This window comes from Lissotriton vulgaris, chromosome 10, assembly GCF_964263255.1.
Source record: "Lissotriton vulgaris chromosome 10, aLisVul1.2, whole genome shotgun sequence".
NCBI lineage: Eukaryota > Metazoa > Chordata > Amphibia > Caudata > Salamandridae > Lissotriton > Lissotriton vulgaris.
In genome coordinates, this window is record NC_141698.1 from 114014071 (window position 1) to 114302428 (window position 288358).

The 288358-nt window shown below is 45.9% G+C and overlaps 1 protein-coding gene across 1 annotated transcript; it reads right to left on the reverse strand.

The window, feature by feature from the left end:
- Positions 1 to 93894: 93894 nt before the first annotated feature.
- Positions 93895 to 226923, reverse strand: ARPC1A (actin related protein 2/3 complex subunit 1A). Its single transcript, XM_086940650.1, has 10 exons — positions 226684 to 226923; positions 171927 to 172032; positions 160105 to 160209; positions 159564 to 159786; positions 149398 to 149505; positions 128623 to 128835; positions 125704 to 125779; positions 122314 to 122507; positions 120978 to 121068; positions 93895 to 94264 (listed from the first exon to the last, which is right to left on the reverse strand). Exons 2-10 carry the CDS (start codon positions 171988 to 171990, stop codon positions 94226 to 94228), a joined length of 1113 nt encoding a protein of 370 aa, XP_086796776.1. The 5' UTR covers positions 171991 to 172032; positions 226684 to 226923; the 3' UTR covers positions 93895 to 94225.
- Between the last annotated feature and the right edge of the window lie 61435 nt (positions 226924 to 288358).

A 288358-nucleotide genomic window follows, 5' to 3' on the forward strand; every position in this document is an offset into this window, starting at 1 on the left:
GAAAAGTGACAAGTGTGCATGATACATAAGCATACAAGCTACAAGTAGAGGTATAATACTGCAATGAGTGGCAGTCACTCAAAACACAAGAACACACTAGGAAAGCACTTCTATAGGCACGGAGTACAGAATTTCCTATAGTGAAAGAACTTCCTTAAGGGAATAGAGAGGGCGTGAATTAGATTCGGACGTGTCTTTGAAGGAACAGGACATGAACTGGATAGCCGGGTGTTTATAAGCTGCAAGGGGTCACCCTGAGTTCGCAGTGGTGTACCTCATCTTGAATAGGTCTCACTGAACCCAAAGGGGTTTCACTCAGGCACATAGCTATCAAAAGTGCCGCAGGTGCAGTGGCACCCTGAGCCAGGGGGGCGAAATCCATTTAAATTCTAGATATTTGTTTTTTTAACAAAACAAACGTGGAATGGGGTCCCATTGTCCTTGCTTGCATTAGGGTCCATGATATCCTTACTACGCCACTGGTCTCACTCACCTCTGAAGTGTCTCAATCCACTCTGTGTGAGCTTCACAAGACAGAAGAGCACTTACTGAAATCTGCGGATTTTTCATCATCTTGAGGTCGTTTCCATGAGCACGAGGAGGTCTCCCTGAACTCGAGGTGGTCTCCCACATCCTTAGGTGACCTCAGCAGTCACCCTTAGTTTGAAACAGTCTCTGAGAATTGGAGGGGTGTCTGTAAGAAAGCACATTATTAATTAAGGTAGATAGTAGTACACCACAAGCAATAAAGTCACTAACCTGTTTGGTCCAGACAAAAGTTGCAATCATTTTAACCTAGGTTTAAATCCTGGTCGATATGGTACAGAGCAGGCAGGCAGGTGCAATTTAGAGAAACTATACAAAGCATTTAGAAGTACCAAAACAATTAAACAGTAAAAAAAACAGCACAATATTCATCCCACTCCACTTGATAAAAATGGAGACAAATGTAATAAACAAAATTGCCCCAAAATAAACGAAAATCCAATAAGTGGAACCAGAGATAAGAATTTCTATGGATTTAAGAGAAAAAAACACAAAGAAAAAATGAGGCGTGAATACATAACCGATGTTAGTGAGTGACCGGGACCTAGGCTCGATTTCTGACTGACCATGATGGTGCTTGGATGGGATACCAAAGTAAGTTTGTCAGGGTTGTTGGACCCGGCCTCGTGGCATGGTCCTCGCGGATCTCCGCAACCCCAGAACTACGGGTGGAACTGATTCCCATCCAACCAGAACTGTACATGACACCTCTACACCGGACCTGAGACGATCTCCAGACCGCGTGCCTGCACCCGTGCACGTGACCAGCAGACCTCATGTTTGGCCACCCTGGCTGGCCGGCCGACTTCTTCCCTTTCAGCAGCCCCTGGCCGCTCCTGACTACAGCAAGGCGTGCACATCCGGCGCGCCCAGACCCGCCCGGGGGGTGAACGACTCCCCAAGTACCGAAACCAAGACTTCCATCACACCTCCGGCCCCCTTCCGAGGAACTGGTTCCCTTCACACCTCTGAACCCTCCCTGGGGGCTGGCTTCGATCGCACCTTTGGCCTCCTAGCGAGCTGGCTCCAGACCTTGATGGGCGTCTGGGATCCCCTGGACGCACGGTCCAAAGCAGCAAAGGACCAGCCGCCCAGACAATCGGGCGCCTGAACCTCGGACCTCCGGCCTCCTGCCTCTGAGGGTCCGGACATCAAAGAGCTCCTGGACTATAAGACAGCCTGGCTTCCATCTAGCCGGCAGTTGTATCTTGGACAAGAAAGCCCTGCTGATCTGATCGTGGCTGACCTTGAGGAGAACAGACTCTGAACCACCGAGCCCTGCTGACGTTGTCGCGGCTCATCCTCGAAGCTACGGAACTGAACCATCGGAGCCCTGCTGGCGCTGTCGCTGCTCCCTCTCGAAGAGTAAGACCTGAACCATCGGAGCCCTGCTGACCTCGTCGCGCCCCACTCTTGAGAACGAGAGACAATTGCTACCATCCCAAGCCCTGCGGACGCTGTCGCGGCTCCACCTGCCTACGAGTACGATGGAGTACTCCTGACCAAGCCCTGCTGACCTCGTCGCGGCTTGGAGAACTCTCTGGTCCGGCTGGACCATCGACGCTACCCTCACGACCATCTTGCACAAGAAGTGAGTAGGACAGCAAGTCCCATCGCCAGCCCCCGTACCCCCCAGTTCGAGAATTGAGAACGGTGCGCAGGGTGCGTGGCGTGCCAACTGGCCCTCTAAGACTGTCCTGCTTCCCCGTTCCCTTGTTTCGAGACTTTAGCGATCCCTCGATCGCTGTGTATTGCTCCTTATTTTTATTCCGATAAAGTTCATACTTGATAAAGATTCACGGTGTGGTGTCCGTTCCGTAAGTGTGGTGTGTCGACAGTGTGTACGATCAGTCCTCCCTGGCGGGGACTCCCCCTCGATAAGACTCGGCAGGAATTGTGGGAGAGGAGATCTCGGGTGGTTAGGAGAGTCCTCTTGACCCCTGCGGTCACCGCCTTCCAATATTGGTGGCAGCGAAGCGATATGAACCTACGTCTGAAGATCGTACCACTGACACACTACCTGAACCCACACGCAGCAAACGCACGAGAAAGAAAGAGCAATAATGACGTCCACAGAATATGGTGTGAAGACGACATTCGATAAAGACCTCTTGGAAGACTACACCCATAGAGAGCTAAAGCAGTTCTGCAGAGAACTGAGTATCCCGAGTACCGGACTAAGTACTAAGGAAGATTTCCAGAAAGCGCTAACCACGTGGGTAGAGTCCGGAGCACCTCTCCCCCTGACCGAAGACGAGGGAGGGAGGCCACAGACCGAACCCGGTACACCGGCCGGTGAGAGAATCCAGCAACCGACCCGGAGCCCAGCAACCGGGAGAGATCGGTCATCGGAAGAGATGGCCGACCGAGAACGTGACCGAAGCCATGAACTAGAACTGGCACGCCTCAAATTGGAGGGCGAACTCAAACTTGCAGAGAAGAAATTGGCAGTGGAGCAGTTGCGGCTCCAGGGAGAGCTAGAGGAGAAGAAGCTCCGGAGGGAGCATGAAGGCCGGAAACTCCAGCTCGAGCACAAGCGCAGCCTCAAAGAACTAGAGTTGAAAGCCAGAGCAGAAGCAACCGGATCACCGGGACTTGGAGAGTAGGTGGTCCCCAAAGAAACGAAGGTGCACATCCCCAAAGACGTTGTGAAGGAGTTTTACAAAGGGGACGACATCCAGCAGTGTTTCAAGGCCTACGAGGTGGCCATGTCCGCCCACCGGGTCCCCGAGAAGGACTTGGGGGCCGGCCTGTGGAGCCGCTTCCTCAGCGAGGGAAGAGACACCCTGCTGGACCTACCGACCGCGCACATGAACGCCTACCACCACATGAAAGACGCTCTCCTATTCAGCTACGGCCTAACGCCCGAAATGTATCGCCAGCGGTTTAGGGAGTGCAAGAAGATTCCTGGCACCACATGGGTGGACTATGTGAACTACTACACCCGGGCCCTAGATGGGGGGATCAAGGGCAGCAATGTGACCACCTTCGAAGGCCTAGTCGACCTAGTCGCTTACGAGCACCTGTCCGCCAATTGCTTTGTGGAACTAAGACAGCATCTCCTGGACAGCAAGCTCGCCAATCCACGGAAACTGGCCGTTGAAGCCGATCACTGGGTGGCCACCCGAGTCCAGAAGGGGCCCGGAGGAGACCCCCCACCGAACGACCAAGGATCTTCCCGCCAGCGAGGTGGGGGAGGTCGAGGCAAACAGCAAGGATCCCAGTCAGGACCCCAGCGTAGCCCCCCCAGAAACCAGGCCCCACACTCTCCTCCCGTGACGAGAGCCTTCCTGAGCGCATGACCCCCGGGGCTCCGCCCCAGCTCCACATGCTACAAGTGTCAGCAACCCGGGCACTATGCCGGTGATCCCCGATGTCCCATGGCCCAGAAATCCACTCCCACTGGCCCCTCCACCAGACAGATATCCTCAGTGGCCCTAGAAGAGGAAGAAATAGAAGAACAGGGGGAGTGGGAGCCGGCAGCCATGGTCTTAGCCTCCCTGGGGAATAGCGAGATGATCCCAGGAGATTACCTGCCCGACAACACAGAAAAGTATCGCCAGACAGTTAAGGTTAACGGGCGCAGCGTAGGAGCCCTTAGGGACACAGGAGCCAGCATCACGTCTGTTAGATACACACTGGTCCCTGAGTCCATGATCATACCCCACACCTCCTGTAGAGTGATAGCAGCTGACAATTCCGTCCGCACCTGCAGGATAGCACAGGTCCCGTTTGAGTGGGAGGGAGTCTCGGGCGATCTACGAGTAGCGGTCCGCACGGACATGCCTGTAGACTGCCTCCTGGGGAATGACCTAGAAAGTTCACAGTGGAAAGAGGTAGAAAGAAGGACCCATCTAGATATGTTGGGTCTGCTCAAATGGGCCTGTGTGAGCACCCGAGCCATGACCGCCAGAATGCCCAACCCCGGGAACGAAGAGTCCGAGTTCCCCAGTGCAGCCCCTGATGTCCCTGAGGGAAGCGAGCACCCCACGGTAATCGACCAGCCCTCCACCGAAGGAAGCGAATCTGACGAATGTCCCCTCGGACCCACCGTCGAACCGGTCCCCACCCTAACAGATATCCCCGAGTTGGCCCAGTGGCGCCAAGAAGGAGGACCGTCCCGAGAGGAGTTCTGCCAAGAGCAGACCTCCTGCCCTGCCCTTGAGGGGCTCCGGCAACAGGCCGCAGCCCAGGCCACTGGAGACCAGTCCGGCTCCCATTACCTTTACTGGGAAAACGGCCTACTTTACAGTGAACAGAAGACCGCCGAACTAGGATCAGCCCGCGTGCTGGTGGTACCCCTACGTTTCCGCGGCCTCCTCCTCAACCTGGCCCACGACGTGCCCCTGGCGGGACACTTGGGCCAAGATAAAACCTTCCATCGGTTAGTAACCCATTTCTACTGGCCCCGCGTGCGGGCCGATGTGGAACACCACTGTAAGTCCTGCCCCACGTGTCAGGCTAGCGGCAAGAGCGGAGGCAAGCGCAAGGCTCCCCTCCACCCCTTTCCAGTTGTCAGTACCCCCTTTGAGAGGGTGGGGATCGACATTGTTGGACCTCTGGACCCCCGGACCTCCTTAGGTCACCGGTTCATTTTGGTTCTGGTCGATCACGCCACCCGATACCCCGAAGCCACCCCCCTCCGGACCGTGACGGCCCCGGTCGTGGGACGGGCCATTATGGGGATCTTCTCCCGGGTGGGATTCCCGCGGGAAGTGGTGAGCGACCGAGGCACAAACTTCATTTCCCGGTACATGAAGTCCCTTTGGCAACAGTGTGAGGTGTCATACAGGTTCACCAACCCATACCATCCCCAGGGTAACGGCCTGGTTGAGCGGTTCAACCGCACCCTGAAAGGGATGATCATGGGTCTCGAGGAGCCCTTGCGACGCAAGTGGGACGTCCTCCTGCCCTGCCTCCTGTTCGCATACCGAGAGGTTCCCCAGAAATCCTTGGGGTTCAGCCCTTTTGAGCTGCTCTATGGGCACCCCGTCTGGGGTCCCCTCAGCCTGGTCAAGGAAGGCTGGGAGACAGCCCCCCCCGAGCACAACCCCCGATGTGTTCTCCTACGTCCTGGCCCTCCGGAACCAGACGCAGAAGTTTCGCGAGCTGGCCGAGGCCAACCTGGAGGCCAGCCAAGAGGAGATGAAACGCTGGTACGACCAGAATGCCACTCTGGTCGAGTTTCAACCAGGCCAACAGGTTTGGGTCATGTCCCCAGTGGAACCTTGTGCCCTGCAGGAAAAGTGGACTGGACCCTTTAAGGTGATCGAGCGCAAGAGCCCGGTCACCTACCTCGTTGATACGAAATCAGCCAGAAATGCCCTGAAAGTCTTACACGTGAACCGGCTCAAACCCCACTTTGAGCGTTCTGAGTTGGGATTACTCCTTGCCACCGACGACGGAGAGGAAGAGGAAACGGACCCTCTACCAGATCTCCTGTGTGCAAAGGATCAAGATGGCTCCGTAGAGGGAGTGAGTCTCTCCTCCTCCCTCACCCCCTTTCAGCGTGAAGAATGTCGCCAGTTGTTGGGACAATTCTCAGACCTCTTCTCCCTCACCCCCGGCGTCACCAGTTGGTGCGTCCACGACGTGGACACCGGGGACAGCCCTCCGGTACGACACAGAGCCTACCGAGTCCCTGACCGAGCTCGAGCCTGCATCAAGGCCGAAGTCGACAAAATGTTGTACCTAGGAGTGGTAGAAGCCTCCGACAGCCCATGGGCTAGCCCCGTGGTCCTGGTTCCGAAGGCGGCCGCCCCCGGCACCGTTCCTGAGCTGAGGTTCTGCGTAGACTACCGCGGACTCAACGCAGTCACCCGAACCAACGCACACCCCATCCCCCGAGCCGACGAACTCATTGACCGCCTAGGGTCGGCTCAGTACCTCAGTACCTTTGCTCTCACCAGTGGCTACTGGCAGATCGGCCTCATGGAGAGGGCCCAAGAAAGGTCCGCTTTCTCCACACCGGATGGCCACTTCCACTTCAGAGTGATGCCCTTCTGCATGAAAAACGCCCCCGCCACCTTCCAGCGACTGGTCAACCAGGTCCTGGCCGGGTTGGAAAGTTTCAGCGCAGCGTATCTTGACGACATTGCAGTGTTCAGTGCCCACTGGCCAAAGCACCTGCAACACCTCTGGGAGGTGTTGGACGCCCTGCGCAGCGCCGGGCTCACCATTAAAGCTAGCAAGTATCAAATAGGACAAAGCTCCGTGGTATACCTCGGGCACCAGGTCGGCAGCGGCCTCGTAGCCCCCCTCCAACCCAAGATAGACGCTATCAATGCCTGGGAGACCCCCACGACCCAGACCGAGGTACGGGCCTTCCTGGGGCTCACAGGGTACTACCGTAGATTCATCAAGGGTTACGGGAGTATTGTAGGCCCCCTCACAGAGTTGACAGCCAAGGCCAACCCCAAGAAGGTTAGTTGGACCCCCGCCTGCCAGAAGGCGTTCGAGGAATTGAAACAGGCCATGTGCACCGCTCCAGTACTACAGGCCCCTGATTACTCCAGAGAGTTCGTGGTCCAGACCGACGCCTCCGAACATGGCATCGGAGCCGTGCTCTCCCAGGTGGACAACCAGGGGATTGATCACCCAGTAGCCTTTATCAGCCGGAGGCTACTACCCCGGGAGCAGAGATGGAGCACCATCGAGCGAGAGGCCTTCGCAGTAGTCTGGGCCTTGAAGAAGCTGAGGCCCTACCTGTTCGGTACCCACTTCCTGGACCAGACCGATCACCGTCCTCTCCGGTGGCTCATGCAGATGAGAGGAGAGAACCCTAAACTGCTATGCTGGTCCATCTCCCTCCAAGGGATGGATTTTACTGTGGAACACAGGCCTGGTGCCAACCACGCCGACGACTTGTCCCGCTTCTTCTGCCTCAGCGAAGAGAACCCCCAAGAGGATGGGTAGTTCTCCTCGTCTTTCAGCTGGAGGGGACGCATGTTGGACCCGGCCTCGTGGCGTGGTCCTCGCGGATCTCCGCAACCCCAGAACTACGGGTGGAACTGATTCCCATCCAACCAGAACTGTACATGACACCCCTACACCGGACCTGAGACGATCTCCAGACCGCGTGCCTGCACCCGTGCATGTGACCAGCAGACGCCATGTTTGGCCACCCCGGCTGGCCGGCCGACTTCTTCCCTTTCGGCAGCCCCTGGCCGCTCCTGACTACAGCTAGGCGTGCGCATCCGGCGCGCCCAGACCCGCCCGGGGGGTGAACGACTCCCCAAGTACCCGAAACCAAGACTTCCATCACACCTCCGGCCCCCTTCCGAGGAACTGGTTCCCTTCACACCTCTGAACCCTCACTGGGGGCTGGTTTCGATCGCACCTTTGGCCTCCTAGCGAGCTGGCTCCAGACCTTGATGGGCGTCTGGGATCCCCTGGACGCACGGTCCAAAGCAGCAAAGGACCAGCCGCCCAGACAATCGGGCGCCTGACCCTCTGACCTCCGGCCTCCTGCCTCTGAGGGTCCGGACATCAAAGAGCTCCTGGACTATAAGACAGCCTGCCTTTCATCTAGCCGGCAGTTGTATCTTGGACAAGAAAGCCCTGCTGATCTGATCGCGGCTGACCTTGAGGAGAACAGACTCTGAACCACCGAGCCCTGCTGACGTTGTCGCGGCTCATCCTCAAAGCTACGGAACTGAACCATCGGAGCCCTGCTGACGCTGTCAAGGCTCCCTCTCGAAGAGTAAGACCTGAACCATCGGAACCCTGCTGACCTCGTCGTGGCCTACTCTTGAGAACAAGAGACACTTGCTACCATCCCGAGCCCTGCGGACGCTGTCGCGGCTCCACCTGCCTACGAGTACGACAGAGTACTCCTGACCAAGCCCTGCTGACCTCGTCGCGGCTTGGAAAACTCTCTGGTCCGGCTGGACCATCGACGCTACCCTCACGACCATCTTGCACAAGAAGTGAGTAGGAGAGCAAGTCCCATCGCCAGCCCCCGTACCCCCAGTTCGAGGATTGAGAACTGTGCGCAGGGTGCGTGGCGTGCCAACTGGCCCTCTAAGACTGTCCCGCTTCCCCGTTCCCTTGTTTCGAGACTTTCGCGATCCCTCAATCGTTGTGTATTGCTCCTTATTTTTATTCCGAAAAAGTTCATACTTGATAAAGATTCACGGTGTGGTGTCCGTTCGTAAGTGTGGTGTGTCGACAGTGTGTACGATCAGTCCTCCCCGGCGGGGACTCCCCCTCGATAAGACTCGGCAGGAATTGTGGGAGAGGAGATCTCGGGTGGTTAGGAGAGTCCTCTTGACCCCTGGGGTCACCGCCTTCCAACAAGGCTCAAATATTTTATCTTCAGACTTGGACTCTGAAATGGAAGGTAAAATTGTCCAGTGAGGGCAGGGGGGAAGAGGGGCAGGCTGTATTTGGGAGCGTCCCTAAAAAGTAAGATAGACTTTGAGCGAGGTCTTCCTGAAGCCATTGGTTTTAGTGGGAAAAGTTCAGAGCAGAAAAAGCCAAATTTCATGCCCATGGAAGTTCTTTCTTCAGGTGGACACTTTTTAGCACCTTCACCATGTCAACATTTCTGCCCTTGCATTTGGTCTCCTTTTGGAGATCGGATTCTTCCAGTGCAGAAAGGCAGCAGGGTGTATCCAAGAAGGTCACACCGACGTTGGATAGGATTGCAGCGAGTGTCTGCTGAATTGGATTTTCAGGTGGCAAAAATCTTCGAGCGGGACATCCGGATTTTCTTTCCCAGAGACTTCACTCCTTGAACAGATTGACTTGGGTGGTTGTTCCCAGTCATCTGGTGGTCTAGAAATCCACATTTTTTTTATAAGTTCACAGTTTTCTGAGATTCCAGAATTTAGTCCCTCTGGACACCGCTAAAGTTGCCAGGACCTCAATGACAGCATTTATTCCAGCAGATGCTGCCACCAGTGTCCAGTCCTTTTCCAGTTGCAACTGGTCACTAGCCACTTCAGGAAAAAGGCCTCTTGCAACTTGTTGCGTAGCCGGAGCTAAGCAGTAGGTCAGTCAACCGACCCCTTAGTGTTTATTTTTTTGTGGTGGGTACAAGTGTGAGTAGGTGCTGCCCCCTAGGTGTTTTCACAGGTCTCTAACAGTGGGTGCTGTCCTCAGGTTTCATACAGCAGGTGCTGTCCTTCTTCTGTTCTTCCACAGGACAAAAAGTGATCAAGGAAGGGTGTCTCATTTATGGTTGGCACAAGCTAGTGGGTGTGGGTGCCTCCTGGCCCCTCCATAAACAATAGTGTAAAGGTTCACAGGTGCAACATACTTACATCTTCAGCAGTTCCTGTTTGCCCAACTACAAACAATCCCACAGTGCACTTTGCTCTTAAAATCCACGATGGGGAAACCTTTATTCCCTTGTCAAGAGCACGTGTATCCACCCTGAGGTATGTAAAGAGAGGTAAGTAGCCCTCTCCTTTGCAGCCAATCAAAACTGGTTCTGGGAATAGCATTTCTCCCAATAGTTTTGGAGCAAGCCTAAGTGGGGGAACTAAGGTTTTCCTTCCGCAGGTATCACCTTATATTTACTTGTGAATGGGACAGCCCTTTACAAGGTAATGACGTTTCTGAGGCTACACTAACTTGCCTTCCTACAAGAGGAAGTAAAACACATCCCCACACCTAGGCCGTTTCTGCTCTGGGAGCAATTTCCACACCTCATTATGGTCAAGCACTGGCTGAGCAGCTGCTGTGAGGCTAAAGCAAATTGGCCACCAGGAGCTTTAGGAAGGAAAGGGGTAACTTTCTGAAAGTTAATTTTCATAAATATTTATAAAAAAATCCAACTTCACAATTGAGCTGGTGTAGTAAAGTAGGATCTGTTTATTATGGTTACCCCCACTTTTTGCTTTATGTTACACTGTTTTCGACTAGTCTGACTGCGATCCTGCTAATCAGGACCCCAGTCTATCTGCTTTCTCCTAAAAATATTATGCATGCACTTAAGTACGCTCCAGATTGGATACTGGGGTACCCTTGTTAGTCCCTAGTGCATGGGACATATGTACTCAGGGCATAGGTACCCCAGAGGCCTCCCACGGGCTGAAGCATTTATTATGCTACCCATGAGAGACCATGCAAAATGGAACTACAGGCCTTCCATTGCAGGCTCTGTAAGATGGTGCGAGCACCATTTACTTTAGATATAGGTTTACTATATCTATAGGTCACTACACTTAAAACCTATAAGTCACCCCTATAGGATGACTTGACAATCCTGGAGGCAGGTGGCTGGGCTTTACGTGAGAAGGGGCCCCTGCATGAGCAGAGCCCCTCTGCAGCCTTCGGAGTCCATTCTCCGGGGTTGTCTGTGTCGCAGCCTGACATGCATTATGTAATCGCATAAAATGCTATCTCGAAAACGGCTGCATAGAAACATGTTGTGTTTGGTATCAAATACTTTGGAATCATACCTCCACACCAGTAACCGGTGTAGGAGGTATGATTCCACCCTTCTGAAGCAAGCTTTGTGGGGTCAGTGGTCTTACTGGTACCAGTCTTCTCGACCTAGGCAACTCAAAATGGTTGCTGCTGACCAGAGACACATTTCTGCCCTCCTGCTGCTGACCCAAGCTTGATCATGGGAAGGCATAACAATGGGCATCCAGTCACAGGGAGGTGTGACCACCTCCCAGATGGGATTTAGTGTATTGGGGCTAGATGGGTGCACGTCCAAAGTGCCTGAAAGTCTGCCCCATGGGTACATAAGGGCTTACCTGGCTGTAGGACCTTAGATTCGATATGGACAAGATTCTGATCAAGAAACCACTGACCTTCGACCCTCTGGACACTCTGGACTTCGACTGGGCACGACTTTGTCTCCCTCTCCGTTCAAAGAATCGTCTGTGCCCGTTCACTATACAGGCTCCGTGCAGGACCTGTGGAGCATCAAGGACAACTGAAGTATCTCCCTTGGGGTGAATGAGTCACTCCCCTGCATTCTCAGGCACCGTAACGCAACTGACCGGTCTCCTGATCCTGAGCTCCTGCGGATTACGAAGGCTCCAGCAACACAGGAGTTGGTTTCCTATGTTTTTTTAGGTTGAGCTGCCCTCTCAATGAGTTTGAGGACAGTATCCCTCGTGGAGACCGCATAACTCGAACCCCTGTGCACTGCGTACATTTGCAAGTGCATATGCTTGTTGGCATTCCCCAACCAAGTGCATTGGGCTATCGATAGCACCCACCTCTGCATACATTTCGTATAAAGGACTGTGGCCTCCTCACACTCTGTGCCCTGCAAGCTGTTTTGTGAAACTGCTAAAGGTCCCCTCGCGACTCCTGTGCCTTCGGCCTGTGAGTCCATTTGAGGGCCAACACTGATTTTCTTGGGCTCCCCTGGTTGCTCCAGGCCTGTCCTGACTCCCCTTGCTGTGGTGAGTCTCCTGGGCCTTGCTGGGCCAGACCGTGACCTGCCTCCAGTAGTAGTGCTGCACTGATGGTGGTATGGCTAAATTCGAAAGTATCCCTGTGAAAGGGAGAGTCTCCGAACTCACATCGAATTTTCAGGGAACCTCCTTAAAATCAAGCTGGTCTTCTGACCTACACATTGACCACTCGCTTTGATACCCTGATGGGTCATGTTAGCGCTATAGAAAACTTCTCAAATAAAAAAAATATATATATCAATGAGCAGAAGAACTCACAAGGGAGATTTGAGGATTTGGCACCACCAGTTAATGCTTAGCAGAAAAACGAGAATTCCCATATTTAGGACACTTGACCAAGAGTGAGACCGTGAATATCTGAGGCTTTTCAGACCAGTCTTGAATCAGGATGTCTAGTCAGGGACTTCCCCCTCCCCCCTCCTTCCCAGAAGGCTGGGCACAGTCAATTATAATAATAAATATAAATTTAGTTTTACATATGATGTTTACCATTGCCATCTTCCACACCTCAACTACCAGGTGTTACACTTGGCTATTTTTATGGTGCTCAATTTATTGACCTCAGAAGGATGAAGGGCTCAGTCGAATTACGCACTTTCATTGCAAATCACAAAAATGTCAGTTTGAAGCACTTAACTTACTGGGACAACTTGTATGCTGAGGGGCTTCGCCACAATGCCCACCCCCAGCTGCCATAAACCCAATTCTATGCTCAATAACTCTTAGATAACTATATATATGACAAAGCTCTCGTTCACAACCAAAGTATTTTCTATGCACGCTATTATGTTCATTGCAACCATATCAAACTCAATGGTGCTCATTTCATCAACTGCATAAGGATGAAGAGCAGAGTGAGCCTATATAGAGTCGAACCTGTGAACACATGGCAAGAGATGCCTACATTATTGTGCTGATATTTATATAGCACTTTCCATCCCCCCAAGGGTCCTGAAGCAGTAGACGTGTTAAGCTAATGACCCAGTCACTCATGAACCAGATTACAGTCACTAGATGCAGGCACTGAGCATGCAGCGTAACCCAAAAACACCACAAGTTTAGGAAACGCACATTAGGTTGGCTTAGATGGCCCTATCCATTAAGGCTGTGAGTGGTGCTAGCGCCTGGAATGCTAAAATGTATTTGTCAGGTTCCAATTGGACAGGAATTGCATTCTTGCTAACCCTATGCTGGAACATGACAAATGCATTTGCCCCATTTCAAGCTGCTATATATGGACGTTGATCTAATTTGATGCTTGAAAATGTTGTTAGAGAAACATACTTTCGAGGTGAGTAGGATGTGTGTTCTGTTGGTGTTGTAGATGGGGCCTGTGAAAAGGAACAGGACTCCATGGAAGGACAAGGAACTACCCATGATTTCTCTAACTTGTGGTTTGCATAAATTCACCGCTACAATGTCAAGTAAATTCTTAGCCAGGGCTGGACGATGGACTGTGGAAGGTGGGGAAGGCATGGGGAGGTTTCCAGTGGGATGCTACAGTGTGTGCAGGTTTTGCTACTCTAGAGGACTAACACTCTGTTACTCCTGAGTACTGTAGCAGAGGTTGAAACAAAAATGTAACATTTAATCCCGTCTGTATTTTTTTTAGTTGTGTGAAAGCACATCCCTCAGATTACACTGCACAGGGTCAGAGTTGGTACTGTGTGGGCAGATATTATGAATTCTTTCCAGGGCTGCTTTTGGTCCCTAGTCTGGCCGCAAGTCTGCGTACCAACACGCCCCATTAACCGGACTGCGTAGACTTCCATGCTTAATCTAAGGGTTATATTGAAGCAATAACAGTGTTACCACAATTGGGAGGTACAGAATTACATCTGAATTTACCATTTCGCAGCCATTATCCACCTGTACAAGAAGTGAAATCGTTGGGTTGCCCATCATCCTTCTAAACAGGAAGTGATATCAGTGGATTTCCCATCTGCATTGAAAGTGACATCACTGGATTTGCTATCATTCATATGCACTGAAAGAGACATCACTGTTTTCCCGCAAAAACTGTCTTTTAAAGAAAAAGCCAAATAGGAGGACTTATTTACATCATCCATCTGCACAGGAAGTGTCATCACTAGATTTCCCATCATCCATCTGCACAGGAAGGGACATCACTGGATTTCTAATCATCGATCTACACAGGAGCTACATCATTCCTCCCCATTCCAAGACCTATTAAAGGTGGCCACTAACTTCATTGATACCATCAAGGACTTCGTCATATCACTCGCTGTCGAGGCTAGCAAATACATTCTACTCTGAGCCCTTAATTTCCTCCTGGAAGACCATTCATACCCCAGACTCAGAAGAACTAACCGAAGACCATGGAAGCTTGGGCCTCACCCGATGAGTAACGAGACCTACCCATGTTGCTGGACACATCCTGGACCCTATTTTCACAATCTTTAACAACATCAGAGTCAACAAGCTCACATCAGTGTCCTGCACAAACCATATTCTCCTCAAAAATCTGCATTCCTGTCCCAGTCCGATGCACACGCACCACCATCAGATCAGGCAACAAACTGGGACAGCATCACTGACAAGGACTGGAACACTGCTCTCAACACTCACCGATCCGAACACAGGAACATACTTCCCCAAAGCCATCAGGAATCTCAACAATTGGATCACCTCCTGCCCCAACTCACTGGCCCCCCTCAAACACAGGAGCACAACAAGATGTAGACCCCAAGCCAGATGATACACGGAGGAACACAGACTAACAAAACACTTCTGCAAACAACTGGAGCCCAAATGGAGAATCAGCCAAGACAAAGCAGACAGGAGCACATTCAAACCTGGCCTGATAAGCTACCACCAAAAGATGGCCCTGATGATTGACTTGATAAATATGGTCTTGAATCAGATCTTCAAAGCTATTGTCCCAAAAAAGTGGAAACTGTGATATCACTATTAAAAAAGCCTTCAGCTGACTCAGGCAACCCTTCCAACTTTAGGCCAATTTCTCTGCTGCCAGCTGCTTCAAAAAATGTTGGAAAGGTTGGGAATATCCGACTGTCTGACTATCTAGAATGCTCTGAACCGCTCAACCATGATCAATTGGGCTTTAGGCCACTATACAGCACTGAAACACTGCTGCTAGAGGTTGAAAAATCCATCTAGGCCTTTTTAGATCAAGGCCTACTGACTGCTCTAATTTTGCTTGACCTGTGGGCAGTGTTCAACAGGTCTGGCATCAGATACTGCTTCAGAGGCTGGAAGCAATAGGGGTAGGTGGATTAAATTTACAATGGATGCATTTTTTACTCACTGAAAGAGTGCAAGGAGTGTCTTTTGAAACATTTACATCAGCACCTAAAGCACTGAATTATGGTGTCCTGTAGGTTCATCATGAGCCATACCCTTTTTAATGTTTAATGTTTACCTAGCTCCACTTGAATCCAACACTGAATCCTAAGGAAAACGAGTCCTCTTTTCTGCAGATGATATTCAGATTATCCTGTCCCTAGGCAAAAAGACAGAGGCAACTCAGCTGACATTCAAGAGATGTCTCGTTCATGTTGTTGAATGGATGAGAAGGAGTCGCCTGAAATGCAACAAAAAAGATGGAGGTGCTATTAATCGGCCAGATGATTAAAGACTCGGCCAAGCACTTGTGTCTGCAAGCAAGACCTTAAAATGGAAGAGGTACGTTTTGTACCCGGTACGGAACAATGGAAGACCACCGGCTGCTCCCGAAACTTTATGACCATTAACTCTCAGTGTGTGCACATTTGAAAAATGCTAACATTATATTCACAGCAACAAAGCATAGCTTAGGTGATACCACGTTACATGTCATCAGAGGCAGCATGCTCCAGTCCAGAGTTTTGAATTTACAATCCTTGATAATCTGGAATTCAAGGTTCTATTGAAATTAATCAAGGGTGTGACTCCAAGAATGATTGGGTTTTTCAGTAAAAGTCCATAAATAGCACATTCTTTCCCAGTGACATGGTGTTTCTGGAAGTCTGGTGTGCTCTGCTGCTGTCCACCCAGGAGCAGATCTTGCGTGTTTCCCAGATCCACAACAAGGTTTCATTCCGGCAATTGTAGTCCTGAATATATCATTCAATATGCAGAACTGAGATTGAAATTGACCGAGCTCCAAATGCAGGGCCTACAATTCTGTGCAAAGCTGATGGGAATACTCTGTCTCTAAAACTTGAAAGAAAAAGTGTACTTTGGATTGGTGCCCACCTTCCCGGGAATAGACACAACATCTGAGAGCCATCTGGGACCTGAAATGCGTCAAAGGTTTTCCATGCAAGCAGCAGATGCAGGATAAATAATACAGACGCTCCATGAGAAAGTTTTAAAGTGGCCATTCAATGAATGACGTCACAATAGATTTTACAATCCAACCTGACATCATCAGACTAAGCAGCATTCTAGAATGCCTTTTGTTGGTGATTGTCAGTGATGCAATAGTGGGCTGGGCTAAGAGAACTTTGTTCCTTCACAACTCTGCATCGCCCCTTTAAAAGAATGGTATTACCCTCCCCTGTGTACACGTGGCCAATGAAAGGATTCTGAAACCTTTTTCCAAACAACCAGGCCATTTTTCTTCCCACAATTTGCAAGGTTTTTTTCCTTGTAAAATGTCCAAAGGGAGATTGGGAGGGGGTACGGAGAATGGGGGGATGTTTGGTATTCCTGCAAAATATGTAATCCAAAGTCGCAGTTCAGCCTATAATTCATGTTATAGGCTGAATCAGAAATGTACTTGCACCTTATAATGAAAGCTTTACTACTGCCCCTCTCCTGTACCACCAAACCAGAACACTGCCCGCCAGCCAGCTCACGATACCAATCATTGTCTGGCGAGCGGGCAGTGTGGCGGTCCTGCAGCAGTCCCACAGTTCGTTCCAGCACAGCATGGACTGTAATGCTTGCACACAGGGGAGCACAGCATGCCCCCCCTGCATGCACCTACCTGCATGGGGGGGCCTAGTAGTCCCCCGTTTGTTTCCCCACCGCCGTCTTTTACATGGCAGGGGGGAAACTCAAAATGTGCATGGCAGTGCCACAGCTGCACAGCAAGCCTATTCTGAGCCCCTGACCACAGTGCAATCACCAGGGAATGTGGTTCCCTGTCGGTTGCGTTGGTAAATTGGCAGTCCTACTGCAAAACTTATCATAAGGCAGTCAAACCACTAGTGTGGCGGTGGCTGGACCGCTGCGCCCCAACGAGCCTGGCAGTTCGTGGACCACCAGACTCATAATAAAGCAATTAAGTGATTTAACCAGAATCACAGGATGTCTAGCCAACACTGAGACTCAAATCTGATTCTCCAGTTTCAAAGTCAGCCACTCTGGCCGTTACACCAAATCCCAGATAGAGCAAGGGTGGCAGACAGAAGCCACATGAAAGCTTGTCTTGGTATGAGCTCGAGGTTGCAACAGGGCCTCGGGCAGAGCCAGAGCTTTGCTTCAGGCTCGAGCCTGGCTCGCGCTTGCATTGGTGGCCCACCTCTAGGGGGAAATCCAGTGCACACTGAGATTCTACATTACTTCGCAGACAAGGCCTGCAGACAGTAGGTACAGAGCGTACAAACTAGAACATAAAACATCTTCCTTCTTCCCGAAAAAGCAAGTAGACAACCACCACAACCACCACATCCACACACACAAACCAAACCACTCTATGAAGTAGGCGACTTCACACAGCCTGCCCACGAGTCACAACATAAAAATATCAACACCATACAGCCACCGCAGGCAACATGCAACTAGGTAGCGTGTGCACGACTCAAACACACTATGGCGTGCGGCATGCGACCCATAGTCGTTCCATGAATTACACACATGCACGTGACCCACAGCCTCTCTACGATTTACCAGGAAACATGGTGCAATGTATGCAACCTCAGTCTGTCCATGCATTAAATGCATACAAAATGTGACACGTAACCCATAAGCTGCCATGACTTAAACCCAGTTAAGTCAGGACACTTGCAAGCCATAAGCCTGTTCATGACTTATACATCAATAAAGCATGATGCTTCTGACTATATAATCTGATGTCTTGGCCATACCTTGACAGACACAAAAACACACAACTGGCCTGTCCTAGATGTAAGCAACGTATGAATTACCCTGACCAAGAACTGACTATTTAGCAGGAAGCTACAAGAGCAAGACAGACTGAACAATGGTGAAAACACACAGTTACCCAACATGCATGTCACCCATGTTCAACAACACCTGTAACAGTATGACTCTACACAAAATGATAGTGGGTTAGGGAGGGGTTAGGAGGGTTAAGGAGGGGTTTAGGTAGGGACAAACACCCACCTACAAAAAAGCATTGACATAGTGAAGTATTCTCAATAAATCCAAGAGAGGTTGTAATTCATGAGATGAAGTTTAATCCAGGAATAAAGACCCCATCCACATACAATGCCAGCAGACATCAACTGACACCAATTAGAACATTTCCATGACACATACAGTGACATAGCTAGTGATGTCCTTAAGATTCTATTAAAGCTACAGTGTTAAATATCACACATCCTCTTCCCTCAAAACAAACAAAGAAGAGAAAAAAATAAATAAATAAACAAGTTATGCAAATTACACAAAATTATCAAGATATACAGATCATACAAAATCAGAGAGATAACTAGGCCTTTTAGACACTCGTGTTGAAGACCTAATGTTACCAGAAACAACTGCTTTACCATTTTCCAAATCCTTTTCCTTGGAATCAGAAGACAGTCCTTCTTGCAATTTCCTTCTAACAATGACAACTCTATTTAAGTTCCAAATGCGATGATCTTGAGTTTGCACTGCATTGTTGAAAATTTTGATTACTTTGATAGGCTTCATGAATTTTGTATCAGAACAGCCCACCATGCCAGGTCGTCTCACCATGACCATATCGCCAACACAGACAACAGTTTTTTTGACATTTTTTTTAACATCAAAATATGCTTTTCTACGTTCTGCTTTATCCTTTTCATTTTCAACAATTTCATCTTTGTTGCACACACATTCTTTACCCTTTGACACTTCATACTTATTAACCCAGAAAGGTTCAACCTGCGTGCTGCCTTCACTGACTACGCCAGTGAAGTATTCTCAATAAATCCAAGAGAGGTTGTAATTCATGAGATGAAGTTTAATCCAGGAATAAAGATCCCATCCACATACAATGCCAGCAGACATCAACTGACACCAATTAGAACATTTCCATGACACATACAGTGACATAGCTAGTGATGTCCTTAAGATTCTATTAAAGCTACAGTGTTAAATATCACACATAGCCAATAGCTTTTGGGACCTTATAAGTATTTAGTTATGCAGCACAATATCCTTGGTGCAACAACACCAACTGTTGCATGGATAAACACTTATAAGGTCCCAAAGACAAGACCTATTGGCTATGCCAATGCTTGTTTTTTCTTCTGATGGACTTTTGTTGCGTCACATGTTGACTCTGTTTTATGACTTTGGGACACCTATGTTTGTTTCTTGTGATTGACAAACTTCCCCTGCTGTTAGCATATGGTGGAGGCTCGCACTAATGAGTTGTATTTAACATTAGGGCCTCGTCTGAAGAATTTGGAAAAGGGGAAAGCTGGGGCCCGATATATCTGTCTAATGCTACCTCTTCGAAAAGACCTCCATCACCCTTCCAATAACTCAAGCCCTCAGGTATTACATGCGAAAATGTAATTGTTGAAATGGATTCTGAAACTTTTGCTGATCTGTGAATGGTCGGTCTTGCTGGGTTGTTTCAAAGTTGGAAACAATGAAAACAGCCGCTGGCAAAGTCAATAGGCTTGGTCTAGGTCAGTGTTTTGTTTTAGACATGTTGTCCAGCAAAGAAACAACTGACAGCAGGGGGTGGTAAAGAGACAACTGGCAGAATGTAGGTTGAGGCGAGAAAAAAATAACGGACAGTGGGATGAGCGCAAGGGGAAAGAGACACAAAGGAGGGAGCAGCAAAAGTAGTGCAGGGTGAGGGAGAGAGACTGCAGACACAAGTATTCTAAAAGAGTCCATGTTAAAAACAAAAAATACAGTTAAAGTACCTGTAGAAGCCTGCAGTCAGTGGAAGACCCCATCTGCAGACAAGCTGTACAGCAGGACAATCTCGAAGCCGCAGTTGGAGGCGAGGAGAAGGATCTGACCGCTAACAATCAAGGAAATGATGTGTGGAGTGAGTGTTTTGTTTACACCCCTCACTCTTTGTTTTTCGTTCTTTTTTTTTTTACTTTAATGAGCACGGCGCCGCCTTCATGGACACGGCGCTATGCAATGCAATAGGTGTTGCTTTTGGTATTGTAAATAACAATGGCTTTCAATTTTTTAAAAGGCATTGCCATTTACAATGCCAATAGCTCCAACATGTGTAGTTGTGAGACCTATTGCATTGTAAATGCTTGTTCTGCTTTTATCTCGTGGGTCTGAAGCTGTTAATTTTTCACCTCAGGACCCTTGGACTGACAAACAAACGGAGAGCGCCAAATGCCTCAATCTAAGGGCTGAACACAGTGATGGAGCAGATAGGGAAATATCGGCTTCCCAGTAAAACAAGCATTGGCAAAGCCAATAGGTCTGGCCTTGACTGCTTAGTACAATTTCAGTGCAGTGGTTAACTATTTAGTCCAGGAGCACACATACCACTAGAAACCCATGAATGTAACATTAATAAGCACACAGCAAATCATTGCAAGTATATGCATCAAAATACAAAAACTGCTGCTGCCTACATTATTTGTTATTTAGAGAGCTTAGAAACTGCAACAGTGTGATATGTTGCACTATGCCAAACAACTCTATTATGATGCTGTATGTGCATTGGGTTATATGACAACATAACTGGTGCTAAAATGTAGCCCAATGTATTCATTTATTATTAATGTAGCACACATATGTTATGCACTGTTACAGGATTTGTGTTATCCAGTGCTTATCACGTTTGCCAGGCAAGACTTAAATCTAAATTAACAAAAATATTGTTAAAAATAACCAGTTAAACTTGCTAAAAGTAAACATTAGAAAGTAAAGCAGATTGCTTGAATATGCAACCTTTTCCCTTACCTAAATGTGTTTTGTAAAGAAACAAGTTGCACACACTTACATGTATCTGATCCCAGAAACAAAAAAGCTTACACATTAACTTCTTTTGTAACTTTGCCACAACAAAAGATGAGCACAGAGGGCCACTGCCAAGCATTCAGGAACTCTTGTATCCCATCCTAGACCTAGATCCCCCCCCCAAGCAGAGGTAAAATGTCCAAGCAACACAATCTACAGTCTAATTGCCTAATGCCTATGCTCTGGTTTTTTGCAAGATAAGGCTGGCATTCACAACTGAGCCAAACACTAAGGAAAGGTGACCCAATGGCATTTTTGTGTATAGAAGTGATAGGATGTATTAATATTCAAAATCACATTATAATGGAAAGCAACGACGGATGTGTCTAAGCCTGACCTAAAAAAGAGGTAAGGTGTTGCAGTAGTCTGGGCGCGGTTTGATGAGCATCCCTTGCTAATCCGAGTGAGTCACAAGCTGTGCCAGCCTGAACAGCTAGGGACCAGATACCTAAGGTTGATATCTTCTCAAAGTTGTGCTGCTCGAGAGATGAGAACTGAGAACAGAAGTCATTGTTGGGAGACTACAGCATCCAGGCACTACCGATATCACTAGTCATTATTTCGACTCCCCAAGATCGAGGTGCTGAGTGGACCCACAGTAAACACGCGCAGTACATGTTATAAAACGAGGTCAACAGTTACTCAGTGGGGTAGCTAGCCCTCTGGCTGCCAGTGGTGGTCCGTGTGTTTGCCTTGCTGAAGAGGGGTGGGGGGTGCTTCCTATTGCCGCCCGAGATGGCCGGTAAGAGTAGGGGTGGCAGCCGCTCCCAAAACTTGGACCGCCACCCCAGCTACGCCACTGCAGTTACTGCATTAGTTCACTACTCTCTCTATTGGAACAGGTAATACAAGTTACTAAAACAAGACATTGACAACATTAAAATTATCCTAAGAGCTTGAACATCAAGATACTCCTAATGACGTATCAGGAGCCCTTCAACACTAAGTCACACACAGAATCACAAGCATCACTCACAGAAGGCTGGCACTCAGAAGACTCACCACAGCAGGAGATTGAAAAGTTCACACTTTTGACTGCATCACAATACTCATCACCTGCAGTGTGCAGTCACCTACATTGAAAAGCCTCTTGCTACAGCCTCAGCATCACAATGTCCGCTTACCTCAATTGCCATTTTTTTGGAAGTTGTTCTTCTATGCGCTTGATTTAACGTGAAATGCACATTTATTTAGTAGTGTTCCAATTTACCTTCTCAGAGAATTAAAGATGAAACATTAAAACTGAATGCAAAATGTGAAAAATATACCTAACTAGGGGCTGAATTCCACAAGCAGGACACTGGGGATCAATCCCAGCTTCCTCGCGTCACCAAATTGTCTGATTTTGGGCAATATATGGGAGGCAGCTTGATTGCGGAGCTCCCGAGCCTGGCCCAGCCCTGCTACCCTGCTGCTTCCCGCTTAACCCCCAACTGTAGCGGCATCAAACTATCTGTAGACTGTACTCTCCTCTTAAGTGGAAAGATAGTGAGGTTCATTTCAGAGGAAACCTGAAGAGGAAGCTAAGGGGCGGTGAAGGGGCAGAGAGATAGGCGGAAAATTAAAAGAATGTGGGCGGGAAAAGGAGGCGAGAGAGCGTTCAGGAGGCAGAAAGAGGGCGGAAGAGGAGAGGTTGGAAGAAGGGGGCGGCCCGGGTGCGCACGACAGCAAAAGTTGAGGGAGTATCTGACCCACATTGACTCAAGGTGTGGAGTAAAGGACTAGGAGTAGAGGTGTCATTATTTTGTTGAATTGTTGGATAGCTTACTGTTAGGAGGAAGGGTAGGCGGAGGCATGTTGGGATTGTGAGACAATGTCTGATGAAGAACGTCCCGGCTTCCCTATACGCCATTGTCGGGTGGTGAAGGGGTACCCGTAGAATAAGCAGAGTGCATAACGCTCATAGATTTCAACCACTGCAACGACTATAGGTTAAGCGTCTTGATTGTAGGGAGAGCTGCGGTTACTGAGCGAAGATCACACCCTGAAGGGACAGAGGCCAACGCGCCAAAGACGGACTGAAAACACCAGTCGAAGGGCGTAAGCAGTCCTGTGGGAGTTCAGCTGTTTGGATTTTAGTGCACTCAACTTATTCATGGGGCGCAACTCGTTTAAAGTCAAAGCAGTACAGTAGGGGCGGGGCGTGGCATATTACTTGGTCCTGAAAACAAACTGTCTTGCAGGTCTTCTGGCTGTTAGGGAGCGATTTCTTTGGAGCGATATTTTTGGTAGGGCCGTTGCAGACACCTACCTGGACTTCGGAGAGCTGCAGCTCAGGAGGAGCCCTGCGGAGAGCACAGTGATATAAAGCACTGCTGGGGAGATACACGCCTCCGCAGATCAGGGTGTCATTTAAAACAAGACGCGCAAAAAGGAAATAGAAGAAAATGCGCAGCCGGAGACACGCTCTGTGGTGGAGGAGGGGCAGAGTGAGGCGCTTGGGAGAACAAGCCAGAGGAAAGCCAGATAGCGCCTGATCGGGCGCTGAAAGCTGGCGGCTGCGCGCATGCTCATGCGCGTAACCGCAAGCGCTAGGCCAGCAAAAGCTGTGGTAGCACTTTTAAAAGCCCACTTACTAAATGTCTTGCAGAGGAGCGCATGCGCTAGCTCAGGCAAAACCTAAAAAACAAAGGGGCATATTTATCAATATTTTATGCAGCACAGCACAGCACATCAAGCCACTTTGTTGCGCTGCGTGAAAGGGCAGGAATGTGCTGCATTTAATATACAGCACATTCCTGTTCTTTCCTTGCACTGGTGCACAATGTGCTGCTTAGTGCCAGCGCAGGCACCCTTGCACCATAGTGCAAGGGTGTCTGCGTTGCAGAATGCAGCACACATAGAAAGAGGAAAAAACAAGGAGAAATATAGCAATTTCTCCTAATTTACACCTCACCTGGGGAGGTGTGGCAATTTGACGCATTTGCAGGTCTAGCCATGGTAAATCTGGGAATGCGTCAAAATCCATGGTTGGATGCTTAGGAACCCCCACACTACACCCATGGTACTCCTTCCTGGGGTAGGGTAACGCAATGCAGCGATTTGCGCTGAGTTGCACTACTTTGGATTTATCAAGCCATGCAAGACAATACAAGGTTGCCTTGCATGGCTTGATAAATCTGATTTAGTCATTGTATCGCCTTTGGGACCCCTTGCATGGCGCAAGGGTGACACAACTCTTTATTAAATATGCCCCTAAATCTGGTGCTATTCACCAACTGCACTCCTGAAGTTACTACAGTCAAAAAGAACCCAAAACAGGCGTTCATGGTCTCTAGCACAGCCTTGGACTAAGTCCTTCGACTCACATTGCCACTCACAAGTACTACAACACTCTCTCATAGAAAAAAAGGAAGGAGGGACAGAAAATAAAATATCATAGGGAATAATATAAAAATAAATTAACCTATTTCAACTTCAAAAATATATATACATTTTATTTTGTATAAAAAATTATATATAATTAAAATACATTATTCTTGATTATGCATTTTTAATACACTTTTTAAAACGTAATATTGCATCTTAATTTCTTAAAACCATTTTTAATTAATTAAAATTATTTGACCATGGCATACATCTACAAAATATTGAATTCCAAGTACTTCTATTAGGCATCATCATATACAGTAATGGTTATCATATTGTGACTATTATAACAAATAGATATTGTTGACATGAATGCATATTCTCTCAAGAAGTTCCAAGAGAATGAATCACATTGGCCACAATCAAAATAAATTTTATATGAAGTCTGGAAAAATAAAGGATTTATATATGAACTACATTTTGGACTATTGCATATCTTTTCAAATGAATATGTATATGATGTGATTGCCAACATACTAAAGTGATAAACACACACACATATATATATATATATATATATATATATATATATATATATATATATACATATATATATATATATATATATATATATATATATATATATATATATATTCACTGAAAAGACCATAGGTTTCACACCAGTTATAGTTAGCTGGAAATTTTACTGACATAAAACAATTGAAATTCCCATGTTATAGTTAGTTGGACTCACTATAACTTGCGCGCCTGCAATGCACTGCTGATGACGTCACATATTACATCACTCATGACATGGTCAGTGCCATCACTCATGACATCACTGATGACACCATCCAGTGAATGTGTGTCTTTCTGAAAATAAATATGTTTTATATATGTATATGTAAAGGTCGATGGAAGAATAAATGTTTAAATAAGTGTCTAAATGGATGTTTAAAAAAAAAAATTGATTGGTTAACTGGCTTATTAAGTGTATCTTAGTGAATACATATATTAGCGAGTAATGTTTAAATATTTAAATATATGTATCAGTGTTTCACTTTCTGTATAAGTGGCTGCATGGGTTCGTGAGAAGCTACATGTGTGTGTATATGGGTTATTAGATGTTTTTTTTAGTATCAGTATGAGTGTCTGTATGGTTTGGTGGGGGTATTACTTAGCACATAGATGCATCAATGACTGACTCACTGTTTGTATGTGTTTTGAAGACAGCATATGTGCAGAACTGTATGGGTGGATGAGTGTGTATATGTGTGTGTTAGTGAGTGAATGACTGTCTCACTAGTGTCTTTATCAGTAACGACATATGTTTTAATCTAGTATATGTGAGTATTGATGTATATAAGTGAGTATATGTGAGAGTGAGAGATTGTAAGAGTTCCTGTTTAAATAAGTATGTGTTTCTATACGTGATTGTTTAAGAGAGTAAGTATGTGTAAGTTTCCTTAGAAGTAAGGTGGTAGTGTGTGTATAGCTGTATATGCAAATAAATGGATGTTCAATAGTTTATTTGCATGTGTGAGTATGTGTGTGAGTAACTTTTGGATGACTGTCGGTGTGTAACAGGATGTATAGGTGTATCACTACATATGATGAGTGAGTATATGTATGAGTGACTATATAGAACTGTTCGTGAATGAGTGGATGTGTATATAGATGGTGGAATTACTGAATTGGTTGTTGTAACTGGAATGGGTATCTCCATTTTTTTGAAAATGTTAGTTTCTATTTTTGAATATGTGTTTCAAGGGTTACATTACACTGAAAGGAGGTCTGTCACTCTGTCACAAGGATGGTGTCATCAGTGATGTCATGAGTGATGTCACTGACCATGTCATGAGTGATGTAATATGTGACGTCATCAGCAGTGCATTGCAGGCGCTCAAGTTATAGTGAGTCCAACTAACTATAAAGTGGGAATTTCAATGGTTTTATGTCAGTAAAATTTCCAGCTAACTATAACTGGTGTGAAACCTATGGTTTTTTCAGTGAATTTAATAGGTTTTTTAAATGCTAATTCCTAACTATAACTGGTGTGAAACCTATGGTTTTTTCAGTGAATTTCATAGTTTTTTTTAATGTTAATTCCTAACTATATATAGGGCCTCAAACCTATGTTTTTTTCAGTGAATTTCGAAGGTTTTTATATAGCAAATTTCTATAGCTATCAAATATAATATTTTGTATAATGAATCCTATATTGTATATTTATGTAATAATATTTTTTTATGTATATCGTTCATGGGGTTTTTTTTGCCCTGGAGCGCTCCCGGTGCGCGTACCGGTGAGCGCACCTGGAAGCGCAGTCTTCCGGCGCGCCCCGGTGCGCGTCCAGTTTGCGCTATTGCCGCGAACGAAAACATCATCGTGAAGTATCGCGTAGCCGCGTCTGCGTGATACGCACGGCGTAAGCGCACCCGGAAGCACTCGAGTGCATACGATCGCGCTACGTAAGCGCCCCGGGGTGCGCCCCGAGGCGCATAGCGTAAGCGCGTCGGTGCGCGTAGCGTAAGCGCGTCGGGTTTTCATTGGTTCAAGACAGTTTTGGTTTCCAAATGATGAAAGCCCGGGTCATGTGACCTGAAAATAACACTTTTCATTGGTTCAGGACAGTTTTGTTTTCCAAATGATGAAAGCCCCCACCTTTTTTCCTCATTCTCACTTTTTACTTCGACTGAGGAAGACCTGTTTGCAGACCTATTTGTACCTATTTGTACTGAGAAATGGCTACAGTAGCAGCAGCAGCAGGAGCATCTCAACCACCACCACCACCACCACCACCACCACCACAAGGACCTCCACAAAACCACAGTGGTGGAGAAGAAGAAGAGGAGGAGGAGGAGGAGAGGCGGTACCTGCCTGAAGATACTACCACCTATAAGCCAAAGAAGCACATTGTCTGGGAGTTTTTTTTAAATCCCAAGGGGCCTCAAGAAAGTTTATGCGCCAAAGGTTACTTGTCTGATCTGTGGCACTGTACTTTCCAGGGGGAACCCTGCCAAAAAGTATTCTACTGGCAAAAACACCATGATTCGCCACATGCAACGCCGGCACCCAAACAACTATGCTGCGGCAGAGGTCAGAGAACTGACCAGAAACCCTCCCCAATCTTCTCCCAGCACCTCCCAAAGTAAGCAACCCACTCCATCGGGTCCAGAGACAAGTGATATGGTCCCAAACATCCAAACCCAGTTTGGAGATTACAAAATAGTTTTCAAATTTTGTGGAAGGACAATTTGCTATGGAGAGCAAAGTATTAAACTGATTAACCGTGCTGGAGACAACCACAAGTGCAAAAACAATCCTTAATTTTTTCCAGTTTTTTTTTTGCTCCAGTTGAGCCGTTTACAATTCCCTGTTTTTTGTTTGTCCCCATAAAAATTACAAAAAATATATAAATTTGTTCATAAAAGCCAAAAAAAGTAAAACATTTTCAAAAAACAATAAAAAATATAAAACAAGAAAAATAATTTAAAAAACAGTTCTTTTTAGAACTACCTCCAATTTATAAAAAAATGCTACATTTAAAAAAAACTCTGTCATTCTTTTTTCCCCATGGTACGCTCCCCGGTCACGTACCGGGCGCTCCCCCCGCGCAAATCGAAAAAAATTTTTTTTTGCCCCGCGGGGCCCTTTTATGGCCCCCACATCAAACCTAGGGGGTCAGGGGGGTCTACTCTGCCCCCTTTTGGTCATTTCCCCCTTTGTTTTTGCCACCTCTTGTGTCTCGATCCTATCGAGACACAAGATGGCGGCCGCTCCGGACTGTTTGGAATGTTGACAGACACCCGAGAGCCAATCAGCTTTCCGCTCACGAACTCGCGTAGCGCGCTAGAGCGCGCCCCGGTGCGCGTACCGGGGCGCGCTTATAGATATATATATATTTTTTTGAACCTAAATTACTCAAAATCCACTGGAGCACATATCTTGAGACATAGCAAAGGCACATCGGGCTACCAGTCCCTACAATTTTGCCAAGTTTGGTGGAAATCCATTCAGCCGTTCGGGCTAAAAGTGAGTCCAACCGCCCTATGGAAATTAACATTGGGAAAACACGTTTTGGGACCCCCCTTTTATCTCGGCCCCCGCTTGAAGAATCCCCCCAAACTTTCAGGGAAGGAGCGGAGCACAGCGAGGCAAATTTAAGGAAAATTACAGGCAGATTCCTCAACCGGCGCCAAAGTTATTCCCAATAGAATGTTGCGGATTTCCTATGGAAACCAATCCTAACTATAACTACCTACTGGCGACCGCCAGTAGGTAATATATATATATATATATATATATATATATATATATGCGCAAAAGAGCGTTTCACCTTGGGTGGAGGCACACATCAATCGTTGCTAGAATCCCACACTCGCGGTTACACACAAATTCACCGCCAAAGCGTTTCGGGCTGTTCCCCTTCTTCATGGGCGGTCTTGAACAAATGGACTTCACGCAAGGACCACCAGCGTTTTCCTTTATCTCTTTTTATTCATCCTGAAATAGGTCATCACAGGAATTATAGGACTGGTAGTTCCTCCATACAATTGAGCCTTAAATGAGGTGCTGCCAAAAATTGTCCATCTGTAATAAAATAAAAATAATCACTGGGGTGTTCACAAAAGTGTAGGAAAACACAATAAGAGCAACAGTCTTTCCGATTGCCGCTCTTGATCTAGGGCGACAACGGACCCACAGGTTCAGTGAGGGTGCCATCCGTAACCGGGGCGGTCACTATGATGCAAAAGAGAGTTTCCCCTTGGGTGGAGGCACACATCAATAGTTGCTGGAATCCCACACTCACAGTTACACCCAAATTCACCGCCGATGCGTTTTATTTTATTACAGATGGACGATTTTTGGCAGCACCTCATTTAAGGCTCCATTGTATGGAGGAACTACCAGTCCCATAATTCCTGTGATGACCTTTTCAGGATGAATAAAAAGAGATAAAGGAAAACACTGGTGGTCTTGCGTGCCGTCCATTTGTTCAAGACCGCCCATGAAGAAGGGGAACAGCCCGAAATGCGTTGGCGGTGAATTTGGGTGTAACCGCGAGCGTGGGATTCCAGCAACGATTGATGTGTGCCTCCACCCAAGGGGAAACTCACTTTTGCATCATAGTGACTGCCCCGATCACGGATGGCACCCTCACTGAACTTGTGGGTCCGTTGTCCCTTGGATCAAGAGCGGCAATCAGAACGACTGTTGCTGTTATTGTTTTTTCATACACTTTTGTGAACAACCCAGTGATTATTTGTATTTTATTACAGATGGATGATTTTTGGCAGCACCTCATTTAAGGCTCAATCGTATGGAGGAACTACCAGTCCCATAATTCCTGTGATGGCCTATTTCAGGATCAATAAAAAGAGATAAAGGAAAACGCTGGTGGTCCTTGCGTGCGATCCATTTGTTCAACACTGCCCAGGAAGAAGGGAAACAGCCTGAAACAAGTTGGCTGTGAATTTGGGTGTAACCGCGAGTGTGTGATTCCAGCAACGATTGATGTGTGCCTCCAACCAAGGGGAAACTCTCTTTGGCATATATATCAACTACCACTATCACCTCAAGTCTAATCAAAAGAAAAGGAGAAACAGGTGCATGAGTGAGAGGAAACAGCCACCGCAAACCCTCTTTAAACGAGTAAATCCCCAAAATGGGAACAAAATAATTGAACTCAGCACTCTGTGTTTGTGTGCATATATTTGCGTGTGTGTGAGTCTGTATAAATGTATACATATATATATATATATATATTTCCTCTCACTCATGCACCTGTTTCTCCTTTTCTGTGGTTGTAATATTTACAGTTTTGACTAGACTTCAGGTGATAGTGGTAGTTGAGGTTTGTTGTTGTCTTGCCTCAGCCATCACTTGTAAATGTTGTTGAATTGCTAATACTTAGTAAAGCCAATTACAATTGCAATACAAAACTGCACAAAGGCAAAGAGAATTTACAGATCTTAACAAATTTAAAGTCTTTACTTACATAAAATATGCAATGTAAATACAGTTCCATATTGTTAAAACCATTGCCAAAGTCGAAATGGTTTGAGGGAGCTCCTTACCATGAAGGCAATGTCCCATCAAGAAGGATAATGAGAAGGTTGGCGGGAGCTCGTAAACCATGAAGACAATGTCCTTTTAGGAAGGGTGATCAGAAGGTTTGAGGGAGCTCCTTACCATGAAGACAATGTCCCATCAGGAAGGACGAGCAGAACGTTTGTGGGAGCTCCTTACCATGAAGACATTGTCCCATCAGGAAGGATGATCAGAAGGTTTGGATGATCAGAAGGGTTGCTGGAGCTCCTTACCATGGAGACAATGTCCCATCAGGAAGGACAATCAGAAAGTTTGTGGGAGCTCTTTACCATGAAGACAATGTCCTTTTAGGTAGGGTGATCAGAGGGGTTTGCAGCAGATCCTTACCATGAAGACAATTTCCCCATCAGGAAGGACGATCAGAAGGTTTGCAGGTGCTCCTTACCATGAAGACAATGTCCGTTTAGGAAGGATGATCAGAAGGTTTGCGGGAGCTCCTTACCATGATGACAATTTCCCATCGGAAAGGACGATCAGAGGGTTTGCAGGAGCTCCTTACCATGAAGACAATGTCTAATCGAGAAGGATAATGAGAAGGTTGGCGGGAGCTCGTAAACCATGAAGACAATGTCCTTTTAGGAAGGGTGATCAGAAGGTTTGAGGGAGCTCCTTACCATGAAGACAATGTCCCATCGAGAAGGATAATGAGAAGGTTGGCGGGAGCTCGTAAACCATGAAGACAATGTCCTTTTAGGAAGGGTGATCAGAAGGTTTGAGGGAGCTCCTTACCATGAAATGTCCCATCAGGAAGGACGAGCAGAACGTTTGTGGGAGCTCCTTACCATGAAGACATTGTCCCATCAGGAAGGATTATCAGAAGGGTTGCTGGAGCTCCTTACCATGGAGACAATGTCCCATCAGGAAGGACAATCAGAAAGTTTGTGGGAGCTCTTTACCATGAAGACAATGTCCTTTTAGGTAGGGTGATCAGAGGGTTTGCAGGAGCTCCTTACCATGAAGACAATTTCCCATCGGGAAGGACGATCAGAAGGTTTGCAGGAGCTCCTTACCATGACGACAATGTCCCTTTAGGAAGGATGATCAGAAGGTTTGCGGGAGCTCCTTACCATGAAGGCAATGTCCCATCAAGGAAGGACGATCAGAAGGTCACTAGCTCAGACTTCCTTTCTCTCAAAGGTTGGTGAACTGAATGCCATGAATGGGTAATAGTAACATCTGTTATTTAATGTGCTTTGAAAGTGCAAAATTGTCTTATGAGGTACTACATAAAAACAAGTTATTAATATTACCCCTGGATCACCATTTGCTACCACTACCACTGTCATTTTACCTCCGTTCCCAAACGTCATGAAGGCAGCGACAGAAATAGGAACTAAAAAGGGAGTGGGAGCCCTGTTTACTTTCTGTAGTTTTTCACGTCCTGTCCTTGCACTTGCCCTACTCCCTCAGCAGTGGATAGAAGGCTGCTGAAGAACTATGGGTGGGAAAAGCATTCACGCCTTTGATGTTATCATCGGCTACAGGAAGTGCAGTGTTACTTCAGTTTCCTTTAGCATTTTGATGAACTGACATAGGTTGCCCCACTTCTGGCACTGCACGCCGTTCTATATCTGTGACGCTGTGGAATTAAGCGCCTGTAGCTGGTAGTTGAAAAGTGCTTAATTTGTAAAAGAATATGTGCCAGGGTCCCAAGTTTTTTGCCAAGTTTGATGGCCGGCGCTATTTAAGCCCTCCTAGTCTTTATTTCACTTCATACCTCTTTAATCCACTACCAGGAACTTCCTGACGTATTATCTAACTCTTGCAGGTTCTTTTTCATCCCTGCATTCTCCTTTTGTCACTGTTTTTCTGGCTTTCTGTTGCTCTTTGTTTTCTCCTTGTATGTTTTCTATCTATTGTTCTGAATTAAAGTTTGTTCAGAAAAATAAGTGTGAATCCCGGTGGTCCGCTCCTGCAACCACAGGCTCAAATCAAGCACTGTACACATATTGGATTGCAACATTTATATAGCACTTACTACCCTAATGTGGGGTGCTGAAGTGCATGCTTATATGGGTTACATGCTACTCTGTCCAGGGTGTGTGTTTGGAAGGGTGTTCTGTTTGTTTTGACCCTATGCCGAAAGTGTTTCCTTTCATATGTGAGGGCTCACCGAGGTGTGATTATTGTGTTATGGGGCCCAGTGCAAGTTTTGTTCAGAATACTGTGTCAGCACAATTGAAAACTTGGGAATCTTAATTTCACCTCATGCCTCTTCCATCCACCAGACACTCTCTGACAATTTAAGGTTCTTTTTCATTGCAGCATTCTTTTTTAGTCACTGCTTTTCTGTTCCCATTTCTTTTCTCCTTTTGTATTTTTCCATTTTTCTGGATCACAGTTTGTTCAGAAAATAAGTAATAGTCCCAAATCAAGAGTGTCGGTGGGCCGCACCTGCTGGCTTAAATTAGGCACTGTATTTGGTCACTCACACATATTATATAATATTCTAACATTTATATAGCACCTATTACCCTAATGTGGGGTGCTGAAGCCCTTTCCTATATGGGTAGGATGCTACAAGGTGTAGGATGTGTGTTGGGAGAATGTTCTGTTTGTTTTCACCTTAGGTGAAACGGGTTTCCATGCCTTGCGTGAGGACCACTGAGGTGTGGTTATCGTGTTAGAGGACGCAGTGCTTAGCAGTGTGAAGGATGGAAAAATGTGACCGATAGGCGTGCAGGATATAGCTTTTAGTAAGTTGGCCACCTTGAACAGGTCTGAAGGCCCTTTCATCAAATTTCTTATCATCATAGTCCACTTAGCTGGTTACTGCAGTGGGTTGACCATTCTGAGTTATTTTGTTTAAAGTTTGCGGCCACGTATGCATGGGTTGGTTGGGGAAATTATAGTGAGATCTGCTGGTTTGGACTTTATTAATATCATCCATATCTGATTGTCATTGTGAGATGCCAAAAAGTGGTCATAGTGTAAAGCTTGTTGGGACCTACAGTGGATGACTAAATTAAATCCCTCTGTTAGCCAGCGACATGTGACGGGGCCCTTCAGTGGTTCCATGCCTGTTCAGTTTGTTGATGGGTGGTTTATTGCTGTGGACTGCTACAGCCCTGGGTGATGGCCATGACCCGCACCAGTTTGATCCACGTAGGAGGGTAGGAGGTGGGAAGCTCTGCTTCCCAGTCCCACAATGTTCAGCAGTGTCTGTTCCCCAGACTGTGTGCCTGCGGGTTCACCGACTGTGCCACAAGAGGGTTTAAACTCGTAGGGAGCCCAGCCTTTACACACTCATGAATAGAGCTTTTGTGTGCAGGCAGAATTGTGTTTATTTATACGATGAGCTGAAATCATGCTGGGCGTGGCGAGGCATCAGAAGATGGTAATAGCAAGTAAAAAGAGCTACAGAAGAGACATGTAAGTGAATATGAAACTTACATTGACTGCTGTAGTCAGAAGAGTTGAGTCAAACTCTCAGGCAAGGAGTTGAGTCAGGAGAGTCCCTGGCCAGTCAGATCACCAGGAAGGAGGCTCCGGGGAGGAAGTTAACATCAGTTGCTTTAGTCTGGGACTCGGGGTGCATCCTTGGGCCAAGAGGTGTTTTTTACAGATAAATACAGGCAGAAAACATTCATTTTCTTGTCTGTATTTATTTTTAAAATGTGGATAAAAACGTAAAGTGGGTTGCTTTTTGAGTAACTCTAAATACTGTCTGCCATGTCTGCCAGGCCAATAGATGTGTGGATTCATAGATAAAGGAGTATACAAAAGAAAGGAATGATAGTAAATTGGCTTTAACAGCAGTAAATATGCACAAGGTTGTTACTGAAATTGGCAACAAAAAAAAATACCATAAAACCGGGAGCCCTACCTATAATCAGTGCAGCTGGAACTATTTTCTAAGTGGAGGTCAATCAATCAGGGGCTTGTAAAGCGCGGCTACTCACCTTTGAGGGTCTCAAGGTGCTTGGAGGGGGGCTGCTGGTTGGACTGGGTGGAGGATCATTCGAAGAGCCAGGTCTTGTGGTGATTCCTGAATTAGGTCAGTGACGCTGATTGCCTGAGGTGCAGGGGTAGAGTGGTCCAGGTCTTAGCAGCGAGGTAGGAGAACGATCTTCCTCCGCTTCTGGTCTTGTGGATACTGAGGATTTGGTGATGGCGAGTTGGGAGGATCAGAGTTGTCTGGTGGGTACGTGGAATGTGAGGCGGTGGTTTAGGTATGCTGGCCCTTCGTCGTATAGGGCTTTGTGGGCATGAGTGAGCTTGAAGGGGACTCTCTTGTTGACTGGGAGCCAGTGGAGTGGTAGGAGGTGTTGTCTGATGTGGTTGCAGCAGGGAATGTCACGGACCAGTCTGGCAGAGGTGTGGTAGACATTCTGTAGTTTCTAGAGCTGTTTCTGGGTGATGCGCATTGTCGTAGTCGAGTCTTCTGGTGATGAGTGCGTGGGTGACCATCCTTCTGGAACCTGTGGGGATCCATCTAAAAGTCTTTCGGAGCAGGCGAAGCGTGTGGAAGCAGGCTGAGACTGTTGTTTTTGTGGTTCATTGTGAGCGAAGAGTCCAGTGAAATGCCAGGGTTGCGTGTGTGGTCCGTCCCGGTGGGTGGAGCACCCAGAACAGCTGGCTACAAGGAGTTGTTTCCAGTCTTGTCCAAGTTGAGCTTGAGGCCGCTGTCTTTCATCCATGTGGCGATGGCCTTCATTCCACTGTGGAAGTTGGTTCTGGCGGTTGATGGTTTGTTGATGAGGGAGAGCTAGGTGTCATCGGCATAGGAGACAATGTTGACTCCGTGGCCTCTGACGATGGCTACGAGGAGGGCCATGTAGACGTTGAAGAGGGTGGGGCTCAGGGAGGAACCCAGGGGGACTCCACCGCTGATCTCCATAGGCTCTGAGAAGAACAGTGGTAGGCTGACTTGCTGGGTCCAGCTGGTGAGGAAGGAGTGCATCCAGTCCTGGGCCTTGCCTCAGATACCAGCGTCGTGGAATTTGGTGATTACGGTGTGGTAGGAGTCTGTGTCAAATGCGGCCGGGAGGTCTAGTAGGATGAGGGCTGCAGTTTCAGCCCGGTCGAGGAGGGAGCGGTTGTCGCCTATGGAGGCGAGGGGTGCTGTCTCTGTGCTGTGGTTGCCAGGTGTCCAAGACATGGTTCGCCTTAATGAACCCTGAGAGCTGTGCGTTGATGGTCTTCTTCATGACCTTGGCTGTTAAGGGCTGGAGGGAGATTGGTGATAAACTACAGGAAACAACCAATGGACGGCCTCAAAAGTCAGGTCTTCATTGCGCTTCAGAAATGGTGATGCTCTGTTTTAAAGACCCATATTATTGGGAACTTGGGAGTTAATTTGGTAAGTCACAGTGTTTAATAATGTTCAAGGTGTAGCAGGCCACTGAAGCGAAAAGAAAACCTTTGTATCCCAATAAGATGCATGTTGCGCCATTTTGATACTGCAGCAAAGTAGCATATTTCTGTGCCCATCTAACCGGCTTCCATTGGTATGATCGACCAACAGATGAAGCAATGGCCACCACAAATATGGCAGGACTAACCATGGGTATGCAAAGTAATGCTTGCAGTTTTATAAAAAAAAAGCACCACATGGATACTGTGCCATGCAAATAGTGCCATCTGAATGAAGGTGTTTCCAGAAGAAGGGGTGTGCCAAAGTAGTAATGTGTCATGATATTGCTATAGCGTTATTTTCTATTAACATTTGAAGCTACAAGCACATTTTACATAATAAATACAAAATACATTTTGACAATATTCATTTTGATAAGTCGAATAAACTGTTAGCCAAATATTTAGCACTTTCTTTGGGTGATACATACATACATTGGTCTTTGATAATGTTTCTGTACTGTAGAGTTCAGGCACAAACTCGTGCCATTTTAGGTCTGTTTTCTTGAACAGACAAATTACTAACAACATATATAGTAAGCTTTAGATCTGCCCAAATCAGCCATTGGCTTTCTTAGGCCGACTTCTTTCAGTCATTGGCTGGATGCTTTGTCAATCATATCTTAGCTCAGCCCAGTGGAGTATTCTATTCATCTCAAATAATTCTATTGCCCATTTGGTGGTATCCTTCCTCCTCCACTCGAGAGCTTGCTTTGAACTGCTTTAAGGACTAGTTTACAACAATAATCCATTTTTGCTGTCTCCCTGGCGTGTGTTTCATTAGAATGTGCTAATACTGCATGTGTTATCACCTTAAACCTAGACCTACTGGCTTTGGCAATGCTTGGTATATTTTGGTCAGAACTTTGTACATATCATTCATCTCTTGGCGTTTCATCTCTCACTTAATGTTAACGGCAGTTTGGTGGTAACCTTCCGTCTCCACTTGAGGACTACTTTACAACAATAACCCTTTCCGCAGGCCCCCTCCCTTGTATCTCTTTGTAAAGTTCTAATGCTGCATGTGTGCATACTTTAAACCTAGACCTACTGCCTTTGGCAATGCTTTTTGTTTTTTGGCCAGTGCTTTTCGCTTGTCGGCGATCTCTTGGAGTTTAGCGGTGCATATCCCAATATCAAAGTCCATAATAGCGACCTAAACAAATATCACCTCCACAACATCAACTACCACCATATAGTGAAGACAGGCATATTTGGGGGAGTACAGATTAACTATTCTAACATCTACTTCTCTTGATGGTACAGTGGAGTGATGTATGTGCAGTGAGACACTAAAACGTTGTTATTGTGATTCCACGCCTGTTCTGCAATTTGTATGTCTTTCAAATTTCTACTCAAGAGTTATGAATACACTGACTGCTGTGTAATCACTTTGGTTCACTCATTAACAGATAATAGTTCAAATAATGGGGTAACCCTCAGAACCTGGGTAATATAGACGTTTCAAGAAAAAGCGGTTCTGTCGGGTAGACCTATTATTACTTCAAAATACAATATATGGAATACTGAAAAATTATTATACTCTCAACACACACAAGGAGAAAAAACAAAACTAGCACTCTTTAAATCTGTGCTCAATCTTTATCAGAATCACTTCATTCCGTTACGAGCTGTTTGTTTATATCAAATGAAAACAAATCATGTACAAAATACTGTTTAGTGGCATTTGTGCATAGTGAAAAAGTGACTCAGTGCGTAATATATACAATATTAACAGGATATTATATCTAAAATTATTTCTGTAGAAGAGGCCAGAGTTCTATTGTCATTCATTTCTAGACAGTGCACCTATAATCTCTGCTTCTCCGTCTTGAAAAAGACCCGCCGTGACCACCAACAGGGGCACAGAAGGGTCGAAACGTCGACGTAATCTTTAGGTCCAGAATGACCCGGTTTCCACAATAAGGATGAAACTGTGGTTTCAAATAGAACTCTGGCCTCTTCTACAGAAATAATTTTTCAGTATTCCATATATTGTATTTTGAAGTAATAATAGGTCTACCCGACAGAACCGCTTTTTCTTGAAACGTCACTCATTAACAGAGCTCAAAGTTTCCAATTCTTGGTCATGAACGTTTATGTCTGTGAGCTGTGGACTGAATTTGTTGTAACAAGCCCCATCTCATTAAATGACAATGGGAGGGGACAGGGGAGGAGCATTTACTTAACTCCTCCCCGACGTCTGCGTTGACTGGCTGCGGCTCCTCCACAAGGGTGGAAGATCTTCACCCCACCTCCTGCGAGCACAGCAGGCAAAGGCACATAAATAAAATGGCATAAAAATGCCATTTTATTTTGCCTCACGCTGCACACGAGCGTGAGGCAGGGGGCGTGGCTGAATCCTGCTATTGCAGGAATACTGCTGCCCCTTTCAGTGCGCTTGTCGGGTTGGCCGGCTGGCTACCTACGGCCAGCCTAACATGCGCACTGTAGACCCAGCCATACCCCAGATGTGAAACAGCCGTGGGATTGCTGCCACAGGCCCCCAGTCTCAAAGTGTTGGGTTAGCCAGCTGCCACCAATCCTGGAGCTGCTCTCACGCTGAGAGCAGCTCCAGGATTGGTTGGATTCGCGTTCCACGGAGCAGGAAGGAAGACCTTCCATTCCTGCTCATGGAAGGGCAACGTTTATGGTGAGTTTCGCATCATCGTTTCCCACCATATTTTTTAACAGGCAGCCACCCCTGGGGCTGACCATGAAGTCAGTCGAAGCTGCTGCACTGCTGCTTGCCATTGATGTAACCCTCATGGGTTCTCACATCACCCAAACCTCGCTGTAAAGACAGGACACAACAAATAAAGTAATGCAAATAGTTTATTTGGAGTTGAAACACACACAGGCACTCTCCCTCTGACACCAAGCACATACAACTGCCAGCCGTGAGGTAGTGTGGCTCACTGGTTAGAGGCGGCAGACCCGAGAGCAGAGGACGGCCCGGGACCAGGGTTCGATTCCCGGTGCGGCAGGTTTCTGGACCAGGGTCAGCGGACTCGATAATTCTCTCGCCTCGGTGCCCACTCTGATCAGCGATCACACTCGGCAACTCTGGGCATTAGCTTGCCTCATCTTCACTAACGGCCCCACCAGACCGCCGGGGATGCCTGGTCTCACCCTGGAGATACCCATTAAGGGACCATCTCTCAGGGAAGCCAGGAAGGGTTTCGCAGCGGTCGAAGCGCCTTGGGACCCTCCGGGTAAGTAGTGCGCTATATAAATGCCTATACATTTACATTTACACAGCCGTAGACAGTGATGCTGGAACAATTTTCTGAGCGGGAGTGCTGGCTGTCAACATCATCTGACCGAAGACACTCTCTCATACCTTCCTCTCCAGGGGTGCAGTTGTCAATAGTGTAGCAAGTGCATTGGCTCCAGTGCTTAGGGAAAAGAGAGGCTCTCCACAACGTCATTATGGCAGGTCAAACCATGGCTTAAGTGTCCCTTTTTCCTTCCATTTGGGCCACAGCACCCATGCCATGACACCATTCCATGCTACTGATCTACATTTTGAGATATTTGTTTTTTACTTTGTCTTTCTTTGCATACGCGCTTGAATAATTTAACTTGTATCTCAGCAAGTGTCGCTAATTACAGATAGAAAATACCTTAAGTTTGCAGCCCGAAGGACCAATAAACACTTCTCTCATTTTGAAATGATTAGCCACACTTTGTCTAAAAAAGTTGCATTTTAGGCGATGATTTGTACTTGAATGCACACTAAAAGCTCCAATGAATCTTTATTGTTAAGTCTCCATTTGAACTCCATCAAGGATATCCGGAGGTGCTGCACCCCCCCCTCTTTCCTACTATGTCACCACTGGCCCTAGAACTTCGTGAGCATTCTAATTAACCTTGAAAACAATGCAAGTCATTCTGGCTATTTCTACATCGCCCTAGTACAGAGATTAGAGAATGCAATGTAAATGATCATTAACCCTTTCGACGCTGATGACGGAACCGCTCCGTCATCAGCTGCGGTGGCGCTGTGCTGATGACGGAGAGGTTCTGTCATGGCCCGCCCGCCGCTCATGCGCGGCGCAAATTCCACGCCTGCGCTTAGCGTTCTATTGAGCGGGCGGGGCCATGACGGAACCGCTCCGCCACAAGCACAGCGCAACCGCGGCTGGTGACGGAGCGGTTCTGTCACCAGCATGCGGCTGCCGTGCGGCCGCCCCGCCCACTTAGCGCTGCGGCGGAATAGCCGCCGCAGCGATGTGGTTAACAACAATATACTGAATACAACCAATGTGACATAACATACTTGAGTAGACAGGGGAGATTAAGGGCTAGATGTAGGTAATTCCTATTTACAGACTCTTAAATACCGAATTTTACTGATTCAGTGTTTAAGAGTCGGTAAATAGGAAGGGGGGAGATGTAGGTAATTCGAATTTAAGAATTACCGAATCGGTAGGATTCGGTATTTACCGATTCGGTAACTACCGAATCGGTATTGCCCATTGATTCCTATGGGCCATGAAGCCCATAGGAATCAATGGGCAATACCGATTCGCTATATACCGAATCCTGCAAGGGTGCAGGGGGTGACTTTGACACCCTCTAGCACCCCAATTCCGGACCTGTGTGCCATGTGGCACATAGACATGCCCTAAGGGCATGTTTGTGTGTCACATTGCACAGGTGTGCATGCACAGATGTGCATGCACACCTGAATTCGGTATTTTACCACCAATAGGATTGGGTGGTAAAATACAGATTCTTAAGGGCCTGTGGCACTCTTAGGAGTGCCACCTCTACATGTGGATTTACCGAATCGGTAAATATACCGATTCGGTATTTTACAGATTCTGTAAATTTACCGATTTGGTAAATTTACAGAATCGGTAAAATATAGGCCCCCTACATCTGAAAACCCGAATACCGGTCGGTAACGGCCGAATTCGTCCGTTACCGACCGGTATTAGGGCTCCTACATCTGGCCCTAAGTGATTTGCCCAGAATCACAGGATGTTGAACATCATTGCCGAGACTCAAACCCAGTTCCCCAGATTTGAGATCACCAGCCCTAGCCCCTTCAGTCACATCCTCCCCCCAATTTCTCACAAAAGTGAAAATGTCAGGTTGGGCAATCCTGTGCAGTAACCAGCTAAGTGGCCTATGATCATATGAAATAACACAAGGGGGACTGCAATGGTGCTCAAAGCTGCCAATTTATTGAAAACCATAAACCGGGTGTCTATTTCCCACACTTCTTCATCCATCACAAGGCTCCGAGCTGCATCCCATAACATGATAACCGAACCTCTGTGGTCGCACAAAATGGAAATACTTCCAACATAGGATCAAAAAGACAACACCCTTCCAAAAACACACCCTATGCGTCACAGCTTGCCGCCCATGTATGTCAACTAAGAATGAGCAACCCAATATACCCTTGAGGGCTTGGGCGGTAGGTATGAAAGGGTAATTGTGCCATCAAGGGTTTTGTTGAACTGTAGAGTATTCAAAATTATATATTATTTTGTGGTCCTAAGCATTTGACACCACTGATGCACAATTTGTGTCAGACAAAGTTTTTAAACAAATAGAGCTAATACCAAACGGTAATAAAAAGAGAGAGCAATAGCAGGGTGTATGGAAAAGTTCTTTTTGTTTTAATTATTCACAAAACAAAAATAAAATATACATGGGTATACCATTTGTTGCAAAAGCTACAATAGGAAAAAATATCAATAAACAGCCTATTTGCAGCAATTGTTGTAGCTTATCCACCTATTTACAAGTTATATCATTAAAAGCAGTGGAATAAGCGCAGTCGACGTTTCGGTCTCTAGACTTGCGTTATGAAGACCATCCTCAGGACAGACAAATCAAATCATGAATACCCTTTCTTATAGATAAATGAAGCTCATGGAGTTTTAATGGGCCTCACATTCAAGTAGATGGTAGCGAGGAGTACAATCATCTGTAAAGACAGGAATCAACTGATTTTATATCTCCCTGTGTGACTTTGGAAGTGGCGCTGCTGATGAAAATGCACAGACAGTCTATACTTCAGTTTTCTGTGTATTTAAGCGATTTGCAGGCCCTCGATCACTTTTAAATGAAATTCACTTAAAACGGCAGTCCTGGTTAAACAAAGGTCGAAGGCGATCCTCGCAGTTCAACAGGCAGCAGCAATTCGGCATGTAGGCAAGCGCTTCAATGCCCTAGGTAGGGGGTAGTAGCACTATATAAATGCTGCATTGCAATACAGTATAATACACCCACCAACTGTCAGCAGCTAAAATAAAGATTTAGAACTTGAAGACATTTTTCTGACCAGGCTGCTCGTTTGCCCAGCATGAAGGGTTCAATCTGTGCAGGGAAACGGATGCCCTGCAAAGAATTCGAGAGTCCCACTTCCTGCTGGCAAGCACAACTAGCCCCTCACAAGATCTCCTTTGTACTAGTCTGCAGAGGAGTCAGTAGGAGAGAACATAAGGAGAACTGTTGAAGTGCAGCAGGACTGCATAAGTGGAAATATACTAAAAAGAACAAAGAGACTCCAAAGCGGCGAGCATTCCACCCGGCCTGGCTCTTTTCCTGTCTGGAAATGACCAGTACAGCACCAGTCCGCTCCTGTGAGACACGTTCACTCATGTTTGCACAGGACGTTATTGCTGTATTTCTTGCACGCCTTGCCAAGAGTAGTCACATAGTGGTGAGCGGACTCCCAGAGTGGCCCAAGGCCTTCATTGAATGTGACCCTCGAGGACAAGGTGGCCAGGCCCTGGTTACCTTCTGCAGGATTGAAATTCACAGAATAGACCTGCGAATTCCAACTATGAGGACGCACAATATTGGTTTCACACAGCGCAAGCATAACTTTTGGTGAAGCTGCGCCCACTTCTGTACATCTACACGAAGGACAATTCAGATCGGTAAAGCAAGTTTAGGCTCTAGCCAATTATAAGAGACTCTTTGTTAACCAGTTCGACCTCAAGATTCCCAAAAAACAGATGACCGAAGCACTGCTTCCTACTTCGATCTATTTTTTGCCATGTTGGACTACACCTGCAGGCCTCAAGGCGCTTACCGTGGAGTCGAAAGGTCGTCATCAGCAAGAGAGCTCAGTTAATAAATTCATTTATTATATTGAAACCATTTTTGGAAAAAAATACAACTTAGCAACAACTAAGAAGCATCCTTCCAGATTTGCGAAATTGCGTGTTAGCGATTTCGTAATAGCAAATTTTAGCTGTTCGCTATTAGGAAATAGCAAACTGCCATGTACAACAGTGTGTTTGACACTATTAGCGATTTCCAAAGGGGTCGAAAATTGACCTGCCTCATCAGTAGTCATGAGGACGGTCACAATTTGAGACCCATTGTGAATGGCTACAATCACAGGGATGGTGGCCTGCTAGGGTCAGCAGACCATCATGTCTGTGTTTGCTTTTTAAATAACAAAATATCTTTTTTGCAAGGCAGCCCGTTTTCCTTAAAGGAAAACGGGATGCATTTCAAAAATAAAAATGAAAAGCTATCTTTTAATTTTTTTAGGAGTAGGCAGTGGTCCATACCTGCTCTTAAAAAATGTTGGCGCTCACATTCACAAAGGGGAGGGAGTCCCTTGGGGACCCTTTCCTGTTTGCAAATCAGTTACCGCCAACTTGAAGTTGCTAGTAACTGCAAATGTTTTGCTACTGCATTCCTGGTCGCAAACCATTCCTACATACCAGTGCGACTTGCTATTAGGAAAGGACACCCTAAACCCGCTCCTTCCGAATGCCGAATCGCAAAAGCAAAATGTGATTGGGTAACAAGTTACTGAGTCGCATTTTGCTTTTTGTACATGGCAAAATGCATTTTACCAGTCACAAACGGCCAGATGGGCCATTAGGCACCAGTAAAATGCTTCGTACATCTGGCCCTAGAGCACAACAGAGCTCCCTTATCTAATTTTTTTACCATCTATGTCTAGACACACCACTTATCGTCACACAAAGATGACCCTTCATCCCCCAAAATGACAGCGGGAGAGAGGTGCACAGAAGGGGGGGGGGGGGCATTTGTTTGGAATCGACAAATTGTTGCTATCGTCCATCATTTCAGGCTAAAAAGGGGTCCACCTAATAATGCCAACCAATGTGCCTCGGCTCGATCCTAGGCCTTTAACTGGATCGCAAGTCTCTTGTTAGATTTGCAAAGAGCATCTAGTAAGCCCTTGATGCACTCCCCTGGGTGAACCGGGTAGTGACCCTGGTGTTGAACCTCTGGTACTGCAGGTTGTGAAAGTGCAGCTTCCAGCCTGTCAGTTCAACTCCTCAATGCACTGTAAACTCAGTTCAGATTTACAAAGACTTGGTGCTGGTGCAAAGTCATACAAAGTGATGCAAAGTCTTGTCAATGCATTTCATTACCATCACAAAATATATTTTGTGATGTAAAAGTGCACTTTTCTCAGCACAAATAGCACTTTGTGCCACTTTGAATCAATTCAAAAGCTTGTTCTGTAATGGTCTCCAGACTGGGCGATGCATGAAAAGCTAACACTCCCTTGAAGCGGGCGCAAATGAAGAGAAGTTTGTAATTTCTCCAAACATTGAAATGTGTGGAATGCACCAGATCTTGCCTGGGCATGGGATCTTTAACTGTTTGGTTGTCTTTCCACTACAAATTATATTACCTATCCCAACTCCGAATTAGGTATCCACGCCGGCAAAAACACCACTCCAATTTCCTTGCCATTGCGCTTTTTATTAACTGCTGCTGCTATTAACTGCTGTAACGCGTTTCGGCGACAAGCTCCTTGATCACACATCAAGCTTCATTGTCAATAGCCATTATTTAAATAAAAAAACACACTGTTTCTTCCGGATATGTATGTATATATATATATATATATATATATATATATATATATATATATATATATATATATATATGTCCAAAGGTCGTAGTAAAAATCCTGCCTTCCGCAGAACAACGAAGGAAGCGAGACCACAAATAAGTGCAGTTTCTTAGCGTGGTTTATTCAGTGCAAAAAGTCAAAGCCTGCAACATCGCCATGACGCGTTTCACCTCGTAAAGAGGCTTGCTCACACAAAGTGTCATGAACACAAACGAGGGTTTTTAAAGTGCAAGTACATAATTAATCACACCTGTGCAAATTGCATTTTTTTAACACTCCAAAAATTCATGGAAAGTGAAGACAAACTTCATACTTTTTACTTTTTAAGTCTGGATAGGGGGCATAGTGCCCGAAGGGTTCTAATGTGCAAAAACGTAATGTTTTAAAATAGTCATAATTATTATACAAATATAGATAAATATCATTCTATATACATATATACATGGCTACAAAAATATATAGATCTTCATTAAGCTATAAGCACATTGTTTTGGCCCCAAATATTTCATATATATACATATAAGGTTAAGAAAAAATTAAACCGTAAATGGCAAACTCAAATGTCCATACCTTCATATATATACACACCTAATTAGTTCAGTATATATAGCACATTTAGTTTGAAGAACCCTCATTTCTCATCACTGGGCGTGTCCGCCTTCACTTAAAAAACGATAGATGTTGTGCCCAAGTGGGCATATCCAAAGCAATCTCACAAAGTGTTTATAATAAAAAATACGCACTTTATAACAACCTCTTTTAGTTACTGCAGAGCAGGAAAAATGTTTGTGAAGTGAATTTAGTGTCTATACTAATAATTAAAAACATGCTACAGTTAACAGCAGGTAGCAGAGTCAGATAAAAGCACACAGAGAATTGGTATAGGGGGAATTTACTATTTACATCCGGACAACAATAAGTAAATACACACTAGGGGGGAAGATTGTATTACAATCAACTAGAGGCAAGTATAAAGATCCTCGCTATTGTTAAGACCTCCCGGGCTCTTAGTGTTGAACTCAAGAATGAATCTGGTTTCCAGGAGACGCAATTTTGCGTCCCGGTTACCCCCTCTTTTCAGAGGCAACACTGTATCAACCAAGAAGTACTGTAGGCTACTGGGATCACTTTCATGTACAGCCTCAAAGTGTCTGGCCACTGGGTAGGCCTGATCCTTCCCAGAGATTGCCCTTAAATGTTGTAATATGCGCTTGTGTGCAGGCGGGCGTGTACTTCCAACATATTGCAATCCACAAGGGCATTGCAAGACATAGACGACATATTCTGTCTTGCAAGTTAGTCTTTTGTTGATAGTAAAGGGTTTATCTGAGAAAGGACGTTGGACCTGGGTTTTGTTAATCCCGTGCCGACAGGCCTTACATGTGAGACACTTTTTGAAGCCAGTGATGTTATCCATCCAGGACTTCGTGGGTTCTAGCATGTTACTGACTAGTGCATTAGCTAGGCTAGGGGATTTGCGAAATGTTATGCTTGGTTTGTCCGGTACCAGGTCCCCTATGATAGGGTCACCCTTGACCAGGTTCCAATTTTTGTTCAAGATCTTTCTAATCTGGGAGTGCTGGTTGCTATAGGTCACAATGGCTCTGGATGTAATGCGCTCATTGTTGTCCCCTACCGCATTAGGTTTAATTTTTGGAATGAGTGCATCTTCCCTCGAGATATTCCTGGTACGTCTAATAGCTCCTTCTATCAGAGTACTGCTATACCCTCTTTGTAGGAATCTCGCTTTGCTGGCTTGTTGTGCCAGATCACATTCCAAATTAGAACTGCAAATTCTCCGCAGTCTCAGCATCTCCCCGTAGGGGATGCTGCAAATCAGATGTTGGGGATGCTGACTGCTGGCATGTAGGGTCGTGTTGCCGGCAGTCGCCTTCCTATGCAATCTAGTGTGTAAAGCTCCCTCCTTGATATACACCTCCACATCAAGGAAAGTGACACTTTCTTTATCAATGTGTGATGTAAATTTCAAGTTCAGATTATTTACATTTAACAAATTCGCAAACTCAGTAGCCTCATCGTGTGTACCCCTCCAAATGAAAAACAGGTCATCAATATACCTCAGGTAGAGCACAACCTTATGTCGCATTATTTCCATGTGTTCGCCCATTAGGACCTGCTCCTCCCAAAGCCCCATATGGAGGCAAGCAAAGCTTGGGGAGAAGCAGGCCCCCATGGCCACACCCCTCATTTGCTGGTATATTTGATTATTAAAAACAAAGAAATTTTGTTCTAAACAAATTTTTAACATACCAACAAGCATTTTGTTATGTTGTATGCATTCCATGGGGCGTTTGCCTAGGTAGTGCTCAACAGCCTTAATACCATCACGGTGTCGGATTGACGTATATAATGAGGATACATCCATGGTAATAAGTAAGAGTTCATCGTCCCAGGTAATTGAGGCCAGTTTGCACAGAAAGTCAGTTGTGTCCTTTACATAAGAACCCAAGTTCTTTACCCACTCCTGTAGAAAGTAGTCTATATAATGAGAAATACATTCCGTAGAGCTGTCTATGGCCGATATTATGGGCCTGCCAGGGGGCACAAGGGGGTCCTTGTGCACCTTCGGAAGTAGATAGAAACTGGGGATGACTGGATAGTCCTTCTTTAAATATTTGTATTCATCGAATGAGATGAGACCACCGCTGCGCCATGCCATTAGCTTTGAGTTCTGGTCAGCCCACGCTGTTTTTACAATTGATAACTTGCTCTTCTTGTAGCAGTCAATATCACCCAGCTGGAGTTCTGCCTCCTTGATGTACTCCTCCCGCTTCCATAGGACAATATTGCCGCCCTTGTCGGCAGGCTTAACTATGACCTTGTCGTCATTCTTCAATTTTTTAACCAGATTGTAATAGCAGGCATTTTTTCTGTTGATGACTTTCTCTTTGTTGTTGGAGGCTATATAAAGTTTTTTCAAATCACCAATAACAAGCTCATGGTACACATCCAAATTGTCATGAATGGACACTGGGAGGAAAGTGGATTTGGGCTTGAAAGGAGTTGTACTGGTGCCCCTGCCGCCCATTTCATCACTTGGCGCTGGAACTCCCACATTTTCACATTGCAGCTCTAAAATCTCTTGCATTTCCATGCCTTCACTGGCCGTTAGTATCGATGGGCTAATTGGAACAGTTGATTTGGATCTTTTGTAAGGGTGTTGTCGGTGGAATTTATTAAGTTTTAATTTCCTCACATATCTGAAGACGTCCATACGGGTGTCAGCGTAATTAAAGTCTCTGGTGGGACAATATGATAATCCCAAAGACAAAATGGAGGTTTCATTGTCGGTTAAAACTGTGTCCGTGAGGTTAATTACTGAGGGGGCGCCGCTGTTTGCCCTCTTTTCCTGTTCCACCTTCCCCTGTTTGATTTCTTTTCTCCTCCTGGCTTTGCTGCATTTCCTGCGTTCTGCCCGCTTCCTGTTTGCCCTCTGTTTCCTTGTGGGGCCTTTGGTTGTGAGCTTGAGCGCAGAGTGTCCCTTCTGTTCTTGCACAGGCAGCTCACCTCCTGTGCTGGGGTAAGTTTTGTAAACCCCAATTCCTGTGTCTGCGCTCTAGAGGTACCTTCCTCTGCCTCACTTTCAGCTGCTGAACTCAGGTCTGTGGAGGAGATAGAGACTGGGGTTGTTCCCCTTGCCTTACGTCCTGTGTTTCCAAATTTAGCCTTGATTCCATCGAATTTACGTGCAAATGTGAAGATGTGTCCATTCACATAGTCGAGCCTGTCTCTTTCAAATTTGAAAGCCTTACGCTTTTTAATGATATCCTCTTCCTTCGCCAGACGGATTTCCATATCTTCCCTCATTTTCTTCATTTCATCATTTACATCATTTTTGGCCAGCTCTGCCTCTATTTCCTCAATTTCCGTTTGGAGCTTTAATCTGTCACTTTCGGCATATTTGACAAGGATTCTCATGAGCCTTGCCGATGATTCTAGGTTGGCAGTAGCCCACTCCTCGAGCATGTGTGGGTCCGGATTGTCATAACTCGGTGCTAATGTAATTCGAAGACCCCTAGGGACCCGCCCAACCTCCAGGTATCTTGTGAGGGATTTATTCTCCCACCACTTCGCCTGCTCCTTCTTCGAAAGTTTCTCCAACTTACGGAAAGTGTCTCTAATAGTGGTGGGATATATATATATATATAGATATATATATTCTTACCCCCTCACCATGGTGTAAAGGTTGTGTGTGGGGCTAGACCGAGAATGGATGACAGCAGCAGGGCATTTTGAATTAATAGGACTCTACCCTGCTCCCCCCAACAATGCAGCAACTTTTACTGAGCAAAATAAATAATACATCTGTACACTCACCTCCTGTTTTGCTTTGAACTGCTCAAGTTTGGAAAGATCAAGATCTTCACATCCCCACAGACACCTTCCTTTGAGAAGACGCAACGTGTAGACCTTGTGGATAACAATTCAGGAAAAGATACCTTCAGGGACAGTATCGCTCTTCAAAAGTATGCTAAATTTCGGTGGTAAGGGGTGCTGCATCACATGACTGGAGCAGCATTCCGAGACGTTTCACATTTGCTGCTCTCATATGTCCTCCAAAGACTCCATCTGAGTCTCAAAGTCCATCAGCCAAGGAACTCCTCATAGGTCCTCCCATCTTCTTCAACTCAAACCATCGAGGTTTCCATTTTTGTCAGTTTCTTCAGAAAGCCTTGTGTTATACCTACCGTCTTAGCAAGGTTTTGTCTATAGATAACAGAGCAGAATCTATAGATGTCCTCTTTTCTAGAGTGCCCTCAGGAGTTCGTAAATCTACATTGCTAACAGGATTTGCTATTCACCCACACGAGGGCTATCTCCGCGCTGCCTCTGCACCCCTTCTGGATTTGCACCCTTGTCCTCTCATCCCGGTGGGCACCTATCAATAAAGTAGTTTGCTTTCCCACTTTTTTTTAATTCCTCTAGCATCCTGTGAGGCATTCCCTAGGGACCAGAAGTGAACTCCAAAGATGTAATCATCAGCTGCTTCATTCAGTGCAACTACATTGCCCTTGTAGCTCAGTATAATGACTCAGTATAGTAACTTATGCTCTTCGCAAAATTAACAAATGATGGACGGAAGGCTTAGTTTAATCCATCGCCCTTGTGCTCACCACGCCACCCCAGTTTGTACCCACCCATATGCAAATCAGTCTTGGCCCTGCCCCTCATGGGAACAGTCCTGCCCGAATTCCCAAACCAGGTCTTCCCTGGAGCCGAAACAAGCATCCTTGGAACTTGTTCGGGGCATCACCCCTCATCAGCGAGGCTAGCTTGAATCCAGAGGTGCAGTGAGCACGGGACCCACATCTGGGTATACCCCTCCCACTTTGGGCGACACAAGCAAAAGTAACAAGTGCTCACTGTCTCACTCGATTCAAGCGACACCTGGCTGATGGGGAGTGATGCCCTGAAACCGGTCCCAGGATGCTTGTTTCAGGTCCAGGGATGACCGGGCTTGGCATCTCGGGAGGAACAGCGTAGAGACTAATTTACGAATGGCTGGGTCTAAATTGGGGTGGCGTGGCGAGCAAAAGAACGATGGATTAAACCCAGAACCTTGTGACTGAGTGTGAATGTTTGCATTGTACAGCATTCCGTCCATCATTTGTTACTTTTGCTTCTCAAAAGTCTTGGCACTCATACCACCGGGACCTTGGTTAGAGACCTTGTAGTTCGGTTCAGGCTCCTCCCTGTTCTTCCAATTCACAGTTTTCTTCTAGAAAACATTGCAAAATCATTTGGGGTTTGGTTCTAAACCCTCCCTACTGACTGCAGCCATGCTTCCCCTAGTAGTATCAACAGAAGCCCTGCAGTCAGAGGCCCCGTTGCTGCACACCAACTATCCCTGGCTGGAGCCCTCATCTTCCTGGTGCGAGGTAGAAACAGCCCCTTGGATTTCCTTTTGGAGAAGGTGAAGCGCAATCCTCAATTTCTGAGCAACTACACATTTAGGGGGGAATCCCTCCAGTCGCCAGCAAAACCACCAATAGGCACTCTTGGTGCGACACTCCAGGTGCTCACATATCATAGTCACCACATGACGCCTTAGATGGTTTAGTCCACAAAGACACATCCAGACGTTACCCCTGACTGCCCCACGTCTCATTAATGTTTGTATTGAAAGAACTCTTGCTTCAAAAGGAAAGTTCTAGCTAACTTGCAATCAAGCTACCCAAAAAGATATATTCACCAACAGAGAATGTATATGGAAGAAATTGACATCATGCTCAATATTAGATCCTGGTAGACCGGTTCCATGCCAGGGTTTAAGTTGGATGGCCATGGTACAAATGAAACTCAAAGAACACGCAAGAGCCTTCTAAATATGAATAGCGGACATGTTACCCATAAGAAGACTCCCTTTGAAGGTACCTGTGTGGACAGATAGAATTTTTTTATTATCTGGTTGTCGAAAGGACGGCCTATGGAGAATTCAGAACATACGTCACAGTGACTTTAGTTTCCACTGGAAGTCAAAGTTGCATTTTCCATACCACAGAACTACATTATTTACAATACCTTCACAAAATGGAGGAGTCTATGCACTGTGTCGAAGAAAAGGGTACTTAATGTCACGCGATTGTCCTGTACAAGAAAGGAGTCTGCGTTTTAGCCATGTATTTATTTATAGTTTATGTGGAGTGCAGGCCATGCCAGTTTAAGGGTCAGAGTATCTCTGAACCACCACAGTTGTTAGCATCCATGCTCTGGTAGTCAACTCATGCAGCTGAAAGAATAATTCACAACCATGTCTAGTTTTGGAGAGCACTATAAACCTACCTCTTTTCCCTTCAGATAACTGTGTAACACATTCCACTATATTAAGTAAAAAAGATGGGTATTTACCTTTTCTTACACTTCTACATAGCACCTCGCCGGCTGGGCAACTACTTGGCTTACACCATGGCCAGAGTATGCTTAGGAGCTTAAGCACCGCCCCCAAAACCGACCAAATAGCCCATCCTACAACCCCTACCGTTCCAAACATGTACTCCAAACTGGCACTCAAGAACTGAGTGTGAATCAGAGCGCCTTGCAGTCTAGCTAGAGGGCATGAAGCACTGTATGAATTATACAATACTAGCTTACCCGTCGCGCGTTTCTGCGATCTCAGAAGAAAGGAAATTTAAGGAAACTTGTTATGATAACATTCAATTTACATTGTGTTATTTTTATTGAAACTTATTCATTTTAATATGGAAAACATTTTAAAGTGTTGTTTTAATTCTGTTTATTTATCCGAGTGCTTGTGGATACACAGTATTTTTTGTTTTTCCGTCTGGTGCGTACACGAATAAATCAGAAGGTTTTCCGACGCGTGAGCTGGCCACATACAGTTGTTCATGTCAGAATCACGGATTCTCGAAATCTAGTCCACACACTTGCAGCGATTGTCCTTGCGCTTTGTTGATGGTCATTGCAAAAGCGAGTCGCACCGGAAACTGTAAACATTTAGTATTGGAAAGATTATGAGGGCCCGGGGGGGGCCAATATTTAACAAATGTTTCTTTTTTTTTTGTTGCCAGAAACCTTTGCGGGAGTGTACTCAACAACTTCCCAAAGTTTCATGCCGATCGAATGAATGGTGTAGTAATGCATAAAGGACAAACATACATACTTTCGTTTTAATATATATAGATTAGATTTAGGCAGGCAAATTCCAAATATGGTAGGTCAACCAGGTATGCAGAAGAGCTCCTTTCTTTACAAAAAAACATCATTATACTGAACTACAATGGGAATGTAGTTGCACTGAATGAGCAAGTGTGTCTTAAAGGTCCAATCAATGTAGAGAAAAAAAGACAATTCTCTTTAACCAGCCCTGCATCTCAAACAATTGCCAACTGTAGGCTTTCCAGAATGTTCGCTGTTTGATGGCTTCTACTTGGGTTTTGAAACATACTGTGACATCATTCACCAGGTGGCCGCATTAATGAATTCGAGTTTGAACTTTTACATTTGTGGAATTGGAGCCGCCCATTTCCTTCCATCTATTCCTTGCATCAGATGAACGATTGCGCAACAATTGACCTTTTCAACACCATGTCCGATGCAGTGTTTTCTATTCAAAAGTAGACATACATACATATATATATATATATTGTGGCTAATAAACATATGGGGCCATATGTATGAACACATTTTCCCATAGACACAGAATGGGTAAAACCCTTTGATACATATGGCCCATAGAGAGACTCAAAGCCACCCCGGCGTGCAGGTTTTCTTTACAAACCACCTAAACACAATGATAAGAGTGGTGTGGTGTGGCTCACTGGTTAGAGGCGGCAGACCCAAGAGCAGAGGACGGCCCGGGACCAGGGTTCAATTCCCGACGCAGCAGGGTCGTGAACCAGGATCAGCAGACTCGATAATTCTCACCTCGGTGCCTACTCGAACCAGGGATCGCACTCGGCAACTCTGGGCATTAGCATGCCTCATCTTCACAACGGCCCCCCACATACGCCGGGGATGCCTGGTTTCACCTTGGAGATACCCAGTAGGGACCATCTCACAGGGAAAGCCAGGACGGGTTCCCCAGCGGTCTACTGCGCAGAGATACTCCTTCGGGAGTCGATTCTAGCGCGTTAGAAACCCACAATTAATTAATAAGCGAATAGTATTTTGGTTGCAAACACCAGACAGGGATCATTAGCATTTCAACAGTAATAATCTTAAGTGTTTCCAATAGCTGGATGCAGGCTTGTTTCAGAGCAGGGAACCCCCTATTATGAAGGGAGCTAAAACAAAGGTAAAAAAAACAGTAAGATGTTTTAATGGTACAAAGAGTCTATTTCCTTTATAATTAACACACACACTCCACTGTCAAATGTTCCAAATGAACGACCTGATCCAGAATGTACTCCTGTGGATAATCTGAACTCTCAGCAGCAACTTCAGAAAAAAGTAATTACATCCTCTTTGAGAGTAGTGCAAGTGAGTGGAATCAGTCAGAGGGAACGCCTCCCCTCTCCAGGAGAGCTTCACTGGATCAAAAATAAATGTGCAAAACAGGGGAGGGGGTCGGGGAGAACTGCAAGCAAGTAGGAACAGGAATCAAGAGCTCCCACACTATGGAGGAAGGAGAGTAAGACAGGAACTGGAGCAAGGTCAGTGTAATGTCTAAATACCAAAACACTCAAGTCAGAAGAGCAGGAGCAGGTCTGGTCGAGCAGGAGCAGTCTTGGCACATCAACCCTTGCACCAAGCAAGTTGCCAAGACACTGCCCTTCTGTGGCTGTGCCTTTGCCCTATGTATAGTCTTTTCCTGATTTACTTGGTGACAATTGTGCTGCAGTGGTGTAAGGGCCATCTGACTTGAAATATCAGATTGTTCACCTCTCCTTTAAAAGACATTTTTCCATGCAGCGCTTCAGGAATATAGAAAATGACCATGGTACCACCTGAAGAACACACCTTGTGAGGGCAAACTAAAATGGTACATAGGTAAACCAATTCACATATGTTCTTAGGTTTAGTGGGGTTTCCCTGAAGGATGCCTCTCACACCCAGGGCAGCACCGAGTGCTAACGACCACATTCCTCTATTGAATTTAGATCAGAATTTCTAGCATCCGTCCACGTGGAAGAATTGTCTATGCTAATTGACTTGTAGAAGTAGAAGTAACATTTTTATGCTGGATACCGCGGAGATGTGTTAATATTTAGCTAAGAGTAGAGGAAGCTCTGCTTCCTTCTGAGAGCTGTTCGGTGAGACAAACTAGAGTGAGGCTCTAGAAAAAGCAAAACCCAAAGACGTCCAGATATAGTACAGATGTGTTTGCATGCCACTCCCTATGTGTTTTTTGTGATTCATGAGGGTTTACAGTCTGTGCACTGAAACGGTGTCTAAGGACAGGTAAGACTAAGGGTATCCATCATATCTGCCTATAAATGGCTTCCCTTGTGCTCCATTTTAATGCCGTGTCCAATGCTGGCTGTATTGGTGGCATGTCAGTGCTTAATTTAAACCGGTGGTTTCCGATGCTCAGCACCAGCACTTACTCATCAGCATTGGTGCTTTTCATGAGCACCAGTTAAGGACACATTCATTCATGGTAGGCACGGGGAGATTACTTGGTTTACCCAAAATCATACGATGTTGAGCCGTGACTCAAACCTGGATCCCCCAGCTCCGAATTTGGCAGCTCTGGTCACTATGTCACATCCTCTCCCCACTTCTATGGTCAGTAGTTGGTTCTGTTTTAGGCGGCACTAACAGGAGAAATGGACTTACCCAAGTAGCCTTCTGACGAGAGCCCCGGCACTTGTTTTACAAATAAACCACTGCATGTGATGCTACAGCCACACCCCGTTCTGGGAGCAGTGACCAGTGCTTTAAACGGACCAGTACTATCAGGGACTAGCTCTTCTTTCATTTGGAAGGGACAGTAGCGGCATTTCTCAGCAATGCACCAATGCTTTTAATGGGAGCGTATCGGCACTTAACAGCAAACCGGCACTGTGGCTCAAAGAGCACCTGCATTTCTAGATTTCCATACCAAGCCCCGGCAGTGCCAGAATGCCTGTGCGCCGTTATCGACTTGGAGCGGGACCGTAATCGACACGTCGGGCTGCAAAGCTTTCCAGTCAGGTCTGCGCAGTGCTTAATTTGCAAAATATTAAGTGCAGGTGCTCAAAGTTTTGAAGGAGGCCATACCCACTTCCTCTACTGCCACGTCCACTTACTCTGTTGGCTTCACCCACATCCTCAACTGGCACTGCTGAAAGCCAGACGACATACCTATATGAATGAAAGGCCCAGAACGCTGAATGTAGTCAAGGGGGCATGCAGTCTATATTTGTAAGCACGAGCAGGGTTCAACAAATCAACAAGAACATCTCAATTGCTTCTTATTTAGGGGAAAGGACCGTCGTCATCTGTGACGCACTTCCCCAGACACGATGACAGGCTTGGTCTCAAAAAGAACAGGGCATGATGGGCGAGGCCAGTGGATTTGCTATGGATTGGGTATTGCGGGCGGACATAACACTCAAATGTCTCGGTTACTTTAAAAGGGCAAATGCCCTGGGCTAAACATTAACTTTGGCCCACCCTTAAAGTGAAACGAGAATGTGTAGAGGGAAGAGCTCGTGACAACAACAGGGTTCAAAAGCACTGCTCTGGCAAAGCAACCCGGAAATCTACATCAGAGAATGTGACCTTCCTCTCAAGTAATAATGCACTTTTTTAGATTCTGGCTTTTTCTGTGCAGACATGCAAAAAATATCATCTCCGACTAACCCCCCCGAATTCAGATTTGGTTAATAACCGAGTTGTCAAATAAGAAAAAAGTCTTACTTAGGGCCACAGGGCGACGCTCCCAGAGAGAAGGAAGGGGTTAGGAAGGCACTGAGGTGTAGATAATGCAAGGAAGTTAAAGGAATTTTATTTAGGTACAGCCACTGTTTACACTCGGGCTTAGGTAAGAACTATAAACTACTTACTAATACCTAAATGCTATAACTTAAATCACTAAATCCTGGCTACATAGTTCACACCTGTGCTATGTTCTTAACACACCAGTAAAAACTATGCACTCGATGAGATCATCCGATATAGGCCTGCACCTCGCTGCCGATGGCTATTCCGGTCATTACAACATTGGAATGTGGAGAACTCCATTGAATACAATGGAGTGCTCCGTCCTTTTACTTCCGGCTAAGGCCTGCAGAGCAACATTCCAATGTTGTTTGAACAAAGAGCTCTTAGAGCTCTAGAGGATTTCAATCCCCTGTGCTCCGAAAAGCCTTTGTTTTATTTGTTAGTGATGGAGCAAGGATTCGCATGTAAAGCGACTTGCTCTCAGTCATTAACCTCGTCTAACCTTTAATAAGCATTAACCAATCCTGTCCGTCTTAATTTTCACTTTTTCCAATACACGCGGGTGCCCGAGAGAAGCTCGCATCTATGTTTATTAATTGTAATGATGCTTGCACTACTGAATGGCCGCTTCGCAGAAATCCAGTCTGCGCATGCGTCGGTCATACTCACGTGATGTGACGCACTCGCATTTTGGAGGGATGTTTTCACTCATGCGCATTGTTGCTAAAAATGGCCGCTTGTCTTTAACCATGCTCTCTGCTAGCTCTTGCTGCTTTTGCATATCTGTCTTTCCCGCATTAACCCTCAATGCTATAGATATTACAAAGTAAGGGGTGCAGTGAAGCTTTTCATGGTGTACAGTGTATTCATTTTTTCTGTGTTTCTAATTTGTTTTCGCTTACTTTTCATGTACCACGTATTTGGGGCCTGGGAGTGGGGAGCGACGCCATCTTTGAAACCTCCCACAACCCTGTCATGTGATGAGGGGAAAAGCCGAACCGCGCAGAAACAAACCCAAGCCAGCTGGCTCCTGAAGCTGAGATGCGCCTGAGAACATCTTCCATGCACTGGAAATAAGAATTCGGCTGTACCAAAAAGTGATACAAATGTATAGTTTTATGTGTGCGCTATTGTTTTACACCTTTCTCATACCCTGGGAACTGGAATATAAGGGGTGGGTACTGAAAAATAAATATTAATTATGGGAACATAGACTTTAGGAGGTAACAATGACCTAACCAGCTCTCTGGACCAATCGAAAGAGGGGACCTTGTCACTTGCAACATTTGTGAGTGGTCTAGGGGTCCCAAAACAGTATAACTAGCCTAGTTTAGCTTAGAGAAATTGTCTGACTTGTCCGAGTAGCTGACCTGTCACTGACCCTACGAACTCTATAGGTGATTGATACAGAGAGCTGCGGAGCACTCTGTCCGTATTTTCCACAAACTCCAAGGGGTGGAAATTGGTCCTAAGTGCTGGCGGAGCACTTTGCTGGGAGATTCGAAAACCCAATCGGGGTTATTGGCGGATTCCGTGCAGAGAGGGGGTAACGCAGGCGTTGCATCCGAAGCTGCAGGGGTTGGTCGTGCCCTTTGGTGAGCCCAGTCCTGACCCAAATCCTGAGGGGTATCCTGTCCTGACTGTCCATGAGCTGTACCTGCTCGCCTACTGGCATTCTGAATCCTTGAGGGTCCCTGTCCTCGCCTTTTCCAAGCTGACCCGTGGCCAGGGTTGGTCCTTATTTCCCGTCCTAGGTAATTATACTGTGTGGGTGTCTGTCTAAACTTTACTCCTACCTTTCCTCTTCTTAATAAAGCACTCTTGCCAGTGGTATTTTCCTATCACCTTTAAAAGTGACGTTTATGCAATTGTTTATTAGTAATGTTCCACTTTTTCCCCTACCTTTAGGATATTATTAAACTGACTGCTTATTTTAGCTTGTTCCATTTTTCCCTTCCCTTTAGTATGGTTGCTGTGAACTTAGTAAGATTAGCATAAGGTTTAGGAATTAGTTTAAAGAATACTAGTACACATATTTAGGTCCTTCTCGCGTCCTGCCTTAGTTTAAATTCGTACTGAATAATATGTTCCCTAATGCTCATACCCTGTAAATGTTCCCTAGTACTCTATGGTGCTAGCCTTAATCCATAGTTACTTTGTGGCTTTGATCTTAATCATTGATGTTTTGATTTGTATTTGTCTTATGCTCATGGCATATTCATTTTAAACTTCTCTTTATAAACTTTTAAAACTCCATCAGGTGTCTGTGGTCATTACATATCACCAAGTATTATTAAATGTACGGAACGTATAAGGTATTCTATTCTTCTTAGGAATCTTACTGCCTGTCCACTGCTAGCTCCTGAATCCATCAGGAGTAATGTGCCTGTGGTAAGTCAGGTACATGAATAGTAAGTGGTGAGAGAGTCACCCCCTGAATTACTCATAGTAGCGTGTAAGAAAATCACCCAGTTCACGCAAACACAGTCATCGTATGCACGCCAGGGCCCAGTGCGTGGAAAATTGGTAAACTAGTGACCTGGGTGAACTGCGTGCTCTATCAGTAATTTTCTGGTAGCAGAGCTATGGTTAGGACTAGTTAAGATAGGTAGATAAGATAGTAAATAAATAAACCGTGAAAATAAAAATGTGCTGCTAAGAGTTTCAATATTGATTGTATTGCTTGAAATATTGCGCACATGTTTTAAAAAGATTTTTTTTTAGTTTAAATGAATTTGTATTGCTGCTATAAGTATTATATGTAATATTAACAACATTTGACGTAAAGTGTTTTATGTTGTCTGAAATCCCCGGGGAATTGTATAGCGGGTGGTGAGTAGAATCCATCTCGCGCAGAGGTCGCTTGTTGTGAGTTATTAGTGCATGGTTAGGAAAAACTGGAAGCGCTAATTAGGATTCTCTTTTTGTATTTGAATAATTGATAGCTACGAGTCCTTTGTATAAAACTTCCATTGTGATATCACCTAGTAAGGGTCACATACGGAAGGAGTAATAGGGTCTCCGAAGCTTGACTGGTAAGCAAGGTAGTCCGCTAGTGAAAGCCTGACTTAGTATATATCCCGGAAAGAAGTGGATAAGTCAGGAGAGTAGCAGGTTCTATATTGCTCGTGTGAGGGATTAGGCAGAGAAGTCTACCCAAAGTGAATGAAAAGTAGACAGAAGTGGTTTACTTGTAGCGAAAGAAGAACTTTCTCTCTTTTTAGAACACTCAGACACAGCGGCGAACGTTACGTGTTGTTGACTAAGTTTAGCACTTGCACTTTAAGAAAAATTCAAAGTTTCCGTTACCTTGTGAAGGAGGGAGTCAGTCGGAAGGCTGCTCTGACGTCACTCCGTGCCGCGCTGGTATTGGTCAAGACAGCAGGCGTGTAGTGAAGCTGAAATTGTAAAGGAGGGGTGAGTGCCGGAGCGTGAGACCGCGTCTCGCGAAAGGCCGCGCACCCATTGGACAAGGGCTTTTGTAATCACTGTGTTGATTGGTTGTCGCGAGATAAAAGTCGCGCTAGCATTGGAAGCACAAAGGTAAACAAAATTAATCAAGCCGAGTTAGAAGCGAGTCCGGAAAGGTGTATGTGGTATCCTGAATTTTTGCCTAATCCTCAGAATCTAGGGTTTTATAAGGAGCAGATGCTAAGAGGTAGACCTTACAATATGTACGGAGGAAAGAGAAAATTGTCATTTGCCGAAAAGATTAAAAACTATTTCAAGAAAGACAAGCCCATACGAACTAGGGAGGGTGTGATCATTCCACCTCCAAATACTCCCGCCTCCTTCATGATGTTTGATAAAGGGTATCATACCTGTGTATGGTTGGAAAATTGGGTGAGGTACACAGAAGACGATGGAGTCTTAGCATTTCCCCTTAATGGTACCTTTAATGGTAGGATCCTGTTTAACTTAAGAACCCGAATGAATGAATTGCATCCCGACCCAGATTAACCCAATATGAAGCATTAGAAGAGTGGGAAATTGAAGCTCTAGAACGAGACAGACCCCGAATGGATAAGGGAGTGAGCAAGTGGTATCCAAAGGTCCAAAAAGAAACTAAAGAGAAAAAGATGCAACAGTGGAGACAGAATATGATGGTTGAGGGACTGTTCCCCATGTTTGGGGTACCCGAAGAGGGGAAAGGGAAGTGTACGGAGAAAAGCCGACACCTAATGGCTATGGGGGACTCCGAAGATGAGCACCTGGAGGATTTATTGATGAAAAACCCACCTCCCTATGTTGCGGAATCAGAATCTTTGAGTTCACAAAACCCGTTTTCTAAATATCCCAGATGTAGGAGGGCCAGTGAGACAGATGTAACTGGTACTGAAAGTAAAGTCAGTGATAGTGATGGGTTCTGCAGACCTAGTTCCGCAGTCCCAAATTACCGACCTTTTGGGGAAGACCGACCAAGTTTGGTCCTTCCGACTGCCCCAAATATTTACCCTACATTGGTACCCCAAGTAATGCATGACAATTCTTCAGAAAAGGTTTGCGTGAGCGAGAAAAGGAAGCCCTGAACAAACAGCAAATTGATTTAATTCAGACCATAGCCCAGATAAATCCCAGTCCGGATTCACTGACTATCCCAGTAACTATTGGTCCTGCTATACCTCTTTATGGGGATAGACTGACTAGCCCAAGAACTCCTATTATAATTCCAATTTTACCAACCACTATTATTCCTCCCCCAAGAAAAGAGACGCTCATAGTCGATGATCAAGAAAGTGAATGCGAGTCTGTGATCTCCTTAATGGATCTGCCTATTAGGGAACCTGGAACCAGTGTACCAAGGGCAAGAAATCAGGCTAGGACAAAAGAGGTCCTGATTGAAACCACTTCAGGGGTCAGGAGTGCCACTGTAGTTTCTCCCGAAGAATTGGATAGATGGACCAAAGAGTTAGAAAAGGACACACCCCAACCGAAACCCTTAGAAATCTATAAACTAAGGATAGAAATAGAAGAATTAATGGCCGGTAATGTAGGATTGGACAGGTTAAACTCCTTTAGTGAAGACGAGTTACTGTTTATCAGCAAAAACCTTACCAGGAACACTAGATTGCTCCATGAGAGATTAATGGACACTGCCGCTGACATGGGAATTGATGTTAGTCGTTCCAAAGTCCTTCAGAAATCGTACAGAGCAGACTTTTCTGACAAGGACTTAGAAAACATGAACGTGTCAGGAAAACAAACCCAAATAAAGGAGTTACTGAAAATCCTACAGAAGTGGGGGGACGTAGAAAAATGGAAAACCCGGTGGGCAAAGAAAAAGGAAGACAGTAGGGCTAAACCCCAGACTTCAGAATACGTACTCAAAGAAGTAGGTCCCCCAGAGAAATTGTGTCCCATGAGAGAGGTCCCTGGGGGAAAATATGTCCATGTCCCTTGGTCCCGACAAGATATTGTGTCATTTACTAATGACTTTCCAAAACTGCGGGAGAAGCCAGTCGACTGGTACAGACAAGTCGAACGCTTCATAAAGGTTCTGAAATGTCTCCTGAAAGACCTGGATGGGTTTTTCGACATTGTGGTGCCTGTAGATTTGTGGACCGAATGCAAAATTGAAATTGATTGGCCCAGTGATGAATATGAGAGAGACTCCAAAACCGGAGCTCCCTCACCTGAGGTAATGAGGAAATATGACCAAGTCATACAATACCTGAAGAAAAAGGTACCCGCAAAGGAAACTGATTGGACCCGGATAGATAGAACTACCCAAGAGCACGATGAAACCGTCCACTCCTTTTATGAAAGGTTACTGCAGGTATTCAAAACTTACAGTGGAATCGATAATGTGGATATGAAAGATATGACTCATTTCAGTTACCGATTCGTGCTAGGATTAAGACCTGAAATATCCCAGTGGATACGAGATAATAAAATCAGTTGGCAAGGTAAGCCCATAGATGATGTCCTCAAGTATGCTAAGTACTGCGAAGATGAGATAGAGAACAAAAAGAAAGCCCTTAAAGAAAAGGTTATGTGGGCACAAGTGAAATTGGTAGAACAGCAAGAAAAACAGTTAAGTAAATTGAATAATAATAATGCACAGAATCCAACTGCTGGGGGAGGAGGGAAACCCCGGGTAAAAATGAGTCGGGAAGAGGCTATGAAGAAATTCCCCTGTCACGGGTGCGGCCAGATAGGGCATTGGAGAGACGAGTGTCCACATTTGCTGGCTGGTAATGCCCCCATAAATGGTTTAAATCCACAGGTGCAGAAAGAGGGGACACGGAAGAACCAACCACAGGTAAAGCAGCCTCCGTTGCCTCGCGCTCCTAGACAGAATTATAAAAATCAGGCTCAGCAGAATGAAAGGGCCGAGGTGTGGGAAGGAGAGAATGAAAGGAATGCAGCAACTTCACAGTTTTTGTTAAACGATTCTTTCCTTTGTGATGATCAATACTGACTGGGCCTGAGGGGGGAGGACAAGGAGTGCGTACTTGGCGCCTCCTTACCGGTAGACCAGACAGGTCCATACATCGAAGGAAAGGTTGAGGGAAAAGACGTCACCTTTCTATTGGACACTGGTGCTACCCGGTCCACTGTGAGAACTGTGGATGTTCCTAACCTACCCCTCTCGGGAGAAGCCATCCAAGTAGTGGGTGTTTCAAATCAAATAATCAGTACTCCAGTAACTGAACCCATGGAGATTTCCATTGGAAATTTCAAGGAGATGCACAGATTTGTGGTCTGTGACTCCAGTCCTGTGAACCTGCTAGGACGAGATTTGTTGTGCAAAATGAACTGTACCATCTTTTGCACACCAAATGGCGTCGAAATTCAGACCCCAGATGAAGATAGCCTGTACAAATTGATGTTACTAAAATCAGACACAGAAATTAAACTCCTGTCCATTGAGGACTTACCTGAAGAACTACAGCTAAAAGTGGTACCTGAAGTGTGGGATTTCACTGGGAAAGATGTAGGCTTAATGGCAAATGTAGACCCAGTTAAAATAGCAATAAAAACAAATGCTGTTTACCCCAGAACAAGACAGTATAAAATGAGTGCCGAAGTAAAAGCGGGAGTCGCAATTGAAATAAACAGGTTGCTTGAAGCAAACATCATACAGGAAGTAATGAGCAGTCCCTGTAATTCGCCCATAATTGGAATTAAAAAGCCTAGAGGAAAGTATCGGGTAGTGCAGGACCTGCGCAAGGTAAACCAAATTGTTGTACCTTGCTGTCCCATTGTGCCCAACCCCGCAGTGATACTGTATCAGATTCCTTGGAACGCGGAATGGTTCACTGTCATTGACTTGTGTCATGCCTTCTTTTCCATCCCATTGCATCCTGAAAGCAAATTCCTTTTTAGTTTTGAATTTGACAGCCACGTCTATGTCTGGAATCGTGTCCCCCAGGGGTACACTGAAAGTCCATCGATTTTCAACCAGATCCTAAAGAAATGCCTTGAATCGTTGGTACTACCAAAGGAGTCTGTTTTGGTACAGTACATAGATGATCTTCTGGTGGCGTCCAAAAGTCAAACCGACTGTGTCATTGATACCATTGCCTTGTTGAATCACCTAGGCAAGGGAGGACATAAAGTGTCGCCAGACAAATTACAGTTCTGTAAAAACTCAGTGAAATATCTGGGGCACCAGACAGAGAAAGGGATCAGGAAAGTTACTACAGAAAGGATCAAAATAATTCGAGCAATGGAACTACCCAGAACCCAGAAAGAAGTAAAAATGTTCCTAGGAGTTGTAGGGTACTGCAGGCAATGGATTGTAGGATTCGCAGCTCTAGCCAAACCTTTGATAAAAATGACCAAGAAGGGAGTGGAAGATCCAGTTAGTTGGGATGATGAAAGCATGAACGCTTGGGTAAAATTGCGAAATTGCCTGTGCTCAGCCCCTGCCTTAGGAATGCCTGATTATTCCAAGAACTTCGAACTGTTCTGTGATACAAGAGACAATTGTGCACTCTCAGTCCTAACCCAAGAACATGGGCTGAATAGGCGTCCGGTGGCCTACTTCTCGGCCACACTGGATCCAGTGGCTGCTGGATTACCCGGATGCCTGAAAGCAGTAGCTGCTACTTGTGCAAGTCTAGAACAGAGTGAAAACATTGTTATGGGACATCCTGTCACTGTATATGTTCCACACTCTGTTGTGATCTTACTGACCCGAACCAAGACCCAGTATCTCACCCCTAGTCGGCTGACTAAGTATGAGAGATTTCTAATAGGTGCTGAGAATGTAATCATCTCCAGGTGTAATATTTTGAACCCCGCAACACTGTTGCCCATTCCCATAGATATTGAAGAAGATGAGGTTGAGCATAATTGCATGGACCTAACTGAATACAGCACCAAGCCCCGTCCAGATATCAAAGAAATAGCCTTAATTGATGAGGATCTAATGATGTTTGTAGATGGCTCATGTTTAAGACATGAGGATGGAGGTCTGAGTGCTGCCTATGCTGTAGTTACGTTGGAGACAATCTTGGAAGCAGCTTACCTGTGCGATGTAAAATCTGCCCAAGTAGCAGAATTAATCGCATTGACAAGAGCTTGTAAACTGGGAAAAGGCAAAAGGATAACTGTTTATACTGACAGCCAGTACTGTTATGGGGTTGTTCATGACTTCGGCCAACTATGGTTACAAAGAGAATTCATGACTTCCTCAGGTACCCCTATCAGAAATGGAAAGGTGGTACAGAACTTACTGGAAGCGATCCAATTACCCCAAGAATTGGCTGTGGTCAAGTGTGCGGCTCACAGATCTGGAAATGATGATGTGACAGCCGGAAACCGATACGCTGATCAAATTGCCCAATATTGCTCCCGATACAAAATGTCCATCAAAATCAAATTATGGGGAGGTGGAAGCAGCTGCCAACTTATGATGTTTGAAGGTGTGTCTACCTGGGAGGAATTGAAAGACATGCAACAGGCAACAGACCAAAAGGAGAAAGACAGGTGGGAGAAGGATGAATGTACACCGAGAGATGAGGATGGTGTCATGGTTTACAAAACTGGTGTGCCTGTATTACCAGACAGTTTGGTAGCCCCAATGGCTAGGATCATACATGAGGACACACACATTGGGAGAGATGCAATGTGCCGTATGTTTGACAAGGTATTCCGTAACACAAAGTTCAGGGGCACTGCGGAAAAGCTTCGCCAGAGGTGCTTAGTGTGCCAGCAGTTCAACGCAGGAAAGAGGACAGTAGTGGAGCAAAGTACGATTGGGAGGGCAGAAGGTCCCTTTGTCAGGATGCAGGCGGACTTTATCCAATTGCCCATGTGCAAAGGATACAGATACGTCCTGGTCATAGTTTGCCTGTTTTCTAGATGGGTGGAGGCCTACCCAGCAAAGAAAAATTACGCCATAACTGTAGCCAAACTATTACTTAGAGAGTTGATACCTAGATTTGGAATTCCAGAGACTATTGAAACAGACCAAGATGGGCATTTTTCTAACGAAATCCTCAAAGAACTCTGTACAGCATTTAAAATGAAGCAAAGGTTGCACTGTGCATATCATCCAGAGGCTTCTGGAATAGTTGAACAAGTGAATGGTACCATCAAGTCCAGATGGGCGAAAGTGTGTGATTCCACCAAAATGAACTGGATAGAAGCTTTGCCCCTTGTGCTGATGAGTTTGAGAAGTGTTCCGAACCGAAAAACAGGCCTAAGTCCCCATGAAGTACTAATGGGAAGAGTAATGCAACAGGCATGGGTACCTGGACACAAACTGCTAAGTATTTCTGATGATCTAGTGCTAGAATACTGCAGGCAGCTGGGTGACCAAGTGCGTTCTATCTCTCACCAGATTGGAGAGACTGCTGTCGAATGGCCTACATCTCCAGCACATAATCTGAAACCAGGTGATTGGGTGGTGTTAAAGAAACACACCCGGAAGAGTTGCCTTAAACCAAAGTGGGGAAAGCCGAGGCAAGTGATCCTTGTAACCACAACTGCTGTGAAGTGTGCGGGCGTACCGAAGTGGATCCATGCCAGCCATACGAAGCCAGTGACAGGAGAAAACGCGACTGAAGCTGAAGGTAGCGCAGCTGAGGAAACTCCAGAAGAGAGTCCAGATCCCGCTGACATCGAACTACCGAGCTCAAGTCAAGACGTTGAGTGGTTCTCTGCCGACGACCAAGTTCTTGATCCAATAAGAACCCGAAAATATTCTTACCTAGATAGTGAGTGGGATAGTGAAGGTGAGACAGAATTAGAGGAAGAAGGTCAGGTCATCGAAACTCACAACAAACCTGATCAGGAAATAGGCCAAGTAGGGACAGACCAAGTCATCGACACTCCTCCTGAAACTTCAGAAACTGGAAAGAGACAGATAGTGGTTAAAGCTGAAGTTCATGCGGAAGAAAATCAAGAGATCGAAGTGCATGAACAGGAACAGATAGAAATAGACGAACGTGTTCAGGAAGCAGAGCCCAGATCACCTGAAAATAAAGATCAAATACAAAGTAAACCTGAACAAGGCCAGTTTAGAGTCCAGGCAGAAGAAACTTATGAAAGACCTGGAACTAGTCAGACAGGAAGGGAAATAGACATTGACAAAATAAGAGTGCCACAACGAAGCGAAAACAAGAGAGTTCACGAGGAAGGTCAAGTTTCCTCGACCACTAAAAGCCACAAGAAAAAGAGTGAACCCCGATACATAAAAAGACTGAGACTAAGAATCAAGACAGTTGAAGAAAAACTAGAAGACCGAAAGAGGGCTGCCCGTGAAAGGAAAGAAGCCCGAGTCCAGTCTAACCGACGAAGCTCACGAGTAAAGAAACAAAACAAATTGTATCGGAGCCCTGAATGGACTTACTTGGTGTTGGAAGAAATTGACGAACCCAACAACAGTGGCAAAAGTGACGAAGAGTCAATTACTGATCGGAGTTCTGACGAAGACCCTCCTTGAGGAAAAAAACCCTGAGAAAACCTTCGGTGAAAATAAACAAAGAGGGGTTGGAAAACCACCTGTAAGCCAAAATGTCTGATTCAAGTGTAAATGGAAGATCCAAATTTAGCTGTTGTAAAACCTGCTGTAAAGTATGTTTTTGTAGTATAGCCGTACTGATAATAATATGGATAGGACTAACAGTTTTTATACCCTTTATGATAAGTAAAGACCCTAACTTGTACCCCACTAACCCAGAGACGCTAGACACAGAAATTCTACCGACTGAAGAAACACCACAAAGTGTAGAAAGACGTGACAACTCTGCTGTACTAAAACAAAAACGGACGGACTTAGATGCATCAGATGAGGGTGGACTACATTTTCACAAAATGAAAAACAGAACTCAGTTAAATGTCTTCGCTAATCTTTTAGTGCATTATGTAGAAGCTATGGAAATAGAAGATTGTTACGTATGCATGAAGCTACCTACTTCTGTAGCTGAGAGCGTGACATATCACCATTTACCCCTGACCTACGGAATTTCCTGTAGTATATTAGCAAGCTTATTCTATAGAAGCACTTTACAGTATTACTACTCAAACACTGACGTAATCTTTTCAGAACTTCCTGTTCGAGGAAACCTGAACATTGTACATATTAGAAGCGAGGTAACCCGTTATATGGGAGAATATTTTCTGACTATAGGTGACATAGACTTAAATGAAGCTAGAGAAAATAATCTGACCTGTTCCTTATAAGAGCAGGAAAAGATGTTCCTGAAGATGGCAGAAAGAAGGAGGGAGACATTTCAGAAAAAGGCTAATGATGAAAAAGATAGAATCCCTAGATGGGCAGAGAATATGGAAAGCACCTCAGAAGGCGAAGCTAGTCCTGCATTGTTGCTGGATTTTGAGCGGAAAGGGAAACTCTGTCTTCATAGAGAAAAGACTAGTTATTATAACAATGTATTCATCGGTTCCAGCGAGTGTGAACATAATTACAAGGTAATTGGAGGTTGGGGTTTAAAAAATGGGTCAGAACCTGTGTTTCCCGGAATTTATTATATATGTGGAAACAAGGCTTATTTCAAATTGCCGGATCACTGGTATGGAAGCTGCTATTTTGGCATTTTTTCCCCGAGAATATACCATGTGAACAATGCTGCTGGAAGCAATGAAGATACCAATGGCTTAGTGCGTAGTAAACGTGAAAGTGTAGGAGAAATTATAGGTGATATATTTAGTGCACTGATACCTGGAATGGGGGTAGTTCTGAATACTCACCGTATCTGCAAATTGTCTACAGTAGTAGATCGGTTATCAACTGACACTGCTGCTGGATTCCTGCTGGTCAATACTGAAATGGTTGCGATCAGATCAATGGTTTTACAGAATCGCCTTGCTCTTGACACCCTATTGGCAAAAGAGGGCGGAGTCTGCAGGATGCTGAAGGCGCAACATTGTTGCACTTACATACCTGACAAAAGTGTTGAAATTAAGAAATATGCAAGGAACATAACTAATTTGGAAAAAGAACTCAAACCATTGGAGGTTGATAGTGCCTGGACGAGACTGACTGATGGTCTCTCCTCTGTAGGTAGTTGGTTCTCTAACTTGGGTAAAAATCTTCTATGGAAAATACTGATGCCAATAGCTGGAATAGGTGTGGTCGTGCTGATTATATTTATCTGCTGCAAATGTCAAAAATGCAGAAAGAAATACACAGTGAACAAAAGAGGAGTGAAGAGAAATGTTGATGAGCTAGAATTAGAAGAATTGAAAAACGAAATTTACAAGAGAGCTAAAAGCTTTCACCCTAATAAGGATGCAGGAAGAAAGCTCAACAACAAGTTCGTTGAAATTGAGATGAATGATATGCAATAATGAAGTTGGCATCTGTTTCCATTATAGTGATGATAGTAAATATCATCAAAGAGGGGATTGATGGAGCAAGGATTCGCATGTAAAGCGACTTGCTCTCAGTCATTAACCTCGTCTAACCTTTAATAAGCATTAACCAATCCTGTCCGTCTTAATTTTCACTTTTTCCAATACACGCGGGTGCCCGAGAGAAGCTCGCATCTATGTTTATTAATTGTAATGATGCTTGCACTACTGAATGGCCGCTTCGCAGAAATCCAGTCTGCGCATGCGTCTGTCATACTCACGTGATGTGACGCACTCGCATTTTGGAGGGATGTTTTCGCTCATGCGCATTGTTGCTAAAAATGGCCGCTTGTCTTTAACCATGCTCTCTGCTAGCTCTTGCTGCTTTTGCATACCTGTCTTTCCCGCATTAACCCTCAATGCTATAGATATTACAAAGTAAGGGGTGCAGTGAAGCTTTTCATGGTGTACAGTGTATTCATTTTTTCTGTGTTTCTAATTTGTTTTCGCTTACTTTTCATGTACCACGTATTTGGGGCCTGGGAGTGGGTAGCGACACCATCTTTGAAACCTCCCACAACCCTGTCATGTGATGAGGGAAAAGCCGAACCGCGCAGAAACAAACCCAAGCCAGCTGGCTCCTGAAGCTGAGATGCGCCTGAGAACATCTTCCAGGCACTGGGAAGAGAATTCGGCTGTACCAAAAAGTTGTACAAATGTATAGTTTTATGTGTGCGCTATTGTTTTACACCTTTCTCATACCCTGGGAACTGGAATGTAAGGGGTGGGTACTGAAAAATAAATATTAATTATGGGAACATAGAATTTAGGAGGTAACAATGACCTAACCACCTCTCTGGACTAATCGAAAGAGGGGACCTTGTCACTTGCAACATTTGTGGGTGGTCTAGGGGTCCCAAAACAGTATAACTAGCCTAGTTTAGCTTAGAGAAATTGTCCGACTTGTCCGAGTAGCTGACCTGTCACTGACCCTACGAACTCTATAGGTGATTGATACAGAGAGCTGCGGAGCACTCTGTCCGCATTTTCCACAAACTCCAAGGGGTGGAAATTGGTCCTAAGTGCTGGCGGAGCACTTTGCTGGGAGATCGAAAACCCAATCGGGGTTATTGGCGGATTCTGTGCAGAGAGGGGGTAACGCAGGCGTTGCATCCGAAGCTGCAGGGGTTGGTCGTGCCCTTTGGTGAGCCCAGTCCTGACCCAAATCCTGAGGGGTATCCTGTCCTGACTGTCCATGAGCTGTACCTGCTCACCTACTGGCATTCTGAATCCTTGAGGGTCCCTGTCCTCGCCTTTTCCAAGCTGACCCGTGGCCAGGGTTGGTCCTTATTTCCCGTCCTAGGTAATTATACTGTGTGGGTGTCTGTCTAAACTTTACTCCTACCTTTCCTCTTCTTAATAAAGCACTCTTGCCAGTGGTATTTTCCTATCACCTTTAAAAGTGACGTTTATGCAATTGTTTATTAGTAATGTTCCACTTTTTCCCCTACCTTTAGGATATTATTAAACTGACTGCTTATTTTAGCTTGTTCCATTTTTCCCTCCCCTTTAGTATGGTTGCTGTGAACTTAGTAAGATTAGCATAAGGTTTAGGAATTAGTTTAAAGAATACTAGTACACGTATTTAGGTCCTTCTCACGTCCTGCCTTAGTTTAAATTCGTACTGAATAATATGTTCCCTAATGCTCATACCCTGTAAATGTTCCCTAGTACTCTATGGTGCTAGCCTTAATCCATAGTTACTTTGTGGCTTTGATCTTAATCATTGATGTTTTGATTTGTATTTGTCTTATGCTCATGGCATATTCATTTTAAACTTCTCTTTATAAACTTTTAAAACTCCATCAGGTGTCTGTGGTCATTACATATCACCAAGTATTATTAAATGTACGGAACGTATAAGGTATTCTATTTTTCTTAGGAATCTTACTGCCTGTCCACTGCTAGCTCCTGAATCCATCTGGAGTAATGTGCCTGTGGTAAGTCAGGTACATGAATAGTAAGTGGTGAGAGAGTCACCCCCTGAATTACTCATAGTAGCGTGTAAGAAAATCACCCGGTTCACGCAAACACAGTCATCGTATGCACGCCAGGGCCCAGTGCGTGGAAAATTGGTAAACTAGTGACCTGGGTGAACTGCGCGCTCTATCATTAGAACATTCTGCCCTCTAGTGGCATAATGTTCTAATAGCCTTAAAGCCCTTCGTAGTTGGGCTATACCGGCCATTAAAGTCTCGCCCCTTGTTAAAGGCCCTCACCTGCAGCTCGGGCCTTTAATGGCCGGGATAGCCTGCTACGGCGTTCTCTAAAGCTTTATTAAGGCTGTGCACCTGAGTGCGGCTCAGGTCTATACACAGGGTGAGGGTCTTTAACAACAGGTATAGCCCAAGGCAGAAGAGCTATAAGGCTATGAGAACATTCAACTCACTAAGCGTAGAATGTTCTAGATTAAAAAGGGAAAAACAGAGAGACAAACATTGGAATGTTGCAGCAGAAGATTTATACCAGCCATTATAACCCCGGAGCCACTTCATTGTCTTCAAAGGAGCTCCCAAAATTTCAATGTTCTAATATAGCTTCATAGCCCGCTGCCGAGAGCTATATCCGTTGTTAAAGGACCTAAACCCGAGTTATGAACCAGAGCCACAGGCTAAGGCCCATAACTAGAGTGAGGGCCCACAGGGCAGGTAAAACCCATGACGAGTTGACCTTGTCATGAGCACTGAAGGGGGTTGTAAGTCAACCGTAGACCAGCTATCCTAGTAGCATGGACAAGAGCAGTCTTTAGGCTAGACTCTAGAGGGCGTGTTAAGCCAGCTGTTATACCATCACATATACCCCTTGAACACCAAGTGAAAGGACACCACACAAGTTGTTATGAACATAAAAGTATATTTATTTAGAACACAACAGCCCTGAAATCTTTATGAGGACAGGGCGCTAAGCACAATACAAAGCTCTTAAAGAAATACTGAAAGTCGCACAATTTACACAAATGCCCGAGGGGCATGAAAAACCATATACTCTAAAAGTGGAATGCGAAATTACTAGCAGGTAAGTACTACTCTAATAGGCTTTAGGATCGCTAGGACTGGACTACTGAACCTTCAGATTACTAGCAGGAGGCCTAGGGAGATCGGGTGCAGAGTGTGCACTCTCACGCGGGATGCGGGACAAAGTCAATGGATGCTAGATTTCGTAAAGTTAGTGTTATCGGACGAATCCGACTAGGTAGAGCTGAAACGAAAAAGGATCTGGACCTTTGGATAGTTAAGCTATGCTGGAGCACCGAAATGCTCAGGTTACCTAGCCCAGGGGCTGCGGCTGCATAGGTCTGGAAAGACGTTGGGAATCCTCATTGCAGTCTATGGAGCCTGAAAGAAGAAGTTGCTGGCAGGCGACCAGTGATGAAATTCGATGGGATCCAATCCTGGATCGGTGATGGAGGATACCTGTAAGCAGAGGGGACCAAGTTCTTAATCACTAGCCAGTGATTAGATGGGCACCAGGATGGCACCGGACGAAGTCACCTCGACCAGGTGATTTTGCGACGCTGGGCTCTGCAGTCTCTCGGACCAGGAGGCGTTGTCGGCAACCAGGATGGAGGTGCGAGCTGTCCCACGAAGGTATCTGCTGTCGACGTCGCTGGACCCAGGATTGGGGCAACAAGTCTTGGCAAATGCAAGCCCACGCGGTGGACTCAAAATGGCGTCTGGAGTGGACCAGGAGGGTCCGGGGTCCTCCTCTGTTGGAGGGGAGCAAGGGCCAGTCTGGAGCAACCAGACCAGCATTGGAAATGTCGTCTTTCGTTGTGGAGAGGGCCACAAGCCAGCAGGCAAGTAGCCGGACAACGCGGTGAGCAGCAAAGAGCAGAAGGGCCCCACGTAGATCTGGTGGATGCTGGGGGGCTGAACTTCGGTGCTGGAGCTGCTCAGGGTTAGGGCTTCTCAAACCCCAAAGCACTCACTCGAGGATCCCTCGGCGGTCGTGCTGGGCAAGCGTCGTGGAGTCCTGAAGATGGCCGGTCCCTCGTTGTCTCGTCACACCCACGAATCTCAGCTGGGTTGATGATGCAGGTAAAGGTCAGAGGTGCCAGGGAAGCCGGGTCTCGTCGAGCTGGGCAGTCTTGATCCGGAGGAGAGACTTACAGCAAACCGCGATGCGCTTGGATGGTGCCTGCTGTGCAGGGTGGCTACTCCTTAGCCACAAGGGAGAGTCTTCTGAAAGGTTCAAGAGTTCTTTCGTGGAAAGTCATCAAGATTCGGAATTATCTAATTTGGAAGGGTCCCCGCTCCCACCTTTATCTTAACACCTTCGCTGCTTGAGTTATTCCTTTCCTGTGCTGGGCCCTAATAGAACTGGGTGTGGTCATGACGAGCTCAGCTCGTCATGAGCACCGAAGGGGTTAATGACAAGGTCAACTCGTCATAAGCACAGGGCAGGTAAAACCCATGACAAATTGACCTTGTCATGAGCACTGAAGGTTAATTTAACACCTTGGCTGCTAATGGTTTTCCCCGCCTGTGCTGATGATTATCGAACCCCATTGTTCATGACGAGCTCAGCTCATCATAAGCACAGCTCCACTGTGCCTCATGACGAGCTGAGCTCGTCATGAGCAGGGAAGGGGTTAATTAACAGGTACAGCCTGAGGAATAAAAGCTATAAGGCTATTAGAACATTCTACCCACTAGGAATAGAATACTCACAAGAAAAGGAGAAACAGAAAAGACAAACATTGGAATGTTGGTGCTCTGGGCTTATACCTGCCATTATAAGCCCGGAGCTAATCCATTGTCTTCAGTGGAGCTCCCAGCATTCCAATGTTCTAATATAGCCTTATAGCCAGCCGTAGTGGGCTATACCGGCTATTAAAAGGCCCGCTCCAGCTTCAGCGAGGGCCTTTAACAAGGGAGCTGGACTTTAATAGCCGGTATAGCCCAGCTACGAAGGGCTAAAAGGCTATTAGAACTTTCTGCCACTAAAGGACAGTATGTTCTAACAAATAAAACAAAAGCATCAGGTAGCTAAAGGAGATTGAAATCCCCTCGGGCTCCCTCAAGCCTTTGTTCACAGCCACAGCCGTGAACAAAGATAGTCATTGTAATGTTGGAGCTCCAGGCTCATACCAGCCATTATAAGCCTGGAGCTATTCCATTGTTTTCAATGGAGCTTCCAACATTCCAGTGTTCTAATAGAACATAATGCAAGCATCCCAAAAACTGTTGTTACTTCAGCATCCCCAGTCTGGAGTTTCTAACGGTCTGAGGACCCCTTGTCAAAGTGTGCACTTCTCCAGTGGGTTAACAAATTAGCTCCAGGGCCCCCTCCAGCACTGGCAGGTCCCTGGCCTGAGCGCCCAGCACTGGGTCAGGAATGTGCCCCCCCCTGCATGTACTGTGCAGGGGGGCCCTACTCAAGTTTCGTAACGCCACTGAACTTATACAGTGACCAGCTTCCAATGCCCCTTAATTGAGTTCTAGGTAGGTCTCCTTGACATTGCATGTTTCACCCTCTCCAGGTTCATCACATCATAATCTACAGGTAACTTCTATTCATCTCACATGTCAAATTGCTTTCCTCGCCAAGCTGTCCTGGCCACAGCCATTTCCATTGGTCATCCCAGGCATTCTGATTAATGCGTCATGCTTGCCTATCCATTATAGGCACATTTTGTAACTCCAAACCAGAAGCACAGTTTTATTTCTTATGACTAAGGAGTAGCCTTCCACACCAACCTGTTTCTATGACACCAACACACCTTTCGCCTCTCTACCAAACAGCCGCTCCGAGGTGATGTAAAGATATACTCTTGGTTTTTGGATTGAATGAAGCTTGAAACGTTCTCTGCACCAACACCTGTTGGTTAATTCAGGAAAGCCTAATGAAAAAGTGTCTACAACAAATCCAACTATGGAAGAAGTGAGAAGGTCCACCAAGGTATGTCACACAACTGATGTATTCACCAGCACTTTCCTATGCATTTGTAAAACAAGTGCAAAGTTGAAGTGAGCTAACATTTTCTTTATCAACACTATTTTCCCGTGGCCAACAATTTACAGCTTGGGCCGCCTGACTAACAACACATTGCTTATTCTCATCTTTTACATGCCTCAACACAGGCCTTTCAGACGTAAATGGGAATTACATTCAATCTTTAAAAATACCTCAATCAATGATGATATGGCAACCTCCTCATGGCTTTTACAAACCCTTTAGTTGACCATGAATTATGAAGTGGTTTCCTTAAATCCATTAGCCTACAGGAGTGATCATTATTCACTTCCCCAAAAGGGCCCAGTGCCATATTTCAATAGATATCTATTTTTGTCCAGCGTCTCTCAGTGTTCCTGTCAAACATGCTACTTTGTGTTCATGACCATCCGTAACCCTTAGGGATTCGCACCAGTAGTCTCAATTGCGGTGTCCCAGTGGCTCATCATGCTCAAGGAAATGCTTAATCTAACTAGTTAATTAGTAAAAGTGCTGGTTTGCACGTCACCCGTTGACCATTTCTCACACAAACCTCTTTCCAGATCTGGGAATATGTTGGCACCACCCGGCAAGACTGCATCTCTTACTTCCTGTTCTGTAGGCTAGGTGCTTGGTCTGTGTCAGAAAGCTGGGTCTCCAAAGCCTCTGTGGGTAGCTTTTATCACAATATCAAGGCTTCTTTAGGGAGGCGGAGCAATGGCTGAGACTTGCTTCCATATAATACATCTATTACAATGAAAACAGCAATGGAACGTTCCACTAGGGTTATTACTTTGGAAAAAGAAGTCCTGTATTGTCATCTCATACAAGTAAAAACTAGATGTCGCCTATACAAACATTGGTCCAAGGCAGCGAAATGCTGAGCAGCATTTCCAGCCAAGACAGCTTCACCTGCGCCCACCACCCTGCTGTTCCCACGCTCAAGGAGAGTTAGAGACGGACAAGTTGCAACCCTTCCAGATCTAGGAAAGCGGTAAGGGGAGTGCAGAGCTTGCATGCGTTTGTTGGTGTGTGTGCATGCATGAATTGGTGTAAGCATGTGCATGTGTTGGTTGGTGTGTTGAGGGGTGTGTGTGTGTATGCATGCATGAATTGATTGATATAAGCGTGCATGTGTTTGTTGGCGTGTTTGTATGCATGAATTGATGTAAGAGTGTGCATGTGTTGGTTGGCTTGTGTGCATGCATGCATGAACAGATGTAAGTGCGTGCATGTGTTTGTTGGTGTGTGTGCATGCATGAATTGATGTAAAAGTGTGCATGCGTTTGTTGGGGTTTGTTTGCATGCATGAACTGATGCAAGAATGTGCATGTGCTGGTTGGTGTGTGTATGCAAGCATGAGTTGATGTAAGTGTGTGCATGTGTTTGTTGGTTGGTTGGTGTGTGTGCATGCATGAATTGATGTAAGAGTGTGCATGTGTTTGTTGTTGCAGGTCTATGTTAAGGACTATGGAGGGGATCTCCTTGGTTAACTGGTGCCCACACTTGATCTTGTGGGCATTCTTGACAAAATTCTGACTGACCTTTCTAGTCGATCCAAAGGCCACAAAAGGCTACTTTCTTTGAGACTTTAGTTTGTATTTATAGAGTGACTTTAATTGAGCCCACACCAATGTTCTTTCGGTTCAAAAGTCTCTGAATGCTTAAATGTAAGGAAGGTTCTTAGCAGACCACTCAAACATAGAGTTAGGCAATTTTCTAGTCTTCTGCATTTAAACAAGTTCAGTGGTGAACCCACATGGGCAAGAATCTCCACCTCAATTCTTTTAAAGGTAGACGTAATACAGTTTGGCTGTAATTGATTAGAACCTAGATACGGGTAGTCGCCTCAGAGCCCTGGAGGTTGACTGCAGTGTGCCTTCTCTCCTGACAACCTGAAATGAGGCTTAAAGCAGTTCACCCCTTATTGTTCCCTTGAACTGTGAGGTGCCTACCATCCATTGCAAGAAGCTCATAGGATGCTGAGCCCAGTACATGCTTTAGATCTACTTTGCTTAGGGATGGCAGTTTCCAGTCCCACACCACTATTTGCATCTCTGACCTAAGTACACTTATGGGCGAGTTCAGTGATCTTTAGAATCAAACATTTTATTATGCGGCCAGTTAGCATCATACACAGCCCAGCTGCCTACATCGACTTGCCGGCAGGGCGTAAGCAAGCAATGAGTAAACACAGCGTTTGGACCTACAACCGAGGGCAGTCCTGCGTAGTAAAAACCATAGGCATCCCCCACCGGCAATGCGGAGTCTGCAATTTTCATAGAAGGGAAAACCAACAAGAACCAAGAAAGAAAATAGAGGAAACACCCCCCACCCCCCTTCCACCCGTCCCCCCCTAGCCGATCCCCCGCATTTCCCCCCTCCCACCCACCCCACTCCGCATCAACCACCAGCCAAGGTAAGTGCATCACACCCACTCCTTTGATCCAGACAGATCCGTCCATAGAAACTAGGGCACCGGCACAGCAAGTGACTGATTTACTGTGTCCTGCACCCGCTTTCCTGTCCAAGGTCCTAACCGGAGAGCACAGATACATTGTGAAGTTAATGAACTAGGGCATGGAGATGGACATCTGAGGATAGAAGGCCCGATCAGGTCACCAGGGATGAGTCTTATGATGCTGCTCACTTTTCACAAATGTACAAAGAACACAAAGGTTAATTAGCTAACCTAGCTGGAACTGCTTTTCAAAAGCTACAGATAAGTCTTGGGACTTAGCCTGCTTCCTGGGGTTGTATTAGTCTTTAGCTTCTCTACCTTTTGTCTCCTAACTTAAGATTCTGCTTTTACACATTAACCTTTCTTCCATGTGGTCCAATTCCATCTCTAGAACAAGGACCAACCTTTGCTCGCCGAAGTAACTGTACAAAGGGACCCTTGCCCAATACTTTGTAGAGCACCAGTACCCTCAGCTTTCGATACCAGTGAGAACAGTAGCCGTCAAGGATCATGGCTAGTAGTTTGCTGGATGCATCTGTACCTGGAAGAAAGGCCCGACAGATTGTAGGTGACTTCCAAGCTGGTAGAGCCACGAAGAAGCAATATGTGGCTGAGGTAATTCCTCCAGGATCATTCTTGGAGGAGTCTAGCAATGGTTTGATGGGCACATATAACACAAGTACGTCCGGGTTGTGGTTAGAGCGTTTCCGCCTCCCGCACTCAGGCAGAAGATAGACCGCCAACTCATTATTGTACTGCTCACAGAGTTCCTCACTTCCCTCGGAAGCGTTTTAACTCATTCAATTGTGCCAGCGTTCCCCTTTATAAATGAATAAAATACTCGCCTCATTGTATGTAATTACATAATCTAAGATTATTGCTCTTCCTACGCGTCTTCATTTATTAGACTGCACCATCTCCTCCTATACCTGTGTTAGTGAAGCGTATTGGGGACTATTTTATGTGTTGGGGGTGTTCGTACCGTCGTGTTGATCTACATGGGATGTTCAATACAGACAATAGGTCTTACAGTAACTGTGAGACATCTCTCCACTATTACGTCCAAGTAAGGGGTAGAAGTAGGTTTTGTAGGGCAGATATCCCTATTGCCTCAAAATTGTTTAGAGAATGTTCAGCTGGCGCCAGGAGATCTCATCATTGAGCCCTTTTGTGTCACTCCGGATCCTATAAATCCATTTCTGCTCCCTTAAGAGGAGCATTGCCTTAACCTCTTAAGTGCTTCGAACGTTCGGCGGCCGACGGCACCACTACCTCAGCAGTGCTGCCGTCGGCCATTGAATGTTCGAACCTCATAGCTGCAATGGAACGTCCAGCACTGGAGCTGGACGTTCCATAGCCGTTATGAGGTTAATGTCTCAGGCATTTTGGGGAATACATGGTTTGTTCAGTACAGTTCAATGAATATCTCCTACTTATGGTTTGGAATGATGTCAAGAGCCAGGACGCCACTTCTTTGCCAACTTCGATAAATGAGGAGACGGGGACTTCAGCCTGGGACGAGATATGCAACAGACCTTTTTCTCATGCCTGTGTTTGACCATGAACAGCTCGCCTCCCTTTCCTTCAGTTATCTAATTCATCCGTTGGCAACTGGATCAAGCGTCAACATCACGATCTGACCCTAAGTACTAAAGACTGATGTCATGAGGGTCCGTGATAATGATCTCACTCTCACAGTCCTTGCAGAACTCATATCCCGATTTTTGGGGTGGAGACATTTTTCTGAAAAAGATACACCAAATTGGGAAAACTTTGAAAAACTTAACAATTTTGTAAGGAGAGTTAACGAAATTGGTTACGCATCAACGGCGTGGAAAAAAGGGACCAGACGTCAGCAGACCAACAGGGGCTTTGTATGGTTCCAGTGATGTCACGTAATGCCGTGTGTGGATCCATGTATATACTGCCCACTGTCGATGTGGGAGAGCTATTGAGAAGGTTTTCATGGAATGCTGGCACATGGGGATATTTAAAAGGTGCGGAATCTGTAGACAGATGTATCCATCAGAAGCTGTATTATGGGATGTAATGCTGGAATAAAATATTCAAACAGGTAAAATCAACAACAAAAAAGTTATCCATGCTTAAAAGGGGTTAGGAGAGCTATCTCACCTGGAAATAATGATGGTTATGGTGGTAAATATCCATTCAACACTCAAATTTACTTTGATCTAGTGCTCAGCTTCAATGCTACCTTCACATTGTAGATTAAAGGCCTAGATCTTTAACAATTGACGGTGGAGAGATTACTAGTCTACAGTTTAGGGGTCAGAATAGGTGATCTATAGGGAATCTTAGATATTTTGTTACCAAGAAGTAATGGTACATACAAACACATATGCAGAAGTATAAAGGAGCATAAACAATCTACTGATTGCAGCACTGGTAAGACAAACTTACATCACCTTTTTGAATTTCCGATTCATATACTTTTTCACTTGCCTCACGTCAAGGAACGCCTTACAGGATATTACCCTTTTCGATCTTGGCTTTTTCCCCATCCAACATCATAATATCTAGGGTTCCTATGTTCAGAAGCTTTTCTACGGACTGAACCAATGTTTGCAAGTGTTGTTCGGAGGTATTTTGTGTACTGTGAAATTGAGAGGGCCTTACACTGGACTCTAATGTGGACCCACAAATCAAAATCACTAAGATCCATTTTGGTCAATGTCCGCAGTCCCCATCTTTATGACAACAGCCTTTACTTTTCTTACTAAAATGCTAAATGCCAAACAATATATGGAGCCATTATGGTGTCTGCAAGGAGAGTGCTGATGTTTCTGTCCTCTTTAGCTCTCGATGGCTCTGTGAGTAGACCAGGGAATAGCGTGGACCAGGGATTAACGTTGACCAACTTCCTTTTGTCTGGAATCCAAAGATGCTAAAGACCTTTGAGAGAGCAGACCTTGCTCCTTTAGTCTCTGGATCAGTTTTGAGGTACTAGAGAACTTCACCATCTTACCTTCCACAACACGTATCTGACCAGAGGATGTGACACTTCAATATTGCTTGTACCAAAGGTCTGAGCCAGCAGCACCACGCCACTGAGGAACTAGTCTACACTAAACCTATAAAGAACTTTGCCGAATCTCAGCCAAGCGGCCACCACGTTTACCACTCTAAAGCAAGATGAAAAAAATGCAGGCACGAGAGAATACACAGTGTGTATAGTTGTGGCTATATGACATATTAAAGCAGGCAAGCCAGAGCCTAAAGACTGCTTACTCGTATTCTTTACATTATCCTCAGGCATACCGCCCATGCATCATCTTCCAAACAGATATTTGTGTGTATAGTTGGAGCTGAAAATAATAAAGTGGGGGATAAAAAGGGGCAGTCAGGATATTATTTCACTGGGTACTGAGGTGTCAGGGAGGGGAAGAGCAGAAGCTTTGAAGAGGAACACTTGACATGGTCCTAGCATTCACCTACCTTAGTGTGTCAGAGATTTGCTTTTTATTACTGAAGACACAAACTTTAGCTGCCTTGCTAAGTACTCCACTTAAGGCTCTCTGCTTTCAGCCAAGACTGCACATTGGATTCAGGATGTGTGGAGGTTGCATTCCAGGATTTCTTGAGCAATGACAAGCAGAGGGAAGAGCCCTATGACAAGACGCTTGCTGGTCTAAAGGAGAGCCCAGCTTTGCCAAACAAGACAATGCTACATAGTTTACAGGCAATGCAAGTCCTCCCAAAGGCCGAGTTAGTTTCTTTCCACTTTTTTTGCCGAGTTACTGTCATCAGTGAACCATTCTCTTCTTCAGGTTTCGTTTTCTTGGAGTCACTGAAGCTCCAGCAAACACACCAATTCCAATCCTTATTCGCAGTTCGTCCAGAGATCCATTGTCAAGACCTTGATGACCAGACAAGTGGTGCCCTGGACAAGGAAGCAGCCCTCAATTTTGTCTTCCGCAATATAATCATAACCTTGATCACAAAGGAAGTTAAGGAGACCATCCCGCTTACCAATGACCAAACCATTATCAAGAGAAGAAACCCAGACAAAAAGAAACCTGCAGAGATGAGGTGGCCTGGTGCCTCTATTTACGGAGAAGGGGAGCAGTGGAACAAAGGAAGAATATTCCGCATGGCCTTGGCGTGTCAGTTCTGGAGGGTACTGGGCAACTGAAGATAAAAGAATCTGGTTGTGCATGACACGCTTGTGACAAAGACATCTCACGAGCAACCACATCCTAAACTGTGTGGAAATACCGACCCATGAGGCAAGGGGTGTTCACTGAACAGTGCTGGCGGAATAGAAAATTCTCTAACCAAAGGCGTCCAGCCTCTCGGATTCCCTACCCGGTGGTGTGGTAGGGAACAAGTCAGGCTACCTTTGGACGTGAAGGCCTGGACAACCAGACACTCAGGGTAGGGTGCTGGTTGAGGAAAGCTGGGTCCCGAGGAGCGAGTTGGTGGGCAATCATCCAGTGCCCCTGTGCAGGGCTTAGCTCATGCACTGCGGTACAAAAGGGGGTGGTGATGGACGGAGCATCTGAATCAATCAAACACTCACACCCAGTCAAAAGATCTGGGTTTAATCCATCACCGTGCTTTAGCCCACTCTGCCACCCCAGTTCAGACATGGCTATATGCAAATCAGTCTGACCCTGTGCCTCATGGGAACAGTCCAGCCCGAACTGCCAAGCCATGTCTTCCCTGGACCGGAAACAAGCTTCCGAGGACCGGGCTGGACTGTTCCCATGAGACACAGGGTCAGACTGATTTGCATATAGCCATGTCTGAACTGGGGTGGCAGAGTGGGCTTAAGAACGGCGATGGATTAAACCCAGATCTTTTGACTGGGTGTGAGTGTTTGATTCAGATGCTCCGTCCATCACCACCTCCTTTTGTACCGCTTTTGGCCGCCATAAGTGTGGCAGGGTATGCTCAGACGCGAGTCCCTTGCTCACTTTGCCACTGGATTCAAGCAAGCCGGGCTGAAGACGGCTGGAATGCCAGAAACCGGTCCTCGGAAGCTTGTTTCCGGTCCAGAGAAGACATGGCTTGGCAGTTCGGGCTGGACTGTTCCCATGAGGCACAGGGTCAGACAGATTTGCATATAGCCATGTCTGAACTGGGGTGGCAGAGTGGGCTAAAGAACGGCGATGGATTAAACCCAGATCTTTTGACTGGATGTGAGTGTTTGATTCAGATGCTCCGTCCATCACCACTCCCTTTTGTATAGCTCATGCACTGAGCAGGACATCTGTGAGGGCATTATTAAAGTGGAGAAGAGGTTCTTTGGGGGTGGGGGGCAACTCCCAGTTGTAGCACCTCTGTTAAGGCTTTTCTCTTGTGCCACCGAGGGCAGGGTATGGCCCAGGACATCAGCCACCCTCCTCATCACCATGGCAAATGAAGCCTCTTCCTTCAGTGACATGCTAGGAGGAGAAACTAGGCCAATGTCTGCAGAGGTGTTCAGGGTCGGTTAACCATAAGGATCCCTTAGATCCTCCACAATCGTATTCTACCACAGGGCCTGTGTCAAGAAAGACATTGTATCCGACCTTGTGGGTAGTGTTCCGGTTGGCACCAGAGTCTACGTCAGGCAACGCCATTCTGACACCATATCTGAGTCTGGTGCTGCAGAGGGGAGTCTATGCTGCCACTGCAATAATCTCTGTGGAAGATCGCAGACTCGCAACAGGAGCCAATCCAGAAACAGATCCAAAAGGTCCTGACTGGTGCCAAAGGCAAACATGGTGGCAGGAATCCAGTTGGGGCATCTGCTAAACTTGTGGGGTCTGAAGGCAATCCAGGGGGGTCGGCCAACCAAATAGGAGTTGCATGGCCTCAAAAGTATTGCAGCAGGAAGGGGGTTGCTTCGGCTCTAGAAATTCTGGGAAGCACAGAGTGAACCCAGAATCAAGCTTTGAAGCCGACTTGTGTGGAGTGAGACCTAGATTCGTGGCATTGCTCCAGTATCTCGTCCAAAGACTTGGGACCAGAGCAGTAAAGTCAAAGAGTGCTTGGACTTGGAATTCTTGGATTTGTTATTGGGACTAACTTGACTACTTGGAAAGAGACAATGACTGGCAGGAATTACTTTATAAGCATGGCCGAGACCTGGAGCGCAACCAGGAACTAGAGTGGTGTGGAGTCATCCAGTGTCTGAGGACTAGGAGCTTCAGGGCCTGCTCCCACACCACCTAACAGTTCATCGCTTGAAAGTCGGAGCAGGCCTTTCAACTGTGGTCCGGCTCAAGGCACCAATGGCAAACAAGGTGATGGCTGTCACAGACATTTGCATGTGACAGGAACCACAGGGTTTAAACTATACAGTTTTAGGGGACATCCCTTTCACACACTGAGAGCTAAGCTTGAAATCATCGACAAAACGTCAAAATAATAGTCCGAAAAATGGATTGGGGCAGCTCTCTCCAGATGTGCAATGATGGCACGGAAAAAAAAGAACCAAGGTCGGTGTGCTGGGGTGATGCTTATATAGGAACCACGCATGTCACATTTGGCGCAAGCAACGTAAACAGAGCCAATTGACTCCACTTACCAGCGCAGAGAGGTATACTGCTCAAGATTTTATGAATCCAGTGTGACTCCTGGGGAATATTTTAAGGTAAGAAATCTGCGGCTAGAAGCCTCTATCAGCTGTGTTGTTTAAAATTGTGAGGGCTTGCAACCCACCCACAGCATAAAATTAGATGTTTTTGTTGTCACTCTCATTTGCAAAAATTTGATTGCTTATCTCACAGTGGCTTTTCTTCCTTTCTTGTGTTAGTTCCTCCCTGGAAAATGGACCAAGTACATGTGTTCTTGCTCGTCTTTTTGCAACACATTATTTTTTTATTTTATAAGCGATTCAGTATTATTCCTGGATGTGCAATATGCTTTCTTACTTTTAACACAGGCATACAGCTTATTTACGTTGCTTTCACTCGAATCTGCTGTCTTGATTGATTCTTTAGTTACTTACGCCCACAACTTCACTACTCTACACCTCTCCACCGCATCCTACTGTAAACCACTCCACTCCACCACCCCTATATGCCACTCTATGCTTCTTCATATCACTCTAGTCTATGCCATGCCACTCTTGCGTCACAAAATGCCACTATGGCATTCTGCACCACTCCATTCCACTGTTCACCATGCCATTCTACAATACGCCACTCTATACTGTTCTTTGCCACACCACTCTCCACCAATTGTATCTATGTAAATCCACAAAATGCCACTCTACATCATACCACTAACGTTTAGCCATAAAGAAGAACAGCCACACTGCTGTGAAACATGTCTAAAAGACATTGGCGAAGCTAATCGCTGTCAAATAGGCGCAAACTGTTGGTTTTGCCAATGTTGGTTTTTAAATGTGTGCTAGATAATCCTTTACTATTGGCATCTAAAAGACTGTGTTCACTGCAATAGCTGCTAGCCAAGAATAACCATGGCACTGCATAACTATTCCTATGCAAGAAACCGGTTCAAAAGATTTCTGAAAACCTGCGAGAACCATAACCACTTGAAGGCATAAGATCCGTTATAAGTATATAATCTGGTAAAGTGATATGTTACTGCTTTTAAAATGTTCACCCACTATTGTGGACATTTCAAGTGTCCATAACGTAGGACTTCATGAGGACTTCAGGAGCATTTTTTGGGGCTGGATTGCTAACATGGGAATTTCTGGACCATTTTCTGCTTTTAGTAGCATTAACTCGAATACTAAATCAAAGATGCCCCTGCAGTTATGAGAAATTCAATTCAGGAGATACCCAACATGTTCCCTACTGTATTCAACTCATTATCAGGTTACTCAGAGCATACATCGGTTTAGATTAAATATCTTGACCCTTACAGTAAGGCGTAGGAGTGGGAATGAGAATGTTTTTTGATCCAGCACAAGCAGTAGTAGTGGTATCTTCTGCATTCTAAACAAGCATTTACAATGCAATGGTCTCGGCATTATTAAAGGTAGAGCTATTGGCATTGCTCATGACATTTTTTTTCTTTTTTTTTTTAAACATAAATAAATGGTATTGTCATTTACAATGGCAATAGGTGAGCATTAGAGAGTAGTAGAGAGTATTCACAGAGCCACACACACACACAGAGCTCCACACACACACACACACACACACAGAGCCACCCACACACACACACACACACACAGAGAGCCACTCCCACACACACAGAGAGCCACACACAGAGAGCCACCCCCACACACACACACACACAGAGAGCCACCCACACACACACGCACAGAGAGCCACCCACACACACACAGAGCCACCCACACACACACACACAGAGAGCCACCCACCCACACACACACACAGAGAGCCACCCACACACACACACACAGAGAGCCACCCACACACAGAGCCACCCACACACACACACAGAGCCACCCACACACACACACAGAGCCACCCACACACAGCCACCCACACACACAGCCACCCACACACACAGCCACCCACACACACAGCCACCCACACACACAGCCACCCACCCACACACAGAGCCACCCACCCACACACAGAGCCACCCACCCACACACAGAGCCACCCACCCACACACAGAGCCACCCACACACAGAGCCACCCACACACACAGAGCCACCCACACACACAGACACAGAGCCACCCACACACACAGAGTCACACACACACTTAAACACCTCTAGCTAACACAAAGCCTTTCCACTTAGCATACATTTGCACGGACAGTGCACAGCCACAAACTGTCTCAGCCTGCAGTAGATCAATGATACATGCCGCATCTGGAGCACCTTTCCATTCAACATGCAGGCACGCAGAATGCAACTGGGGAATTTCAAGTGCAGTAAAGCATTGTACTGTACAGTACTAACGTATCGTGCATGTTGAGTACTAAAACATACCCATTCCAGCCATCATCTGGCTACTGTATGCACCACCAGTGCCCCCTGCTGTAGAATTCAGGAACACTGTCACCAATGATTAACGTGCACTGCACTAGAGACGACCCCATAGTCACAAGTGTGCACTATTTCGCACAAGCTTTCTCGTGTCAGGTGAGCCCTGCCCCCTTTCCCCCCCCCCACATACACACAAACTTACCTGGAGTGGCAGCGGGGCTGTTCCTGCCAACAACAAAAAATAAGAAAATGGCGGCGGCGGCTGCTGAACAGTTCCACAGACCGCCTCAGAGCAGTAGTGGGCGCAGTGTAAGGGGTGCTGTTCTCTCCTCATTTACAGGCCAACAGCATGTCATCAACTTTCCGGAAATATCACTGCAGTTAGGGAGACTATGTTATTTTTTAAATGTATTTATAAAGTTTTATGTAGCACAAACATGACCCTTGCGGGTAACAGACTTCAGCATCTGTGCTAGTGGTGGGGGTAAGCCGGAGGAAACATGATTTGTCCAGGCTCTGAAAATCTAGTGCAGGGTTGTGAGCGGAGTGGAGGGGGAAGCGGGCATTCTGCACTGGTGCGCGTGTGTTTCTGTCGCCTCATGTTCGAATTTAGATGCATGCAGCGTCAACAGCGAGACAGGTGACTTCTGGCTGCTATAATATGTGCGCTTTCAGATCACCTAATAGAGAACTCTGTATATACATTATATAAAACATAATATGCAATATAATGTCGGCTTAGTGATTTCATACAATTGAATAGTTTGAATAAATATTACTGCTAGTAAGATTGTTAGTGGAGCTCTTGATTACAAGTATTTATAATGTGTAAATCTTCGTTCACGGACCATGGAGCGCTGGATATACAACAGGAAGGGATGCAGAGTTAGGAACATACAGTCAGAAACTTGCCCTGGACGTGTCAGCCATGTTTTACAAACTCCAGCTTCAGTGCGACCTGCGGTCAACAGACACCCTGGGGTCAGCCATGCAAGGTGGCCTGTAACCAGCAGAAGGGGACGAATCCTGTAGCAGTGGCACGGGTGGGGCCGCTACTGTCTGCCGGAATAGACGTTGAGGCGCTTTATGCGGCACAGCCATCACGGCACTCACCCGAGCAGTGGAGAAACAGAGGTAGGGACTTGACTTGTACCTCGGTGGCATTCCTGTGTCTTCCGATTGCACAGCTAACCTGTCCCCACCATCCTCAGACTGCGGTCCACCCGATCACTGCCGGAGCACAGAGGCACAGAGGAGTTTTTAGGACGAGTCGATGTGAGCCCTGGTCCCGTTTCCCTCGCACCCCTCAGTCATTTGAAAAGTGCCCAGCTCCGTTATACTGCATGCTGCCTTAACCTAGACGCTTCAAGTGAATAACGCTTTTGTTAAATACTTGTAAAACAAATTCCCAATTCTGATAGTCACTCACCACAGCGCCTTTCTTTGATGTTAAGCATCAAAACACATTAGCGTTTACTCTTGCACCACCATTATATTTTAAAAGATAACGTCATGGTACTAAAATACTTACGTGCCCGACAGCCATAACAATATTTTCTCACTTACAGCTTTTAACAAGCACCAAACAAGCAGTGGGTAGCATGGTCGGGTGGAATCCCGCCGCGGTCGCCCCGGAAGTCAGGCACGGTCGCCTGTGACGGGGGCGGGGCCATGTTCAGACCGGAAGAGGAGGCAGGCGGAGTCGATGCGTCTCGCGGCCCGGGGCTCCTGTGAGCGGTGTGGAGACCCGGGGCCGCGCTAGCAGGAGGTTGGGCGCCGCGTGCTGCGAGCAGAGTCCCCGACATTGCCCAGGTAAGTTCCAAAAGGCTGGGGGTCTGTGTGTGTGTGTGCGCGTGTATGCTCGTGTGTGTATGTATGTGTGCGACGGTGACGGCGGGGGAGGGAGGGAGGGACTCGGTGCACTTGTGTGTGTGCGCGTGTGTGTGTATGTGTCGGGGGGTGTCTCTGTATGTATGTATGTGCGTGCGTGGGCGCTTGTGTGTGTGTATGCGCATGCGGTGCTTGAGCTTCCCAGGAGACAGCGCCTGGCCACAGCGCGCGGTCACGTTTCAAATCGGCTCCAAGGATGCGCGTGGCCGAAACTGTCTCCTGGGAAGCACAGTCGCTGACAAAAGATCTCGGCGGAGACGCGCTTCCGCGCGTTGATCCGAGACCTAAAAACAATTCTTGGAACATATCAAATCAGGAGACATTCGATAAAAAATTACCCTGAAACCTAATTGCTATGGTGAGTGTCCGAAATTGACAAATGTCATTCCATCTCCCCTAAAGTAACCAGTCTACTTGTAGAGGAGCTAAGGTAGTTGAATTGCAGTACCTGAAATAAAGACTTTTTACCTATTTAACAAAGGCTTAGGTCGAAGAAAGATTCATTGGCACGAGTCGTAGAGCATATTAGGGTAAACAAAAACCTTCGCCAGCCAGACACCTACGCTCTAATAGGGGAAAATGGTACTGATAATGCATCCTGAGGACCAGGAACCAAAGGGTCTTTTGTAGAGGTTTCCTGGTGGGAACATGAAAACCTGCATCCAGCATATCTCTCGCTCAGAGCCAACATCCAAAAATGAAGACTTCTCTGATCTGAGTAATCCTGAAAAACGTCTTAGGGAGGAAATGTTTAAGAAGGTGGAGGGCTACGATGGTTAAAGACAGTTATCTTTAACATTGGAAGGAAAATGCTACTTACCAGTATATATCTGTTCTTGGCATGTAGGGCTGCAGAACCATACACTGTTGCATGGATCCCAATCTGGTGGTGGGCCCGGATGATTACACTTTGTTTTTGTCTTGGACGAGTCTTTGTCTGTTGGATGACTCCCCCGGTAGATCGTAGTGCGCATGGGCATCGACTCCATCTTCAGATTGTTTTCGCCATTGGGCAAATGATGGAGTTGTATGAGAATAGATAAGGATGTCCCTGTATTGTGTATTTAATTGAGATATTACTGGAACAGATATACGTAGCCGGGGAGGCGGTTGGGCGTGTGTGGTTCTGCAGCCCTACATGCCAAGAACAAATGCATACTGGTAAGTTGCATTTTCCGTTTGAGGCATATGGGCTGCAGACCACACATTGTTGCATTGATTGCACAGCAGTTTTCTCCCTTAGCCGCGACCACATGTATCTGTTGCAGTAGTTTGAAATATTGTTTTGAGTACAGCCTGGCCCACAGTAGTTTGTTGTTTTGCCTGCACATCTACAAACTAGTGTTTTGTAAATGTGTGCGGTGTAGACCACATAGCTGCCTTACATGTATCATCTAATGGTATATTTACAAGAAATGCCATAGATGCCCCTAATATATGGGTAGAATGAGCCCTGGGGGAATGGATAGTGTGTGTTTTGCTTTCTGGTAACAGATTTGAATACACTGAACAATCCACCTTGCAATGCCTGACTTTGAAATAAGATTGCCTTTGTGTGGAGGAGAAAAGGACACAAACAGTTGTTTTGTTTTACGAAACGGCTTTGTCCTGTCAATGTAGTAAAGGAGTGCTCTTTTTACATCTAATGTGTGTAGAGCTCTTTCTGCCACTGTCTGTGGTTGGGAAAAGAATACTGGCAACTCAATAGATTGGTTGAGGTGAAATTACTTTTGGCAGAAATTTAGGGTTTGTTTTAAGAACCACTTTGTTGTGATGTAGTTGAATAAATGGTTCTTGAATTGTTAATGCCTGAATCTCACTTACTCTTCTGAGTGAGATAATAGCAACTAAAAATGCAACTTTCCATGTAAGGAACTGTAACTCACACTTATGTAATGGTTCAAATGGAGGACCCATAAGTATAGTGAGAACAATATTTAAATTCCATACCGGAGAGGGTGGTATTCTGGGAGGAATTATTCTTTATAACACCATCGATGGACATGACGAGCTGCGCTTGTCATGACGCACGGCGCTCCGGTGTAGTCTATTGTTGAGGCTGATTTTTGAGTGATCCTGGAGTATGAGGCTGGACTGTCTGTCGGGCTGCGCCCATTGAGGGCACTTCTTGAATGGTGTTCTTTCCATGAGCCAAAGGCCCAATGGGGCAGTTGGGCCAGACGGCCCTGACGAACGCTGGAATCGAGAAGCGCAAGCCTTTCCTCGATGCGGGTAACCGGAATTACTGTCTAAGATGATACTGTTGGTATGATGAAGGACTGGATATCGAAAAGAGATCGGTAAAGGGACCGAACGATAAACACATCCGAGCCCGATGGCAGAAAAAAACAATCTGAATATGGAGTCGATGCCCATGCACATTACGATCTACAGGAGGAGTCATCCAACAGACTCTTCCAAGACAAAAACAAAGTGTAATCATCCGGGCCCACCACCAGATGGTGATCTATGCAACAGTGTGTGGTCTGCAGCCCATATGCCTCGAACATTATGTTCTCCATAGAGCTGCGGAAGAAGCTCTATGGACCACAATTACATAAATTTCCACATTCCAGGCAAGTGCTTCACGGCATAGATACAAGTTACAAAGTAAGAATAATCAGGAAAGGAACCTCAATCCTGATGCAACCCCTTACAAAATAGAAGGATCCGGTGTTATGACGAATGAAACAAGAAGGCTTACTGCATTATCATCCTACCCGTTTCCCCTAGCCGCCCTGGGTCAATAAAAGGAGGGTGGAGCAGGACGGAGGTGCTTTCATGCCCTCTCTGTTCTGCAACATCAGTATGAGCTTCCTGAAGGCAGAGCCTGCCTCCAAGAACATCAAAAACAAGCTGTTGTCTACATAAAAAGGAGCACAATGCTGCTGGAGACTGGGACACAGCAGTAATGTGAGTATCCCAGGATCCTTTGGCAGTCACACGAGTCCTCTTTTTCTTGTTTTGTCCCCTACACCTGTGCCCGGCAGGAGTCTACCTACCCTGCCCCACCCATCCCGATCACCATTATTTTCCACCCCCTCCTTCTCACAGGCAGTTCAGTTTTCCAAACCCCTCCCTAGTCACCTTTTTACTCTGTGCACCCACCAATACATCAGGCTCTTGCACTGAGCAGCATGAAATACATTCTGCCACAGGGGTCTGTTACATATATTACAGTAACCCCGGCATCCCACTTTATATTAAGATGCGAGTAGGGTGCGGTGGGCTTTAACTGCAGCAACAATTGTGTTATGCTAAGAAACGACAGGTCAGGAAGGTACCATTGAGAGTGCACATTTTAAACTGTATTCTGCAATCTCTCTGGCAGACATCCAGTTTCCAACTCACACTTACTGTGTGGTGCTGCTTTGTTGGCTGGGCCACAGTATATTTGTGTCCGTCACGAAATTACCAAAAAAGTTTGCTTTTTAGGTAGCAATTTTCCTGTTTTGCAGCTGCAAAATTTTGCAGCTCAAACCCCGTTGTCATGGGGAAGTCTAATTTATAGGCAGCAATTTGGCAAAAAAGTCTCCAACTTCTACATACCAACTTTGCCTTGACAGCCATAGCAGAAGAAAGGCCTAATATGGGACAGGCAGCATCAGTAAAGTAAGCACCTCACATAACCATTTTTAGGTCTCGGCTAGACAGCGCATGCACTGTTTGCCTAGGCAGCGCATCCACCGTCTGAGATGCATTAGGATTTATTTCTGGCCTTCCAGGCCATTCATCACATACCATTGTTAAACTTTAGTGTCTCTCTCGATTTCTTTAATGCTATTCGTTATGGCATGCAGGCGTCATGCACTGTTCTAGTATTTGCCCTCCCATAGCACACAGACCAAGTCCATGTCTCCTTTAACTGCTCCCTCTTTGCGCAACTTTTTTCTGTTTTCAAGCACGCCATAGGAGTACTTGTGTTATCAGGCCATTTCCCTTGTACACATACCATCAAGTCGGCCGTTGGCCGACGCGAGCACTACCTCGCTAGTGCTGCCGTCGGCCAATGGCCGACAGAGCCCCACCCACCTAATATAATGCCCGCACCGCGGCGGAAAACCCGCCGAGTTAAGGCGCTAAAATTCATGCTCTGGTACATAAACAAATGAATTTCTTAAAAAGTTATTAAAACACAAACAGCACTTGTTTAATTTATCCTGCTTCAATTAGAGTTTCTTTCCCCCATTCATTATTGCCTCCTCCTGCCCTCTCGTCGTTGCTTGCCCATCTACCCATCTCTTCCTGAATACCTGTTTGACCTGCCCCCCCACTAACTCCCTCGTCACTAGTGCTTTTATTTTTTTCCACGATTCAATGGTATTGCCATGCTTGTTCCGTCCTCCGTCCTGCCATAGTGCCTCGACCAGCCAATGATATTGGAGCGCAAGTGTTCACCAGTTACATTCCACAATGACACATTCATTGTCATACGCAGGGGGTAGAGTAAGTGATTTGCCCAGCATCACAAACTGTTCAGGCAACTCGAACCTGGTTACCCAATTCCTGTTGGTAGCTCTGGTTGTTACAACACATCCTCGCTTCACTTTAAAGCTCCACAACGGTTTCTCACGATCATTTCGACATTTGTTCAGCAAGGCCTGGTCAACATTGAACAAGCATTGGCAAATCCAACTCAGCAATGCCTGAACTATTGGCCTTGTCAATGTGAATGTCCTTTAGCCATGTCTAGCAGCGCATCTGCTGGTCAGCATGAGGGAAAGTCACTGAAAAAAGCGTTATGATGCTGCCAGTGCAGGTCATGCAATAGTGCTTTTTTGTGTTAGGAGAGGCAGGACAATAAACAACATGGGAGACGAAGAGACACTGCGTTGGCTCAACATTCTAGGAATTCGGGTTTTCAGTAACATTCAGCCATGCTGAACAGCAGATGTACTACTAAACAACATGGCTAAAAGACATTCACATTGACAGGGGATGAGGGGGGTAATTCAGGGATGTACTTAACACGCTAAGTGGGTCTAGGAGGTTCATACATTTTTTGAGCATTTTGTAGACCAAGCAGTCAGTGGCGCTAGAGTTTCACAAATTAGATAAATAAACTGTATAGCAGTACATACATGTCTGGTGTCTACGACAAAACTTCAAACCTTCTAGAAACAACCTATACACCACTTTCTAATGTAGTATCAAACACACCATTACCACAGCTTTTACCCAAAGCACACAGTATGGTCCACCTAGTTCATTTAACACTTCCTCAAAATTAGACATTTCTGCTTAGAGCTATCTGAATGTTGACTTCTAATAACTTATGAATTTAAGCTTTCAACAGATATTTAGGTACAGGAAGATGCCATTTGTAGAACTAGGGTTGTTCCTCATTACCGGCTTGCAGTCATATACTGTTGACGATCTGTTATGAAATTTAAATGGGCTGAGCTTCTCTCACCTGACTTACCACTAACCCACCAAAATACGGAACTATGAAGCGACAGAAACCAGTTTAATGATCAATTATAACGCTGCCATTATGGAGATGTGAGATTTGTGAATGACAGAACCTATAGTGCGTAATCCAAACAGCTCGATGGGCAAGTTTAATAAGCATTTCAAACCCTGCGGTATGTTCAGCAACGGGACAGTCATCCCACAGGGGTGTTCTGTCGTGAGGTGCAAAATAAATCCTGCCAATAATGAGTTGTCTGACTAATTATGGAAATAACAATAATGATGGATAATGTTTAACAAATCACTGCTAGAGGGAAACGCCAGGCTATGGGAGCAAAAAATAACACAATGTATCCATAATGAAGTTAAATACATAAGGACTCCAAACAAAGCACACTTTAAGGAAAAGTGAATCCAAATATAACGAAAACTTTCAATTTTTTATTCTCTAGCAGACAATTTACATAAAATTCCCCTTAAGTTAGTGATTCATATTTCCCAATGTGGACTACCTATCGAGCAGCTTTGGTAGACAATGAAATATAACCAAACAAAAAACAAAAAAACAAATGGAGCATCTCAAACCAATGCATTTCACCAAATCAAATTGCTTAGAAAGTACATTTCCCAACAAGCTTGAAGATTTTCTTAGTGCTCATTCTGCGTTTCATGAATCCCCTCCCAATAGGATGCAGTGCAAGAAGTACATTTTTTGTGAGCGTCTTGTCTTGCTAGATACCACAATTTACTCTTCACATGATCTGTAGCCCCTGGATGGTGGACTCAAGGGTCTAGGTACAAAGACAGAAATAAATACATTTAAAACTATGACGAATAGGCAGTTGTGCTATTTTCAGAATGCAAAATTACTTTTTATCATTTTCTTATGATTATTTCAAGCAAAACATATCACAAGCTTAAAAACTACATATTACTACGCAATAAACAAATCTCAGATGCAAGGTGGTTTTCCAAATCACTAAAACCAGTAGAACTATTAATGCAGGTCCGACCAATTTTACACTTTCTTAGCAAAATACGGAAAAGTTACTAGTCTGTAATCCTCATTTTCCATTATTGGCAATTTTCAATAAAGAGAAGTGGTATGTCTGTACCTGGGACGTAACAGGACTGACATAGGAGCGGTCACCTTATGAACTGCAGAAGCTGCATTTCCCCCATCATATTCTGCAGTAACTCAGTTGATATTTGGAGATCAGAAGAGAAATCCATTGGACCTTTTTACAACTAAAATGTGTACTAGTACCTGATAAAAATGTTAAGTATGGGCTGTTTAAGCGAGTACTAACAGCTACATATATAACAAACACTTGTTTTGATGTATACCCTTACTCTTCTTCAAATAAAGCCATAGAGCCAAATTAAAATTACTGTAAAAAGGGACTACTCTGTAGGAACAAGAAGAGAGAGAGGATAAGAGAGAGAGGAGAGGAGAGAGAGAGAAAGAGAAAGAGAGAAAGAGAAAGAGAAAGCGAGAGAGAGAAAGCGAGAGGGAGAGATCTATAGTCCAGGTACGTGAAATGCTCTGATATGGATGTTCATTGATCGGGACCAAGGTCAGATTGCAAGTGTCTCTGGAGATACCTACAGCAATCCTTCCATTTGTAGGTGTAATACATTGAAGTGGTGCTGGTCCCAAACAGAACATTGAGATGAAATCACTTGCAGTAAGGACTTGAGGGTTGAATGGACTGCTCTCAGCATCAATATGTTAACTTAATACTCCTGCTTCCTGAAACAACCCCATGAGTCATGAATTCACTTTAGTAGGTCTAGCCTAGGCAGCGCTTGCGCTTGTTCTTCGAGACATGCTTTATTCAGTTATGGACTTAAAGCTCTGCCCATCTTTTCAATCGGCTCCTGTTAATGTATTTTCTAACTGGTTGCTTTTGATTTGTGAATAGGCTTAGTATTACCTCCTTAGTACTGCCTTTTCTACTTTTGTAACCTACCACGAGGACTGGCCCTTTTACTTGTGTTGTTACTCTGCAGGTTTTATTAACAGTCTGAGGGCATTTTTTTCTTAAAGGACTTTCTCCTACTTGCAGGCAGGGCTCGAGCAGCGCTGGTGCTCAGCAGACCTCGAGCAGTGCTCGCGCTCAGCAGATGGCGGACTTTCCTTTCCTCGCTGGTGTGCTTGGAATAATATTTGTTCAGACTCCTTCCACCTCTGACACAGCATGGGTGTGCACCTTTATTTATTAATGGCATCGCAATTGTTTTGGGCTCGCCGGTGTCTGTTACTTAATCCTGGCCTGCCCTCCCCATGCCCTGCCTTTCATTTACATTAAGTAATGGTGGCACCACCGAGATTTTGAGCTCAATGGTATCTGTGTCTGGATTGCTTAGCCAGCCCTTCCATCCCACACAAACATGAATTTCTTATTTTTGAAAAGATAATTTTTTACACAATAAGTCTACTTTTATTTAAGCAATAACTAATGACGGCCACGCAGGTATGCGCAGCGTGCCAGACTATTTGCTGCTCCGTTGGATAGTAACTTAATGGGGGTTGCGTTATACCTTAACTATGCTCCGTTCCCCCACCCCTCCCCCGCTGCACAGATGCCCGCAAAGCAGACGCAGTGTTAAAAATCTGTTGCCCATCCCTTCCCCATCTATGCCCTTTGTTACAACACATTGCTTATGTAAATAAGCATAATGTAGTCAATGAAATGGGTCACGTTTGTTCAGCGGACAGGGAAGGCATGTACCCATCCTAGCAGCAGCCGGACACGGTGGCAACTGGATCACTAACACCTTAAATGTGCGAGGTGTAGATCCTGCCCCTGCCTGCCTCACGCCCAAACCCCGCCCTCCAACACCCGATTCCAAAACAATGAGTAATCCTATTATTACAGCAGTGTCCTGGCCTGGGGAAGACATGGGGTCACTGGCAAGAAAGCCGGACCCTACCCCGCCTCACCGCACACTTAAGCAGTGCATTAAGGGAAACAAGGACACGCCCACGGCTTTACATTTAACTGGTGACTAAGGCAGGCCGAGACAGAGCTGTGTTTACATTCTTCACCTCTATGTATGTTCAAGGCATGCAAGTCAATGTATGCGATTACGCCATCTGCTGGCAGCTAACCACCCACAATACAAACTTTTAAAACGTAATGTGTAATTACTACACCATTCAAATGTAGGCACCTGTAATGTAACTGGCGCTCATGTAAAGGCGTTGTTTCTGATTATCTCGGTTTAAAGATCTGTGGATTTGTTTAGGAGTGGACCACTGTATCCTTTCTGCGGATTCCGTGCTTCTTTTCATCTTCCCCATAGCATCAGTTTTATTATGTTTCTGGGATATAGGAAGACCCAGGTGTCACCATCCACTTTACCGTTTTAATTATGCACACCTTTGATTGGTCTTTCCCTGCATGCATTTCCGCCTCCCCCCGGATATCTCTTTCTATTCTTTTACTAGATTCAGCTCCTTGGCGGGATTTACTATGCCTTGCTGCTCTTCCCCTAGGTTTGTCTCTGCCCGGAGAGCCATGGATAGATTCAGGGTCCAGCATGCCACCACTTCTATTTTCCTTGATTCTGGAGTACTTGACTTAAACACTATTAGTTTTAGAACGTGATTGTTGGACATGTCAGTAACAGAAACTCCCATAGGCCACAAAGCTACAGGAAAGTCTTACCCACACTTCAAAAACAAAAACCCAAGTACGCCAATGTATAGTCCAACAAACAAAACAATGTAATTCTTCTTTACAACTGTTTCCAAGTACGAAAAGCTAGTTAATCTCCCCTTTATGTATTATTTGTTGACATGGCGATGCAGGCATCCTAATATTTACATGCTTTTTGATTACACCAAGCATTTTAATGTAAAACAGTTTCTTCATACAAATAAGATTTTGCCAAGTCGGATCTTATCCTTTAAAAGGGTAGAGGGCAGGGGTTAAGTACAGTAAGGAATCTTTGAAATGATGTCCCAGTGGGATTTCCAGATTCATTTAATAGGAAGAATCATTGAGATCTTCGGGGTTTGGATAGTCCGCGACTCATTCTTAATCCGGAGCTGGATGTCTGGATCTGTTCCCTCCACTCTTCAGTAGAGACTACATACTGACAGGGTTTGCAGAGAGTATCATGTTGGGCCCACCATTGCCATACATGAAAACAATAATACTGCCTTGTTAATTCAGAGAGTTTTTCAATATGATCTTTTGCAGAAAATAGTGAGACTTTTTCTAAATATGCCAGTTTCCGTTTGCTGCTTTTCCTTCTGTATGCAATATCTGTCATCGTCCTTAGCACTGTGCGAGGTATTTTTTGCTTATCCAATCTATTCACAATGTATTTTTTCAAGTGTTGACACAACGTGGTGCGGAAAAAATGTGGCCGGCTACATACCAGCAAAGTGCATTGACGAGGGGCCTGAATTAAATCTCATTGTGCATTTCAACCTTATTTAGAGAGAAGTAAGATGTGGTACCTTTTCCCGCCCTTGCCTCACAGAGCCAAATGCAGACGAATCCTGCTGTGGTCACATGATCACAGCATTCATTTAAATAATGGCAGCTATAATCTCAGATTATCTACAGGGTATCACCTGTGCTGCTAGCTGCTTCTCTGGTCTCATCAGTAATTCCCCATTCGAAGTCCTCTAGTCAGCGCTGAAACAGTGTGTCTGTTCATTCATCCACTACATTCCAAACAAAAACACATGGATCGAAGACATTCTCATTTACAATGCCAATAGCTCTAACTCTGACAAATGCAAGACCTATTGCATTCCAAATGCTTTAGTGTTGTCTGCAGGTCCTGTAAAGTCTTGAGCTGCGAACTGTCCTTGGGTACCCACATGTCCATTAAAGTATAGTGTTGACAAACTGCACAAATTTCCCTCAAGTGTGACTCACAAAAGTTGTCTTTCAACTTAGTTGTAGATCTTTCAACTCTACACAAATCAAGGGGATTGCTCTTCCAATGGCCATTGAACAAAGGGCTCATGACTAATATACAGATCAAAGCAGAGAAATTGTAACCAGTATAGTTTGCTCTTCAGACCCCACATGATATCGCAGAATAGATCAGGAAATTGTGCGGCACAAAAAAAATAAGTTTTGCAGTACACTGGTTCGTTTTTTTGTGGTATCTTTGCAGCACCTTAGGTTAGTGACATTCAACAGTTCTTTAAACTTATCTTGTGATGGATGCAGAAGTGTATATATGATGCAGGTGTTCACATTTTATTAAAAAAGGATGGCGAACTGGACAGATGTTACCGCTGGTGGTTACATGTTAGAATGATGGTGGACTGGGGAGATGCTGATGCTATAATGGTCTCTCAACAATACGCACTTCCAATGACAAGCTTCTGTAAACAAAAAAAATATAAGCAACAGGCCTTCTGTCTAGGGTGTCTATTGTCTGAAAGAAAGGAAAATGTGTGCAATTGGTTATTATGGAAATCTTAAGTCTGTTTAAGAGCCAGTGTAGGCCTTTAATTGGTGGAATCATTTGAGGTTTCATTGTGACAAAGGTTTATTGTTTTTTGAGAGGTGATGTAAGGGTGTTACCAGCTGACCTCTAGGGCAGTCCTTCTATTGAAAACTTATAAACAAGGTGTGTACTAAGTGTAGTTTGATCGCATATCATTAGACATTTTGAAAGCACTTGTTTTACCTTAAACACAATCTTTTGCATAAGCCTATCGTATACTGTGTGCAATAGAATTTTAAAATAACTTGTATATTCACAGTGCTTTCTGTCTATCTATATCAATATTTAGCGATATCTATATATCCTACTGGCGATAGCCAGTAATTAGTTATTGTTAGGACCAAAGTTTCCATAGGAAAAGCGTTTTGTTTTGCCAAAAACTTTGGCGCCGATTGATGAATCTTCACAAACTTTTCACAAATGTCCCCTTTTTGGTTCAGCTGCTGGCTTTAAAGTTTCTGGATAATCAGTCAAGCAGGGGTAAAGAAAAAAACGGGCTCTCAAAACACGCTTCCATATGTTAAGTCTATGGGGATTTTAAAATATTTTTAAACACTACTACAGCCCGAACTACTTAACGGAATTATCCCAAATTTGGCAGAAAGCTTAGGTGCTGGTTCGGAAAGCCTGGTTTTTGTGATGTTGTGTAAATCCGTTCAGTAGATTTTGAGATATTTAAGTAAAAAAAATATAGATATCTGGGAGCCAAACATCCTACTGAAATTAGACTGAAATTTGAATGGTTGCTAACACTTCGTCCAGTAAGTGTTGGCAGCCATCTTGGAACTCTGCTTGAAGCAGTCAAACAAAAAATGTAAAAAAAAGAAAAAAAATAAGAATGAATGAATGAAAAAAAGGGCCACTGCAGAAATATCCTGACCTACTAGTCCTCTTGCGGGTAAAATAAAAAAAAGCAGTGGGCCAGGTACCGAGGAGATTGCAATAAAGGAGGGGGGCACAGGCGCCCCCCCTCCTGGGGATCATTGATGCCCTGGTGACCATCATCTCCCTGGGGCTAATAGAGCAAAATGAGCGGGGGAGCACCGTATGGTCTCTCCCGCAGCCCTGTGGACCGCCACCTCCACAGAGCTTTAAATGACTTCAGTGCGAAAGGGGGGGGGGGGTGGAAACGAGCAGCCCCCCCCCCCCCCCCCCCCCCCAGCAGGCCTGGGGACTGCCACCTCCCCAGGGTACATATAACAAAGGAATGAAGGGGGGTCCTTCACGGACCACCACCTCCCGGGCTAATAGTCCTCTTGCGGGTAAAATAAAAAAAAGCAGTGGGCCAGGTACCGAGGAGATTGTAATAAAGGAGGGGGACACAGGCGCCCCCCCCCCCCTCCTGAGGATCATTGATGCCCCGGTGACCATCATCTCCCTGGGGCTAATAGAGCAAAATGAGCGGGGGAGCACCGTATGGTCTCCCCCGCAGCCCTGTGGACCGCCACCTCCACAGAGCTTTAAATGACTTCAGTGCGAAAGGGGGGGGGGGGGGGGTGGAAACGAGCAGACCCCCCCCCCCCTACCCCACCAGCAGGCCTGGGGACTGCCACCTCCCCAGGGAATGAAGGGGGGTCCTTCACGGACCACCACCTCCTGGGGCTAAAGTAAACAATGGATGGGGGCCAAGCACCGGGTCTTGGAGGGTAAGATCCTCGGGCCGAAATCAGCCCAGGGAGAGGGCAGCGTGGACAAACATTCAAAATAGCCTTGGCCCCAGGGAATGGGGCCCATCCTCCACAAATAAATCAAAATATATATATTTTTTTTAAAAAGGACTGACAAGTCGCTGAATACCCTGCCACTTTTTACCACCACTCTGCAAACGAGCCTCCTGGCACGCTGCTTTTAGGGGAATGAAGTCCCCTTGGCTGCAGTGGGTCCTTGGGGGCCAACAATATCTCCTGTTACCTCCAGTAAGTCCTAAACAGCGTGATAGCTGAGAGGATTTCGGAGGACCGCCCCCTTTTTCCACCACTTTGCAAATGCGACTACCAGTGCTTAATTTGAGCAGGTGGTTTCCGTTGCTCGGCACCAGCACTTAATTGTAGGCCTGGGTGTGAAACTACACTCCGCTCGTGGAGTTTTTCCCACTGTGCGTAGCTATGAGTTCCTAAAAACTTACAGGAGTGGCGTTTTGTCCTAGCTCGTGCTCACCAACGTTCAGGTGGCGATGGTGAGCGGGTCAAATCTTACTCCAAACCACCTCTAGGCGAGATTTCTCAATGCGGCGGTCACGGATGGCTGCTACCGCTAAAGTTGAGAAACCTTCCGTTCGCGTTGAGGAAGCTGCTGCTCGAGTAAAACATCTACTCAAGCAGCAGAAAGAAGCAGCGCCCTTTTGTGCTGCGCATGGTGCTGTTCGCTCTGATATTTCAGCACAGGACAAACACCAGACCAAAAAAAAAACACAACGCATACAGCGCAACCTAACACATTCCTCAGCTTACAGGACTTCGCGTATCAAGGTGCAGTTTTTTGGGTCACTCGGAACTCTGCCAACTCTGCCCAGGCCTACAGCATTGTCAACACTATCACTTATGGCAGCCTGCCATATGGTGGAGCTGTTTTAGCCAATTTAGAGAGTTGCATAACAGTCATCTATGAATAGAAAACCCTTAAAAAAAATTTAAATTACTAATACCTGCCTCCCAAGCCATTCCTTTTGTTTTGGGGGCCTCGATTAGTCCTTACTGTCAAACTTTTAGGAGTGTGTAGCTTAGTTTTACATCTTTTTCTCTTTTTTTCCCCCATACAAATTAAGCACTGTCCTCTGATGTCTATATGCCACATGGGTGCACGCAATAATATGCTGTATACCGAGCCAATGCAGAGCCTGCATTTAAAGAAAACTCCAAAGCACCACTGATTTATTTATTTTTAAATGTGCTTGCCGCAGACTTGACATTGAATGCATCGTGCTAATCAGCTGATTTTGCTCAAATGCATGATTCGCAAAATTGTGAAAAGCTGGGGGTCAACTCAGCTGGTCACTGGAATGACACTCCCACCCGATCACAGAATCAATCTTTCTACAACAAAAAAAGTGTACATGCTTTTTAATATTTCCAGTAGATCTGGAAAGAGGTTCTGATGTATGTGCCATGTACTAAAGAGCAATACCTGCAATTATTATCTGGGACCTTACATGACCACCGAAAGTCAGAGCTAAAATATGAAGGAAAGTGGTGATATGTGGGTGCCATCTGCCACAAACTATCCAGTGGATATCCAGTATCGGGACATAGAAATTAACAAACCTTTTGTGATTCACAGAAACCTCAACCACTGGGTTAATGTCAAGGTGGTCAGCAGATCCCTCCTGATGCTGGCGCTGAGCAGCTACTTTTGTAAGCCTCTTATTTAGAATACAAAAGGAGCTTAACATTGTTGGTTTTTCCTATATTCTCAGTCTCAAATGATCAGTAGATTTAGAAGACAGATTAAGTTTGACTGAGAAGGATTAGCCTGGAATTCATAGTGCAGGTCTATCAGTCTTAACAGCAACGCCTTGAGACAAATAGGGTGAGGATAATAGCCACCTAGCAGACAGTAAATTAAAGGAGGTTATGCATTGCAAAGACAACCTTTTTACATAGCCTTCGATTTGCTGGAGTATCCTATCGTATAAAGGAAGCAAAGAGTCCTAAAAAGGAAATCCACTATATGCAATGCAATTAGTTTCACCTCGACTAAGTTTCATTTTGTACGGTCGCAGGACCTTAAAGAATACTAGCATTATGACCCTAACATGGACTGGTATGAGGATTTGGCAGGCCCCAACAGACTGGATACCTCTCCAGATAGTGGTATGACTTCTCCCCCTACTGTGGCTAAAGAGGAGTGAGCATCATCTGCAACGGTGGTGAGGAGGGCGGCAGAGGTCTAGGATCTTAGCTTGCCCTCAATGGCAGTTAAGACTGACGTTGTGACAGAAGCATTTCAACCAGGCGTGTCCTCTTCTGAACTGATTCTCCTGTTTAATGACACTCTTACTGACCACCTGCTTGGGACTTGGTCCAAGCATCACACATGGGCTTATGTGAACAGGACTATTGCCCACTGCCATCGCACCACGCTGCGGGGACTCCAACTTTCACACGCAACACCCTACCCCGGAGAGCTTGCTGATCCAAGCCTCCACTTCCCATGTAAATCCTGGCACATTCCCAACCGCACCACTGGACTGGGAATCCAAGAGGCTGGAGAACTTAGGCAAGAAGATGTTTTCTTCCACCAGCCTGGCACTGCGGTCCGTGAACACTGCAAGCCTTCTGGGCCACTATTCCCATGCTTTGTAGGATACAGTTGCGCAGGCAGTAGTTTTACAGGCAGTTGCAGATGGGAGAGATGCAGCTAAGTTCACAATCTGATGTGGACTGGACACCACGTCTCACTGGTCAGAGCGGTTTAGTCGACAGTGGCCTTACGCCACCACGCCTGGTTGAGGATGACTGGCTTTTTCTAGGGATGTCCAAGCAAGGCTTATGGACATGCATTTTGATGGTTCCCGTCTTTTAAGAGACAAGGCAGATAAAGCGCCGGAGTGCTTCAAGGACAGCAGGGCTACGGCCAGGTCCTTAAGCCTTTCCATAGCCTCTCGACGCCCACAATCCGCCTTTTGCTTCCTATCGCGATCATGCAAGGGGCTTCCACGCGTCTTTACCCGCCCAGCCACCGGGGCATGCAATCTTCACAGCCTTTGCGTGGCCAAGGACGAAATATTCAGCAGTCGGGCCAAGATGGCAGAATCCACCATCACCGGCACCACGGGCCAATGGGTTTTGCAGATTGTCCTAAAAGCTATTCCCTCAATTTCAAGACTACCCCTTCACCCATGCCACCTGCTTGCAACAGGCTGACTGAGGACCATCTTTCTCTGCTCAGTCAAGGAGTGACTGCTCTCTTGCCCAAAGGGGCCATAGAGGATGCAGACACTTGAAGAATGCATATTTCTCCATTCCCATCCAGCCTACCAACAGGCGTTACCTGCGATTCTTTGAGAGGCATGAGTACTTTCAGTTTTTCAGTGTTCCCCTTTGGCCATACCCGCGCCCCTTGGATATTCACCAAGGTGATGGTGGTGGTTACAGTTTACCAGCAGAGATCAGGGGTGCCAGTCTTCCACTATCTTGACGACTGGCTGTAGAAGGTGGGCTCAGCTCAGACTGTCGTGTCCCACCCAGAGACTACAGAGGACCTCTTGCATTCACTGGGGTTCACCATCAACGTGCCGTAATCACACAGACTCCCTCTCAGACATTACCTTTCATCAGATCTGTTATGGGCATGGTGCAGTTTTTGGCCTAACCTCCTGAAAGGAGAATCAAGGAGATTTGGGCTGTGAAACAGATGAGTCAGCCTCTTTCCTGGATTTCGGTGAGACCGACTCAGACTGCTGGGCCTCATGCACCATGCTTGCGTCACATGCTGCTGGCATATGCAGGCACTACAGTGGGACCTGAAGTTCTAGTGAGTACAACATCCAGAAAATCTCTCCCACAGGGTCCAGATCCCATAGGGTATTGCAGAAGATCTGCAGTAGTGGTTAAACCGCAACTGGATCAGCAGCAGACCCCACTCCCTTCCTCAACCAGATCGGACAGCAGTGACAGATGGGTCACACCTGGGATGAGGCGGCTATCTGGGAAAGGTGGGAATCAGAGGACTTTGGCCTCAAGGGGGAAGCCAGACTCCATATCATTCTTCTGGAGCTCCGGGTGATCCAGTTTGCAATAAAAGCCTTTCAACCCTTCTAGTGCAGGTGTTTATGGACAACACCACCGCCATGATGTACTGCAACCAACAGGGAGGGGTGAAAAGGAGTCATGGACTTTGTCAAGAGGCCCTGCGTCGCTGGACATGGCTGGAATAGCAGGGCATTTTCCAGGTGGTTCAACACCTGATGGACTCTTGGAACGCAAGGGCAGACCAGCTCGGCAAAAGAGGTCTAGAGGATCACATATGGCATCTCCAACAGGTGGTGGTGCAAGGTATTTTCTCAGCAGTGGGGAAAGCCTTGGTTAGATCTGTTCCCCATCGCAGGGAACGCACAATGTCAGCAGTTCTGTGCTCTGTAGCTTCCAAGGTGGCTCTCTCCCAGACACGTTTCGTCTTGAGTGGAGCTCATGCCTCCTGTACGCATTTCCGCCCATGCCACTCCTGCCCTCAGTACTCAGGGAGATCAGAAATGACCTGGCCCAAGTCATCCTTGTGGCTCCAGACTGGGCTCAGAGTTTGGTATCCCGAGCAGTCTAGCATGGCCATTGGTCCTCCGATCAGGTTGCCCCTTTGGGAGGATCTTTTATCATAGCAGCAGGGTAGGGTTCTCCACCTGAACACTACAATGTTCTTGCGTGGAGATTGAGCGGTGACAGTTGACAGCCTTTGCCCTCAAGCCTGAAAAGTTATTCTGGCAGCCAGGTGTCCCACCCGCCACTGTGGCAAGTTTGTGGCATGGTATGCAGAGAAGCAGATTGATCCCCTTTTCTTTTTCCCAGGTTCATCTTTTTATTATTTCCCTTGCCCGGCACAGATCTGCTCAGGGCACTTTAAAGGCTCATCTTTCTGCTATTTAAGTCTTTCGGAAGTTGCCTAACTAGACAACCTTCTTCATAACCCATTGTACATAGGTTCTTGAAAGGTTTGTAACATATGTTTCCATCTTCACCCCATAACTTTATGCCTCAGTGGGACTTTGATCTTGTACTGACATTCCTGATGTGTGCTTTCTTTCAGCCCTTGCACAAATCTCCTCTCAGGCTCCTTATCACCACAATGGCCTTCCTGATGCCAGTAACCTCTTCCCAGAGGACGTTCAGGGCTTTTTACCCAAGCCTCCATACCTGAACATATACCCAGACAAGCTGGTTCTGTGAACTAGAGCTTAGTTTCTGCCAAAGTAGTCACTGCTCACTTCTCATGTAGGCTATTCCATCAGGAAGAGGAACTACTTTACTGCGATGACCAAAAAAAGTGTGTTGTTCGACCTTGACCGCACTAAAGTGTTCTGGGTGGATGACCAACTCTTTGTGGGGTATGCAAGAGCGAAGAAGGGAAAGGCTGTGCAAAAGCGGACCATCTCGCATTGGATCGTGCTCTGCATTAAAATCGGCTAAGCACTGGTCAAGAAGCAACTCACAGAGGGTTTGCATGCTCATTCCACCAGAGCCAAGGCTTTAGCACTGGTAACCCCTGTCCAGAACATCTCCTAGTAGCAACATGAGTTTTCTTGCATACGTTCACAAAACACTAATGCCTGGACAGTCAGGTCCATTGAGATGGACACTTTGCCCGTTCAGTCCTGCAGGACTCTAGTATGAAATTGTTTCGCACACCCACCTCCAAGGAGGTATTGCTTGGGTATCTATTCTAAGGTAAGGAATCTGCGGCTAGATGTCTCTTTCAGATGGACTAGATACTTACCTTATGTAACGTCTTATCTGGTAGAGATTAGCTGCAGATTCCTTACCGACCCAACCATCCTCCCTGTTTGTGAACGATTTTGTAGGCAAGGGCTTTCCCTGTTCAGGGCTCTAGTTTTCCACACCAGAGGTCCGTGTTCTTCGTGGCTCTGCGCTCCTGTCAAGGAAAGTCATGAAAAGTAACCGACTTCAGAGCCCTGGGTTATTGCCCATAAAGGGACCGCATGCAACTTCTGGCATGGATGATGCCGACGATACCACGCTGAGCCGATCAACGGCACCTACCGGCATGTAGGGGTAGCGCTCATGATAATTTTACGGATCCAGTCTGACGCCTGGGGAGAATTCTGAAGCAAGGAATCTGCAGCTAGATAGATGGTCTACCAGATAAGGAGGTACCGAAGGTAAGTAACTTGTACATTAAACATCAACCGTTCACTATAAAAAAATAACATTCATGCCATTCTTGGAGATGATAAATGGTTCTGGAATGCTAATGCTTCCCGAGGAGGGTAGAACGTTACAGGACTTAAAGTTAGTGATGCTCCTCCCTTGTCTCATATTGAATTTCTCTGTAATAGTAGACCTTTTAACAGATAGATTCTTAAAACATTAATTTTCGAATAAGGATACAGTACATGATCTTTCACTGGTTGTGCACCAAAAACAACACACACACACCACCCTCATTGACAGACGGACCAAAGCACAGGTTGGTTCAACACCACGAGACAAGGTAGACTTGGGCACATTCAGGAACAGTTTAATGCTGCAAAGCCTTGCCTTGCACATCAGAGCTACCCGTGCTATCTGTTGCTACTTGCCCACAACCAGTATCACTTTGACTTGCTCTATCATCATGACAGCCCTTGGGGTAAATGCACACTAACATCAATCAACCTACATTTTATGTAGATTTTACCTCTAGCTCTGCAACACCTGGCAGTAACTCAAAACAAACTACTCTTTTTAAAGAATATTCAGGGATTATACCATTTATAATCTACAAGTATAGTCAGGAGCATATAACTGAACGCTAAATTTGATTACGACGCTGTTTCCAGAGTCCTAAATAATATTACTGTAGAGTAATATTTTCTCCCTACTTTTGAAAGCTGAAAAGAAAAGAAAATTCTGAGGATCAGTATTCAGTTTTTTAATATAAGGAGCATTTCCTAACTGAAATAAATTCAGAAATGCTTTAATTTCAATAATGGGAAGGTAACCTACGCTTCATTTACGGGCAGGCAGTCATGTAAATCACATTGTTTCTTTCACCTTAATATCCACCTACATTTCAGGCAGTAGAAGCGCGCCATCTAGTGGTAGTAGGCGACTGCGGAGGTTCATAATCTGGACAGAATCCTTCGGTAGTTTCAGCTTTCGTAGATCTTTGTGTGTCTATTACTCACGATATTTTTAGTTGCTCATCTTCCAGATTAGAGGCTGCAGTCAACGTGCATTAAAAACAGACATAGAACTGTGATCCCTAGTACTATAGGGGAGGGGTCAGTGGGTGTGGGGGTTGGGACAGACAACTCGAAAAAAAAAAAACTCTAGTTCCTGGATCTTTCATTTACAGGTAGCTGCTTATAAAATGTAATGCACACACCTTAAATGAAAAAAGAAAACATTTTATGCTTCGCAGGTATCCTTACTATAAACGTAGAATATTTGAAGGGACCCTGTAACACTTTCTTCTTTAAATGTCTGGAGTGAATCTGTAGGTGAAGGTCGACACTTCCATAATCTGGTTGTACATCTTAATCAGCAAACACTGACAGGTGTTCCTGCATTATTCTGAATCAGCAAAAATGTATTCTTTAATGGAGTAAAACTACATTGCAGCACCTGCCAGAAGGCGATGCAGTATTATATCTGAAATAACCTACATATATATAGCTTTTAAAAAAAGTAGTGAAAGGGAGCTGGTCTGGTCAAGAGTGCAGAAGCTGCAGAGGAAATACACGGTTGCTGTATGAATTCTCAGCAGCTTCTTCCCGGCATGCATTGTACTGGCAGTTTGCCTCACAGCCGCCGCTCTTTTTAAAGGGCGATATATGATACTGGAAAACATAATGGTTGTATAGGCAACCGTGGAGGGGGAGGGTTGTTCATGACTTCAGTGAGGATGCCTACTATGTTGAACTAGGGTTACAAATAAGTCGCATTCCTTCTGCATCACAGGCTCCTCGGTGATGGTCAAACGGAGATTAGAGTTGCAAGCATATCCCTATACCACCACAGATATCATTACAATAGTGTAAGCTATACAGATATTCTCATAAACGATATGAGCATAAAGAATATTTCCACAAAAAAAAAATAATCTTTACTGTCGCCTCACCTAATAAAGTGTCAGTTCTTGGACCTTTATCCAAATATTAATGTTTGAAAAAACTATGGGTTGGTTTCCAAGTGGCTGATATACAGATGATCTGTTAACGGAACATTTAATAACCAGGCAGTAGAGGCTGCTTTGCTACGTGTAGGATGAGTTCTAGAATCGCCATGAAGAGCCGTGTTTGCTAACTGAGAACAATGATTATAGCCTTATAGCCCGCCGTAGCGGGCTATACCGGCTATTAAAGGCCCGCTGCAGCGATAAAGGCCGAGCCAAAGGCGAGGGACATTAACAAAGTAGCAGGACTTTAATATAGCGTTATAGCCCGCCGTAGAGGGCTAAACCGGCTATTAAAGGCACTCTCCAGCGTTAAAGGCCCCGAGCCAAAGGAGAGGGCCTTTAACAAGGGAGAGGGACTTTAATAGCGGTATAGCCCCTCTACGAAGGGCTATAAGGCTATTAGAACATTCTGTCACTAGAGGACAGAATGTTCTAACAAAAAAAACAAAGCCTTTTGGGAGCGCAAGGGGATTGGAATCCCCTCAGGCTCCCTGAAGCCTTTGTTCACAGCCGGAGCTGTGAACAAAGAAACATTGGAATGTTGGAGCTCCGGGCTTATACCAGCCATTATAAGCCGGGAGCACTCCATTGTTTTCAATGGATCTCCCAACATTCCAATGTTCCAATATAGCCTTATAGCCCGCCGTAGAGGGCTATACCAGCTATTAAAGGCCCTCTCCAGCGTTAAAGGCCCCGAGCCGAAGGCGAGGGCCTTTAACAAGGGAGAGGGACTTTAATAGCGGTATAGCCCATCTACGAAGGGCTATAAGAACATTCTTTCACTAGAGGACAGAATGCTCTAACAAAAAAACAAAGCCTTTTGGGAGCGTGAGGGGATTGGAATCCCCTCAGGCTCCCTGAAGCCTTTGTTCACAGCCAGAGCTGTGAACAAAGAAACATTGGAATGTTGGAGCGCCGGGCTTATACCAGCCATTATAAGCCCAGAGCACTCCATTGTTTTCAATGGAGCTCCCAACATTCCAATGTTCTAAAAATGCATAAAACTATCCAGCGGACTGTAGCTTGTTTTGAAGAAGCTATACCAGGTCTAAGTGATTCATAATTAATAAACCAGTTGTTTTAAGGCTACACTTAGATGCGTCCCTAAATGTTATTTGGACAGAACTAACATATAAGGAATGACGTTTCTTTCAGTTGCACAGGAACTATTAAAAAAAAATATGGGAACAGAAATGGTCTGGTTTATATGAAAATCAGAGAGATTTTGGAGTAAAAAAACTATGAATTAATTGTTCTTACTCCCCTGTTTTGTTATGAAAACCGGTGTATGGTTCCATAGAGGAAAGAGGTTGAAGCTCACCAATTCTCCTTGTTGATGTCATTGCCACCACAAAAGCTACCTTCAAGGAGCAGAGCTGCATGGGCTCGAAAGAGGGAGACATTTATTTAGATACAAACTGTAGAATAATAATCCACAGCAATCTTGATGATAAAAGTGAGTTTATTGGTAAAATAAGAAGCACTCCCTGCATACAACTGTAGGCTCCAAGTAGTCAGCGGTAACTGACTTGACAGAACAGTTAAGGCATAGAATACAACATGAACAAACTGTACAGGGTAGCGAGGCATGCACATTCAAGTAATAACATGTCACGAGATGTGTTCAAAAGGAAACATAAGCGCGAGTCACACACAATGAATGTACACTTGAAGGAAAACACCAGCGCGAGTCACAGAGAGTGAATGCGCGAGCGTTTACTCGTGCATTGAATACACAACACAAACTAGATTCAGCTTCCATGGAGGAGGAGGATATCTAATAGGTGGAAACCGTTTTTAATCCTTCCAGAAAATACTTTGATTGGCCTGGTGAAGAAGAACTTCACCTTTTTTATATGCTGCAGTAGCAGTCAGATGAACTTTAATGGTGGTGAACAGAGGCTGCGAGTGAGCCAAATAAACCAAAAAAGGCAAAATCACATTCTCCTGCCAGTTTATAGGATTGTTGCGGTTACTGAAGCACCATATGACAAATCCTTTCAATTTAAAAGCATTAGATGCTCACATAGGACGTTTGGCTTCTTTGAGAATGTTTAAACACTCTGGTAGAAGTATCAGATATCTATACTGAATGGCCTCAGAAGCCATGCTCCCAAATTCAAAGACTGCACGTTGGAGGTGACAAGGGGCAGATGACTTGCTAGATTGCCCGGAAATGCTACCTAGTATGATTATTGCACCAGCAACAGATACACAAGAAAGCATTAATTGTAAGCTGATGACAAATGGGAGCTCAGATGCTGGCAGAAAGGCCTCTGTTGTCCTGGAGAGTGGATCTACATTCTCCAGAATGCATACAATGAGGGGGTATTAGAAATTGGGAGTTGTGGGGGGGAGGGTATGGATAGAAGTGTTGGGGCTGGCTTGCCTGGGCATAATGGGATCCAGAATCAGTGTGAGAAGCAGAAACATAAAAAGGTATGCTTACCAATTTATTTTTCTACTTCTCGCACTGCGAGAAAGAAGAAGGGTTTGGTTAGGGGCGGGCGAGTCGGGAGGAGTGGCTAGCCTAGTGTTGTGGGCACTGACTGTTTGGTCGGCCCCAGGGCAGACTAAACCAGTCATGCACACTTTCCAGTTTTCTACATGTAGGCTGCATGCAGCCTGCATGGATAAAACGGCCTCCCAATAGACGCCTGTGCAGTTAGCGTCCCAGCCAATCACAACACTGCCATTGAGGCATTGTGATTGGCTTAGGGGAGGAGAGGGAGGCTGCCTGCTTCTGCGAGCAGAAAGAGGGGACACGGGACCGGAAGCGAAGGAAAGTTAATTTTTTTTTAATTGAATTAACCCCTCCCCCCCTCCCCCCGCACGGCCCACCGCCCGCGAGTCATGCCAGCCGCGACAGATTTTACCTTCTCTTAATTGTAGCAACTGGTGTTTTGTTGCTGCGGTTGGTGGTATTGATGGAGTATATTTGAACTGGATGGCGGAGTAGTTCTGTATTATTTGTTAAACCCATTTGTCGGTGTCTATCAATCTCCACTATGCCAGATGGCTTGATACACTCCTGCCCCCGGAATGGTAACAGAGCAGAGGATGTAGGCTTCCCACCATCTTGGATTGAGAGTATGACTTGGAGGTGTCCTGGCATTGTGTTTTTTGCTGTTGTTGGCCTCTACTGTCTCTCAATGGAACTAGGACTGCTGCTGCTGTTACTAATGTCCCCGAGACCGAGGGTAGAAAGACCATTGAGGGGGATAGAACCCTCTGCATGGCTTGGTATCCAGTATCTCTGCTTTTATACTGAGAACGGTAAAATACTTCTAACCCAACGGCTTAATGGGTTCTGACTCATTCATCCATTCCATTTTGTCCTAACGAAGACCTAAATTAAACTGGTCTAAGAAGGGAAGATTCATAATCTTTAACAGAGTATTGGCTTCAGAAAGGTTAGTCTAAGCTAGGAGGATACCCTAAAAGCAATGCCATTGTAAAACTGGGGAGCTACACGATCTGCATAATGAATCACTGAACTGATGTGATAAAGTTTGACTTTTTGACTTTCTTCCACTTCCTAAAAGTTTTGTTACTTGTCATTTGGAATGCCATGAGAAAATTAAGATGGAGATTCTCATAATGCTCTATTTAATCTCCCCAAAAGAGCTGATGCACTTGAGGCTCTAAAGGCTACCACAGCAGAGCCACAGACTTTCCCCCCACTTTATCAAGTCTCTTGCTCTCCTTTCATGAAGTGGTTGAAGTCCCAGGAGGCGATGAAGCCATGACAGAATACAGTCCAGGATCTTGGTGAAAATAAATTGGATCTAGTTCAGAGAGAGTTTATATTTTTTTAAGAAGCCTTGCTGCTGACCTATTATTGTCATTGGATGAATTTCTCATCTTCAAGTTCTAAAAAACATTTTACCAAAGGCAAAGTGGGTTTTGGGGAAGACCTTAGTTAAAGTGTCTACATTATCACTGAAACAACTGGCTGAAAACTCTGAAGCTAAACATTCAATTTATTTACTCCTCTGGTCAAGAAATATTGAAAAGTAAGAATGTCATTTTACAGTGATGACCTAATGGTAATGCAGCCAAAGAGGTTGAAGTACATGTAGAGGAAGAGTCTGAAGCAAGAGAACTGGTTGGTGGAGTTTAAAGGTGATCAAATTATTTTACATCCCTTTGGTGAAGTGGCTGGAGGTGATCTAGTTGGAATTGCTGAAATGGCTGTGGTTCTTACTACCATCAATGAAGTTTGTGGTTAAGCTGGCACAGATGGCGAGAAGGTGAACTAGAACTAAGTGGAAGATCTAAAAGTTTGTATAATGGGTCCTCTCCTAGTATAATCAGCCTTGATAATAAACCTGAATCTGCCTGACAGGAGAGGAGTTTGAGAAAATAGAGAAAACTGAAGCAACAGAGTACCTAGACACTGATCTTCTTGACATCAAGTGTCACCGGCGATCTAGACTAAAAAGCACTGAGGTTAAGCTATTCGACATCAACCTGCAAGTTCTCTTTATGTTCTTACACTCTCTAATAAAGATTCTACAAAATGCATTACAATCTGGCCTGTCTAGCTGTTCATAGAGGTAATACAGTGGGCATTGTGGTGCCAAGCTTAATCTACATATTTAAAGACAAATGCATTCTGGGCTCCTCACAAATAGATGGAAATATCCTACATTTAGGACTATAAGTGAGAATCATACCATGCAGAAATTAAAGTTAAACTAATTGTCAAGAAAAGCATGGTTCGGGTTTGACATCTCAGTTGGTTAATGCAATCTATTTAGATTTCTGCGGATGTAACCAATGAATCACAAATTTGAATCCTGGTTGATGTAAACATGTACATTTATTGTGCTAGGCGGTCCCAGCCTTTAAACAACTGCACAGGTTTGAATTTCTTTGAAGTACTACGCACATCGGAGAGTAGACTACTTTCTTCTTTGGTTGCTGATCTCTCATATTTGGTCTCAGTACTGGAGACACCCTCGTCATCTTTCAGTCTGAGGCAAATCAGGAACGTTTTAAATAGAAGAGTTTTGTTTTTTAAATAAACATTATGGAAAATGTATATTAACAAGAAGGGGGTGGGGCAGAAAGTTTAAATTAAACAGCAGAATTCAACCAGAGATTATGAGGGAGAAAAAAATGTTTTAGGGTTTTATTGGAGAACTAGTTACACTTGAGAAAATAATGGCATGAAGGCCACATGGATCACATTAAAACGGTAAAAAAGTCAAAAACAAAGAAAAAAATAAAGGTGTACACTATCAAAATATGAATGATACCGGAACAAGGAGAAAACATTGGCTGAGATTTGCAAATTAGAAAATGGGGGCTCGATTGATTGGAAGAGATGGCAGGAAGAAAGACCCAAAACAATTCACTAGGACTTCAAGCACACAAATAAATGCAAAGCAATTTTGAACAGTCTTAGGAAAACAAGTTGCTTACCTTTAGTAACACCTTATCATAATACTTTATTTGGCTATTCGCCAATGAAAGTGCATAAAATACATGAATACATATAATTAAAAATCAAAAATGAATCATTGAATTCATTCGTTAGCGCAAATAGATATCTAAATTTGATATACCATAATTAAAATAAAATTGAAAAAACACAAATCTAGCTACCGATAATGAAACTAGGATACAGTGTTTTAACATATAAAATGCTCATATTTCTTACCCCTATTAGAGCTAGGACAGAGGGTCTAAATAAATATAAAAACATTAGCACAAATGTAAAACCTCATAGTTCTGATATATATATATATATATATACATATATATATATATACACAAACACACACACACATATATAACTATTTATAACTCCAAGGGATTGATTCTAATAGGAAAGCTATCCTTGCTAATCATTCAACGCCTTACTCCTGATGATCCAACTCCAATAGAGGTACTCTGATACTGAACAGACAACGGTCTGATACAAATCTGTTAAGAGAAGACTCCTTTGAATATCCCCAGGAGTCAGACTGAATCTGAAGATTTTCGAGGAGTACCCCTGCGAGTCGGTAGGTGGCGTTGTGCAGTTCTGCGTCGGAAGGGACCGGTGCGGTACCTATAAAGGTTCCAGCTTGGTACTCTGACATCAGTTACTTTAGCGGCTTTCCATCCCAAGAGTGAGAAGCCACAATAAAAACGGACCACTGGTGTGGAAAAGACCAACGCCCTGAAAAGGGTGCCTCTTACACCTGAACCAGTTCGCATAGTGGGGACGATGGCAGGGTCAATAAGGAATCTGCAGCTAGATAGAGTCTACCAGATAAGACGTTGGTGATCGAGACTTATAGCCACAGATTACTCACCTTTGAATAGATATCCAAGCAAAGAGAGGGGTCTGCAAACGCGAATAAACCAAAATGTCCTGCCGGACCAAACAGGCTAAGTGTCCGTCAAGGCCCGATTGCCCAGCCAGTAATCTTTTGTGAATGTGTGCAGTGATGCCCATGCCGCTAACTGGCAGATGCCCAGGAGATGAATCCCGCGTGCGAGCGCTGTGGAAGCAGCATTGGCTCTGGTAGAGTGAGCCCGTAAGCCCTCAGGTGGCTGTTTCTTTGCTAATGCGTAGCGGATCTTAATGCACAGTGCAATCCATCGTGAGATGGACGCTTCTGTACAGCCTTCCCTCTTTTGGCTTAGACACAAGAAGAGCAGATCATCCACATGGAACTCTTTTGTGCAGTCAAGATACGACAACAACGCTCTTTTGGCTCCAGATGTTGGAGTCTCTCCTCCTCTTTGGAGGCCTGAGGCGGAGCAAAAAAGGTAGGCATGGTAATGCTCTGGCCTACATGGAAGGGAGTGAACAACTTCGGAAGGAAGGAGGCACATGTCTGGATAACCAGCTTGTCCGGAAAGACGGTGGTTTAAGGATGGTGCACAGAGAGTGCCTGCAATTCGCTTACACTCTGGGCAGATGTTCCGGCTAATAAGAAGGCAGGTTTTATGGTTATTAAGCTTTTAAGCTTTGTGGATCGCCACTTAATCATTACTGGAACCTGCGGTCAAATACTTAACCATTATTGGAATCCTGGGACCCCCCAACTTGGTGGAGAGACCACTGGCTACCAGAACAAAACCACAGACTTTGGGAGGAAGGTCAAATGCTGTCAACAGTCGGTGCTCAATCTCCACACATGCAGGTTTGGTTGCTGCGACAAAAAAATCCTCCCGAACAGGCAGCCTGACTGAAGGACCGATAGTCATGCTCAACAGCTTGGGATACTGGTGCCCAATCCGGAGCCACAAGAATAGACTGAGCTCGATCATTCCTTGTCTTCATGAGAACTCTGGGCAAGTGTGCTTTCCGCAGAAAGGAGTACTGGAGGTCGGAGCTCCACTCAAGACAAAAAGAATCTCAGAGGAAGTGGCCTTGGTAACTCCAGCACACAGAACTGCTGACAATGCATGCTCACGGCGGTGGCGAGCAGATCTAACCAAGGCGCTCCCCACTGCTGAAATAGACCTTGCATCACCTGTGGATGAAGACGCCATTCGTGATCAGCTACCAACCTTCCCTTGATAGAAAGGCTTTTAATGCCAAGCGAATCGCCCAAAGCGCCAACAGGTTTATGTGGCACACCGACACTGCCAGAGACCAGAGTCCTCTGAACTCCAGCTCTCCCAAATGACCTCCCCCACCCCAAAAGTGATGCACCCGTCACCACTGTTAGATCTCCAATCGCAGTTTGTTAGCCACCGCAGCAGGTCTTTTGCAGTTCCCTCTGAGATCTGGACCAAGTTGGAGAGATTCACCTGATGCTGCTCCCACTGGGCCTTCAGGTCCCACAGCATAGCCCGCGTATGCGGTCACGCATGTGTTACCAGCAGGATGCAGGTGGCCATGAGGCCTACATAGCTGCCAAGGTTTCAGATTGCTATGTGTGACAGTTTCATCATTTCAGTGTAATTATGAGTGACATTTCAACAACTATGAGTGACACTTTCTCACTAGCAAAATCAAGCAATGAAGACGAGGGAATCATGTAAATATCGGAAAGTACATCCATTTGAGTATAGCTGCTAATGTTTCAGATTGATTATGTGTGACATTTTCATGGATTCAGTGGATTTAAGAGAGTCTGGCAACAACGAAATAAGTAATACAGAGTGGCACTTTCTTGCGACCAAAATCATGGAATGAAGCCATAGGAAATAGACAAATACCAGAAATTAACCTCATTTGAGCAACAAGGATGTCAAACTCTGCAGCAGGTGCTTTTAAAGCTATTACTTAATTTCTAAACAATCAGCACCCTCCACCCAGGCTCTGAAGTACCACAATGCACCCCAGAGTCAGGGCGTGATCCCCCAACGTCTGCCTCCACCCCTCCTAAGCAGCAAGAGCACAGTGCAAAGACGGACCCTCTCAAGCACAGTGCGCCGGGCCACAGAATGAGCCCCAGGGGAGAGTGAGACAGGACCCCCACCTGACTTCTGGTCCCATGGAAAAAGGCCCGGCACTACTGGATCTGTACGATCATTCCTGATTGCAGGTGCTAAACTCTTAAAAGCAGGAATTTCTTAGATTCCAGCTCCTTGGTACTTCTGCACCAAGTTCCGTCTAACTTATAGGCTGGCTCTACTTGTTACTTTGCACACTTTTATAACTTGCACTCATGCCACTTTTCCTCCTGTAATGCATCTGCTATCTTTTGTATTTTGTTTGCTCACGATTGTCACTTTTGCCTCATGTAACACGTTTGCTTTGTGTAATTTGTTGTGTCTCATAATTTTCTCCTCATGTATCAGTACTGTCTGTTCCTATAATTGTGAAGTGCTCCGACACGAAACTGTTCGCGTGACGCATAACATAAAAATAAATTAAAAAACCTAGTGACACCGGCGTCGCACTGACTGTGACACTTACTTATGTTAATGATGATCTGCTGCTGCCCACCCAGGCAGTCACAATGTGCACTGGCCACTCGGACTCTGCCAGTGCCTGCATCATGAGGCAGCTCTGTCCACTCCAGTCGACGCGCCAATAACGGACACACTCCTCGGCCGCTGCCGGGCCCCGGGCGCAGCGTGGCCACGCTCGCAGTCCTCCTCCTGGTGGGCAGAGAGCAGAGTCTGTCGCCGGCTCTGCTGAGCTGCCAGGAGGTGGTCAAGGTGCGGCCTGCAGCACAGTTTAGCAGGGCGCAGGCGGGCGGCCATGGTGCTTGAGAGACACAGCGTCTCGCGCGCAGCCTGCACTCTCTAATCCCCCGCTGCTTCTGCACTTGACTTAGTTCCTCCGGACGTGACGGCACTACCGCGGCCGGCACATCCGGATTTAATCTCGGCCCCCTAGTGCTCCACACGGTGATTGACAGCTTTGAGCATCGACTCAGAGCAGCCCGGCCCCCCTGCAGACACTGTGAGGAGTCTGAGAGTAGCCGCGCGGGCACCGCACCGTTATTAGCGCATGACTTATCAGGACAACACAGGAGTCGGACAGCAGGCAGCTCCTGGCAAAGACTAAGATACATTGTAGAGCGCCGCTGCCACTCTACTGCCTCTGACAATGCATTTCAGTGCGGTGATGCGGATCACCACACTGAAATGCGTGAGCGTCACACCTGTTGCGTGACGCTTGGCAGGACTGGGCCCAACAGCCACATAGTCAGTCTCACCAAATTCCAGAATACGGGGCTGAAAAATCGGTATCATAGCCTTAACATCCTTGACTAGTCGCTCAGAAGGATAGGCCTGAAAGTGCACTGTGTCCAGAGCAGTTCAGTTGAAAGGGGACATCTGAGAGGGAGTCGTGCACGTTGGCACGTTGATTGTGAACCCTAGTGAGTGCAAGAGGTTCGCCGTAGTCTGAAGAGGGGCGACAACTGCCTTGGGGCAAGCAAGCCTTCATCAGCGACCTCTGCAGATGAGCCGCAACCAACACCATCACCATAGGGAACACCCGAGTGGTGCTGGTAAGGCCAAAAGGTAGCACAGCAAACTGAAAGTGCTCTTGCCCCATCGTGGACTGCAGATAGAGTCAGTAGGCCGGTAGGGTGGGAATGTGAAAATATGCGTCCTACAAGTCCAACGCTACCATCCAGTCTCTAGGTTTAGGGCAGACAAAACTTGGGCGAGCATTTCGAACTTTTCCTTTTTCAAGAAGATGAGAAGGCACAGATTAAATAGATAGGACAAAGTCCTGTGTCCTTTTTTGGCACCAGAAAGTAGCAGTAATAACAACCACTACTTACTTCTGATGCAAGCACCCTCTTTATGGCTCCCTTGGCCAAGAGAGTCTGCACTTTTTGACGGAGCAAGGCAAGATAGTCCTCCGACAGATCGAAGGTGGGTGGCATAGGTGGAGGTGGTGTCAAGAAGGGAGTAGCCCCTCTGGACTATCTGGAGTACCCAACCGTCAGATGTTACTACTGGCTGTGGTGACAGAGTATGTGCGCAGTTGGAGACCATGTCCGTGGCTGCAGAAGTTGGATAGGGATGGACGAGGGGCCATAAACAAGACCAAGGACCTGGCCACAGCCCTGCTGCCTTTGAAGCATTCCAGAGCCGAATCCGCCTTGTCCCTAAAAAGGCAAGAGCCAGCAAAGGGTATGAGGGAAGCTGGCCATACCCTGAAAAAACACATATGTTCCCAGCCAGGCGTGGTGCTGTAAGGCCGCCAGCGTTGAAATCTCTTCACCCAGCAAGTGGGCAGTGTCAAGTCCACATCTGATGGTGACATTTTTTGCATCTCTCCCATCGGCAACAGTACGGCTTGGCCCTCCTCCGGGACGATAGGCAGCACTTGCGCAACCAAATCCCATAGTGTATGGAATAACAGCCAATTGGGCATGCAGTGTTCACTGATCATAGTGCCAGACTGGTGAAAAGGAACATCCTCTTACCAAAGGTGTCTATACTTTTGGTTTCTCTATCCGATGGAGTAGTAGGGAATGAACCAGGGTGGATGAAAGATGCGGGGGCTTGGAAAACCAACCTCTCGGGAAAGGGGTGCTAGGTAAGGAACCTAGGATCCCCAGGTGTGGGGTAATGGCTGGCAATCGTCCTATTCACAGGGGCACCTGTGCAGGGCTTGACCAAGTAGGACGTCTGTAAGGGCTTCTCAGAATGGGAGTAAGGATTTTAAAGGGTGGAATCCCGGCTGAAGCGCCTTCACTGCCACAGAGGGTAGGTTAAGGTCCAAAGTTGCCATCTCTCTCTTGTAGGGCAGCTGAGGTCACTAGCTCCCACCTCCATAGCCACAGTAGGAGGGGACACTAGGACACTGTCAGGTTAAGTGGCCAACCCACTGGTCTCACCCAGTTCCTCATACCAGTTGTCCTCAACTGTGTCATCTCCAAGAGGTTCCACAGATCCCTCATAAGCGTCTCCCTCACCTGGCTGATCCATTAAATAAGACGGTCTCTGCTCTAAAGAATGTCCTTAGTCGGTACCGGACATGGTGTGGATGACGCCCATCCAGTTGTGTGCCGGAGTCAGGATTAAAGATGGGGATAGCTTGTGCTGGAGCCATTGGCACTTGAGCGGACGCTGAAAAAGGTCTCCGTCTTGCCGCCAGCTCTGCATCCAGCGAGGGATCCTTAGGGCCGACTGGGCAAAGGGCAAACCCTGCTGACGTCCATCCAGTAGAGGCCCCTCCCCATGTCCGTAGGGTCCAAAAGGACTCCAGAGGGACAAGGTCACCCAAAGATGCAGCGCATGGTCTCAGAACTCCTTCAGCTGGGTGGGGGTCACTGAGAAAATCAGGGAAGCACAGAGCTCATCCGACTCGTGGGCCTAAAGTGCAGACGCTCCTTGTCTCATTGGATGACTATGACGGGCGCAGAGATATCAAAGTGTTTGGACTTCTTTGACTTCTTGTGCTTGTGGGACTTACCAGACTTTCTCCATGACTGAGCGAGACTAAGAACGTCGAGAGGGACCTCCCACGCGAAAAGTCCAGGGATGGGGCAGCTCAATCTGGATCAGTGCTATCTGGCCCAGAAAGGAAAAGACTGATGTAAGAGCGCCAAGGTGGCAAATACATAGGTACCGCATATGTCACTTCCGGTGCAGACCCTGCCGATGTAGAGACAAACAACGCCCCTTACATGCATGCAGGTGTACTGCTCAAAATTCTTCCAGATCAAGTCAGACGCCTGGAAATATTCAAACGTGATAAATCTGTGGCTAGAAGTCTCATAGATACTCAAATAACAGAACAAATATAGACAAAGGAAATCACCATACCTTAAAGTCCCAGATGGTCATTGCCCCATCAATTCCGGTTGTACAGAACTTCTGACAATCCCTTTTATCGCCTTCAAAGATGGACACTTGGCTGAAATATGAAATAAAAATTATTTAGATTTGTTATGTTGAAAGCAGGTAAAGGATGACAATGAAGAGGCAGTGAGAAATGCACAATACATCAGGTAAGGACCAAATAATATGCTTTTTTTATAAACCATTTCCTCCCACCTAACCTGATCTCCTCAAGGCACTTGGCTGCTGTGCTTAATGGCCCTCACTGACAAGTGATAGAGACCTTAAAACAGCCTACAGTCCTGAAAGAGAGACCAGAACAGGATGTCCAATTCTACAGGGTTTATGTACATTACCCATCTTCCCAGCCCCAAAGTAGCAAAACGGGTAGGGTGGGCACTAGAGGAGCAGGCACTGATCTGGCAGTATAGAGTTTATTTTTTTAATCATTGCAGCAACCTTAGGCTGCAGGTAGCCAGTCATTTAAGGAATGTTTTGGGACTTGATTTGCGATGTTCTCATTCAAAGCCCTACCACTTAGATTAGCCTGTACAGTTTTCAAAATTTCTAGAGCTGGATTAAGCGCTCATTTTGGATCCAAGTGGCGAAGCCATGCCGTCACGTTAGAGGGGTGATGCCGGGCAAAAAAGGCAGGAAGAGTAATCCAGACTGCCCACTTGAAAGGGAAACACCACGTTCTGTCAGAAAGGAGGCGTGAGATCGCATCACCAATTTGTTCTGGAAGATGGTACGCTGAGGTTAACTGTAGCTCATAGACATGGCACGCAGAAGTAAGAGCAATGAGGAACATTTAGATGGTCAGCAACCTCAGAGAGCAACTCAGCACAGGTTTGAAGGGCATGGACATCAAGTAAATGAGGATCAAATTAAGGTCCCATTGAGGCATGATAAAAGGTGCAGGGAGAAATATATACTTGAGCTCCTTTAAGAAACACATTACAACTGGTGACGGTGACTAGAATAATGAAGGATGGCCACACAAACCTTAGAAAGGCTGAAAAGATTGGTATACAACCTTTAACAGTGCCCACTGCAGATTCTTGTTGAGCATGTGATAAAACAAACATCACAATATCAGACAGTTAAACCTGAAGAGGGTCAATTTGAGGGTCCCCACAGTTCGACAAGAACTTTACGCAACTATTCCTAAAAAAGTACTTTCAGTTGGAATAAAATACATTGACACTTGACAAACTCAGGTCTATTTACCGCATTCTTAAATCAACTCATTGGCAAATTTCACATCCCACATTGGAGAATTTTGCATTAGTTGAGATTTTGCTTTATTACGGACACCTACGTGATGCTGTTTTGATGCAATGTCTCCAGGTTCGTGTTGCGGTCCTCAGTTGTGGCCCTCTTGTCCATATTTCTGAAACGCTCCATCGCAGAAATGTTTCGCTGAATGCTCTGTTTTGGAATGTCTAGCTTGGAAATGAAGGTCAGTGAGCCATGATCATCACAGCTGAACAGCATAGGGCAGCAGTCATGGCCCTGCAAACGAGACAGTGTTAAATCAATGTTTGGTACTACCAGTACTTTGATAACCGGGCTTAACATAATCTATTTGCTTTATTTTGAAAAAGAAAATACCAATGTACATAAGAACAAGGATTCAGCATTTGTTTAGGAAATGCACTTCTCAACTCGGGGAGAAGGTAGCCGTGTTTCCTCAAAAGACATTCAGATTGATCCCAACAGGATCCAGAAAGACTGTCACTCATGCACTCATCACCAGCAAACTCTACTATGGCAACGCACTCTATGTCGGAGTCACCCAGAAACAACTAAAGAAACTACAGACCGTTCAAAACATCGCCATCAGGCTGGTTCTCAACATCCCGGCCGCAACTAAATCACCCAACACCTCCGACAACTCAACTGGCTCCCGATTAACAAGAGAATCACTTTCAAGCTCCTCAAATGTACCTAAAAAACACTCTCCACAACATAGAACCTGAATACCTGAACCACCGCCTCGCATTTCATGTACCCGCTAGCCAATTCAGTTCCACCCATCGCGCCCTAGCCTCCGTTCCCAGGATCCACAAGACCAGAACTGGAGGAAGTTCCTTTTCCTACTGTGCCACCAAGAAATGGAACACCCTGCCCCCCCTCCTCAGGCAATGCATCTCGCAGACCCAATTCAAGAAGGACCTCAAGACCTAGCTCTTCAAATGATCCTCCACATCCAGAAGGACCAGCAGCACCCCCCCCTCACATGTAAGTAGTTATGCTTTACAAACCTGATTGAGACTTAGCACCACCATAAGGAAAGCATTGGTCATATTATGGTTAAAGGCAGGAGAAGAAGGTTTGTCAGATGAGTTACCCCAGCACCTGTTACTTGGAGTTTTGAAGCACTGAAGCAGCAGAACTACCAGCTTCATTACCCAGGCAATCTCCAGTTGAAGTTGGCCCAATGGTGCAGAAATGGACAGTTTTGCAAGTGCGACTACATTTTCAACATAATAGCATCACAACTAACATACATGGGGAATAAGTATTCCTCTGAAATCAGAGGCAGCCTCCATTAATTAAAAAGAAAATCTTACAACCCATAAATCATGAAGGTTATGTGCAAAGAGAGGTGGGGGAAGAAAAAAAGAAGCCATTAACCAGATCAACGTTGATATGTTTGGCCTATTGGCTCTGAATTGCTGTAGTTTTAAGAGGACCAGACACTGATTTGAAAGTTTATGTACTGGGGACCGTGGCATTCCTCAGTTACACCTCATTCATCTGCTTATAAGCAAATCCAAATCATAGAGGATTTAGCTATGTGGTATTTGTAGATTTGCATATCGCTGGTCTGAATTGAGGTAGCGAAGTGAGCTAAAGAACGATGATGGATTTAACATTCAACCTAGATCTGTGATTGGGGGGTGGGGTGGGGTAGTGTCTGAAAAGCTTCAGCACTCCATCCATCATATCCTTGCGTTTTTTTCATTGCTCCATACTTGACCCCATAATCACACAAACAGAGATCCCACAAGGCAGTGTGTCAAATTAGTGAAAACAGTGCCAACACCTAGCTAGTTCTATCCATGAGCCCACATGAATCTGCTCTGTCGGCAAGTTGGTGGTTACAGGGGATAGCAGATGCCGGTCACCATGCTAAAGACAGCGTTCTGATTTTCCTCATCTGTTCGATTTACCAGATTGTTCTGGATATGCAAGAAAACAATGTGCTTTTATAGCAGGGAGATGAGGGAGATGAGGGAGATGGGGGGGATGAGGAGGATCCTCAAGGTAGTAGCACAGAGTTTCCATGATGTGGTGATGGTACACCAGGAGACTGCAGGGTTCTTGGGCAGCAACTACAGGGCTGAAGGTAACAGCCAGTGAAAATTAACCCAAGATGCCCTTGCCCCCAACCGTTCCACCGTGGTCACTGCCCAATATCAACCCCACCTTTGCTGGGTGGCCAGGACATTTGGAGCAGCAAGTGGTCTTCATTCATGGAGAGGTCTGAGGTGAGTTCTGTCAACTGCCTTTTTAGAGGGCATGTAAGGAGGAAAGGTAGGACCCACCAGACTTGCTAAGCAGTTTCAACAACACCTAGAGCAGTTGACATATGCAGAGTTAGACACAATTACAGCCACTCACTTGTCAGGTATATGCTTCTACTGTGCTCCTTTTGCTAAGCACCGGGCACAACATCATACTTGCAAATTAGCTTGACTGACACCATTACGGTGTCCTTCCTGGCATGATCACTAGCTTCTGGCAGCATTCCTTTTGTCTATGTTATGTTATGTTATAACATTTATAGAGCGCTCAGCTGCCACAGCAAAGTGGCGTCCCAGCGCTACAATGGACAAATAGACTATGTCTAGTAGTGGCTTTCAAAGATCTATTACAATGAGGAGCTTAAAAGATCCCAAATGGACCTTTTGCAGCGAGAAACCTTCACCATTTGAAGCAGAGCATTTATGAAACAAATCAGTGCACCCTTTCTGCAATGGCAAATATTTTACTGAGATTGAAAATTTCTGTATCAGTTTCTTCCAAGGACTGACATTTCTTTGCCGGGCAATCATGTTTTAGGGACAGAAATAGAAACCCAGTACCCTGCTCGTACCAGTATTAGATTGTCACAATAACGTTGTGTTTTTGAGCAGCACCTCCTGCCATTAGTATTGAACTACTGAACATAGAGCAGATGACATCAGATTTGTAAAAGCCTTCATTTGGAGATTTAACATTAGTGAATCATTCAAGGAGCCATCCGCTGGTAAGAAGTCAACAGATAGCCCCTTATGCACACTTCCCTTATGAACAAAACACAGCCACTGCAACAAAAGCATTGCATGAAAAGACAAGGGAAGACACCTATGGACTGAAAAACTACATCTGGTCACCAGGAAAATAAAGAAAAGGCATAGAGACCCATACAAGGAACAAGCATGGACTTTTCCAATTCAGGAGGGGAGATGCACATGCAAGACGACTGCTTACAAACTTTTGCAAATAAACAGCGCTTCTTCTGGCACACACTATAAATACAGCCAGGGGATGCACAGGGGGTAGACTGAGAACAGAAGGAGTGTTACAGCTGCCGCCATGTTTAAGGAGGGAAGAATGGGATGGATGGAGAAAAGGACAGCAACACTTACAGCGACCACCAGGTTCATGCAAGAAGAGTTAGATGGGGGTGGATGGGAGAGGGGATTAAAAGGACCCTTACAGCTGCCACCACGCTGTTCTCGGAGACAAATGTCACACTCAGGAGAGGGAGGTACTCCGTCTTCAACTGTGAAAGGCTAAACACAGAAACAATTGTTATTGAAAAATGCCATGTTTATCATCTTATGAACAAGGAGCATTTCGTTTCTCTTTCAACACACTTGACTAAACTAGTAATAGTATGAAGTTGGTAGATGAAATTTGAATGGCACACATTCTGGGTATTGTGCGTCAACGTACACCTCTACACGTTGGTGCAATAAATGCTAAAAAAGTTTATGGAAATCAGTGTGCCTTTTCAGATCTGAAAAAAGATTTACATTCGGGGCCAAGAGAGCACAGACTTCTCATTCAGAAACAAATGAAAACTCCCTCTGGGTTTAAGTGATTCGCTATACACATTACACTGGATTGAAATTAAAGTGCCACCTCACTGGTGATGAACATCCAGTCACTGGCTTTTTCCTCTTTATTTGGGAAAGAATCTGCTTTCATAAAGCCCATGATTTTCAAAGGGAACCTTCATGCAATTAGGACTAGGTATATAATTTTCTAGCAAGGAAAAAGCCTATTATAAACATTCTATTACAAAGAATAATAGGGTAATCAAGCTGATAAACAAAAACCTTACAAAATATCAGAAATTCTGAAAGAGAGCAGAGCACCCAGAGACTGTACTATAAGCCTGACAAAGGTAAACTAACATGGCTTCAAATAATGCGGTTTTAATAGGCTTGTTCAAAGAGCAAGGGATACATATAAATAAGTTCCAGCAGATTGTGTGAAAAGCTGAGCTTTTGCAACACTTTGCTGAAACTGTTTTTTGTTGGCTTTTAGGACGGTGCACTTTTCCCATGCTAATCAGTTGTAAAGTTACTGTGTGCTCCTTTAAACAGCTGTAAAATTGGCCTCCACCTATTGGTATATTTATTTTACCTGTAAGTCCCTAGTATACAGTACTAGATGTGCCCAGGGCCCTGTAAATTGAATTCTACAAGTGGGCTGCAGCACTCATTGTGTCACCAATTAACGTAGCCTTTCAGAACATGCTTCAGGTCTACCACTGCAATGTAGTAACCCTTTGCCAGCCCCAACCTTCCTTTTTAATATGGCAGAGTCACCCCTAAGGTAAGCCCTAAAGGATCATAGGCCAGGGCTGATGGTATTTAAAAAGTACAACATGTGGGTTTAAGTTTTACATGTACTTGTAGTGAAAAACTCCTAAAGAGATAAAGGCTATCTCTCCCATTAACCAACACTGGGTTACCATATTATACTTAAATGATAGCTTCACTTTGGAGAAAGATAGGGAAATGTTGTTTCAACTCAAATTAATTATAATTTAAAATGCTCTCTAATGGCATAAACAGAATTTAAGTAACTGTTGCTAACATTTCACTTTTAGAACAATGGCATTTTCTTCTCTAAACCAAAGGTACCTAGGTGTGGGGTGAGAGGGTCTTTCTGGCAGGATGGCTGGGAAGGAGTTGTGCCCCTGTCCTGATTACACTTAAAAATACCCTGCCTGCACAACACACAGGAATCAAACACCTTGCCGTCCCTTGGCCTTAGTCACCCAAGATAGTTTGTATTCAAACCAAGATGAATGTAAAAAGCTGATATGCATCAGCTTTGGGGTAGGCCAGGGAATGTCCTTTATAAAGGCTGGCATGAGGTATAAAAGTAGCACTTTCACAGACACTAATCAGAACACTCCTGGACCTGTTGAAGATTCAGAAGACTGTTCTGTCATCTGAAGAAGGAAGATTAAACCTGCTTGCCTTGAACTTAGATTCCTCAGAAGTGACTTCAAGTGTCAATTGGCTGACATTCAGTTTGAGCTAATAGGACACAACAAGATTCCAGAGGATTCTCCGTAACTTCCCAGCTGACCAGTACAAACTGGACATGCTTGCACTGCCTGAGCCCTGCTGATGGCCTCTGCTAGAGTGAGTCCTGATTCCCAAAAGATTCCCTCCCTGGTCCTTGAACCTTGGCTGGCATTACAGAGTACTACTCATGAAGAAACAGTGAACACTGATGTTTTGGGCTCCTCACAACCGTGTTTTACCGATAGTAGACGGTCCGCAACAACTGCCAACGCAAAGCTCCAGTAAGACCTGCTCTTCACTCCAACAGTGACAGTCCACGTGGACCGGCAATGTGAACCTCCAGGGATGAACTGCTCTTCGAGCTACAGCAGTGGCCATCCCACCGCACTCTATTGCAGCCGTCCTGAGCTTGTGCCTTTTCCCCAGTCCAGTGCAACCAGAGAACCCCAAATGGTGCTTTCTGTTTTTTGGCACTATTTTCAACTAAAAAGTTTTAAAAACTCTACCTCAAATTCACGATTGAATGCTGTTGTGGAATACTTTTATTTACAAAAATGATTTTTTCTAATGCTGCGTTTTCACTTTATTTCTGTTTGAGTGATGCATATATACTTTACACGTTGCCTTTAAGTTAAGCCTCAATACATTTGAGCCAAGCTACCAGAGGGTTAAGCACAGGTTTATTTAGTGACTTGTGTGTTTCCTCTTAACAAGGATTATGTTATTTGAGTAGGGCGTTCAAAGATCAACTGTTTACATCTAGCAGTTATTTTTATTTTCACATCCTCTGCGTAGTGGCAACGGATATTCAAGGCAGGCTAATTTAAAGACAATCCCGGTTTGAAGATTTATTACTTATACATCACTGTGGTGAACTGGACAGTGACAAAAAATAGTCATAAGAAAATCAAATTGTGACACAATTGACCGGAGACTGGCAAACCTATGCTAGATAGGTCACTTGTGTAGATCAGAGTTAATAATGCCGTTGACAAATGGAACTTTAAAGAAATGTGAGGGATACAAAGTACAATTGCAGAACAGTAAAAGCATTATAAAATACAAAAATACTGAAGGAAAATACTTGCATCATATTTTTTGAAGCATCAGCAACAGACACGGTGCTGTCATGGCTGACCCATGCAAGGCGGTTTCCGCTGGCAGAGAAACTGACACTGTGCACCCATCCTCCACTGCCGGCACCTCCAAACTCTGTCATCAACTGGCCAAAAGGCATTTTTGATCCCCATGGTGTGCTGGCTGGCTTTTCATCCACTTCTTTAATGTAAGCAGAAAAAACCCTGCAAAGTAAGTAACAATTCACCACAATGTCCATACTTCATCAAACACATCTTTCTTAAATGAAATTGAACTTCTATTTGTTTTTAATAGAAGTGAAGAAAAAAACAGAACTTCATATTAAAAAAAACGCTGCAGAAGTGTAAAGGAAAATAAAGTGTAGAAACAACATCAGCACTACATACATTCAGTTTATCTCTGGGTGAAAAAGACGTTTTAGAATTGAATTTAACCCTAAACAAACAAGTTACTTACCTTCGGTAATGCTTTTACTGGTGGATACAGTATCTGCCTGTGGATTACTCACCTTTTGAATTACCCCCATGCACAGCATTTCACTGAAACTTTTCTCCATAGCTCTCCCATGTCGACGAGGACGTCACTATGCACCGGCTCCGCACGCAACTCCATAGGAGCTTGTCGGTGTGCTGACATCAGTTCCACTCATTTTTTCCATGTCTTCAAGGTGAACCAACATTTTCAACAAGTATACATATCATACAGTACAAAACATAGTAAGGAAATAACCACATGCAATAGAATTTCCAAATCAAAGCATCCTCATGGATTAAAAGGAAAATCTCACAGGAAACATTCTTGTGAAAAATAAATACAATGTATGTTCAGATTAAGCAGACAGGCAACAGGGAGGAGGGTGGGTTTTTTCAGTGAGGCATCCACAAATAGATACTGTATCCACCAAAAAAAGCTTACCGAAGTTTACTTTATCTTCTGAAGGATACATCTGCCTGTGGATTCCTCACCCTTTGAATAGAATCTCCAAGCAGTCCCGCACACTGAGGAAGATGCCTGCCTATACCAAAACCTGTAACACAGAACAAGCAAAATGGCCGTCCCACTTCACTTACGAATCCATGCAATAATGCTTTGCAAAAATGTGGAGGGTGGCCCAAGTTGCTGATTTCCAGATGAAAATCACAGGAACACCTCTAGCCAAAAGCAGAAGATTACAATTTAGCTCTAGTGGAATGAGCATAACTTCCTTCAGGTGGCTCCTTCTAAGCCATGACGTAGCATATCTTGATGCACAGGATTATCCACCTAGATAAAGTTCTTGTGGACAGCTTTCCCCTTCATCTTGCCCACACATCCAACAAACAGCTGGTCCTATGGTCCGAACTCTCGGGTTCTGTCCATATAAAAACTTACTGCCCTCCTGGGGTCCAAACAATGAAGCCTCTCCTCCTCCTTTGAAGGACTGGGGGGAGCAGAGGAGGGGGGGGAGATGGGGATAGAAAGTAGGCAAAGTAATGGATTGAACGCAGCTCTGGTCCGAAGCACCACCTTATCTGCATGAAAGAATATGAATGGAGGCTTGTAACTTAGAGCATGCAACTCGCTCACCCTTCATGCAGACATACTAGCAACTTATAACAGATTTGAGGTCTACTGAAAAATGATGCTACCTATGGGTGGAGTGTCATTTTTCCCATTACAAAGAGTATTACTGAAGTTTAGAAATGGTTTGTTATATGTGCAAAATAACTTTTTGGGTTGGTTAGGGAAGAAATGTATTGCCTATGTGGCATAAATTTGATCTCTCTGCTGACTTAGCTGATTTCATTCCGTACAAATTGAGGAGTTGTACTTGCATCCAAAACATTATGAGCTACAAGTAAGAGTTACAACTGGGGTGATGGAAGAGTTAAGATTTTTACCAGTGAAACAGGAGTGCCCTAAGCCTTCTACCTCTTGGCAGCGATTTCTGAAATTTGTATACCTTATTTAGTATGCTTAACATTTTTTTCTTTTTGTAAAAACTTTATTAGGACATCAGACATAGGTACAAATCATACAAAAAGAAAAAGAGCATACAATAAACCGCTATGCCTTAGGTCCTCTTTTCCATAACTATACCCCGCCCAGTCCCCCCCCCCCCCTTCACCACCCAGCCCCGGTGGATCCCCACAGGGTAACGAGGACAAATACCAACATATACCAATCATTCATACTGGGCATTAAAATTCCTGATTCAACCAATTGATAAGAGATCCCCATATCTGTTCTCCCTCCCTCCGGACCCCATTTCCTCTTCTCCTCTATACAGAGATTTCCCAATTAGATACACATAAAATTTTGCTAAACCACACATGTAGCGTCGGAGGGACCGATTCCAGCCAGACCGAGGATAAACATAGCCTTTACACAGCCATTGCTACGAAAAGCATCTTCCGCTCAGGTTCCGCCATATTTTGGTCGGGAACACCTAGCATAATAACCCTAGGTGTCAATGATAGTGTATCCCAAAATTTGCCCTAAGTGCTGTTATATTTTATTAAGCAGTTGACACAGAGTAGGACAGGTGGCAAACATATGTATACTATCGGCCGCAAGTTCCCCACATGGAGAGCAATTTGTCCGAGAAGTTCCCCCCATTTGTAAATTCGGGCAGGAGTTATATAGAGATTGAACCAAGACTTAAAACATTGCACATGAAGATTGGCAGAAATACAGACAGATTGACTATACATAAGAGAATCTTCACATACACCTTGTCCTGCTTGAAGACGCTCTTGCCAACTGTCAAAATGCTTAGTTAAATTGTCACTTCTTTTCTCATTTATTATATTATATATAGAAGATGTAGTCACTTGGCTCCCATTAATCAGCCCACTAGCGGAATATGTATCCAAGAGACAGTTCTTTTACACAGAAAATCTCTGATCTGTAAAAATTTAAATAATTGTTTATTCCCTATCATATATTTCTGCTTTATAGCCTCGAAGGTCATAATGCTAGTGTCAGAAATAGTATCCCCTATACAATTAACCCCTTGAACTGTCCATTCTTTAAAATCGGCATTACGGAAAATTTCTGGGAAAAGAGTATTCCTTGCAAAAGGAGAATATATGTGGAGTCGTCCAATTTCAAACATTTTACAGACCGCTGTCCATATTTTAAAGGCACTAAGCAAGAAGTAGGCAAAGTAATGGATTGCCCTTGGTGGAATGAAGTAACCACTAACGGCAGGAAAGCAGCTCTGGTCCTAAGCACCACCTTATCTGCATGAAAGAATATGAATGGAGGCTTGTAACTTAGAGCCTGCAACTCGCTCATCCTTCATGCAAACATAATAGCAACTTATAACATAGATTTGAGGTCTACTGAAAAAGGATGCTACATATGGGTGGAGTGTCATTTTTCCCATTACAAAGAGTATTACTGAAGTTTAGAAATGGTTTGTTATACGTGCAAAATAACGTTTTGGGTTGGTTAGGGAAGAAAAGTATTGCCTATGTGGCATAAATTTGATCTCTCTGCTGATCTAGCGGATTTCATTCCGTACCGTACAAATTGAGGAGTTGTACTTGCATCCAAAACATTTAGAGCTACAAGTAAGTGTTACAACTGGGGTGATGGAAGAGTTAAGATTTTTACCAGTTGACCAAGATGTCCGCTTAGGCTCCCGGCTCCGCAGACCTTCTCATCCTGCCAGTTATCCTGTGCCTATGCAACTCTTCCGGGTAGAAGAAACGAAATAACGATACACCGAGTGACCCCAAAAGTTCCACCTGCTTTGAGAACGGAGAAACATCATCTTGAAGTTTGCGGCCTACATCAGCATTGAAGCCGGGGCCTCGAGTAAGAATACGGCTTCTAGTTGAACAACATCGGCCATAAGAGTTCGGGAGGGGCCGGTCCACCGGAATGGAAGTAAATTTTGTCAGATTTCAACATCAAATATCCGTATGGATTAGCGCCGAAGTGGGACACCTCAATGACACTGCGGATGAGAGCTGAATAATTAGTTTTCGGAGCCTGGAATATAAATGGCTTGGTACCGTCTAAACTGAGACCCGATGGTTTCGGACATATCCTGAAAACAGCTCCGCAATATCCTTGCATGCAGAGGGGATGGAACGTGTGTCTTTGCTTCTGATTCTACTGGGTCTATCCCGAAGGGCCCAAGAATAGACCGTGAACGAAACGGGCGAAATGGCGCTCAATATTGGTCTTCGTGTGAATCGGACCCGATCCTCCGAGAGGTCTGGGAAAACTCGAATGGATGACCTGGGACGACATATCCTATCTAAGGGATCTCCGAGACCGGACCAGAATTTCCCTATCGAGGGGGACCAACTAGTGCTGACCAGGGTTGAACCTACGCTTGGGGCTATAATGGCGGCGATCGAGGGTCTTCATCTCTCCCTGAATTGGAAAGCCGAAGCCTTGGAGCACAAATTGGACGCCGTGGCTTTTGGACTGGGAAATAGTGATATAGCTTTTGTTCAATTCAAAGACACTGCGGAAGTAACAATATTCACACCACCCGGACTGATGGCGGCCAGTAACCCCATAAAGCGAGTGATGCGAGAGACCCTGGATTGCAAATTAGGTAATGCCCGTGTATTGGAGGTCCCGGTCGTGTCAGTGCTCACAATATTATTATCGCCTGAGGATGAATCGCACCAGGCAATGTATCTAATGACTCATGTGATGACTCAGGAGTGGCTCGACAGGGTGGCCCTTTCTGGACTCCGAGCACCTGGACTTTAAACAACATCCGTGGTTCTTATCGACACAGATGGGACCCAGTGACAATAAGACTGAGAAACCTCAGCTATTCCCGGCTCGCTACTGTTCTTTAGAATTTTTCAAGATGGCGGCTGTTCGGTTGAAGAACATTTGTATACCTGATCGAGAGGATCAAGGCTGAGAACGGCCTATCGTTTCAAGACTTTTACTCAAATGGTGGCAGTGTGGGATTCACTCTATGATGTTGGTACCGGGAGGCAGTGTAGGCAAGTAATGTATCCCCCGATTTTCGCTTGATAGTGAAATGATAATATATCCGTAATAGGGGGAGGCTTAGAACTAGCGGGGGAGAGGCCGGGAGCCTGTACGAATGGCCCTCCTCCACTTACTTCTTTTAGTATTTGTAGATTAGATGGGACGACAGGCACACTGCTAGTTGGGGAAAGGCGTAAGCTACATGCAGGGGTGCGGGGTGGGGTGTTGCGCTCATTGCGTTCTTTTTTACTTCATTTTCTTTCTTCACTTACTGGATATCCTGACTCTGTTTTCAGTATTAAGGTGCAAATGCGAGCTCTATTATTCTGATTGGTTTATTTTTACATACAAGTGTCTGTACTTTATCCGGTTTACGATTTTGGTATCGAGGGGCGCAATGATCATTGATATCCTGATTTTGTGGGTGGAGGGGCCTGTGGGCAGCACGCATTGATATAGGCTAACTCAGCTAGTTTTATAATCCTGATTCGTCAAATGTGTGTTAGAGTCTCAGTGTCCTGCTTCAACGGTTGCCGATATTGCGACCTTTCAATTGTTTGATTCCTTGTATGTTTTGGACTGCATTGCACTTGATACGCTCTTATTGTTTTTCGTTTTTTTAATAACAATAAAAAGATTTATTAAAAAAATAAAAGATTTTTACCAGTAAGACAGGAGTGCCCCAAGCCTTCTACCTCTTGGCAGCGGTTTCTGAAACTTGTATGCCTTATTTAGTATGCTTACAATTTCAATGATTTATCACCCAACTCTTTGCACAAAGTTCCCCTAGGGGTGATAATTGTGTTAGGGAGAGTGGACTAGCTGCCTCTCTCTAACAGGGGGGTTGTATCTGAAAGTCAGGGGCGATTGTCCCTTTTCGGAATTTAGGGAAACCTCACACAACAGGTTGGTTCTATGACTACTGTCGCATTCCCAACCGGTCGCTTCGTGTCATCATTGGCTTCCTGCTCCTGCGTCAAGCCGGCACTGCAATGCCTGACGGGCGGCACTTAGTGCTGCACTTTTGTCGGAGATCTTTTATTCCAAAGCCGATGTTTGAGTGGGTGTGAGGGGCCCTAATCGTGGAGTAGTGAGCGTGACATGTGGTGATTCTAAAAAAAGTTAGTGTAGTCTACTCTGGGTATTTTATTCCTGTAGCTACCTACTTTATTAAAACTAAGAGGGGTATAGGATTTCAGCCAACCTATGTGTGGGAAGCCCATTCAACCCTCAACAAGTGATCTGGTCGACATGTTTCGTGCCATCAAGGCAATTCATCAGGACCAAAGGAAGTGCTCATAAACTTGAAGTGGAGCCCATAGTGGGCTGCACGGTTAAATCGATACAACCTGTGGGGTCAGTATCTGGAACCAGGAAAAGTTCCTGTGTTGTTCTCCGCCCCACAGTCGTTGTAGATAGTCGTCACCGGGCTGCTTTTAGTAGGACCTGCGTGATCAAAGAGTAGCCTTCATCACGATCTGAAGGGGCCTCTTAACCTACGTCCGTCCGGCCGGCGAATCTCGGCCGGTCAAGCAGCCGGTGGGTTAGCCAGGTTGCCGGACGTCCTTAAGTCTTTCAAATTTCAATGAAACAGTGCAAAAAAGTAGAGTAATTGTGCAACACATTTTACACATTTTAATGAAATACTCAATTTACCAGAGGTTGTGGAGAGCCATGGTGTACAAATGGGGTTGTATGAGGATGATACGCAGCTTCTTGTAACACTGACACAGGACGCAGCAGAATCGGCTCCTAAATTTAGGAAATGCTTGGTGGACCTTGCTAAATAGAGGACGCTGAGTGGCCGCAAGTAAATGCTGGGAAAACAGACATCCTAATGGTAGGGAAACAATCGTCCTTGTGATCCGCGGTTATGGTGGCCCCCAGTACTGGGCCAGCCCCCTACCCCCCAAACTTAACCCCTCCCATGCTCATGACGGAGCCTCTCCGTCATGAGCATCGGCTGAGCTGTGCTCATGACTGAGCGGTTCCGTCATGGCCCTGCCGCCGCGCCTGCGCGGCGTAATTTCGCGCCTGCGCGGCGCGTTCTATTGAGCGGGCAGGGCCATGACGGAACCGCTCCGTCACGAGCACAGCTCAACCGCGGCTCGTGACGGAGCCGCTCCGTCACGAGCATGCGGCTGCCGCTCGCCCCCCCCCCCCCCACTAGCGCTGCGGCGGAATTGCCGCCGCAGCGAAGGGGTTAAAGTGAAGAATATAGGTATTTGGTTCGATACAGCCCTTAGCTTTGATCATCAAATTTTTCACACTGGCAGTAACCTGTTTTGGGATCCTAAGGCTGTTGCGAAAAATCTTAGCCTTACTATCAATGGCAGCCAAGAAAACAGTCATCCTGGCGCTGGCAGTATCGCGCATGGATTACTGTAATGTGCTGTATCTTGTCAGCTTCCCAAGGCAAACAACAAGCATTTACAATGCAACGGTCTCGCCTTTGCAAAAGTTACAGCTATTGGCATTGTAAATGACAAACGTTTTATTTATGTGTTGGTATTGAAAACAGATAAATAAATGACATTGTCATTTACAATGCCAATAGCTTAATCTCTCGCAAACGCGAGACCTATTGCATTTGCACACAAACACACACAGAGAGTCACACACACACACACGCACAGCCACACACAGAGCCACACAGCTCTCTGCAAGCACAGGAATGTCACACTACGCAAATTAAAAAATTGGCAGATATTTGTGGTTGTTTCACACCTCTATACTTTCAAGAAGATGTACAGCAGAGGTCGCCTGAATCAAAACCAAGAGGAATCTCGCAATGAACGGAGATCCAGAGGTAATCTCTCCAACTTCGCAGTGCAAGGGCGCACCCAGCAGTTGAGTTTGCTTTCCGCGTTCCCATGAGAAAGCTGAGGATGAAGTCTGGCGCTGTACATTTTTTTGCTGTACAACGGTATATGAAAACCCCATTCCCGTGTTGTTACTGTGGTGAATAGGGCCAGTGGGGAATGCCCGGACCGTAAAACAGATGAACACTGCAAATTTTAATTCAAGCAATTTTCTTCAAGTGTATTATTTATCACGTGGTCAGTCATATTGGCGGCACACAAAAGTGTCTCTGTTCCAGTTTTATAAAGCTGTTTTTTCACGAATTCCAAGACATCCCTTCCTCGACAATAGGGAGACACCGCGTTTGGGGGGATAGGGGAAGTGGCGGAGAGGGGCAGTTTTTGGAAGGCACATAATTGCACCGTATTGTTGGCCCGGCTGCCCATTCCTGTGCGGATTTGGCATAGTGGGAGGTTGACAAGAATTGGAGCAGTATTGTCTTGCTCTAATGGTTTGTCCAGAGCAGCGATTCATGTTTTCCCCTAAAGGCTGCCCCTCATTAGCATGAGCTCTGGGGGAGCGCACACCAACCTCAGCCTCACCGCAGGAGTAGCCTGAATAAGCTCCCGAAAAAGGACTGCGAAGGCCCTTTGGCTCCTGCTTTGCGATGTGGAGACGCGTGTGACACTGTACCTAATGCTGTATTAGCGCTGCAAATATTAATTTATTAATCTATTTAGGAATAGGTGTTTTAAACATGGACAGCTAAAATACTGCAGAGGTGAACGGTAAAAACATGACAATTTTATAGACAAGAAGGCAATGCGTGAGAACCAACGAGATGACGTATGACAGATAGCCTTTGGGGGTGAAATACCGGGGATAGGGCATGCATATCGTTCACAGATGTTCTTAAAGAGGCTACCTTTAAATTCTTATTCAAGTGCATTTGGGGCTAGCTTGAAATGCCTAGTTATTTTTTATGTAAACAAAACTTAAAAGGAAACAGTCATCTAACAATTTACCTCAGTTAGCCACATATATGGCCACTACAAAAGAAGGAGGCAAGTGAAGTTTCCGGGGCCGCAGATAAAGCTACTCTGGAAGCACATGTACACTATATTGAGCGTGTGCAAGTGTACAAACATTCCGTGTAACTGACGCCGAGCTACCATTGTCGACTGAGGATTGAAGAAAAGCACTCTCCCCTACCCCGACCCAATTCCCTGCTACATTAAGTACACTGTCCACTGCTTGAGCGGTCTGTACTTACAAATGAGTTTTGACAGATTTCTCTCAGTTCTTAATGCAATCGGCAGGAAATGCCACCACCGCCATCTTCCCCTCTCTCTAGCCCTCGCTCCGGCCTATGCAGAGAGCCCGTCACTTGGGGTCAGAGGGGAAAATGTGCCACGCGCAGACTGCCGGGAGAAGTAGGTTTCCGTCTCCAGAGCGCACTGCGCATGTCGGCTATAAAACACTCACTTAAAAAGAGGCTCGGGTTGTGCTGGTTTGCTCTGCTCTTTTATCGAGATCTTTGGCGTTTACGTGCAAGCCAAGTAGAAGACTTTTTAACTTTAAAGTGCTTACGCATGATCTAAATTCTTCGTTCACTACTGTCGTTACGTGGAGATGCCGTCTTACCCCGAGAAAAATACCGGCCATATAATCATGTTTTAACATTCTGCTAAGGATGTGGCTTAACGGCGAGAGCCGCCAACATTAGAGCTGGGGAACCAGGTTCTAATCTGGCAGGAAAAAGGCTTATTCATCCTGTAATTCGGGTACAAAACACTTAATAACACTTAATCTCCCCTGTGCCTAAAATTGAACGTGTGTCTGTAATGCAACCAGTGCTCATGTAAAGCGCGCTCGGATACCTTCGGGTCAAGTTCACGCTATATAACAAGCGCTCACCATTTGTCTCTAAGCCTCGTCCTTTTCTGACTGGGGGGGGCGTGTTTTTGACTGTCTACAGCCTAGAAAGAAAGTCAAAAAACACGTGTCTCGGAGGAGGAACAGGCTTTACTCTCCCAAGCTATCTCAGACGGGAGGGATGCAGCTAAGTTCGCAATGAGAGTTGGCTTGGATACGACAGACTCTCTAGGTAGGGCGATTTCCATGACGGTGGCCATTTGTCACCACACCTGGTTGAAAAAGTCTGGTTTTTCAGGGGATGTCCAAGGTAACCTCATGGACATGCCCTTTGATGGCTCCAGTCTCTTCGGAGAAAGTCGGATACTGCCCTTGAGCGCTTTAAAGACTTGTGGGCCATAGCCAAGTCTTTGGGCCTCACAACTGCCCCCAGAGCTCCATCTACCTTTCGCTACTTTCGTGGCTAAAGAAGGGGCTACCTGCCCCGCCAGCTCTATTCAGGCCAGAGGAATCTGCAAGTTCAGCAACCTCTACAGGGCAGTGGACACGGTTCACCCAGGCCTCGTGGGTCGGTAAACCAAGTCGAGCCAAGCCACCATACCCGCCTCCAACGCAAAAACATCATAGTACGAAGTCCTAGAATCATTCTCGGCCCTTCGGTGGCAGAATACGCCATTATCTCCACCACCGGAAAAACATTACATTGGACAGGTGGGTGTTGCAAATAGTCAGTCCGAGGAGGCTACTTCCTCACCTTCGAGGCTGCTCCTCCGTCCACACCTCCAGTGCACAGAGGATCACCTAGCCTTGCTCTGCGAGGAAGTCAAAACTCTCTTGGCCAAGGGAGCTAATGAGAGTGTTTCCAGGCCTAAATGGGCAGTGGTTGCTATTCCCACTACTTTCTGGTCCCTAAGATGGACAGAGTCCTTCGTCCTATCCTAGTCCTCAGAGCCCTCAATTACTTCCTCAAAAAGGAGAAATTCAAAATGCTCACCCGTGCTCAGGTCATGGCTGTCTTGGACCCGGGAGACTGGATGGTAGCGCTGTACTTGCAGGAAGTCTATTTTCATATTCCAATCCTGCCTGCCCATCATCGCTACCTGCGGCTTTTAGTGGGTCACAAGCACTTTCAATTTGTGGTGCTCCCCTTTAGCCTCACCAGTGCCCCTCTGGTGTTCACAAAGGAGATGGCAGTGCTCGCAGCCCATCAGTGGAAATCCGGGTTACAGTCTTCCCCTATCTCGACTGGTTGTAGAAGGCATGCTCGCCCATGACTTCTTTTGCCCACAGGTTGTGAATCAGACAGACTATCTGTATGCACCCTCTGTATCCATGTTGGCATTAGTCTCTGTTTCTTCATTGATTATATTGTGTGCTCCTAATTCTCAATAAAAATGATTTGAAATAAAAAAAAATCCAGGAGATAAAGCCAAAATGTGAATTGCAGGCCTGAGTGGGCAGCTGGTTATGAACTATAATATACACCATTCTTAGCCATGTGTACTTAATTTCTAATTAAGAAGAGTGAAGCATTTGTTCTCTATGGCTGTCATGTTGGAAAATGCAACAGTCAGACTCCCTGAGCTCCTTCTGTCAGACCGTGGGACTCTTAAAGACATCCCCTAATTCACTGTCTAACAGAATGGTCGCCTGCTTAATGCCCTCCCTCGATTTCTCTGGTATTACAAGTAAGCAACAAAGATAAAGCAAAACAAAAACCTTGTGTGCATGCCTTTCAGGTCTAGCAACACTGCGCAAACTGATTTAGTAAATTGATTTACATTTTAAAACATTTAGTTTCAGTGGGGTTTAGGTTACAAAAGTATAGTCTTACTAGCACTGATACAAATTAGGTAATAGGGTTTTAAAAAAAAACAAGCATAGTGCTATACGAAAACTATATCTCCTGCAACAGTTGCCATCAGTGGCAATGTTTTGTAGATTACAGTGCATACCACGTCTTCTGGATACTTGTGAAATGTTTTCTGCTCACACACTCGCAGTTTAAAACGACGGGCACCTGACTGAAACATCTTTTCACCCCTACACGTATCATTTTGGACCTTTGTAGGTTGAGCGTGGCACACTGCACAGCTGCCCGATACAAAAAGACCTATTGTCATCTTAGCAAAAACCTGAAGTGGGCTTAAAGCCGGCCTACTGCATACCTATGGCTGGCTTTATGGACACTATTATTTGTTTTTATCTTATTCGTTTACTTGTGTTGCCAATCTTGTGTTTGACCCTCCACTGGAGCATAGTCTCCTTACTTGTGGCATTCCACTACTCACTTTCAGGGACCTTTTCTTTTTGCTTAAGCACTCCACAAGAGTGCAATTCCTTTTCCAGTGGTGTCCCTTGTGTGCTTCTCTACCCATCCCCACTCACTGTATCGTTCTGTCTCATATGTGGTTTATCTGTTCTCATCTGAGTTGCTCTTTCGCTTGTTTGCTTCTCCCTATCAAGCTTGTTGCTCCTGTGTTACTCTTTTTCCCTTCTCCTGCACACTACCCATTGCTTCCTGAACCCATCCGCTCATCTGTTGCACCCCACCCCTGCAGTTCTATTATTAAGTCAAATGTTTTAATGTTATATCTTACTTTAAATTTAAGTGCTTTTGTGGTACTTCTTTTTCATTTACAGATCTGTTTTTGATTTTTAAAAAAAGCATTGGCTTTATTTTGGAGCCATATGCATGCATGATCACTTTTGCACATCGTGATTATGTGCATACATGACGCATGCAAGCACATACAAAATAATGCTGCCGCCAAGTCACCACACCAGATGCTGTACAGCATAAAAGAAAGAAAAAAAAATGGTATTGAGATCTACTGGCTCTGCTAAATAGAAGACCTACTGGGTTTGCTAATGTGTGTTTGTTGCAGAAGGAATTCTAGTGAGATGTGATGTGGACAGTTTTTAGGGCTCGCCTGCTGATGCGCTTCTGCGCATCGCTGGCGAAGCTCTATTACGGCTTATCCAGTGTTGATCCACCACTGGCGATTTCTTCAAGTGCATGTGCTTTTTAGGTCATTGCGCAAGCGCAAGCCCTAAAAAGCGCGTGCACAATGCCACCAGCCCCCTGCCTGCCTGCCTCGCATTACCAGATCAAAGGCAGCCCAGCCCCCCTCCCACAAGCTTCTCAGCGTGTGCTCTGCCTCAGGCCTGCATTTCTCCTCCCCTCTGGCAAACAGATAGCCGCAATAAAACCCTCCCTGCTCAGCTTTTTTTTCTCAATTTCTCCCCGTCTACACTTCCCATTAGGAGCCCTTCCTCCCCCCAGATAATCTATCTCCATAAGAGATAAGCAGCTCTTCCACCATCTCAAACCCGTATTAGTGCTCCTCACTATGCATGTTTTTACTTAGAAAATCAGCACAATGCAGCAGTGTGACATCAAGCCAGGTTCATCGACATCACTGCAAAAGTAAAGTTTTTATTCCCCATTTCCTCTTCAAGAAAGTGACTGCGCATCAGCCTCTACGGATCAGAAAGCGGAGCCCCTCCACTGACCGGGCTGCGAGTCAAATGGCCATGTTTCACAAATTATGGTTTTCGTGGTCTTATTCTGGAGTAGCCCTGTTGGCAAGAGAGGAAAGAGCAAGGCTCTGACAGTCAGTCCTCCTCTGCTTCATAGTATGCCGCGCCACTATAGTAAGTTGAACAAGGGATATTATTTGACAGAAAGAGGCAACCTGCATCTATGCACGGAAATACATTGAGCAGTCTACATTTTTATTTTTTAAAGCTACATACAATGCACCATAACTATTCTAGGTCTACAAATGGAAATACATAACAAGCAATATTTTTATTTATTTAAGAGGTGCATACCTAAAAAAATGATTACAAAAATTAAACATCAACTAGTAATTAAAAAACCTAGCAATTAAGATATGCCACGTCAAATAATAACTTTTGTCGCCAATTAATTATCAGTGTCTGGAATGGATATGGTCACACCCTCACTCACCCTCAACCCCTCACCCTCACTCACCCTCAACCCCTCACTCACCCTCAACACCTCACCCTCAACCCCTCCCTCACGCTCACCCACCCTCACCCTCACTCACCCTCAACACCTCACCCTCACTCACCCTCAACCCCTCACCCTCACTCACCCTCAACCCCTCACCCTCACTCACCCTCAACCCCTCACCCTCACTCTCAACCCCTCACCCTCAACCCCTCACCCTCACTCACCCTCAACTCCTCACCCTCAACACCTCACTCACCCCCACGCTCACCCTCACGCTCACCCTCACGCACTCACCCTCAACTCCTCACCCTCAACACCTCACTCACCCCCACGCTCACCCTCACGCTCACCCACCCTCACCCTCAACACCTCACCCTCACTCACCCTCAACCCCTCACCCTCACTCACCCTCAACCCCTCACCCTCAACCCCTCACCCTCAACCCCTCACCCTCACTCACCCTCAACCCCTCACCCTCACCCCCTCACCCTCACTCACCCTCAACCCCTCACCCTCACTCACCCTCAGCCCCTCACTCACCCTCACTCACCCTCAACCCCTCACCCTCACTCACCCTCACTCACCCACCCTCACTCACCCTCACCTCACCCTCAACCCCTCACCCTCACCCTCACTCACCCTCAACCCCTCACCCACCCTCACCCACCCTCACCCACCCTCACCCACCCTCACCCACCCTCAACCCCTCACCCTCAACCCCTCACCCACACCCTCACTTACCCTCAACCCCTCACCCTCACTCACCCTCACTCACCCACCCTCACTCACCCTCACCTCACCCTCACCTCACCCTCACTCACCCTCACTCACCCTCAACCCCTCACCCACCCTCACCCACCCTCACCCACCCTCACTCACCCTCACTCACCCTCACTCACCCTCAACCCCTCACCCTCAACCCCTCACCCACACCCTCACTTACCCTCAACACCTCACCCTCAACCCCTCCCTCACGCTCACCCACCCTCACCCTCACTCACCCTCAACACCTCACCCTCACTCACCCCCAACCCCTCACCCTCACTCACACTCAACCCCTCACCCTCACTCACCCTCAACCCCTCACCCTCACTCACCCTCAACCCCTCACCCTCACTCACCCTCAACTCCTCACCCTCACCCTCACTCACCCTCAACCCCTCACCCTCAACCCCTCACCCTCACTCACCATCAACTCCTCACCCTCAACACCTCACTCACCCTCACGCTCACCCTCACGCTCACCCACCCTCACCCTCAACACCTCACCCTCACTCACCCTCAACCCCTCACCCTCACTCACCCTCAACCCCTCACTCACCCTCACTCTCACTCATCCTCTATCACCCTCAACCCCTCACCCTCACTCACCCTCAACCTCTCACCCTCACTCACCCTCAACCCCTCACCCTCACTCACCCTCAACCCCTCACCCTCACTCACCCTCAGCCCCTCACCCTCACTCACCCTCACCCTCAACCCCTCACCCTCACTCACCCTCACCCACCCTCACTCACCCTCAACCCCTCACCCTCACTCACCCTCAACCCCTCACCCTCAACTCCTCACCCTCAACACCTCACTCACCCCCACGCTCACCCTCACGCTCACCCACCCTCACCACCTCACCCTCACCCTCAACCCCTCACCCTCACCCACCCTCAACCCCTCACCCCCTCTCACTCTCACTCATCCTCAACCCCTCACCCTCACTCACCCTCAGCCCCTCACCCTCAACCCCTCACCCTCACTCACCCTCAGCCCCTCACCCTCAACCCCTCACCCTCAACCCCTCACCCTCACTCCCCCTCAACCCCTCACCCTCACTCACCCTCAACCCCTCACCCTCACTCACCCACCCTCACTCACCCTCAACCCCTCACCCTCAACCCCTCACCCTCAACCCCTCACCCACACCCTCACTCACCCTCAACACCTCACCCTCAACCCCTCACTCACCCTCAACACCTCACCCTCACTCACCCTCAACACCTCACCCTCACTCACCCTCAACCCCTCACTCACCTCACCCTCAACCCCTCACCCTCACTCACCCTCACCCTCACTCACCCTCAACTCCTCACCCTCAACCCCTCACTCACCCTCACTCTCACTCATCCTCTATCACCCTCAACCCCTCACCCTCACTCACCCTCAACCTCTCACCCTCACTCACCCTCAACCCCTCACCCTCACTCACCCTCAACCCCTCACTCACCCTCAACCCCTCACCCTCACTCACCCTCACCCTCACTCACCCTCAACCCCTCACCCTCACCCCCTCACTCACCCTCACTCTCACTCATCCTCTATCACCCTCAACCCCTCACCCTCAACCTCTCACCCTCACTCACCCTCAACCCCTCACCCTCACTCACCCTCAACCCCTCACCCTCACTCACCCTCAGCCCCTCACCCTCAACCCCTCACCCTCAACCCCTCACCCTCAACCCCTCACCCTCACTCACCCACCCTCTCTCAACACCTCACCCTCACCCTCACTCACCCTCACTCACCCTCAACACCTCACCCTCACTCCACTCAACCCCTCACCCACCCTCACTCACCCTCAACCCCTCACCCTCAACCCCTCACCCTCAACCCCTCACCCACACCCTCACTCACCCTCAACACCTCACCCTCAACCCCTCACTCACCCTCAACACCTCACCCTCACTCACCCTCAACCCCTCACTCACCTCACCCTCAACCCCTCACCCTCACTCACCCTCAACTCCTCACCCTCACTCACCCTCAACTCCTCACCCTCAACCCCTCACTCACCCTCACTCTCACTCATCCTCTATCACCCTCAACCCCTCACCCTCACTCACCCTCAACCTCTCACCCTCACTCACCCTCAACCCCTCACCCTCACTCACCCTCACTCACCCTCAACCCCTCACCCTCACTCACCCTCAGCCCCTCACCCTCAACCCCTCACCCTCACTCACCCTCAACCCCTCACCCTCACCCACCCTCACTCACCCTCAACACCTCACCCTCACTCACCCTCAACCCCTCACCCTCACCCACCCTCACTCACCCTCAACGCCTCACCCTCACTCACCCTCACCCTCACTCACCCTCACCCTCACTCACCCTCACTCACCCTCAACCCCTCACCCTCACTCACCCTCACTCACCCACCCTCAACACCTCACCCTCACCCTCACTCACCCTCAACACCTCACCCTCACTCACCCTCAAACTCAACATACATACATACATACCCTCACTCACCCTCAACCACTCACCCTCACTCACCCTCAACCCCTCACCCTCACTCACCCTCAACCCCTCACCCTCACTCACCCTCAACCCCTCACCCTCACTCACCCTCAACCCCTCACCCTCACTCACCCTCAACCCCTCACCCTCACTCACCCTCAACACCTCACCCTCACCCTCACTCACCCTCACCCTCACTCACCCGCACTCACCCTCACTCACCCGCACTCACCCTCACCCGCACTCACCCTCACCCGCACTCACCCTCACTCACCCTCACCCGCACTCACCCGCACTCACCCTCACCCGCACTCACCCTCACCCGCACTCACCCGCACTCACCCTCACTCACCCTCACCCTCAACCCCTCACCCTCACTCACCCTCAACCCCTCACCCTCACTCACCCTCAACCCCTCACTCACCCTCACTCTCACTCATCCTCACTCACCCTCAACCCCTCACCCTCACTCACCCTCACCCACCCTCAACCCCTCACCCTAACTCACCCTCACCCTCACTCACCCTCAACCCCTCACCCTCACTCACCCTCAACCCCTCACCCTCACTCACCCTCACCCTCAACCCCTCACCCTCACTCACCCTCACCCTCACTCACCCTCACCCTCACTCACCCTCACTCACCCTCAACCCCTCATCCTCACTCACCCTCCCTCAAACCCTCACTCACCCTCAACCCCTCACCCTCACTCACCCTCACTCGCCCTCACTCGCCCTCACTCGCCCTCACTCGCCCTCACTCACCCTCACTCACCCTCAACCCCTCACCCTCACTCACCCTCACCCACCCTCAACCCCTCACCCTAACTCACCCTCACCCTCACTCACCCTCAACCCCTCACCCTCACTCACCCTCAACCCCTCACCCTCACTCACCCTCAACCTCACTCACCCTCACCCTCACTCACCCTCACCCTCACTCACCCTCACCCTCACTCACCCTCAACCTCACTCACCCTCAACCTCACTCACCCTCAACCTCACTCACCCTCACCCACCCTCAACCCCTCATCCTCACTCACCCTCACCCTCCCTCAAACCCTCACTCACCCTCAACCCCTCACCCACCCTCAACCCCTCACCCTCACCCTCACTCAACCTCAACCCCTCACCCTCAATACCTCACCCTCACTCACCCTCACCCTCACCCAACCTCAACCCCTCACCCTCAATACCTCACCCTCACCCACCCTCAACCCCTCACCCTCACTCACCCTCACTCGCCCTCACTCGCCCTCACTCGCCCTCACTCGCCCTCACTCGCCCTCACTCGCCCTCACTCGCCCTCACTCGCCCTCACTCGCCCTCACTCACCCTCACCCTCACCCTCACTCACCCTCACTCACCCTCAACCTCACTCACCCTCACCCACCCTCAACCCCTCATCCTCACTCACCCTCACTCACCCTCAACCCCTCACCCTCACTCACCCTCAACCCCTCACCCTCACCCACCCTCACCCTCACTCACCCTCAACCCCTCACCCTCAATCCCTCACCCTCAGTCACCCTCACCCTCACTCACCCTCAACCCCTCACCCTCACTCACCCTCAACTCCCTCACCCTCACTCACCCTCAACCCCTCACCCACACCATCACTCACTCACTCACCCTCACTCACCCTCACTCACCCTCACTCACCCTCACCACCTCACCCTCACTCACCCTCAATGCCTCACCCTCACTCACCCTCAACACCTCACCCTCAACCCCTCACTCACCCTCACTCACCCTCAACACCTCACCCTCACTCACCCTCACCCACCCTCAACCCCTCACCCTAACTCACCCTCACCCTCAACCCCGCACCCTCACTCACCCTCAACCCCTCACCCTCACTCACCCTCAACCCCTCATCCTCACCCTCACTCACCCTCACTCACACTCACCCTCACTCACCCTCACCCTCACCCAACCTCAACCCCTCATCCTCACCCTCACTCACCCTCACTCACACTCACCCTCACTCACCCCCACCCTCACTCACCCTCACCCTCACTCACCCTCACTCACCCTCACCCTCACTCACCCTCACTCACCCTCACCCTCACTCACCCTCAACCTCACTCACCCTCAACCTCACTCACCCTCACCCACCCTCAACCCCTCATCCTCACTCACCCTCACTCACCCTCAACCCCTCACCCTCACTCACCCTCAACCCCTCACCCTCACTCACCCTCAACCCCTCACCCTCACTCACCCTCAACCCCTCATCCTCACCCTCACTCACATTCACCCTCGCCCTCACTCACCCTCACTCACCCTCACCCTCACCCTCACTCACCCTCAACCCCTCAGCCTCACTCACCCTCACTCACCCTCACTCACCCTCACTCACCCTCACTCACCCTCAGCATCACCCTCACTCACCCTCAACACCTCACCCTCACTCACCCTCACTCACTCTCAACACCTCACCCTCACTCACCCTCACTCACTCTCAACCCCTCACCCTCACCCTCACTCACCCTCAACCCCTCACCCTCAACCCCTCACTCACCCTCACTCTCACTCACCCTCACTCACCCTCACTCACCCTCTCACCCTCAACACCTCACCCTCAACACCTCACCCTCACTCACCCTCAACCCCTCACCCTCACTCACCCTCACTCACCCTCAACCCCTCAGCCTCACCCTCACCCTCACTCACCCTCAACACCTCACCCTCACTCACCCTCACTCACTCTCAACCCCTCACCCTCACTCACCCTCACCCTCTCTCACCCTCAACACCTCACCCTCCCTCACCCTCAACCCCTCACCCTCAACCCCTCACTCACCCTCACTCACCCTCAACCCCTCACCCTCAACCCCTCACTCACCCTCACTCTCACTCACCCTCACTCTCACTCACCCTCACTCAACCTCAACCCCTCAGCCTCACCCTCACCCTCACCCACCCTCAACACCTCACCTCACCCTCACTCACCCTCACTCACTCTCAACCCCTCACCCACCCTCACCCTCACTCACCCTCAACACCTCACCCTCAACCCCTCACCCTCACTCAGCCTCACTCGCCCTCAACACCTCACCCTCACTCACCCTCAACACCTCACCCTCACTCACCCTCAACACCTCACCCTCAACCCCTCACCCTCACTCACCCTCACAACACATATTGTGTTACAATAGGTGTCACATTTGCAAAAGATAAAACTATTGGCATTGTAAATAACAAAGCTATTAATTCGCTATTTTCAAAACAAGCACATAAATAAAAAATGTGTCCTTTACAATACCAATAGCTCAAACTTTCCTAATGCAAGACCTATTGCATTGCTGTGCTTCTCTCCCCTGCTGCACTCTCCTGCTCTCTAGAGATGTGGCCTAACGACAAGAGCTGCCATCTAAGTCACGTAAATACAAAATATGTTGCATTCCAAATGCTATAGGTGTCACATTCGCAAAAGTTATAACTATTGGCATTGTAAATGACAAAGCCATCAATTTAGCAATTTTAAAAACCAACAAATAAATAACATATGTCATTTACAATACCAATAACTCCAACTTTTCTAATGCGAGACCTATTGCATTTCCAATGCTGGTTATTTAATGCCTTTTAGTGTGTTCCTTGTATACGCCCATGCTAAAAGGGATATTTAAATACTGACAATTTTGACTTTTAAATGTTGAGTTCCCTAACCAACATTTAGCAAATTTCACAAATGTCAGCCACCATAATTTCTCAGACTTATCTAGTTAGGTGGCCAACTGCCATAGTGGCAAATATGATTTTTCAATTCTGCGTAAAAAATAAAATTAAAAAAAACTGCATACCTCAATAGACAGTCATCGAGTCAGTGTGAAAACACAAATAATGTACAACTTACAATTTTTTAAACATGAAACATTAGTACATTTACCTGTGTGTCCAGTTTGTTTTTATCTCACCTGCTTTTGAAATCACAGGATCCAGCTGCCAGCAAAACGTTGTTGGGATGCCAGTCTAAACTAAGCACAGTGGAACGAATGGGCTTCTTAATGTGTTTGCTCACCCACCTAAACAGAAAAAGATTGTATTTTACAAATCAAAATGAACAACATCCCCATGATCAAGCCCATGACCATAACAGTATCCAATGCTTTCAGCTAAAAGGTACACAGGAAAAGTGATTACAGGAGACACTAGTTTCTTGAGCAGGGTAACCTTACCAAACTCTCAACCTAATCCTTCCTGCCCATGCCCTTCCACCCCATGAAGATCCTTTAAAACTTGTCAAAGCTATATTTTTATTATTTTATTTATTTAAAAAGTTTTATACAGCGCTGGCTAGACCCAGCGGTATCAGAGCACTTTACATGAGAAGATAATATAAAGAAAACATGGCATACAAGTAGATAAAAAGATAATGGAAAAAACATGTAAAATTTACAAATCTAGACAGATATACATGTGCCAGAGCTGTACACTTCAAGTAATTAGGAAGATGATGTTCGGGGAAAAGGACAAATATTACTTAACAAATATAACCTGATGATTGGAGAACAGATGCAGGTCACAGGTTAGGACCCCAATAATAATTGGGCCAAACATGGCATACTAGTAGATAAAAGATAATGAAAACAAAATGCGAAATATAAAAATGAAATAGATTAACAGGGACAAGAGCTATACAAATAAAGTAATTAGGTAGAGGATGTTCAGGGAATGGACAAATAGTACTGAACTAAAACAACATGGTGAATTGGAGATAAAGTGGCGGACACATATGATCCCCAATAATAATTGAGGAGGTGGATTTTTAGGTCTTTTTTGAAGCTGAAATAAGAGGGGTTACAGCGAAGGTTTTTTGGGAGGGCATTCCAGATAATAGGGGCATTGCCAGAGAAGGAGCACGATTGTGTGGATTTCTTTTTATGCAGTGGTGGGATTAGGAGGAGGGTATTGGTGCTTCTCAGAGGTCGTGTGGTGCCCGCAATGAGGAGTTTCTTGGAGAGGTACTACGGAGTGTTTTAGTGGAGGACTTTAGAGTAATGCACGCATATTTATTTTTCGAAAATACTCTTTAATCTTGCATCATGTAAAAAAGGATTCTGCTTTTCAGTTGGAAAATGCTTTAGCTACTAGAGTCTCAACTTAGTGGTGGAAAATAAAAACAATCACTGAAATGCAGGTATGAAACACTTTGCTCATGACAGGAGATCTCAAACACTATGAATGGTTTCACCATGGAAAAGCTGAAAACAAAGGTAAACAACAAAAATTCTAATGTTACAGCATCGTTTGTTGAAATGGTGTTGCATCTTCAAAGATAGGATGTTTAAATGAAAAAGCTCACCATTGTGAAACGTGTGCAAACTAAAGCAAATGCTATTTTAGATAAAGCAAATACTACTAGAAACTACTACTAGAGGCCTTACTTTGGTCTCATATGCTGACGACACTCAGCTGGCGGTTACTCTCAGCGGGGATGCGGAGATTGAGGCCCCCAGGTTTCAGTCCGGACTGAAGGCGGTGGCTAGCTGGCTGACAGGCAATTGCCTTCAGCTAAACGCCACTAAAACAGAGGTGATGGTCGTCGGGAAGGGAGTGGAGCTGTGGGGTGACCACTGGTGGCCCTCAGAGTTGGGACCTACTCCGATCCCGGTATCGGAAGTGAAAAATCTGGGGGTATGGCTGGATGCGGGCCTCTCTTTTGTAGGCCATACTAAAAGAACCGCGGCCTGTTGTTTCGGTCTCCTGAGGGGCTTGAGACCTGTTCTCAAGTTCTTTGATGCCCCGACCAGGCAGCTGGTGATCCAGGCTACTATCATCTCCCGCCTGGATTACGCCAGCTCTCTCCTGGCTGGGGCTAACCAGGCTGAACTAACCCGTTTACAACGGGTTCAGAATGCTGCGGCGAGGGCGATTGTTGGTTTGCCCAGATTCTGCTCAGTGACAGGTGTCCTTCGCTCCCTACACTGGCTTCCGGTTAGGAAGCGCATCCTCTTCAAGGTTTTGTGCCTTGCTTTTAAAATCTTGAGAGGTACAGGCCCGGAAATCCTGTCGAGTTGTCTGTCTTTTTATGTCCCTGCCCGTAGCCTCCGCTCTCAGGGTTTGGCCCTTGCGGTGGTTCCCAGATTCAGGCTTAGCCGTATGGGAGGCCGCTCGTTTAGGGTAATGGCTGCGTCAGCATGGAACTCCTTGCCTGTTGAAATCCGCTTGCTGGAGGACCTTCTGACCTTTCGGAGGGCTATAAAAACCTTCTTGTTTTAGCTGTTTCTTAGTTTCTGTTCTTAGCCTGTTGTTGTGTTACGTGCTACCTTGTCTCTGCGCCAGGACGCTCCTTGGCTGGAGTATCTGTGCGCACAATAAATAGTCGTAACATAACATAACATCAATTACCTCATGTGTCAGGGTGATGTTGGAGAATGTTTAGAGAAAAAGAACTGATAAAGAAGTGGGCAAGAGAAATTCATAGCCAAGTACAGATGTTTTAAAGGTTCTAGGATTTGCAAAAAGAATGGTTTGTTAAATGGGTTGAAGATGAATAAGTGGGCATTGTAGAGTTGGGGAACCATCAATAGCAAACTGGATGAACAAGGTCCTGACAAATTGGCTCTGTGCTGTGAGATAATACCCTCTAGAATCAGGCAATGTAAAAATCACCTCAATCATACGGCGCAGTTATTGCATCAGAACTTTTAACTGTTTAATGAAAAGTAAACCCACGGAGGTTGGCAGAATGTAGTGGATGGAAGGGAATAGGACAGTGACCAACTGGGAGAACGAAAGACTGCAATATAACAAATGTTTTTAAAAATACATGTGGGAATTTAATACTGGGCCCTTTTCTTGGATGACTACCATCCTACTTGATGTTGATGAGACAAGGAGTTTACTAAACAGGTTACATAGCACGCTGGTGATTTAGTAATCTGAGAAGAAAATGTAGTGAGAGTGTAACAGGAAGGAGTTACAGAAGATTAGTATGAAACGACTTGAAAGAGCAACGTTCCCTGTAAACCTCTTACAAATCCATCTTGGATGCATACTAGCAATGGTCAAGTTCCGATGCGCACCCACAACATGACAGGTAAGAATTTGTACTAATTAGGAGATGCATATAAACTAAATCAAGGGCACTTAATTTTTTTGAAATGTATGGTGCAGACTCAAAGCAAATCACATACGTGGCAAATTATCACTGTTAAAACACCAATCCTAAAACAGGACTGGTAACGGTATCTACACTGTCACTAATTTGATTTAGCCAAAAATCTAATCCAATAACCTAATTAGAAAAGGTTAAACTCTAATCCAATATTCTAATCCAATATCCTTAATTAATTGTGATTAACAACCAAGTCTCTTTTCCTCAATGCAGTACAGACACAACAAGAGAGAATCACCAGGTGATGAACAATTATCAGAATAGGATAGGTTACTCTGCTAATTTTCCTTAACCCACCAGCAGCTTTTGATAGGATATAGCACTAGAATTTGAACTCTACTCCTTCAACTTTGTGGATTATCAGGCAGAACACAGGACCTAGTCATTTATACTAAGTAGTTGGAAGTATCTAGCATATAGTGTGGATGACCACTTTGTGGCAGGTCATAGGGTTCCTTTGACTCAACCACACAGTTTGGTTCTACATGTAATCTTTGTGAAACTACAGTCAGGCCTGTGAAACACCATTCACCTATGTGCTAATAACAGGATGCTTTATCTCAAGACTTTCAAAGTGAGTGATAATCACTACATGGACACTCACAACACTAACTAGTGCTGGATGTACAAGTCCTTGAAACTGGCCCAATAAAGATTAACTCATCTTGCACCCACCCTTACTAAATCCATGATTCAGGAATGCATATCCTTGTTCACCAACATTTCTCACACACACACACACACACACACACACTATTCTGGATTCCCATACATTCCTTTTACAACTTCCAAAACTAACCATATTCGACGTTTCAACTTTAACATGGTAACTACATTTAACTACAGATTTGTACCTCAGATTTGTCACCGCCCCATAACATCTATAGGCTCGAGCACTGAAAGGGTTTTAAGCAAAGTACTCCACTTCGATATCATTCCCCAGTCAATGAAATCTTGTTTCAAGATTCAGCAAATGTGAGTACATTCGTCCCACAAGCACACACACCACCAGCCATCACTGCACAATTCCTACAGGCACACACATCCACCACCCATCAATGCACCTACCAATTGTTAATGCATCCACCATAAAATATTGTAGCAATCGCTCTATGCTACACTTAACCTTTTCAAGATAATGCGATAAAGCACAGCACACCACCATTGCTAATATTCAAATGCAAAACACATTTTTCCTAAACACACACCACATGCTCACAAAAATGCATAAAATACATTGCCATTTACAAGGCCATTTTCTCTAACTCAAAAAAAAAAACCCGAGACCGATTGAATTTTAATGCTTGTTTAATTTGTAGAAGGCAGGAATTATGCCAATGTCTGTGGTGGAGTAATTCCAAATTCTGGGGGTGCTTCCTGACAGAATTGTTTAACTATTCTATATTTCCTCATAGTGAGCGTTTCAAAGATAGTGTCTGCTCTTCTCATACATCATGGCTCTCCAGAGATCAGATGCATGCACGTCCTTCCTTCAAGGGAATTGAAATAACCTATCCACGACAGAACTAGGGCCTGAACAACTATTTTGAGGTGAAGTACTGGGATAAATCACTTGACCATTTATTAGCTCTAGTTGAAATTGGGCTCTCGTGGCCAACTTGTTGATGTGGGTTTGAGGTTTTGGTGTTTCACTAGACTATGATGGAACCTAGTGATTTTGAACAGTGTTAAAGTAGAGATTTAGCCTGACTTTGGAACAAGGTTCGAGTTGGCTCAACATCCTGTTATTCTGAGCAATCACTTACTCTTCCTAAGCCTAAAAAGAATTTGACCCTGGGTAATGTTATCTGGTGCTCTCGAAAGGCACTCTTAACGCCTTTGGTAGAAGTTTGTGGTAAATATAAAACATACAAAATGTTAAGTATACATTTGGCTTGCTGTGAAGCTGTGATCTTTCCTCAAGCCACTTTTCAGCAGTTGTGTGGCTATTGTGCAAGGACGACAGAAAATCAGTTTTAAGGGTGTTGTGCTTTAGATGAAGATGTCATCCCAATGATTATTTATGAAGCTATGGAAAGGTCTTCTGAAGATTGCATTTTCAGATGGGCCTGTGTGTGGTTTGTGTATAAGTAATAGGTAAAGCTCAATTATCTACTGAATAATGTGGGAGAAGTGGAATGGAGCCTTGTGGGGCTTTCTGCTGAAGATTTGCTATGCCGGAGATGAAGTCCGCTATTTTCATGCACTGATTCCAGCTCTCGTGAATGGATATGAATCCACTTAGAAATGTGCCATTCAGGCCCATTCTGACATCAAGTGCAATACGCTGAGTGTTGAAGGCCGCTGACCGTTCTATTTCTGTTATTCACCTTCATTCTAATACAAACTTCACTGTACCATCTCAAAAGGCCTTTAAGCCAGCCCTCAAGGTACCTGATGGCAAATCTTTCCACTTTTGGTGGTGTTACTCCCAATGTACAGCAAGGAAACGTTTTTTCTAAATGTCTTGTGCTACAAAAGAGACTGTAAAAAATGGTAATACCAAATCTCAACTCTTAACAAAAGCACCAAATCTCTGGAACCTCATGATGTGTGTTTTCTGGGAACCCCTTTTTATCCACTTACCTGTAAATATGATATTTTTGTATACATCAAATAAAACCTAAATAATGTTACTACACCCATGCACTTCGACCATTGACTGACGTTTTTTCCTTCACTTTTACTACTGCTCATCTAAGCATATTCAGGAAAAAACTAAAAAGGATGTGGAAGATGAAAAGAGATGATTGGGAATATCACAAGTGGGTTTTTAGAAGCCATCTGAAAGAGATCAAGTTAGGGCGTCAAGAAAAACAGATTCCCAAGACGCTTATTGTCCTCCAGGAAGCTGACCGGGCTGCTCTCTGTATTCATCCCTCAACATATCGGTTGCCCTAAATTGGTGAGTTTTATACCCATTTGGGAAACAGAATGAAATCCTTATTGGTCCAGCAGAAATATGATCAAACAACTCCATGTCAACATTTTGGCACATTTCAAATGCAGCCCCTCTTTGTTGAGTCGGTAAACTGTAAGCCTCCCACAAGGAGGTGAATTAAATTATTGTATTGATGTAGGCATTTTTTCACATGAAGTGGAATATCGTCTGTAATATTCACCGCCAGAACAGAGTCAAGAAGCTTTTCCTAGTATGAACAGTCACAGTTTTTACGCAATGTGGTACTACAGTAAACCCATATCACATTTATAAATCAACTGAAACATGTTAAACGTATGACAGTCTTATTGCAATATATTAAAAACCTATCTGGGAGACTAATGGTCTACTTTGGTGCAGTGATAATCACTGGCACACGTTTTTAATACTCATTTTTAATGCTGTACCAATAAAGCCTTGAATATGAAGGTGCTTTAACAGTGCAGAATGGGGGGAAAAGTCAGACAAATTTATTGCTGGACATTGTTTCTTCTCCGCATCATTATGAATACATTGCTCCTACTAGAGAACATGCAGTGGTAATAACAGAAGTCATGCTGTTACTACCATACATCTACCCTGAAAAGTTTTTTTACAGCTTTTTGTTACTGGAAAAAGCGGTTGGAATTACCGGCAGAAACAATGTTTTTCTTTAGTTATTCCCCAAATAAAATGACCAGGTCTAAAAGATATTGCTTAAAGTGTTATCAGGTTTCTGCTATATTGACAGGACACGTTTATATTTAGGTCTTAAGAGTAGAAAACTAATTGCATTTGTCTATTTTTTTTTAGTTCAGTGGTAACACCAACTCTTGGTATATCACTCATATACATCAATGTATATTTGGTACGTTAAGGAACTCTTACACTGAAGATTGTGGCCATTTTGTTTTTAGATCACTTCATGCAAGTTTCATGGTCTTCTGTGTGCTTGTTTTGTCTTATGTCTTCTCATACCTCTGTAGCACATTCGGAAAAGTGACCGCTTACTCACACACCCCACCCTTTACTTTTTGGTAATATTTCTGCTCTTACTTTACAGCCCCACCTATGCTTGAGAAATCGGACCCTGTCCACTCTGCGTTCTCTTACTCTTTTAAACACACTGAATCTTGGGATATTCCTATTTATCTGGATGGCATTTTAAATCCCGTGCAAGGCCCAGATCTTTATAATGTTGCTTTGTGCGTCCAGGATACATGCCCACAGGCTCTCTAAAGGCTTACATATCTTCCAAGATCACATAATTTGGATCTCTGCTGCACCATTTTTAACATAAATACAAAGACATCATGGAAGGAATGCTTGAATTAATCTGAAACATGGGTCTGGATACAAGACATTCTTTTTTTAACAGTTCTCATTCGCCAATAAGTAACTGTCTTTACGAGGTATGGGCTCAAAAGCGGTCCTGGCAGGAGAGGGGCTCATCAGCATAAGATTTTCCAGCCCTCTCGATCGTCCCCCTAAAACCAGCCTCAAAACAACCAGGAGGGCAGAAGGGAGAGTGGCACCCTGGGATTACCTCCTCCCAACACGCCGTGGTATTACATAATCAGTGGACCTTTGGGTATACAAGACCTACTGTTACCAATATTTTAAAATATACATAGCATGGGCTTTGGTGCCACCCAGAAGAGTAACGCTCTCTCACCTCACGCTATTGGATGTTTGCTGCATCATTGCCCCTTCTAAGAAGTGCTTCCAACGTAATGAATGGACTATTTTTATCTGAAAGTATACGAAGGCCCTCACTTCCTGTCAATTGTCGGTTATATGTACTGTATGTAGAAAGCAATTTTTTATTGCTACTTTTTTTAAGCATTGACAAAATCAACAGGGCTGGTCTTTATACGATAAGCACAATGTATGTGTGCAGTAGATTTAATCATCATTGGCTACTACCGGTGTTAACATGCATTGGCACATTTAATCAATTATTGGCTTTACCAATGGTTGTTTTCCTCTCCCCACAAGGCTCAACTCAAATACAGTCTGTTCTCTATTCACAGTCTCTATAAATAATGTTGCAACAACCTTTTGCCGCAGTGATCTATAAATACTCTGGATTGAAATACTACACATGCCTGCCTCAGTTTGTCATCGCAGCTCATTAGAGAACTAGCGGCTGGAACAGATGCCAGCTTTTACTAAGCAAGTCAATAGCAATCAATATTGGACAACTGTACTCAGCATGAATGTGAGAGGCAAGACATAAGAAAAAAAAATGAACGCTAAATATAGCTACTGATAAAAAAAAGGAGATGGCTTGAGAAGAGACAGCAATGAACTGAAAACAGAAATTAATTTGCAACGTTAACAAGCATAGAATATTATGTTAAATACAATTAAGCGTTACTGCTTCATGCTCATGGCTTCTGCGATGGTTAACACCATATTTGAAGAGTGATAAAGCTAATTGTCCACCAGGCCTGCTCCTAGGTTGATGGTGCATAATAAGGGAACGTGCAATTAACCGTTTCTAATAGCCAACCGTTTTGAGACAATATAGCTAGTAGTCCCCAAACCCATAACTCATTTGACAAAGATAAATAAACAGGCCCGCAGTCTCTGCGTTCGTTCCCTGTCAGTGATCGTAGCATTCAAGCAAACAAACAATAGTTAGTGCCCCTAGTCAAGGTATTCCGATTGGACAAATCAACCTCAGCCTTTTCCTCCAGTGTACAGATAAATTACACTATGAAATGTTAAAAGATGTTCATAAAATCACTATCAGCAAAAAGAAATAAACATCAGGTAGCGTTAAGATCTAATATGCAGCGCTTTATCAAGATCATTTCCCTTATACGAGCAAACAATGCAAAGTAGCTAATAGCGAGTGAGATGGACTAAACCCAAGAGCCCCCTCACCAAACAAGAAGCATGATTCTGAATGACCTAAAGTCTCTAAACCGGGTCTCCAACCTTTTCTAAAGATCTATTTATATTCAACGACACCCAACCTTAGCTACTAACACATAATATCGGTGTTACAGTAGTGACCAGATCACATTAGAGAACATTAGTGGCCACCAATGCAGCATTACCAGCAATGTTGATCTCCATGAATCACGCTAGCTTCCAAACAAGAATACCAAATACAGGTTTTATCAATTTTTAATACCTCTACATGTCCTAACAGTTCAATATGCAATGCCAAAGGCACCAACGAAATAATCTGAGTAATAAGTCTACCCAAAGCAGCACAAATGGTGATCTTTAATTATCTTTTGTCTCCAAACATCAACTAATAATTTCTGAAAATACACACATTTTATGATCAAATACATGATTTTCAATTGTGGAAGCTATCTATTTTCAACCAAACAAACCGCTTTAATTTGCTAGGTTGAGCTGCTCATTGGGTAGTTGGTAACACGTTTTTGTAGAAGTACCAGCAGCTCCTGAGGTACTCAATCGAAAACCCTGCTCTTTAAAGTGTATTTCAGCAAACCTAATGAAAATTAAATTTGCATAGTCCACTCTGGATCTGAATATTGAAGACATTGTTAGTCAGCTGCTGTTTTCGATACAGACAAGGAGAACTTTACGCAAGCGACACACACGAAAAGTGCAGCTGGATATCACTATGGAAATTTAGGGCCCCACAGACAAAACAGCATCAAACAAAAGTCCTAAATTCGGACAGAAAAGAGATGGAAACTCATCTCACTGGCCCAGTAAGTGCCAAGATGTCACCAACCATTAACATCCCTGTTTTATCGAATTTTAAATTGAGCCAATGAACACCTATCTACTCCCAGTTCCTTCCCATGCATGAGACCAGACGAGAGACCAAAAAACAAGTTAAAGTGGCATACTTTGCGTAATTTTTTATGTTGAACAATAAGAAATTCATGATCCACAAACCCACATTGTTTAGCATAAGACCATAGCCAAACTATAGAAAAAACAAGAAGGAAACAAGATTCAGTACAACAAATTATCCTGCATTTTTTTTCTGCTGGCTACATAATTCAGTTTAAATGTCACAGCAAGTCTCAAGACAATCAAAAACTCACCAATCATTTTCTGACTCAAAGTAGCACACAGATATAAGTCTGGCCCCACTGCCAACAGCAAACTTGTTTTCCAGAGGTGACCATTTCACAAAGGTAGCAGCACGGTTTATTCTGAGGATCACCAAAGTCGGCTTCCACATGCCATCTTTTTGACTCCAGACATAGGCGTTCCGGTCTGATCCACATGTCACAATTCTATCACTTTTGGGGGCCCAGTCAATCCCTGAAAAAGGCAGAAAACCAGTATTCCATTTCATTAGGACAAATTAACTCTAAAAAGCAATAGTCAATATGGATATAACATTTGCTGTGGGTTCAATTTTCTCCCAACTGGTCTAAAGTGACACTATTCTCCACCCAAAAACACTTGATTTGCAAAACAGCACTTTTGCCTCCAAAAACATTTCACTAAATCAGATCTCTTTGAAAGTAATCTTAATGAACAGCCACAGTGAGACACATTTATAAATAACTCCTTAAAGTGCTGGCCTTCCATAAATGCAACTTCTGATCCTGCAAAGTAGCTTCAATGGTTAATTACCTGTAATGTGGCCATTATGTTCCTTTAGCTCATGAGCCTTCACCCACTGGTTTGCACTCTTCTTATAGATGTGAACTTCGTGATTGTTGGGACTGATGGCAATCTCTGATGGGAAAAATAAACCAATTTTAATATTTTAATTATTTATGTTGATTTTAGTAGACAACACACTTGTGAAACAGGTAAACAACTGTCACACAATCACCTCCTACCAGCTTTGTACTGGAAGCTATTTTGTATGGCTAAGAGTAGGCACGGACGGAACAAACTGGGTAACATTGATCTTATGTGCAACCAAATTCAGTGGTTTCTTGGTATATCTGCAGCCAGTCTGCAGGGCAAAACTGTATTATTTCTTTATGCAATCAGTTCCAATAGGAGAAATAAAAAGAACGAACAACAGGATGTAGAGACAGACAAGGTCAAAATGTGCCTGAAGTCTGTCTGTCTGGCAGTGTCTCATGGCATGACAACAGCACACATGAAATCATTATTAATGATTCAAGGTATTCGTTTTTAACAGTTTCTGAAAACTGCAAAAATACTTTAGGGTTGATATGCATAGAGGTTAGCCTGAAGGGCTAGACAAGTGTGAACATTAGCAAAGGAAAAAGCACGAGTTGATATTGTTCTTTCAGATTGACTGCACTGCTCCTGCTAAATTGGGTCCAGAATAATTTCCAGCAGTGTCATTAAATGGAGAAAAAAATTCCAGAATGGCAGTGGAAGTGACCAGAGGAGTTGGTGGTATCTGTTCCGTGCCCTCAGAGAAGCTTAGGACACAGTGGGCAGAGAAAATGGAAACAATGGAAAAACAAGAAAAAGATGCTGGGACCTGCAAAGGTGTCATTTCTAATAGAAAGAGGGGATAACAAGCCAATGAACAGTTTCCATGACTCCAAGATCTAGGCTGCCTGAGGCAAAAACGTTTCACCTAAAGCCATTCAATTTGTTTGATCTCGCTAACAATTGGGGATTGGGATGTAAAATACTTATTTTCACAAATGATTCCTGGACAACCAAAATTTATAGAGACAGCAAAGCATAAAGAAAAACAGGTACAAGGAAGCCTGTTTAGCAGTTTCAGAATTCTTATCTATATAATCTAGAGTACCCTGCAGATTCTCTCAAACCTGCTTGATATAAAGTATTGTAGAGCAGAAGGGCAAAAAATGCAAGTGCTTTGCTGGTCTTCCGTGATCTATGTAAAGAGTGTCACCTTGAGTAACTGAACATAGCAATCTTCAGTGCTGCCCTCTTAACTTCAGGAAAATCACTTTCTGTGCAGAAATGGGGCCTTTGTCCCAAAATCTTAACTGTCAGCAAGGTGTCAAAAGATCACATAGAAGGCAGTTGTTGGGATGCAAACTAGGACAGCAAAGCATTTTCCTCCCGGTCTTCATTCCTCGAAAATGTAATTCTCAAATGGTGAAACAGATCCAAAATGATGATGCATTTGAGCAAAATTCCTGGTTCAATTTTTTATTGGATATTTTTGGGGCAGTTCTGAGAATGAGATCCATCACCAGAACCTACTTTGGTGGAGCCAGGAATGGAACGAAGAAGCTGTTGGTGTCAAAATGGCAGGACCACAAAGCAGCTTGAGTTGAAACCAAGGGTTCTGAACTCCTCAAATCTAGGCCACCAGTATCTAAGCCATGTAGTAGCACCAATACTGATCATTGGTGATGTGCCTAAGGGTTCTGTGGGCAGACGGCAAGGACTGCTTACCTGTTACTGAATAGCCACTTTGTGAGAGGAAGACTCCTCCTCACCTGTAATGTTATCAGAACAGCTTGTGGAGTACAACGGCTTCAAGAAAGCCTTCAACTTCTTCTTTATCAAGTTAAGTGTAAGCTTAGATTTTGGCTCTCTTGTGTATTTGAGAAGTTACACATGCACAAGTCCCCAGACAACTTTTTATACACCAAGTCCAGAAACAAGAGACAGCATTTAAGAGTGTCACAGACATCTGCTTCCTGTAGCTGCTGCAGGTTTTAAGCTTAAGGAAATCACAGGAGGGGCGAAGTCTCAATTTTTGAAGACAAATCCCTCCAATGAGGCAAAAGGACTTGGTAGTCCCACACATGAAGGGGTGGGGAAAAGGAACAGATGTGACCGGCTCATGTGGCACCTTTTGCAACCATGCAATGCAATACAATTTCCAGTGATGTTTTGAGAGTTAGAAACAATGCCCTACTGTCACCTGCTACTGTTGGAACTTTTTCCACTTTCAGCCCACAACCTGGGAAACAAACGGATACAAGGATTGTGCTGGACACAATATCTATTTGAGAGGACGTTTTATTTATTTATAAATGAGGTGTTCATGGTAGACAGGATATAGTAGAACGCCATGTTCATAGGAACCACTTCCTTCAAAGCAAGTGAGCTCTCCCCCCCCCCCCCCCCTTAAACAACCTGTACAATGAGTTTCATCACCCAAGATAAACATTGTCACCTCAGCAGAGTGCACTAAGAGCCTGTCAAAGACCCTCCCCTATGATTAAGGCCCAGCAAAAAACTAACCCGAGGTAAACAAGGATGGGTTCGGCCATGCCCGAGGGGCAGTAGCTGGAAATATCATCTCCGAGACAAAGAGGCACTTTTAGTGATAGTGCATTGTGTTTTTTTATAGCACCTTCCTATCTCCTGTGATGTCAAAAGTGCTTAAAAAGATGGCTCCTTACTGATATGGTAAAGCCACCCAGGAAATTACGGACCCTTTCCCCTGAAAGTTACAAACTTTGAGGCATATCAGTTGGAAGCTAAAAAGAAAACTGCAAAGTAAAGACAACTGCGACAAATTGGAAAAGGGACTCATTGTATTTTTCACTTGTCACTTGCTCCGTTCATCTTGTTTTTCACGAGCAAAAATGTGAACAAGTTTGTACAGGTTACATGTACATTCAATGTAATAGACTGCCATCATTATTGTCTTTCACGTTACTTCTGTTTAAATACAGACCACTTTTTGCATTTCTTGCCATAACTTTCTCCTAGTCTCCTCCGATTGCAACTTTTGTTCATGCTTTCGAAAACGGTCTTTTAATATTACCTGTTGAGACACTGTTGCTTTTTACATATCATAAATACAGCAAGTTTCAAAGACACAGCACAAGCGCTGCCTATGCGAGGCCTAAAAAGTTCCTACTTATGGATAGATCCATATCTATAACTGCCTCAAATAATTTAAATGAATACGTTTGAATATATAGAGGTTTAATGTAAATGATTCTGCTGATGCTCTGTGTGTTCATCATACATCATGCACAGTGCACATAAATCATTCAGAGCCAGTGATTTCAAACTAGCCAAGTCAGCTAAAAACCACAGAGTGGATTTTGTTTTGATGGTTGTAATTTTTCATCAAGAGGGGCGGGGCTTAACCCTCACTAGAGAAATTCACCCTAAAACATAAAATCTTGCGAGCTCGACTGCGCATGTGCGCAGTACGCCACACAAGACCTAAAAAAGTATTAGTTGTAAATGAGAGTGTTTCCATTGGAGCAGCTTTGCTGGAAATATTCCCAAGTGTTTTCAGTAAGACCCTTGTATATCTGAGAGGAATTGAACATAGAATTATCCTTAGGACAATGCACTCCCTAAAGTTCCCACGGTAAGGAGTATTCCAATTGTGGTAAGGGAGGAGGTATCTAAGGAGTTGGAAAAACTGGTTGCATCCTATGTAATCTAACCTGTTAAATCCTCGGAGTGGATTTCTCCTTTAGTTTTGACAAGGCGTGGCAGTGGAAAGATCCATTTATGAACAACAACATTGTGATAGATGGTTTTCCCTTACCTAAAATTAATGAAATGGGGATGTCTCTCAAGGGTGCAAAATGGTTCTCCACTAAAGATCAATCACCTACGTTCCACCAAATTTCATCGACATCTGACGCCAGGAGATTTACTGCATTTATAACACCTTTTGGGCGTTTCCAATTCAAAAGAATTCCTTTCAGCTTGGCATCAGCAGCGGCCGTATTCCAAAGACTGATGCATAGCTTGTTTGGTAAAGAACAAGGAGTAATATTTTTCCAAGATGATATCTTAGTTTTTGGAGAAAATAAGAACATCTATGTTGTCAAGTTACAAAACGTTTTGGAGAGTTTTGGAAAAAATGCCTTAACTGTTGAATTTTCAAAGTGCAAATTAGTTGAAAAAACCATAACATATTTATGGCATGTAATCAGGAAGGGGTGAAACCTAAACCATCATGGTTTAGTGTAATTGATAGATCGTCTGTGCCTAATAATGAGGTTATATCATTTTAAGGATGGATGAGTATTGTGCAAAATGTATTCCCAAGTTAACAGAAAAAAACCTACATCAGACAATTGCTAAAGAATAAAGTTTGACATTGCAAATGTGACTGCCTCAGGCAGTTTGGACCCAGAATTGGACAGTGACAGTAACAACACTATGGACACCAGTAATAAAGGTTTGGTCGGCAGTGCTGACACAAAAGAATATTACAGGGAAGGAAAAGGATTTTGGTTGCTTTCAGAACTATCACCAGCGGAAGACAAATACTCGAAAAGGGGGCTTTGGCTTGTGTATGGGCGCAGGTGGAGCCTTTACATGGGGCAAGCCTTTGACCATTCAATGTGATTACAAACCATTGGTAATACTGCTACCAACTCAAGGAACTGTTAATTCGTCTGCAAGAATTATGAGACTATCAACGCGCATGCAGGATTGTATATGTGCCTACAAGGAGACAATGCGGTAGCCGAGTGTTTATCTCGTATTGCCTCCTTTATTGGAACATGCATTTGCAATGCAATAGGTCTCGCATTTGCAATAGTTGGAGCTATTGGCATTGTAAATGACAATGCCTTTTATTCTTTTGTTTTGAAAACCTACAAGCCATGCATAAACATGCACTTTGTACGTATAGTCCTTGCTTACAAGAAGCAAGGCTGTCAGTAAAAGAGACTGCCTGCTTTGCTTCTCATAAGCAAGGACTACAATTACAAAGTGCTTGTTTACGCACAGCTTACAGGTTTTCAAACGCTTTTAATAAAAGGCATTGCCATTTATAATGCCAATAGCTCAAACTCTCGCAAATGCAAGACTTATTGCATTGCAAATGCTTGTTTTAATGAACTGTGCAACTACAGATTTGACTCTATTGAGTCCCCGCCTGTGGCGGCGCAGAGTACTGTGAGCCACAGCATCCCAATGCTAGCAGTGTTAGGGGAAGGCTAGATTCCGACAGACGGGTATCCCTGAGACAACATAGAAGGAACAGTTCCACAGTGTCAGTAAGCCACCTGAGCCCTGTGAGCCATGGATTTCTCAAGTCACCAGAGCCTGTGGCCGGGCAGAGAAAAGCAGTGAGCCATGGTGGCACAGAGCAACCTTAGACCGTGGCAGGGCATCCTTTTTAATATGAAGTTTCGTGCAGCTCTGTCTTAAATGCACCAAAATGATTACAAACACAAAATTGTTTCCCCCCCCAAGAACTTGCGAGTCTAATAGGCACCAGAGAGGCACCAGTGCCACCGCATTAACACTTATAAACATTTGCATAGCTCTCACGCGGTTGTCTCTTGAGAGGCGCTGTACCAGCTGTGCGTTTTCCTGCAGACCCCGGCAAGTATGCACTAGCTGTAGTGCAGTGTGAGGGCAGCAGCAGCCCAGACCCCTCTGGGGAGGACGCCCCCTGACCAGCTGTGCGGGGCTAACAGAATGCGGGTGGGATATTAAGCCGGCATTTGATTAGTAATTACAGTTATATGGGAATCCCAGCATATGACATGATAATCCACATTTGTAAAGCGGCACAATCACCCGTAAGGGTCTCTAGGCGCTGGGGGCCGTCAGGAAGATTTAGCAAGCTATTGCCCAGAGTCATGATGGTAATTTGGAAACGTTACTATTGATGCCAAGCCCCTCCAGAGATCAGCCCAAGCCCGCTTTGAGAAGGTCCCTCTGAAGCCCCCTCGAAGGGATTCCTCAGATCTTGCGGTTGTTGAAGTGCACATAAATCTGAAAGGCGCTGCTTCGGAGCGCTCCATAAAATCATAGCTCCCCACCCCTTCCTCCGGGAAAGCCCCCTCTCCTGGCCATTCACCCACTCCCCGCCTCATGTTCATTTCTAGGCAGATGCATTCAGGGGCCGGCGGCGCTCAATGGGGCTGTGTGGCAGCCGCCCCCAATTGGCGTTAAAGCACTCAGTACTTGGGAGCATATGCGGGGAGGGGGCTCCCAAGTCCCATCGTGCAGCGCACCCACCCGCAGGACCCTCAAGCCGAAGGGGAAAGGCATAGCAGAAGCTGAAAGTGTCAGGGTGTGAGGGAGCGGGAACTGGTACGGATCGAGGGACATTACCCCTTGCATTCCACAGGTGTGGGAGCAGGAAGGGTGTTAATGGAGTCCTGCCTTCTACAGCCAGAGAAATCTCGCTATAAGCCCCACAGGCCAGGCCACGAGGAAGGGCAAGTTGTTCTGCACTCTGGCTCTGCAGTACAAATGGGAAAGGGTTGGGGGGATGCGCACCCCATGGGGGGCATCGATGGAAGGACATTACCCCTGCATTCCACAGACGGGGCCCAGTGAGGGTGGTTCATGCACAGGTGCCCTCTACAGGCCGAGACATCACGCTATAAGCCCCACAGGCCAGGCCAAGAGGAAGGGGCAGTGGCTCTGCACTCTGCAGTACAAATAGGAATGGGTGGATGCGCACCCCATGGGGGTCCTCGATGGAGGGACAGTGGTTTGGCTTCCCTCAGGCAAAGAGCCCGGAGGGGATCTTGGCGAGCTGCACTGTACAGGCAGGGCCTAGAATGAGGGCTGCGGGCATCGGACTGAGCGCCACAAAGGCAAAGCCCCAGAGAGGGTGCTTCAAGGCTTAGCGCCCGAATGCAGGGGCCCAATGGGGTGTGAGGGGCTCAATACCTCAGAGAAGAGGTCTGCTTGAATCTCACAGGAAGGGCCATGAGAGGCTGGGAGAGAGTCCCAGAGGATAAAGGCGGTGGTCTCACCAGGCATAAAGAGGCCACTAAACAGGGTGTATCCAGGGTGTATCATCCTGCAGTGAAGTCTGCCCAACAGGTGGATCCAAGGAAGACAGGATTTCGCACAGCTGAGGCAATCTTTTTTCCTCCTAAAACAGTCTATAAATGGTAACATTTGTCTAAGGCTATAAGAGTAAATAAATTTGCCATTCAGGTCAGAGTGAGCGTTGGAACTTCAGACGGAGGTGAGCTGGGGCAGAGCAGAAAGTGTGTCTCTCGAAGAAGAAACCTAGGTTGGGATCCCGGCTCCCCACTTCATCAGCTTGTGTGATTCTTGGCCTATTGCGCCTCCTTGTATACAGCAACATTCGCAGCTCTTTAAAATGTAAATATTCTTATCTAGCTAATTGAAAGCTTCGAGCGCATCAAGCAAAGTTGGTAGACACTACTGAGAAACGCTGCAAGCAAATGCCGACCACAACAAGCAACGTACCTTTCTTGGATTGAGTGTTTCCGGTCCCTCTGCACGGGCGAGACACAGGAAGCCAGGCTGGACTCCCCGGGACTGCCTGCTTGAGGGCGGGGTCACCAGCACAGACAGGAAGTGGACGGGAGCCTACCTGTGAAGGGAAGGGAGCTAGCAGTCTACGAATCCCGTGCAGCGCCACTACCGCGGGACAGGACGAGAGGAGTATGAGAGACCCGGTGAGTGGGGACGGCGGGGCACATTGACGGCTAGACTGATAGACGGAAGTCATTAGGAGCGGTCATTAGGCACGTTCACAACACCAGAGCTGCAGCGCCCAGGAGAGTCTGAACACATGATGCGAGCCAGCCAGCTGAAGCACGTCCTCGAGGTGAAATCGCCGATGTTATGCGCGTATCCACCCCCTCTCCGCCATTCCTAGGAAACCCACAACAATAGGTCTTTCGCTGGAGCAGCGCTATGCGCTGCTAACACCGGCGAGACCTAAAAAGTTCACAACAGCTGAACGGAAGCGCACAGGAGAGTGTGCACAGGGCCAGCAGAAGCGGCATTGAGGCGGCTTTTTACATAACTTGTTGATTTTAAATAATTCCATAACATGAGAGCCCACCGTGGTTAAATAAAACATTAGTTCACAACTGCTGAACGGAAGCGCACAGGAGTGTGCGCACAGGTCCAGCAGAAGCGGCAGTGAGGTGGCTTTTTACATAACTTGCTGATTTTAATCAATTCCATAACATGAGAGCTATCGAAGGAATGATATATTGTAAGCCGTTCTGTTAACCGTAATGGTGTCAGCGACAAGAAGGGTTACGAAGTTTGAGACTTGGTAATACTTTGGAATTTAAAAGCAACCATAGTCCCAGTGAGGCGGCTTTTAACGTACCTTTGCGACTTTTAACACCGTGGTTAAATAAAAATCACCAAGCACATTAGTTAACAACATCTGAACTGAAGCGCACAGGAGTCTGCACACGGCCAGCAGAAGCGCGTGCCACTTGCCTAAAATAATTAGAGACGCGGAAGTCATTAGGCGCGATCACAACAGATCTGCAGTGCCCTGGAGAGTCAAGCGCGTGTAACTTGCCTAAAAAAATGCGAGGCACGGAAGTCATTAGGCGCGATCACAACAACAGATCTGCAGCGCAGATCTGCAGCACCCTGGAGAGTCAAGCACGTGCCACTTGCCTGCAAAAAAAAAACGAGACACGGAAGTCATTAGGCGCGATCGCAAAAACAGATCTGCAGCGCCCTGGAGAGTCTGCACACGTGATGCAGGCCCGACTGCAGAAGCGCGTCCTCGAGATGAAATCGCCGAGGTGAAGCGCGTAACCACCCCCTGTGCCCCATTCCCGGCAAACCCACAACAATAGGTCTTTTTCGCTGGAGCAGCGCTTTGCGCTGCTAACACCAGCGAGACCTAAAAATGTGAGATGATGTCTGGAACAGTTTCCAAGAGGCATTACTGCATGATTGTGGTACACCAGCAATTAAGGAAGAAGAATGGATTTGAGTATGGGAAGGAAGGTGTCCAGATTGATTTATGACACATAGTCAAAAAAGGAAACCTCCGTTCTGAGTTAAGACCATTCTGCGGAGTTAAGTCTGAGCTCTCTGTGGAAAATATGATAGGATATTGAGAGGTGATGGGCCAATTTCCCAGGTTGGGTTGCATGTTTTGCAGCAAGAAAGTTGGTTAGGGAATGCTGCAAGTGTTCTTTTGCTGACAAATCTCTTCACACTTTAAAACCACCCATGAGCGATGGTTGTATTTCTGAACATCCTTGGGAATCTGTAGCCATTGATTTTCTTGGACAACAGGTATGTTATTGTACTTATGGATCTCTTCACAAAATGGCTGGTGTGGACATTGTGAAGAAAGCAGATACTAAAACAGTTATAAGTTTCATGGGCAGGGTTTTTGTTTCGTAAGGCATCCCAGCTACCAGTTTAAGGGACAATGGAGTACAATTGTTTTCTAGGGTATCTACGGAGTACTTTGAGAGGATTGGAGTTAACACAAAACACTCTCACTAAACAAGCGAGTGGTAATGGTATGCTGGAGAGACTTAACCGAGTGATGAAAGGGGTGATTCAATCAGCTGTTGCTAGTAAGTGATTGGGAGGTACAGATAAAGAAAGGTGGGCATATAGAGTAACAAATAATGGTGGCACTTGTTTTTGCCATTTTTGCTCATGAGAGGGAGGAATCCAAGGGCTAAGTACAACCCTGGATGGTTGAGTAGTACAGGTGTGGAGCAACAATCACCTGAATTTGTTAGGGACCGATTAGTTGAAATGCAGAAGAGAAGCAAGTCTTATTATGACAGCAAGCATGGAGTGAAACCCGTTGGTATTAAGGTTGGGGACTGGAATCGTGCCAGGATGCCTTTTAATGTACCAAAAGGAGAGTCAATTTTTTGATTCTGAGGAGGTGGTAGAGATTTTGCGCAATGCAGTAAGGGAGAGAAAAGGCAAAGTCTGCAACCTGAAAAGAGTAGCTTTCGGTTTGCAAGAGTTGTGGAAGGTTTCAGAGGTGTCCCGGAGAATGGTTTTCAATGGCTGGTGGATGAGCTGAACATCCACTGTTGGGAAGTCTATGGAAGATGTAGATTTGGAACAGGGTACAGGTGGTGGTAAAGGTGAGTTGGTCTTCGATTCGAATGTTGGTTTTAGGGAACCATCAAGAGTGGAAGGAGAGCATCAACAACAAAATACAAGTGTTCGTGAAAGTGAATTGGTGGCGATTCAAACGTTGTTATTGGTGGACCCTCAGGAATGGAAGAACAACAACTGATTTCTAACCAGGAGGAGGCAGAAGATATCAGGGAGGAAGGTAAGCTTGCTGTGGATACGGAAGTTACTTGTGGCGAGAGGGAGAGAAGGCCACCCAGATGGTTGAGTACATTGTGGAAGGAATGGATGATTAGGTTCTCACCATTGAATTAATGGATAATTGATGTATAGCTATGTTTTGAGGAATTTTTATTTTATGTTTCCTATCTTTTAGGTAATGCCGTTTTTTAAATTATAGTAGGACCTTTATGATTATATTAGTAGGATATGCATTTTTGTATAACAAGGAAGGGGGCATGGTTTATGTGATAGTAATGTGAATTGCATTCTATTCTGTATAGAACCTTTGATGATGATGAGTGGAGTGTTCTGTAGAAGCACATTAGATTGCAGCCTATAGGATGTTAAGACCTACCTTCCGTTCGTGTGATGCTTAATCAATACTGGAAGTTATATGTTGTGTAGCCCAGAATTTTACACAACACATTCATAACTGCCACGAGGCGGCACTAGTTAACCAAGGATTTGCACACTGACGATACAGGTGTACAAGCAGTTATAACACAAGTGGAAAGCAGGAAAGAAAAATCTGCGAGTTACATATACACTTCGAAACTGCAAATCGTATTGACCTCAGCTAGACTAAACAAAGAGGTTTAAACCTGCTGTTTAGTCTCTACCTGCTAAAAAAGGATTTTCTACAGCAGACATGATGGCTTCGGGCAGCCATGGTCAGACATCACAAGCAGTTGCGAGGGTAAAGCTAGCTATGCTAATATCCTTACAAGGAGAACCTTGCATCTCCTGCCGCTTGTGCCTTCAGCTCCTCAAGGTCATCTCCTTTTAAGCAAAAGTTATTTTGCATCAGTAATAAAGTCGTCATTAAGTACAATGGTTATTTCGGTGTCTGCAAGCATCCTAAACAGGTCAGAGGAAAGGTAAACAGATGGGGGCTAACTGCGATCTACAGAAGCACAAGGGAATCAGGGCATTGCCAAAGATCCGGCTGTGAAGAGCTGAGCGATAACCAAAAACAACAAGCAGAACATCACCAGGACACCAAATGCTGATCCCTTGCTACACATTGGTGTCCCGATTGTCCATCCATGTACTTTCAGTGGAATTATGCAAATATCAATAATCAGCAGGTATAAATCAAAAGCATTCAAAACATTATTGCAGATCTCAAACTAATAAATATTGAAAAAACAGAGACTTGTCCTGAAAACAGATACTCAATGTCTGTACAGAAAGAGGCATCTAATGGACTACAGTGCCAGCCCAACATTATCATTATGCACCATGATGTCTAAGCCTCAGTCTGAGAGGTAACATGGAATAGCAGCACAAATATTATATACAATATATCCAGGAGTCCACAAACTAAAAGGAATGAAGATGCAGCCCTAGAGGGCCGATAAAATGTGTGTGTCTGCTCTAAAGATTCTACACACGGAGGTGACCTTTCACGCTGCAGTAATGCCTGATCAGGATCAATACGTAAAGAGTACGTGCCACCCAAAGCCATGTAATCACTCAAACACTGAAGCCACTAGCGGGTTGGGGGTACTTACGAGAGCGATCCTTGTTCCAGGCATGGCAGGTGATAGGCTCCAGTAAAAACTGATGCAGGGACATGGTGGGCGATGAACTTGCTTAGGGTTTTCAGAAGGGAGAAGGCTGAAATGGGAAAAAGATGGATTTGCATTTTCAATTAAAGTACATTTTAGGTACATGCATACCAGAAACAATCATCACTGTGCAGTTAAAGTAGAGAACAGAATTAACAGCTTACAATAAACATACAGAGTGAACCAGTCACAGAAATATAATCCATAGTTTATTAAGTCATTAAATGTATAGTATGCGATGAAAATGGCCTGTTTGGCATAAATAAACAATTTCTGAGTAGGAACACTCAGTTCTTTCTGTGTTTTGACCTATGACTACAAGATCAGGGAATGGGTGGCAAAGTTTCAATTACAAGGCCATAATTACACATAGTTCCGATAATATACTTCATGTAGTTCCCAAAGTTTTGTGCTTTACATACATTACAGGCGAGTTGTTGTTACCACTTTATTTTGATACAAGGCCATGGTTTATTGTCGCAAGTGAGAAAATAACTCACTCTCCCAATTGCTGTTCTAAAAATATCGACATCCAATATTTAGCGAACTTATGCACCAGACCTTTTGGCTTTGCAAAGGTTTGTTACTAGTGGTATGCATTCACTTGCAGTATGCTTTTATATAAACATTACAGACCAGACTCGTAGATAAAGCCTGGTGTAATTTTCCAATGGAAATATCGACAGCCAAATATTTTAAAGATATGGACAATTCAAGGATTTCAGCTAGTCAATCCAAAGTCATCTGCAGCAGCTTTTCAGAAACAGTTTGAGGAAGAGAAAGATTTTTTATTGGCACAAGCCTGGTGCTATCTGGTCGACAACATGACTTAGCATACCTTATTTTCCTAGTAGTCTGGTTCCTCCTGTACTTAAATTTAATTCAGCTTTCATTGCAGCTGCGTGAATGTGTGGTACTACTTATTTTTGGCCAATTTCCGGAATATCGATGTGTTTTGATCAAATATTCCTTTTAGTACATTATAGAGGGCGGATATTACTTCCTTATACCTAACAGGAATACCAACCAAGCGCATCTCTGAATTGCATAGTTTGAAATGATGTTTGATCTTACTAGTATACCGAAGTTCTTGGAGCAATATGACTAGATGGGGCTGGTCTAGGGAGAGGTAGGCGTGTAAGGTGGGTGCCTGTGTGTGTGTGTGTGTGTGTGTGTGTGAACACACACATACACACACTTTTCCATGTGCCTATAAGTTCTTAGAGCATGTAGTGGCTCCATTTTATTTTCAGAGACGAACCAGATACAAAAGCTAAATACAAGCTAGGAAACCGGCAAAGGACAACCAGATTGGCCTAGTCTGGGTGGCACCCTTCATGCTCTGCTTGCTCATATAATCTCTACAGCAAAGACTGCTGCTGTTCTGCATTTCCTGTCTGAAAACACTTTGCAGATTTGGTTATTGTCAGGGGCTGTCCAATGCTCACCATGCAAGGTCTACAGACTCATTGCGACAGAGATGGATCTGAGAGGGACAGCATAAGAATGGTCCTCACTGACTCTGATGAAAGCAGAGATTTCTTTGAAGGAGTAATTATGTTCAACAGTGATGTGGAATAGTCACCTTCTCCTCTTTGCTAATTTGAACAGACATCCTGGCTAGGAAGCTGGAGCTGATGATGTATGATGATAAAAGAGGAAACAGCAGCTAAGGCACGGAAGCATCTGACGATTAGCCAGTGGAATCATTCCTTTAAAGGGGTTGGAGGAGCTACTGTTGTAAAGTAATGATGGTCCAATACAACTTGCAGATTAGAAGTCTTCTTGTATTTATTGCAGCACAGAGAACAGAACAGGTACCCCACCAGCTGACCAGAGTCCAACTGACCAAGCTGGAACATTAACAACATGAGGTCATAGCATGTAGATCACAGAGGTATTCTGAGAATGAGTAAGAAGAGAAGCAGTAGAAAGACTACAAAGAGTGCAGTATGATAACAAGCTATTTACAACACATCTCCTTCCTTACGGAATTCCAAAAACTAAAAGGAAATAAAACATAAGAAATCAACAAACATAGTCTTTAAGATACAATGGTGGACGACGTAGTCTTGGATTCTTTACAGAGGAATGAACCTCAACATCAGCATTGTTAATGTTATCAAAAGAGCTAGGCATACTCTCCAAATGTTGAGAAGCATCACCACCACCATCCTCCCCCCTACAAGCAAAAAAGGAAGATGCACACCCCTCATCTTGAGTTGAAAACATGTAACCACTATTGCCAGAGGAATGACAACCTAAGTCACGATCACGCTGACCAGAAGTCATTTTAATACCTTTCTGAAATAGGGCAACTCTTCGAAAATTCCATTTCTCACCATTTTCCAGAACCAAATAGGGAGGATAAACTTTCTTCACTACATAAGGACCTCTAAATTTAGTCAAACCTTTAGAAAATCAACCAGGCTTAACCTTGACTAAGTCGCCTGCACAAACTCCTTCTGAAGATGTTTCTATAGAGCCAAAGGTAGATCTTTCATCATCAAAATTCTTTAACCAAGACGGAATCAATTTTGTACCTGGAGGCCTTCCCGCATTACCTCAAAAGGAGACTTCAAATCTTGCTTATGGGGAGTAGAACGATAAGCCCAAACCATTTCCATAACTCTCTCCTCCGAAAAACAACCTAAAGCACTTGTCATCTGTATAATGCCTTTGACCAAACGAATGACTCTCTCGCATAAACCGTTCCCCTGTGGATTGTACAAGCTTGTGAAATGATGACTTCTACCACAACTTTCCAAAAACGATTTCATTTTATATGACGTTAATTGCGTTCCATTATCCGTTATAAGAATTGAAGGAAATCCTTCATCATGAAACACACCTTTAAGAAATCTTACAGTAAAACATCAGTGGTAATCTCCTTGACAAAACATACAGTCAACCATTTTGAAAAAACATTGATAACAACAATAGCAAACCTTTGGTTAAGAAGCAGCTCATCCATGGGACCAATAAAGTCTAAACATATGCTGTGCCATGGCTTCTCTTGCGCAAAAATCTTGCCAGTATGCTGACTAGACAGCACCTTGAGCCTCTTCTCACCTTCTTTACACCCTTCACAATGTTCAACACAAGACGCAGCATCAGAGTCAATAGAAGACCACCAAAAATCGTGTAGCTTCCAGGCTTCATTAGAAAAATATTTCTCACGCGTGAATTCTTTCCTGGGTGAATGTAGTTAGTTTTCTGTAGATGATTCACCTTGTAGAATATCCACTGCAATAAGATTTCTTTAAAAAAAATTCTCTGGTCAACTTCAATAACTGTCGCCAAATGTTGTAAAGTAATGATGGTCCAATACAACTTGCAGATTAGAAGTCTTCTTGTATTTATTGCAGCACAGAGAACAGAACAGGTACACCACCAGCTGACCAGAGTCCAACTGACCAAGCTGGAACATTAACAACATGAGGTCATAGCATGTAGATCACAGTGGTATTCTGAGAATGAGTAAGAGAAGAGAAGCAGTAGAAAGACTACAAAGAGTGTTGTATGATAACAAGCTATTTACAACAGCTACCCTTCTACGTCGCCTGGGTGAGGTGACCATCCTGTGTGTCGAATGGTGTGCTTAGTTTGCAAGGACTTTAACAGGGCAGAGTGAGGAGGGTAGAATCTGCTGCAAGCCTCGTTTAAGATGCAATGTTTTAATTTTGTGCTTTGGCTCTGAGGCCCTTCTTTCGTCCTCCCTTCCGCTTCTTGTTAGCAGTCGTGTATTTCTTCAAACATACAATTTTGGTGGTATTTGCAGACCAGCCAAATGTTCAACTACAACAGTTTGAAGATGTATTTTGGGCTCAAATATAAACGACTCAAGATGGTGGTAAAGACTGACAGTTTTATCTCCGATAGGATTACGTTTCATAACACTTTTCTGAGGTGTAGAATATTAGTCTAGTGTATATTAATGATTCTCCATGGTTCAGTCTAGTCATGAAGGAAAATGAAGTTGATAACTGAGAACTTAAAGTTATTTGAATATATAATTTCAACCGAAAATAGGACTTCTGTGTAATAATGTACAAGATTCGTTTTCATAACAGAAGCTTAATAAACATTTAAACAAAATAGGTGCAATTTGAGAATGTTTCAGGATTGTAACTTTAGCTGAACGCTTGAGGTTCTCTCTTGTATATACGTTCTGGTCGCCGTTTTGTGCCCAACTACGAATATCTCTATAGATAAAATATTTTTCACCCCCCACCAACAAAAAAATAAATACAAAAAAGTGTTATCCAATGAATGTTCTGCATTCCTATGGGGAAAGAAGATAGGCTAGAACAAAGCAGAGGTTACGTTAAATTCATCAATATGAATTCCGTACTAAGGCCAGTCTCAGACCCAGCCATTGAGCATGCTCCAAAGGACCCCCGGTGAGCCACCACATTAAACCCACTTACCATTTATTTGCAAGCCATCCGTTTTACAGTTCCTATGCTACCCACAACCTAGCACTCCGGGGGAGGATTAATAGAAAATATATACAGAATTATAGGTGGGTAACTATCACTATCCGGGCTATGTTCCACCAGGGCTATGAACGGGACATCACAGGCAATGGGTGCAAAGCTCAAAGTGACCATCCTGTAACCACGAACCCAGAGGTGGAAAACACCGCATATAGACTTTTGTGGGTATGAAATTCGTAGCATGTTGTAGCTTTTAAATGTCTTTATTTATCCACCTGCGTCCTTCTCTCCTCACTGGTTACATACGTATTATGTTCTTTATGCAGCCTCTTGTCGTGAGATGGTATGCAATCTTTTCTTTTCCTTTGTGTATGTAAAGCGCTATGATACCCACGGGTCTAGCTAGCACATAATTAATTATTTATGTATAAAGTTTTATAATCACCGCAACTCTAATTCCACTTTCAATTTATGTATGGCCCATATTAGCTCCCACTCTCCTAGTGATACCATAGATCGACTGTGCATCAGTACAAATCATAGGGGAGCCATGCACAACATGGAGTTTCTTAACCGCTCTCATCTCCCTCAGCGCTTTTCATTTGTCCTATATATTAAAGAAGTATCCTCCATGTGTTGTCGCCGACCCACATCCCTACACCCTTGGCCATTCTTTGATCTTCAGAAAAGAAATAGTTGGCAATGAAATAATTGGAGGGAGGAGGGTAGGGGGAAGACGGGACTACCAGACCATACCATCCTCTACAGCAACCCAACACTCCTGCACACATTTTTAAGTCGCGCCTAGACAGCCCTTGCACTGTCTGGAAGATCTGTTGTATGTACTTTGTGTGGGCTTTAGAGAATTACCACTGGACTGGTCTGCTTCCTCTTGTTTAGGGGCGACTTTATTTTCCTGGCAACTGCCTCGAATTAATAGTCTTGATAGAAAATGACCAGCAGAGGTCAGTAAAATACAAGTATCGCTATCTGCTTAGGGACTTTTTTTCCCATTTTTCTAGCAACTGCCTCCATTTAACTGTCTTGATGAAAAACAACCAGCAGAGGTCAGAAACATACCAGAATCGCTTTACCCAGGATAATATGCTTCATGGCTAGAAAGATTTTAAGGTCCCACAGGTGAGACCTAATTAATATATACACATATATACACACACATATATACATACATGCACAGACAGAGGTCTTTTAATCAACCTCCCCTCTAGCCGAACAACGGACAGGGGTATGCCGTTTGGAGCACCAGCTACACAGACCCGCGGTATGGGAAAGGTGTAACAGATTGCAAAACATTTCTAGGCACATTCACCAAGCTCTATTATTCGTGAAGCCCAGATGTCAGAAAGGAATTACCAAATTTAACCCTTTCCTTGCTGCCGTCGGCCATTGGCCGACGGCAGCACTACCTCCCCAAGTGCACTACCTCCGCCGTGCACGGAAACGCCCGCTCCGCGGCGGAATTACCGCTGCGGTTAACGGGTTAATATCTAGCACACACAATAACGGTTTCTCTTGGAAAACTCTAGCCTACTCCAGCCATGCTGTCTAGTCAGCTGGTCCTGAGTTAAGCATCCCTTTGAAGCTTATGCGCTTACTAACACAAAATTGGAAATAAGTGAAACCGGTTATTTACAATGCTTAGAAAACGGCAACTGCGGTAGTAAGCCCTGTATAAAAACATTTGTATTGAGCGAAATCTTTGTGTGTGGTAAAAATACTAGACCAGTAGCAGTGAAAGGTTTGAACCACTCTAGAAAATGCTCGATTAGCAGTTTTCTTGGTTTCGTCTTGGTGAGAATTAACTAAGACACGTCTATTGCTCCTTTTGTCCATAGTCTTGGAGATTAAGTAGATCCATCATTTGAAAGGAATGGGGGCCTCACAGACTACAGTGAGATCACAAGCAAGGACACACGAGGTGCAAGTGTGACCACTCCAACCACACCCCCACAACCCCAATACGTAAGGTTACCCATTCAGCACCCTAAAACAAATTCCAGAGAACGTTAAATATTCTGCACAATGTCATTAGACAAGAAGAAGTAGGGGATCATTCCATCAGGAATTCTATACATGGCACAGCGAAATCTAAAGCTAAACACACTTCGCTCTCACATTAACCTATTTTTGGTGCAGAGTCTGGGAATATCTGTCGAAGCAGTCCAGCAAAAACGTTCCCTTCTGACTAGCGCTTCTCCTGTCAGGTGTTTTTTTTTGTATATTTTATATAGCGCGAACTCGACCTGAAGGTACTGGAGCGCTTTACATGAGCACCGTATTTACATTACACATTCAGGCACGAGGAGATTAAAGGGCAATGTATCAAAATACCCATTTGCGATTCTCAAATAGCGATTTTTTGAGAATCGCTATTTGAGAATTGCAAAATGGTATGTATAAAAAAATTAGCTATTTTTTAGCGATTTCTTAAAATTCCTTAATTGCGATTAGGAAATTGCTAATCGCAATTAAGGAATAATTTGCCATTCATTTCTATGGGCCAGGAAGCCCATAGGAAGGAATGTGAAGTTATTCTCAATTTGCGATTCGCAATTTGCTAATCGCAAATTGAGAATAATTTCAAGGGTGCAAGGGTGTCTTAAAGACACCCGGCTGCACCCCTGAAATTTACATGTGTGCTCAATGGCGCACATATATGCCCTAAGGGCATGTATGAGCGCCACATGGCACCTTTACAAATGCCAAAAAGTGCATTTGTAAAAGAATTTCTTAGTGTAAATTCGCAAAATTTAATTGCTTCTTACATAGCATTTAAGGAATTGCAATTTGCGATTCCTTAAATGCTTATGCAATATTAAGGAATCGCAAAATTTGTGATTCCTTAATATTGCGATGCGTTTTATTTGATACATTCCATTTTCCGATTTTTGTCGCAAACTCTGCTTTTCACAGATTCTCGTTTGCGACATAAAAATCGTTTGATACATCTGCCCCCAAGTGATTTGCCCAGAATCAAAGGATGTGGAACCGACCTCGAGGCTCGAACCCTGGTTTCCAGCACCGGAGTCGTCAGTTTAAGGGCTGCTAGGAAAAGCAGTGCAACCCCTGCACACAGTAAAGTCAAGCTGTGGATGTTCAGTGTGGTCTTGGGACCTTGCAAAGAGCTTCATTAAGAGTCACACACACAGGCAAAATCCGGGCCCGAGCGGCATGCGATTACGAGTGCCCCTACCCCGCATGGCGCTCTTTCAGGGTTAAGACTCAGCAGCACCGGATTTGCATCACAAACGTGCTGGAGACGGAGGTGAGGTGGAGGGGTGAGAGGCTGAAGCGGCAGCTACGGCGGTGATGTGCTGACATTGACACTGCCTCTATCCCATTACGGATAAATCGGCAACAGCCAGGGAAAAAAGAAAAACTGTAACTCTCTGATTCAGGCGGCGCTCTGCCAAGGATAACTGGGGGCTTTGTTGCAGCAGCTGAGATGCCCATTTGATATATAACACCCCCAGGGGACCTGTTTGAAATCCATATCGGGCGGAGGAGGGGAGCAGGCGGACACACTTTCCCTCACCTGCTGCTGGGGCTCCGACGCTGCTTATTCCCCCTGCCGCCGTTGTTCCAGCTACCTGGCCGCAGTTGGGGGAGAACTACAGCTCCCAGCAAGCCCTGGGACAACATCCTGTACCGCCCACACATCCCGAGGACTAGCGCGCCCGGAGGCGCTTAAATTAAGGAAGCTCCTTCCGCGTCGCGGACGCCGGGCGAAGCGCGGGCAAAGGGCGGGCCCTCTACGACCCTCAAAGGCCCAGGGAGGACGGGACGGTGCTACCCCCCTTGGCTCTTGGATCTCTGTATAGAGGAGGTAAATAAAAGACACTTGCTTCCGTTTGGTTTTCCACCTATTGACTTTCTCCAAGGACGATTTCTGTACCAGACTTTATGATTTGTTGATAACTATATTGTTACACCCAAACCTCACTATGACTCACAATGGCGAGAAGACAAATAGTGCAACACGGTCCATTGCTAGAGAAGACGATAAAGGCGTACCTCCCCAGTCCACACATAGTAGATGGACCAAGCAGTTGCCCTCACAAACAGTAGTCACAGAACAAGCCTTCCCGTGGTTAGACGAGCTAAACGCCCTGTGTAAAACTACACGTCTTAGTAGAATCACCTCTTCCTGTGGAAAGCTCCTGTGTAATACTTGATACTGATAGTCACCTGCAACCGCTCCCATCATCCAGTAAAACCAACATTGTAAACACCAAAAGGATTGCATCTCCCCACTTCTCATCAGCTAAAAGGAAACGTAGTGGGGTTAATAACATTGGGAACCAATCAAAACTCCAAAAATTGTCCTTAAGCCCCAGACCTCCAGTCAGTAACTCTTCCACGACACTTGAGGCTGTTGAGAAAATAGTCGTTCTATTATCTCCTACACAGCCAGATCTATTATCCCTTATTGAACAACTGGTCAGCTCTATTATATCTCCATTAATAGAACAAGCATTGGAAATGCAATAGGGCTCGCATTAGGAAAGTTTGAGCTATTGGTCTTACAAATGAATTTTTTTTATTTGTGTTATTTTTTAAAATAGCTAAATAATAGCTTTGTCATTTACAATGCCAATAGTTATAACTTTCGCAAATGTGACACCTATAGCATTTGTAATGCAACATGTTTTGTATTTACGTGACTTAGATGTATTGATATTACAAATAACAATGGCTTTTAAATAATACTTAAATAATTTATTTAATTTGTAATGGCAATAGCTTAAACTTTTGTAAATAACTTTTGTGAAGATTATGTTCAGTGTTTTTTATTGCGACGAAAATCCAAGAACAGAAGTGAAATATTAACATCTTTTTGTGATTTGTAATAAAGCGTGAAAGCTTGAAAACAGTTTGAAACATTGAAAGAACATATTTGAACCAGTGATGCTGTGGTTGCACTGAGTGATGCTGTGGTTGCGCTGAGTGATGCTGTGGTGGTGCTGAGTGATGCAGTGGTTGCGCTGAGTGATGCTGTGGTTGCGCTGAGTGATGCTGTGGTTGCGCTGAGTGGTGTGTGCAACGGTGGAGCTTAGTGGGTGCATTGGTGGAGCTGTGTGGTGGGTGCATTGGTGGAGCTTAGTTGGCGCATCAGTGGAGCTGTGTGGTGGGTGCATCGGTGGAGCTGTGTGGTGGGTGCCTCGGCGGATTTGTGTGGTGGGTGCCTCGGCGGTGGTGGGTGCATCGGTGGAGCTGTGTGGTGGGTGCTTCGGTGGAGCTGTGTGGTGGGTGCATCTGTGGAGCTGTGTGGTGGGTGCATCTGTGGAGCTGTGTGGTGGGTGCATCTGTGGAGCTGTGTGGTGGGTGCATCTGTGGAGCTGTGTGGTGGGTGCATCTGTGGAGCTGTGTGGTGGGTGCATCTGTGGAGCTGTGTGGTGGGTGCATCTGTGGAGCTGTGTGGTGGGTGCCTCGGAGGAGCTGTGTGGTGGGTGCCTTGGTGGAGCTGTATGGTGGGTACCTCAGTGAAGCTGTGTGGTGGGTGCATCGGTGGAGCTGTGTGGTGGGTGCATCAGTGGAGCTGTGTGGTGTGTGCATCGGTGGAGCTGGGTGGTGGGTGCATCGGTGGAGCTGTGTCGGTGGAGCTGTGTGGTGGCTGCATCGGTGGAGCTGTGTGGTGGGTGCATCGGTGGAGCTGTGTGGTGGGTGCATCGGTGGAGCTGTGTGGTGGGTGCATCGGTGGAGCTGTGTGGTGGGTGCCTCGGAGGAGCTGTGTCGGTGGAGCTGTGTGGTGGCTGCATCGGTGGAGCTGTGTGGTGGGTGCATCGGTGGAGCTGTGTCGGTGGAGCTGTGTGGTGGGTGCATCGGTGGAGCTGGGTGGTGGGTGCATCGGTGGAGCTGTGTCGGTGGGGCTGTGTGGTGGCTGCATCGGTGGAGCTGGGCGGTGGGTGCATCGGTGGAGCTGTGTCGGTGGAGCTGTGTGGTGGGTGCATTGGTGGAGCTGTGTGGTGGGTGCATCGGTGGAGCTGTGTGGTGGCTGCATCGGTGGAGCTGTGTGGTGGCTGCATCGGTGGAGCTGTGTGGTGGCTGCATCGGTGGAGCTGTGTGGTGGCTGCATCGGTGGAGCTGTGTGGTGGGTGCATCGGTGGAGCTGGGTGGTGGGTGCATCGGTGGAGCTGGGTGGTGGGTGCATCGGTAGAGCTGTGTCGGTGGAGCTGTGTGGTGGGGGCATGGTAGAGCTGTGTGGTGGGGGCATGGTAGAGCTGTGTGGTGGCTGCATCGGTGGAGCTGTGTGGTGGCTGCATCGGTGGAGCTGTGTGGTGGGTGCATCGGTGGAGCTGTGTGGTGGCTGCATCGGTGGAGCTGTGTGGTGGGTGCATCGGTGGAGCTGTGTGGTGGGTGCATCGGTGGAGCTGGGTGGTGGGTGCATCGGTGGAGCTGGGTGGTGGGTGCATCGGTGGAGCTGGGTGGTGGGTGCATCGGTGGAGCTGGGTGGTGGGTGCATCGGTGGAGCTGGGTGGTGGGTGCATCGGTGGAGCTGTGTGGTGGGTGCATCGGTGGAGCTGTGTGGTGGCTGCATCGGTGGAGCTGTGTGGTGGGTGCATCGGTGGAGCTGGGTGGTGGGTGCATCGGTGGAGCTGTGTCGGTGGAGCTGTGTGGTGGGTGCATCGGTGGAGCTGTGTGGTGGGGGCATGGTAGAGCTGTGTGGTGGGGGCATGGTAGAGCTGTGTGGTGGGTGCCTCAGTGGAGCTGTGTGGTGGGTGCCTCAGTGGAGCTGTGTGGTGGGTGCCTCAGTGGAGCTGTGTGGTGGGTGCCTCAGTGGAGCTGTGTGGTGGGTGCCTCGGTGGAGCTGTGTGGTGGGTGCCTCGGTGGAGCTGTGTGGTGGGTGCCTCAGTGGAGCTGTGTGGTGGGTGCCTCGGTAGAGCTGTGTGGTGGGTGCCTCGGTGGAGCTGTGTGGTGGGTGCCTCGGTGGAGCTGTGTGGTGGGTGCCTCGGTGGAGCTGGGTGGTGGGTGCATCGGTGGAGCTGGGTGGTGGGTGCATCGGTGGAGCTGTGTCGGTGGAGCTGTGTGGTGGGTGCATCAGTGGAGCTGTGTGGTGGGTGCCTCGGAGGAGCTGTGTGGTGGGTGCATCTGTGGAGCTGTGTGATGGGTGCCTTGGTGGAGCTGTATGGTGGGTGCCTCGGTGAAGCTGTATGGTGGGTGCCTCGGTGAAGCTGTGTGGTGGGTGCATCGGTGGAGCTGGGTGGTGGGTGCATCGGTGGAGCTGTGTCGGTGGAGCTGTGTGGTGGGTGCATCAGTGGAGCTGTGTGGTGGGTGCCTCGGAGGAGCTGTGTGGTGGGTGCATCTGTGGAGCTGTGTGATGGGTGCCTTGGTGGAGCTGTATGGTGGGTGCCTCGGAGGAGCTGTGTGGTGGGTGCATCTGTGGAGCTGTGTGATGGGTGCCTTGGTGGAGCTGTATGGTGGGTGCCTCGGTGGAGCTGTATGGTGGGTGCCTCGGTGAAGCTGTATGGTGGGTGCCTCGGTGGAGCTGTGTGGTGGGTGCATCGGTGGAGCGGTGTGGTGGGTGCATCGGTGGAGCTGTGTCGGTGAAGCTGTGTGGTGTGTGCATCGGTGGAGCTGGGTGGTGGGTGCATCGGTGGAGCTGTGTTGGTGGAGCTGTGTGGTGGCTGCATCGGTGGAGCTGTGTGGTGGGTGCATCTGTGGAGCTGTGTGGTAGGTGCATTGGTGGAGCTGTGTCGGTGGAGCTGTGTAGTGGGTGCATCGGTGGAGCTGGGTGGTGGGTGCATCGGTGGAGCTGTGTCGCTGGAGCTGTGTCGGTGGAGCTGTGTGGTGGCTGCATCGGTGGAGCTGTGTGGTGGCTGCATCGGTGGAGCTGTGTGGTGGCTGCATCGGTGGAGCTGTGTGGTGGCTGCATCGGTGGAGCTGTGTGGTGGCTGCATCGGTGGAGCTGTGTCGGTGGAGCTGTGTGGTGGGTGCATCGGTGGAGCTGTGTGGTGGGTGCATCGGTGGAGCTGTGTGGTGGGTGCATCAGTGGAGCTGTGTGGTGGGTGCATCAGTGGAGCTGTGTGGTGGGTGCCTCAGTGGAGCTGTGTGGTGGGTGCCTCAGTGGAGCTGTGTGGTGGGTGCCTCAGTGGAGCTGTGTGGTGGGTGCCTCAGTGGAGCTGTGTGGTGGGTGCCTCAGTGGAGCTGTGTTGGTTAAGCTGTGTGGTGGGTGCATCAGTGGAGCTGTGTGGTGGGTGCATCGTTGGAGCTGTGTGGTGGGGCATGGTAGAGCTGTGTGGTGGGTGCCTCGGTGGAGCTGTGTGGTGGGTGCATCGGTGAAGCTGTGTGGTGGGTGCATCGGTGGAGCTGTGTGGTGGGTGCATCGGTGGAGCTGTGTGGTGGGTGCATCGGTGGAGCTGTGTGGTGGGTGCATCGGTGGAGCTGTGTGGTGGGTGCATCGGTGGAGCTGTGTGGTGGGGCATGGTAGAGCTGTGTGGTGGGTGCCTCGGTGGAGCTGTGTGGTGGGTGCATCTGTGGAGCTGTGTGGTGGGTGCATCTGTGGAGCTGTGTGGTGGGTGCATCTGTGGAGCTGTGTGGTGGGTGCCTCGGAGGAGCTGTGTGGTGGGTGCCTTGGTGGAGCTGTATGGTGGGTACCTCAGTGAAGCTGTGTGGTGGCTGCATCGGTGGAGCTGTGTGGTGGCTGCATCGGTGGAGCTGTGTGGTGGGTGCATCGGTGGAGCTGGGTGGTGGGTGCATCGGTGGAGCTGTGTCGGTGGAGCTCTGTGGTGGGTGCATCGGTGGAGCTGTGTGGTGGGGGCATGGTAGAGCTGTGTGGTGGCTGCATCGGTGGAGCTGTGTGGTGGCTGCATCGGTGGAGCTGTGTGGTGGCTGCGTCGGTGGAGCTCTGTGGTGGGTGCATCGGTGGAGCTGTGTGGTGGGGGATGGTAGAGCTGTGTGGTGGCTGCATCGGTGGAGCTGTGTGGTGACTGCATCGGTGGAGCTGTGTGGTGACTGCATCGGTGGAGCTGTGTGGTGGGTGCATCGGTGGAGCTGTGTGGTGGGTGCATCGGTGGAGCTGGGTGGTGGGTGCATCGGTGGAGCTGGGTGGTGGGTGCATCGGTGGAGCTGGGTGGTGGGTGCATCGGTGGAGCTGTGTGGTGGGTGCATCGGTGGAGCTGTGTGGTGGGTGCATCGGTGGAGCTGTGTGGTGGCTGCATCGGTGGAGCTGTGTGGTGGCTGCATCGGTGGAGCTGTGTGGTGGGTGCATCGGTGGAGCTGTGTGGTGGCTGCATCGGTGGAGCTGTGTGGTGACTGCATCGGTGGAGCTGTGTGGTGGGTGCATCGGTGGAGCTGTGTGGTGGGTGCATCGGTGGAGCTGGGTGGTGGGTGCATCGGTGGAGCTGGGTGGTGGGTGCATCGGTGGAGCTGTGTCGGTGGAGCTGTGTGGTGGGTGCATCGGTGGAGCTGTGAGGTGGCTGCATCGGTGGAGCTGTGTGGTGGCTGCATCGGTGGAGCTGTGTGGTGGGTGCATCGGTGGAGCTGGGTGGTGGGTGCATCGGTGGAGCTGTGTCGGTGGGGCTGTGTGGTGGCTGCATCGGTGGAGCTGGGCGGTGGGTGCATCGGTGGAGCTGTGTCGGTGGAGCTGTGTGGTGTGTGCATCGGTGGAGCTGGGTGGTGGGTGCATCGGTGGAGCTGTGTCGGTGGGGCTGTGTGGTGGCTGCATCGGTGGAGCTGGGCGGTGGGTGCATCGGTGGAGCTGTGTCGGTGGAGCTGTGTGGTGGGTGCATCGGTGGAGCTGTGTGGTGGCTGCATCGGTGGAGCTGTGTGGTGGCTGCATCGGTGGAGCTGTGTGGTGGCTGCATCGGTGGAGCTGTGTGGTGGCTGCATCGGTGGAGCTGTGTGGTGGGTGCATCGGTGGAGCTGGGTGGTGGGTGCATCGGTGGAGCTGGGTGGTGGGTGCATCGGTGGAGCTGGGTGGTGGGTGCATCGGTGGAGCTGTGTCGGTGGAGCTCTGTGGTGGGTGCATCGGTGGAGCTGTGTGGTGGGGGCATGTTAGAGCTGTGTGGTGGCTGCGTCGGTGGAGCTCTGTGGTGGGTGCATCGGTGGAGCTGTGTGGTGGGGGCATGGTAGAGCTGTGTGGTGGCTGCATCGGTGGAGCTGTGTGGTGACTGCATCGGTGGAGCTGTGTGGTGGGTGCATCGGTGGAGCTGTGTGGTGGGTGCATCGGTGGAGCTGGGTGGTGGGTGCATCGGTGGAGCTGGGTGGTGGGTGCATCGGTGGAGCTGTGTGGTGGGTGCATCGGTGGAGCTGTGTGGTGGCTGCATCGGTGGAGCTGTGTGGTGGCTGCATCGGTGGAGCTGTGTGGTGGCTGCATCGGTGGAGCTGTGTGGTGGCTGCATCGGTGGAGCTGTGTGGTGGGTGCATCGGTGGAGCTGGGTGGTGGGTGCATCGGTGGAGCTGTGTGGTGGGGGCATGGTAGAGCTGTGTGGTGGGGGCATGGTAGAGCTGTGTGGTGGGGGCATGGTAGAGCTGTGTGGTGGGTGCCTCGGTGGAGCTGTGTGGTGGGTGCCTCGGTGGAGCTGTGTGGTGGGTGCCTCGGTGGAGCTGTGTGGTGGGTGCCTCGGTGGAGCTGTGTGGTGGGTGCCTCGGTGGAGCTGTGTGGTGGGTGCCTCGGTGGAGCTGTGTGGTGGGTGCCTCGGTGGAGCTGTGTGGTGGGTGCCTCGGTGGAGCTGTGTGGTGGGTGCCTCGGTGGAGCTGTGTGGTGGGTGCATCGGTGGAGCTGTGTGGTGGGTGCATCGGTGGAGCTGTGTCGGTGGAGCTGTGTGGTGGGTGCATCAGTGGAGCTGTGTGGTGGGTGCCTCGGAGGAGCTGTGTGGTGGGTGCATCTGTGGAGCTGTGTGATGGGTGCCTTGGTGGAGCTGTATGGTGGGTGCCTCGGTGAAGCTGTATGGTGGGTGCCTCGGTGAAGCTGTGTGGTGGGTGCATCGGTAGAGCGGTGTGGTGGGTGCATCGGTGGAGCTGTGTCGGTGAAGCTGTGTGGTGTGTGCATTGGTGGAGCTGGGTGGTGGGTGCATCGGTGGAGCTGTGTCGGTGGAGCTGTGTGGTGGGTGCATCAGTGGAGCTGTGTGGTGGGTGCCTCGGAGGAGCTGTGTGGTGGGTGCATCTGTGGAGCTGTGTGATGGGTGCCTTGGTGGAGCTGTGTGGTGGGTGCCTCGGTGAAGCTGTGTGGTGGGTGCATCGGTGGAGCTGTGTGGTGGGTGCATCGGTGGAGCGGTGTGGTGGGTGCATCGGTGGAGCTGTGTCGGTGAAGCTGTGTGGTGTGTGCATCGGTGGAGCTGGGTGGTGGGTGCATCGGTGGAGCTGTGTCGGTGGAGCTGTGTGGTGGCTGCATCGGTGGAGCTGTGTGGTGGGTGCATCTGTGCAGCTGTGTGGTGGGTGCATTGGTGGAGCTGTGTCGGTGGAGCTGTGTAGTGGGTGCATCGGTGGAGCTGGGTGGTGGGTGCATCGGTGGAGCTGTGTCGGTGGAGCTGTGTCGGTGGAGCTGTGTGGTGGCTGCATCGGTGGAGCTGTGTGGTGGCTGCATCGGTGGAGCTGTGTGGTGGCTGCATCGGTGGAGCTGTGTGGTGGCTGCATCGGTGGAGCTGTGTCGGTGGAGCTGTGTGGTGGGTGCATCGGTGGAGCTGTGTCGGTGGAGCTGTGTGGTGGGTGCATCGGTGGAGCTGTGTCGGTGGAGCTGTGTGGTGGGTGCATCGGTGGAGCTGGGTGGTGGGTGCATCGGTGGAGCTGTATGATGGGTGTCTCGGTGGAGCAGGATTCAATGGTCTTATTACGAGGAGGCCCTGGTGTCAGAACACTCATGTTGTAATAAAACAACGGATAGTACATTATCTGGAGATGTATTTCAAATCAACTTCAAGAAATGTGTTTAGCAATATTAGAATCTGAGTGCTTACTCACTCAGCATCAGAGTGGTTAAACTGCTGACCATGGAACGACTAGTTTCGTTCCAATTGTGCAGTACAGTACAAATAAATCTGTTATGTGGCGTTCATTCAATTTCTTCATGCATGCCAGGTCACGGGTTTTAAACCACAGCCATAATACGTAGGCCATGCATCTTAGAGAGGATTTCTAGTTACACTTTTTTTGGTCATGCCCTTTAGAGAACACACCTCAACTTTCACGAAAGTTACAGCACTGGCCATAGACACATTAACAATGAGAGCTGCATTAGTGAGCGCAGGACCCATGATCTTCAAATTGCACACAGTTCTCTACAACATGCACATTAACCCACTTAGCTATGACACTGCTCAGAAAAAAATGCCTTGATAGGGGAGGGTGACACAGAAATTGAGCTGCAGGTATGCTTCGTGCAAATTATGATGCGATATGTTTGGGGAGCACACTCAACACACACAACTCTACTCCACACTCCGAGTTCGTGCTAAAACCCGAATCTCGAGGGAGTTGTTTGTCTGTGACATTGTAACCTGGTAGCTTTTCCATCTTCCTTCCTTGTGTGCAGATATTTTCGGTGTGACTAACATGATGAGAGATTGGAGCTGTCACTAAGGCGCTGGAGTCACAGCTGAGTTTGTAATGAAAGAGGCGGATGCGTGCACTCAGCATTCAAAGACCCTCGGACGCCTTAATGGCACATGGAATACTTTACAGCCTTCTAATGGCAGGCGGCGGTTAATGACTGTGAAGAACAAACAGAAAGCACCAGAAACGAGGCGGAAATGCAAGACACATGGCAAGCTGGAGGGAAAACGTGCGGTATCGGCCTCTGCTTTTAAGGGATCTGAGATTTAATGAAAGGTTGGTGCATTTCAAAGGCATGGTGTTTGACGTCTGTGCCCCTTCACGTGCGCGGGAAAGGTGGGAAGACATAGCCTTACTTGGCTTTCTCTGCCCTGCTCTCTAAAGAGAAATCTCCCGAATAGCCCCTGCATTCTGTTGGTTAGAGATGCTGATTTATCAATTGTTCAGGGCAGGTGGAAAATAGAAATTGAACTGTCCCCGGAATGGGTAATCAGCATGCATGGAAGTCACAATCCCTAAATAAAACGCCTGTCTCTAATTTCTTTATACCTCAAAGAAACAAGTTAAACAAGTTTTAAAAGGAGACACGGCCTCCGGCCGTGAAACTGAAAGTACGGCCGGCCGGCCGGGCCGGCCGTGAATAATTAGCTGGTGAGAAATGAGCTGGGAGGGCTGCCTTTGATGTGGTAATGCGAGGCAGGCAGGCAGGCGGCTGGTGGCATTGTGCACGCGCTTCATGCACTGCAAGGAATCGCCAGCCAGTGGTGGTGTGGATAAAGACTGGATAAGCCCCTATAGAGCTTGCCAGCTGTGCTGCGCACAACAGGCGAGCCCTAAAAAATAAACGCACTAGGGGACAGGCTGACTGGAATGGAGGAAATTATCAAGTCTAACTTGCTAGCCAACAAATGTTTTGTAACTCCTAATTGTTTCCATCCACCCTCTACTCCCAAAGACCCCAAGCCAAATACACAAGACAAAATGGTGCCGACCCAATCAACAGTTCCTAACGCTCCAGCCCCAATAGCTCGCAAAACTCCCTTTAAACCTGTTTTGCCGCGGCTTACTGCTCCTAGAGTACAGCATAATAAAGTTTCTCCTATCCAACTCCCACCGGAGGCAGCTCCCTTTGTATGTGTCCTCGCGGGAGTACCAGCACTTACACCTGGGAAAACCGAAAAACAACATGACCTGTTGAACAATGTTAAATTTTGGCTGCCAAAAAACAGACCCCTGCCATCCAAACTCGAGGGTACAATAATGAGTGTTAGAAGGGTGGGCTGGCTGGGTTCCCTCCCAAAAGATATCGCTGGTGACCTAGTACTTGTTAGATTTAGGAAGAGACATATTGTCCCGTACCTACGTACCTGTGCACCCCAAGTGGGAAACGGCCCAATCTCCGTCTGGGATTTGCATGATTTTTACCCTAGAATGCCGTGCACCCCCCCCCCCATCTACTCTAAAGGTAGAGTGCAACATGTTAATGGGCAGAGGACTCCATGTATCAAGCGGACGTAGCTTTCCCACTTATTCCCGACAGGAATCAATGTTTTATAGTCCTAAGTATTGGAATCTTAATTAATTGCTGTCTGATATAATCTTAATTTGTGAAAAGTACGCTCTAATTAAGATATTTATCCCCACAGGTTGGGCAAAAGTTTTTAACTTGCAGATACCATGTGTTGTTGTATGTATGTTTTTATATTTTAACTGTACGCTTTTATGATTTTAAAAACTGAACTGAACTGAACCCAACCCCACACAAAACTTATCAAGCAGACACCAGGGGAACACACAAAAAACAAGACTAAGGTGATTCCATCTTCAATCCCCAACTTCCACCGAAGTTGCTAGTTTGTAATACGGAGATACGATCTCACCTTTTCCCTTCAGAGACTTTTTAATTTTTAAAACATGAAGCTGGTGAAACAATTAAAACGGTCTCCAGGCAGGCCTACAGAGCCAACTGCATCACAGCACACTGCTCATAGCTTGAGATACACAGATGAAGTGTAAGAATACATAATTAGCAATTGTACAAATGAGCAGGGAAGAGACATCTAGTGAAATAACGTGGTACCCCCACAAAGTAAGTTTATGCCACAGAATAATTGCAGAATCAAGTAAGTGGAGCAAATGAGTTGCCCCAATTTTAGCAGGTAATTAACTATTTCTTTGCAACATAAGACAGATAACCCAAGATCGTACGCCACTGAATTTGGGATATAATGAGGGTAAAGAAAACATCATCATGCAAACAATAACAAGCACTGACAAAGCCAATACGTCTGGGTTTAATGTGCCGACTAATACATGCAGTGATAGCCCATTAGCGCAAAGCAATTGAAAGGGAGCAGACAGGGAGGAATTTTGTTGTAAAGTAGTGAGTGCCCCATGCAGTTCAATTTAAGCCCTGGAATAGAGGTGGAAGGAAAGAACCAGAGAGCCAACAGCATCAGGTGAGACACGCAGACTCCTGTGCCAAGAAAGTTTACAGCCCATGGCTGGCAAAGGCTGGCCAAAGAAAGCCAATGGTTGAAACTAATCACACTGCCTACTGTGGTCTGCCCACTGTTTACAGGTGGTTCACTATTAAAAGCAACAAGTTTATTAGCAATGTCTGATGAACAAGTGGTTGCACAGTCTCCTCATATAAAGGTCTAGTTTCCCAGAATTAATAAAAGGTAATGGGGCCGACAGTTTAGACGACCCAATATTGAGTGCTGAGGTCGTTAGGTCGGTAACCTTGACGGTGCAATCTCAATGGGAGTGACGCCTAGTGATCCGGAGGATAAACCCTCCTCTGGAAGTTCTCTAGAATCACCATTTCGTACTATGGCATCTGATATCAAAAAGGGATTTGCAGTTTCAGACTCAAATCAGGGTGAAATCAAACTTTTTTGTGAGTCCCTGGAAAAAAAGTTTGACATCCTAAGTTCCAGGACAGTAGCCGTAGAGAACTCCATGAAAGAACTTAAAATAGATCTCGGAGTGGTTAAAGCAGATATCTCAACTTTAAAGAAGGAAGAGGCTTCACTCCGAGATTGGGTAGAAATGATGGAAAATCATTCCAGGCACAATAATTTGCGCCTTTTGAAGGTACCGGAAGGAAAAGAGGGGGATGACCTCAAATCTTTTATTGCCACCCTCATTAAAGAAGCAGTGGGGGTCGAGGAGTCAGAGGAAGAACTAAGGCGCAACATACAGAGGATCCATAGAGACCCCTTTAGGAGACATCCCAACAGAACAAAACCGTGGAAATTTTTAATCAATTTCCTTACCTTCGAATTGAAGGAGAAGATACTGACCGCTGCTCTTAAATTGAAGTCTCTGAAAGCAAGAGACTTCACTTTCGAGATTAGGTCGGACCTCTCACGAGTTACTCTAAATAGTCAGTGGGAACTGGGAAGAATGGAAGACTAAGAAATTTGGTGCAACTGTTCAACTTAAATTCCCGGCCCAATTGAAAATTATGCATAACAATAAGATGCATAATGTGCGAACAGTACAGGAGGCGGATAATCTTGACAACTTAAAAGCTTAAATTAACTTAGGAAGTACTAGTCTATAAAAATGGGAACAGCAATATATTGGTTAGAGTTTGGGCTGGAAGCTTGGAAGTATTGGGGTTAAGAAACCATTTTAGTGAATTCACCTTGTTAGGCGAATTAGCGAAAGATGAGTTATTAAATCTTTAAAGACTTAAGCTTCTTTACTTAGCGGAGGGTAGCATCAATTTTAGGTAAAAACTGGGTAGAGCAGGGCTTCCCGGCGGCAGAACCTGGTCTTGTCCAGGTAAATGTGGGGGTGTGTGGGGGGTTCTCCAGGGGGGTGGGGGGGTTGCAAGGGGTGTGTGGGGTAGCACGGGTGGGGGAGCAGATGGGGAAAAAAATAAAATCCTCTTTCGACTTTTAACCTCAGGTGTTTTATTTTATGCTGTCCTTGGTTTGGTGCAGATACCTAACGGATTGGGGTAAAGTGTGGTTCCTTTAATTCTCCATGGGAGTGCTACATTGCATTTCATGGAATGTAAATGGCCCCCGAGTTAAGAGCAGGAGAGAAAACATCTTCCAATATTTGAAGGATTCACCTGCACATATAATTATCCTGCAAGAGACCCACCTTATTAGAAAAGAAATTATGACAATTTGTGGTAAACTTAGGTGGGTAGAACACAGTTTCTGTTCGGGTCAATCGACAAATGTTAGGGGGGTTGCCATTTTGATTAAGAAACAAGCGGATGTTAGCCTTCTGAATGTTCTGACTGATGCTAGTGGTAGATGGGTTATAGCTAATATTTCTGTAGAAAGAATGCCCATCTCAATAGTTTGGTATTACGGCCCAAATCAGGATGACCCCTCAACTTTGAAGATTATTTTTTCTAATTTCTTGGGGCTGCCAGATATGTTAATTTTTGCAGGGGACTTCAACATAGTACTAGATCCTATATTGGATAAATCCCCAAATAGTAGGGCTAATCTCCCATCTAAGTCTAGAGCTTATTTAAAAACTATGATGAGGCCAAATGAGTTGGTCGATATCTGGAGGGAAAGGTCGGGCACTTAAGTGGGGGTGTCTTTCTATAATAAAAAATATAGACACAAAACCAGGATCGACTACATTATAATAAGCAACGATGTTAGAGGTCACATCCAAGATATTGGTTATTTGACCCCTCATCTATCAGATCATGCGGCAATCTGGATGGACTTGAAACTGGTAGGGAAGGTTCAGCAAACTGTCTGGTCATTTGACTGTACACTCCTTTTAGATGAGGCTGAAATTGGCTACTTGTCTCAGGAGACTAATTTTTTCCTAAATACCAACATCGGCTCAGTGGACCTATGGTGGTCTGGGACACCTTTAAAGCCTTTTTGAGGGGTCTAGTCACAAATAGGATGTCGTATAAAAACATTTAGTATAGGGGGGAAATTTCATCTATTGAGAGACAAATGAAGAAGGCGGAAAAAAAGATCATTCAAGAAACCGATCAAGATCGAATTCAGCCATTGAGAGCAAGTTTGGACTCTCTGAAAGCCAATCTAGATAGTATAGTTCAGGACAGAATATCTAGTAGGTGGGAGGTAAGCAAACTTGCAAATTTTGAGTACGGTGAGGGGGCAGGTAGATTACTAGCCTGGAAGGCCAAATCAGACAGAGTGCGTAATTTGATTAAACAAATAGATGACGCAAATACAAAAACAAATAATGAAGAAGAGATCGGAGATGCTTTCCACACCTTCGTTAAGGAACTATATGAAGAGGATAATGGTGTAGATACTACATCAGCAATGGACTGGTTAAAACCGATCCATTTGCCAGTTTTGGATTTAACCAAACAAGAGAAACTAGGAGGAGGAAATTTCTCATCAGGAAGTTAGGAAGGCTCTTTAGCCTGTAAAACAGGCAAGGCGGCAGGGCCGGATGGGATGGCCTTCCGGCCGAAGTGTATAAATCCCTGGGCGAGGAGATAATACCTTTCATGACCATGGTTTTTAATAAAATCTTGATAGAAGGGGCTAAACTAAACGTCCTCGTGGGAGAGGCAAATATCACTCTGATTTTAAAACCGGGTAAACCAGCTACGAAGTGTGGGTCGTACAGACCTATTTCACTTCTCAATTCTGATTACAAGGTTTTTACCAGGATTTTGGCCGATAGACTGGATGCAGGTCCAGGAGATTTACTGCATAGTGACCAGAAGGGTTTTATAAAAGGCAGAAATCTTTATGATCTCACGCATGATTTAATAGGTGCAATAGATTTCGCCTCAAAATGTTCTCTTCCGCAGGCAGTAATGACACTAGATGCAACAAAAGCCTTTGATTGGGTTAATTGGAATTACCTTGCTGCTGTATTGGAGAAATTGAATTTTGGCCCAATATTTCGTCAAACTATAAACCTCATATATAGCGAACCCCTCGGCAAGGTTGGTGGTAAATGGCAAACTGACTAAATCCTTCAGCATTAATAGAGGAACTAGACAGGGCTGCCCCCTCTCTCCACTCCTCTTTGATTTGTACATCGAGCCATTAGCTATCTCCTCCCTGAGGCGTTGAGCCATCTTACCATTTAAGAGTGGTATATGGGAGAGGAAGGTAGCCCTTTATGCAGTCGATATTCTTATCTTTTCGTCAGTCATCAGTATAGCCGAAGAATTTGGTCAAGTCTCAGGTTATGAGATTAATGCAGATAAAACTGAGATCATGACCTGGAACCTGCCAAGGGGAATACACCACACTAAAAATGAGATGAGGTATCTGGGAGTCAAAATTGTACCTAATATTGACAAAATAGCTGAGGTAAATCTCCTAAACACCCTAAAAGAAAGTAAAAAATTAATGAGATCTTGGGCTCACCTTCCATTAAATCAACTCATTTGTCTGGCCTATAAAGCAACCATGATCTCCTGGAAAAAAATTACAGCGCAGAAGGGAAAAGGGTGGTCTCTCATTACCAGACATTCAGTATTATGCATGGGCGTTTCAATTGACCCATTCGAGAATGTTGCTGAAATCTCCAGATTTATCAGTCAGAGAGAAGATGTTTAAAGCCATGTTAGATCAGGCTGGGCTTCCGCATGAAGGTTTTCTTTTTAAATATGGGGACAAAAAATGTTTTAAGAAAGTAAGGCTGAAGGTTTTAAGGGGTGCTATACAAATATGGGCTAGACTTAGAGCAGTAACAGGCATTAAATACTTTTCAAGATCAGCTCCATTGTGGGATAGCCCGAGGACACCATGCTGCTTAAAAGATGCGTTGGATATACCTTTAAAAACAGCAGGGCTACTAACATGGGGTGATTTAACCGAAGATGGCTCTCTCCTACCTTGGGCAACTCTTAACGAGAAATTGGATGAAGGTATGTCTGTCTAGATTTAAATACCTTCAATTAAAGAGTTGGTCCCAGAATTAAAAAACATTGATAGGGCGGGGAAATGCCCTAGAAGAGCATCTGTTAAAAAATTTAGCAGGGAAAAAGGAGGTGTCATCTTTTTATTGGGCAATTGAGGAGGTCATAGATGAGGATTTTAGATTAGCATGGGAATTATGGGGGGGGAATCAATCCCGGAGGTAGTTTGGGCTGAGCTCTGGCAGACTTCTTATGGGACTCTGTTTTCAACAGTGAAACCAGCATGGCTGAGAAGAAATCATTATTTCACTACTCACAGGGCCTATTTATCCCCGGCTAGACTTTCTACAGGGCTCGACAAATCCGAAAAATGGTACTAGTCCTGCTGGTCTAGTACCATGGAAAATCCCCTCGACCTGACTGCAACCCACTTGACCTCCGTCTCTGAAAAAGGAGCAAAAGTGACAAGATAACAAGATTTAAATGCACCTTTATTGCTCATTCCCTTTATGAGCAATAAAAATGCCTTTAAATCATGTTATCTTGTCACTTTTGCTCTGTTTTCAAAGACAGAGGACAAAAGTTAGTTTGACTTCCTACTCGCCAGAAAGGGCGAGTAGGACCTAAAAATAGCTCGTCCTCATCCATTCTCCCTCGCAAATGCGAGCGGGCGAGTGCATTTGTCGAGCCCCGTTTCTAAGATGTCTAATGGCCCACTGGCCAAATATTAAAAAATGCAACATGGAAAGAGCCCCGGATACACGTATGTTTTGGACTTGCCCTGCAATTTCGGAATACTGGAAAAAACTGGGGGGCTACCATAAAATCCATCTTAGGATACCCACTATGCATCACACTTAGCCTAATCATTTTTGGCATCCAAGAGGAAATAAAGGGTCCTAATAGAGGCTTTCTTTTTTTTGCTATATTGCTGGCGAGGAGAGAAATATGTAAGAGATGGGCTGAGGTTCTGCCCCCTATGCACTCTGAATTGCTTTCTTCACTTTTCCAAACATCTAAGATGGATCTGCCAGATTCAAAAAAGTAACATGAAGAGAGCCATTTGGGATTGCCTGATAAATTGGGCATCAGTCTAGACAACTATTGAGATCATGCTTTTATACCACCTTTTCTTTTGCCATCTTTTTTGCCACCTTTCTTTGCTTTTTTGGTCCTATGATTAAGCCTCTTGGGAAGCTCTCAGATTGTGTGGGATCCTGCCAATATCACAGGTGTATCAGGTTACCGTGAGTTAAGGCTGGAGCCCTACTATAATTTTTTGTCCCCCTGAATCGGGGGAAGAGTATGACCACACTCTCCTTAACAACGAGAGGTCAGCAACAGATAGAAAGCTTGTGAGCCACTGGTAGGCAGGCGATACTGGGCTGGGGCAGTAACCCAAATCAAAGTAAATCCTACCTCTCCAAATGAGCAACAGTGGATACTCGTGGCTCACCAGTTAGCTGGGGTCAGAGGGGAATGAGAAAAAAAAAAGAAATAAGATGGAGTGTTCAACTGTGCCGAAAGACAATCACCGGTCTAATAGCATTCTCACAGCAACACCATCCACAGCCAGAACTTAGCAGAGGCCATACAGATCATTCACAATTAGGTGGGTTCATTTAAAGATTCTACATAAACAAAGCATGAAGGAGGCATGTGTGCAATAGACAATTTGTCATTTTAAAGCACAAAACATGTGAAACCATGAAAGGAAAATAGTGAATTTATGAAAAGTGAGACTATGGTGGGGAGAGCTTATAACAGGCACTGAATGGAGGTTATGAAAGAGCCAGGAAAGAAGCCTGTTAGAGTAACGTAAGAATTGATGGGGTTAGGCAAACTGTGTGAAATAAAATAGATAATGCTCATGTGGGATACTACAGAAAGGTTGCAACAGAGATGAGAGATGGCCAGATCACGATTGGGATTGGTGACTAGGTAGACAATCAGCAACAGGTCATGAACTGCAAGTCACATGTTAAAAAAAGCATTTGCAATGCAAGAGGTCTCGCATTCACGTGAGTTTAAGCTATTGGCATTGTAAATGAAAATGCCTTTTATTTAGGTTTTGGGTTTTAAAACATAAATAAAGGCATTGTCATTTACAATGCGAATAAGCTTAAACTCTCGCAAATGCGAGACCTATTGCATTGCAATAAAGGGCCTTCTCTACCGCTTGTTAGATTGTAAATATCAGAGGAAGAGACCGGCCTGCGACGTCTTCAAAGTAGTGATAAATAGTGCAGTGAAGATGTGTAAGTGTTGTAAAATTACACAGGAACAAAGTGTGAAGTGAGAGTTACATATGATCCGAGCCATAAACACTAACAAAGCGCTCCAACACCTTTTGCTCAGGAAGAAGAGCGGGGGCTATTTTCTGCCCTCTCCGTAATTTGAGTGTGCAGTGCGGCATAGCGGAATATCCCTGCTTTCTTTGGCCTAATAAAAAAAAAAACTCCAGCTGCGGTAAGGCCCTGGCTTCACCTCCTGGTGCAGGGTGGGCGGTGCTTTATGGCAGGCATGGTCTCAGCTGCAGCTCCGGCCTCGTACAGTGCCCATGCTATTACTAGTGAGCAAGAGGCGCCGAGGTGGTGGTATTGGTAGTATTGGTGGTGGTATTGGGGATGGTATTGGCGGTGGTGGTATTGGCGATGTTGCCGGTATTGGAGATGGTGGCCGTATTGGCGATGGTGGCGGTATTGGTGGCGATGGTGGTGGTAGTGTTAGTAAAACAGGCTTTTGAAAACAACCTGTCAGGTGGCTTTAGTACAGATGATTGGGGATGGTATTGGCGGTGGTGGTGGTGGTATTGGCGATGTTGCCGGTATTGGAGATGGTGGCCGTATTGGCGATGGTGGCGGTATTGGTGGCGATGGTGGTGGTAGTGTTAGTAAAACAGGCTTTTGAAAACAACCTGTCAGGTGGCTTTAGTACAGATGACATGTAACAGATGTGTTGTTGTCATCTTCAGCCCAGTCGCACAAAATTATGTGCTACCTGGAACTTACATGACAAGTCGCTAATCATGTCTAAATCCATTTTACTTGGGGGGATGAAACGGACACAAGATAATGGCAGGTTAAAGTGATTGAAAGTGGGTGCCCGTGCTGCTTAACTGCTTCGCCGCGGCAGATGAGAGCATACTATACAGTAGAGGCACACAATTGATCGTTCCACCCGTCTGAAGAGCTTGTTCACGGAAAAAGATGGAGACTAAAGTTACAGTCACAAATAGAGGGAGAGGGCCTGGAAATACGCTGCAATGTAAATGATCTTCTATAACAGTTGTATTATATTCTGGATCCACTTAAGCAACCACCACCCAAAGGATGCTGCCACTGTAGAAAACGAATACAAAAAAAGAACCAAAATATATAATTTAAAAACTGGGTGGAAACAAGAACATAAAAAAAAAAAAAGAATTACAGAGAAAAGTGTTGCTCTTCTCTTTCATACTGCAGTGGGCTCAGGTATCTGAAAAGGAAGCCTTTTGAAACAGAAATGCCACAACACTCCTACATGAAAAGGACCGTTAACAAAAGGGGACTAGAGCTGTAATGAGCACCACTCATGGAGCAGCAACCGAAAATGCCTGGTTACAACAATTTGAGTTAAAAAAGCGGAGACAACTCTTCACGAAGAGCTAGACTAATGACTCTGTGACCTACACAACGTCTCAGCAATATAGACAGACATTGGTAAGAAAAAGACCTTGAAGAATGTATGAAACATTTTTAAATGAATGTAGTGGACACCTGCGAACGGTAAAAAAAAACTAGGGCCAGGCAGGGCTACAATGAAACCGTGCTGAGCAGGCAAAATAGGTAGTAGCTGGATATGAGTGAGACCCGTTTCTATGAGTTTTCTTTTAAACTAATGGAACGCAAAACGGCATAGAAACAGTGGGAAAGATAATGGAATAGCAAAAAGAAGAGGGAAATGTAATATAGCATGATAAAGGAACGAAACAGGGACTTGGGTGCAGAAGCACAACCGGCGAGATAGCGGTGCAACTTCAGAGAGACTGGATGGCAAAAGGAACAAGCATTGGAAATGCAATAGGTCTCGCACCATTAGAGTTAGTGCTTTTAGAATTGTTTATGGGGTTTTTTTGTAAATGTTTAGCATTTTTGTTTCCTGTAGCCAATGCTAAAGAATTACAAATAAAAAAAAGCCATAAACATTTCTTAAAGCTGTAACTGAAATGGTCTGAGACCTATTGCACTGTATGAGGGTGAGGGGTTGAGGGTGAGTGAGGGTGAGGGGTTGAGGGTGAGTGGTTGAGGGTGAGTGAGGGTGAGTGAGGGTGAGTGAGGGTGAGGGGTTGAGGGTGAGTGAGGGTGAGGGGTTGAGGGTGAGGGGTTGAGGGTGAGTGAGGGTGAGGGGTTGAGGGTGAGTGAGGGTGAGTGAGGGTGAGGGGTTGAGTGTGAGTGAGGGTGAGGGGTTGAGTGTGAGTGAGGGGTTGAGGGTGAGGGAGGGTGAGTGAGGGTGAGGGGTTGAGTGTGAGTGAGGGTGAGGGGTTGAGTGTGAGTGAGGGTGAGGGGTTGAGGTTGAGTGAGGGTGAGGGAGGGTGAGGGTGAGGGAGGGTGAGGGAGGGTGAGGGGGAGGGTGAGTGGTTGAGGGTGAGTGGTTGAGGGTGAGTGGTTGAGGGTGAGTGGTTGAGGGTGAGTGGTTGAGGGTGAGTGGTTGAGGGTGAGTGAGGGTGAGTGAGGGTGAGTGAGGGTGAGGGGTTGAGGGTGAGTGAGGGTGAGGGGTTGAGGGTGAGTGAGGGTGAGGGGTTGAGGGTGAGTGAGGGTGAGTGAGGGTGAGGGGTTGAGGGTGAGTGAGGGTGAGTGAGGGTGAGGGGTTGAGGGTGAGGGGTTGAGGGTGAGTGAGGGTGAGGGGTTGAGGGTGAGGGGTTGAGGGTGAGGGGTTGAGGGTGAGGGGTTGAGGGTGAGTGAGGGTGAGGGGTTGAGGGTGAGTGAGGGGTTGAGGGTGAGTGAGGGTGAGGGGTTGAGTGTGAGTGAGGGTGAGGGGTTGAGTGTGAGTGAGGGTGAGGGGTTGAGGGTGAGGGAGGGTGAGTGAGGGTGAGGGGTTGAGTGTGAGTGAGGGTGAGGGGTTGAGTGTGAGTGAGGGTGAGGGGTTGAGGTTGAGTGAGGGTGAGGGAGGGTGAGGGTGAGGGAGGGTGAGGGAGGGGGAGGGTGAGTGGTTGAGGGTGAGTGGTTGAGGGTGAGTGGTTGAGGGTGAGTGGTTGAGGGTGAGTGGTTGAGGGTGAGTGGTTGAGGGTGAGTGGTTGAGGGTGAGTGGTTGAGGGTGAGTGGTTGAGGGTGAGTGGTTGAGGGTGAGTGAGGGTGAGGGGTTGAGGGTGAGTGAGGGTGAGTGAGGGTGAGGGGTTGAGTGTGAGTGAGGGTGAGGGGTTGAGTGTGAGTGAGGGTGAGGGGTTGAGGGTGAGGGAGGGTGAGTGAGGGTGAGGGGTTGAGTGTGAGTGAGGGTGAGGGGTTGAGTGTGAGTGAGGGTGAGGGGTTGAGGTTGAGTGAGGGTGAGGGAGGGTGAGGGTGAGGGAGGGTGAGGGAGGGTGAGGGGGAGGGTGAGGGAGGGTGAGGGGGAGTGGTTGAGGGTGAGTGGTTGAGGGTGAGTGGTTGAGGGTGAGTGGTTGAGGGTGAGTGAGGGTGAGTGAGGGTGAGTGAGGGTGAGGGGTTGAGGGTGAGTGAGGGTGAGGGGTTGAGGGTGAGTGAGGGTGAGGGGTTGAGGGTGAGGGTGAGTGAGGGTGAGGGGTTGAGGGTGAGTGAGGGTGAGTGAGGGTGAGGGGTTGAGGGTGAGGGGTTGAGGGTGAGTGAGGGTGAGGGGTTGAGGGTGAGGGGTTGAGGGTGAGGGGTTGAGGGTGAGGGGTTGAGGGTGAGTGAGGGTGAGGGGTTGAGGGTGAGTGAGGGGTTGAGGGTGAGTGAGGGTGAGGGGTTGAGGGTGAGTGAGGGTGAGGGGTTGAGGGTGAGGGTGAGGGGTTGAGGGTGAGTGAGGGTGAGGTGTTGAGGGTGAGTGAGGTGTTGAGGGTGAGTGAGGGTGGAGGGTGAGGGGGTGAGGGTGGGTGAGGGGGTGAGGGTGAGGGGGTGAGGGGTTGAGGGTGAGTGAGGGTGAGGGGTTGAGGGTGAGTGAGGATGAGTGAGGGGTTGAGGGTGAGGGGTTGAGGGTGAGGGGTTGAGGGTGAGGGGTTGAGGGTGAGGGGTTGAGGGTGAGGGGTTGAGGGTGAGGGGTTGAGGGTGAGGGGTTGAGGGTGAGGGGTTGAGGGTGAGGGGTTGAGGGTGAGGGGTTGAGGGTGAGTGAGTGTGAGTGGTTGAGGGGGAGTGAGGGTGAGTGAGGATGAGGTGTTGAGGGTCGGTGAGGGTGAGTGAGGGTGAGTGGTTGAGGGGGAGTGAGGGTGAGGGTGAGTGAGGATGAGGTGTTGAGGGTGGGTGAGGGTGAGTGAGGGTGAGTGAGGGTGAGGAGTTGAGGGTGAGTGAGGGTGAGGGTTTGAGGGTGAGTGAGGGTGAGGGGTTGAGGGAGGGTGAGGGTGAGTGAGGGTGAGGGGTTGAGGGTGAGTGAGGATGAGTGAGGGGTTGAGGGTGAGTGAGGGTGAGGGGTTTAAGGTGAGTGAGGATGAGTGAGGGGTTGAGGGTGAGTGAGGGTGAGTGAGGGGTTGAGGGTGAGTGAGGGTGAGGGGTTTAAGGTGAGTGAGGATGAGTGAGGGGTTGAGGGTGAGTGAGGGGTTTAAGGTGAGTGAGGGTGAGTGAGGGTGAGGGTGAGTGAGGGTGAGGGGTTTAAGGTGAGTGAGGGTGAGGGTGAGTGAGGGTGAGTGAGTGTGGGGGGTTGAGGGTGAGTGAGGGTGAGGGGTTGAGGGTGAGGGGTTGAGGGTGAGGGGTTGAGGGTGAGTGAGGGTGAGGGGTTGAGGGTGAGTGAGGGGTTGAGGGTGAGTGAGGGTGAGGGGTTGAGGGTGAGTGAGGGTGAGGGGTTGAGGGTGAGGGTGAGGGGTTGAGGGTGAGTGAGGGTGAGGTGTTGAGGGTGAGTGAGGTGTTGAGGGTGAGTGAGGGTGGAGGGTGAGGGGGTGAGGGTGGGTGAGGGGGTGAGGGGGTGAGGGGTTGAGGGTGAGTGAGGGTGAGGGGTTGAGGGTGAGTGAGGATGAGTGAGGGGTTGAGGGTGAGGGGTTGAGGGTGAGGGGTTGAGGGTGAGGGGTTGAGGGTGAGGGGTTGAGGGTGAGGGGTTGAGGGTGAGGGGTTGAGGGTGAGTGAGTGTGAGTGGTTGAGGGGGAGTGAGGGTGAGTGAGGATGAGGTGTTGAGGGTCGGTGAGGGTGAGTGAGGGTGAGTGGTTGAGGGGGAGTGAGGGTGAGGGTGAGTGAGGATGAGGTGTTGAGGGTGGGTGAGGGTGAGTGAGGGTGAGTGAGGGTGAGGAGTTGAGGGTGAGTGAGGGTGAGGGTTTGAGGGTGAGTGAGGGTGAGGGGTTGAGGGAGGGTGAGGGTGAGTGAGGGTGAGGGGTTGAGGGTGAGTGAGGATGAGTGAGGGGTTGAGGGTGAGTGAGGGTGAGGGGTTTAAGGTGAGTGAGGATGAGTGAGGGGTTGAGGGTGAGTGAGGGTGAGTGAGGGGTTGAGGGTGAGTGAGGGTGAGGGGTTTAAGGTGAGTGAGGATGAGTGAGGGGTTGAGGGTGAGTGAGGGGTTTAAGGTGAGTGAGGGTGAGTGAGGGTGAGGGTGAGTGAGGGTGAGGGGTTTAAGGTGAGTGAGTGTGGGGGGTTGAGGGTGAGTGAGGGTGAGGGGTTGAGGGTGAGGGGTTGAGGGTGAGGGGTTGAGGGTGAGTGAGGGTGAGGGGTTGAGGGTGAGTGAGGGGTTTATGGTGAGTGAGGGTGAGGGTGAGTGAGGGTGAGGGGTTTAAGGTGAGTGAGGGTGAGGGTGAGTGAGGGTGAGTGAGGGTGGGGGGTTGAGGGTGAGTGAGGGTGAGTGAGAGTGAGGGTGAGGGGTTGAGGGTGAGGGGTTGAGGGTGAGTGAGGGTGAGGGGTTGAGGGTGAGTGAGGGTGAGTGAGGGGGTGAGGGTGAGTGAGGGTGAGTGAGGGTGAGGGGTTTAAGGTGAGTGAGGGTGAGGGTGAGTGAGGGTGGGGGGTTGAGGGTGAGTGAGGGTGGGTGAGGGTGAGTGAGGGTGAGGGGTTGAGGGTGAGTGGTTGATGGTGAGTGAGGGAGAGGGGTTGAGGGTGAGGGGTTGAGGGTGAGGGGTTGAGGATGAGTGAGGGTGAGGGGTTGAGGGAGAGTGAGGGTGAGGGGTTGAGGGAGAGTGAGGGTGAGGGGTTGAGGGTGAGTGAGGGTGAGGGGTTGAGGGTGAGTGAGGGTGAGGAGTTGAGGGTGAGTGAGGGTGGGTGAGGGTGAGGGGTTGAGGGTGAGTGAGGGTGAGGGGTTGAGGGTGAGTGAGGGTGAGGGGTTGAGGGTGAGGGGTTGAGGGTGAGGGTGAGTGAGGGTGAGGGTGAGTGAGGGTGAGTGAGGGGGTGAGGGTGAGTGAGGGTGAGTGAGGGTGAGTGAGGGTGAGGGGGTGAGGGTGAGTGAGGGTGAGGGGTTGAGGGTGAGAGAGAGTGAGGGTGAGTGAGGGGTTGAGGGTGAGGGGTTGAGGGTGAGGGGTTGAGGGTGAGTGAGGGTGAGGGGTTGAGGGTGAGTGAGGGTGAGTGAGGGTGAGTGAGGGTGAGGGTGAGGGGTTGAGGGTGAGGGGTTGAGGGTGAGTGAGGGTGAGGGTGAGTGAGAGTGAGGGTGAGGGGGTGAGGGGTTGAGGGTGAGGGGTTGAGGGTGAGTGAGGGTGAGGGTGAGGGGTTGAGGGTGAGTGAGGGTGAGTGAGGGGGTGAGGGTGAGTGAGGGTGAGTGAGGGAGGGTGAGGTGTTGAGGGAGGGTGAGGTGTTGAGGGTGAGTGAGGGTGAGGAGTTGAGGGTGAGTGAGGGTGAGTGAGGGTGAGGGTTTGAGGGTGAGTGAGGGTGAGGGGTTGAGGGTGGGTGAGGGTGAGTGAGGGTGAGGGGTTGAGGGTGAGTGAGGATGAGTGAGGGGTTGAGGGTGAGTGAGGGTGAGGGGTTTAAGGTGAGTGAGGATGAGTGAGGGGTTGAGGGTGAGTGAGGGTGAGTGAGGGGTTGAGGGTGAGTGAGGGTGAGGGGTTTAAGGTGAGTGAGGATGAGTGAGGGGTTGAGGGTGAGTGAGGGGTTTAAGGTGAGTGAGGGTGAGTGAGGGTGAGGGGTTTAAGGTGAGTGAGGGTGAGTGAGGGTGAGTGAGGGTGGGGGGTTGAGGGTGAGTGAGGGTGAGGGGTTGAAGGTGAGTGAGGGTGAGGGGTTGAGGGTGAGTGAGGGGTTTAAGGTGAGTGAGGGTGAGTGAGGGTGAGTGAGGGTGAGGGGTTTAAGGTGAGTGAGGGTGAGGGTGAGTGAGGGTGAGTGAGGGTGGGGGGTTGAGGGTGAGTGAGGGTGAGGGGTTGAGGGTGAGGGGTTGAGGGTGAGTGAGGGTGAGGGTGAGGGTGAGGGGTTGAGGGTGAGGGGTTGAGGGTGAGTGAGGGTGAGGGTGAGGGGTTGAGGGTGAGTGAGGGTGAGTGAGGGTGAGGGGGTGAGGGTGAGTGAGGGTGAGAGGGTGAGGGGTTTAAGGTGAGTGAGGGTGAGGGTGAGTGAGGGTGAGTGAGGGTGGGGGGTTGAGGGTGAGTGAGGGTGGGTGAGGGTGAGTGAGGGTGGGGGGTTGAGGGTGAGTGAGGGTGGGTGAGGGTGAGTGAGGGTGAGGGGTTGAGGGTGAGTGGTTGATGGTGAGTGAGGGAGAGGGGTTGAGGGTGAGGGGTTGAGGGTGAGTGAGGGTGAGGGGTTGAGGGTGAGGGGTTGAGGGTGAGTGAGGGTGAGGGGTTGAGGGTGGGTGAGGGTAAGGGGTTGAGGGTGAGTGAGGGTGAGGGGTTGAGGGTGAGTGAGGGTGAGTGAGGGTGAGGGGTTGAGGGTGAGTGAGGGTGAGGGGTTGAGGGTGAGTGAGGGTGAGGGTGAGTGAGGGTGAGTGAGGGGGTGAGGGTGAGTGAGGGTGAGTGAGGGTGAGGGGGTGAGGGTGAGTGAGGGTGAGGGGTTGAGGGTGAGAGAGAGTGAGGGTGAGTGAGGGGTTGAGGGTGAGGGGTTGAGGGTGAGGGGTTGAGGGTGAGGGTGAGTGAGGGTGAGGGGTTGAGGGTGAGTGAGGGTGAGTGAGGGTGAGTGAGGGTGAGTGAGGGTGAGTGAGGGTGAGGGGTTGAGGGTGAGGGGTTGAGGGTGAGGGGTTGAGGGTGAGTGAGGGTGAGGGTGAGTGAGAGTGAGGGGTTGAGGGTGAGGGGTTGAGGGTGAGGGGTTGAGGGTGAGTGAGGGTGAGGGTGAGGGGTTGAGGGTGAGTGAGGGTGAGTGAGGGGGTGAGGGTGAGTGAGGGAGGGTGAGGGGTTGAGGGGGAGGGGTCGAGGGGGAGGGGTCGAGGGTGAGTGAGGGTGAGGGGTTGAGGGTGAGGGGTTGAGGGTGAGGGGTTGAGGGTGAGTGAGGGTGAGGGGTTGAGGGTGAGTGAGGGTGAGGGGTTGAGGGTGAGTGAGGATGAGTGAGAGTGAGGGTGAGTGAGGGGTTGAGGGTGAGTGAGGGTGAGGTGTTGAGGGTGAGTGAGGGTGAGGGAGGGTGAGGGGTTGAGGGTGTGTGTGTGACAGTAACTTGTGTGTGTGAGGGCAGTGTGTGTCAATGCAACGGGGCTCATGTTATCGACCTCAGAAGCATTAAAAGTGTGTGTCTTGGAACGTCTGAGGGCAGCTCGTGTTACAAGCTTGCTTTGAAGATGGTCATGCAGTGCTGGGAGTGGAGCAGATGGTCCTGTTTATGACCTGCAGAGCACGTGTGAAGTGGGCGCGGATGAAGTGACTGGGGGGTGAGGGGTGTGCACGTTTTAAAAGTAGATACGGCCTCCGGCCGTGAATAATTAGGGGGTGAGAAATGCGCTGGGAGGGCTGCCTTTGATGTGGGAATGCGAGGCAGGCAGGCAGGCGGCTGGTGGCATTGTGCACGCGCTTCATGCACTGCAAGGAATCGCCAGCCAGTGGTGGTGTGGATAAAGACTGGATAAGCCCCTATATAGCTTGCCAGCTGTGCTGCGCACAACAGGCGAGCCCTAACAACAAAAACAACAACAAAAACACACACCAGGCTGTTTAATACTACTGTTTAAGGGATACAAATAAAACTGGATGTGGGAAATAAAGTGTGGGACGTCCCAGTAACTTAGTGGAATTTAAGCACTAAATGAAGTAGAGGCCCTGGGGTTATTAGCAAAGGGAGTCAGCACTGAAGGAAGGCACAAACCTGTGCCATGCATTTACGTTTTAGACATGGCATTCTTCCACCAAACCCGACGAATCCCAGAGGCATTAGCTGATTAACATGGGTTTAAGAGTGTACACTGTACTGGGGGGGGGGGGGGGGGGGGGGGTGTAATGGAATGCTTACAGGGGCAATATTTGTAATGACTTCGCCTCCTCTGGTCTGGTGGAGATGCCTGTATCAGGTCAATCTGTGTCCCTAACCAATGTCGGCGGAGTTGCTAAGTGGGGATGAGGTATTGATGGGAATGTCGTGTACCGAGATGCTCATGCAACCTAACAAAATGTCAGAGCACAATAATGCTTTGTACTGGTTTATTAGGTTTTGACTGGCGATGCGTACTTCAGTACGCATGCCATGCCAAAAAACCTTTTGATGTGTGTGTGTGGGGTCGGGAATACGCCCTCTCCTCTCATTGGCTAGCTCCATAAATGGAGACTAGCCATTGGGAGGAGGGGGCGTCCGTCAATCTCGGACCAGATTCGGGGGCGTTCCCGAGAATTTTTGGCTTTTGGCGACGTCAGCCAAAAGCCGGGAACGCCCCTGAATCTGGTCCGCGAGGCGGCTTTGTTTCCAGTGACCCCGGGGACTGCTCTGATAACAGGATTACTCATTGCTTTCTTATCGGGTGTTGTGGGCGGCGGGGGCGGGGGGGGGGGTGGGGGTTATCGTGCTGCGGCAGAGGGCACATTTCAGGTGGTAGGGTGCCTTGTGCCACTTTGTGCCCCGGCACCGCTGGAACGGGTCTGCGTGTACGAATGCTAATATCTGAAACCTAGCGTAAAACAAGCATTTGCAATGATTCTCACATTAGTTACACTTTGGGGTATTTGCGCTGTAAATAGCAATGTTTCTTTATATACAAGTTGGCCATTAACCAGTGGCGGGGGTCCCGAGAAAAGAAATTACGCAACGCAAATGCATGCCAGATAAAGTAAACTGCGGCAGCTTGTCGGTTCTTAAGAGGGGAGGGGGAGAGAGAAGGGGCGTCTTTTAAACCAGCCTCGATGCCCCAGAGCCAGCGAGCTTTGAGGTGCAGGCAGATGGGGCAAGGACGCAGTGCTGTGATGTTTCAATGCGCCCTAGCACCACGTGGTTGTAGATGGGGGTCCTGGTACAATGGGGGTGTTGGGGGGGGGGGGGGGTGGGGGGAGCAGGGAGGTGATGTTTTTTAGCTGCGCTAGGCGGCTGAGCAGCAGCGTTCATTGAGCTGGCATTAGCCCCGTGTCGTGAATACTTGAATGCAAGCTGGACGTATTTACAAGAACATGCCTGCCGGTGTGTCCCTACTCCAGCCAAGGGAAGCATTGGAAAGTAGAGGGGGAACAGCACGCGCGAGTGTGGCAGCAAAAGGGGGGGGGGGCGCATTTCGGCAACCTTGCCCAAAGGACTTCCAAGAGTGGAATTAAAACTTTAAGGGGGAACGGGGCTTCCCGCGAGGCAATGCAAAGCAAACCTGGCGTGCGCGGCCTTCCTCAGTTGCTGAATGATGGATGAATGACTGGGTGAATTGAATCCGCTATGCCCTTTATGTCCCATTTGCAGGCTTGAGCCACGACTCGAGAATGGATGCATGCATAAATGAGGTAACACGTGAATAGGCTGGATAATGAATCGACGGATTAACTGAATCGTTGAATGAATGCACTTGTGGAAGAATGAATGAATGAATGAATGCATGGATGCATGCATGCATAAATGAGCTAACACGTGGATAGGCTGAATAATGAATCGACGGATGAACAGAATCGTTGAATGAATGAGTGCACTTGTGGACGAAAGAATGAATGCATGCATGGATGGATGGATGGATGCATGCATAAATGAGCTAACACCTAGATAGGCTGAATAATGAATCAACGGATTAACTGAATCGTCGAATGAATGAGTGCACTTGTGGTCGAAAGAATGAATGCATGGATGGCATCAATACAAGAATGCTAGGCTACCATGAATGAATGAACACATGGCTTGGGGTTTGATGCATGGATTCAACGGATGAGCGTGTTGGCCTCATGAAAGCTGAGGCTATCGCACATGAACGAACGCAGAAATGAGGGCATTAATGAATGGATTAATTGAACCTATTCATACCCTTGCCCTAATGGAAGCTGAGGATACTGGACATGGATGAATCAATCAATTAATGAATAACTGTTGTCCCACAGGAGCTGCATCTATGGAGATGAAACTTTTGCCATTGTTGGTCCTGTTGGCGAGGTTGGTCATTACTTCATTGTAAAGCTGGCTTGGTGAATCAAATTATCGCCAATGGCACCTAAACGCCACGGCTCATACTTCCGGCAATACCTTCATCCTTCTAAGGTGGACGAATCCAATACCATTACATTTGGTGGCAGTAGCACATAACAGAAGAGACTTGTTATAAGGTGCAATTCAACGACGAATTGTTAGAACTACTGTATTTTAAGCAGGGGCGTAGCGCCAGGAAAGGCCCCAACCTTCAAGAGGCCCCGTTAAAAAACATGGAGTTGACTAAAGGAGGGGTAAAAGGGCACACGAGTGTGGCAGAACGGGGGACTGCCAGGAGTGGAATTACAACTTTAAAGGGAGAATGGGATTGCCCAGGGGGCTTTGAGATAAGAAGGATGCCTATGCAATAAAAAGCAAACTCTGCATGCGCAGCCTAGGCGCACTTGAGGACTTTCCAGCTACTATTTACATGTGGAAACACAAAGTGCATATATTGACGTTTATGTGGTACACAGTGGCTCCTTCGCATGCCTGCGGTGCCCAAAAGGCTTTCCCCCTCCTCCTCCTCCCTGTGCCGAGCTGAGAGGTATCACCAACTGTCGCTTTCTCTCTCGCGAGATCGCCGGTACTTCCGTGAAGATGGCAGCTGCAGGCTGGAGAGTATGTGGGGGCCGGGTTGCCCGCTTGTTCGGCTCTACCCTTGGAAGAACAGGGAGCTGGAGAGTTCTGTGGCCGAAAGCCCCCGTGGTGGGGGGCGTGCTCCTCGGCGTGGGGGTGACCTGGTACAGCCTCACGAGTGCCCGCGGCGGGGAGAGCCCGGGGAGGAGAGCCACAGTCCGGGCACAGGTAGGAGGCTGACAGAACTCTACTGAAACCATTGCAGTGGTTCGCACTTCACAGCACAACCAAACCCAGTGCACACACTGGCCCTGCAAAACACTGCGGCCAACCTGCCAGCGATACCATACTTTCTTTTTAAGTAGTGCTGTACAACTTCAGCCAGCCCCAACTTTTTAGCCTAACACGCTCTCAGTTTTAAACTATTTTAAAAACATGATGGCGAAACGAAACTGTGTCCTGGTTGACAAACATGACACTTTGCCATCACTGCTACTGCACGTAATGTGTGTTAATACGCGGCGTCATGTAGAACAGCACTGCATCATTGCAAGAGCAAGTATGCTTCGGCTTCGCCATACTCTCCGACCATGTTCTTGTGGTAATATTCACCCTGCTTGTATTTGCGAGTAGCACAGTAACCGCTATTAATTTAGTCCTTTTTGAAGTATTTATAGAGCCCTTTATAGGTAGTTGTGGGGCGCTGAGGAGTATTTTCGGACAGTACCCGGTTGAGGAGGTAGTTCTTAGCAGAGTGTTGCATTTGTTGTGAAAGTGTGCGGCGAGTGTTGCATTTATAGTGATAGTATGTGGGAAGCTGTCTCTGTGTGTGTGGGGCTCTGTGTGTGTGTGGGGGGGGGCTCTGTGTGTTTGCCGCCACCCTCCTAGCCCTTAACCCCGGTCGCGCCCCCAACTGCGTCCAAGCCGCTCCCGGACACACTCATGGACCTTTCTCCTGCTACTCCTGCAAATTCATCGGCATCGACAACATCTCCGCTACGACCACACCACAGACTCCCTACCCCAACCACCTACAATGCATCCTTCTCAACACCCGCTCGGTCCACAGACACGCCATTGACCTATGGAATCTACTAGACACCATCTCTCCAGACGTCGCCTTCCTAACGGAAACTTGGATGAACGCCTCCTCCGCCCCTGACATCACCATTGCCATCCCTGAAGACTATAAGATCACTCGCAAGGACCGTACCGCCCACACAGGAGGAGGAATCGCTATCGTCCATAAGAAATCAATCCGCATCTCAACCAGCTCTGACGCCAACCTCGCCAACTCCGAACACCTTCACTTCCAGATCCACATCGACCCCAATACCACACTCAGAGGCACCCTCCTCTACAGACCACCAGGACCCGCGCAAAATTCAGTGAAGACATCACGGACTTCATCACTCCACACGCGCTCCCCTCCAAAGACTACATCCTTCTAGGAGACCTCAACTTTCACCTTGAAAAGATCAACGACCGCAACACCACCACCCTCTTGGACAACCTCGCCAACCTCGGACTTAAACAACTGGTCACTTCCCCCACCCACATCGCAGGTCACACACTTGACCCCATCTTCACCTCCAGCAATCATGTCTCCTTCAGCCACACTACGGATCTCCTCTGGACTGACCACAGCTGCGTTCACTTCACCTTCAACAAGCCAAAACCCATCAACCACCTCCAACCAACTCTGCAAAGAAACTGGAACAAAATCACCATCGACCAGATCTCCTCATCGCTCCTTCTAAACACCCCAGCCCACTCTTCTAACCCAGACCAAGCCGCCGCTAACTTCACCCTATGGTTATCCAACACCGCCGACACCTTAGCACCACTGAAAAAACGTCAAAGCAAACCTGGTAACAAGAAGGCCTCATGGTTCAACGATGAGCTTAAGAAGTCCAAGAAACTCTGCCGCTCCCTTGAAAAGGCCTGGAAAAAAGACCCAACCACTAGCACCAAGGACGCCTTCAAAAACGCCACCCGCACACACCACCAACTAATCCGAAAGGCCAAGAAAACAGCATTCAAAGATCGACTTGACAACAACGCCCACAACAGCAAGGAACTTTTCAACATCGTCAAGGAATTTTCCAATCCCTCGGCCAACTCCAACGACATCACACCCTCTCAAGCCCTCTGCGACTCCCTAGCCTCATTCTTCCACAACAAGATTGCAGACATCCACAACAGCTTCGACAACCAACCCGGAGACCAACCCACCCAACCATATGCTGAACATTCTCCCCCCGTGAACACCCTTAACGACTGGAACCCAATCTCCACTGAGGACACCATCCGCCTGATGAACTCCATCCACTCAGGATCCCCCACAGACCCATGTCCTCACCACATCTTCAACAAAGCAGACTCAGTCATAGCACCGCACCTCCGAGACGTCATCAACTGCTCCTTCAACTCCGCAACCTTCCCTGAGAGCTGGAAACACGCTGAACTCACCGCCCTTCTGAAAAAACCCACAGCGGACCCCACCGAACTCAAAAATTACCGCCCCATCTCGCTCCTTCCATTCCCGGCAAAAGTAATCGAGAAAGCTGTCAACAGCCAGCTCGCCGCTTTCCTCGAAGCCAACAAAACCCTTGACTCCTCACAATCTGGCTTCCGAGCTAAACACAGCACTGAGACCGCCCTCATTGCAGCAACAGACGACATTTGAACTCTACTGGACAATGGAGACACAGTCGCCCTCATCCTCCTCGACCTCTCTGCAGCCTTCGACACAGTCTGCCACAGCACCCTTTTACAACGCCTCAGTAACATCGGAATACAAGGAAAAGCACTTGAATGGATCACCTCGTTCCTCTCCGGAAGAACCCAGAGAGTCCGCCTTCCACCTTTCAAGTCCGAGGCCACTGAAGTCATCTGTGGCGTACCACAAGGATCCTCACTCAGCCCCACCATCTTCAACGTTTACATGAGCCCCCTCGCGACCATCGCCCGCCAACACAACCTCAACATCATCTCTTACGCGGATGACACTCAACTAACCCTTTCCCTCACCAATGACCCCAGCACCGCCAAAACTAACCTACACGAAGAAATGAAAGAAGTTGCCGAATGGATGAAACACAGCCGTCTGAAACTGAACTCAGATAAAACAGAAGTCCTCATATTAGGTACATCCCCCTCTGCATGGGACGACTCTTGGTGGCCGGAAGCCCTTGGAAAAGCACCCATCCCGACAGACCACGCACGGAACCTAGGCGTCATCCTGGATTCTTCACTCTCAATGAACAGACAAGTCAGCGCCGTATCCTCATCCTGCTTCAACATTCTTCGCATGCTCAAAAAAACTTTTCGCTGGATCCCAACCGAAACCAGGAAAACAGTCACCCATGCTCTGGTAACGAGCCGACTGGACTACGGAAACACCCTCTACGCAGGTACTACCGCTAAACTCCAGAAGAAACTCCAACGAATCCAAAACGCCTCAGCCAGAATCATATTAGACATCCCGCGCAACGAACACATCTCTGGTCACCTGAAAGACCTCCACTGGCTACCCGTCAATAAGAGAATCACTTTCAGACTGCTAACCCACGCACACAAATCACTCTACGACATCGGACCAGAATGCCTCAACTCACGACTGTCCTTCTACACCCCCTCCCGCCAACTACGTTCTTCTAGCCAAGCCCTCGCCACCGTACCTCGCATCAACAAGACCACCATGGGAGGCAGATCCTTCTCATACCTGGCTGCTAAAACATGGAACTCACTCCCTACTTACCTTCGCCTCACCCAGAACCACCTAGCATTCAGAAAGCAACTTAAAACGTGGTTATTTGACAAATAATCCTCCTCCCCTTCTTAAGCGCCTTGAGACCCTCTGGGTATGTAGTGCGCTATATAAATTCTTTGACTTGACATTTGCGAGAGATAAAGCTAGTAGCATTGTAAATGACAATGCCATTTATTTATGTTAAAAAAAACATAAATAAAAATAATATCAAGAGCAATGCCAATAGCTCTAACTTTAACAAAGGCAAAACCATTGCATTGTAAATGCTTGTATTGAACTGCCACAGATGTGTAATATGTTGTATATATATATTTATTTATTTTTAAGTGTGGACTGTAACTATGTAGTTAAATGTAATGTGGCCTTCTGTAAAGGACAACAAGGCACTCTTAGAAAAATAAAACAGCAAACCAAATAAAATGTATCACCTATTTTTGAAGGTACATTATAAGTGTTTTGGGAGTCACTAGAAAGATAAAAGTGTGTGCCTTATCTCAAGTAAAAAAAAAAATCGAAAGGTTAATGCCTACTACTAAAATGTACTCTTATCTTCTTGCCTGGGAAACACTATTTACAGACTGGTCACAAGATTATAAAGGTGCTCAATTGGAATTCTACCTACACACTCCCTTCTACAGGAGGCCCAGCACAAAGCCATTCCGTTGCCAATATAATCCCTGGTTTAAAACCGGACTGGAACACTCTCTCGCTGGGTGTGCCAAGCAGTAAAGAAGCAAGGTTCACCAAGCACTCAGGGATCGTGCTCCCAAGATCAGGGCAGTGCCTGACTCCATTTCACATGCACAGCAAATGCCAGCCCTAAGAATAAACATATAATTGCAATGTAAAGAATTCCAAAAGACGACAAGAAATTGAAATATTTGCTGGGTAACCTGACAAAGTAATTGTCCCCATATAATTAATTATCCTCACCTGCACTTTAAATAAGTGCCACACGCAAAACCTATCACCATTTGGATTCTATGTCTCTTTAGTCATGCCCACCCAACGCGAGTTATTCCTAGCGTCTTATTGTCTGCTGCTGAGTATTTACGTGCTGCTTTTTAAATCGATAAAACAGGCTAAAAATCTAAAAGAAATACATCTACATGCGTGGAATAAAAAACCTGAATACAAAGTGTATGGGGGGGGGGGGGGGATCTTAACACCTTGGGTCCTCAGGACAGCTTGAAGCAGTCCTCAGCCATGGTGGCCATATGCCGAAGCTGTCCTGGTACCCACCAATGTTGGGAGCGCTGGAGCGCCCCCCACACGCCACATGTCCCCACCAGGGATAGCAACAGACACCACCACCACCCCTCTGGTGATCTGATGAAGTCAGTGCACATGCCACAATCATCAAACCCTTTGGGGGAGCGCTGGAAGCCATTTGCTTTCAGCGCGCCCCGGAAGAAGCCATGTTTTTCCTCTGGGGGGGCAGAGCAGCACCAGGGGAAGGAATGAGTTTTCCCCCCCTCTGGTGGCTCACTGCAGTGCATTCCTGCTCCGGGTAGAGATGTGATCGTGCAGCAGGAATGCACTCACTAGCCATCATGGATTTTGTTTTCTTGCGGGGAGTGGCCCCCTTGGGCAAGGGTCCCTCCCCAATATTAAAACCAATACTTTGGCCATTTTTTAACCATATTTTTAGGTCTTGGTGGCAGAAACTACTAGACCAAAGGATGTTATTTGATGGGAACAGCCACTTGGGCAAGGGTCACTCTCCATTATTGAGGCAATATTTTCACAGTTTTCAGCCTCCTCCCCCGGAGGAAGACCGGCTTTTTTAGTCAGCCCATCTGCCCCCAAAGTACCAAAAAAAACACTAGACACCAGCAATTATTTTATTTTGATGTCGGAGAGTGGCCTCTTAGGCAAGGCACGCTCCCCATTATTAGAGGAAGTGTTTTCTGCCCCCCCCCTCCCTTCTTGGGGCAGTCCACCCATAATTTAGTTCAATCTGCCCCCAATAGGGCAGAAAACCACTAGACACCAGGGAATATGTTTGTGTGTGCAAGAGAACTGGAGTTTGGCTGACGGTGCGTGTACTGGCTTCTGGCTGACAATGTGTGGGGCTGACATTTGGCTGATTGGGTGTTTGATCTAGGGATTTTGACGGCGGTGTGTGTGGACTGGCATTTAAATGGTGGTTTGTGTGTGTGAAGTGGTGCTTGGCTGGGGTAAGGGTTGTCTTGTGCCCCTATTGGAGGCAGGACAGATGTTTGTGATGCTGATCTGCCCCCAAGGGCAGACTTGTTTGTGTTTTATAATGTTAACGCTTTTAATTCTTGTCATCCTTTGCAACCTTAATGCTTAATTTCTTTTTTCTATTCTAGTGCAAAGCTTGCGATTTCCTTGGTGGCAAATACTGCTTGAGGTTTCGATACTGGTAGATTTACAGTTTCTGTAGTTGCCTGTGTCTGGTAAGAAAAAGTGCTTTGTACTGTTTACTTTAAATGAGTATGCCTTGCACCATTGTTGTTTTTTAATGGCGTAATAATTGCAGCACATTTAGCTTCTGCTTTGAGGTGTGTCAAATTCCCTTAGGATTTATGCAAAATGCGTATGGTGTCGTCTTGTCTGTAATTTTCATTTCAAATTTCCTTTCCAGTGGGATATCATTGGTGTTTGCTGTATCTGTGCAGAGTAGGTGCAGGCGATTCTCAGTCTAGCTGTCTCTGGCAAGTAATTGGTATAATTTTTGAGTATATAGGCATTTGTTTGCTTTGTATTTGACTTTTCCTTCTAGATTACTATATGCCAGTAGTTTTGCTTTTGGTTTCATAAAATGAGGTAGGTCGCAATTTCACACCCAATAAGAATCACTACCATTACAGGGATGAGGGCCTTCTGAGGTCAGCGGATCACGATGCATGTGGTTGCTTCTAAATAAAGCATTTTTTTTTTAAACGCAACCCATTTGCCATTAAATGAAAACTGGCAGCGTTAAAAAAAATATATGTTTCAGTGTTTAAGAGCAGGCAGTGGTCTGCGTCAGTAGATTATAAATATTTGTTGCCAACTGAAACTCGGCCATTCACCTTCGAGTATTTTTGCATAAATCCACACATCAGGAGCACACGGAGGATGTGGTGTTGTTTCCAGCGGGGTTGCTGAATTTACAGATATCTATTTCACACAAACATTATTTTTCTTGGTTTCAAAGAGCACAAATGTTCATTCTTACTTCCACTGTTGTTCATTCTTACTTCCACTGTCGCTAGTATTGTTGGGTACTGTTGTGGCTTTACGGCACCTATATAGATACTGCTTTATGGGATACTGGACACCATCTTCAGTTCAGTTCAGTTCAATAACTTTTATTCGATTACCACTTGTATAATCATAAAAAGTACATAATTAAAAAAAAAAAAACATTTCATCGTAAACATAAATTTAAGAAGGGCAAAATTTAAAAACTACGTGAGTAAAAACTTAAGGTTTAAGTATTTCTGTTCAGTTTGTAAGTTTTTGGCGTATTGTGATAGTGGCTTTTAAAAAAGTCTCTATAAATTTGGCTACATGTGGTGAGTCCAAACATTGCAGAAAGAGGAATGCAGGATAACACTGTCTATGACCACTAGATCAAAGAAGTGGGAGAATCCAAGATTTGTGAGGAGATTTATAATATTTGCAGAAAAAATAATGTGAATCGTTGTTTGTGGAGATATTCCATCGCATGGACAGTTCGTGAGCGTGCGGAACCAGTTATGGGTTTCAGGAAAAGAAACTAAACGAAAAAAGGTGTTGAAACGAAATCTTGTTAATAGAAATTTCTCGTGATTTGACAGAAAATAGGACAAGTAGGACACCATCTTCATTCTCCTTTGTCAAAGGCTGATTTCATATAGTATACACATTTTTCAGTTGAGCCTTTGTTCCAGATGTTGAAAAGCTGGTTTACTTTGACCAAATTCTTAAATCAGGATCCCCGGCAGTGTTGCTCTTCTTATAAAGAATCCTGCACCAAATCCCTTCAACTCGGAGCAATCATATATGGCCTCACCCAGTTGCCTTTCTTGCCTGTGTATCTAATTCGTTATATGAGCAAACATCTTACTGAATCACTTTAGGCAGCCATGGGTTACATCAAGCAACCACCTCGGAGCTACTCTAAGAATATGGCCAATAATGCTTGCATCTCTGCCCCGATACCACACCTACCTTTAAACATAGCTCAAATCCACTTGTCGAATATCTGGGAAATAAGCACTCCAGAAGACTAAGAACATCTCTCAACCTCATGTGATTGACCTCAGCTGCTGGCAGTGTAACAAAGTTCCCATATCTAATACTATATTGTACAGAAAATAAATTGGAAAATAGATTCCTTTAAGAGGGACACTCTGAAATGGTTACATGTTGCAACAGGCTTTTCACCTGTTGGCAATGGAAGACAAGTCACGGGAATCCCAGAGCTGTTCTCTTAATAAAGCTTTCTAGCACCATAAATATAGACCAGTAAAACGTAAACAAAGGCTCTACTCCTTTAGGTAAGAGCCTTATATGGCACAGGAACATGTGATTGAGTTACAGATTTTAACAATCTGATCTTGGCGATATGTACATCTTGCTCAGGTTTCTTTATTGTTAAAAAAACTATTTTCTGAGAACCCATACTACATAAGTTTGGACAAGAGCAGGAACCACAGGAACTCAAAAGCAGTTCCCATTACCAGGACTCACTCAAGCCTCACAGGGAGAACCAAGTAAGTATGTCAAACATATGCCGACTATCTGGGGTAAAAGATGCAGATTTAAGCATGCTAATAGAACTAGGTTCCATTCATTGGGGTTTCTGTGATTTATATACTATCTATTTTCTCCCCAACCTGGAGCTATGTTAGTACAAGACACATTTGTCATGACCTTCTTTGTGTATTTGGAAAAGCGAAGAATCAACAGGAGCCATTTTTTTAACAAAGCACATTGTACACCCACCGAAATAACCCATTAAAGACGGCCGACAAAAACTATATAGTGCAGGTAGAAGACAATATATAGGAAGAGAGCAAGATGTTATTTCATCTGTGGAATTCAGTACAATTGAATACTTTGTCATGCTGACAATCCTGCATCTTTTGCAGTTACCAGTGAGATGGTTTCTTCCTATGATTTTAATCATTTGTTGTTTTCCATGTGTTCCCTGCTCTCAATACCTTCGCTACCACCTATGCTAATTCTCTTTCTAACTTTGCTCTTTCTCCTTTGGTGTTTCATATTGCTTTAATGCAGATGATTGACAAATCTACTTCCATGTGTTCTGCTACCAGCTTCTAGCATGTATCTCAGATCATACGAGAGCCATTCAACACTGGTCATTCACCCCAAGCTCCTCTAAAAAATAGATTATTTTGTTCTACCGAAGGCAGTACCTATCCCTTTCTTTGCTCCTTGATTCGTTTACTCTTTCCTGTTCCACTAGTACTATTGATGTCCATTTCAATCCCAACAAGGAGTCAAGTTATTCACCCCCAACACTTCCACAGCACTTTGCATGTATGCATAAAGGATACCTCGAATGTTCCTTTCACAGAGCCATACCATTCATCACCAACCTACTAATGAGCAAACCATGTTTACTGCAAAGCTACATCACTTCATTTAGGAGTTGAGGAGTAATCAAATTGCCTCATATTCCCTTTTTAATTGTCTCTGGTATATTCTCCCCTTTTTTTTTAATATAAAGTAGGCCCACGCACTTCACAAAAAAAGAACTTGCTATAAAGTATTCACCATTATCAATTATCCTAATTGTAACACGTTCAGCAATGTTTGCAAAAGGGGTTTGTGTAGGCTGAGCCGGAATGAACTCCTGGATGATAGCCGTTTGTGGTTACTATGAGCCATTTTGTTTGGCCAGACCCATTCTTATCTTTTAGGTTACGGTCACACACACTAGGTATTCAAAGTTAATTCTAGTATGCTGTCCTCGGTCTACCTCAAGAGAATAACAAAAGAATGCCTCTGAAGGATCCCCCAAGGATAGGCCCCTTGAATATTGCACCAACAAGAAAAGCCCCTCGGGTACCAGCGCTGAATTCAATATTAAACAGTCAATTGGGCAACTTACAGCCGCTGGAAGAGATTACAATAACGCTTCTGTTAATGCATATCTATAGTTCCCGCTTCAAAAATGTGATGGAAATTGGGTCTTTGCTTACTATACTTCCACCAAACACCTTACTCTAAAAAAAAAAAGTATTTCCTCGAATTACTACTCTGAAGCATTACTGAGTCTCCCAAAAAGAAAAGTGTCTATAATAAGAAGCCTTAAATAAAATGAGACACTTTTATTTTTCATCTAAAGTACACAACATCTATTAATGTGCTGTTCGGGATCATTGGATGTCATGCCATGGCATTGTAGTGTACTCTAAGTGGACTGTACCGAGTACAGGTACATCTGCAAGAATGTGAAAGTATTGCCTAAATACCCTATCGCATTGCCAGTCATCGATTGCTGAGGCACATCCAAATGTTTAATGGATGAAAAAGGATTCGAAAGAACAAGCAAATAATCATTTCTTGAAGTCCTTCTTAAAACAGTAATTCCAGTGAATAAGCGGAGAACAATGTTACAGCTATTTTACAATACAAGAAAAACTAATTGCAGCAGCATTGTGAAACCATATTTTGGACTGAAAATTATTCAAATGGTTGGCTGCCTTGTGGAAGATAAGTTGCATTTTTTTTCTTGATCAGAAATGGACTATAGATACCTGAGCCTAATGCTGCTCTCAGAATAAATAAGCAGCTCATTTTCATAAACACGGGTGGCAGCACTTGGTGATCACCAAGAAAACTATTCAGGAGCAAAGGAAGAATACCAAGGAGTTAATTGGTGTCACTTAATTTGAATCCCTGATGTCGCCTCTCCATAACCGCTCCTGCTACATTCTCTTCAGACATAGCACTTTCCACCCACAATCTTAACTATATCCAAACTATGCCGCGCCTCATCCCAATTTACATTTGTCAATCGACTTCAGTCCATTGCATTAACTCTAGAAAGCAAGTCAACTCTACACTCCAGGAATTAAACACACACTAGAATATAGGGAGGGAGATGGGAACTTCGGGTGACAGAATTGGGCTCTGGCCAAGAGATACATGGAAAGAACAGACAATGCTACAAACAGCACTGTGAATCACTGAATGAAAAGGAGTAGAGGTGCCTCCATCTACAATAGGCAACCACGAACTTTTGTCAGCTTTCTTGGCTAGGAGTAAGCATCAAAGGAGAGGCTTCCAAATAACCCCCAAAAGACTCGCCTCTTCATTTATGATAAGAGATCACACTTTGAATGTGTTTAGAATAACAGATCTATTAACAGCACATGGTAATCATGCATTTATAAGCAATAACTAAACAAAACGGATCTCGCTGAATTTTTTGATACAACTGTATTTACTTTTAGGGATATTACACAGACAGTACATGCCATAAGGAGTCCTCCTACAAAGTTTCAACATCCCACTTACCCCGTCAGTTCCCAAATAGACAATGGAAGTATTGCTGCTCAGGTGGGAATTACAAAGGTTTGTCAGAGAATTAGATGCAGGGTAACAACGCCAAGGTATCGCCTATAAAATCTAAAGTAGGCACTAATATCCTGTAAGATCAAAAGGACTCAACAAGATCTAATACATAAAGATACCAGGGAGGAAAAAGGACACAATTTACACACGGTCTGCTTATCTCCCAAGTCAATATATAACAGTGCAACGCCCCCAAACCTGCTTTCGTGTTTGCCTCTGCACTACATAAAAAACAAGGTGCTATGATTAGGCCCTGGTGGCCCCCGAGTCTGATAACCATTGCCTATATCTGCTGTCTCCCATACTCACATATATGGATGAAAAGACATTATACATGTGTAAGAAAGTGGCTCTATATATACTGGACCAAAGTAAGGTACAGTGTGTATAGAGTCCCCAATCCCCAGAGGTATAACAGAGGTTAAAGTCAGATCTGGCCTTACTCTCTAATGTGGTAGCTTGGTCGAGCAGTAAGGCAGTATCAGAGGACAGTGTAAAGGATGTGTTGTGTACAGTCAGCAAAAGGTTTCACACACTCAAGAACTGAACTCTAGGCCAATTGTTTTTATATCAAAAGATATTGTTTTATTTTAGAACCAACAGGTATCAAAATATACTTTTCTCAATATGAGTGACTTTGGGTAATTACTTTGCAGACAGCAATAGACTTAGTAAGTACAATAGCTACTGGGGTTGCAATAGGCAACAATTCTAAACGCAATTTAACATTGAGCTCAATGGGTTTTGTTAAAAGAAATGCAATAGATTACTTTCAGGATTACTTTGCTAACCACAGGACTGGATCCTGGATTCGGTCCCGGGACCTAAGCTGTAAACAGTTAGGTAAAAGCGTTTTGGTTACAGTTGTACTTTTTAAAGGTTATAAATGTATTTTTAAAGTTGACACTTCGAAACTTTTCAGATAAAAACTAGCAATGTTATCCTATGGAAGGAAATTCAAGACACAGGTAAAGTATGTTCTCGTTACTTTTGTAATCTAGCACTGGAACCTCTACCTAAGACAGGTAAGTATTTACATTTCAGCAGTTGGTACGATTTTTAGGGAATATTTGTAATTTGCAAAAATCTACACTTAGAAGAAATTTCAGAGAAAAACAGTCAATGGTTTCCTATGGAAGAAAATGCAGGTAACTGGTAAGTACAGTTAAGATTACTTTTGCGGTTCAGCACTGAACTAGAAAGTGCAGCACTGGCTTCTCTCCTAATCCCAGGTGATTATTTAGGAAATCGTTATTCGGTTGCTTTTAGAGGAATATTTTAGAGGAATATTTTAAAGTTGCAAAAATCGACACTTAGAAGAAATTTCAGTGAAAACTAGTCAATGTTAGCCTATGGAAGGAAAGTGAGTTATCGGCTTTCAGGTGAGTACTCGACTGGTGAGGTTAAGGTTCTGGTCATAGACTCGGGGTCTCCCAGGGTCGGAAAGTTACAGCTGTTACACCCTCAGTGGCACAGGGGCAGCAGGGTGCAGAGAGAGTAGGCCCAATGCAATCCAATTGAGGGTAGGGGGCCTTTGGTTGGTGGCTGCAAGCAAGCAGGCCACACAGCTGTGGGAACTGAGCTCCTGGTCACTTACTCAGGGCAAGTGGGGAAGTAGTGTAGGGTAGTAGTTGCACTTCCAGCGGCACTTGGTCAGCTGGGTGCAGGGTGCTTTCGAGCCGTCGGGCGCTCAATGTTATCCAATGTGAAAGTTAAATAGTGAACAAAGGTTGCAGGCTCGGGGACGGAGATTCTTCAGGTGCGACCACCACTTCGAGAGGTAAGTTGGGATCTTGGAGAAGAGGTAGGTGCCCTAAAGGAGGGCACAGGGGGCCGTGGGGAGCCAGGTGCAGGGGTGTCTTTTGGCGTCGGGAAATCTTACCCTCGGCTGGTCGTGGTTAAAGGGATCCCTGGTTCTGAGGCTGCAGGTCTTTTGAGAGGGTCGAGGCAGGCAGGTCCTCTGGGTTTCCAAGATTGCTGTCCGCAGGAGTCACCAGGATTTAGAAGGGGAAGGTTCCAGGGTCGACAGGCCGGTAGGGAAGGGGCCAAGTCAGTTGGTGTCGTCCTGTTGTTAGCAGCTGCACGGTGTGTCTACTTCTTCTTGGTCTTCTTTGTGGTTTTCTTATCGGGATCTGAGGAAGGAAGGTTCAGGGTGCCCCTAAATACTGAATTTTAGGGGCGTTACAGGTAGGACAAGGGCAGGGTCCAAGGGGTCCCTGTCCTGGGGTGAGTACACCCCCTAGCCTGCTCCTCTCCTGTGAGAGGGGAGCAGGAGCCTAGCTGGGATTGGGCAGGGTTCTCCATCTTCAAGATGGCCATAGCCCGGGGTCGTGCTTCACCTTGCCTCTCGCAACTGAGCGGTGGGATTGGGACAGGCTGGCACACCCCTCTTTTCTGATGTAGGGTTTCCCGCCAGTGTGGGGGTCAGAACGGGTGAGGGGCAGTTGCTGAGTACAGCAAGTGGCCTGGAGAAGCTCACAAAAGGAAGCAGGCTTTTGAAGCTTCCCCCTGCCCATCCTGGGGCAGGAGACCCAGCACCTCGCCCAGGATGTGCATTGTTGCAGGCACAGGAGAGCGGGGGTCCTCCACCCAGGGGTCCAGCAACATGTCTGCTGTGTAACAGCCTAGGCAGCCTCTCAGTCCAGACGTGGATTGTAGGTTAGGTTTTCAGGGGGCAACTCTAAGATGCCCTCTGGTGCATTTCACATTAAATCCTACACTGGCATCAGTGCAGGTTTAATGAGCTGAGAAGTTTGATATCAAACTTGTCAATCTTCAGTGTAGCCATTATAGAGCTGTGCAGTTCGTAATGACGACCTCCCGGTACCATATACTCTTAATGGCATCACTGCACTTACAGTGCCCAGGAATGGCCCTGGGTACTGTAGGGGCACAGGGCTCATGCACCTGTGCCCACTCCGCTGGCATTGGGCACCCTGCTAGAGGGCTGACTGAGGTATGCCAGGGCAGTGGGTTTTGTGGGCATGGCACACAGGGATGTGTGCCATGTCGACTCTCTATTTAGTTCTGCACTTTGACACTCAGTCTGCAAAGGCAGTGCGTGGGTGTCAGGGTACAGGGCCCCTAAGGGTGGTACAATAAGTGCTGCAGCCCTTAGGGGTCTTCTCTGGTCACCATGCCCTGGGTACCTAGGGTCCCATTTAATAGGGGCTGACAGGTGGCCAGAGATGCCAATTGGGTTTTGGTTTCAACATAGTTTTAGGGAAGGAACACAGGCCCTGGGCACCTGGTTGGCAGGAGCCCAAGGCACACTCAGTGAAAGCACATCAGCAGTGGGGGCATACCAAGGCAAGAAAGATGGCACTTTCTCACAACATGCAGTCACGTTTTTGGGATCAGGCACCATCAGTCACTTTCGTAGTTCAAACAACATAACTGACCAGGCCGTCAAATCATCATAGAGTTTTTCATCCTTGCATACATGGCGCATTCGCACCACCTCCGCATTCACCCACTCACAAACATCTCTCAACCACGCAGCATAGGTTGAGGGGGATGCGACAGCCATGCTATAGCAATGGGTCTTTTGCAAAAACCAGACTCAGAAGGACGCATTTTCTGCTTAATTTCTTTGAAACAGGGACCCAGAGCAATCCCAGCACTACCAGCCATATCTCCAACGGGACATCCCAGCCCGTAACTACTTTTAACACCATCGCTGCTTGAGAAATCCCCCTCCTGTGCTGAAGGTCAATGGAAACGGGTGTGGCCATGACGAGCTCAGCTCGTCATGAGTGCAGCTCAACTGTGCCTCATGACGAGCTGAGCTTGTCATGAGCATGGAAGGGGTTAAGACGAGCAACAATGCTCTGGTAGTAAGGGGTCACGGAAGGACAGGTCCGCACCATATGGAGATTGTCAGCAGCAGATATCTCTGAATTATTAAATATACTCCGAGAGTATTCAATTGGCCGCATTACTTGTGAAGTATCTTCAGCCAACAAAAGTATTTTAGCCAGCAATAAATAGCATTCTGGAACTTGTAATTTTATATATGACAATGTAAAAAGGGGCTTAAAAATTCCAGCATGCATAGTGCTTTTGGCTAAAAAGTCAGGACTGGCTGGAGGTGTCACATGACATAAGGCCAGTTGTCAGCTGGGTATAATGTGACAAAATAAATAGGTAACCATGACATCTAGTGGGTCATCATTTTTTGACGCTCTTTCAAGTACCTCAAACATTCTAGGTCCTTTGCTTTAAATTTACTTAATTTCACACACTGGGTTTTTTGTAAAAAAATAAATAAAAAAAAAGACACAACATGGTGTATATAAATTACTTTAACGTGTCCTTCTACGAAATGATCTAATTTTTAATATTTGTCTTGCTTACTATATATCCTTCATATATCTAGTGTGAGAATTTGAAAATATCGCAAATTAACGTTCAACATATTTGTTAGATTGTGTGCAAACTCGAGTCCCATGAATGTATTCCACATTGTATGTCATCGTTGAGAAAATTTCGGTTTGTCATATTTGAGAGGGAGCACAAGTAAAGTATTTAGCACAATGGGGTCGCGGCATTAAAAAGTCTACAGAACAGTCCTTTCGAGTCACTCTGTGAAGGGACGAATCATAAACATACAGGTTCTCAAGAATGGTCCCCTGCCCTCTCAAATTCATCTTTACCCAGCTGCATTCAAAGCCACAAGTCGGGGACATAAGTCACTTAGCAGGGATTCATAAAGCACTCCGATCACTGGACAAATCAAACACTAAACACAACACTTGTTTAAGTTCTGGTCTAAGCATTACAAGAATGAACATAACTAATAAATATACACAGAGATATGACCAGGTGACTTAAAAAAGCTGCCGATATGGTCCCAGTTGCAACTATGGCATTTTTAATTTAACACAAGACTTACGAATTTCTAGTCATTTTCCTTGCTGCCTAGGCTGAATATAACACCGTGTACAATCTGTCCAAGATTACCCACTGAATCGGTCCAAATACCTGAAATAAGGTGCCAATTGTGGATTCAAAATCAGATCTGGAGAGTGGGAACTGAAAAAGGTTATAGAGCATGAACAAGGGCGGAAATATGGGAAGCAGGGAAACTAACGATTATATGAATGGGAGACTTGAGGAAAAATTCCACTGTCCACATATATTAACAAACCAAAAGCCGTAAACACCCAATGACTCGAGCCTCCCTCTAGCCTCCCTCTCATCATAATTAAACCACCGTGTCAAACTCTTTCCCCCACAACTGTCAAAAGATACCCACCAGCTGGCTAGTAACTACCACCCCGACCTCCCCAGCTAAGCAATTACACCTGGGCCACCAAGGGCAGCTAAAAGGCGTCAGATTCCTGGGCTAGTGATAGCCCGGCTGTCAAAAGCTCGGGCGGGGTCGGCCTAGCAGTGAGCCGAGGCTGAGCCGCCCCCACACTCAGGTGAGACGCTACTTTACCTGCGACAGGAGTAGGGGCTGCGGACCTGAATTCGCGGACTCTGGTCAGTCGACGCGAATTCGTTCCGGGCGGGGGCGGGAGGGAGGCGGCGACGGCTGCAGGGAACACCGGTCGACAGGGAAGCTGCCAAGAAAGTAGAGGGGCGCATGCGCCGGCTGCGTGTAATACCGGAGTCGAGCATGCGCTTTGAGTTTCCAAAATGTGCGCATGCGTAGACTCTCTTCCGACCACCTTTGCGAGATGCTCCTGTACTGGAAGGATGCTACATCTTCCGTGAGCCTGCTATGACCATGGAGAACTTGTCATGTCAGTTTCAGCATGCAACTTTGTTACTGCAGATAAACAAGCAAACCCTATTGATTGTTTATCCAAATGTACGATAGGTACAAAACTTTTTTTTTTTAGCAAGAATTTTTTACCGACACATTTGAGCAATAAAATTCAAACTAAAGTGAATGTAAGATCTCGCGTAAATGAGTGCCCATGGTATTACAATCATGAGTAAGTGCTCGTCTAAAAAAAAAGTAATTGACAAATTTAAAAGTGGCGTTCCCAAGATTCTGCTATGACCTCGATGTTTGTGTTAAGTTACACTACTGGGATAACCTTTTTAGGGATGACCTAGTACGTGCGCATTCACTACTAGTAATTCAACTACTCTCAGAACCTCTGCGCTGAACAGATACCTTTCATATGGACTAGTCTAATAGTTTAATGATTGTTGGTGTAGAGTCCTGCTACTCGTTCTAGTGTTCCTCTACAGGTGACTTGTAACCAGCCACTTCCCCCTGATGCTGGCTTCCATACTCCCCACACACCCCTCCATCACAGGTGTCACCAGTCAGGTGACCATGCCAATAAAATAGTCCTAGTGCACGTGCCCAGAGCCAGTTACCAGTACCATACACTATGTGTATATGTCATCAGTGCATGCGGGTCTAGAGTCCAAGACACTGAAATGGCAATGAGCGAGTCAGCCCCATGTGTTGACTAGCAGCATCTGTGAAGTTTGGCATGGGGGATGTGTAGCCAGCCCTTAAGGCACCCCTGCACCTGTTGCCAGCACGCTGCCACTCGATGAGAGAGGACGATGGCTATGGCTCTTGCATGTTAATGCCCCTGTAGCGGCCCGCCTGCCGTGAGCCAGCACATCACCAGCCTTGAGGTGAGACAGTAGTGAAGAGGGCGTGAAACGTCATAGCCATACCATGCCTGAAGTGCCGCTGCACAGCCAATCTGGTCTGCATGACTGTCAACCCCCACAGTACAAGCGACCTGGAATACAATCAGGTGCTACAAAATTAGAGACCCTCATCAAGAAAAGTTTAGAAGCAACCGCATAGGTGCCATGTTACACTGAACATCTGCAGTCCTAGCTCGCATAACATTTTGGGATATTAGCATAAACTCACAGATGCCTGGATAGTGAGTTACCCTATAAACAGAACGTTCCGAACACAAGAAATGAAAGAATGACAAAAGAAAATAAATTTTAATTTAATCTTTTTGTATGTCACTGGTAGGAACACCCTGAGGAAGGTTTAACACCGAAACGCGTTGGTGACAACCAAGTCTTGTAACCAGTGTTTTAGCTATAATAAGTGCAAGTTACAACGAGTTGCATTGTTGTCATTATTATTTCCTTGCACTATACAATAAGATGAAATTTTGATTTTATTCTCTCTGTGTGGTCATATTTATATAGAAAAAGATTTGTGAAAGTTTTTCCAAACATGTGAGCTTAATATTGTACGTATGTATGTCCTTTTAAAAATATTTGATATCAACTAATAACCTTAAAGACAAAAAAAAAGAAAAAAAAAGATATCTTTTTGTAAAAACAGATGTGTAAAATATATTCATGTGTGGATATCTATGATACAATTGCTGCACAACTGAACATATAGCACTTTTGCCCAGTGCCATTCCTTTTTTCCAATTAAACCCCCACAGTGCCTGCAGCACTTTGCTACCAAGAGAGGAGCTTGAGGCCGCACTTCAGCTGTGCAAGGTCCCTGCACCTGCAGTGTATGCATGGGTGAGAAGGCCAGCCACCAGCTTGGTGCGCACCCTGCCAGCAGAGCAAGCTCGCAGTGACACTGCAATGAAGAAGGAGTTCCCCGTGCCACCTTGCACTGAGCAGAGAGAGAGAGTCTGCAATTACGTCACCATCAATAGAGAGTGCAGCTGTTCAGCTGCGGCTGCTCCCAACCCTGAATGTGCGATGCAAGCCTCTGCAGCCCTCATCTGTAAAGAAACTGGTCTTACCCTGGAGGGGGTGATGAAAGAGGCCCCGCCTACATAGCAGTTACACTCCCCACATTCGCCCCTGTGACACCTATATGGGCAAAATGAACCATGGCAACAGAGAAGCCTCCACAACGCACGACAGAGTGCCTGCAGTGCCAGAATCAGCTTCTTGTGGGGCAAGCAAAGACAGAAGTGGCAAAGTGTCAGAGAGCATTGTGTGCCCCTAATAGTCACCAGCATGATACCACAGCAAAGGCAAGCAGAGGTCTCCTGCAAAAGTGGAGTTCTCAGCATCGATTAACAAAGGGGACACAACAGTAATTCACTGAATAGTAACAAAATGTATGTAGACCAGCAGTCTGTGAGTTATTACAGGGATATGACAGAACTTATCCTCACTGACGGTGAAAGGTAAAAGAAAATGGCGGTGCAGCTTTCCTGTGAGCACGCCTGCCTAATCTCACCGAACACTTCCATGAAAAATAGTTGAGAAAATACTGTAGCAGGCTTTACAACCTCTCCATGAAATTTTGATTTGTTGAGGAGGTAATATCATGCAGTAGGAGAAAAGAGAAGAAACAAGAGCACTGTCAGCACTCATAGAAACAAAAACTAAAACAACATTGCAGGAAAAAGATCTTTTGTTCAGCACGCCAGCTGACTTTTACAAAAATAAGTCATTAGTGAAGGATGGTATAGACCTTGCAATGCACCGTCAGGGACAGCAGAAGTTCCTTGATGGATAACAGCCATTTCCCATGTAAATACCACCGTGTGTGAGCATCGACGCGTCTGCTCCCCGCTACCACACCGGAGCTTCAGAAAAAGACAGCCTTGGTACACTTGGTTTGGTCAAGTTTATTAAGATCTATCTCTAATAAATGCTCAGTTCAAACTCTCTAATGATCACTTCCAGAATAAATTGATTCAGTCTGTTTAGTGGCAATGCAATTTTAAATCTCAGCTCAGTCACAAAGTTCAGATCAAGGAGGCTCAATTGGATGTGAATTTTATAGCAAAAGGTGGAAAATGCTTTCTTCCAGTCACTGACAGCTAGGTAAGTCCATTCAGGTGAAGAGTACCTCCGACAATGTACTCTAGCTCTCTTTGATCTCCTTACTGTTGGCACTTCTTCATCACTGTCACTTAGGACAGATCCTTCAGTATCTTCTGGGAAAATGTGTGGTACATGCACTTCAGACTAACAGTGTCTCTTTCTCTCCTGTCTCTGTTAGGAGTGGTCGAATTAGACCCTAAATCATAGGTGTTCAAGATGAATTCCACAGGGCGTAGAATGCACAAGTATAGAAACCCTCTTGTGTTACTATCAGACTTTTGCTCCATTCCCTAAGGTCTATTACTGTGTCTGGTATGGAGTTTGTTGACGCTCCCTAGGCAGGTTAAAGAGGAATCCCACCCTCGAATCAGTGCTTGGCTTACTGTTCGGTTAGTGACCACGCCCCCTCTACTCAGCGTTCTGCTCCGTGAGGTTCCCGTATTGTTCAGAGCTCCTGCTGAACTCTCTTGTTCCCGTTTGTGCTCCTTTCCAGTTCCTGACTCTTCCACCTTTTGGAGTCACAGTATTTTTCTGTGTTGGATTTGTGTCCTGTCTGTTGTTTTGCCTTCCGCCCTGTTCCTTTGCCTTTCCTCGTCTCGGCACGCCCTTCCCCGGTGCCGGGCGTCTCCTTCAGCCTGAATACCCTGCCTGCCCTGCTCTCCTCTGTAGTGTCAGTTTTTGTGTATGTTTGTGATTTTGCGCTTCACTCCGTCTTTAGCTTACGAGTGGAGCGTATTTGGGCTATCACGTCTTTATGTAGATACGCCCACTCCGTTCTGATCTTTGGTACCTATTCAGACGGGGTGTGTCTATTGTCCGCGTTTTATGTTGTTTGTTTCCTTTCTCCCCTCTGTCTTAAGTTTATGAGTCGGAGGAAGGAAGTGTCTGTGTTCTATGTTTGTCACTCGCTCCACGCTGTCTTAAGTTTATGCGCTGGAGTGGGAAGATCTGTATCACTTTGTCTTTAGCTTTATAAGTGATACTATTGTCATCAGCTGCACTTGTGGCACCCAGTTCTGCTCTGTCTTGAGTTTATGAGTAGAACGGGCATTGGTGCATTCTACCTTGGAGATATCCTGACTAGGTGTCCTCCAGATTCTCTGCTGTATATCCTGGTTCTTGCCTGGACTCCTAGCTTAAAGCCCTGATACCCATCTCTGTGGTAAGTGGAATGTTATGTTGAACACTTGTGTACCAGCCCTGTAAAGTATTGGTGAGGCTAGTATTGTCATATATTTATTTTCCAGTCTCCTGCCATCAAGACTGCAGCTACGTCACCTTGCTGGGGGAGAGTGGTATACTCCCTGGGAAAATTCCCCCCACACTTTTAGGTAGCAGCTGCCTGTCAGCGACGTTATACCTTCTTGCTGTGGTAGTTGTTGTCTGGAAGTGTGTGGGACATTCATCTTTGCTCCTGTGGACGAACTACCTCCTCTCTCGAAGGGGATCCTTGACAGTCTCCTTGGCCACCGACCTCTAGGTACAACTCACATTACTACTGCACTAGGCCCTTCAACAGGGTCTGAATTGAGCACAGTCAACACTAGAGGATGGGACCCTTCTGTACCGACTTCAACTGACACTCTCAGACCCCATCTGGCCGAACAAGTGCTGTCCCAACTTTTTGCTGATCCCCAACAGGTTGACTAACCTGCTCCCTCTGTCCCACTATAACCACTGGCACACCAGGAACAGATGCTATTATATTATCAAGGGGATAAAGGTGAGTATGAGCAGCGTGTACCCAGCTAGGGAGACCTTCACAGCTGTTACAGTGACCAGAATCATGTGGTAGGGGCCACGCCATTGAGGCTCCAAGCTTGACCTGCGCACATGCTTGTTCACCATAACCCAGTCACTGGGGTCATGGCACTACTCCTATTGAGGTGGGTCTGTAGTCTTTCCAACCCGTTGAGACACAAAATGCACCACATCAGCCAGTTCTGTAATCAAGAATCGTGTCATCTGTAATGTTCACAAGCGCATTCACAGGCACAGTTGGCAGTCTCATGGCACTCCCCATGATGATCTCATGGGGTGACAAGGCTATCCTCCTATCTGGAGGACTGCGTAGACTCATCAACACAAGAGGCAATGTATGAGGACATTTCAAAGATGTCGAAGCACACACTTTAGCCAATCTGGATTTCCAAGTACCATTGACTTGCTCCCCAATTCTAGAAGCCTCTTTAACTGCAGGGTAGCCTCTGTTCAACTTGCAATGATGTGCACAACATCTTCGGGACCTCATTATTAAAATAAGTTCCTTGGTCTGACTTCAGGAAAGTCAGGAAACCGAATCTCAGTATTAACTCCCCAAACAATTACTTGGCCAGTGTCACACTATTAATTCTCCTGGTTGTGTAAGCTTCAACCCAACATGAGAAAATGCAAACAATCACTAAGCGATGCCTCAACTCATTGCACACAGGCATCTCGATAAATTCCAGTTGCATCCTGTTAAAGCAATCTCCTGATCCCCCTATGTGACTCAGTGTTACTGCTGTTCTGCCTGCATTCTGTTGTTGGCCCACAACACATCTGTGACACAGTCCTTTAGCCATCAGTCTAATTCTTGGGTTAAACCACATTTGGGTGAACAAGCTCACCATGGCATTTCTCCCTGCATGTGCAGGTCCATGATAATGTCTTATCATTGGACGTAGTGAGCTATCTCGCAACATACGTCTTACAACTTCTTAAATCCAAATTTTCAGGCTCATTTCTTTTAAGAATTCACAAGTAGATCCTGCTCTCCTCTTTTAAAAGCGTATTTTTATAAGTGAAGATTTAAGTTGAACAATCAATGTGCTACGCCTTTACTTGTGTTTACCTAGTACAGTGTAACTTATGAATGGGGCCAGAAGCCAACTGGCTTCTAGGGCAAAGATGTGCACAACTTAAACTTGTTATACATACATTTCAATACAAATTAACAATGATACAACTTGATTCTCATTGATTTAGTACATTTACACAATGTCATTTGCACTTCGATAGAGGAACATGGCGGCGGCAGGCTAACGGCTGCTGCGACGCTCTGCACTGAAAACACCCTGAAATGATGGATTTGACGGGTCTTTCTATTATATGACCCAGGATGATGGCGTTTAAGTAAACGGTGAGGACAGATGATTAACTTTCAATAGTTGAATCGTATGCACCATTGAATTCTTTCCCGTTTTGTTGTTCGGAGGTTTGGAAGCCGCGGAGGTGAACACGGGAGCACTAGGACCCTGCGAGGATGCATGAGCGTTGCTACGCGAGGGAGGCAGAGACAGGGCAGCTGTGCCGAATCTCGAACGACGAGATCAGCGAGTTGCAGAAGCAGGTCAGCGGTGGCAGTCGATGTGTGAAGGCGAAAAACGATCATAGAGGGCTCCGAGTAAGCTGTGGAAGTTTGTGGTCACGGTCAAGGGAGTCGCTCCTTTTTCGAGCAAGAGCAAGAGCTTCAGCATGTCGGCAGGCTTGTACAGTGCTCAATAGCGGTAAGGTGGCAATTGGAGGGGAGGACTGCATGGAGGCAATTGCAACAGTACAATCAGAGACATTAAGGCTGGCGGCGATATAGAGGGGGCTGCTTCAGCTGATCATTCCATAAAGCAGGACCTCTTAGTAAAAGAAAAGTCAGGAGGAGTCAGGAGCAGATATCAGTTAAGGTCAAAGCAAGCCCTTAGGAAACAAGGGGTTTGGAACTCTACTGACACTGTTGAGAAAGGTGGTCCGACACCCATCTCTCCCCATAAACAAAATAGGAAGGGTGGGGCCAGAAAAGCTAGGTCAGCTAAGGTGATAAAACAAACACAAGCGCCTAGAGCGACTCCTTCGCTTAAAAGTTACTTTAAAATTATGGAACAGGCGGTGAACTCCAAGGAGGATGTTACAAAAGGAGTAGAGGTTAATACAGGCTTTAAAGTAGCTGAAATTCCCGAAGCAGATGTAGATACCAGGCTTAATAAAGCACCCGCTCCCCCACTTCTTTCTACACTACCTTTGAGTAACAAGTACGCTGTATTAGATTTAACTCCCAGTGAGGAGGGACCAGAAGTAGTAGCACAGATTAGCCCAGGCCAGAATTTGGACCCAGGTGTAGAAGCTCCATTGAAGGTAGTACACCCCCCCCTCTTCCACCAGTAAAACCTGTAATTCCAAACTCTGTTGTAATTTCCCCTCCTCTGATTACACTAAACAGTAATACTTGATTTCAATCTCCCCCTCTCCACGCCCACGATAGACATGGTTCAGTCCCTTTTTCTGACGGGGCAGACAGGATAGCTGGGGTGGAAAATGAAGATAGACTTGGCTCCCTATTTCATACACTAAGAGAGGATCTTCTGGGCAAGTTCGAGATTTCTGAGAAAAATCAGAAGGGCCTACACGATAGATTTGATCTCCTAGAGGCTAAACTAGAGGGTATTAATGCTAGGACCAGTGTCTTGGAAAGTAAAGTCACGGCACTTTCAGAGACTTCCAAAGAAAACTCTAAAGATATAGAATCCATCAAAGCACAGAATCGTACTCTATCAATAGATCTGGAAAGGTTGGAAACGCAGAGTCGGCGCAACAATCTCAGGATCCTCATAATTCCTGAAGGAGTAGAAGTGGAGGATATAAAGGGGTTTGTGTGTAGACTACTTCGTGAAGATATTTTAAAGGATCGACCGGATATTGACCTGGAAGCTGAGATTCAGCGAGTACACAGAGATCCATTTAGGTTGCACCCTGATCGTAAAGCACCTAGGAAGATTTTGGTGTACTTCCAAACATATAGTGTTAAAGAGTTGATCCTTAGCAGATGTTTGGCACGCACTTCTCTGCATTTTCGGGCCAACCCCTACCAAATAAGATCGGATATAGGGGGTAAAACCGCTCAAAGGCAATGGGAGCTTGGCTCTAGGATGCCAGATTTACGTTCAATGGGGTCTCAGGTACAAATGAAGTTCCCAGCTTTGCTCAAAATAATGTGGAACAACAAGATGTATACTTGTCATTTCCCAGAAGAAGCTGATGACTTACTAGTTAAAATGAGAGAATAGTTAACTTTTCATCAACTCTCCGTGAAATTGTGTCTCTAGAGAGTGTTCAAATAAAAAAAAAAAAATATATATATATATATATATATATAAAATAAGAAGAAAAGGGGGCGAGCTTCACCTTACTGAGAAGGGGGAAAAAATATAGAGGAAAGAGGGAATCACATAAGGAATAGTAACAATAACTGACAAAAGGGAAAAAAAAAAGGGACACAGGAGAAAAGACCAACGTTAGTTACACATAGCGGGTGTGTTAAGGTGCATGGCCTCCCAAAGGCGTATCCACGCCAAACAGGAGGGTTGGGTTCCTCGGGGGGAGGGTGGGGAGGGTTCACAGGGGGGAAGGGAAAAAACAGACAAAAATGTCCTCATTTGCCATAAATCATTATCTTTTTAAGCTTATACGTAACCACTGGCCGCCATTGGTTACAGGTGATGGGGTAGTTACATCACATAATGGCTTCAAATTTGACACCTAGTTGTAAATTCCTTTCCTGGAACTTGAATGGCTTGGGGAGACGGGAGAAACAACAAAGTCTTTTTTCGTGAACAAAAATTAATATTGCCAGTGCATCACCTAATAGACCAGGCTGACAAAGAGATGGTATGAGCAAGAGACTTGACAAGACTGACATGTAGGTTTGACTATAAAATTCGGATAGCTGATATATCTTTTGCGATATTGGTGAGGCAATGGCTCCCTAGAAATCTAATCCCACTTGGGGAGAATACGGCATATTTTATAATTAATCTGTTGAACATCCTGTGGAATTTGGTAAATAGGTAGGCCGTCGTATATGGCGTTAAGTAGTCTGTTAGGTTGTCAGAGGAATCCTTGGATCAAGTTTTATTACTACATCATCTAATGTTGGATTAACCTTAATGTATTGTGCTGTATTTTATCCAACGGTGTTCCTACCAGATTAGGCATTTAGGAATGTATAGCCACCATGACTTGGGAAATAAGTGCATTTTACCATAGGTAGCGAGGTCCATTCAAAGATGGTGTAGGTAGAACCATGGTTTTTAGAACATTTCAAGATGAGCACATGACACGTTACCTGTCACGGACTACAGGGACGATGTTTTAAACATGGCTACTTCAGACGCTAATGGAGAGCATAATTGTGCGGGTCTGCACATTATCTGGCATCAATGCCATAACATGCCCTTGGTATGTTATGCCGTACAGGGAGGGCAATTTTGTTCCCTGGTGGGTTATTCTGGTAAACTTCCCTCAGATTTTCCATTTTAATCTGTCAGAGTAACACTCTGTTCCTTGATTCCTTGGTAATATACCGCTATTGGTTTTCATTGTGTTTGCAGGGAGGATAGATGTCTCCAAAGCATTTCTATTGGTACATGAGTCATTCATTATTTAGAATGGTGTAGTCACATAGGTGACGGTACAGCTAATTTAAAATGTACAATGTTGGTTCTCGATTTACAGAGATAGCCATATTGTGATCACCAGGGCATAAGAGAACTTACCATTTCATGATCTTCGTGTGAAGAGTGAGTAGCATTGTTGTGATATTCCAAGTATGATACTGTTAACAATGTTTACCTTACTGAGACGTTTTGGACTACTTCACCATTGGTAGTTATGGAGTGACTTCTTAGTAGAACATTGTTTAAATAATTAGGACATTTTGGACTATTAAAGCACTGGCATGACACATGTGAAGAGTTCATGAATGATTGTTTCTATATGAGAAGATCCTAGGATGCTTGAGTCCGGTCCAGGAAAGACATGGCTTGGCAGTCCGGGCTGGACTTTTCCCATGAGGCACAGGGTCAAGACTAATTTGCATATGGCCATGTCTGAACTGGGGTGGCTTGGTGAGCAAAATAACAATGGATTAAACCCAGATCTGTGACTGGGGGCGAATGTTTTGCTATTGTGCAATATTCCGTCCATCATCTTGTGTGTTTTGCTATTCCCAGTGTCTAGGCACAGCAGAGACATTCTCTCAGCTCTCAGAAGGCACGCATGCAGCAGTCATCCCATGGTACCGGATCTGTCCCGGCTTTGTGTGTCAGCCTCTGTAAAGGCTTAGCCATTAGGGAAAAGTTGGGAATCCACTGTTGACAGTAGCCCACTATTCCCAAGAACATTCTGACTTCTTTCTGAGTTATTGACAGATTAATTTTGACACTGTGCCTCCCAGCTCTGAGGGCAGATCACCTTTTCTCAACATAAGGTACTGTCCAATTTCTGATCTCTGTCTGACAAGTTTAAAGGCACTGTCCTCATCATGAGTTTTAAACTTTGATTCCATTTGGGGTCAAATAAATGGAACAATTCATCTTGCACAAGAGTTCTTGTTCAAGCAGATTGACAGGACTCGAATCACACACACCACAAATCGGTGATTCTCCTAAAAGGACCCTATTTTAACAGGTACCACTTCTGAAACTGTATTAGTCATTTGTTTATTTGTAACTCCTACAACTTGGATTCTTTGTCCCGAGAGGCGTAGGTTGGGAACCTCTGCTGTTCGTTTCAGTGTCAATGAGACGAGAATCCCATTTACCTCACCATCCAGGAATGGACCACTCTGGTCTACATCCAAGCTTGTGCCAAGTATGCAATCCTCCTCCCCCTAAGGCCCCATCATTGCAACAGATCTGAGCTGTAATTGTCATCTGCTAGAATCATAGAGTACTGTTGAGAATAGCCTGATTCACAAAAGGATTGGTGTGTACATTGGGAATGTGATTCGCATTGTATCTCTGGACATTTGCTGTTTGTTGTGCCATTAGGACTTGTTGAATCTGCATCACTTGAGCTTGGGATACATTGGGATTGTGAACTCCCTGTCTCAGCACTTGCTGTGTCTGAACCATATTATTTTCTTGTGAGTGCACAAATCCACCATTCTGAACCTGATTCTCCTTAATTACATTTGCTCTTCCAATGCCCTAGCATACCCCAGACATGGCAGGGTTTTATCTTCTTCAAAGTCGGCACATCAACACCTATACTCGGATCAATTGGAACACAATGCCATCTACCCTGCTGTTGAAACCCATTACCAACTTGCGTCGTTGGGACTCCATGCTTGGGACCAGCATTCCCAACAAACTGTTGATTCTGATCTCGCTGTGCAGCTTTCATTTGTGCTACCATTAACTTTTCCTTCAATTTCTTGTGTTTCTTTTCCTCACTGCAGAATTTGTCGTATCTCTGTATCTTGTCAATGGGCTTATTCTGTCAACAAATCAAATGCTGCTGAACCATGGAACTAACCTCGGATTTCAATCCATACACAAATCTGTAAACAAAATGTCCCATTTCCTTTGCCTCAATAGTCTCTGTCCCTCTGAACTGCTTCCATGCCTGTAATAGTCTTTGGTAGTAAGCGTGTGGTGACTCTTGGGTCATTCTGTCAATCTTGACCCAATCAATCTCTTTAGGAGAGATTTTCGTTTTCAAAACTGTAATCACCTGATCATATTTTTTCATTACCAGTAGGGACGGAGAATGTGATATAGGATGTCTTGCTGGCTCCATTTTGGGCCAATCCACAGCAACTTTGCATTCAACTGACAAATGACCTGGAACCACAGTTTCAAATAGGGTTTTCAAATCATCCCAAAAAAAACATTTGATATTTTCGCAAATTGATCAACCTGTCTGTACCATTCCACTGGGTTCTCTCTCAATTTCGGAAAATCTTGTGTGAATGAGCCAAGGTCAGTCCTGCTCCAATGTATATGGACATACGCTCCACCAGGCAATTCTCTCATGGGAAGCATGTGTATATCCTCGTCTTCCTCCTTTGTTCCAGACGGAGGCCGCTGTTACCTGACTTCCTTCGGTTCCTTTTTCTTCGACCAGCTACCTTCCCATTTATCTAACTCACTACACTTTTGAAAATAGGTAATTTTTTCCTTGATCTGTAAATTCATTCCTGACGTTCTGATGTTTGCAAGATTTCGGTCACCAAAGCTTAACCGATAACTTCTTTGTAAGGCTTTAGTTTCTGCAAATCAATTTCATTTTATGAACCAATTCAGATAATCTTTCATGAGCATGTCCTGCACATCTGGTAAAATCTTTACACAGGAACAATATTTAATTATCCGGCTAAGCATTTCATTGTGACATGTCATGAGTTCCAATTATCATTTTTTCTAATTCTACTTTCAAATGTAGCCACATCCTTGACCCTTTCACTCTTTGGGACCTGAATATTCCGTCCACTAGTTCCAGGATTTCCACTTCCATTCGGGGTGTTCTTGCCGCTAAGGCAATCATCAAATCCTCAGGCAGTAAGACCTGATTGTTTTGCTGGGGTATTAAGAATTATCATTCCGCTATAGGGACTACTACCTGCATTCGGCTGTGAATTGAAAAGGTACATGTTAGAAGTTGGCGTTCCCATTGGTATCTCTGTCCGAGGGGTACTGTAATCCCTAATTTGGAAGTTCATTTATTCTAGGCAGGAAAAAAGTGATGATCTCTGAGGAAACCTTTTAGTTAGGTTAAATCCTGTCTGATTTAATGTAGGGTCTGCACTTGCAGCGGGAAAAATCCTTTACGACGCAACTTTTACCACGCAGTGCCTTTACAATGCCGGTTTTTCAACGCAAATCATTACAACGAATTGCGCTGGGGGGCGCTGTAGGATAGGTAATAGTTTAATTTACTATCCAACACCTTCCCTACTATCCACGGGGACTGGAGTTGGAATTGTAAATTAAACTATTCACTATCCAGCACCCCCCAACGCAAGTCGTTGTAACGACTTGCATTGAAAAACCTGCGTTGTAAAGGCATGCGTGGTAAAAGCATGCGTTGTAACAACGTACATCCACTTGCAGCACATGGGGTGTTCCCTTGTGACAGAATCTTAGGAGTCTTAGGAATCGGTCTCATTGTCAAGCCCACTGAATTGCTAGCTATAGTGTTCATTCCTCTAGGAACAGCCAAAGTATGTGTAGCATTTCTACTGATCCAGACATATAAAAAAGAACTACAGGACCAATTGTGACAGGAGTGGTCAATGCACCTGGAGCATTTAGAGCATGCGAGTTTGAAGGATTCGTCATTCCCGAATTCTCTCCCATTGAATTTGGATTCCTATTTACTGGTGCCATAGGCGCATCAAAGGTCTCAACCATAGGTACATTATTTGCTCCACCAGTCTGGGTTACATTGTATGGAGGTGAATGCATTAACAATCATCAATTATAACATTTTCATTTGAATTGCTGTCACTGTCCTCACCTGTTTTCTCTATGTCATCTGTCTCTTTCTTCTTTTTCCCATCCTCGCGTTTACCTTTCCCTTTTTCCTCACTTGTTAATGCAGGATATAATCTAGCAGCCTCAATCATGTCAGTTCTCCACAAGTGTGTACAGCTTTCTGGACCCTCCTTGAAATCTCTCTGTCTACCTAAGATTGTCTGTATGTTCCCAGGCATTAAGTGCTTCATATTGTGTAGATCTAGGAGGCAGTTTCATGTCATACAACATCTTCCTTAGATGCTCAATGATTCTCAAATGTATTATCCTATGACGAGGAAATGCCAATGCACCATCTTTCTCAATGATCTAATGACTTCGTGTGAGCCATCCAAGTGTGAAAACTAATGTCTATCACCATAGTATGACCTAGCGTACCTTCAGGTGGTGCCTCTTCCGCTTTCTAACAGGCACAGTCACATCTCCCTTCACTAGGATTTTTAACGCTTTACAGAATTTAATTTTCAATTTAAAATATTCAGTATTCACAGATTACTTTCATTGAAACCAGAAAATGAGTTTCCACCCACAATTCTCTGTTTAGCAATCGCAACCACTGCCAGTAAAACTCTCCATGACGTATACATCCAATACCAGCACGGCTCAAAACCATCCAACCTATACCAGCATGGCACACTATTATTTCAATCTCACTCCTTGCAGCAGCTCATCCTCCTTTACAATTTTCACAAGCGCATTCTCTAAGCAATTTATGTAAAACCAATGCAAGCAATAAATTCAAAAAACTAGCTCCGCCTGATTCTCTAAAGGAATTACAGATTATCATGCACACAAGAGACAGTTTGGAGTAACACTTTTCGACCTATACTGGCATTCACTTCAAATGAAACCTCGACCATCGGGATTTCATTCAGATTGAGACAGTTCCTCCCTGTGCACTGAGATCAGCTATACCAACCATATCTCACAATCACACAAAGATAACGTTCCTATCTCAATAATGCTGTTGACGATTTCTCATGACGAGCACCACAACACAGCAGACAACTACACCCAGTGCCTTCTACACTGAAACTCTTACCATGTGGATATGTATCCCATGATCTAAGGCCATGACAGACCTGATTACCACTTCGACTTCTCTGCATTAAGCGCCACATTCACAGAACAACTTAAATCATCTCTGCAGAACACCACATAGCCACTGCAAATTCCTCTATCTAAGTTTAAGTAATTGCAACGTGCAATTGTATTAATACTCACACTCCTCTGCTGCTACAATTAGTTTCCGAATCACTGGATCGCCATCAATCCTTTGACCAAACCATGGGCTTTGAGGTTTGAACGTGACTTGGGCAATTTCTAAGTATGGCACCCTAGCTCCCTGACGTCAGTGGAAAACCATCCGATTTTCTACAAGATTTCATCCACCGTTTTCTGGGCGAACTTTCTTATTATTGGTCCTCTGTTGGATCTTTTATTTTCTGCCTAAGAGGTGACGGAGTTAACATTTACATTAATCAATTTTAATTACCAGTCTAACCTTTTTGGCTACACAATAATGACCAGAAATCAATAGTTATGGTTAAGAAGGTTTGTTACAAATTAAGAATCAAATTAAGACACACAACTCTTCACACAATGCTATAAATGTATAGAATAACAAAGGAAAGGCCCAACCTCTGGAAGAAATTGAGGCGAACCAATATTAGACAATCAAGAAGTTCAATCACAATACAAAAGATTAATAAAAGTTTTGATGCTCAGAAAAGAGTCTCGGGTCTTGTTGTCAATACATGGATAAATCTAGATCACCTAAGGTAAAGTCCAGGATGAAGGATGGTTATAAAGTATAAAGAATCTTAAAAATCAGGAAATTTCATGAAGGAAAATAGAACAAGGCAAAGATAAATAGGCAGGAAGGTGTAAGCATTTCAGAAGCTCAGTCAAGAGTCTTCTTGGGTCAGGGAAGTAAGTGTTAGCCTAAGTCACACTCAGCAATGAATCAAAGAAAGCATAGAAGTCTAAACCTCTCAACGTCCAGGGAAAAGTGCTCTAAGTGTTCAGAGGAAAGTCTGAAGGGATTCTGAAAGGATCTGATCTCCAACGGTGTGAACACTTAGTTATAACACACAAGTCTTCTTGTGCAACACCCCTTTGCACCCACCATCAGGGGTCTATTGTATTTCTCCACTTCTCACATTGTAGATGCAACATTCACAAAGTATCCCACACTGGACATGGGAATGAGATCTTCTCACACACAGGCCAGTTTGTAAAATTGCTGAATAGGCCTTTCAGTTAACGCTTGACTCTCCATGTTCTTTTGTCAAGGTCTTCTTCTCAACTCTTTTGCTCTACTGCTAGTACATTAATGTATCCATTCTTCAACTAACAACGTGTGTGAATACCTGCATGCAATGTCTTGTTAGCCTAAAATGTCAACTTAAAGTGTTAAAGCAAGAGAACACTTTCATATATGTGTGTACATTTAAACCCAAATGAACATAAATGATCAGTAAATTAGGTTCATATTACATAGAACATAGAGTAAAATCTAAAATGTTTATGTGTCAGTATGTCTAAGAGATACATTGTAATGCAATATATAAAACATTAGTGTACACATTAGATCAACTTTTCTCGTTTCAAGCGAAATCACATTCTACATACATGACGATGGTTTCTATTCAGTCACCTAAACAGTAAATGTTATTCCATGTCTCAAGGTACACGTTATGAAAGTCAAATTTCCTCTTTATAGTAAGCACATTTCTACTAAGTAAGGATGGTTTATTAATATCTCATTTAGTACGGTTAAACACATAGTTTGAGTAAATTCACTAGTCCTACAGTAAATGCATTGTAGTAATAATGTCAAGTGCAACACTTATTTTAATATCGTAAGACCATGAGAGAATCATGTGCTAAATGTACATTTATGTCACGTATCTGTTGTGAAATTGTGACATAATTGTGACGTGTAAAGGGTGGGCAAAATTGCGCTGCACCAATACATATACATTTTTTCTCTGGATATCTTCCTGCAACCCTCCTTTTGCGTATCTCACACCTGATCTCTTTCTTCTTTGGCACTCTCTTTCCATTCTCTCTTGTACATATTTACTTGCATCTCCTTCAAATCACCACCCTCCACACACACACAACACCCCATCACTCCACAACACTCATCAATACGTGCTGCATTTAATTTTACCTTAACCTTGTCAATATTTCAAGATCTGTGCACTTTCTTCACACACTTTCTCATAGCATTACTATTACAATTAGAACACCTCAATGTTGCTCTGTGTGCAGAGAGGCCAGGATGGGATGAGTATATATTCTGAGCCCCTTCATGACCCACTGAAAGACACTGTGAAAAACTCCCTCTGTTTTAGCTTCAACCCCAGAGCTCTCGATAATAGCTGAAAATAAACACTCACTCACACAGATACCTCGAGGTGATTCTTTTCATAGTACACTTTATATAAAAGTAACATGTTGCACAAAAAAGCTACAGAAACACAACATTCTGGAGAAAGCAAAGGTTCTTAGGGTATGCAAGAGTAAGTAAAGCATAAAAAATGTAAACAGGAACAGCATCGCTGATATGGATTGCCTTAATGATTTTTTACAGTTATTGTTCAGAAATCAATCAGCATTTTGCCTTCCAGGTTAAGGTCATCAATATAGAGACTTTGTAGGGACCCGTTTCAACATCAGTTTTCAATTACTTCCGGGTATGAGAACCGGAAAGACCCACCCACCTAAAGCCCTGGACAGAAATAATTGAATATGACAAACAGTGTGAAGATTGAGTTGTTTTCAGGTAAAAATAGTCTCATGAAATCCAAAAGAAGCATTTACTAGAAGGCAAAAGGATACATTAAATAGCTAATAATATGAGATGAAAGCGAAGTACTCCTCTGGGTGGAGGGAGCAAAACCCCATTCTGTATTTTTTGAATAATTGGTAGCAATAGATAACAGATAGCTGTGCTGTCAAGCCAGACCTAAAAACGAAGGGACTGCAGCAGGGGCGGCTCTAGGCTCATGGTGGCCCTGGGCAGGGAGCGTAGGTAGGGAGCCCCAGAAAAGGGGGTCCGGGCGGGGCGGAGCGCGGAGGACAGTGAAGAGGGGTAGGGGGGGGTCAGGGTGTTTGAAAGTCGAACAGAGCTGGAGGCCGCCAAATCCCTGCCAGGGGCCACCACGCAAATATGTATCCATCCTTAGATTATATATTGGCGTGGTGGCCCCTGGGGTTTGGTGGCCCTGTGCAGGTGCACAGCTTGCACATGCCTAAAGCCGCCCCTGACTGCAGAATGAACATTGCTAAATCATATATAATAACAAGGAAATGTTTTGCATGTAAATATGTTGGAATTAATCCACTTAACCTCGAGGGCACATGATATGAAACTTTGCATGCGGCAAGCCAATGACAGAAAATGCAACAAACTCAATGCTAAATGTTATTTTCTACCTTTACAAAGCCCGCTCATTGATCGTGAGAAATCGCAGCATATTAAAATGTCTTTTCAATTTATATTGTTGGCATAGCAATTCCTCGAAAATCTCAAGGATTACAGAAGGACATAGAGGTGTCCTCCACCTGTCCTTGGACTTCACAAGGCACTGTGCCTTATGACAACTCATGGGTCACAAAGCATTGACAGCTTCTATTGTGTGTTTGACAACTGTGGGTGCTATCGGAAGCAACAGTGATCCTAACAGGCATTAAATGCTTCACATTTCCCTTTTGCAAAGCGGCCATTCTTTCTGTCAATCAGTCAGTCAAAACCACTTTATTCGGTTAATAAAAACCATAAAAGTACATTACATACAACATATAGCACGTCAAAAAATAATTACAAAAATACAAATCATCAATAGGCTTGGGCGACATAAAATATTTTAAAACCAAATGTCATGAATATACTAATAACACAAGTTACCAACATTCATATATAGCAGCAGACGATTAAAATATGAGTTAAAAAACAGAAGCTCAAGACAAAGTACAAAGGTTAAAACAGAATTCATTTGATCATTCGAGTACAGTCGGATCACATGTCAGAAAGTACTGTTTTCTCCTATGTCTCACGGCGGCGACTAAATAGCTTGCAATAGTAAAAGTCTCCCAAGGACCATTCAGCATCTGTAAATAAAGTAAAGCAGGTCTAACCTGTAAAAAACACTTTCCACTTAAAATTGGGATTGAAAGCCTGCAACGAATATCACTGTAATGGTCACATTCTTTTTGTATTGCAGACCTGCCCCTTTGATGGACAGGATTGTTTGAGAAAGCAGATATGGAGCTCTGCTAACCACTATAGGCCCCTCTCACTACATTTACATGAGGTAATGATGATGTGCAGAAGGATCTAGCCTCCTGAGTATTAAAGTGGCAGCGGCTCTGCAATCTTTGAGCCTAAATTACAATAGCGGCCGGTATCTATTTATTTATTTATTTATTTCTGAATTTGTAGAGCGCATGGTTACACTTTCAGTGTGTCCCCGCGCTGTCAGAAGAGCCATCGACTCCGTCAGTCAAACAAGACGGGCTAATCTTTGGGAAAGAGGAATGTTTTGAGCTTTCTACGGAAGATGAGCTCTGATGTTTCCACTCTTAAGCTCAGGGGGAGAGAGTTCCATTTACGTGCTGCCAAAGTGCGAAAGGATCTTCCTCCCATTCTGGCTTTCTTGTGTCTGGGGACAGCGAGGAGGCCTGCTCCTAACGAGGGGAGTTGTCGAGTGGGCGTATAGGGGCAGAGAAGGTTCCGAAGGAAGGCCGGGCTCTTGCCATGTACGATCCTATGACCGATACAAAGGACTTTGAAATCAATTCTTTCATTGATCGGAAGCCAGTGAAGAGTTTGTAGGGATTTTTTTGAGGGGGCTCTTCTGGGCAGCCGGAGGACCAGGCGGGCGGCAGCATTCTGGATTGTCTGCAGTCGCCGCCGGCTAGAGGCATTGGCCCCCAGATATAGGGCGTTGCCGTAGTCCAGTCTTGATGTGACCAGGGCGTGGACAAGGGTCTTCCTAGATGATTCAGGGAGCAGGTCGATGGTTTTGCGGAGTTTCCGTAAAATCGAAAAGCACGTACCGGCTACCCGTCTGGTATGGTAGTCGTAGTCCAATTTCGAGTCCACCCATACTCCCAGATTCTTGACCTGATCACTAGGGGTAGGAAGGGGCCCCAGAGTCTGAGGCCACCAGGCAGATGACCAGACTGAGGGGGGTTTTCCAACAATCAGCACCTCAGTCTTGTCACCGTTAAGACGGAGGCAATTCTTCGCCATCCATCCCACCATGTCCTGGAGGCATGCTGAGAAATTAGCGGCAGCTTGTTCAGCCGGTTGGGTCAGAGCGACCACCAACTGTGTGTCGTCTGCGTATGTCACTACTTCTACCCCATATCGTTCCGCAGTAGAAGCCACTGGGGTGACATATAAATTGAAAAGGGTTGGACTGAGACTTGAGCCCTGCGGCACTCCTTGACCGAGGTCAAAGGTGTCGGAGCGTGCTCCTCCTTGCTCTACCGAGAAGCTGCGGTTGGTGAGAAAAGATTCCAGCCATAACCAGGCCCTGCCTGTCACCCCTCCTTTCTTCAGACACTGCAGCAGCGTGTGATGTGCTACAGTGTCGAAGGCTGCACTGAGGTCCAGAAGCACTAGTGCTGCCACATGTCCCGCATCTACGTGCCTCCTCAGTGCCTCAGTCGAAAAAAGGAGGGCTGATTCTGTGGAGTGGCGTGCTCGGAAGCCCGATTGGTTAGTGTGCAGGAGGCCTCTGGACTCTATGTGCGCGGAAAGTTGTTGGTTAACCAGCTTTTCCGCCAGTTTAGAAAAGAAGGGTAAAAGCGAAATGGGGCGTAAGTTACTGAGCTGGGACGCACTGATGTTGGGTTTTTTCTTCAGAGGCAGTACGACTGCCTGTTTCCACCGGTGAGGGACCTTGCCGGTGTTAAAAGAGGTAGATAGAACGTGGCCAACATAGGGCAAAGCGGCGGGGGCAGGGGGAACAGGAGATGGACAACAAATTCGAAAAAAATTAAAACTGTACCTGCATCCACGCTTGGATCTGGCTCTATGCACCGCAGGCTCCCAGAATCTCATGCGGCCAATCCTGATGCTGCATGAAAGCAGTGTCAGGATTGGCCTGAGCGCCGTGGATTGGTGCTCAAAGGTAGACTGGGAGTCTGTGCCTGCTCTCTCCAACTCAGCAACACAGCTGGGGTGGAGAGAGCTTCAGAGTTAATGGCGGTTTGGCCATCCTGAGACGGCTAGCCACACCGACATGCTCACTGATTACAATGCAAAACACTCCTCCACCAGCCTGTCATCTCTGGCCCCGCCCCAAAGCCTTGGCCCCGACAGCCAAAATAAAACATTCATAAACAAGCGTTTATAATTTTTTATTTTTTGGCTGCTGGGGGTGGGGGGGCCCTCATCCGCGCTGCCAGGGTGGGGGGGCGGGGGGCCTCTTCCGCGCTGCCAGACTATTTGTGCAGTGCCGGATTGATACATTCTGAAAGCACAAAGAATTAGGTAGGTACAATGTCTTGTTAGCCTAACTTAAAGTGTTAAAGCAAGAGAACACTTTCATATATGTGTGTACATTTAAACCCAAATGAACATAAATGATCAGTAAATTAGGTTCATATTACATAGACCATTGAGTAAAATCTAAAATGTTTATGTGTCAGTATGTCTACGAGGTACATTTTAATGCAATATATAAAACATTAGTGCACACATTACATAAACTTTTCTCGTTTCAAGCGATATCACATTCTACATACATGACAATGGTTTCTATTCAGTCATCTCTAAACAGTAAATGTTATTCCATGTCTCAAAGTACACGTTATGAAAGTCAAATTTCCTCTTTATAGTAAGCACATTTCTACTAAGTAAGGATGGTTTATTAATATCTCATTTAGTACGGTTAAACACATAGTTTGAGTAAATTCACTAGTCCTACAGTAAATGCATTGTAGTAATAATGTCAAGTGCAACACTTATTTTAATATCGTAAGACCATAAGAGAATCATGTGCTAAATGTACATTTATGTCACGTATCTGTTGTGAAATTGTGACATAATTGTGACGTGTAAAGGGTGGGCAAAATTGCGCTGCACCAATACATATACATTTTTTCTCTGGATATCTTCCTGCAACCCTCCTTTTGCGTATCTCACACCTGATCTCTTTCTTCTTTGGCACTCTCTTTCCATTCTCTCTTGTACATATTTACTTGCATCTCCTTCAAATCACCACCCTCCACACACACACAACACCCCATCACTCCACAACACTCATCAATACGTGCTGCATTTAATTTTACCTTAACCTTGTCAATATTTCAAGATCTGTGCACTTTCTTCACACACTTTCTCATAGCATTACTATTACAATTAGAACACCTCAATGTTGCTCTGTGTGCAGAGAGGCCAGGATGGGATGAGTATATATTCTGAGCCCCTTCATGACCCACTGAAAGACACTGTGAAAAACTCCCTCTGTTTTAGCTTCAACCCCAGAGCTCTCGATAATAGCTGAAAATAAACACTCACTCACACAGATACCTCGAGGTGATTCTTTTCATAGTACACTTTATATAAAAGTAACATGTTGCACAAAAAAGCTACAGAAACACAACATTCTGGAGAAAGCAAAGGTTCTTAGGGTATGCAAGAGTAAGTAAAGCATAAAAAATGTAAACAGGAACAGCATCGCTGATATGGATTGCCTTAATGATTTTTTACAGTTATTGTTCAGAAATCAATCAGCATTTTGCCTTCCAGGTTAAGGTCATCAATATAGAGACTTTGTAGGGACCCGTTTCAACATCAGTTTTCAATTACTTCCGGGTATGAGAACCGGAAAGACCCACCCACCTAAAGCCCTGGACAGAAATAATTGAATATGACAAACAGTGTGAAGATTGAGTTGTTTTCAGGTAAAAATAGTCTCATGAAATCCAAAAGAAGCATTTACTAGAAGGCAAAAGGATACATTAAATAGCTAATAATATGAGATGAAAGCGAAGTACTCCTCTGGGTGGAGGGAGCAAAACCCCATTCTGTATTTTTTGAATAATTGGTAGCAATAGATAACAGATAGCTGTGCTGTCAAGCCAGACCTAAAAACGAAGGGACTGCAGCAGGGGCGGCTCTAGGCTCATGGTGGCCCTGGGCAGGGAGCGTAGGTAGGGAGCCCCAGAAAAGGGGGTCCGGGCGGGGCGGAGCGCGGAGGACAGTGAAGAGGGGTAGGGGGGGGTCAGGGTGTTTGAAAGTCGAACAGAGCTGGAGGCCGCCAAATCCCTGCCAGGGGCCACCACGCAAATATGTATCCATCCTTAGATTATATATTGGCGTGGTGGCCCCTGGGGTTTGGTGGCCCTGTGCAGGTGCACAGCTTGCACATGCCTAAAGCCGCCCCTGACTGCAGAATGAACATTGCTAAATCATATATAATAACAAGGAAATGTTTTGCATGTAAATATGTTGGAATTAATCCACTTAACCTCGAGGGCACATGATATGAAACTTTGCATGCGGCAAGCCAATGACAGAAAATGCAACAAACTCAATGCTAAATGTTATTTTCTACCTTTACAAAGCCCGCTCATTGATCGTGAGAAATCGCAGCATATTAAAATGTCTTTTCAATTTATATTGTTGGCATAGCAATTCCTCGAAAATCTCAAGGATTACAGAAGGACATAGAGGTGTCCTCCACCTGTCCTTGGACTTCACAAGGCACTGTGCCTTATGACAACTCATGGGTCACAAAGCATTGACAGCTTCTATTGTGTGTTTGACAACTGTGGGTGCTATCGGAAGCAACAGTGATCCTAACAGGCATTAAATGCTTCACATTTCCCTTTTGCAAAGCGGCCATTCTTTCTGTCAATCAGTCAGTCAAAACCACTTTATTCGGTTAATAAAAACCATAAAAGTACATTACATACAACATATAGCACGTCAAAAAATAATTACAAAAATACAAATCATCAATAGGCTTGGGCGACATAAAATATTTTAAAACCAAATGTCATGAATATACTAATAACACAAGTTACCAACATTCATATATAGCAGCAGACGATTAAAATATGAGTTAAAAAACAGAAGCTCAAGACAAAGTACAAAGGTTAAAACAGAATTCATTTGATCATTCGAGTACAGTCGGATCACATGTCAGAAAGTACTGTTTTCTCCTATGTCTCACGGCGGCGACTAAATAGCTTGCAATAGTAAAAGTCTCCCAAGGACCATTCAGCATCTGTAAATAAAGTAAAGCAGGTCTAACCTGTAAAAAACACTTTCCACTTAAAATTGGGATTGAAAGCCTGCAACGAATATCACTGTAATGGTCACATTCTTTTTGTATTGCAGACCTGCCCCTTTGATGGACAGGATTGTTTGAGAAAGCAGATATGGAGCTCTGCTAACCACTATAGGCCCCTCTCACTACATTTACATGAGGTAATGATGATGTGCAGAAGGATCTAGCCTCCTGAGTATTAAAGTGGCAGCGGCTCTGCAATCTTTGAGCCTAAATTACAATAGCGGCCGGTATCTATTTATTTATTTATTTATTTCTGAATTTGTAGAGCGCATGGTTACACTTTCAGTGTGTCCCCGCGCTGTCAGAAGAGCCATCGACTCCGTCAGTCAAACAAGACGGGCTAATCTTTGGGAAAGAGGAATGTTTTGAGCTTTCTACGGAAGATGAGCTCTGATGTTTCCACTCTTAAGCTCAGGGGGAGAGAGTTCCATTTACGTGCTGCCAAAGTGCGAAAGGATCTTCCTCCCATTCTGGCTTTCTTGTGTCTGGGGACAGCGAGGAGGCCTGCTCCTAACGAGGGGAGTTGTCGAGTGGGCGTATAGGGGCAGAGAAGGTTCCGAAGGAAGGCCGGGCTCTTGCCATGTACGATCCTATGACCGATACAAAGGACTTTGAAATCAATTCTTTCATTGATCGGAAGCCAGTGAAGAGTTTGTAGGGATTTTTTTGAGGGGGCTCTTCTGGGCAGCCGGAGGACCAGGCGGGCGGCAGCATTCTGGATTGTCTGCAGTCGCCGCCGGCTAGAGGCATTGGCCCCCAGATATAGGGCGTTGCCGTAGTCCAGTCTTGATGTGACCAGGGCGTGGACAAGGGTCTTCCTAGATGATTCAGGGAGCAGGTCGATGGTTTTGCGGAGTTTCCGTAAAATCGAAAAGCACGTACCGGCTACCCGTCTGGTATGGTAGTCGTAGTCCAATTTCGAGTCCACCCATACTCCCAGATTCTTGACCTGATCACTAGGGGTAGGAAGGGGCCCCAGAGTCTGAGGCCACCAGGCAGATGACCAGACTGAGGGGGGTTTTCCAACAATCAGCACCTCAGTCTTGTCACCGTTAAGACGGAGGCAATTCTTCGCCATCCATCCCACCATGTCCTGGAGGCATGCTGAGAAATTAGCGGCAGCTTGTTCAGCCGGTTGGGTCAGAGCGACCACCAACTGTGTGTCGTCTGCGTATGTCACTACTTCTACCCCATATCGTTCCGCAGTAGAAGCCACTGGGGTGACATATAAATTGAAAAGGGTTGGACTGAGACTTGAGCCCTGCGGCACTCCTTGACCGAGGTCAAAGGTGTCGGAGCGTGCTCCTCCTTGCTCTACCGAGAAGCTGCGGTTGGTGAGAAAAGATTCCAGCCATAACCAGGCCCTGCCTGTCACCCCTCCTTTCTTCAGACACTGCAGCAGCGTGTGATGTGCTACAGTGTCGAAGGCTGCACTGAGGTCCAGAAGCACTAGTGCTGCCACATGTCCCGCATCTACGTGCCTCCTCAGTGCCTCAGTCGAAAAAAGGATGGCTGATTCTGTGGAGTGGCGTGCTCGGAAGCCCGATTGGTTAGTGTGCAGGAGGCCTCTGGACTCTATGTGCGCGGAAAGTTGTTGGTTAACCAGCTTTTCCGCCAGTTTAGAAAAGAAGGGTAAAAGCGAAATGGGGCGTAAGTTACTGAGCTGGGACGCACTGATGTTGGGTTTTTTCTTCAGAGGCAGTACGACTGCCTGTTTCCACCGGTGAGGGACCTTGCCGGTGTTAAAAGAGGTAGATAGAACGTGGCCAACATAGGGCAAAGCGGCGGGGGCAGGGGGAACAGGAGATGGACAACAAATTCGAAAAAAATTAAAACTGTACCTGCATCCACGCTTGGATCTGGCTCTATGCACCGCAGGCTCCCAGAATCTCATGCGGCCAATCCTGATGCTGCATGAAAGCAGTGTCAGGATTGGCCTGAGCGCCGTGGATTGGTGCTCAAAGGTAGACTGGGAGTCTGTGCCTGCTCTCTCCAACTCAGCAACACAGCTGGGGTGGAGAGAGCTTCAGAGTTAATGGCGGTTTGGCCATCCTGAGACGGCTAGCCACACCGACATGCTCACTGATTACAATGCAAAACACTCCTCCACCAGCCTGTCATCTCTGGCCCCGCCCCAAAGCCTTGGCCCCGACAGCCAAAATAAAACATTCATAAACAAGCGTTTATAATTTTTTATTTTTTGGCTGCTGGGGGTGGGGGGGCCCTCATCCGCGCTGCCAGGGTGGGGGGGGCGGGGGGCCTCTTCCGCGCTGCCAGACTATTTGTGCAGTGCCGGATTGATACATTCTGAAAGCACAAAGAATTAGGTAGGTACAAAGAATGCATTTACAGTTTTCAGTTACTGGTAACAGTACTAAAGAGAGTAAACTGCAATGCACCGGTTCTTTACTAGGGAGCCCAAGATGTTGCGATACAAAGTTGTTGGACAACTTTTTCCTGTTCCTTAATGTCTTGCTTGTTTTTAAATATCCATGGAAGTTTTGTTCCACTCAAAGATGGCCATCCAGAGTTTTTCTGAATTATGAGAAGATGCCCAAGTTCGCTCGAATGACCCTTCCCCATCCAGGCAGACACACTCACTCTCGCACACCCGCACAAGATAGGAGCAGATCCAGTGCTATTTTCACCTTGTGTAATCACACCTATCTCCTTCACACTTAAAGAAAGAAGTTAGCTTAGATCTAAGTCAAGGAAAGCACATTTAAAACATGCACTTTTCACTGTAACTGAAGAAATATTATATGCTTTTTTAAAGTTATTGTATTTTAGTGTTAAAAGTGGGGGATGTCAGACAAAACAATTAGCCTTAAAAAGGATTAGCAGCAGCACATTGCATTTAGTCAGTGACATCAAGGGGCCCATTACGATGACTGGCGGATTTCCCCCGCAAGGCTGGCGGTAGCCACCACCTGCCTGGTGGGGGCAATCCGCCTGACATCTACTCCCGAATGCCCCCCACCATATTAGTATGGCGGGGGGGACAGTGGCAGACAGAAAGACCATCCGCCGCTTTTCCGCCCCGGTCACCTTCATTATCTAGTCCAAGTGTTTCTGAAAAGGGTTTGTTTGGGTAAATTTACATTATCATTAATAAAGTCAGCCCTTACAAGTGCTTTAAAAAGAATTACATGTATGTGAGAGAGGGGCAATGGAGAGATGAGGGGCACTTTTGCTGGGTGGTCATGAGGGAATCTGAGGAGGAGCTCATGGGGGGCATCAAAATGATTGTCGAATCGGGCACCAACAGCGCTAAATCCGGCCCTGAGCACGACTGCAATTGAGACAAGAATATGCAACTCAACAGCAGCTTTGTCACATGTTCTTTGACAAATATTCTGACAATAAAGTAATCAATCTGCTATTGATTGGTTTCCCTGGATTAATGGATGTTTTATCATTCTGCCACCACACACAAATGTCCGGGTGTGCCAGGTTATAGGACCAACACTGCATTCAAGTGGAACAGAAGGGGTAACCAGGTTGAAGCTGGCTTTGGAAAGTAAGTCTTAGCAATACAAATGTTCAGACCTGTGGAACTGACACGGTGTGCTTCATCGTTGATATATATATGATTTGGGGTGCTTCCAGATCAAAGTAATCTTCAATGCGTATACGAGCATCAAGTCTAGAACAATATTCTGATGAGGAGAGTTGAAGATTAATTTAATTTGTATTGATATGAACAGAGATTGACAAAGGTAACATTTGACAACAAGTAGAATAACCTTACATATTGTTTCCACTACCTTTTTACAAAAGGTATTTGTTTTCAAATCACTATAGTTCTTAAAGAAAGATGCATTTGTAGTGTTACTTCTCCAGAATTGATCTGAAGTAGTAAGGCTACATTTAAACAATTTATCTGGTGTCCAAAGGTATTTGTCCATTTCAGACGTTTCACTGGTAGTTGCCTTGTTGGAGCATTTATGTGCCCGTAACCATATTCGGAACTAGACGTTGTTCATGTAAGAGTTAACGTATGAGCTCCAAGCAGAGGTTCAACCCATCATACAAAGAGATATGTGAGAGTAGAAAAATTCAAGGAAAGGCCTACTGTAAGGAAACATGCTTTTTACAGGTTTCTCCCCACTTTTAGCCCCCATTTGGACTACTAGCTGCTGGTTTTTCGACTTTGCGAGTGCACAGAGGCCTGCTGTATAAACCTCAGTGCCAGTGTTCTGACCCATTGCAAAAAATATGTCAAATTGGATGTCCCAAATTGGCAAGCACAGGCTTACTTGTAAGTCCCTAGTATATGGTACCCAGGGTATCAAGGGCATGTATGGCAGAGTGTCCACCCAGGATTGCAGCACTGTTTGTGACATCCCTGAGTGTGACAAAAGGCAAAATGGCTACCTGCCTGCCACTGCAGCCTGGAAGGGTATTGTTCACACTGCTAGTTAGACTTTGCCACTACCATTAATGGCAAAAACACTTTCCTTGGTAATACATGTAAGTCTCACCTAAGAAAGGTCAATCAAGCCCTAGGGCGGGGGTCTTTATTTTGTTAAGCAAGACATATAGGTTTAAATATGTCCTAGCATCAACACCCTTAAAGTTGCTGTTTTGCTGAGGAAGAGTTATTAGCCTCATTGGCTAACACAGGGTCATCAGCTGGCATCCCAGCATGGCTTATTTCTGAATGGGACGACCTAACTGGGTAACGTAAGGTATTACATTAATGATGGCATTGCATCCGACTTGATGCCCAAGTAAAAATTAATTTCACTACTAAAGTTAAGCAACTTATAGAAAGTTGCCACTCTGTTCCCCAGCTGGTCCAGTGGCTTTGCACAGGTTCTGGCCAAAAGACAGCTTTCTGCCCCCTTGGGAGATGTGTGAACAGGTCCTAGGTTTAGGGACAAAGGCAGTTGCTATGGAGTGAGGTGTGACCTCCTCTCTCAGGTAGGCCTTTTCGGTATTAGCCCAAAAGGCGAGCTTCAAAGGACACCCCTTGCACCATGAACCTCAGTACACATTGGATTTGGGAAAAGGACCAAAGAAGAACTGCCCTTCTGCCCATGAAGCTTCACGAAGAAAGGCTGCACCTATGGCTACTAAAGTTTGGACTGTGCCTGTGGCTCCTCGCTAGGGGATAAGTTAATCTCCAGCCTCAAATCGAAGCATTGACTCAAGAGTTAGTCGACTGGCCCCCTGAACACTACCCGGGACATCAAAGCTGAGGATGCCCATACTAGCAAAGCAGTAGTCACTTCTGAGGAGCAGCTGTTGACCGCAGCCAAGCACACCTAGAGACAAATCCCAGATAGCCAAATGCTGCACCTGAGTCTGCTGGAACTGGGGGTGCTTTCCAAGTCCAGACTCATCAACTAAGAGGGAATATAGCCCCCACCGGGGATATTCGCTGTGAACTCTGTGTAGCAAGATCAGTAGCCCAGCCACAGCTGCTCTTCTACTGTCGCAGAGTGGATGTCGTGCTAACCCAAGGTGCAGTGGTCAAAGTCGCCCTACTCACCTGTTGACAGAGGAATTACCCGCAACTCACACTTGTCAACCACACAGCTGCAGGGTCATGTTTGGGCACCTTTACATCCAGTGTCCCTAGCATCAAGATCACTCCAATGTCATCTATTGCGGTCGCCTCCTGAAGGCTGGAACTGGACTAGAAATGGCTCTGGTGGCCAATTGACTGTCCAAACTAACCCTCTTGGACTCCTAGACCTCCACCCTGTCAGTTTTGGTCACCCAAGTCAGGCCAGAGTCGCCGAATGAACAGTCTAAAATTTTTTTCAAAAGTTTGCAAGTTTTTGCTGACCAATGCTTATTTGGGGTTTACCTAAAAGTTATTTAATGTTTTAAAAATCTACATCTCCGGAACCCTCCATTGAATCTGGATTATTAAGGACTCTAAAAATTCATTAAAATATGCTCTTTTTTTATAAATTTGTGTTTGTTGTCTCTTTATTGTTGCATGACTTCATTATTCTGTTGTTTGGTACTGTTAAATGCTTTAGACTATCAGCCATATTCATCAATCTCCCGTTTTGCGAGGCCCTAATAGCGAATTATAGCGATTCGCTATTAAGGACTCGCAAAACGGGATTCATGTAGGATTAGCAAAAATGTTTGCGATTCCTACTGATTCCTTATTTGCGATTAGCAAATTGCTAATCGCAAATAAGGAAAAACTCCCCATTCATTCCTATGGGCCAAAAGGCCCATAGGAATGAATGGTGAGTATTCCTTATTTGCGATTAGCAATTTGCTAGTCGCAAATAAGATTGCGATTTGAAGGGTGCCAGGGGTGTCCAAAGGACACCTTGTAGCACCCCTCAAATGCACATTTGAACACGTGTTGCGCACACACATGTCCAGAGGACATGTGTGTGTGTAACATGCAAAAGAAAAAAATGCACTAAAGTGCTTTTTACTCTTTTTTCGCAATTTACCACAAAGTCAGATTTTGTGGTAAATTGCGACTAAATATTGCGAATTCGCATTTTCAAATAGGGTGATGAATTGGATTTAAGGAATCTCTATTAGAGATTCCTTAAATCCAATTCCTCGCAAATAGCGATTTTTGCATTTGGGATGATGAATCCCAAATGCAAAAATCGCACTCGCAAATGGCCAGATTCTGAGAATCTGGCCATTTGCGATCGCAATTCAGGTTGATGAATATGGCTGTAAGTTCCTATGTCTAAGCTTTGCTGTTCGAAGCCACAGCTACCCAGAGTCGAGTTGAAGGTTTACAAACAAACCAAACTGGACCGAAGAAAGGTAGACATGTTTTGCAAGTGGATTCCACGATAAGGCCCCACGGCCATATTATATAATACACCCAGATCCTCACACCTGCTTTCAGTATAAGATCTTGTATATAGACTAAATCTGCATAATCATTGATTTTGTTTTGTTAGGAAACCTACTATGGAGTATGTTTTCGTTTCTTTCAGTCTCTTTGTGAATTTAAGGGTTTCAGGGATGAGAAGCAGACTGCCATCTGCTCATTTATTTATATGCTCTTGATTTTGCAATTGGTCTTGATGTTATTTCAAGTAGGGCTTACAGTGTCATGATGAACAGAAGGAGTGAAAGTGTACATTCCTCCTGTGTAGGTTAAAATATTGTGACTTGTTGAATTTTGCCTGCTTACATGTTCCAGCATGTTGAAAAGATTCTGCATTAGATGTATAAATTCAAGAGGAAGCAATTTTATTCTAGAGCTTTGAAAAAGAAGGGCTACTCTAATTGTTTTTTTTAACATTGTCTGGCATACCATGTTTCATTTGATTAATGATAAAAACAAAATAATACCAGATCAGCAATCTGGTAAAAAATGAAGATGAAAACACAAAGTAACAAAAAACAGATGGGTGGAACATTTGAACTAATCTCAGCCACTGGTATTTACTTGGGGCTGCCTTCCAAACCAGAGTTTGGTTACTATGCCACTTCATCATGGACTGACCCTATCCAAACCTGGCATAGTTCTGCCCCAATAAGAAGAATTCAACCTGACTTGCCAGGACAGGCACCTTCTGAATGGGAATGCAAGCCTCCGAACCCCAGAACTTGTCCATTGCAAGCTCTCTGTCCATCACCATTGTGTTTAATTAAATGAACCAAAACTCTCAAGTCTTCATTCAAAACTTTTAGCATGACCTTTACAATCTACGTTAACGGGGGATTTACTGATGCACTTTTTTGAGAATAGTATGGTCTCTTTCCTCTTTTGTCCATTGCATGATTGTATCCTCTGAGTTGATATCTGTGTGTCTGACAAATGGAAAGAAACTGGAAAATAATTGGAGAATAACAATATCGATAAATATGTAGTAAGTGGTTAGAATTAAAACGATTGAATACAATTCAACTGGAAGCCTGTACCAGTCCTAGTGCTTTACAGCTTGTAATTCTGCTTTGGTGACTAGTGCTATCAGATCTTGGATAATTCCATTCTAATGGGCCCTCTTCTGATGACTGAAAAAAAAGTTAATAGTTTGTTCTTCAGAGATGCCTTTGTCATTATTGCATACATCATTTTAGAACGTTTCAAAGGTATTGAGGATTTTGTTGATTTGTGTGTTGCAAGAGATGTCCGTGATCAGCTGTGTTGCTTTTGTAAGTCGTTTGTGTGAATTTTTCTTGATGTATTTCTCCTTCCATGTCATGTTGCTTTAACTTTAAGGATATAGTGATCTGCAGCTTAGGTGCATGTTTTGTTATGTTGAGTTTTCAGCAAGTTCTTTGCTATCTAATTCACTGTTGTTTTTTTTGTACTTTTATTTTCTATTTTTTGTTACTTTTATGAATAGATTTTTGGAGACAGTTTCTCTTTCTCTATTGATTTTGAGAGAGGAAATGGGCTGCTCATGACTTTTAGGCTAACAAGGCTTTTAGTGACTAAAACTAATCCACAATGTGCTCTGTTTTTATCATTATTTTGGATTTACTCTTGACTTCAGACTTGTTGAACAACACAAAATACTGTACATTAACAATATACTAAAGGAACCATAATACATTATTGCTATAAAAAAAGTTCTTATTTTTTAAGTTGCAGTGATGTAGTCTTTAAACATTAGCATAACACTTTAGTGTAAATGTTACCATTTAATCTAAAAATAATACTATTGTTTGGATACAATATGCACACACTGTTTATTCTTACTATTCCATCTTACAAGTCCATTGACTAACTAACATTGAACAAATTTGGTGGCACAGTATGTAGCTGAATATGTCAGCAATACTGAAACACGTAACACCTAAAAAAAACTGAAATGGAGGTGCGTTTGAAACCCTGAAACTATCATTGTTCTTCAAGAATACAAAAAAAGTGCAACAAAAAATTTAGTTGAACAGTACTATGGCAAACAAATTGAGAAATATGTGAGTGCATAATCTATAAACACTCTGCTATAAAACGCATACTCGCTTGGATTCTAAGCTTGTTTTAATATTTCAAATGTCTTCATAATTTAATTTGCTAAAATTATACTCAGGGCAGATGTGTCCTTGTTTTTCCACATGTTCAGGATAGTAAAGCAGGCCTTGCAGAATCATAAAAAGTTTATTAGACCTAAAGGTCTTGAGACTTGAATAATCAATTTGACTTAACTTAACTGTAATGCGCTTGACCCATTAACTGGTCTCAAATTGTGTGATCCTATGCAAATATTTTATTTCAGAGTCACCCTTTTCATTAATTATCACATATGAGTGCCTTTGAATATATGAGTTCAGAATGGCGCTGGGAAAAAACGCTTTTGTTTAATTTAGTAAACTAAATGTTTACTCCATGTGTAATAAAAATGTAGTTCACATAAGTATACCCATGACCCCTGACTTGCCTCTTAGTTCACTAATAGCATTGCCATCAGGGGGGGACTAGAAATGTTTAAAAGCTCTCACTTTTAATAAATATATAACTAAACCATGATGTGGCAGCACACTGTCCTTTACAGACAGCAAATTTCCACTGAAATGGCCACAAACCTTCCCACTGATGTGCATTTTTACTGATAAAACTATTTAGGTCGCAAACAAAAATGTGTGAAAATCTTTGCTTCCATCAACCCCCTTAACTATGAAAATATATTTTGAAGTATTTGTACTGTTCACTTGCAAGCTATTTAAATGACATTGTAAAGCCTTTAATTTTACACTGCCTCTACCCTCCAGCACAATCATCGGGCAGCTCACTTTCCTTTCCTTTCCCTGACTGCAAAGTTAGAGGATTTTGTAAACACCAATCTCCAGGAGAAAATACGCAGCAATTTGTAAGAAGACATAAGCAGACATTTGACCTCTATCTTTAAGCACAACATATGGGACACAATAAAAGCAAGATTTAAAGGCATATTTAATGCTCATTCACTTTCAGAACACCTATTCTTTGCCAGGGGCTCTTTCGCCAGACCAGGCCAGTGGGCCCTAAAATTGCTTGCCCTGGTAAAATCTGCCTTGCTATGGTGAGTTGGTGAGTAGATTTCTCAAGCCCTGTAAAGATGCCCAGAGTTTGTTATTTACTCTTGATACCACAAATAAAATAGGCAATATATGGTAGAGATTGATTGGAGAAAAGTGCTGAGCAAGAAAGTATGCATTTTGTTGTAAAAATGGCATAAACAAAAGGGGCCTCATTTATGAAAAGTGACGCATCGCTGCGTGAAAACAGCGATGCGCCACTTTTCACTGCGCCCTCCTTGCGAGACCAATGATGCGTCATATTTACAGTATGACGCATCATGGCGCAAGGAGTCACAGATACGTCAGTATTTCTGACGTATCTGTATGGCGCAAAAGTGACGCATTGCTGGAGTGTGTCACAAAAGTGACACAACTCCAGTAATGTGTCCTTTCACATGGGGCAAGCCCCATGTGAAAGGACCTGCTCCAGTCTTACGCCTGCTGTGAGGCAGGCGTAAGAAATGGACGCATTTGTGTCCTAGAAGTGGCGCAGTGAAATCTTATAGATTTCACTGCGTCACTTCTATGACCCTGTCTTGCGTCAGAACGCCCCCCCCTGCATACATTATACCTGGCGTAGGTATAATGTAGCGAAGGGGTTTACAAAGTGACGTATCTACCTAGATGCGTCACTTTGTAAATATGGTGCAACAAGGCACATTTTTTACGCTGCTGGTGCGTCACAAAAAGTGACGCACCGGCGGCGTAAAAGTGACGTACTGCCTCATAAATGAGGCCCAAGGTTTGCTATCCGAAATAGACTGGGGTTGAGGGCTTGTCACTATTTTTACATTTTTATAAGTGGTGCTAAAAAGTTCATGTTTTGTAGTTTCTATTTGCTGCAAACTTATGGGTGAAATGGGGGTCCCTGGGGGTGGGGGATAGCCAGATTTGACTTTGTCTAGCATATCCTGCACTAGCTCTTGGGAAATGGCTGCAAACTTCTCCAGCAGTGCAGGAGAATTTGAAGGTGGAGAATTAAAGTTGGGTGGTCAGCAGGTACCCCTAATGAGATGGGGATATTCTGATATATTATAATGAATAATCGCTCGAAGTGGTCAGCAAGTGAGCCACACAAACCTTGTGAAGCAGAAATAGCTGATATGCAGGCTAAAGGCTTGGAAAATTTGTTAAGAACCGTAAAAAGGTATTTGTCAGAATTACCTGACTGTTTAATCTTGACAATAGTGTGACGTCTGCGTGCTTCTCTGATCTTCTTATGATAAACAGCAAGGGCTAACATGTATGTATTCTTATCAGAGGGAGATTTGCTCATACGCCATCTCCTCTCCAGTCTTCTTTTGGTTGTTTGCTCATTTCTCAGCTCCTCCGAATACCAAGCGGTGATGTGGTGTCTAGTGGGGTTGGAAGTGCCCTGTTTGGGGTGGGCAACTGTGTCAAAACATGTAGGAGGGATTTGTGGTACTCCATTAAGGTGGTGTTCATGTCATCACTATTCTTTGTATCAGGATAATGAAAGGCCATTTAAAAAGTGATGGGTTTACTAGTTTCCGGTGTCTCAGTGTTCTTCCGCCCACCTTCTTATACACTCGGTACCCAGCAGACCTCGGAAGCTGAAAGTTGATAGAGTAGTGATCAGTCCAGACTAGAAGCTGAGGAGGGCCTTTGTCCGGTTGTTGAGAGTTGGTAATCACTGGATCCAGAGTGTGGCCAGCTATATGTGTGGGCCAATGACCTTCTGATGTATCCCTAACATCCGGAGATTGGTAAAGATTTGAATTACATCTGCATCTAAGGCATCTTCCTGGCTGTAGTTAAAATCGTCCACTCAAAAGGATGTTTTCGGAAGTAAGTGCAACCAGCGCAAGGCGTTCCACCGACATATAACTGAAGTCGTTCTTGGAACCTGTAGGACAGCAAACTGAGGCACCCTTCCAGAAAGCACCAGAGAGGGCCTTCATCTTAAAGACACACATCCCCACCCAGTCAAAGAGAAAGGTGTCGATGATCACAACCTTCAGGAAATCCAAAAAGACGATAGCCACTCCGCTTCCCACTTCGGATTCTCTATCCAGCTGTGCCTCCTTCCCTAGATTGGTAACAAGGGGAGTTGGGCCCGGTGGGCCAGGTTCTGATTGGGCCGTATATAACTGTGAAGCAGGGGAGAAGGCCAGAACCTGTATTTTTTTGTGCGTCTTTAAATTAGCGCTAGACCAAACTTTTTTAGTTCATTTGATCTGGTACTTTATTTATACCTTTTCTTCAACTATTTTTTTATTTTTTTTGTTGCATACTCAAAACAGGAAGAGACAATAAAGTCTATATACAGAAAAAACGTATGTGCATGTGATTAACAAAACATTGAACAATAACATTGTGTTTTTAAATACACAATATAGACAAATATAAATGTGAAGAATAATTGATGAACACAATCATAAACAAATCATCCATAAACAAAAAATGCAGGTTCTGGCCTTCTCCCCTCCTTCCCTAGATTGGCAGTGGGCTGCACTTGCCCCCACCCCCCCTCGAGGTGGGTGGTTGACCTCCACACTCACCCAGTGTTATTCCTGACTGAGCATGCCCTGGAGACCTACTTCACCCCCATGCAACTTGGAGGCTCAAACTTCGATCGGAGAGTGGTTCCCCCTCTACTCTTCATGCATGAGCTACACCACATTATCAGCTTCTCGGGCTATGATTGCAGCACGTCACGCCACACTGAGGAGGTCACCTCATAATTTCCTAAATCAGTCGCATCGCCCTGCCAGCCTCCCCTCTTCTCCTGTGACACCTCTCTTGCAGACCTTCCTGTTACTTCTGAGCCCTCCCCTTCACCATTCTGGAGGAAATCACCTTCCTATCGAACCTACCATCACTTAATAATCTCCTAGAATGGTGACTGCATTTTTAAAAGAACTTACCTCACGCATGTTAAACCTCTCCTGGTGAAACATTGTATCCTGCCACTCCTACTTCTGACTGAGTCCTGGGTTTCTCCTGTTTTCTATGCCTGCCCCTGCTTGTCTCCTGCTGATACTTACCTGGAACTCTGCTACTTCTGATATTGTTTCTTCTTTGTTTTTTGCACCAATTTATTATTGATTCCATATGAGTTGGATAGTGCAGTAACTACATGGCTGATGACTTGGGTGGAGTCAACTTAGATTCTAGTAAAGTATACCCTGCGACAGTGCTTAATTTGAGCCGGTGGTTTCCGGTGCTCGGCATTTAATTTTTAAACCTGGCACTTGTGAAAGTCTGCCACATGGTGGCGCTGTCTGCTAAATTTTAAGATGAGCACAATGACAGTTGTTTATTTATTAAGTATACATTAAAAATGGCGAATACCTGCTGCCTAAGCCATTCTTATAGCTTTGGGGGGCTGGAATAGTTTGAATTGTTACACTTGTAGGATTGTGATTGTCAATAGTTGTGTTATTACTGTCATTGCAGCAAGGTAGGGACAATGTGTGGTGCATGCTGCAGTGGTCACCTGACGAGGGACCTGGTACTTATGTTTTACAAACTAAGCACTGCCTGTACAGGGCTACGTCAGCTCCTTAGCAGTTCAAGTATTTAGTTATAGGGAGTACCAGGAACATTTAGGCTAGTTAGCACAGTGTTCTTTTTCAAATTTGTCTCCTGCTGTGGATTTGAATTGTATCTCTTTGTTCTCACTTGCCTTCTTTTAATTCCACATCCTGTACATGGTCTCCCTGGAACATAATGTGGGCAAGATGACTCATAGATCTAGAGGATAAAACAAGATGGAGTCAACATGTTGCCAAAGAGATAGATTAATGATACAGACAATTATCTACTTAATATCTGATTTTCTTCTTATGTCTGGTGCTTGATCAGTATATATCTGTGACAATAAATAAGTTGAATTAAATATATGACCTTATACAGCTGATGCTGAAATAAATTCTAGTTGTCACAAAACCATTAATATTGGTGTATTACATTTAAAACAATTCATTGTGGGAGATTATTTACTCTGCAGCTTTGGTAGGTGAGAAAGAAACAATATTGTTGACAGATATAAATTTGAGAAATAGGGAAGGTAGAATCAAATACCAAATATTCTAGCAAACTTGTCAAAAGCTTTAGCAAGGCCTTGGGCAAAAACCTCATGCGCGGCCCTCTGGATACCAGGTGCAATAAGCATCTGTTTTTAACCATTAAAGAGACAATCTACAACAGGGAAAGAAAAAAGACATGGCAACTGGCACCATCTTGTGGAAGGGCCATTTAAGATAATTCTTTATTAACGAGGACAGCAGGTTGGTTTAAGCAAGCATCTGTAATGCAATAGGTCTTGCATTTACGCGAGTTTGAGCTATTGTAAATGACAATGCCTTTTATTTATGTTTTTTTTGTATTGTTGACAATACCTTTATTTATTTATTTATTTATTTTTTATTGGTTTTTTATTTTGTAACAACACAGCAATTAGTACATCTCTGCATAGGACTATTACATCAGGTATATAAACACAATAGCGGGCCTTTTGCAATTACATTCAATTTGAAATCACAGGTATTAAGCATGACATTGTGAACACATCGTTTCATCAGTTATACATCCACGTAGTTATCTTTAGTCTAGCTCCTCATAGTCCCCCTCGGTGCTCGGTGGTTCGCAGATGTTACCCCTGAACGTGTTCCACTCGCCCCATATCTTACCCCATTTGCCTGGGCAACCACGGTGGATATATACAGCCTTCTCCGTTACCATCGCCCCATCCATATCTTTACACCAACTATGTAGTGTCGGTGACGCTGCAGAACCCCAAAGCCTGGCGATATTGCGTTTTGCCATCAGCATGCCCAACATCACCCAGTCCTGCTGCCGGTGGTTCAAGTCATTTGGCTCCCATACATTTAGTAAGCATCGCTGAGGCTCCGGCAGCAGGGAGATGCCTGTTGTTTGAGAAATCGTGCGCATCACTGCTGTCCAGTACATTGATATGAACCTACACTCCCAGATAGTGTGGAAAAAATTTCCCTTCTTCCCCGCAATTACGTAGGTAGAATTTATGCACAGCTCTTCCTATCTTGTGTAGGAGTGGTCTGGTATAGTACGTACGATCCAATATTTTGAGTTGGATCAGTTTTAGTCTAGAGGGGATCGCCGCTTCACGTAGAGAGGCAAGGACCTCCTGCCATTTAAAGTCATCAAGTGGGCCTACCTCCTCAGACCAGTGTTGTTTCAGGGTGGTTGTAACGTCTGGGAGGTTATTAACTAGCTTTCTGTATGTGAGGGAAGTGGCCCTTTCCTGCATGTGTTCGGTCAAGAGCCTATCCTCGAGAGGAGTGGATTCCCCAAGGACAGTGCCTGCCGGTATAGCCGATTGAAGCGCATGTTTAACTTGAAGGTATCTAAATATCTCTGTTTGTGACATTTCATATTGTGTTTGTAGATGGGCAAAGTCTACCACCTTACCCTTTTTCCATAAATCTCCTACCACAGAAATACCAATGTTATCCCAGGCCTGGAATCCCTTACTATTTTGGAGGAGGCCCAGCCTACTTGAATCCCACAATGGTGTCATTTGGGTGATGTTTTTCAAGCATTTAAGTCGCCTGTTGGCCCGGTACCAAAGCTGCACGGAGTGCTGCGTTGGGCCTATCAAGTCTGAGGGTGGACGGGGGCTGTATAGATTACCCAGCAGTCCCCTACCTTCCAAAGAGTGTCTGTCGGCAAGGTATGTAGGTTCAGTTTGTGGGGCATGTAACCAAAAATTAATCTGTTTAAGATGTGCCGCCCAGTAATAAAGTTCTACATTTGGAAGTGCTATTCCCCCATTGTACCAACTTCTAGTCAATTTATCTTGCGCTATTCGGGGCGGTCTTCCACCCCACAGCAGGTGGGATACTGATGACGCAATCATTTTAAAGTACCGTGCAGGGACCAAGGAGGGAGTGTTTTCAAGAACATAAAGAAAGCGGGAGAGAGCTATCATTTTATACAATGCTGCCTTTCCTAGGAGCGTGAGAGGGAGAGTCTGCCATACCTTCACGTCACGTTTGAAACGTTCCAAAAGGGGGCTGAGATTTAGACTGTAGAATTCATCGGGGTCTGGCGATATGTAGATACCCAGGTATTTGAATGCAGTTGTGGTAGCCCTTAGTGGGCAGGTGGCGGACCAGAAAGGATAAACAGGATGGATTTAGTCCAGTTAATCTTGTATCCTGATACTCTACCGAACTTTTCACACACATTCAGTAGTTCGAGAATTGATTTTTTCGGGGAGGTGAGATACAGAAGGATATCGTCCGCATATAGGGATATACGATCCTCCCATATGTCAGTCCACCTGAGCCCCTTGATGGAGGGTTCCCATCTGATCCAGATCGCAAGTGGTTCTAGAATCAGTGTGAATAGCAACAGAGACAGTGGGCATCCCTGTCTCGTGCCTCGGCCAAGTGGGCAATCTCGTGAAATGTGTCCATTTGCGACAACAAGCGCTAGTGGCTTAGTGTACAGCAAACGAACCCAGGCGCAAAACTTGGGACCAAATCCCATATGTTGGAGCACTGCAAACAAGTAGGGCCATTCGACTGTGTCGAACGCCATAGTAGCGTCTAGGGAGGGGATGACAGCCGGGTCTTTGAGATAGGGGGCGCGCGCCAGGACCGCATGAAGCCGTCGGAGGTTAAGGGCCGTGCTGCGATGTGGCATGAAGCCAGATTGGTCCGGGTGCACTAATGTCGCTAGGTGAGGAGTGAGTCGCAGGGCTAGCAATTTGGTGAGGATCTTAGGCTCTGCGTTGATGAGTGAGATCAGACGGTATGAGGCACAGTCCGTCTCAGGCCTGCCAGGCTTGTGGATCGCAACACTCGTGGCTAGCCGTTGATCTCGTGGCAGCTCTCCTAAATCCAGACTGTCGGAGATCATACTAAGGAAGAAGGGGGCTGTCGAATGTATCAGTCTCTTGTGCATTTCAACTGGGAACCCATTCGGCCCTAGTGCTTTGCCAGACGCTAATGCATAGGTAGATGTCTGCACTTCGGTGGTAATGTCGGCCTCTAAAAGGAGCGCTACCTCCGGGGAGAGCTTGGGTATTGATAGATCTTTAATATATTCATATGCCTCAGCAGTCGAGTAGGCTGCCCGGGGAGCATAGATTTGTTCATAGTGGTCAGCTAGGAGATTGACTATACCATCAGGGTCGGAAATCTGGGAGCCTGTAGGAGAGGTGAGTTGTGGAATAACTTTATGTGCTCTGTCTTTCCGATCTAGCCAGGCAAGCATTTTCCCTGCCTTATCTCCCAGTTCGTACACCCTGTGTCTAGTGGCTTGTATCTTGGTTAGCGCTATTTCTCTCTGGTGGGCCAAAAGTTCCGTTAGTTTTACGCGAACCACATGGGCAGCTCCCGGAGAGGGGTGGGCCTCCTGCTCTTCAATGGCTACGGTAAGTTCAGCCTCAAGGCTGTCCAGTTCTTCCTGACTCTCCTGTTTGTGTCCCAGAATGGATGCCATAGCTTGTCCCCGGAGGACCACTTTGTATGCCTCCCAGAGCATACTGAGTGAGTCCACCGAGCCCTGGTTTTCTTGGAAGAATTGTTTAGTGGTACGTGCGGGAGTTGACTGAATGGATGGAATCTGGAGGAAGCTAGCATGTACCGGGAACATGCGCCTACGGCAGACCTGATGATGGGTGTATTTAAGCATTATGGGGGAGTGATCCGATATGCCTCTGGGGAGGATAGTGACCTCTTCTATACCCTGCAGGGCGTCTGCTGACACCAGGAAATAATCGATACGTGTGAGAGATTTATGTACTGCTGAATAGAAGGTGTACCGTGTCTCATTCGGGTGCTTGAATCTCCAACTGTCTGTAAGCCCTAGGGCAACTATGAGACCGAGAACGCGTCACCCACTCTGAGTTTCAGGCCTAGCAGGGAATCTGTCATGTAAGCCATCTACTATGTCATTAAAGTCGCCCCCCAATAGAAGTGTCGCCTCTGGGAGTGTCAATTGAAACGCCGTAAGAGCTGAGTGGGATTGTGCATGGAGTGCAGGCGGTATGTAGGCAGAGACCAAATTGAACAACCTTCCTTCCCACCGACAGGTCAGCGCCGCGAAGCGGCCCTGTTTTTCAACTCGTGTTTGCTGCAACGCTAATGGGAAGTTTTTCCTAATAAGAATCCGCGTACCTATGGAGCCCGAGGAGAAGTCTACGTGGGCCACCATCTGGTACCCCCATCTATCCATAGCTCGAACCGCAGACCCAACCAGGTGCGTCTCCTGCAGAAAGACCACCGCAGGGCCACAGCGTTTCAGGTATTGCCGTACTAGGCCTCTTTTCACTTTATCTCCCAAGTCCCTGATATTCCAGGTGAGAAGGGTGAGAGTTGTCCGGTGAGCCTGCGGCTCATGCGAAGAAGCTTCAGCCATTATCTATAGTAAGGTACATCCAATATATAGCATTGCAGGTGACCCGACAATTATTGTGTGCGGTGAAGTGGTTCAAGAATCTAGAGATGCGTGTGGCCCATAGCTAGGAGATTGACTATACCATCAGGGTTGGAAATCTGGGAGCCTGTAGGAGAGGTGAGTTGTGGAATACCTTTATGTGCTCTCTCTTTCCGATCTAGCCAGGCCAGCATTTTCCCTGCCTTATCTCCCAGTTCGTACACCCTGTGTCTAGTGGCTTGTATCTTGGTTAGCGCTATTTTTCTCTGGTGGGCCAAAAGTTCCGTTAGTTTTAGGCGAACCACACGGGCAGCTCCCGGAGAGGGGTGGGCCTCCTGCTCTTCAATGGCTACGGTAAGTTCAGCCTCAAGGCTGTCCAGTTCTGCCTGACGCTCCCGTTTGTGTCCCAGAATGGATGCCATAGCTTGTCCCCGGAGGACCACTTTGTACGCCTCCCAGAGTGAACTGGATGAGTCCACCGAGCCCTGGTTTTCTTGGAAGAATTGTTTAGTGGTACGTGCGAGAGTTGACTGAATGGATGGAATCTGGAGGAAGCTAGCATGTACCGGGAACATGCGCCTACGGCAGACCTGATGATGGGTGTATTTAAGCATTATGGGGGAGTGATCGGATATGCTTCTGGGGCGGATAGTGACCTCTTCTATACCCTGCAGGGCGTCTGCTGACACCATGAAATAATCGATACGTGTGAGAGATTTATGTACTGCTGAATAGAAGGTGTACCGTGTCTCATTCGGGTGCTTGAATCTCCAACTGTCTGTAAGCCCTAGGGCATCTATGAAACCGAGAAGGCGTCGCCCACTCTGAGTTTCAGGCCTAGCAGGGAATCTGTCCTGTAAGCCATCTACTATGTCATTAAAGTTGCCCCCCAATAGAAGTGTCGCCTCTGGGAGTGTCAATTGAAACGCCGTAAGAGCTGAGTGGGATTGTGTATGGAGTGCAGGCGGTATGTAGACAGAGACCAAATTGAATAACCTTCCTTCCCACCGACAGGTCAGCGCGGCGAAGCGGCCCTGTTCGTCAACTCGTGTTTGCTGCACCGCTAATGGGAAGTTTTTCCTAATAAGAATACGCGTACCTCTGGATCCCGAGGAGAAGTCTACGTGGGCCACCATCTGGTACCCCCATCTATCCATAACTCGAACCGCAGACCCAACCGGGTGCGTCTCCTGCAGAGACACCACTGCAGGGCAACAGCGTTTCAGGTATTGCAGTACTAGGCCTCTTTTCACTTTATCTCCCAAGCCCCTGATATTCCAGGTGAGAAGGGTGAGAGTTGTCTGGTGAGCCTGCGGCTCATGCGAAGCAGCTTCAGCCATTATCTATAGTAAGGTACATCCAATATATAGCATTGCAGGTGACCCGCCAATTATTGTGTGCGGTGAAGTGGATCAAGAATCTAGAGATGCGTGTGGCCCATAGTGCCAAAGTGTCGTCCCATAGAGCTGTCAGAACCAGATTGAGTCGAACAAACAAACAAGAAACAGTCGCATACATGACAAAAGCTGTAGCATAAGTTACCTTCCCATCCCGCGTCCCACCCACCCTCCCTATCTCCCTGCCAGGTTCACCTACAACTGCCCGCCACCCCAACTTTGCAGAGTGCTTTATTGTCCCTCCCAGAACCTCAATACTTGCGTGTCGGGGGAGAGTCCTTTGAGGCAGCAGCCTTTTGGAGTCCCTTAGGCCCCCCCAGTCCAGAACTTCAAGGCAGCTCCATTATCAGCGTTCATAGTGCCGTACTTTCTAGTCTAGAGTATTGTCTGCAGCTTGGTCAGCCCTATTCTTCTTCAGGATGTAGGTCACAGTGGGACTCCTGATCCCCGGGGCCCATATCTTCTGGGGAGTCTACCCCCTCTCGGCGGCGGTGCGATCCCGGTCTCTGGTCCTTTTTGTTCACTGGACGCCATTCCTCTAGCCACTCGAGGGTCGTCTCTGGCGTGTCGAAGAACCATGTTTTCCCTTCAGCCATCACCCTCAGCCTTGCTGGAAATAGCTTGGAATATGGCAATTCTTGCGCCCGCAGCAGTTTTTTAACCTCAAAGAAACTACGACGTCTCCGAGAGATGGCTGCAGTATAGTCCGGAAAGAAGGAGAGGGTCGAGTTCAAGATCCGAACAGGGGGGGAGATCCTTGCCGCTTGCAAAATGGCGTCGCGGTCCCTAAAGTTGAAAAGACATGCCAGTACAGGTCTCGGAGGCGCCCCCGGTTTCGGCCTTCCGCCAGGCACTCTATGAGCGCGCTCGACTAACACTATTCTCCAACACCCCACATAGCCTATCGTCATAACAACAAGTGCTCCCGCGTAGTTTGCAGGTCGCAGCACGCCCGCCCCGTAGAGGGACGGGAAGAACCCAATGATGAAGCATGACACTATGGGAATCATAGTGTGTGAGGGGTATTTTAAAAACACAGAGAGCTTTTCCTTGTCAACTACAAGGATTAGAAACACTCACTGTACTTATCTTTTCACTACATATATAAAATTAAAATACAAACCATACACCATTTGATAGAATCTTATTGTTTGAAAACATTTGAACTGGAGGATGATTCTACATTCATACCTCCACCCTCCCCCTTTTGATTTATTTAGATGTCATTTACAATGCCAATAGCTTAAACTCTTGCAAATCCGAGACCTATTGCATTTCAAATGCTTGTTTAAAAGTGTGTGGGGGGTTGCAAACAGAAGGTAGCAGAAGGAACACAGATGGGGAGGGTGTGGGGAAGGAAAACTGAGGGTGCCGGTGTGGGGAAGCAAACATGATGGCACGGTGGCGGAAGGGGCACGGAGGGCATAGGGAGGCATATAATAGGCAGAGCAATGTGGCGGGCAGGGGGAGAAAACCAAATGAGCGAGAGCAATGTTATGCTGGGGGGTGGAAGTACAACCTTTACAGGTAATCCGAGCCGAGGAGCAAAGCGCAGCGAGCTGTCACTTTGGGACTGGAGACCTGCTCAGTAAAGCGCTCCAATACCTTCCGGTCGGGTTCGTGCATGCAGGAGAGTGTGTCCAAAGAGACATTTGCAGCCAAAGACTTTCTTTCTTTTTTGCATCCATTTCACAGAGGAACAAATTGAGAAAACAGGGTAAGAGCCATTTCTTGAAGTCATGGTTTTTAGCAAGTGAGCGGAGGAGCAAACCTAAAGCATATTCAGGTTTAACATAGATGTTCGTTCAAAAAATAAACACGCCATATCTAGCTGAATTTACATCACGCACCTTTGACCTCCCTACAGGCATCCCTGAGTTGCCCCCTTGTGTCGCCCATATCCCCTAAAGAGCTCCCCGTTTGCTACGAGTTAAACAAGCCGGTGGTCACAATTGTGCATGAGAGACTCTCCTGAAGTAAGAGAAGCTCATGAAAGAAAATAGTGCTTACAGATTAAAGAAGACGTACCATGTAACAACGGACGTAAAAGGGCCAGTCGTCATGGGAGGGTACAAATGAAGACAAGGCGGTACTAAGGAGGGACTAACAAGCCCAATAACGAATCAGAAGCCAGCATTCACGCAGAACAACGACCCAAGCCAATGACAAATATGGGTGGAGAGTGGGCGGGGTTCAAGTACATACTCCAATTCAGCATGGCTTGCAGAGCAGCGCATGCACTGCATAGGCTCGACCTAAAAATAGTCTATTCTAAAGGAGTGTGGGGACCTGGAAAGTATGGGGTCCGGGATATAATGCTCCTAATACCCTCCGTATTCTACTCTACATAAACGTATATGAAAAATGAATGAGAAATCATGCAATCCTTCACAACTATCGCCTGGAAATGCTATAAAGCAATTCTCAGAAAGTGAAAAAGGTCAATTGAACTGAGAGTAGCTGTGAAGCGGGACAAGATCCAGCATGGAAACGCAAGACTGATCATTAATGAAGTTCACAGCAATGTGCAAACCCGAGTTCTCAGAAGATAGAAATGAATCTTCGAAGAATCAGACTCATAACCTTAAAATGTCATTGCGGCAGTTCTGTGAACCTAAAATCCCAACACCTCCATGTCACAAACATTAATGATACTCCAGATGTGCAAGACATGGTTGAAGCAATATGGTGGTGGGGGGGGGGGGGCTGCAGCACCCCCAGAAATAACCTTGCCGGGGCTAAGAAGATGAATGAGCAATAAACATTCCTAGAAAGTTTGTCTTTATCTCATTTATTTATTTATTTATTTATTTATTTATTTATTTATTTATGTTTAGAGTTTTGTATAGCATGGACATGATCCGGAAGTATCAGAGTGCTTTACATAGATGACAAGATAATAATTACACAAGTTATATGTGGGGTAAAGACAATTACATGGAGTAAGCATACCAATCTGACAGCAGTGTGCCAGCAAGTATATGATAAGCAGTAGCAGTTGCATGACTTACATGTGGAGAAGATACCATTATATTGGGAAAGTACAGGTTCATGGCAACAGTGTGTATAAAAAGTGCACGATAGGCGGCAGCAGGGGCGGCTCTAGGCTCATGGCGGCCCTGGGCAGGGAGCGTAGGTAGAGGGCCCCGGAAGAGCGGGTCCGGGCGGGGCAGAGTGTGGAGGCCAGTGAAGAGGGGGGGTCAAGGGTGTTTGGAAGTGGAACAGAGCCGGAGGCCGCCAAATCCCTGCCAGGGGCCACCACGCAAATATGTATCCATCCTCAGAGGATTATTATATTAAGGATATATATTGGTGTGGATTTATTGGTGTGGTGGCCCCTGGGGTTTGGTGGCCATGTGCAGGTGCACAGCTTGCACATGCCTAAGGCCGCCCCTGGCGGCAGGACACAAATAGGCCAAGTACTATTGCATGGAGTCGGCAGAAATCTCTAGCAACAATATACCAATAAGTATACAATAAACAGTAGCAGTTGCACGAGTTACATAAGGAGTAAATACAGTTACATTGGATAAGCACAGATACGCCATGTATACACTGTTGCCATAACAGTGTATATAAAAAGTACACAATAGTTATGGTAGATGTGTCGACGTAAGGTAACACTGTATGGAACAGTATATACAAACAGTAAATGATAGATAGTGGCAGTTGCACAGGTAATTAGTAGAGGAGATACAAATCCATGCAGAAGCAAAGATACATACAGATACATTACAACAGTGTATACAGGAGATATGCGATGGACAGGGTGAAATGCAGGTAATGTGGTTCTGAGGGAGTTATATTGGGGTGACTTAGGCAACAGTTTATGCATACGTTGGCAGTGATTACGTGAAATGAGAAGAAAGCATGTAAGCACAGAACAACATGTCAGCACATAATATCAGAGTCGAACAGTGTTGGGGTGGAGTGAACAGAGAGCAAATAGGCATAAAACAACAGAGTAGATTAGCGAAGCCCCATCAGAGAGCGGGCAGCTGGGAGGCCTGGTGCAAGGGGGTGACAGTGTGATTTTGCTGTGCGTTGAAAGCCGGAGGCCAAATGTCTGGCTATGTGTCCTGACAAATTGCTGCTTAATCATTTAATAGGGAGATTGGTGTTTACTTTTTATTTTCTGACGACGAAGCGATTGGATTTTGTAAAGTGAACTATGTGGCAATCTCGCTGGAGGAATGTATGATGTTACAACGCATACATTTACAATGCATTCCTTTACAATGCAGTTTTCACACCGCAACATCCCTTACAACGCATACATTTACATTGCATGCCATTACAACAATTTTTTTTAAACTACATTTACAACACATTTCATTACATCGCATTATACCTTTACAACGCATACCATTACAACGCATACCATTACGTTGCATGTAAGGTAAGTGTTGGATAGTGTAGGGGTAAAAATTACTATTCTTATTCCAGGGGGTGCAACAGTAGGGTAATTGTTGGATAGTGTAGGGGCACTATGCGTTGTAATGGCATGCGATGTAAAGCCTGCGTTGTAGTGACATGCGTTGTAGTGTAATGCGTTGTATTGACATGCAATGTAATGGCTCCGTTGTAGTGACATGCGTTGTAAAGGATGTTGCGATGTAATGACTGCATTGTACATGTAGTGCGATGTGATGACTGCGTTGTAAAGGTTGTTTCCCCGCTGGAGTACAGGGACTGCGTAAGGAAAGGTTGTAGGATGTCTTTTTTTAACAGAACAACATTTAAATACCTGTAAATGTACTTTACACATATTTGAAAAAATAGTAATCGTTCAGAAAGCATTAATTAATTAATTAATTAATTGTGGGTTTGTAATGCGCTAGAATCGACTCCAGAAGGAGTATCTCTGCGCAGTAGACCGCTGGGGAACCCGTCCTGGCTTTCCCTGTGAGATGGTCCCTACTGGGTAACTCCAAGGTGAAACCAGGCATCGCCGACGTAGGTGGGGGGCCGTTGTAGAGATGAGGCAAGCTAATGCCCAGAGTTGCCGAGTGTGATCCCTGGTTATAGTATGGGACAGGAACAGACTAATTTGCATACAGCCAGGTTCTGAAACTGGGATGGTGCAGTGAGCTAAAAAACGGTGTTGGATCTAGCCCTGATCTCTTGACTGGGTGAGAGTATTCTGTTCAATTCAGAGACTCTGTCCCTCACCACCCCTTGTTGTAAATATAACCCTGGTTATAGTAGGCACAGAGGTGAGAATTATCGAGTCCGCTGACCCTGGTCCATGACCCTGCCGCGTTGGGAATTGAACCCTGGTCCCGGGCCGTCCTCTGCTCTCGGGTCTGCCGCCTCTAACCAGTGAGCCCGATTATAAAATCCGGGTGTTAGCTGTACTGCATATATTCCTCTTGTTTATTAGGCGTTTAGAGCGTGACCCTGCCCATTGAAAATATAAGGCAGATACATTGTGTAAAAACGTTCTGCCTATCACTCTAAACGCCTAATAAACAAGAGGAATCAGTACATTTACAAAGATTCTATTGTCATTCATCTGCAGGCATCATAACTGCCCAAGATATATCCAAATCCATGAATATATGCAGTACAGCTAACACCCGGATTTTATAATCGGGCGTCTGGTCCTCTATGATTTATCTGGAAGCCAGTTTTTCAATTCAGGTAACTAATGCCATTGTCAGAAATCACTTATTAGGTGACAACATAGTGCCACCATCTCCCTGTAAGCACATGCTGGTATTTTCTAATGGTGACCGCTACAGAAGCTGGTATGTTTTGACAATACCAATAAAATTACCAACAACTAGGTTTTGACTAGTGCCAACTGTTAAATAGTCGTAGTATGTTCTATATCTCTAGCCAACAGGAATTGTTTTAGTAAATGTGTTTGTTTCAAAAATAATCTGTAAGCACAAAAAAGTAACTGTGTGTTTCTTTTTAGAACTTGGTCCTGAAGAAGGTTTTAATTGTTTCTCCAAAACCGAAACGCCGCGTCGACCCCCGTTCTTGCGAATATTTTAACTTCATATTGTATAAATTGTTTTTTGCCTATAGCTATGATTCTATATGTTTTTAATTGTGATACTGTATGTTTTTTTAACTAATTGTTATCATTGCGATTATTTTGTAATCTTGAATAAACACACAAATGATATATTTTTCTAAAAACAATTTTCCTGTTTTTTCTAATTCTGACCAAAGATTGGTAATATGTGTGCCTTATAGGTATTAATGGTATTTGACAGCTTCTCTATAATAGTTGGCCTATGTCTAGCTGAATAAGTTGTGTAGGACGTTTGGTAATATATTATTGTGTGATTGGTATTGCTAAAAAGCAAGATTCTGGGCACCTATAGAATAACTCTAACCACCTTTGTGGGTTACAAGTGGGACCTCCCTGTTTCTTAAACATGAAGTGTTTTGGACCTGATCAGACTGGATTACAGGTGCCAGGATGAGACGGGGGCTGACAGGTGGGAACTCACAGTAGGGCTGTTGTCCCAAACGAGGTGGAAGAGATGGGGAGGCCCCTCCTTCACGGCATTAGCTGCTGCAAGTTGGAATGCCCTTCCCTTGTATCTTTGGGCGACCAAGGATGTGGACTCTTTCAAACGTAGCCTGAAAACTTGGCTTTTTAATGATGCCTTTGAGATTTTATCCCTCCTGTGGCAAGACCTGGGGTCTACGGAACCTGTAGCGCCGGGACACTCTACAGAGTGATAGCAGTAGGTACATCAGTGGCGGCCCGTGCAGGTAAGAGCAGTGAGTAGGGGCCGGGGCGGTGATGGTGGGGTGAAAGTGACAAATGACGGGATAGGGAATGTAAAATAAATAAATAAAAGCACTTATCTTGCGCTCGTCGCATTCCTGAGTCTGCGATGCGGCGAGCGAAAGGTAAGTGGCTTTATTTATTTATTTATTTTACATTCCCTATCCTGACGTTTGTCACTTCCAACGCGGCCCCTTTTCCCGCCTCACCGTGCTTATCCTGCACGGGCCGCCACTGAGGTAGACACTGGGTTGTGGTATTTGATCAGTGCACCTATTTTTAAATCGTGGCACTGGCACATGTATGTGAACAGTGTAGCTCCCACATCCCACATGCAAGGGCCAGCTAATTAACCACTAAAGCAAAATGAGCGACATGGCGGATTTACCTCATTAGTACAAATTGTGGCGTTGCGGTTTCTACCAGTGTGCCACAAACCTACACATAGATCAACGGGCAAGTTCTGAACACAGGCCTTTGCTGTGTAAGAGTGGATTTAGGATAAGAAAAGCATCCCATACAGAGGGACATGCTGCACCTCTGAGCTGAATCCTAACACACCAGCCTTATATATTTTCTTGTCACGCTGAATTTCGCCACTTTCTTTTTTCAGTGATGTGGTAGGTGCAAACTGAAATGTGCACATCCATTATCCTTGGCCTTTATAGGACAAATATGCCTGACAGGGCTGAACTTTACAGTGTGTGCACTGCATATCTGATTCTTTCCTGGCTTAAGAAACTGGAGTACAATTACAACACATTCATCCTGTCATACCTTGCTCCTGTTACACGGATAATAAAGAATACACATGCCACAAACCTTCCAGCATGGGTGGCATCTGTCGAATGTAGCCCCTGCGCCTCTCACGCCCCCAGACACCCAGTTGTTCATCATCCATGGCCCCCAACCTCCCTCTAACTTCTATTTTACTGGCATTCGTTGTCCAAATAACTTCCAAGCCCTGCTATCTTCGCATGTTTTCCCATAACTTTGTTTTTTCTGTATTTTTCTATCAGCAATCATTATGCTTTCCTATTGGTAGTATTCTTCCTTTTTACTGTAAAAGCGCTCCAATTCGTCTCGGTTAGGCAGCGCTATACAACAAGCATTGGCAAAGGCAATAGTGACTAAGGCCACTGGCAATGCCAATGTTGGGCAACATCCTCGATGCTGTGTAGCTTGGCTAAAAAAAGGAAACAAAAGGCTTTGACACGGCGACCCACTTTTTTTTGTAGGCATGCGCCGTGCAGTTGGGTTGGAACGGAGGGAAGGTTTTTTTATTTAGTGCACAGCGGGGGGAGCAGAAGCAACATGGCGGAGGGTATTTGGAATGGCAAAGCAACACAGGGAAGAGAGGAGCTCAAACGGCGGAGCGCTGACTCTTCCTGCCCGCTCCTTATGCTGTGTGATCTATCAGCACTTTGAGGACCTGTTTCCCTGGCGAGGCCCCATTTTTTTACTGCTGCTTTCATGCATCATCTTTTTAGGTGGCGTGTTTGATATTCATTATGTGTGCGCTCTTTACAACTCTATATGGTTCGGGTGAAGGTTGGAGGCAACTGTTTCAAGATCATTTACCCTCCCAATCTGTCCAAAGCATCAGAAAAAAGTTCAAACATAACTCCGTTGAACAATTTCTTGATTCTCTTTTCCTCAACTAATCCATAGTGGCTGATATGGGAGGCTCAAAACTGACCTAATTTTCTTCACCAACAATATCTCATCTCTGATCACTGTCTTCAACAACTCATTTAAAGTCACATTCCTCTTCCTCAGTCCTACATGGGCACCAACTAAAAATTTCTCCTTCAGCTTTCTTCAATGGATCACTCACTATCTCTGTCTACAACAATTGTAATGTCTTGATTTAAGCTAAAGACACTTAGCTCTCTCTCTTTTCAACCATCTATTTCCATCCCTGCTCACCTTCCCTGGCACTTCAAGCCCTCCTGACCCTCCAATGGACTCCTCCCTCGCTTCACTCTCACCTTCCCCTATCCGCCTAGACACCAGAAGGCAGCTCCCCCAAGAGGAACAGCCTTCCCCTCTGACCCACCAGTTCCCCACCTTCCCCCTGCTTCCCCTCCTCCCAATCTCTCCAGCTGGGATGTAATGCTCAACATCCCATCCCAGCCAATGGCTAGAACTCTCGTTTGCTCTCACATACCATCCCAGGACTGCGCAGAAACCTTCCCCCAACTTGGTTATTCAACCCCTTATCCAGTCCATTTTTCCAACAGCCAGACTTCCTGGCTCACGGGGTGACCCCTCCACCATACGCTCTCCCTTCTTATCCACCCCATCACTTTTCCCTTGCTTCCCCTCCCATTTACCTGAATCCTTCTCAAACCCCATGAATCTCTCCACACCCCAATCCTCATTCCTATACTGCTGCTCGACTCATTACTCACCTTTGGCAACCTCTACCTTTCCCCTCCCCCTTTCTCTAGCCAAGAAAAAACATCCACTTTCTACATCTACCCTCCTGGGTAATTCTCCTCATCGTTCATGTCTCCGGCCCCCATACGCTCACTCTACCTAGCTCAAGTGCCATCTCCCCTCCCTCCTCTCTTCACCTCCCCGACGCCATGCCTTTCTTCGACTCCCATCTCACCCCACCCCACCTACCGTCATCCCACCACAGCCTTCACCCTCCTCCACCTCATTTAATACTCAACACATCTATTTTTTTCAATCAATGCCCTGAGAAATTTGTCTTCACCACAGCTGCACCCACACTTATTTCCAACCAACACCACTTGACTATACACCCTCCATATAATAATCTTATACCCCAGCGCATCTTCTCCCCCCTCCTTGCTTTGCTTCTCAAGTTGAACTCCCCTCAAAACCTGTCGTCCCTATCGAGCAACATAACATTCCATGCTCAGCTCTGCTCTCCTTAGAAAATAAACACGGCCACCTCATCTCCTCAATCTCCCAGGCTGAAGCTACTATCTCCCACCTAAGCTGTAAAATGTCCTCTTTACCCGACTCCCTACTCCCCCTGGCGAGTACACAATACCCTCCAAAAAAGCTGCACACAATCTGTCCCCAACAGACATTTACAATTTACTGGCTAGCTATAATACCTCTAACCCCTCACCTTCTTTCTCCAGTCAACACAAATCATTGCATTATATCAGCCATCTCCCTGGCCCAAACCAAACGCCAGCCATTTATAACCTAGGCACCATCACACAGGAACACTCATTGCTTCAAGAGGCCTGAAACCCCCTTTACCAAAACAGTAATTTCAGTTTAGAGTTGCGCGGTTGGCTTCATAACTATAGCTGTGCAACTAAACACAAGCTGGAAATCTCAGACACCATCAATCAAAACAATTTTTATATACTTTTCCTCACTGAGACCTGGTTCAATGACAACTCTCATACTACTTCCGATCTTCTGCTCCCCCGGACTATTCCATTATCAGAAAGGACAGAGAGGGTAAAGTTATGGGAGGCGTCACAGTTGTCTTTGGAAACTCCCTTCAATTCAAGGAATTTCCCAGTATCTCTTTCGGCACCTTCGAATGCCTTTCCCTGGAATTTCAGGTACAGCACAGCTCCCCTTTCAGGTTTCATGCCATTTATCACCCACCAGGTGACTGCTCTGCCTTCATGGAGGAGTACACTGACTTTGCTAGTGACCAATACTCACAAAGCGACAAATTGATCTTTCCAGGAGACTTTAATCTTCACGCGGCATTTTGGAAGACTCAGCTGCCAACCAGCTTGCCACATTTCTCTCTGGAAAGGATCTCTTACAACACAGCGCAAACCAACACATTCCAAGGGCTCCACACTTGACCTTATTATTTCCAAAGAAGATATGCTAACAGCCATTGATCCTATACCAATAGACTGATCTGACCACTTCCTCATCCCATTCTCATTGCACCTATCTCTTCTGTACCCCATGACCAACCTAAAAGGGCTACTACCTGGTTCCGCAACACCAAAAACATCGACCTTGACACTCTCTTCAACACAGCCATGAAGGCACTTGCAGTCTTCAGCCCCAACTCTGACATCAATGATTTGACCACCCAGTGTCTCACCAGTCTTTCTGTTGTGATTGACAAATTTGTCCCACTGCAAAGCAACAAGAAACGTCCACACCTTCTGCACCTTGTGTCAATAAATCCCTCTATGAAGAAAGAAAGAACATGAGGTACCTGGAGAAGCAATTAATACAATCCTCTTCAACCATTAATCTCGCTAATCTCCGTTATGCAAGATCGTGCTATCACAAACACATCTTTAATGTAAAAGCAAATCACTTCAAAATCCCTCCTCGACTCTGCCAAGAACAGATCAAAAAAACTATTTGACTTTATCAAAACTACCAGGAACTCTTCCTCAACCATGAAATCTGAGCAGAATTTGCACAATTCTTCAATGAAAAAGTGAAATAGCAAATTGACCCTGTCACTCCTTTTTCCCCCTTGAGGATTGCAAATCCAAGACTTCTGGCACGGCTTTGGTCTCATCGCTGAAGATGCCCTCCTTAAGAGTATTCTGAAAAGAAAACCTTCAAACCATTCTATCGACCCCATCCAGAGCGACATTGCATTGGACTTTTACTCCTACACGCTCCCCTACTGGCCAAGGCTTACTTCCTGTTGCCCTCAAAACAGGGCAGGACACCCTCTGATGTGAATAACTTCGGCAATTTCCACCCTATCACCAACCTCCATTTTCTTACTAAAATCACTGAAAGATGCATAGCAGAGCAACTCTCCCAACATATCAAGGACAACAACCTTCTTGATGAATTTCAATCTGGCTTCACTCAAGGTTGCAGCACTGAAACTGCCCTGCTACAAGTTATGAACAATGGCCTGCGAGTACTTCACTCAGGCAAGCCCTGCCTCCTAATCGATCTGGACCTATCTGCAGCCTTTGACACTCTTCTGAACACATTAAATCAAAGAATGGGTTTTGAAGGCACAGTGCTCAAATGGTTTGAATCATCCCTCTCGGGCAGATCTCAAATAATCAAAATAGCAAAGTGTCTCTCTACATCAAGGGCTGTGGAACAAGGCGTCCCTCAAGGCTCGATCCACGTGCCCACCCTTTTCAATCATTACATTGAACCGCTGGGAAACCTCCTAAAAAACAGGATCCATTATCACCTCTATGCTGATCACACCTAAATCTACCTAAGGTGTCCTCCGCACATGACATTTCAATCCTCAACACCACCTCAACTACATCCAAGACTGGATGTCATCTCATCATCTAGTTTTGAATCCCTCTTAAACTGAATTTCTTCTTTGTTCTACCTCAAACTCTCCTCTTCCTGTTCAATCATGGATGGATAATCTGAACATTTTTAACAACAAACCTACCGTTGTTGACAGCGCTAAATCCCTAGGTGTCATCCTGGACAAAAGACTGTGCTTACATTCCTATACCATGGCCTAGAACACACTTTACCAACTGTGCCTTCTCTGGGGGATTCAGTGTTTCATTCCTGAGCAAGACCTTAAAACCCTGGCCCAATCATTGGTTCTCTCCAGATTGTACTACTGCAACTATCTCCTTGCTGGCCTCCACAAAACCCACCTATCCCCTCTAAAACCCATCCTCCGTTCGACGGCACGTTTCACCTATGGGGCCAAAAGAAATGATCATATTATCTCCATGCTGATTTCTCTTTGCTGGATTTTCATTGAAGCTAGGCCAATTTACGAGACTGCTTGCATTACCCATAGAGCCATACAAGCTTCTACCTCCTTGCTAGCTGGCCAACAAACTCAAAATATCAAGCAGCTCCAGACCCTCATGCAATGCGGATTTTATTTTTCTCAAGCCTCCTACTTTCAAAAGGGAAAGACTTATGGCACAATCCTTCTCAAGAAATGCAACTAGAACTTGGAACTCGCTACCTCCAATCCTTCGGACCACCGCGTCTTTCCGGATTTTCAAGACAGATCTTAAAACTCTTCTTTTCCAAAGACAGTTCTGTGAATAATTTGCCTCAACCCAGGTCATGACCCTGATTGCCACATGACATTCATGAGAGCTCAGTTTTATAAATATGTATTCTGTGCTTTTATTACCTTAATCGTGCCACCTGTTATTTTTATAATCATGAATATATCTGCAACTTGTTAATATATAAATTCCACCACGAGTACCTATAAATAGTGCAACCTATTTCCATGCAACTCTCATTCCTTATGTAATTTACTTTGATCTATTGTAAAGTGCTCTGACACCTCTGGGTAAAGTTTACACTACATAAAAATGCATAAATAAAACATGGAGGAAGGTGGGGGATAGTGGAAGCAACACAAAGGCGTGGGATTGAACACTGAAGCAACATGGAAGGAGATGCAAAAACAACACGGTGGGCTGTAAGGGACGCAAATAGGGTAGGTGGAGAGTGAAAGCAACACAGGGGGTGGGTAACGCAACACCAAGGGTGCAGCTGGGAAAAGCAATGGAGAGAGTAAGCACACAGGCAAGTGCAAGAAAGAGGAGGGCAGGGAGAAGCAGTTGGGCAACAGAAAGCAAAGGAGAGAACACGGGGAGAGTTTTACAGTAGAGGGACAGGTCAAAAAACATGCATTAATGGAGTGTTTCACGCAAAAGAAAAAAGTAGTGGTTGAAAACCAAGCAGTGGAACAGCAACGCCAGTCAGTCAAAGGGATTGTAGGTAGGCAACGTTCCATGGGAGGAGCAAACACAAGATTGAAACAATTTTGGACACGAATAAGAAGCAGGCAAACAAGAGTGACAAAGAAAGCCAAGCAATAGTAAGCAATGGGCGGGCTCCTAGCCTCTCTATGCTCTTGGTAAGCCCAATCTGCATTGTAGCAGACAGCACAAGCACTGTCTAGTAGGCTTGACCTAAAAACCTAAAAGAGCACTTCCTAAAAAAAACAAAAATCTCATCGGAATCTGACTTCACTTTTCTGTTGTTTTGCTTGACTCCGCAGCTGGTCCTTGACTGTATTGGCTGGTTTCTATGGGATCCCTGCTCACATCATTTTGAGGAACCGGAGTAGTTCTCGGTACCCACATGCCACAAACTGACCATTACCAAACATACTCCTGTTATCATGTATTATGCGTAGGATCCTATAGGTGCCTTTTGGTGAGGCTTGACCGGGGAATACGTAATTCCAGTCGCAATTGACATGGGTATTCCTTATTTCCCACTATTTCACCTGAAGAATCCACATGCTGGTACCACATGGAGTTTAAATTGAAAGAAAACGCGCCAGCACAGTTGAGCGGATCTCTTTATTCCTCTAGGGTGGGAACTCATGTTACCAGCTCCATCAGAATTACAGGGGACCTCATACTCTGACTCCAGTATGAAACAAGAAACACTAGATGCCATATATTATAACTGTATCAAAGTTGCATCTGAAAGGCATAAAGATATTAACCCAATCATTGAACACATGGACCATCTGGAAATAGATGTTAATTTGAAAATTCTGTGAAATAGAGATAGGAATTACCAACAAATATATTTACTTTTATAATTATTGTTTTTTTTTAGCAAAAATAAATTTAACACGAAGGAAGTATTTCGTTTTATTTTTAGGATCAAAACTGTTTCCTACTAAAATATTTTATACCATTCATTAAACTGAATTGACTACGTTGAAAAAAAACTTTGAATAAATACATAAATAAAAAACATTCTTCCTGGGAAAGGATATCAGACTCTGCTGGGACATTGACTCCATTGCAAACAGCTTCGAGAACACTCCCTGCGACCAACCCTCCCCACCCCCCTCAGATCCTACACCGCCAACTAACAACCTCTGCGCCTGGAACCCAATCACCACCGAAGACACCATCCGCCTAATGAACTCAATCCATTCTGGCTCGCCAACCGACCCCTGCCCCCACCACATCTTCAACAAAGCTGACTCCATCATCGCACCCCATCTCCGTGATGTCACCAACTGCTCGTTCAACTCTGCCACCTTCCCAGAAAGCTGGAAACACGCCGAACTCAGCGCCCTCTTGAAGAAACCCACAGCAGAACCCTCTGAACTTAAAAACTACCGACCCATATCCCTCCTCCCCTTCCCCGCCAAAGTCATTGAGAAAGCCATCAACAGCCAGCTTGCCGCCTTCCTTGAATCCAACAACTCCCTCGACCCCTCACAGTTCGGCTTCCGAGCCAAACACAGCACCGAAACCGCCCTCATCGCAGCTACAGACCACATCCGAACGCTACTGGACAACGGAGAAACAGTGGCCCTCATCCTACTCGACCTCTCCGCCGCCTTCGACACAGTCTGCCACAACACCCTTATACAACGCCTCAGCAACATCGGCATACAAGGAAAAGCCTTGGACTGGATCATCTCATTCCTCGCCGGGAGAACTCAAAGAGTCCGACTTCCCCCATTCTACTCAGAGGCCACTGAAGTCATCTGTGGAGTACCACAAGGATCATCACTCAGTCCCACCCTCTTCAACGTCTACATGAGTCCACTCGCCTCCATCGCACGTCAACACAACCTTAACATCATCTCTTACGCCGACGACACCCAGTTAATCCTTTCCCTCACCAAAGACCCTAACACCGCCAAAACCAATCTTCACGAAGGCATGAAAGAAGTAGCCGAATGGATGAAACATAGCCGTCTAAAACTCAACTCAGACAAAACGGAGGTGCTCATTCTTGGATCCTCCCCCTCTGCCTGGGACGACTCTTGGTGGCCTTCCGCTCTAGGCACAACGCCCACACCCACAGACCACGCACGCAACCTGGGCTTCATCCTAGACTCCTCTCTCTCGATGTCCAGACAAGTCAACGCAGTTTCATCCTCCTGCTTCAACGTACTTCGTATTCTCAAAAAGATCTTCCGCTGGATCCCCCTCAAAACAAGAAAGACGGTCACCCACGCACTGGTCACGAGTCGACTGGATTATGGTAACACACTATACGCCGGAATCACAGCAAAATTACAGAAAAAACTCCAACGCATCCAAAACGCATCAGCGAGACTCATATTGGACATCCCTCGCCAAGATCACATCACCGGACACCTAAAAGACCTCCACTGGCTTCCCGTCAACAAGAGAATTACATTCCGTCTTCTCACCCACGCACACAAGGCCCTCTACAAACGAGGACCCGAATGCCTCAACACTCGACTGTCCTTCTACACACCCACCCGCCAACTTAGATCGTCCAATCAAGCCCTCGCCGCAGTCCCGCGCATCCGAAAATCCACCATGGGTGGCAGGTCCTTCTCCTTCCTGGCTGCCAAGACCTGGAACTCACTCCCCACTCACCTCCGCCTTACTCAAAACCACATCTCCTTCAGAAAAAAACTCAAAACCTGGCTATTCGACAAAAATTGAACCCCCCCCTTCCCCAAGCGCCTTGAGACCCTCTGGGTGAGTAGTGTGCTATATAAATCCCTGAACTTGAACTTGAACTTGTTGGAGGCAAGGGGCTTCTTACAGGGCTGGATGGAGGGACCCATCTGCCTTACATCTGGTCTGCAAAGCAACCATATGGGATTAGCACATCATTTGCTTACAGGCAAAAACACATGTGGGTCATGCAGAGAAATAATGCTTCTATATGCTGAAGTGTCACAATATTTTTATGTGTTTCTAAACATAACTGCCACCAGCCACTATATTTCTTATGTTCAAAGGAGCATGTTTTGATTAGTGCCTCATTCGTCGATTCCTTGGCCTCTTGGCACTTTTGGAAGATTCATGCAGAATGTCATCTGCACCCTTTTTTTTTAGACGCAACAGTGCTGCAGAGATGTTGTCTGGGCGAGGTTGTGCTACGAAAATATTATCATCAGAATATGGAATGGCATAAATGTGTGCCCTGGATATCATCTACACAAATATTGCCCCACTGGAGTTAATAATAAAAAGTCTTCACTTAATGGGATAATTTCTTAGTAAAAGATATTGCAGGCACTCTATTTAAGTCAAGTAAAGATATTCTGAGATGCATTCATCATTGGGGGAGTGGGAGATGGGCCCATAGCCTTTTCTTGTGAGTGTGACCCGTGAGAGGGTCACGTGTTTGAGGTTTTGTGTTGGTTGTTTGACATTGTGGTGTGAGTACATCTAGGTTGCTCTATTGAATTGGTGTATTGAGTTTGGAATAGATCCAGTTTTCGTTCAAGTCGGAGCTTGTATTTTGCTTAATGCACCTCCAATTTACTTCGAAGCGCTGCTGGCAGTTAGACAGCGTGGGAGCAGCAATTTGAAAGGGGGGGGGGGGAGTCCCGTAGAGGGTGTGTGATGTGCCTAAATTCCCCTATTTGCAAGAACTGGGAGCACTCAGTAACAAGCCGAATGTCAGTATTAAGCCTTGGAAAGAAATTGGGAACTAAACATTTTTCCACAAGTGGAAAGAAGAAATATCAGACCTCTCCTACTATTATACTGGTCTGCTGTTTCTTCACAGGCTGAGATCAGGCATACACATATCCAGCATGATGGAGCCGACCCATGTGCTGTGATGCATGGTATGTGTTGTGTTGCACAGGGCTTTGCCAGTGGCCAGGAAACGGTACGTGAGCCAACGCCCATAAACACCAAGGTTCCAAGGACATGGAGCTCGACTACCTGGAGTGGGTCCTCTGACGTAAAGCCTTTGCGCCTCTCCAGTTCCAATAGTGATGTTTCTTGTATTGGAGAGGGGTGACACTCAGCCTAGTGTTTGGTTCTACTGGGATAATCTGCATAGCAAAGGCCTTTTTATCCCTCCTACTTGTGCACCAGTTGTCCTATTCTACTCAAGGAGGTCAAGAGGCTAAATATTCAGATGCCTTGGACTTTAGGACAACCTAAAATGTTACTAGCTCTACACAAAGGTCACTGTTAGACAAAAACTATCTAAGGAGTCAATGAGGAGCTTGCGTGCAGGGGGATGCTGAAAGGGGAGAGGGCATGTGAATACTTCTGTGTGCTGCTGAGAAGAAAAGAGAAGCTGAGTTTCCATGTTTTTTTAAAAAAAAAATATTTTATTTTTATTGAAGAAAAGCAGGGCAAGAAATACATTCACAAAATAATCACAATCAGCCGTGATGTGCACACAAAAGATTCTCGAGTGGCTGTGATACCGGCATGGAGCACTCAAAGATGAATATAAGCAAATCAAAACACAAGCAGCAATAGTGTACAGTCCCAGTTTAATAACACAACCATTCACATTACAGATAGTCCTCTTCCCTGACGCCTGATTCGTTGGTGCCATTATGGGGTTGCATCGCCTGCAGTGACGTCTGGTGGGTCAC

Excerpts from the sequence above, each read along its gene's own strand:
- ARPC1A (XM_086940650.1), bottom strand. The coding sequence starts at position 171,990 with ATGTCCCTGCATCAGTTTTTACTGGAGCCTATCACCTGCCATGCCTGG. Across the intron at positions 160,210-171,926 it reads CTGGAACAAGGATCGCTCTC|AGATTGCCATCAGTCCCAAC; the intron begins GTAAGTACCCCC and ends TTTTCCCATCAG. Across the intron at positions 128,836-149,397 it reads TCCTGTGATTTCAAAAGCAG|GGTTTTTTCTGCTTACATTA; the intron begins GTGAGATAAAAA and ends CTTACTTTGCAG.